This window comes from Dipteris shenzhenensis, chromosome 19 (assembly GCF_047967505.1).
Source record: "Dipteris shenzhenensis isolate YYH24624 ecotype China chromosome 19, Dip_SZ_1.0, whole genome shotgun sequence".
NCBI lineage: Eukaryota > Viridiplantae > Streptophyta > Polypodiopsida > Gleicheniales > Dipteridaceae > Dipteris > Dipteris shenzhenensis.
Window position 1 is genome coordinate 2009913 of NC_141614.1, and position 288358 is coordinate 2298270.

At 43.7% G+C, this 288358-nt stretch overlaps 3 protein-coding genes across 5 annotated transcripts; 2 read left to right on the forward strand and 1 right to left on the reverse strand.

Annotated features, from left to right (window-relative positions):
- Positions 1-40810: 40810 nt before the first annotated feature.
- LOC147889914 (Spc97 / Spc98 family of spindle pole body (SBP) component) lies at positions 40811-185343 on the forward strand. Of its 3 annotated transcripts, XM_087390733.1 has the most exons (15): positions 40811-41120; positions 41372-41411; positions 41517-42193; positions 76659-76850; positions 76989-77372; positions 92847-93202; positions 98043-98184; positions 98279-98498; positions 116211-116374; positions 136500-136585; positions 156660-156759; positions 171944-172005; positions 172286-172436; positions 184092-184539; positions 184825-185343. In XM_087390733.1, exons 1-14 carry the CDS (start codon positions 40824-40826, stop codon positions 184239-184241), a joined length of 3021 nt encoding a protein of 1006 aa, XP_087246859.1. In that variant the 5' UTR covers positions 40811-40823; the 3' UTR covers positions 184242-184539; positions 184825-185343. The 3 variants fall into 3 exon arrangements, with proteins under 3 accessions (XP_087246859.1, XP_087246857.1, XP_087246858.1); XM_087390731.1 differs by having other exon boundaries at positions 41372-42193; XM_087390732.1 differs by having other exon boundaries at positions 41372-42193; positions 98279-98486.
- Positions 185344-196978: 11635 nt separating this feature from the next.
- On the forward strand, positions 196979-200803 carry LOC147889915 (protein-tyrosine-phosphatase MKP1-like). The gene is made up of 3 exons (XM_087390443.1): positions 196979-199897; positions 200003-200188; positions 200308-200803. Exons 1-2 carry the CDS (start codon positions 197306-197308, stop codon positions 200057-200059), a joined length of 2649 nt encoding a protein of 882 aa, XP_087246569.1. The 5' UTR covers positions 196979-197305; the 3' UTR covers positions 200060-200188; positions 200308-200803.
- Positions 200804-216928: 16125 nt separating this feature from the next.
- LOC147889916 (proteinaceous RNase P 1, chloroplastic/mitochondrial-like) lies at positions 216929-267730 on the reverse strand. The gene is made up of 6 exons (XM_087390435.1): positions 265914-267730; positions 264860-264958; positions 224338-224519; positions 224108-224228; positions 217671-217739; positions 216929-217587 (listed from the first exon to the last, which is right to left on the reverse strand). The coding sequence occupies exons 1-6, from the start codon at positions 267693-267695 to the stop codon at positions 217198-217200; spliced, it is 2643 nt and encodes an 880-aa protein (XP_087246561.1). The 5' UTR covers positions 267696-267730; the 3' UTR covers positions 216929-217197.
- Between the last annotated feature and the right edge of the window lie 20628 nt (positions 267731-288358).

The following is a 288358-nucleotide window of genomic DNA, read 5'->3' on the forward strand; positions in this document are numbered from 1 at the left end:
GTGTTAAGGACACTATTATTGAATCTATTGGTGCATGTATCACAACGCATGTGGTGATTTTAATGTACAGCCCCTTGCCCATCCAGTTAAACCAACCGTGCTATTTCTTAAAAATAGATTTTCATCCCAAACAAGTAAGTTCTCACTAAACTAGTCACATGGTATTAGTAAAGACCACGGAGTCTTAAAACATATGGGCATATGAGGTGGACAATAATTGGCCATATGGAGTGGACAAAGACCATGATAGGGACAAAAAGTGTGTCAGACCTAAGTACCTAATGGGATGAAGCTGGAACTAAGGGTGTTTATTAAGTACTAGTACCCATTTTCCCCTCCAATAAAAACAACCATGGTTAAGCAAGCCAATTTTCACAAAATTGACCATACAATGTGGGTAAAGAGAATGTAATGAGGCAACAAGTGTGCAAAGTCCTTATTCCTTGACGGAAATAAGCTTTTTTTAAAGGGTATTTCACCAATGGTATCCCTTTTCCCTCCAATCCAACCAACCATGGTCCTTTTTCACACTCTTCAACCCAAATAGACCATTTTTAATAATTTGGTCATACTAGGTGGAGACTATAGAGTGGGGGGAAATTAAGCCATTTTTCAATAAATTGTATGGTTAAAAGGAATAGAATAAGTACTTGATGGTATTAACCTTGTTCCAAGGATATTTGAGCACTAGAATCCACTCGTCAAGTCACCTAACCAGGGTCCTTTTTTGCACTTTCCCCTAGAAATGAGCCATTTTTCAATAAATTAGCCATATGTGGTGGGAAAAGACCACAAAGTGGGGGATGGTAAGACCATGGAGTGTGGAAACATGGGTTTAGGTTTGTAGGCTTTGATGGTATTAAAGTTTCATAATGGAAATTTATGCATAGGAATAATGTGTTTTTTCATGATTTAGGACTTGCAACTTTTAAAATTTCACTTCCAAGCTACTCTTTTAGTGTCTTATTGCTTTAGATTCCCTGCCCTTAGTGCTCTCTCTCTCTCTCTCTCTCTCTCTCTCTCTCTCTCTTTCCCTCTCTCTCTCTCATATCCAATTAAGTTTTTTTGTTTTAAGCAAATCTATTAAGTCATTGTGATTCTTTAATTTAATAATTTTTAGAATAATGAGTTTTTCCTCTCATTTATTTCCATTGTAGATTATTTTCTAAGTATTGCCTATGTTTAACTAGTGCATATATTTTGAGACACCATGTATTGTATTAATTTGGAAAGGTTAGATTTATTATATTAATTTTGAAAAGACTAGTTTCATAATTTTCCATCACTTGTACTATTCCTATATTAGTATCCAAATGTTTTTGGCAATGTAGAAAGTCCTCTAGGAAAAATATTTATTTATAGTATTTCTTGAAACATTTCAAGTTTGCTAACTTGTATAGCAAAAATTAGACAATTTGGAATTTTTGTTTTTGTTCGGATCTTATTCAATAACACATTTCAAAAAGAAAGTTGGGTAATTTATTTCAAATTTTAATTGTGTGGTAATCCAAAGGAATCTACACTAGCTTCCACTTGTTGATTTTTTTTCAAAGTCTATATCATTGAGTGAATCCCGAATTGACTCATATGCATAATAAACATTTGGCTTATGAAATTCTAGGACTTTTAATCTAGTGAAAATGGCTAGACAACTTGCTAATTGGAGTTCAACCAACATAGATGGTTGAAACCTCCGTATGTTATGAATGGAGCTAGATTTTTATTGATAATTTCATCCTACACTTATCTACAAGCATTGGGAAAGACCAAACATTGAGAAAGACCAAAAGTCTTTCAAATAATTAAACTAGATTGGTCAATTGTAGCCATTCTCTTTCTAAATTTAATCCTTTAATCATTAAATTTTTAATGGTTGCCACATCATTTGAACAAACTCTCTAAACCCCTAGCTTTCCATGATCTGTGTGACCTTACACACACATATCTTTATGCATAACTAGAGTTGTTTGGATAGATCTCCTCACTCCATTAGCTCGTGTAGCATATTGTCTCCTAGAGCCATTGTATATGTCTCTTTTTCTACAACATACTCTCGCTTATGACCACTATACAATTTCTTCTTTGTTTATTCAGGTCTTCACGCCCTACTGTCCATCTTCATAGGAAGAGTTGTCTCCATCATCAGATTTGTCCTTCTTGGGATTGCTTTTACCTGGCTTACCCTTCCCTTTGACTTTTCTCCTATCTTGAGCTACTATGGCCTTGTCATCCTTATCCCTACCATTGTACTTCTTTTCCCAAGCTTCTTATTTGCTGAAGCAATGGAACTAACTCCTCAAAAGTCACTAGCACTACCTTCAGGCCTACAATCATTGTAGTAACAAAACTATTATAGCTCTTGAGGGAGCATTCTTTGCAATGGCCTTCCCATCTTGGTCAAGCTCATCCTTTGAATAATTGATGCCAGGAGTTCATCCCGCACCACCTTCATCTTGGTGATGTGTTCCTGTCCGATGCTTCTTTGTGAAGTCCAGCGATGACTCCCATGGGGATCTTGGGGGAATCCCATCAAAGCCTCTGCTCTCAACAACTCCTTGTGGGAGCTCTGTATGCACAAGTTGTCCGCTTGTGTCACCCAAGTATCTACTAGATTGTGGGCAAGTGATTCCACGAGGGAAGAGAAGAGAGGGGACAAGAGAGGGAAAGGGGAATGAGAGCATGAGAGAGGGAGAGAGAGAGAAGATTGGGGGGGGGAGGGGGAGAGTGGAAATCACAAGACAACTCAGCAAGAAAGAGCAAGAAGACTCAATGCAAGAGAGAAAGAGAGGGCTTCTATTCCAATTTTGCAAGAACATAATGAAGACCGAAGTCAAACTTTTGGCCTTCTATACATATTCACCTTTTGAAGGGAGGGCTAATCCTTGTACTCTCATGTATCTCTCTTCTCTCATTTTACAACCACTTGGGCCCATTCAACTCCTAGGCAATTATGATATGCTACTCCTCACGCTCTCGTACATCTTTGCTTTCTCATCATGGTACATGAACTATTAGCCATTGTGGTGGTTAACATGTCCCCCCTTCCTGTTCACAATCCACGTGTGCGGTGCATGGTGTCTGATTTGAGGGCATTGTTCATGATTCTATAGTGATCGAATGTATTGTGGGAGATGTGGGGAAATGGATGTAGCGGCTTCCAAAAGTGTGTCTCAAACATGTCTTTGAAGGTCTGGATGTGATGACCATGAAGATTCCAAACACATACATGTAAGCACATCACTTGAGGGTATAAGGGGTCCTCATTTAAGTCCAATACAAATTTAGTACGTAGTCGCTGGTGATCTACTTCAACTAGTAGATCGATAGTAGGGAGGTCCCTTAGGAAAATGATGGGTAGTTGGGAAAAATGCATTGTCGCAACAACTGTTGGGATGCGAATGTAGTGTTGAACTCTTCCATCTAGGTGGCTAGAGCTAAGGAAGAACCAACTTCTAAAAAGTAAAACTAAGGGAAGTTGTATGCCATATTTGGGTCCACTTCTTGCATCTTTCCAAAATCAGGCCAACTCCATCATCGGCGCATTGGCATATAAGTGGGGTTGATCCGCCTATTCAAGCCTCGTGCAATAGTAGGTTCTCCAAAATGTTGCACATTTCAAAAATGGAATCCACCATTGAGGTTAGAGACTAGCCTCGTCATTGGTTTAGGGTACTTGGATGTAGTCAGGTGGGCTGTATACGCCCCATGTATGCCAATCATTCTCCTACCACCATTTTTAAAAGCTGCATTGGATGAGCTCAATGAGAGCTCTCACCACCTTGACGTCCTTGCAAGTGAGGTGAAAGCTCGGTAGCTTTCCTTTCCATTTGTTTACATTCACCACATCCTCGACCATTTGGAATGAAGTGATTGCGTCATACCAGCAGGTATCATGGTTGGGAGTAGTTTCTTGTGGCTATTGATCTTCTTCCTCTGGTGGGTGCTAATCTCCTCTTCATTGAGTCCCTCCAAGTTGGAGAAGAGCATGGGTTTAAGTATGTTATGGGTATGTTATACCATGTTTGGTCCCCATGTCTTCTTGTCCTCCCCCTTTGAGAGGTGGTTGTTGTGTGTCCACAATGTCATGCTGGAGTAACCATATACACATATTTTGATAAGTTTTTACCATTTTCCTCCTATTTTATCACATTATAATTTAATCTAACAAACATTTTTTGTGACAATATGCTTCAATTTTCCTTTACTATATTTTATTCAATTTAGTTGTGCTCCAATACAAAAGTTTACACCTAACACTCTCTAAAACTGGGGCAATCTTCTTTGCTATGATATCCATGCCCACTTGGTAGCCAAGGTATCTTGTTGATTTCCCCCATGAGATCCAATAAGAGCCAAAGGTAGCCTCCTAGTCATGGACCTCCTGAACCTCCTTTGTACTCGCAAAGAAGCCAATAGGACTTGGAAGTCTCACAATAAATAACTAGATCCCTCCATGTATAGAGCTGTATCATCTGCAACCTCTAATTCCAATAGCTCATTCTCCTAATAGATTAAAAAACCCATCTTTGTGAGGCCATTTGCCTAAGAATGAAGAAAAGAGCCCAGCACCTCCCAATGAAAAGGAAGAGGAATTTGAAAAGAGGACAACCCTACCAAACAGAGTAAGAAAGAAAAAAGGCCTTCACTATGTGTCCCCTAATAATAATGAGCTAAGAGACCTCTAATCCACCTATTTGAAAAGCCTACTCTTCACATGGTTCCCTCCAAAAATGACTGCTCTACTCTATTATACACCTTCTCAAAATCCAAGAGAAGGATGGAAAGAGGTTGCGACTCCTCGAATATGTTGCCTAGGATATTGCATTCTTAAACAAAACTGGTCTACGTGTCATGAATGATGTCCCCAGCAAGTGGGGCCTCAACCGCAAGCTCAAGACCTTGGGCAAGATGTTGTAAGTGGTGTCTAGTAAAGTGATCGGTATTCACTACCTAATTTATAATCTATCTCCCCCCTTTTAGATCAGGCAAATCTAACCTCAGCTCAAAGACTGTGGGAGGAGGCCTGAGATGAAAATCTCATGGCAAGCCAAATGAAGCAAAGTGCCGATGTGCTCCTAGAAACATCAGAGGAAGATTGAGGTCAATCCATCCTACCCTATAACTTTTTTGGGGGGAGAGATTTGCGGTGCTCCCAAATCTCCTTGCTTGTGAATGGAGCCTCTTGTCAGCTTCTCAAGCTTTGTGAGACAACTGACATCACTTGCACCTAAACTGCCTTGGGTTATTAGAGTTGTCGGGGACTCCTCCAATCAAAACAAATCTTGAATGAAATATGTGGTCAGCTTAAGGATTTGTTGAGGGCCATGCACATTTGTCCCTGCTCATTACATAGTCTCTGAAGTTGCATCCCAGCTGATCCTAGCCCAATGGTCTGGAATAATTATCAATCCCGCTACTGTACCCATCTTGCCTTGGAGGAGTTGTATGAGAACTCAGCCCTATTAACCTCTATGGCCTGCAAGTCAAGCTGTGTGCTCTCATATCAATTGTTGATCCACTAAGAATTTGGGTCCTTTTCTAAGTCTCTCAATAGAGGCTAGGTCCCACTATAGTGCTCGCTATTGCTATGGAATGACATGCATCTAGAAAAGGACTTGTGACTACATCTCTTGGCTACTCCACTAAAGCATATCTGCTACTCAAGATGCCAAACCCTCTCCAACCCCCCTCAGGTTGCCTCTGGTCTCAGCTACTACCTGTTGTACATTTGCCTCTTGTAAGAGATTGTTTAGATGCGAACCCCCTTTTGGGAGAGTCCATGGTGGGGCTGCTTGAGATGGAGTCCGATTAGAGATTTATCTGGCATCATGGTACCTACTAAAATGCCTGTGGAGCCTCCCCCTATGCAATGCCCAGTCCCCAACATAAAATCTATCAAGGCACTCAAGAAAACTATTATACCTCCTCTGCTTAAAGGAAAAATGAAGGTTGTCAGGTTGCCTAGTAGACTCTACCTCCCTTTAGGGGTCTTTGCCACCACCACTGACCACAAAAATAAACTGCTCCCCTCCCAAGTTCTTGACTCTGTTGCCAGCATCTCAGCAAAGGAGGATCCTCCCTACTTTTCCTTTACAAACTCTAGATTGTTGAAGACACCTCCAACAATCCAGGAGTTAGCATTTAGATGACACTTTGTCACTTGTCTCCAAAAAGCAAGGCAGTGTTGCTTGCAAGCAGGGGCACACACATTCAGAATCCCAATCACAGACTCACCAACAGCCCGGAGGCCCATCCAAACTATACAGGCTATGATGAGGTCACCCTAATCATAGATCTTTGATGCTATTTCTTGGGAGACTGAGATGTAGACCCCTCCACTCTAGCCTACTGCTAGGGACAAAACCTCTAAGCCCCTCCCAAGGAGGAGGTGGTGGTGACATCCAATATTTACTACTTCTAACATTTGCTTCTGAATCAAAAGGAATATACAGCATGTCCTACCATTGTCCTTTGCAACTCCTATCAAAGTATCAGGTACTCTGGCTAGGTCCGTGCACGATCATGGAGCCCATGGATGATCATTGTCCTTTGCAATTCCTATCAAAGAATCAAGTATTGTGGCTAGCTCCGTGCACGAACATGGAGCTCATGGATGTTTGAACTAAGCATTGTCCAACTCATTGGGAGCGGGTGGTACAGAATAAGGATCGCCTATAGATAGGAGCTTGCTCTTGAGATTCAAACCTCTGTGACTTTGGAATGGGTTTGGAGGGAGAATAATATGTGTCTATGCATCGAGGTACTAGGGTTGTGAGATGACTGGCTCAATGCCAACCTTTTGTGCCCACTACAACATGAAGGAGCTTTCCACCCCAAATAGCTCACCACATTGATGGAGCATTCAATAATGCATGTGCAAGGGAATTACTTGTGGCGATAGGCAAATCACTCACACTATCGAGCCCACCCTCTCTTGGGTGAAATCAAGGTGACAGTGAGAAGAAGCACCAAACTTGAGCCACAAGTCCAACCCATGTGGGGCCCTCCACTCATCCATCATACAATAAAGCTAATCCTCCATCATGGCATCAAACACCGCCAGTGTCCACTTCTCCATATCTATGGACGCAAAGTGATGAACCCAAAAAGGATGTGTGTGAGAGCCAACAACACTCCCTTACAATGTTGCAAGATCAAAACTGCCAAATAAAGGAATAGGATACAAGTTCAAAATCTCCAAGTAGGATACAAGTAGTTCAATCGCCCTAGCGTCTAAGTCCCCCAATAGAGGAGGGAGATCATCGTGTAGACTAGGAGAGAAAAGTGAAGGGGATGAGCCCCCTCCTCTGGCACCCCCAAAGAGGTTGTGTCCTATAAAGGGGGGGAAAAGGGCTATTGAATTGAGGAAGAGGCTGAGGGAGTGCCCACAGCCTTGCCTTATTCGAAGGAAAGGGGTCAAGGATGGCAGAGGATGCAGAAGAGACAAGAAAACTTACTACGACTGGGGGCCAAGGGTGGAGGGGGGGATGGGTGACTAGCATGATAATATCAAGGGGGTAGGGGGAGAGGAGAGCAAGGAGGGGGGGAGGATCCGAAGGGGGTGGATGACAAGGGGAGGGTTTGGTAGTCACTAAAATGAAGAGGAGTCTCACTGTTGCTGCATAAGAACTTCGGGCCTCCTCTACAATAGTAGTGGGGTAGACAAAAGGAGAAATGGCCTCCAAATCTTTTGCCACACCTAAAATTTAATGATACTTTAGAGGGACCTATATGCTCGAACCCCCTACTCTAGAGGCGTTTGTTGTTGCAAGAGCATCGACCTCACCCTCTAGGGTGAAGGGTAGCTTGCAAGGGGCTCCCCTAGCTCATTCTCATGGGAAAGAGAGGTTGTCCATGCTCTCTTCCTATACTTAGCCCACTTTTAATGACTCTTTGTGGCCCATGTGCTTGGTTTCTTTTCTTTTTCTCCACCATGGTCCATTATTCCCTCAGAGGTCTCCACCTAAGGGGTCTGAGACTCCTGCTACTACTACTGTGTCTATATGGCTACTAGGTCTTGTCCACTAGGGTTTCCTTGTGCTGTATTAGACCATCCTATAGGGATGAAGTGGCCCTGCTCTGAACTTTGGTGCAATCCCTAGCTATGTGGCCCATCTAATTGCATCAAAGACACTGTCATGGTAACCCAAATACCTCAAGACTCTTTTGAAGCATTCCCCCTCAAGGTTCTTAAGTAGAATCACCTCCAAAAGGGAGACTGAGTTCTTTATGGCCATCTCGATCCAAGGGACACCATCATCTACCACAACCAAAGCTATAGTCTCCATGGAAGACTCCAACATAATACGATACAAAAAACTCAACCCATGAAAGGAAGGATGGCAATACTCCTATGGGAGCCCATTGAATTAGAGCATACCAAGAAGCAAGGATTATGATCGGTTGAGTCCACATCCTCCATTGTGAATTTGTGGTACCAAGGGAAAAGGTAGACCGAGTGGGGGCCAAGGAGAATGGGGCTTTGTTCCACAAGAGCTAGGGTGGTGACAAGGAAGCTTAGCTAGAGGAGGAAGATGTCTCTCCCTTAGATGGTGACCTCCTAAATGTGGTCCCATTCTAATGCCAAGCTTGCCTAGATCTAATCTCTCACCTATCTCCTCATGGGTGTGAGACCGATGATTATGCCCACTACTACCTTGTTGTGAAGTAACTACACTACATGCTTCCCCTAGAGCATATCATTTAGAGAAAGGATAACCTTAACAACTGGGGGATTCGAGGGTGCTACCATGAGAGCCCCTTTGGTAGACCAAGGCTCACCACCAAGAGTATTTGTCTCCAAGACAAAACATGAATACTCACCACTTTTTAAAGTAAGGGGGGGGGAATGGAAAGCAAAGAAAAGGAGAAAGGGTCAGCCTCTAGCTTGGGCAAAAAGCTTCCCCAAATGCTAGAAAAGGCTGAAAAAGGAAAGCAAAGGGAGCTAGAAAAAAGGCCACAAGAGTTCTCTAATGAAAGTTGCAAGAGGCTGCAAACTCTTCTCCCAAGGACTTGAGAAGAGGTATCCACTCTCACATCATGGAGGGGTGCTAGCAGGCTAGCCACATATGTCCAAATAGCCAACGATAAGAGCTTTCCAAAAGACTCCACAAAACCTCAACCCCAAGAGAAAATCACATCGAAAAGAGCTCCTAATGACTTGGTGCCTTGATTCATAGCCCTCCAAACCCAGAGGGCTTAGAAAAAAGCCACACATAGTTACAAAGGGGGCATGCTAGGGGGGACACAACCTACAATGGAGTTGAAAGGTTGGCTACTCCAGGCACAACAAGTGTGCGTATGCCCAATGTCAGCCAAAAGGACTAGAAAAATGATGCGAAACCAAGGGTTTCTAGGGTGCCTTGTGCAAGCACACTCAAAACTTGAAACTCAAAGGCACGAGAATATCTAAGGTGACTACTAATAGCAACCAACCACAACAAAGGGCCAAATTGCTGCAAGCAGAGGCAAGCTAGGAAAAGGGGGGGAAACATAAGCTAAGAGGTAGGGGGGGGGAGAAGAGAATAGAGGCAAAGGTAAGAGGGGTGAGGAGCTACAGCAAGGGGAACATAGGCAATGGGGGAGCGAGGAGGGAGCAACATCACAATCCTCCCCAAATGGCTATTACAAGTGTTTGCATTGTATTGTTCAACCAATGAAGATTTTTTTAAAGAAAATTCAATTTGATTCCATCCTTTAAACAATTTTTTTTTCCAAACATGAAGGGTTTGGAATGTAAGTTTTCTAATAGCTATGCTGCAATGTAGTCTCTCATATAACACTCAAAACCTCCTAGGGATTTCTTGACAACTTTCACTTGGATACTTTTAATTGCTTTCTTGAATCATCAACACCTACTTCCTAGGATTGATTTTTGAGGACTCAAACATGCATGCACACACAATTGTGAACCTTGCAATAGTGCCCATGGGCATTCATATTGTCTTGTTATAAAGAGATTCTTTCAAAGGTAGACGTTCATGGTTTTAAAATTTAGTGTTTATGGACCATGTCGTCATTTTAGTCACTATATAAGATGTTGGGATGAAAGGCTATCTAAATAGTGGAATCTCCTCTTCTTGAAATGTCTTGAATTTTTATTTATGTGTAATCATGAGGTGTTTGTTGAATATTCCTTTCATTGTCATGTCTTGATTATATATGGTGTGTATTGCCTCGGACTTTACATGCATTTTAAATATATTTCTCATGCCAATATATATTTCTCACTTTCCCTTGTGGAATTAAGAGTATTTATTATTTTAAATTCTTACTTATGCACCTCTTTCTCATCAATTTATATATGTATTGCCTTCTACATATAGGTCGACAATGTGTAAACTCAATGCTAATTAGGAAAAATATGTTTTTAAAAAATCATATTAAAAATCACCCTTCCAGCTTAGCATGGAGATAGAGGAGGGCCTAAATCCCCCAGGTTTATGGTGACTATCCTCTAGGGGTTGTTTTTTATTGGATTAGAGTTGGTCACCTCCTCGCTTGTGAGCCCCCAAATGGGGAGTGCATTGGGGGGATGGACCATAGAATGATAGGATGGGTCATGGGGTTGCCACATGGGCAACACATGGACTATCATGTGGATAGCATGGACTGAAAAGTACCTAGAGGATGACCACAGAAGGAGAGAGAAGGATTGCATAGGGTTTCTAGCAAGCAAAGGTTGTGTGGGTAGGGTAGATGACCTCAGTTAGTATATGGAGTACTATAGACCTAAGTAGGGACTATTTAGAGGCTATTTTGGACCATGATAAGGCTAAACAAAGGTAGAATTAGTAGAAGGAAAAGGCTCCTTGAATCATGGTTGATTGGAACATGGGTTGGTGGTTTGGGGGCAAGAAAGGAGGCGAGGTTAGCGTGGACTAGTGGCTAGAAGCCACATGGGCAGGTAGGCTAGCAAATGACTCCAATTGAGTCTTTAAAGGGTACTTATAGGTCTCCCCCTTCAGTCCGCTAGTTGGAGGAGGTGAGTCAGCCAAGCTAATCAGTTTATTCAAGGGGGGCTTAGCCTCTATAAAAGGGGTCCTTATGGGTGGGCCTCCACAGGATCACTTGGAGAAGCCCTCAAAGAGAATATAGGAGCCACAAAAGGACCTTCCTTGGGCCTATATTTAGGAGGTTAAGGAGCCCTACAAGAAGCTATAGACTAAGCTTGAGGTGCTACCCACCTAGGCTGGCTACTCGAACAATAAGGTCAAAGGGATCACTTCAAAGAGAGTCTACATAAGCTCAAAGTAGCAAGTAGGCTAAGAGATCTAGAGGTGCCATGTAGATAGTAGGAGGACACTTGGTAAGATTGGAGGACCATTGTCTGGTGGGACTCCACATATCTCTTTTTGGAAGTATATCATTATTGCTTCTATATTTGTCCTGGATGCATAGTCTATTTATTGGCTTGCACACACATCTATAGTTGTGAAGTACACACAATCTTTGGTGTTTGAAGGAGTGTACCCAGTTAGGAGGCTCTAGTATAGATGCTTGAGTGACACAAGTGGACGACTTACACATACAGAACTCCCACAAGGAGTTGTTTGAGAGTAGAGGATTCAACAGCATTCCCCTGAGATCCCCATGACACACGAGTCACCACCGTACTTCACATTTTTGGCACTATTTCTAAGGAGTTTGAGGTATGCTTCTGTATTGCACAAGCTTTCTATCATTATCCACCCATTGCACAATGCTTCTAGCTTATCTAGAGGTATTGTTAGTGGAGTATAGGCTCTAGTTTGGAAGGAGGAAAGCGGGGGTTTGGAGTAGGAAAAATAGAAACTATCACTTTTATCCATAGAGTGTTTTTTGCACATTTAAGCTTGTTTTTTGATATTTTTCATTGTCACATTGTAGGAGTAACTAGTAGGGATGATTGCTCAAGTGTGTGTGTGTCACATTTCACTTACAAATACTAAAAAATGAGTCTGGATTAGTTCAAGTTGACACAAAAGTGAGTTCTCAACCACCACCTTCAAAAAGCCTCCATTTTATGCTTTTAAGTGGTTGTTTTTTGTGCCTTTTTGGTTTGAGTTGGTAGAATAGGTAGTATAGCACACGTTTTGCTCATAAATCTTGAATAAAAACTCAAAAATTCTCAGTGAGCACCAAAAACCAATTGGCAACTAAGCTAGATTGGGAGTCGCCTACCATAAAATTAATGTAGCGACTCAGTCAGTCACTGCTATATAATGCAGCAAGACTGACACGTGGACTACTAGTTTGTCACCCACCCACCCCCACCCAACCCACCTCACCTAGCCCCACATGGTAGTTAATGAACTCACAGATTTCTCTTCAAAATTCAACCCTTGCTTTAAGTCTAACACAGTGACTTGTAACTCATTGCTATAATAGTTGCTGCTATATTGAAGGAGAGGTTTGAGAGAATTGAACTTAGGGAATTTAGGAAAAAGAGAGAGGAGTGATTAGTGAGAGGAGAAAATAGGGAAATTGCAAGAACTAAGGGGAAGTTTAGAGAGAGAGAGATAGAGAGAGAGAATATCTCAAAGAGTCTAGGGAGTTAGCACTTGAGTTCATATCTGGAAGAGTATAGGGAGTCTTACACAATCCTTTTCTTCCTTTTTTCCATGCAACTTATATTCTTGCCCTTGTTACCCCTTTGGTAAAACTTCCTTTTCTTCCTTTTTTCCATGCAACTTACATTCTTTCCCTTGTTACCCCTTTGATAAAACTTTTTAACTAGCTCTGCCTTCTCTCTCTCTCTCTCTTCAAATGAAACTTCCTCCCCCACTCTCTAACTTGACCCTCTCTTTCTTCCAATTTCCTTCACACCCTTTCTCAACTCCCCCCCCCCCTTTTTCCTAATCTAAAACCTGTTTTTAAATAAAAATATTTTTTCTCCTAACATTTGCTTAAATTTTCTCTCTCTCTCTCTCTCTCTAAAATTCCCTTATAGGGAGTTGGCACTTGAGTTAATATCTGGAAATGCTTTTGGCAAAAGAGCAACCTCTTCTTTTTGTAAGGTGGATGGTTGGATTGTGTTCCATCCTTCAATGATGCATACCTCTACTGATTTGTTTGTCTTTGATGATGCATGTAGATCTGTATCTGCTCTACTTTCAATCTCTTCGGTTTGATTCTTTTCATGTGTTGAAAGCATTCCATTTGTTGCTAGGATGGGTTGCAAATTTTCATGTTGAGGAACATTTGTAAATGGTGACTTCATACTTGGGGTGTGTCCCATTTTTGTGAATATAGAATCACTCTTTGTAGGCTCTACACACTGTCATCGAGGTACCCATACTTCTTTTAGCACATTGCATGGTTTATCAATATTTGCAATTGTTGTTGGGATAGGGAAATTCTCCACTTTCTTGATACATATTTTGAGATTCCATGCCCACCTTAATCTTTTATCCTAAGTGTTGATGTCTATTGGGTACAAAGTGTGCACACTTGGAGCTTGTTGGATGTCTTGTGCTACCTAAAGCAGATATCAATATGGACACCTATTCACCTAATGACTTCTGAGGTATGTGCCTTGATTTTGAGATTGAGTGCTTGACATGTTGGTGTCATTCCTTTTAATGGCCTTTTATTTGTACATCTATCTTGTCTAAATTGGAAAAACACGTGCATGTGTTTGTGGACCTAACCTATGTGTCTAGGTGCAAACATAAGAAGTTGTAGGATTCGAGAGAATCATATTTGCAAATTTTATTCATTGACGCCATGGTTGAGAAACCATGTTATTATTCAAGGCTTGATCCCTAGATGGAGTTTTACTGAATGCCACTCCTTTATTTGTTTTTATCCTTCTTTCTTTCAAAGACCAAAATCATCATTGGGAACATTTTTCTAGGAGAAACTTCTATCATGTTGGTATTTGGATCTTAATGAAGCTTTTCTATTCTTGTACTTGAGTTTAGAGACATGTTGGCAACCTGGAAGAGTATAGGGAGTTGGCACTTGAGTTCATATTTGGAAATGCTTTTGGCAAAAGTGCAACCTCTTCATTTTGTAAGGTGGATGGTTGGATTGTGTTCCATCCTTTAATGATGCATGCCTCTACTGATTTGTTTGTCTTTGATGATGCATGTAGATCTGTATTTGCTCTGCTTTCAATCTCTTGGGTTTGATTCTTTTTATGTGTTGAAAGCATTCCATTTGTCGCTAGGATGGGCTGGAGATTTTCATGTTGAGGAACATTTGTAAATGGTGACTTCATACTTGGCATGTGTCCCATTTTTTTGGATATAGAATCACTCTTTGTAGGCTCTACACACTGTCATCAAGGTACCCATACTTCTTTTAGCACATTGCATGGTCTATGAATATTTGCAATTGTTCTTGGGATAGGGAAATTCTCCACTTTCTTGATACATATTTTGAGATTCCATGCCCACCTTAATCTTTTATCCCAAGTGTTGATGTCTATTGGGTACGAAGTGTGCACAACTTTCTTTTGTATCTAGATAGATTTTTTCCTTGGTTGTTTGGATTGCATATGATTGTAAGAATACTCATTGTTAATGAAGGACCAATGCCTTTTCTATTGATGTTTCCATGTTGACATTTTGTTGGTAGCCATTTGATTGAGTGATTTGCTTTGTAGTCCTCATTGAGAGTGCTCTCAACGCAAGCAAGAACGGAAGAGGGAGAGAGAGAAACAGAGAGCCACACAAATTTTAGTGGGTGCAGAACCACCCTAATCTTCTTTTTCATTCATTTATATATGTGTTTGAGTATTGTACATAACCGGGGTAAAGGCACAGTGACCTTTAACCCCCACAACCTCCCACTTAAAGGACAATGTGCCTTCAAGGGAGAACAACCAGTGAGCATACTATCCAATGGCCCATCAATACATGACAATACTCAAACCGCTGACTAGGTAGACTCTTCGTCAGCATATCTGTAGGGTTATCATTCGTATGAACCTGGACAAGCTCTATGCGCTTGTCCTCGAGTACCTCCCTGATGAAATGGTACCTGACCTCAATGTGTTCGGTCTTTGCATGAAAGACCGGATTCCATGCTAGCTGAATAGCACTCATGAAATCACTATGCAATGTTGGTACACCTATATGAATCCCCAAATCTCCCACTAGCCAATCAAGCCATATGGCCTCCTTGCAACCCTCTGTGGCTGCAACATACTCAACCTCTGTGGTAGACAAAGCAATGCACTTCTGTGCATGAGACATCCACGACACTACACCACGTGCAAAGGTGAACACATAACTAGAAGTGGATCTCTACTATCCATATGCCTTGCATAGTCTTAATCTGTGTACCCAAGTACACGCATGGTTCCTCTACCAAAGCAGATGCACATCTCCTTGGTACCCTTCATGTACCTCATGATGCACTTAACTGCCTCCCAATGCCTCTTTCCTGGATTAGCCATATACCGGCTAACAACTCCCACTGCAAATGCAATGTCTGGTCTAGTAGCTATCAGAGCATACATAAGACTCCCAACTACTGATGCATAAGGAACCTTGGCCATCATGGCCCTTTCCTCATCTGATTTGGGACTATCTGTATGACTTAGTTTCACATATGAAGGCAATGGAGTACTCACTACCTTCCCCCCCTCCATATTGAAACGCTGCAATACTTTTGTAACATACTCTTTTTGTGAAAGCCAAAGGAGTTTCCTACTCCGATCACGCGTGATGCGCATACCAAGAATATGACTTGCAAATCCCAAATCCTTCATATCAAAGGCCTCATGCAACTTGGCCTTTTATGCATCTAGCTCATAAGTATTCTTGCTAGCCAATAGCATATCATCCACATATATTGCCAAGATTATTAGGCTATCATCCTTAGCCCTTTTAGTGTAGAGGTAGATGCATGTTGACGATTCCTAAGAGAGATCATTCCTAGCCTTATGCAAGTACAAGTGGAGCTCTACCGCTACTCTACACACACATTCTATGCTATCTAAGTCCATGTTGGCATAGAGACAACATAACCCCGGATCCATTTTATTACCCGTCCTCGGGTTATGGCTTATTGTGATCATGGTGTTGGGATGCCATGCATGTAACCTAGTGACTCTTTGATCGAGTCGGCTTGTAGTCTGCTGAGCATCGATCCATTTATTGGGATTGAAATTGAGTGGAGGCAATGGCGGGCGATGTGGCTGGGGACCTCCAAAATTTATTCCAATGTTTTATAGAAGATAGCATTTTGGTAAGGGATTCAGTTAATGTTGCCACACATTATTTTCTCATACTATTGAAGTGCTCGGATCAGTGTGCCTTGGATGTTCCATTCTACACCATAGTATGGCTCAATCATTGGCCAATTGATGGTGCGATCCTCACCCACAGTGTGTATGTTGGCCTCCCATCTGTGATGTGGTGGAACTGCATAGAACTTGGGATGGGTTTTGAGAAATGGAGGTGAAGATTACATCAAAGAGCTTGGGGCAGCACCAATCATGGCGGAGATCCAATTTTTGACCCAAGCTTCACTAATTTGATGCTGACTAAGGTTGGTAGGGAAGTTGTCCAGGGTCCATCCACCTCGAGTTTTCATATCAGGATATTTGCTTCAGAAATCCTTAATGGGGTTACTGGGAAGTGGTATCACATCAAAATCATACCCATCATTGGAATTTGGCATGGGAGTGTGAATTATATTATCTGGATCCTAATATTCAATATCAAATATTGGGTCATTTTCTGCTGATGGTAGTAGTCGAAAGTGATGGCGTGGCAGGGAGAGAATCTTGGTACATGGGGGAGAAATATGGAAGAGTGTTAGATCTAGGAGGGGAATCAGAGGGGAGGGAGGACAGAAGAACTGGGCAAATGGTTTAAGCAGCTTGGTAATCCTCGAGGGTAAGATTGGCAAGGAAAGGGAAAAAGTTAGGTGTGAGGGAGTTTGCGACTATTGGGTTAGTTGAAAGTGGTGAGAGGCATGAGCAAAGAGACGATGAGGGGAGTAGATGTTAGGTTGGAGCTCAGGGAAGGTTAAGAGGGTGGTAGAATAGCAAGGTTAAGTAAGGTTATGAGATTGGCATAGAGAGTGGTTAGATATGGGAAGTTAGATGTGAGATAGGCCATGTCATCCTCCGACACTTCTTTTTGTTGGTGCGATGGGATCATCAGTTGCAAGGGTGGGATGTTGGTTATGTCATGCCCTGTAGATAATAGTGATGGCTTTTGTGCAATGGCAACAAACCAGCAATAACCCTGAGGGGAGGAGAGGCATACATATGTGATGAAAGCATCCATCCTAAGTGCTATAAAGAGGTTTGTGTAGATAGACAAAAGATATTTTTTTCATCTTTGGACAAGTCTTGGTAAATTTCGCATAGAGTTTTTGTCCCTATGGAACGTTCCCATTTGATGTTTAGATGAGCAGTTATGATCTTGAGTTAGAGTTGCTTCCATTGGATAAGCACTCGTGCTTTGAGGTGATCTTCTACTTGTAGAGCAACCACAAGCTCTTGGTACACCACCATTGTGCATTGTAGTGGGACTTCATTGGTGGTGTCTTCCATTGCCTCATTGTTTTGCACTAGCAATTGGAGTTCAAGCTTTGAGATGACTATCTCTTGGGATTGCATCTCATCCATTTTTTCCTTATACTTATGGTAGATGGATTTATATGCCTCCTTAAGCTTTTTTATTTGCAAGGTGACTTGCGCTTGTTGAGGAATGACTTCAGTGGTTTCAATCCATTTGGTAAAGTAATCAGTAGCCACAACGATGTAGCGTGCATGTGTTCCCTTTGCTGCTGGATAAATGGGGCCCATAAAATCAATCCCTCATTTTTCAAATGGTTTTTGAGCAATAACTATTGTTAGGGGATTGAAGTCCTTGTGTTGTGGTTTATTAGTCCGTTGGCATACATCACAGCTTTTGACATATTCATAGGCATCTACCCAAAGTGTCAGCCACTAGTAGCCTGCGAGGAGGACTTTTCTTGCTATGGCTTCCCCTTGAAAGTGTCCTCCTGCAATGCCTTCATAGACTTCACTAAGGATTGTTATGATCTCATGAGCCATTACACATCTTTTTCAGACCTGATCCTTGCCCATATTATAAAGTTGTCCCAGTAATGAGTTGATAGGGTGCAGCTTTTAAATTTAGTTTTCTAGCATCCACTGCTTTCATTTCAGGGGGTGGTCTTCCTACCATAAGTACCCAATGATTTATGCATACCAATCTGAAATAGCATCTATCTAAAATAGTGTGGCATCTAGCAAGTCATTTTCTACTCCAGCGGCTTCTTCTCTCAACTTGACATGAGACATGTGATCGGCAATGTAGTGTTGAGCACCTTTGCAGAACACTATTTTTAAGTTGAATTCTTGAAGCAAGAGGAGCCATTTGGTTATTCTTCTTGTTGTACATGGATGGTTCACAAGATAAAGCAATGCTTAATGCTTAGTGTAGAAGACAAAATCATTTGCCAATAAATAGTGTCGAAATTTTACAACACTATACACCATTGCTAAGGCTTCTCTTTCTATGGTGGTATAGTTGATATCCACATCATTGAGTTGTCGACTGGCAAAGTAAAATGGGTAGTCTTTCTCATGTTTACCAAGTTGGCAAAGCACACTCCCAATTGCATATTTGGAGCCATTGGTATGAACATGAAAATCAATGTCCCAATTGGGAGATATAAGGATGGGTGTTGTGATTAGGCACCACTTTAAAAGCTCAAAGCCTTGGCCACACTCTTTTGTCCATAAGAATTCCACTAATAATTTGTAAAGTTGTCGAGCTATCATGGCATACCACAAGATAAATCTTCTATAATAGCCAGCATGTCCCATAAAAACCTATACACCTTTGGAATTTGTAGGAGGAGGCAATTCCATGATGATTTTGATTTTATCCATGTCAATTGTTGCAATCCCATGTTGAGAAAAATATGTTTGAAAAAAACTCCGTGGGTGACTATGAAATGACATTTTTTTGGATTTAGGGAGATGCCATACTCCCTACATTTGATGACATTTTAAGTGATCTCTTTTGTTCAAGTGGATGCACCAATCATCGAAGAACACTTGTAGGAACTTATTTAGAAATGACTTGAAAGCGGTGAACATGACTCTCTAGAATGTAGTCGAGGCATTATGAAGGCCGAATGGCATTACTCTATAGGCAAATATACCCCATTCTATAGCAAATGCTGTTTTTGATTGGTTAGTAGGAGCAATTTGCACTTGGTTTACAGCCACTAAATCCATCCAAGAAGTTGTACATTTATGATCTAGCCACCTTTTCCAACACTGTTGGGTAGGGGATAGTGATCCCTAATTGTGGTGACATTGACATTCTTTAAGTTAATGCATATTCTTAGTCTTGTTATTTTTAGGCATGATGATGATGGGTGAAACCCAATCAATGTGCTCTATCTCATAGATGAATGGTGCCATGGTGCCATATTTTTTATTTGTTTGATAAGGTCCACATACCTTAGGGTGGGCACCTTCCCTAATAGGTATCGTGTGTACGGGCCACTTCTGGTGAAATTCCCTTCACTTCCTTATATGACCATGCTAGGTAGTCTCAGTATTGTATAAGCTGTTTCCCAATGAATACCAATTTCTCTTATTCCCCTTCACAGGTGAAGTTTATTGTGTGAGTTTTGGCTAGTCCCTCATAGATCGAAGTATCTCCAATGCTATCAATTTCTTGAACTTCAAATTCTCTTAGTGGCCTTAGCATTGCTATGGGGACACTACCACTGGTGTAGCTCTTAAAGTAGTCAGGCACTTCTTGAAGATCAGCCTCTGATGGTGTTGAACTAGCCTGACATGGGCTATGGGAACTGGGTGGCATGGGATCATTAACCAATTTTTGAGACTCTTTTGGACTTCCTTTTTCCAGAAGTCTCATTACTAAGCTTCATCCGCACATGTGGCTTAAACTTTTGTAAGTTCTTACATTGGGAATTGTGGGGTAACTTTTCCACAGGCAAAGTACTCCGTGGTTCATTTGCTGTGCATACTCCTTCAAGTCCATCAAGGGACCATTCAAGAGGAGGTGGCCCAGATTTTGGGGGAGTTGGCTTAGTAAGATACAACTCGACAATCCTAGTTTGGACTCATTCGAAGTCATTGAAGTGTTCAGCCTTGGTGATGTCCTCCTTCAACTTTCTTGCGAGATCTTCTGCTATATTCAACTTTGGAATTTTAACTTTGGGAAGTTTGACTGCCATTAGGGCATGGAGAATGGCCAAATCACTATCAAAGACATGGTCTTCAAATTGAGCATTTTCAGCCTCTGTTTCAATGTCCCAAGGAAAATTGGAGTCCTTATTGGAATGGGTAGCTTCTTGAAGTTCACTATTCCAGTTAGGGTTAACCATAAATAATGGCACCTCTAGATCGATTGGTTCCTCATGGGTGAGTGGAGGATGTACCTGCATGATCTCATCATCAATTTGCAAGAAGATGAGATCTAGCGAATGCTATTTGTCAATGGTTGCCATAGCTTGGATCCAATTGTTGGCATTGCTTTGTGTATCGCCCGCTAAGGCATGCTATTGTAGGGGGGCTGAATTGCTTGATATCATCGTTGAAGATGTTTCATCCAACGCTCTAGGCACAATTGGTTTTATTGCTCTTGTCCCCACATTGACTCTTACTATGGTGTCATGATTTTGGATTATCAACCTATCATTTCCCCAATCATGGAGAACTGATGCCTCACGCAACCAAGGATGTCTAAGCAATAAGATTTCTTGGGGAGATCCAAGATTGTGAATTGAAGAGAAAAGCAGACTCTTGCAACTTTTGTTGACACTCCATTCACTACTCCCAAGGGCTTTGCATGTGAATCATATGCAAGGCATATGTTGAAATTAGCCTTTAGAATTGGTGGGAGACCCATTCATCATAGATCTCCTTAGACAATACATTCACACCTACTCCACCATCCACTATGGCTTGGACTTCATCATATGCTTTATGGATCAAAAGCATAGTGATGTCGTGTATGTCATCTCTCTCACCCATCTGCATAGGGATGTCTTCCATAGGTGGAGGGGGATTCGCTAGTTCAATCCATCCTTTGAAACTCTCTCGGAGATTGGGACAATTTTGTAAGAGGATTCCAATGGGAATTGACATAGGGCAACTTAAAATGCTAGAGAGTGCGGCACCTTCAAGTTGGCATGGCAGTACATTATGTTGTGGATTTTGTTTTGCTGGAACAGAGGCTCAAGTACAATGTCAATACTCGGTGGGGCCAAGTCAAGGATTAGATCTTCTTCTTGCTTCTCAACCTCAAATTGAGGTTGTTATTGCACCCATTCTTGAAGTGCCTAAAATCGAGCCTTCTCAACTTCTGCATTAGGGTATGGAGCTTCTTTTATTTCAGGCTTGGGAGCTGATATGGATGTGCTTGGCGGAGGGATAGGCACTTGTGCTTTCTTTTGAAGAGGTCTTCGGGATTGAATTAGAATATTAGGGCCCTTAGTGGCCTCTTTTTGCTGGCGTGTAATTACAATCACAGGTTGTGATAATATGCTTGTCGACCCTAGACTTTGATGATCAACCCCAATAATGCCAATTGGGATGTCAAGCTTAGCCTCATTTTGTTGTGGGACCTTATTTTTCATGGGACAATCCATACAGGCATGGCCAATGCCACAATCTCTACAGAGTGGTTGGAAAGTAGCGGGGCTACCATGATAAGGGCACTCTGCGATTCGATGATTCTTACCAGAACCGTAGCACTTGATTGGTGCTCGATATGTGTTGGTCCAAACTTGATTCGTATAGACATGTATTAAACCTTCTGCTCCTTCCACATAGTACACTGGGTACTCAACTTCATACTCGAATTGCGAATTCACTTCCTTGGCTTGAAGTTGATGTATTGGAAAACTGCCAGAGGAGCTGGATTTGGCGCTCTTGGATATGGTTGTGGATTTGGATTCCTGAGTAATTCTGGAACTTGGGTTCGAACGGGAGCAGGATTCAACCTTGGAGCTGGGGGTGCTTGTGCAAGTGCTGGTAAGGTTGGGGCAGGTTGTTGTGCATGTTGAAGATGCAACTATTTTTGTCATGTCTGCCAACTACGCAGATGTGGCACCACAACCTTGGTGGTGGATTGGTTTGTGTAGTGATCCTAGCTCTTAGGACGGGGCATTCATTTGCTATATGATTGGCCATGCCATACATTTTCTTGCCGTGGATAAGTCTGAGGTGGCAGTTGAGACATGTGAAGCTTTTGTTTCATGGCGTGCATCATTTCTTCTCTTAGCTTCATGGTCATGGCCTCAAGGCGATCTTCATTAGACATCTCTACAGTGGACTTGGACTTTCCCATTTTAGAGCGCTTATCTCATGCACTGGCTCTTCCATCATCACTACTCGTGTCAGAGTCAGTCATGCCATCATCGATGTCAATGGTTACCGCATGCGCAACACTGAATGTTTCATTAAGTGCTAATCTTTGTCATGTCTTTGTAGATTTTCTTTCTTAGGCCTGTAATGAACCAGGCCATGAGGTAACTTGTCATCGGGGCATGGGTCACATTTGGCAATTAAGTGTTTCATCTTGCCCAAGTATGTGCATATATCTTCTCGCCGACCTTGTTCAAGCTTGCTTAGTTAGAGAGCAGGATCATCTTTTGGTCTCTTCATTTGAAAGCACCTCTTGAATTCAGTTTGGAGCAAGTCCCATGTGGCTCTTTCTTCCACTAGGAGGTCTAGGTACCATTCTGAGGCTTCATTAGTTAAGGCCATGGGGAACCATGTGACTTGGTTTCATTGGATTGATATCCTCTAGCTCGGCATGCAGCATCAAAATGCTAGAGGAATCTTGTTGGGGTCCCCCCTACCATTGTATTTGGGAAGTTCGAGTTTGCCCAGGGGATGCCTACCTTGATTGTTTTGTTGCAGCCCAAATGATTGCGAGGGTTAAAGAAATTGTTCCCATCTGCTTTAACTTCAAGATCACCATCATCGTGATGGTGATCTGGCATGTCGTGTTGTGGAGTCGTCAAAGGGATTGGCTAAATTTCAAGGGGGGCAAAGGGTTGTCAGAAGCGTTGGTGGCCGAAGCGTAGTTACATGTAGATTTAGCAAGAGGTGGAACGGGTGCCTCTTTCGCAAGTGTGAGTGTTGATGTAGGTGTATTAGGGGGGTTAGAGATGCATTAGTGTGGTAGGGACCGCCGTCGTGTTGATAATGTGCCTAGGATTGTGGAAATGTGCTAGTGCAAACGGATCGTCAATCAAAGGTCACGGTGGAAATTTATGAGCCAATTAGTGCAAAAAGAGGCCCACATGGGGGCGCAAAACTAAGAGTGCAAAATGGTGTGCAATGGCTTAAAAAAACATCCCGTAGCATGGTGTTTTTGTGTGTGAAATCTTGGTTAACCAGTTTGGGTCCAAAATGAGTGAGTTACGATCTCTAAGAGTTGTGGTGAATTAGGGGCAAAATTAGGCCTTTTGTGTGATGTGAATGACCTTTAGTTTGAAGAGCCAACTAATTGATACTAATTTAGTTACTCTAACTAGTTTAGTTCAACTTACCTTGCTAATCGAGCCTAACTAGTTATAGTTAGTCAACTAGTGTAGTTAGTTGAGCTAACTATAATTAAGGCTAATCTAACCTATGGCTCACCTAACCTAACCCTAATTAGTCTAACCTTACCTAACTAAGCTAACCTAATATAGGGGATTAATCTAACTATAGTTAGTTTAGGTTCCCTTTTTTTAAATATATAAATATAAAAATTAAAAAAATTTATAAAGGCACAAAATTTCGACCAAAAAAATCCCATTAAAAAAGTTTCTGGCAAAAAAGTTTTTGGTGTAAAAATTCTTGTCGAAAAATTTCCATCCAAAATTTTGCGGCACTGTGTAGTCGTCCCGCCACCTCCGCGGGTGGTGGTGGAGAGGGGGGGGGGGGGGGGAGGGGGGGGGTTGGGGTGGAGGGGGGGGTGGAGAGGGAGGGGGAGAAGGAGAGGGAGGGGGGTGGAGAGGGAGAGGGAGGGGGGGGGAGGGTGGAAGGGGGTTGGAGAAGGAGGGGGGGGGGAGGTGTGGAGGAGGGGGGGGTTGGTGGAGGAGGGGTGGGGGGGTGGAGAAGGTAGAGGGGGGGGAGAAGAAGAAGAAGAAGAAGAATATATTATCATCCTCTGAAGACCAAAACCGGCCTATGGGACCTGAGCAATACAATATCACAAGTACATGAAAGCTCCTCCCGAAGATGGGAGGGTGGAAAGAGAAACCACCTTCTAGGATTCAGGTGGATTTCTATGCTTGAAGAGCTTATACACAAATGTTCCTAAAGCTGAAGGTGACCCTTTATGCAGCAAATCAGCCAGTTTGTTATGTTCCTCAAGGAGGTGATTGAACTCTTCCCTAATGTGTGCATAGTGAGGGCATATCATTACCATGTGTTCTTCTATTTCAACCATACCTTGATCACATAGTTGGCATATTCTACTCTCCCTTGGCATCTTTTTCCATCCCCCTGTTTCTATTTGCAGCTGGTGTGATCGGGTGCGAAGTGAGGCTAAAGCCCTCCGTTTATGCACTGCTATAGGTGTACATATGTACTTCTGCGTTGTTGTCTCCCTTCCTGTATAAATTGACCAATATTCGGGGTTGATATATGTGCGATAGTACTCAAATTTATCTTTGTTTTCTGCTGTTTGCCATTTCCTGTGTAGAGCATTCAGCAGGTCATAATGAAAAGCCTCTTCATCAATCTCCTCTGAAGAGTAGTTTAAATACTCTTCTACTTCCCACTTCTTGAACCATTTTTTTAGGTCCTGTGCCCATCCGGATGTCAAAATCTTGCCCTTGTTAGTCTTTTGAAGCTTCTGACTTTCTTTCCATGCTCTCTTTGGTAGCCTTTCATTATCCATGCACTTGACCTTTGTGATGTATCTGAGTACTCTCTTCAGAGCATGTAGCTCTATGGGTATACATCCTGTCTCTAGGAGTAACAAAGAGTATGGTGTAGTAGCCTTGATGCCCAGGTGCCTCCTAATGAAAGACTTTTGCATTTTCTCTATCTCATTCCACGTTGATGGAGATATACTCCCACCCCATACCTCTACTCCGTAGAGTACTGTCTATATCACATATGCCCCAAAGATCATATTTCGTACTTGCCACCTTCTCGTATTGCTATTGTTGCACTCATTTTCAAATTGGAAGTGGGAGGGGGGGGGAGAGGAGGGGGAGGCATGGGTGGTGGAGGAGGGGGGGGGGGTGAGAGGGAGAGGAAAGGGGGGGGGGTTGAAGGGGGGGAGGAGGTGGAGGGTGCATGTGTGTGGAGGTGGAGGGGTGGTGGTGGAAGGGGGGGGGTGTGTGGAGGTGAAGGGGAGGTAGTGGTGGTCGTGGAGAGGGGAGGAGGGGTGATGGTGGTGGAAACTTGATGGACGGAAAACTTTGACGAAAATTCAAAGGGAGGAGGAGATGATCACCTGCAATGCTCCCCCAAGTCTTTCTCGATGTAACAGGATTGTTGAGGGCAAATGGACGGTGAGTGGATGGCTAGGTTCTTGTTGCAAGAAGGGCTCGAAATAACTGACCGATGAGGATAGGAGTAGGGTGGTAGTCGATGGGAAGGGAGGAGGGTTTTGCATAGAGTTCAGAATGGGGAAGAGGATGGAGGCTAGATGTGGAAGAAGAAGAATAAGGGGGTGCTATTGGTTTTTATAGGAATGGGTTTAGGGCTAAGGTTAAACCCTAAACTCTTCCGGAGCCATAACTTTTCATGGTTAGCTCAGATTGCTCTTTTGTAAAAAGGTAAAATGTTTGAAATTGCGAGCTCTACGCATTGGTGTCCATTACATAGCCTGGTTTGACCTTCAAGTGGCTTATTTCAAGAAATAAAGAAAATTTCTTAAGGTAATAACCTAAGGTTGATGCTTGGGGTTGATATTTTTTGCTAGAGTTGGGGAAAAAAATTACTCTCCTTGCCCTTTAGTGCTATGTTCGTGAAAGTTTGTGGTAGTTTGTTATTTTACACGTACTTGCGTATGCTTACTCGTTACTTGAGATGCTAGTCTTCTCGACAACAGTACCAAATGTTGGCCCTTTCCCACAACTTCTGTAGGAAGAATAGGGTATCCTTAGTATGCAAGGTTCTGAGGCTTTTTGTCACTTACAGATATATCGGTGTTGTCATGTGAGCTCCTAAATGAGGAGTGCATTAGGGATTTGGACCATAGAATGATAGAATGGTCATGGGGTACCACATGGGCAACACATGGACTAGCATGTCCACTTATGGAGAGGAAAGTACCTAGCAAAGAAAACATCTCGCGGTGGCTAAATCTAAGGCAACAACTTCCAAAGGCTGACCACGAAAGGATAGAGAAGGATTGTGCAAGGTTTCCAGCAAGCACAGGCTATGTGGGTAGGGTAGATGACCTCAGCCAAGGTACAAAGTCATACAAACTATTGGGAGGCTGTTGGAACAAGGCTAAAGAGAGGCGGAATTAATGGAAGTAAAAGGTGCCTTGAATCATGGCTGATTGGAAGGCACATGGGTTGGTTTGGGGGCAAGAAAGGATGCTAGATAAGTGTGGGCCAGTGGCTAGAAGTCACATGTCTAGGTAGGCTAGCAAATGCCTCAACTAGGGGTTTGAAGGGCTACTTAGCCCCAGAACATTTGAGTCAACCAAGCTGGTTGATTTATTCAAGGAGGGCTCAGCCCTTATAAAATGGGGCCCTAGGGGCCTCCAAAGGCATCGCTTAGAGCAAAACTAAGAGAGTAGATAGGAGTAGTAGAAGGACCTTCCTTGGGCCTATATTAAGGAGGTGAAGGATACCTATAAGAAGTTGCAGATTCAGCTTTGGGGTGTTGCCCACCTAGGTTGGCTATCCAGGCAATAAGGTGGAAGGGATCACTGGACAGAGATGTCTACATAAGTGTGTGGAAGCAAAATTTTTACAAGATTTAGATATTGGCTGAGAGATACAAAACATTCCCAACTAGCATATGGTATTACATAAGAAAATACAAGCTCTTCATGCTCTCATCACAAGAAATGATCTACACAGTAATCACATTATCAGCCAAAGCCCCATAACAAGTAGGAGGTGGCATATCCAAAATAATTTTTCATACAATACATGTGATCAATATTACAAGGTGTAGTCCAAAGGGTTCACCTATGATACTATCATTTTAGCAAACATGGATTCCTATCATGAGTCCATAAAAAAACACTAAAACTTAAAGTTTTTGATTTTACACAAACAAAAAACAATATAAAAATTAGCACATCTTCCATTGAACCATGGTATACACATGGAAAAAAAGTAAAATTATATCAAATTTTAATATACCATCATATTAAAATGAAAGAAGAAAATAGCCATTCTTTAAATATATATATCTTTTATATATATATAGTCCAAGAATTATATAAAGACCTTATAAATCATCATATATTGTATCCATATCTTGGCGTTCCTCACTATGATCATAATACTAAGAGATGAATTAGATGATCCATCCTCCTGAGCACTATCAACAATCACCTTGTTCTCATCCCTATCTAATCCTAATGCTACTTTCTAATTGTCCTTGAGTAACTCTAGAAGAGGGTCCATCTTCATCAATGTAATTATTTAGGGGAAGCTTTTGTTTGATGTCAATTGTGGCATTGCAAAGATGTCCAATGTTGTTGAATGAAAGTTAGAAACACTAAATGTCAACATCATCAAGAATAAGCACACTTACATGAGATTGATTTTTTGCCCTATTTGCCTTCCCTATCCGTGAGCATTTGCCACCATTTAAGGGTTGTACTTTCTCTTGTATCGGCCATGACTCTTGATTCTAAACTAATGCACCTCAAGGGAGTCAATAAATTCTAGATTTTCACATGACCATACCAATCATCTTTGTAATCCAAGATAAATGTTCCTTTGTAAGAGTTTCTAATGAGTCAACCTTTATATCAAACACACTTCCACACCACATTTCTGCAAGTCACTCTTTTTGTTTTACGAGACCTCCATGCACATATACATATCTTTGGCCTGTGCATTAATCATACCTTCTAGTTGTGTAGGGCAAGAAGTTATTGCATTTGCAACTAGAAATTGCATTAACTGATGGCCAATAGAAATAAACTTTTAGAGCTATATCATTATGCTCAAACTTGAAAAGAATTTGGGATTGGTCTTCAATGGACTTATTCCACCATATTGTGTGATCATCCCTTGCATATGTATGGGCCTTCTAAAGAAGATCCGTCTTTTTTTGAAGGCGTATACGGTAATTAATGTCCCCCTTTTGGTTTTGAGCCTGTTACAATTCTAACAAAATCTCCATCAAATCTTACAAAGAAACACAAATCATATGCTCAAGAATGAAATATGGAAATAGCAATCCATTCTTTGGCATCCATGAAGGAGATATAGAATATTGCTTTCTATCCATAGCATGATAATAATATCACAATCAAGTCCTCACATGCACAAAGAGAAAAATCAGTATTTAAACTCGATTAGAACATAGACAAAAAATATGAGAGGAAAACATGTGGAGGATAATGAAGATTAATGATACAAATATATTTCTTATGTTAGTGGTGTTGCAATGGGAAGTGGAGCTATAGATTCTAGAATGAAGAAGTCCATTCAAAGAGATAATATTTAGGATGTCATGACTTGAGTGTGATATCAATAAGCTTCACTGACCATCTATTGATGAGGACACTAAAATGAGAGTATTGGAAGTCCACCATCTCATCCTTTGCATGTGCATAACCTAAAGATTAGGATGACGATAAACCCTAGGGAAAATGCACTTCCAATTATTATAGTCATTGTGATCCATACCAAGGGCCAACAAAGGGTGACTTTGATCCTCATTGAGTGGATCAATATGAGTATTATATTATCGATGCTGGTCACTCTACCAAAACTGGGCTCCAACAAGAAGGGGGAAAGGGCTAGGAAAATGTGAGGATAAAGAAGATAATAAGGAGGATAATGGGCCTTTGAGGGGTAGTAGCAGAGAAGGAAGGGCAAGTAAAAACCTTAGGAGGAGGAATAACTTTCAAGGAGCCGCCCACAATGTCCTCCATGCTGATGGTTGCAAGGGCTTCACCAACCACACCAATAGCAAGGCATCTTGTAAGGGAAGCTTATAGTGAGGAAAAAGTGAACTACCTTGTTTGCAAATGGGCACCAAAATGCTTAACAGTCCAAAGTCAATAAACCACCCATTTCCCCATTAAAGGGGCAAAGCTAACTTATTAGTGGGGGATCTATTCACACCAAAGGGGATCACAATATTTTTACTATGTACTCATTGTCAGGGAATCATGTGCCATTCAAAAATCCTAAAAGATGCACGTCAATCCACCAAAGGGGATCACAAATAAGGCTAAACATTATCAAAAGTAGGGTAAAATTTTCATACCAAAAAGTGTATTTTTTGCTCCATATAAACTCCCTCTATGCTTAAAATTGCAAAGAGCATAAAGCGTTTTCCAAGTAAAGGTTAATGAAACCTAATTTTTTGGGGACAATTTGGGAAGGTCTCAAAAGGTTACTCCTCATTGTTAAAAAATATAGGGAGGGTCTTCCTATTTTTGTATAAGGGCCAACCTTTTGGATCAAAATACAAGATATCCTGCTTTCTTCCAAAAAGGACTTATGCTTATGGAAAGCACATTAAGGAGAGGGATTATAAAATTAATCTAAAGGGCTAAAGTAGTGTGAGTCAACATCTGCCAGTCGACTTCAGCCTACCAAAGAAATCCACCACCAGCCTAGTACAGACCGAGCAAGAAGAAATGGAGGTGAAGCCCAAGAGAGCAAGGACAATGCCCAGCGTCACTCTTGTGCAACCGAAAACAAGTTAGCTGCTCAACCAATATGAGGACCGCCAGTTGCACGAATTCATGCGACAACAATTGTGCCTCAAGCGGGCAGACCCTCAAGACAAGGGCAAACGGGCTCAAGGGGAGCCCATTCTCATAGAAGACCTCTAGGGCAATGAGACAATCGAAATTGGCCTCCATATAGGAGCCGAAACTACACCAACAACCCTCATTGCACCCTACGTCTCAGTCTCCACCACCCCTTAGGAGACAACATCCTTCGCCATCAACACCTCTTCCACTCCATAGGCAGGCCTAGTGGAGGCCTTACAATGTTGCAGCGTGCCCCAGTATAAGGTAATAGGTGGCTATAGCCACATGACGGCAGAGTAGTTGTCACGTGCGGACCTGATGGAGCTAAACCTCTTTGAAGCCATGGCACAACTCCCATAGGTCGCCCGCACTCGCCCGCACGATTTTACAAAGGAGGCAGGAACAAGCCTCACAACTCTTTGCCAATCTCATCCAAGCCCAGCTCTCTGTGCATGAAAGCCAATCGACAATGGTCGCAGCCCAAGCAATAGGCCATGCCACAATACATAGAGCCGAAGAATATCGGGCCAAGGTGGAAGAGCTCAAGCTCACTCTTACAAGGCTCAAGGACGACCTCGCCACCAGTAAATCGTTGGTCTAGATGCTCATGGACCAAGTAGACAAAGTAGAGTCAAACCTGCGCACAATGCAGGAGCAACAGGCACAGGCAGAGGAGCGGTACACTCGATCACAAGAGTCCCACGAACAACAGGTCCACTCCTTATAGGATCTCTTAGCACAAGAGAGGAACCTAATGGTCTCCCTCCAAGAAGAAATCGAATGCTAGTGTGCCACCAGCCAATCAAAGGAGTCAGGATTGGAAGACTGCGAGCAACTAGAGTTTTGGATGTACAAGGAGGTGTCTACACAATTAGCAACATACACACTTGCACCATGCACCATCCCCCAAACCCTTAAAATGCACTTTGATGCACTCTCGCACAAAATCTCACCTTCCACCTAGACCTCACTACTCCACTTCCTCCTAGCACCCTCCAGACTATTCTCTACCGTAACTCTGACCATTGCCACCCCATCTTAGCCATGTCATATTTCTCTCTTGATCTTCAACCTACTTCTGTATCTCTTCTCCGCCCCTCTGATCTCTAAACACTATCTCATCCTTCTTAATTTTCAACCCTGGTGCCGCGTCCACTGAGTCCCTTAATTATCCTATGGATGATGAAGTGATGCAACTTGCATAAAGCTCGAGAAGCTCACGCTAGCACTCTTGCAAGTCTGCATGCAGACATTAATTGGATGTAGAACTACAGCCGAGCCTCAGCCGTCCAATCTCAAGGGCACCTTGCGGCCTACCAATCCACAACCTACCACCCCCTCGGAATAATAATCCTCTTCAATAGGGTGCTACAAGCTCTCCAAGACTCACTTGAGTCCTTGGTGAGTAATTTTGAAACAATTCACGCAGCCTACCCATAGGAAGTCACCAAAGAAGAGGGAAATGATGCAGTCACCCTCTTTAATACCATCGCCCCCTGCAAAAATTTTGCTACCGCCTCCTCTAGATCCCGCTCTACCCACCCAACAAGCTGCCCACCCTCCCCTCCCTGGACAACACTGCCCGAGTACTCGTCTAATGCCTCTAACACCACCACCACACAACATGAACCCTCCCAATCCATCTCCTCTAGTGCTCCAGTCGACCTTCCTGATGAAGCCTTCAACATGCTTCTCAAAGCAGCAAATTTTGTACAAAGAACTGACGCAGCAACTCCTGTAGGCACAACGGAGCCAGAGCCCATGCCACTTGCAGATGATGACGCTTTGCCCTCTGCACTAGTTTCTCCTCCTGAAGATGTTCACTGGCACCCGGACTTACAGTCCTTTCAAGAGCTATCAGATAGCACACTAATGCACAATGCATTGGAAGTGCCAGCTTGAGGGCACACACCTCTACCTCTACAAAATTCTTGAGGTGCGTCCCCTCACACAGTCAGTCCACACATTCATTCGACGACTAGTGCTACACGCATCCAAAGCGCACGCGAGGAGGATACATCATCGCCTCCGATGCACCAGTACCCACAACTGATGCGAGTGCTGGTCTGCAACCAAAATGGTAGCTCCCCTTCTTAAAGCTGGAGAAATTTTGGCGCTACTACTGCTGCACACCCATCAATCATCGAGTCCACCCACTCTACATGCCCATGGAACAACGATGGACTTGGGCCGCATTTTGAGATCTCCAGCAGAAGGACCCAAATGTGTTACACAATTTCCCCAAGTACAACTTCCCCAAAGAAATGACGCAAAAGGGATTTTGCTTTAGCCTCCAGTCATTCAACGACACGTACGGATCAGTGCCAGATCTTGCCATCATTGCACAGCGGTACGTTTCAACCACCTCCTCCTCTTACTCCTGCACGATCTTCCCACCCACAGTCGCTCCATTGACAATCGCATCCACAATTTGAACAACTAGATTGTCTTCAATCCCGACATTGGTCCGACTCAATTCCAAGACCTCCGCCTCTACCTCCCGTCCGCAATTTCCATGGGCATCACCTCTGCACTTACAAGGACACATTTTTGGAAGTATCACACGTACCTCACTCGCCTCACGTCATGACAGCTGGACCGCTACGCCATCCTACAGTCAGTCCTCACCACCAACCTCCTCCAACGCGGCTGACCTGAGGACGGATCAGCAACAGGAAAGGGGGCAAGTTAACATCCACATAGTACAACCGCCATAGGATAATCAGTGAGTAAAGGTGACTAGGCCGAATAATCTACTTCAACGGACAAGCTCAAGAGAGTTTGACCCCCAAATACCCCAAGGCCAGTGATACAAGAAATGTGCACACGGAAGGAGTATAGCTCAAACTTAGGAGTTTGATCCCCAAATACCCAAAGTCCGCTCCAAAGTCTAAGGATTCAAGCATTCCAGGCACAAGTTGTATGTTCCAGCTACCACCAGGACCAAGGAGATGCACACTTCAGATCCACGTCCATGAAAATACAAGGAGGTGCACTTTTCAGGTCCACACCACGAAAATAGCCATGCCAATGAAAATAGCCATGAAAGGAGTACAGCTCAAACTTAGGGAGTTTAATCCCCCAACTATCCTGAGGCGGGTTACCGTTGAGTGTCTCACGGAAGTTAAGCCTTGCGACTCCAGGTGTTGAGCCGCATTCATAGGGTTCGAACCACAAATAGGTAAAGGTGTGAGGGCGCTCAGGGAGTTTGAGCCCTAAATCATCTAAGCCTAGGAGGCGCGAGGCTAACACAAGCGCTATTTGGGAACTGGTTAGGACCACCTCCTAATTCCAAGTTTGTCTCAAGCACTTTAATATGGTTAACACAAGTGCTATTTCCGCTAGTAGGGAGAGATGGTAAGAATAGCAACATGCCTTGGCACCTTACGGGCCCAAGAGCCCTTCGTTGTAAAGAGAGGGAGAGTACTTAAAAGGAATAGGGTTGGCCCTCCATTTAAAAGGTGACTTGTATAAAAGGCCAAATGGTTGACTTTGGTCTTCATTGTTGTTTGCACCAAGTTGAATACAAGCTCCCTCTTCTCTTCCAAGAGAGTGTTTTGGGTTTCTCTTGTTTCCTTCATAGTGCCCTTGTGGTTTCACTCTATCCCCCTTCACTCCCTTCTCCCTTCCTTCTCCCTCTCCCCTCCCCTCTTCCTCTTCCCTCTCTCTCTCTCGCATGAAACCACATTGCAAACAATTCGAAGGCCGCTCACTTGCGGACGACTCGTGCTATGCATTGCTCCCACAAGGAGTAGCTAGGAGTGGAGACTCCATCGGCATATCTTCAACATCCCCACGACACGTGAGTCACCACCGTCGAGACCCACTACATGAGGCTAGGAGGAGAGATGTAATGGAGTGTAGCAAGCTAGGAGTAATGGATGTGGAGCTTAGCAAGGTATGAGGAGAGGCGTAGGAGTGACCATGAGGTAGTAGCAAGCAATGGACTGACATAAGTTACAAGGAGCTTAAGTTAGGGAGGGAGCAACATAGCCAGGTAGGTAGGAGGAGCATAACAAGTTAGGGGCAAAGACATCTCTTGCCCGTAGCTTTTACAGATGGTAGAGATATGAACATAGATAATGAGATTTAGCCTTGAGCATGGAGGCTTCTCGTAGGCATTGACTATAGACATTAAAGGTGATCGTATCCTTTATATGGAGCTTTGTTGAGATAGCCTACAACATTGATTTTTCTCAAGATAGCCTTCAAATTCATTCCTTCAATGTGGAGATGCATTGTAGAGATGGATTTGAGCATGGATTTGGAGATAAGATTAAGTATGAAGATGGTAGCTTCGAGCATGTTCTCAATTTCAACACTCTTCTAGAATGGAGAAACCTCCCCACAACAATTGATTTTGACTGTAACTCCTCAAGTTATCATCCATATCATCTAATGTAAGTCTCCACGCTTTTTGTCTTGTCGTGATTTTGCATTTTGATGAACTTGCAAGGCTACGTAGGCTCCACGATTGCTTTTTCAGTACTCTTTCTTCAAAGTGAGGGCATCCACACAACTTAGACATACGTCATCTACAAAGTATTTTTGGGCAATCTTGGGCACGTCCACAAAGCTTAAGTGCCCCTCGACAACCCCCCCCCTTTATTTCCCTAACTTCTTTTCCCTCAAACTCCCTTATTCTCCCCTTAATTTGTCTCTAATTTTCTCCATATTTGTTTCTCAATCTCCCTTATTTTTCCAAATCTCTCTCTCTCTCTCTATCCTCTCCTTGTCTCTCTCTCTCTCTCTCTATTATCTCTTTATTGCTCTCCCTAACCTCATTTCTCTCTCTCTCTCTCTCTCTCTCTCTCTCTCTCTCTCTCTCTATTTAGATTATTACTCTTTTAACCTCTTCTAACCCCCCTTGTTAAAATTCCTCTCTTAAACCCTTTTCCCCGCCATTATTTCTATTATTTTGTGTTAAAAATCACCCCCCCTTCTTTTACAAAGGTTAATTATTTTATCTCTTTAACCTCTAGAGTGATCGTGTTACCCTAATATTACATTAAGCTTGATAAGTGTATGGCTAAGCGTTGATTTTGATTGTGACTCCGATAACAAGGGAGGGGTGTTTATGACACCTGTCTTCCCAACTAAAGTTAAAACTGGTTCTCACTATTTTGCTTGTTGGATGGTGGTAGGTAGAGACTCCGCTCTTTAATAAAAGTGATGCTTACCAGGACTTATCCAAGCTCAACTTCCATAAAGTTTCCACAAAGTCATTTCTACAAAAGTACCCACTACTAGTTTCCTTGATAAACAGGATTAACTTGTACAAACTTTTCCGTTAATGGAATTAGTCCTATTTCATTGTCTAGCTTCGCTCTTTTGTCTTTTCACTATGAAAAGGGGTGTTGTAAAATCTTACACACACACACACACACAGAGTATATATATATATCACTAGTTTGGTAGAAGGACATAAAAATGTCCTAGGATCCTTTTATGTCTTATTAACTTAGCCAGTTCCTATAATTATTCAAAAGAATCGATAAGGTATTTTGCGGTTTTGCCATAACAGCTTATATATTGAAAAAAACTTGGAATTATTATGGATTGGAACTTGCACCTATTACTTTGAGTTCTACCTAAAGTTTTAAGGTCAACCTAACATCAACATTTCAAGCTGTTTTCTTAGGTTTTAGATAAAATGGCCATACTTCTTACTTAGAATGAGTTTACTTAGAGTTTGTAAGTCCTAGAGTCTAAGGATAACTATAACACATATGTTTATATTTCCTTGGAGATAGATAATCATATTCATTATGATCTATGGCCTTAAATGTAACTAGTGGGAAACCCATGGCAAGCTATAGAGTAAAGCTTTCCAATTTATTATGTGATAAGTATTTCTTAAAAGAAATAGCTATTGATATTAATTTCCCAAATATAACCGTATTCTCAGGTTGTTTAATTCATTTAAAGCCATAAAATATCAAAGATTGCAAAATATTCAGATTTTCTGTTCCTCCTTCATACAATGCATCCTCCATGAGCCTCCGCAATGTCACCTAGGATCCTCAAAACTGTGTTTTTCTCTGCCCTTGCAAAGCCAGCTTGCAAAGGACTGCTGTTATGATATTGTCTTCATTGTCGCTTGTTGAGAACTTCGAATTGTAAACTTACGAGAGAACACAAGACCGTCAACGTGTCACGAAATTGACTCAGAACCTGTCCAGCAAGCCCAAAGGCAAGTTGTCGATGTGAATCGAAAACCGGAGTTGGGCAACCGTAGCAAGCAATCAACTCTCAAGAACTGGCCTGAAAAGGCAAATATTATTGCCGACGACAAAGTTCAATACATTGCAGAGTTACAATCCACAAAGACTTCGGCGTTGCAGGGGCGATAACGCTCCTCAATTCTCATCGTAATGAATTCTTTCTGATGTTTTCAGCAAGCTTGCTTCCATGGTGAGCGTCCTCAACCGACTCGCACATAGCGGCCGCCTTTATGTTGTCACCCCCGATGAGGCAAAGTTCGAGGAGAACGTTGCCATGTCTCCCATCCAACCCATGATCCTTGAGCACAAAAGCCTTTGGGACCTGTAATCAGTGGATCGTTCCAAGCGTCATTTTCAAGCGTGAAACGAATGACGCCGAAACTAGAAAAATCGATTCATTATAGCATCAAATTTGTCATGTCGCTCCAATGAAAATTGCAGCTTACTCAAAGCGCCCTATCTTCCAGGGCTCCGCCTAGTTTCAAGATACTCTCAAAATCATCGCCTTTGTTTCTACTTAAGCGTCAACTTTTGCCCGTGTGGTGCCAGATCTATGAACTAGTTGATCTCCTCAAAAACCCGAGCGGTTCTCTCATTTCACTGCTCGATTGTGATCGAAATCATGCATCATGGGCGTGCATGCACCTCGTTGCTTTTTCCCCCTCTACTGGTTCAAGGCTCCTCCTAACATGAGCAGCTGCCATCTCCCTTACAACCTCTCCCCCTCTTGAACCTCCTTTCAACTACTGTGGCCCTATCTCATCCTCTCCTCACCTCTCGTTCCCTTCCAGCTATCACAACCCCTCCACTAGCTCGAACGCCGTTCTCATGTTGTTGATGCATGAGCTTACGCCCAGAAGCTTGTACGATCCTATCACCTAATGCATACGCTTAACCCTCAAGATCCTCCCTCCTTTGCTCAACAAGCCAACATCCACTCTACTTATTGCACGATCAAAGTTGTGCTCCAAGCATTGCCATCAATTATGAGGTAAGCAACCAGCCTGCATTTCGGGAGCAGCGTGGTGCTTCATGGTAATCTGCCGACAACAAAGCCTTCTGAGAGAAGTATGGTGCTTTGTGGCAATCTGTTGATGACAAGTCATACCCTTTCTTCATCTCCATAGATCAGAACCCATATCAACAAATTGGTTCGTCTCCAAGCCTACGGTTTCTCACTCGTCAGCAGAAACCTCACGAAAAGTAGTAGCGATCTGAAGCGCGCTACGAAGTATGATTAACCCCAATTGTTGAAGACAACACAAATGGCTGTGATAGCTTTTGAGAGAGCCCTGGAGGCTAAGAGCTTGTGGGATTTCTGGCAAGGTTGGCGTGTTCTTCGAACCAAAGCTCACCATCAGCCTCTACCACCTTCCCATGTCCAGAGCATGACCTGGCCCATTGTAGTCAAATCGTGACACAACCGGCGATCTTGTCTAGCGATTGTGGAAAATAATAGGTTGAGGTAGGACGTGGGAAGGAGGAGATTACGTGTTTGGAGTGAGACTTTATTTCTTGGCTTTACTCATTAGGGAGGTGTCTTTTGGTTGTTGGTGAGTGAACAGCGCGACTTGTTCAACCCTCTCCTGCTCAGTCTACTGGCTATCTCGCGTTGGTTCCCTCAGCCACACCGATCTCTCATCGATTCGTAAAGGTGGTGGATCGGGTTATTAACATCAGTGCTGAAGGATTAATGGTAATAGGTGGTTTAGCTCTAAGGTCCTGCAAGACGTGTGATGTTCGAAGGATCATCCATATCTTTGGGTAAGTCTGCCAATTTTATTAGCTACCCGCTTATGCTTTTGTCTTACATGTGATAGCTTTGTTATCATGCCTGCGTTCTTTGCTTGGTTGTCATGCCTGCGTTCTTTGCTTGGTTGATAGAAGGAAATCTATGGGTGTACGTAGTTTCATGCATATATTTCCTCATCAGCTCTCTGTTTCATTCTCTATGTTTTGAATGGACGACTGCCTTTTGCTTTCTCCCTCATCCGGTTGAACAAATACTTATCTGCCCCTCCCGATTGTGCTCGGGGGACCTTCATTGCGATGACCAGACCTACACTTCTCTAATAAGAATTCTTGATGTTTTCCTTGAGCACATTGAGCCGACCAATTCGAGTCTAAGCTCGACTAGTGGTTCGTCTACCCCTTTTGCATATAATCTTATGTTCTTCCTTCTCAATCACTGTGTTCATACCCAAGACATGCTGTACGACTATTAATAGGAGACTATGAACACCATACCCATGTACGACTATTAATAGGAGACTACGAAGAGTGTCGTATAGCTATTCGTTGATAAGTCTAAAGGATCTGTGGAGATTGAAGATACTAATTCATACGAGAAGGATCTCCTTTGCTCCACTAATAACGCGGGTTCAAGTGTTTGCATGATAGACGATAAGAATGAGCTTGTTCCATTTTGCATAGATTTTGAGTCCATGGAGGAGTGCTTTTTTATGAATTCGCCTTCTTCAATTTTAGAGAATGTTTTATTCGAGTTCTCAGCCAGGCCGTTTGCCCTAGGATAGTATGGCATTGACTTCCTATGTATGATCATGAATTCGCTAATCTTTAAAGATTGTGACTCTCCACCTTAGTGGTCTCAAGTAAAGTTTTGTTTGATCTTCTTTGCATGCCATGGTGTTATGCGAGTATAATGGTCTTATTTGTTGTCTCTCGTCTTTTGAGATTCTCTCTTTCCAGATAAAGCTACTTCTGATGCTATCAGTGATGAGGGTGCCTCTCTCTGTCTTTGTCTATGTCTCTCTATGTCTCTATCTATCTCGGTCTAAGGCTTATTGATCCTTGCTTTAATTTGGCTCATGTTGGGATCTTTGCTTGTTTTAGTTGAGCCTGTCTGGTTGCTTGCATGGTCATTGAGCCTAGTGCTTTTGTTAGGAGGGTCTTTGCCTTCTTTGTTACTTTGATTGTGTGTTGGGATTCCTCATTTGAGGTGCAATCGGTTGGGTTGAGGTAGTTGTTGCTTTCAGTAGGATGTCATCTCTTTCAATAAATATTCATTGTCTTTATGAATCTTTGTCCTTGCCCAGTCTTGAGTGTTTGGAGCAACAACTCTAGGGGTTTGGCTTTGAACTTGGCCTTAATTCTATGGAGCTCCCACATCAATCACAAAAATGATATTCTAAAAAACGCAGACTGAGCTATGCATGGTTAAACAAACACACCAATCTTACTAACAAAGAAGGCCAAGGATAACTCTTAATGAAGGAATGAGTTTCAAAAATCATGCTTCAGTAACTTACTCCACTAACACATAGTGGTTGATTGTGAGCTCGATTGGTTGGCTTTCTAAATGTTGAAGGTTACTACAATTGCTTACTCATCACTTTGTTCCGCCAATTGCCAAAAAAGTTGTCTTCCAATTGCCAAAAAGGTTGTTTTGCCAGAAAAGCTATTTTGCAAAAAAAAAACTACCAGAAACCTAGATGGCCAAAAAAGCTATTTCATAAAAAAGGGCTTAGCCAGGTGAAAGGGATTTTCACATGCCAAATGGACTACCGGTGAAAAGATTGTTATTTGTTGGATAGGGAAAAATAGAAAGAAAGAAAAGTTGTTCTTTAAAAGAAAAAGGGTTGTTCTACTACTAAACAAGTTGTTCTGCCAAACACGCTGATTTGCCAAAAAAGGTAGTTCGCAAAACTATATACTACCAAAAAAGCTATTCTGCCAGTTATCTTGCAAATTTACATATCAATTATGTGTGGCGGCCATCTCATCCAACCCACGATTCTTACCTTTCCAGGGTTTACCTATTGTTTATTCTCATTCTTTGCATATTTTCTATGATTTTTTAAACTTAGAAAGCTTCTTCTTCTATGTTCATCCAAAGAGTCAACTTTTTACATTCTATTTTTAATATGTACTTTTTCATGCTTGTAGAAAGTCAAAGAAACCTATATGACTTGTGTGTGCAAGATATCGATTTCTCAAATTGTAGTACGAGTACGATTACTGATATTCACGTAATATTCTAGTGTCCCATCTATTCGCAAGATTTCTTTGCAATACTATTGGCCCCGATATTCTTGATGTTGCTTCAATTTGATTTCTTACATATTTCTCTCTTTTGATGCATGTTCTCGATGGGAGGCAAAGATTTGGAATCAAAAGTAGAAGATAGCCGAGTTGGATACAAGGCCGAAGGATGACATTTCATATAATTGTAGTCCATGACCCAATATCATTTAGGTTGCAACCAAGGATGAGTCATGTAACTCTTGTGAGTGTAGTCTTATTCATGTATTCATTGGGCTTCAATTTCCAAAAGGTACAAACCTTTGCATGTCACCAAGGCGATAATAGAACAGTACCCCTGATATTTACAGGGAGGATCGGGTCCTGATGGACCCTGTGTCGTCTCATGTTCATATATTTTTTGGCCTTTTTTTCCATTTAGGAAAATTTCATTAAAAGATAGCATCCAAGGTTCATTTCAAGGAAGTAGTTATGTGCTCCATGACAAAAGAAGGAATTATGAAGTATAGTGAGTGAGCAATGGATGAATTAATAAAGGCATACCAAGGACTGTGAAATTTAGCGGATCTCTCAAGGTTAAGTAGAAGCGACCCATTTTTAATGGGTGCGAAAATTGTTATTAATAAATTTGTTTTGGATAGAGGCTTAATTAATAGAGCCTCATAGCCGAAGTCGATGCACTCTGGTTTAACCTTAGTGAAACTTGCGAGTAGGAGAGCCTTTCATCCTCGTGGAAATGCATCCAGTAGAGCTCGCGCGTTGGACTGGCTTTCCATCCCGGAAGGATGCTGCATCGGACGATCCTTACTTCTGGCTCTCCGTGGCTTGCCTCCCGGCAGCCTCTTCGTTCCCTTCCTCGCCCTGGGAGTATCGGCATTACGGTGAAATTTTGCTCAGGGATAGTGCGTTAGCACTGCAAAGCGGCACCGGCAGCTCCATCGAGCACGACTGCAACACAATCCGTTTGCTGCCTTGCGATCGCCCAGCCTTTCCTCAGATTCATGGCTCAACTTTTCAACCAGATGCAGTTCGGGTTGGTATTCTCACTCATCGCAAAGTTGGTGCTGGAGCGACACCAGCGTAGGCTGGAAAACTTGACATGTCTTTGCTTGCGCTTTATGTTTCACAGTGACACACATCCTTCTGTAAAGTCTCCCATCTTGTCTTGTCTACGTTGTTTAGACTATTTTATATCATTTTGTCCCTTACTCGTGGATCCATTGATGATTGATGACATCGACATCGGCGACGGATTAAAAACACGATCTCATGATTGGCCTCCAGGAAGTTGAGCTGGTTAGCTGTTGCATGTACGCTCTTCAAGGTATACCCGTAGCTGTGTCCGAGCTTGAGCTGTTGGCCAAAATTCTCTCTCACCAAGCAGCCGATAGAAGCTTACACAGGATACCTACTCTTTGGCAAAGATCAGCCAGCACAAACGCCGTCGGAAAGTTGCTTACCGTCATGGCTCAAGCAGGCCGAGTGCGGTGTCGACTTCAAGAGTTCGTAGACTTTTTTCTAAGGCCCGAACGACGAGGAAACGCAATCGCCTGCTCTGCAGAATGTTTTAGGGAATTCGGACTTTCAGATGCAACGCAGAAAAGAAGGGGCAGAGTGAAGACTAAACATTTGCCAAGCACTGTAGGTTCACCAGATGAAGGAGAGCGTAATTTGTATCCTCCGTTCAGCTTGGTGAATCAGGCTTTTTCCGGAGCTGTGAAGAGCATTTTGCAAGGGCATTTGGCTGCCCTCAACACATTAACTGCATCCGTCTTACATAGAAGAGCAACCGATTCCCAAATCACCATGGACAGCTCTTTGCCAGACGAGCATATAGGCCCAGTCATCGGGCTTGGTTCCGAAGAAGTGACACTCCTGGAGCTTTATTTACACACGAGCGAGCTAAGGTTACAACTTCAAGTACTGGCCTCATTATGTCTAAATGATACCAACGAACAGAGTCAAAGAGTTGAAAAGAGCGGATACTGGCCAGGGGAAGGAGATCTTGCTATTTTCGATGTTCCAATTGTGGACAGCCCAGTTTCTGAATTCTGGAAGTTCCCCAAAGGAGCAGATTTACTGACCTATCTTTACAAGCAATTAAAAGTGAGAAGATTCTTTCCTATAAGTTCTTCTTTATTCTCTACCAGGTTCTTATAATTTTTTATTCCAAACCATTGCTGATGGTTTTGTAAACATCACTAGTCTTTAAAATTGGTTTGTTCAAGTGAGAATGGAAATTTTTGCCTCCTTGTATGGGTTTTGCTTATAGATGAAAAGCATCAGCCAAAATTCATACAAAAATGTACCTGATGTAGCAATTTTGACGATTCCCGTTAGGCTCAGAATTTTCGGTCGTACAGGGTAGAGCATTGGTGTCAATGGCATCATATGGCAAGTAATGAGGCAGTGGGGAAAGGGGGGCACAAGTGTGGGGAGAGTGCAATAGGGCATCCTCAGGAGCTGCCAAACACCCGGATGAGGGCCAGGCAGCAAAGACCTTGAAACAGGCCGATTGGCCCTTCTACTGGCAGACCCAAGCCTGGGGACTGCCAATCAGTCTGCTGGCTGGCGGACCCAGTCTATGGACTGGCTGACGACACCAGCCCTTGGGGGCCTATAAAACCACCTACTTGGCTGCCTTTTTTGCTGGGTTTTGCCTAAGTCTGCAGCCCATACAAATGAGCCCTTCTGCGCAGGTCCTATGCCCCCTCCACATGGCTCTGTATGTTGGCAGCACCACCAGAATCCACAGTCGACTGATCTGTCCTGTAAGAAGGATAATCATCTGCTGTACATGTGGCAGCCTGTTCATCGCTCTCCCTTCCCCCTATTTCTCTGTAGGTGTTACTCTCCCATGCTCTCCTTATTTACAAATGGGGAGTTGATCCTTATTCTCTGCTGACACCCCCTCTCAATGAGCTGTTATGAGTGGCAGCCCACACTCCTTGAAGAATGTACTCCATTTGGTCCCTGGGAAGAGTGCTGAAGAACATGTTGAGGTGTTTTCTATATCTGGTCCAAACACCTGTGGATCATAACTCCAGCATCTGCCCTCTGATGGTGTGGTCCATGTCATCTGGAATCCGCATTATTCACACTCCACCTGAGTTGCACTTGGTAACTTGTCCATGATTTCGTCTTCCAAGTGGTAGCGAGCATGTAACAAATCTCTTCGTGAAGATCTCTGTCCAGAAACTCTGATTGTCTCCAGATCAATGCTCCCTGTGAGCAATCCTCATCCTGAGTCTTCCAAGCTCACATCCGTACTCTCTTTGTGCTCTGCCGTCTCCAACAAGAAGTCTCTGAAAGCATCTGCACCTTAAATCTCCAGCATTGTGCAACTGGAACTCTTTGGGAAGGATTCTTTGACAACCGATTTTGTCAGCTTCTTGTCCTTCTTCTATTTCAACTCCTAGCTTCTGGTACCATGTTAGAACATGCAGCGGAAAATGAATTGTCCATGAGATCACACATGAGAAAACTAGATCTACTTGGGATGTGCACACATGCTATAGATGTCAACCATGCTGGAATAGACAGCAAGATATGCCAACTATAATTGAATAAGAATGTCCAGGTAGTCTATCCACCACCACATAACCTCCCTGTACTGTAGGTCAAACTGGAATAAAATCCATGCTGATACTTTCCCATGTTTGTGATAGTATAGCCAAAGATTGGAGTAGACCTGGATACATGTTCCATTTTATTTATTTGGCAAGATTCACACTGCTATACACATGTATAAATGTGAGCTTTCATCCCCTTTCATCTAAATTTGTTCTTCACCCTTTCATACGTTTCGAGCATCCTTGGATGACCAGCACTAGGTGAATCATGCAATTCCAACGAAATATGTGCATATTGCGGAGACAGAACTATCCCATTTTTTCTATAATGCAAATGGTGTAAGCTGTACGGATCTTGGAGATCTACCCATATTTGTCCCAGTTCTGTGTCAACTTTATAGTCATCCACCAAATTTGTAAATTGTCAAATGATTGCAGTATATAATGGCATTAACTCCATATGCTAATATTAGCTGTCCCTATAATAGTCTGTCATGTAGTTGATATTTCTCATGCGCTGCTATGTTCAAACTCATCATGGAAGGCAATATCTTCCTTCTAAATTTGTATGATTGGACTTATTCTAGTCTTACAAAGGTATATAATATCTTCCTTCATGCTACAGCGTGCAAATGTGGGATAGGGCATCGGGTGTGCTCATGTTCAATTGTTCTATAGTAAAATCAAAAGCTTGCACTTGACATAACCATCTGCTTGTCACGATCAGAAAATACTCAAGACTGTGGTGGTCACTTTTGATCACAAACTATGACCCATAGAAGTAATGGCTCCATTTCTTGAGTGCATGTACAATTGCAAGCATCTCTTTATCATGTGTATTGTAGGCCATCCCCCCCTCAGCCAATTTCTTGATTTCATATGCAATCACTTCTTGAGATTGACTCAGTATGGCTCCAAGATCATAGTCAGTAGCATCAACCGTGAGTCAAAAGGTCATAGAACAGTCTGGTTGTATCAGTACTGGAGCTGTCAGTAAAGCCACTTTTAGCTTCTCAAAGGAGATAGCAGGGACTGCGAAACGTAAAATCTAAACAGCTACTAGCTTGCATTCAAGAGGTGTTGGATAGATTTAAGGATGTCTTTCCAAAGCATTTACCAATGAGAGATTCCATTGAATTGGTAGCCAATGCAGCGCCCCTCATAGACTATCACCAGCTGAGAGGACAGAGGTACAAAAGGAAGTGCAAGAGTTACTTAACCACAATTTATTTGCCCAGGCACTTCTCCTTTTGCCTCATTAGTTCTATTAGTGAGTAATAAGGATTGCACCTTTACACGCCGTACTAAGGATGACATCGATGGCGATGTACAAAGGGTCCGCGAGGGTGAAGGATGTCAGATAGGACCAATGCGAAGTAATGTCAGATAGGACCAATGCGAAGTAATGGCATCTGCCCCTTCTGACAAGGAGCTGTGAACTGTTGTAAATGCGGTGGGTAGTACCCACTACAAATGTCAATGGGAAGCTCATATATAAAAGGTTCTAGAATTCTAAGAGTTAGGCTCGTTCCTGCTACCAAGCTAACTCGTGTGTGTGGGTCATGGCACTTTATGAGAGAGTCTCAGGTAGGGTCCAGACTGGTGCAGGATGGACAGGAGATTATGAGTACTATTGGGGTCACACAAGTCCATTATCGCCACCTTGTTTGGCCTCTATATAGATGACCTTGAGACTTTCATTGGGACTCTAGGAGGGCTTTTTGCTCCCTTGCTGGATCCTTACTCCATATTCTCCTATATGCAGATGACGTGGTCGCGCTCTCCTCTTCAGGAGAGGGGGTCCAACGACACTTGGATGCACTTCAGACCTTGCGCAAGACACATGACTTGAAGGTCAACCTTGGTAAAACCAAGGTCATGATCTTCAATACATCCCGGGCAGCCATACACTGGGAGCACTTCACATTAAATGGGCGACTATTGAAGGTGGTTGCATCATATACATACTCGGGGGTTCTTTTCTTTGGCCCAATCTTCACGATGTGATGAGAGTTGCTGGCCCGTTTGAGCAAGGGATACCCCGATCTTGCTAGACTCGAGCGGTAGTGCTTGCACTCTCATTTCCAAGATGTCCGACCAAGAGTCTTCTCTTTGACTCTTGGTCCGCCCAGTAGGTATATATGGCGGTGCTTGTTGGGGGCCACACCGTTCAGAGAGGACTGGACTCGAGTTGAGAGGCTTCAGGTTCTCATATTCTCGTGGATGATCCGCAGTACGCCTTCCATCCCATGTCAGATAGCCTTTGTTGGAATAGGGTTGGTCACATCCCCACTTGTGAGCCCCCATATGAGGAGTGCATTGGGGGGGTGGACCATAGAATAGGATTAGGCATGCGGCTGCCACATGGGCAGCACATGGGCTGCCATGTGGGCTGGAGAGAGAAAGAGAGGAGATACCTGGCAGATTAGGTCCACCCTGGTTGGTAGAAGTGGTGCATGAGTGTCAAAGTGAGGGATCAAGGAGGATCAAAGCACCACAAGAGAGACATAGGATAGCAAACACTCAATCTATTGCAATGTGTATTCAACAATACATGATAGGCCTCTTATATAGAGAGTGCCCTTTGAATAGTCAACCATGTGGGATCCTCTCATCCACATCTCTCCTTGTGGATATCCTCAATCCACATCTCCACATCATGTAGTCCACATCCTAGGGTGGCTACTTTAATACATTCCTATACCATACCTTAGCCTTTAATCTATGTGCTCATGGCACCATATCTCAACAATGAGTGCAATAGGGCTGTTCATGGGTGGAGAGGACAAGCATGTGCAGGGAAACCTCAGTACAGACTGGTTGGAAGCTTTCGAGGACCTGGAACAGTGCAGAACAGAGCAGGATCTGTTGCAGACAGAAAAGACAGCAAACATGGATGTTATGGAGGGCCTAGGGGCTTGGAATTGAGGCTGATTATGGGCACGCTTGCCTGGGCCAGTGACAGCTTGCCATGTGGCCAGGCATGTAGGATCGATAGGCAAAAGAGAGAGAGAGCAAGGTACAAAGAGTCGCACGAGTCTGCCGTCACGTCAACTAGGATGAAAGAAAATAGAGAGTACAAAGTACTTGTATCTAGACCTAGGACTAAGTGTCCTAGGTGTCACATAGGTCTAAGTGTCCTATGTGGCCTAAAAGGCACTAACACTACAAGTGCCTATATTTATGCCTACAAGGCACATACCATGGCCTATAGGGCATCACTAGAACCATCAGGAGATGGCCTACAAACCCCCCTCCATGGGATGGGCTGAAGTACTTTGGAAACGTCTCAGAATACCTGGTATTTTCTGGTCATGGTGGCACATGTTCATCCAAAAGGATATAGCCACCTATGAATGTACAAGGGAAGTCAGATCATGTAACAAAGGGAACCAAGTGTAAAGCCCGTCGGAAGACTTCGAACTTGGGACGAGGAAGTGCCTTTGTAAACATATCTGCTATGTTGTCCTTTGTGGGAAGATAGGACAACTCTATGTCTCCTATTGACAACCGCTCCCGAACATAATGATAGTGAACTTCAATATGCTTGGTACGTGCTTGAAACACTAGGTTACGCGTAATGGCCAAAGCACAGCCAAACTCACTCTACTGTAGCGGTGAAAGCTGCTCTGTACTCAGCCTCATAGCTAGATGTGGCAACTGTTGGTTGCTTCTTGCCGAGCCAAGAGATACATGAATTGCCAAGCAAAAAACAATTGCCAGTATGTGACACTCTGGTGTCGGAACATCCTGCCCAGTCACTATCCGTGTAAGCATGCATGGTAAGTGAACCCTGATCACCATAGAAGAGGGCTAAATCCTGAGTGCCTCTGAGATATCTGAAGACTCTCTTGACTGCCTGCCAATGTGCCTGCCAATGCAGTGAATTGGGCATGTGCATAAATCTGCTCAGCTGAGATATTGCATACTGTAAGTAAGGTCTGGTGTGACATAAATAAATAAGGCATCCAACAGCCTGCTGATAAAGAGTGATATCACATGGTGGGCTCCCATCATGAGCTGAGAATTTGAAGCCAGGGTCCACTGGAGTAGAGATTGGCTTGCAATCCTCAAACTGAAAACGATCAAGGAGCTGTCCAATATACTTGGACTGAGACATCATGATACCCCCCTCAACGTGAGCAAACTGAATGCCCAAATAATAACAGAGCTGTCCCATGTCTGACATGTCAAAAATCTGCTGCAAATCAGCCTTGAAAGCTGCAATTTGCTGAGTATCTGGGCCCGTGATGAGCATATCATCCATATATAAAATCAGCACTAAAAAATCAGATCCACTCCCGCGGACATAAAGAGTGGGTTTTGTGGGGCTATTTTGAAAACCAAGGGATAGTAAGTGTACATGAATTTGGGCATACCATGCCCTGGGTGCCTGCTTCAAACCATAAAGGGCTTTTCTAAGCCGGCATACCTTATTTTCAGAATTAACAACCTCAAAGCCAGGAGGTTGTGTGACATATACTTCTTCCTACAGATCCCCATGAAGAAAAGCAGTCTTGATGTCAAGTTGGTGCACTTGCCAATGATGATGGGCTGCAATGGCAATGACACATCTAATGGTAGTAATCCTGGATGTGGGAGCAAATGTCTCCTCAAAGTCAATGCCTTGTTGTTGGGCATACCCTTTTGCAACAAGACGGGCTTTGTATCGATCTATGTTGCCGTCAGATTTTGTAGACCCACCAGGTTCCAATGGCATGCTTGCTGGGAGGGAGATCTACTCATTCCCATGTGTCATTTTTAGCAATGGAATGTAGCTCAGTTCTCATTGCATCCATCCACTCTTTGCTGTCAAAAGCATCTTTATGGCACAGAGGCTCTTCATTGCAATCTGTAGCAAGGAGTGCAAAGTCAAGAAAGTGACCATGCTGTCTATTCCCTGATCTTGTCCGGTCAGCAAGAGGCTGATCTTGTTTGCTGTCCCTCAATGTATCAAGAAGCCATCTGGGAACTTGCCTTTGCTGTCTATTGACAGCTCTTTCTTCAATGACTGCATCATGAATAGTGGGATCATTTTGTGCGGGAAGAGAAACCTACAAATCAGCATAAGGTAGTGGCTGATTATTGCTTGGTGGAGGGTCTGCAGGAGGCTCATGTTGCTGGTCAAAGTCCTCTTCTGAGGATGGCAGAGGTAAAGATTACATCTCTACTGACAATAATCTTCCCAGTATTTGGTTGATATAACCGATACCCTCTGCTCTCCTGGCTGTAACCAATAAATATGCATTTGATTGCCTTGTCATCAAGCTTATGCTTAGGTGAGATGGTACATGAACATATGCAAGAGACCCAAAAACTCTCATGTGTGAAAGTGAAGGCTTCCTGCCTTTCCATGCTTCATAAGGTGTAATAGTCTTCAATGCCCGTGTAGGTGATCTATTCAGCACATAGTTGGCACACGTCACTGCATCAAGCCAAAATTTATTGGGCAAAGAGTTGGCCTTAAGCATGCATCTGGCCATCTCCATTGTGGACCTGTTTTTCCTTTCTGAAACAGGATTCTGCTGAGGAGTGTAAGGAGTAGTGCATGAGTGAATAATGCCCCGTGAAGACAGAAATGCATCAAACTCCTTTGACATATACTCTCCCCCCCATCTGTGTTGAGGGTGACAAGCTTGCATCCTGATTCATTCTCAACCATATTCAGCCACCTCTGAAAGCATGAGAAAACTTCAGATTTGGCTTTTAAAGGATATATCCAGCAATATGTTGTGAAATCATCAATGAGAGTCATGACCAATGGCATTTGTCCTCATTGGGCCACAGACATCACTGTGCACTAGCTGCAATTTCCTTTATGAGAGTTTTGGACAATTCTTTTGAAAAGGAAATCGATGCATCTAACCCAAAAGACAACCCTCACACACATGTTTGGAAACTGTGTGAGTTTGAGGTACATCATTTGCCATCTGCTGTGAATGTAGCTTTGCAAGGGCTCTATAATTGAGATGGCCCATTCTCTCATGCCAAAGATGAGTTTCAGCAAGTTGTGAATCTGAAATAGCCAATGCTTCAATAGAAAGTGCAGCTGAGTGATGATCAAGGTGATAAAGCCCTTTTTGCAAAGTGCCAGTGAGAACTATGGCATTGTCATCACGAAGATCATAAACTAGGCATCTGTAGCCATCAAAAATAACTCTGAAACCTGAAGTGGCAATTGCTGAAATTGAAATCAAGTTGACTTCAATTCCAGGCACAAAAAGAACATTTGTCAGAGTGATAGGATGGCTTGAAATGGATGTGAGCTGCACATCTCCACTTCCTTTTACAGCATATGAAGCATCATTAGCACATGTGACAGTCGCCCCTCGAGGTGCATCAGCTAAAGAATGAAACAACTGTCTGCAAGATGTGACATGCTTGGAAGTCCACCAAAGCATTGTGCACGAACTAAACAATAGGCACCCTAAGAGTAGAACCAAGCGTCAGCATGGTGCTGATTATCAACTTTATCATACTCATCACTAGCAATATTTTGTTGTCCATTACCAAATCTATTGTACTAACCATTTGCAATATATTATTGTGCCTTTTGGATTTAGGTTCCTAATGATATGGGATTCCATATGGATCAATGGCAACTTCTTACTACTCTCTTTGGAGTACTTTGTTGGTAACCTCATTTGTTGTTGAAATCATCTCAGTCTCTAGATTCAATGTCCCCCTCTAGTTGGAAGGACCTTAAATGACTTGGTGAGGTGAAATTTTCATAATTTAGCAAAAATTGGATGCATTTCCGAACTCCTTTGCCTTAGAGATGTATCATTGATGGTTGTCATAGGGTGTTCTTTCTAATGCGAGCAAACATGTGATTCACTTCCGCATTATGCACTAATCTCCACGATAGTGATGCCAAAATGTTGTCACTTTTTCTATCATTTCCAATTCCGAGGGTGTTGGTCACCCACTTTTATATCGTTGCTCATTGTAGCATAGGTGTTCACAAATGTAGCTTAGGTCCTCGGGTCGTATTCATGAGAGGTGTAGGCTAGAGCATGGAAAGTGTTTTTGGGTCATTCTTAGGTGAAAAAGAGGTGTTGATCACAAAGTTTGATCGAGCTTCTCATCTCCATTGGTATTCAAGGGTTTAGGAAAGGTTTGTAGGGCTTAGGAGGAGGATAGGGTTGAGAAGATATCTATGGGTTCAAGGTTGAGATAGAGGCATGGGAGGAATTGCAGCTGCTATGCGCAGATTTTGGCTTGCCCATAGGCTTGGAAGCCTTGCCTCTTCCTATCTGTTGTGAAGCAAATGCATGATCATGAATAATGGCTTGTCTATTAGCTCTACTTTGCTCTTCCTGCAAAAGCAAAGTAACTAGCTGATCAAAAGAATAGTGGTCTGGATTACCCATGGCCACTAATTGAAGGGTTGTAGCAAACCCTTGATATGTATCTGGCAGTCCATTCAATGTGGTACTGACAAGCTGTGAATTTGGCACCACCTCATCAATGTTGGCAAGTTGTTCCATGAGGTCCTTGACCTTTGTCAGGTATGCATCCTTAGTCACCTTCATTCATGTTGACTTCCTGTAATTGCCTTCTCAAATATGCAACACGTGCTTCATTGCGAATTTGATAGAGAGAAGCCAATTTATCCCAAGCATCCTTTGCTGTCTTGCAAGACCGGATGTGTGGAATAATGATTCTCTTGCATGATAAAGCAATACATGAATGTGCATTTGCATCTCTTGCATCCCATCTTGACTGTTCCTGAGTTGGAAGAGTAGTAGCAGGAGTGCTAGAAGATGAGGCATCAGGAGGAGTACCCCCTGCAGAGGGACCAATAGTAGAGGCAACCACTGTAGCATTGGCTGGCCTGAGATGAACCCTAGAAATAATATTCCACAAATGCTTTGCAACAAGAATATGTTTCATGAGATAAGACCACATCAGATAGTTGGTGCCATCCAACTTATCATCTTCACGAAGAATGCCAAATAGATCTTGATTGTTCCCAGCCATAGCAATGTGATACCCTGAAAGAGACCTGAAAACCCAAAAGCCTCAAGGCTATCACTGCAAAAAGCTGGCTGTCCAAAAATGACAGCAAATATCTGCAAATTTCCAACCCAAAACAAAGGGCAAATGCAGATCTGACCCAAATGTGACTGTGGCAGGCAATGTTCACTGCAAAAACAGCAAATTTGGCAAAAGCCCCAAATTTAATGAGGGCAAATAGGCCAAAAAGAGGGCAAATGCAGAAAAGCCCCAAATTTTGCTGGGATTTTGCAAATGTGACCCAATGTGTGAGAATTTGACTCAATGTCCTGCAAAAGTGACTCAATGTCCTGCAATCTGACCCAAAAGTACTGCAAACAAACAAGAGATTGCAGCTCCAAATCCCAAAGTCCCAGAAATTGCAACCAAAAAAGGTGAAAAGAACTGAAAGCCCCAAGAACTGCCAATGTCCGGATTCACAGCCAATGCCAGCTAGTACGGATTCTGACAACAGTTTCACAGGTGTGAAACTGTACGGAATACTTGGAGCAGGTACAAGCTGTACGGATCTGGTACGTTGTACGGAGCACTGTACGGCGAATGTACGGAAGCACAATATGGAAGCAGGTGCGATGCTTGTACGGAAGAAGGTACTGAACATGTATTGTGTCTGTACGGAGTGCAGGTACGGCTATACGGCGATGCAGGTATGTTGTATAGAAAGTACGGAATCCAATGTACGGATGCAAGTACGGGGTAAGGGTACCACACAGTACGATGTACGGTGGCGCAAGTACTGAATGCAGTACGGGGTTGGCAGAGTACGGTTGTCCTGTGTGCATGCAGAATACGGTCTGTACGGCTAAGTAAGTACGGAGCAAGTTGTAGGTACGGTTGTTCGTACTGTACGACTGTACGGATGAAGGGGCGGTGAAGCTGAAGGGAGCTGATGTGAGTCCAGGTGTAGGAGAAGACGAGTCAAGCGTAGCTCTGATACCACTGTAGGATCGATAGGCAAAAGAGAGAGAGAGCAAGGTACAAAGAGTCGCACGAGTTTGCTGTCACGTCAACTAGGATGAAAGAAAATAGAGAGTACAAAGTACTTGTATCTAGACCTAGGACTAAGTGTCCTAGGTGTCACATAGGACTAAGTGTCCTATCTGGCCTAAAAGGCACTAACACCACAAGTGCCCATATTTATGCCTACAAGGCACATACCATGGCCTATAGGGCATCACTAGAACCACCAGGAGATGGCCTACAAGTTTGCCCCCACATGGAGATTTATAGGCTGCAACGAGGAGCCAGCTGGATGGTCTGCAGTAGTTCGACCAGTTTGGGTCGGTTTTAAGGAACGGTGAAACCGGCCTCAAGGCCAACAAGAGGGCAGTACTGGACAACTAACCAGCCAATGCTTTCACACTAACAAAATTCAGCAAATAACTTAAACAAGATTGGGAGCTAGAGTGCTCCTACTCAAAAACGAGGACACAGATTGGCCCCAAACCCTTGGTGCCCCTTTCGGTATTTCTTTAATATTCAGCAAACCTTGAAAGATGGGCTTAGACAATGGATTCAACTCCTCTTGCCTTCAGCGCATTCCATACTTTCAAGAAGGTGTCACTAGCCCATACATCAGCCCTGCTGGGCTCTGCTTTAACCACATCAAGCAATAGGCATCCAAAACTGTCCCAAGTACTTGCATACGCCTTAGAACTGTTACTAGCAATTCTCTTTGAATCACACAATCCCTCTGCCTGCCCCAAGTACTCTTTGAGACTCTGGTGCATCCAAAACAATGGGTGATTGCAAACTTGACCAGCCTAATCCAAGGCAACATATATTCACTCATTCAGGAGTTTATGCACCTTAACAGGGTAGCAGCTCACGTGCCATAGTGGAGGTGTGAGTCCTCCGGGTCAGAGACCATACACGGTGGGAGCAGTACAAAACAATACATAGGCAACAACCGTGCATTAATGGCCGTACTCATCTTCCATATGCCATCATCATTCCCAATGCAGGTAATCTGTACTCCTGCGTAGATAATCCGCACAAGCCTTGCACACAGATCCGTACTATGCCCGTACAAACTCCGTATACAGCAGTATGAATCCCGTAGAGCCACACGTCCAAAGTCTGTACACAGCTGTATGTTGTCCGTACAAGCAACTATGAGCTCGTACCAGTCTATATGTACGGTAGCCATACCAACTCCTAGCACAGTCCATACACACTCAGTCCCGTGCGATGGTTCTGCCTGTACACAGGCTTTACTTGCTGGCCGTAACCTGCTGCCGTACATGCTTTTGTACACCTAGACCAGCAAGTCTTGTGAGATCACCGTTCGCAGACCAGCTTCAGCCCGCACCGTAGCACCTGTACCCCTCTCTTGACAAATGGCAAACGACCTCGATTGCATCCAAGGACAATACCTGTACAAAGTGAATTGATAGCAGAAGCATCTGTGCCATCAAAATCATCTGTTAACTGTTGCATATATGTGTCTTAGAACCTAGGATAGCAAACCGTAAACACTGCAACAGTTCTCTCCTAGTGACTAGTACACTGATCATAGCAGTCCCAAGGCAGATATACCTGTCAGTAAGTAGTACCTCGGGTGAATAAACAATGTCACCAAGCGACCTCTAGATATCTGAGCCTGTTTGTACAAAAGCAACATAGGTACTACCCCTCTCTTGAGCATTAGGCAATGCTCCAGACCTACGCTCCACTGTGTAAGAAATCCTAGATTTACTATATTTAGAAATGCGCTAAGGAGACTGAAACAGTAGAGAACAAGGAATAATTGTATTGCTTGAATGTCTGTAGGGTAGATGTTGTGTGTCATCCATACAATTGGGCCTCTCTTATATAGAGAGTGAAGAGTCACACATGAAAAGGTGTGTACTCCAAAGTGTGTGCATGAAGAGGTGTGTACCCCTTGTGAAGGGTGTGACCCTTGATGAGAGGGTACATTACAATAGAAATGTCTCTTCAATAGAGTGTCTCTTGTGAAAGGTTGTGCCTCATAGGAAGTGTCCTGTCGAAAGGGCAAGGGTTGTGCCTTATAGGAAGTGTCCCGTCGAAAGGGCATACCCTTTCACAAGTGTCCATTCATCAAACCATCCATAAGTCTAGAAATAGAGAAAGGAATACGTCACAGATCGTGACATCCCCTCCCACTCAAAATAAGATCCTGGTGGAGATAATGAACTGATGTAGAAAATATCACTGTAAATTCTGAAAATACTGCTGTAAAATGTCAGGGTACTGCTGTAAGTCTTCATCAGATTGCCAAGTAGCGGCGGAGTCGTCGAGATCTCGAGCGTTCATGACTGGCTGAGTAAAGATATACTTTAAAGAGTGATGGTCTGTCTTGACCACAGAGTCGGCTCCCATGAGATAATGTTTCCAAGAGCGATAAGCATGTACAACAGCAAGAAACTCCTTATCATAAACCGGGTATCGGGTTTGGATATCAGAATGTTTATGGCTGTCAAAAGCAATAACTTTGCCTTCTTGCATCAAGACTGCTCCTGTAGCGATGTCGGAAGCGTCGGTCATGACCTCAAATGGAAGGTTTGGGTCAGCAATAGCCATAACTGGTGTGGTAGTGAGTGCTTGCTTGAGTTGTTGGAAACTATACTCTGTTTCGGGAAGCCACTGAAAAATTGCTGTGCTTTTCAATAATTCGGACATAGGAGCTGCGATTTCGAAAAACGGATAGACCTTTGTATGGTAGAAGTTTGTCCATCCGAGAAAAGAGCGGACATCATGAACATTCTTAGGAGTAGGCCAGTTTCGGATTACCTCGACCTTCTTGGGATCCACAGAGATGCCTTGAGCTGAAATAACATGTCCCAAATATTCGAGTTGGGTTTTGAAGAACTCACTCTTCTCAATGTTGATGTAGAGAGAATTTGCGCGGAGAACTGCAAAAACTTGGTGAAGATGTTGTTTGTGCTCATGTAGGGATCTGCTGAAAACGAGGATGTCATCGAGGTAAACGATGATGAACTTATTGAGGAAAGGCCTGAAGATGTCGTTCATTAGTGTCATGAATTTGGCCGGGGCATTGTTTAATCCAAAGGGCATGACCGTTTACATTCATAGTGTCCATACTTTGTTCGAAAAGCTGTCTTGTACTCATCGCCTTCTCGTATGCGTATTTGATGATAACTTGAATGAAGATCAATCTTTGAGTATTGTGTTGCATGCAGAAGTTGATCGAAGAGGTCATCGATGCGAGGCAATGGATACTTGTTTTTGATAGTGAGCTTGTTGAGGGCTCGGTAGTCGATGCAGAGGTGCATTGACTTATTCTTTTTTTCCACAAGTAGTACAGGAGATCCGAAAGGGCTGCGACTGGGCCGAATGTGACCTTTGTCGAGTAGTTCGGTGACCTGTCTTTGGATTTCTTCATTTTGAGTGTAAGAAACCCGATAAGGAGGTTTCGACGGTGGATTACTGCCAGGAAGAAGTTCGATTGGGTGATCCACTGGTCGTCGAGGTGGTAACTGCTTTGGCAATTCCTGTGGAAAAATATCCAGGTAAGGCTGGAAAAAAGGTTGGTTGAGGTATTCAGAGGATCCTTTGTTGGTGTCTCCTCAACTGCCGTAACCAACAGAAGTGAAGTCTTTACTTGGCGTTTGCGAACCCACTTCTTTACTTGTAGGGCAGAGGCAACTGGGGTTGAAGGAGAGTCCCTAGAACCAATTAGCTCAATAAGTTTTCCCTGGATGAAAAACTGGATAGTATGGCTGCGAAAACTGATTGATGGATCATAGTTGTAGAGCCACTGTTGTCCAAGTATGACATCGTACTGAGAAAGAGGCATGATGTCGAAGTTCAACTTGTCCGTATAATGTTGGATGCGAAAAGACAAGTTTTTGATTCTGGTGTTGCACAAGAAAGTAGTTCCATTTGCGAGTTCAATCTGATAGTCCCTGAGACTAGGACTGGTGGTCAACCGAAGTTTGTCGACCATAGAACTAGCTAGGAAATTATGAGAGCAGCCACTGTCGATGAGGATAGTGACCGTTGTTCCACGAATCGATCCTTGAACACAAAGTACTTGAGTGGCTAGGGAAGGTTCGGGGTTGCTGGCAAGGCTCAAGTGGATGGTATTTGCCATTCGAACAGCTTTGCCTTTCTTGTCTTGTGCTGGGGTAGCATCTTCTCTTTGGGAAGTGCTAGGTTCCATATTGGAATTTCGCTTTGGTCGCTTGGGACAATCGGACCATCTATGGTCGCCTGTACAGATGGTACAAAGTCCTTTTGTGCTGGAGTTGTTCTTCTTGTCAGTGGCCGCACCTTTATGTTGGGGATGTCGGTAATGACTTTGTGAAGAAGAAGAGGCGCGATCCTTGGAGCATATGATTTCTGAGTCTTCTGGGGATCTTGAGACTGTTGTTGACCTTGATTACCAGAGTTTTTTCGAAACCTGGTGTTATCTTGAGGGCGAGCACCTTTGGCCATAGTAGAGTTCTGTGTGCGATTAGCACTCTGCGTCCCTGTGTTTTGGAAATCTGTAATGCGCTCTGCGTAAGCAATAGCGCCAGCTGTGGTGGTGATGTTGGCTTTAAGGACATCAATGCGTAACGAGGGATTTAGGCCTGAGATGAAAGCATGAAGGCGATCATCCTCAGTTAAACCATCAATCTCCAGCACCAATGTGGTGAACTGAGAGATGTAGGAAGACAGGGAGCCCGTTTGCTCCAACCATCGGAGTTTTAAACGTGCTTGGAAGTCCGCATTGGCAGGTATAAATTGCTTACGGAGCACGTGTTCAAAACGTTCCCATGTTAATATACTTTTGCCATCCTTTAAGCGTCTTTGCCACCATAGAAAAGCTGTATCCTTGAGGAGGGAGGCCGCCAAGGCGATCTTTTTGCCTTCAGTGAGGTCAACAGTATCAAAATACATGCGCATTTTTGCGAGCCATTGGTCAACTGTTCGGTGATTGCGTTGACCAGTGTAGGCTTCTGGAAGTTTGATGTCAAGTCTTTTAGTTTTGGAAGCTTGAAGTAAACGGTAGAGGGCACGTAGTTCAGTGTTTTCTACCTCTGGTGGGAATGAATCTGCATAGTCGTCTGGTTGCGTCACGTCATCCCCTGTATGGGTGGTACTGCGAGAATCTTGAAGTTGTTGGACTTTCTGGACCAAGTCGGAGATGCTGTCCTGAAGCTGGGAAAGTTGAAGTTGCAGTAGTGTTTCGCCTTGTACGTTGATTTCAGTGGTCTTTTTTGGACTTGAGTCTTTGATCTCTGGAGAGGCTTCACGCGAGCGTTTCGACATATCGGTGATCCCTGTGAGAAAAGCGCAAACCTGCGCTCTAGTTTGTACCATTCCTGGAAGAGGATTCGGGCTGCTCCCTGAGGTTGCTCATGTTGGAGGGGGTAGGCGAGGCAGGATGGAACCACCCGTGGAAATTTGGTAAAGGAGGTCCTGTCTGGGGTAACACTGGTGATGCCGAAAGGGGTGTTACCGCTCGTGAGAGGACAGGAGTAGGTTGCAGAGTCCACGGATCTGAGAAGGTATAAGGAGCTGCTGTCGGAAGTGGAGGATATCCAGGAGAAGGAGTGCCTTCAGAGTGTAAATACTTTCTTGGAAAAGGTACAACGTGTATAGGAGGATATCTGGGAGCTGAAGGAGGTGGAGAGTACACTGGAGATGCTGAAGGTGAGGGGTAAAATTCTCTCCAAAGATGGACAGCAAACTCTTGAGGAATATCGGGTTCTGGGTATCTTCGTGTCTCGTGGAACACAACCTGGACTGTGCTGAGGAAGTAATGTAACTGAGGTGCCTCACGCAGAAGGTATAGGATGTGGTCGAGATCACTAGGAGAGCACGTGACACAGAAGACCCAAGATGCAAAAGCTCCGAAATGGGCTGGTTGTGCAATTTGAACACGATATTGTGTGGTAGATGATGCCTGAGGTCAATTAGGGTTTACAGGTTCTCAGAAATTGGCTGCAGTTCCAGAGCAGCAAACAGTGGAGCACTCATCTACAGGTCTTCTTCAAACAGTGGAGCACTCCTCTACAGAGCTTGTTCAAACAGTGGAGCACTGTTCCAGAGCAACAGACACTCATCTACAGGTCTTCTTCAGGAAGAGCAGCAGTAAGGAGTGTCACAAGAAAGCCCATAGAGGCTCTACGAGAGCACACAGGCTGAAGTGTTTTGAATGTGCCCACGAGGACGTAGGAAAACAGATTTTGGAGTCACACACATCTAGGCAGCACCCTGCTGATAGATGGTGGCACACTGTGTCCTCATTTTGTATATGGTTTGGTAAATACCGGGTGAATTACCAGGGGTTTCCATGCTTTAAGGGAGCGTCTTTCATTTGCTGTAATTTGATAATGATAAGAGAATCCTTAAAAGCAGATTGGAAAGACTCCACCTGGCAAAGGAGAGCAGGCTGTCAATGGCGCAACTGGCTGCAGGTACCTGATTCCCGGAGTCTTTGATTCAATCTGGCAAATGAGAGTTCTTCAAGACTCCACCTGCCCAGAGCAGGCTATCAATGGCACAACTGGCTGCAGGTACCCGATTCCTTTTTACCCCTCTAGGTACCCTTTTATAGGTGCTTGGTGCCTAAAAGGTGTGCCTATTCGAAGGGGTGTGACCCTTGGAATAGGTGCACCTTTTCATGAAGGGGTGTGTCCCTGTTTTTAAAAGGGGTGTCCCTACATGAATAGGTGTCCTTTTGTCCACGATGGGGTGTGTCCCTTGAGTGAGGAGTCGAGACTCTTCACCAAAAGGTGTGTCCGATGGTGGAAAAGGTGCGTCCCTTGGTTTTGGGACAGCCCAAGCACCTGAAAAGACACGATTTTTGTTGTGTCCATTCACATCAACTTGTGATGTGTGGGAGATGGAGAGGCCATAGATGACTTTAGGCAGGGTTGGCGCTTAAAATTTTTATGCTCATCCTCTCCATCTCTTCAATGCACAATGTGCACGGATATCGTTCTAGCGGAAAAGGTGTATCAGATCGGCGCTAGAAGGTGGGGGGCATTTCCTACAGGCAGGAGCGAATTTTGCTCTGATACCACTGTAAGAAATCCTAGATTTACTATATTTAGAAATGTGCTAAGGAACAGAAAGGAGATTGAAATAGCAGAGAACAAGGAATAATTGTATTGCTTGAATGTATGTAGGGTAGATGTTGTGTGTCATCCATACAATTGGGCGTCTCTTATATAGAGAGTGAAGAGTCACACATGAATGAAGAGTCTCACGGACTATCAGATTGAACTCGCAAATGGAGTCTTGGTGTTACTGGGGAGTCTTGAAGAACTCTCTCTTCTCAATGTTGATGTAGAGAGAACTGGCGCGAAGAACTTCAAAAACTTGGTGAAGATATTGTTTGTGCTCATGTAGGGATCTGCTGAAAACAAGGATGTCATCGAGGTAGACGATGACGAACTTATCGAGGAAAGGCTTGAAGATGTCGTTCATGAGTGTCATGAATGTGGCCGGGGCATTGTTTAACCCAAAAGGCATGACCAAACATTCATAGTGTCCATACTTTGTTTGAAAAGCTGTCTTGTACTCATCGCCTTATCGAATGTGAATTTCATGATAACCTGAATGAAGATCAATCTTTGAGAATTGTGTTGCATGTAGAAGTTGATCGAAGAGGTCATCGATGCGAGGCAATGGATACTTGTTTTTGATAGTGAGCTTGTTGAGGGCTCGGTAGTCGATGTAGAGGCGCATTGACTTATTCTTTTTTTCCACAAGTAGTATAGGAGATCCGAAAGGGCTGCGACTGGGCCGAATGTGACCTTTGTCGAGTAGTTCGGTGACCTGTCTTTGGATTTCTTCATTTTGAGTGTAAGAAACCCGATAAGGGGGTTTCGACGGTGGATTACTGCCGGGAATAAGTTCGATTGGGTGATCCACTGGTCGTCGAGGTGGTAATTGCTTTGGCAATTCCTGTGGAAAAAGATCCAGGTAAGGCTGGAAAAAAGGTTGGTTGAGGTATTCAGGAGGATCATTTGTTGGTGTCTCCTCTACTGCCGTAACCAACAGAAGTGAAGTCTTTACTTGACATTTACAAACCCACTTCTTTACTTGTAGGGCAGAGGCAACTGGGGTTGAAGGAGAGTCCCTAGAACCAGTTAGCTCAATAAGTTTTCCCTGGTGGACAAATTGGATAGTATGGCTGCGAAAACTGATTGATGGATCATAGTCGTAGAGCCACTATTATCCAAGTATGACATCGTCTCGAGAAAGAGGCATGATGTCGAAGTTCAACTTGTCCGTATAATGTTGGATGCGAAAAGACAAGTTTTTGATCCTGGTGTTGCACAAGAAAGTAGTTCCATTTGCGAGTTCAATTTGATAGTCCCTGAGACTAGGACTGGTGGTCAACCAAAGTTTGTCGACCATAGAACTAGCTAGGAAATTATGAGAGCAGCCATTGTCGATGAGGATAGTGACCGTTGTTTTACGAATCGATCCTTGAACACAAAGTACTTGAGTGGCCAGGGAAGGTTCGGGGTTGCTGGCAAGGCTCAGGTGGATGGTATTCGCCATTCGAACAGCTTTGCCTTTCTTGTCTTGTGCTGGGGTAGCATCTTCCCTTTGGGAAGTGCTAGGTTCAGTGCTAGGTTCCATATTGGAATTTTGCTTTGGTCGCTTGGGACAATCGAACCATCTATGGTCGCCTGTACAGATGGTACAAAGTCCTTTTGTGTTGGAGTTGTTCTTCTTGTCAGTGGCCGCACCTTTATGTTGGGGATGTCGGTAATGACTTTGTGAAGAAGAAGAGGCGCGATCCTTGGAGGAGTGCTTCTGTTGGAATCTAGCATATGATTTCTGAGTCTTCTGGGGATCTTGAGACTGTCGCTGACCTTGATTGCCGGAGTTTTGTCGAAACGTGGTGTTATCACCAGTCCTAGTAAATACTGTCCCAAGGCTACCCAGCACAAGACAAGAAAGGCAAAGCTGTTCGAATGGCGAATACCATCCACCTGACCCTTGCCAGCAAAGGTGTGCCTATTCCAAGGGTCACACCCTTCGAATAGGCACACCGTTTAGGCACCAAGCACCTATAAAAGGGTACCTAGAGGGGTAAAAAGGAATTGGGTACTTGCAGCCAATTGCGCCATTGATAGCCTGCTCTCCTTTGCCAGGTGGAGTCTTGAAGAACTCTCATTTGCCAGATTGAATCAAAGACTCCAGGAATCGGGTACCTGCAGCCAGTTGCGCCATTGACAGCCTGCTCTCCTTTGCCAGGTAGAGTCTTTCCAATCTGCTTTTAAGGATTCTCTCGTCATTATCAAATTACAGCAAATGAAAGACGCTCCCTTAAAGCATGGAAACCCCTGGTAATTCACCCGGCATTTCAAGGACACCTGAGGCATCATCTACCACACAATATCGTGTTCAGATTGCACAACCAGCCCATTTCGGAGCTTTTGCATCTTGGGTCCTCTGTGTCACGTGCCCTCCTAGTGATTTGGACCACATCCTATACCTTCTGCGTGAGGCACCTCAGTTACATTACTTCCTCAGCACAGTCCAGGTTGTGTTCCACGAGACACGAAGATACCCAGAACCCGATATTCCTCAAGAGTTTGCTGTCCATCTTTGGAGAGAATTTTACCCCTCACCTTCAGCATCTCCAGGGTACTCTCCACCTCCTTCAGCTCCCAGATAGCCTCCTATACAGGTTGTACCTTCTCCAACACAGTATTTACACTCGGAAGAGTGAGTTCTTTAAGACTCCACCTGGCAAAGGAGAGCAGGCTATCAATGGCTCAACTGGCTGCAGGTACCCAATTCCTTTTTACCCCTCTAGGTACCCTTTTATAGGTGCTTGGTGCCTAAAAGGTGTACCTATTCGAAGGGGTGTGACCCTTGGAATAGGTGCACCTACACGACCGGATATGCGGAATGATGAATCTTTTCACTGAAAGAGAAATACATGACAAAGCTAAAGCATCACTTGAATCCCATCTCTTTTGCTCTGGAGTGGTAGGTATAACTGCACCAATAACTTGTGCTGCAGCTATACCTTGTGCACGGCCTCTGCCTCCTCCTTGCTGGGGAGGGGTATTAGGTGCCACATTTGCTGGACGGATCTCATCCCCATTTACATAGTCCCACAAATTACGGGAAATCAGAATGTTGCGTACCATAAAACTCCAGAGGGAGTAGTTGGTACCATCCAGCTTATCCTCTTGTGAGAGACCACTGAACTGGAAATCATTCAAATTTTGTTGGGCTATGTCTGAGAAAGAAAATACAGCAAATGCAAATCTGAATTGCCTTCTGGGAATGGAGTGCACAATCCCCAAAAAATACAGCCAAACATGGCTAAAAATGCAACTCAAATCTCTGTAATGTCTCTGTCAGAAATCTGCCAGAGCATCCAATCTCTCCCAAAACCTGCCAAAAGTGCTTCAAAACACTCACAGAAAGGCAGTGTGAACTGAAACCTGCAAAATTGCTCTCCCAATACAAAAGCCCCAATTTGTGGCTTGAAATTGCAACCAGAAAGGGGCAAATGGTCTAAAAGCCCCAAATGTTACACAAATTGCTCTCTGCGTGCAAAAGCCCCAAATTTCACTGCAAAATTGCAGTGTGACTGCAAAAGCCCCAAATTTCTTCAAGGAAATTGCATCCAAAAGAGGGCAAATTAACTGAAAGCCCCAAATTTGCAATTTGTCTGCCAAAGCTCCAAATGTGCTCCCAAAAACTAAGCCAAACAATGGTTGTATGCACAAGAGCCTAACAAAACTCTTTCCAATATCCTCCTGCAAAGAAAACCCTGCAAAAGTGCAACTTTCCAAGCCCACCTACAAAGTGACCAAATGTGAACGATGTTTCACCTTCAAACTGTACGGACTAACAGTACGGGATTGTCAGTACGATTGAATGCAGCTGTACAGAACTGTACAACGCAGCCTGTACGGTCGAAATCCGCGCACCTGTACGGACAGCTCAGCGCAAGTGTACAAAACTGTACGGACAGAACTTGGCGCTTTACAGACAGAACTTGGCGAGGCTGTACGGTGAAATCGTATGGAAACATACGCTTGTACGGGCGACGGGCTGTACGGGCAATGTACGGATGAACTTGATGGCATGGGCTTGTATGCACTGATGGGCTACAGGCTGTACGACGATCTGTACGGACTGGGGTTGTACGGCTATACGGCGATCTGTACAGGCTGGCGATGAGTTGTACGGACAGCGAGAGCTCCGTGAGCTTGTACGGTTGTACGGACGGAAGTTGCACGGTGCAGGAGCTGGTACGGATGGGCAGCAAGTTGTTGAGCTTGGAGCAGGGAGATTGCGAGCAAGGAAGTGGGGAGTAGGGTCAACCCGCTCTGATACCAAATGTGAGTGGAAGGGAGAGAGCAAAGTGTGAGAGCAGGAGAGTGAGAGCTGAAAACGATAGTTGCAATAGAAGAGTGTTTTACAACTGAAGAGAGTGATAGGTTTTGTCTAAGTGACAAAACCTTATCCTTGACTAACCGTAGTTAGTGAACTAACTGTGGTTAGGGGAAAAAACCTCTAAATGAGGGAAAAGTGTCCCTAACCTACTTATTACATTACATTGGTCACTGCTAAATTATAACAATAATTCTAACAGCAAGGCCATGGGTTGTAGGTGTGCAAGGGCCACCTAGGAATTAATGCCTTGGGGGTGAATTGATTGTTCGGTTCAAAAAGGGGCAAAGGGCCCATAGGATTTAATGTTGGGCCATTGATATGGTCCAAAGAGTGCCCCATAAAGGGGGCATGTGGCAATTGAAATGTGGGTGCCACATGGCACCTTCTAAATTCCAAAGGCAACATGGATGGAAATGGAAAAAGACAGGAGACTTCTAGAACGACAAATGGTGTCATGTGAGCGTGAATACGTAGTTTGTGGGCGGATGTTGTGAAGTTTGAATTGTTCGTATGGGGTTGTGAAGAGATCATGGGCAAACATTGTGAAGTCCGTATGTAGGCTGATCATGTTTTGGGTTGTGAAGAGCTCGTGTGTAACATCCCCACAAAAAGGGCTCATCAAAGATTCTTCCACCCAGCCACCATTCCAGAGTGCCCCCCTCTTTCTGTGTACGTGAACTCTCTGAGTTCCCTCCTTTCTCTTCCTTTTTTGGAGCCTCTCTCTAGAATCTCCCTTGAACCTAGTGCTTGCCACTTTGAGCCCAATTGAGTGCCACATGTCTATAAAGAACCTTAGAACCTTAGTGCCCTTTAGACCTTAATATTGCACTCCATATTGATACAAGCACTGTTGAGCCCCCTGGTTTCCTGCTTCACCGTAACCACACTAGACAATACCGGGATTACGGCTGACGTAACATCGTGGGAAGAGGTTGTGAGTCCCATACATAGGCTGGTCATAACAGCCAATTGAGGGATTGCTAATGTGGACGTGGGACCAAGGGATGCACAAGGTATAGACCATTGCCTTCGTCCTGTTCCTGAGGAGCTGGTTGCTCATAGGAGCTTGCTCGCTGGTTGTGACTTTCTCTTGGAAGCTGGGCTGATTACCATAGCCTACCTTGTCGTCACATGAGGCCTTGGAAGGCTGGCTGGGCAACTCACTCCCTTGGCAGACCCTTATATAGGCTGTCCAGGGGGGGCGGTTCGGGTCAGCCACAACCAACCTTGCTAGTCGGCCAGCCAACCATGGGCTTGTTGGTCCAGCCCTCAGGCAAGTCGGCCAGATCAGGGGGTTTCCTGCTCCCTGTATAAACTCCCCTCCCGCCTCACTTTTCCTCATCCAGAACTGAAGCCTTTCCAGCAGGCAGCGTTCCAGCTTTGAGGAGTTCTCGGCAGCTAACTCGAGCCCCTTTGGCTGAGTGCTTGTGCTCATCTTCAGCTTTGGTTTTGCCCACAGTTTGTGGAAGAATAAAGTCTGAGTTTTCCTCTTTATTCATTGCTGTCTTGTGTTGGCTGTTTCAGTCAGATGATTGTGTGTTGAGCAGAGTTGAAGGTTATCTGCTGTATACGTGAGGATCAAGTGATTCTTTCCTTCATTTTCCAACATTATCTAGGTGTACGTGCAAAAAGGCAGGTTACAATAGTTGCGAAGGGCCCCTGAAGCAAGTTAAGACCTGCAGGTTGTAGGTCGCAACCCCGGTAGAGTTTTGTTAGAAAACAGAGGTGGAACGATAAGGAAGTGATGCCCAGAAATCACAGAGAGCTATTTCCAGTGTCACTCCTTTCCTTGATCCGTACACAAGTGCATAGAGAGATGGATATTGAGTTAATCTTTGAACCTTGCAAAAATAGAGTAGAACAGAAGATCATGGATTATAGCATGTTCCAAGCAAATGTGTTCAGTGTGCTGCCATCTAGCAAATAGGGTTCTGCCTCGATCTTGACCCGAGACCACCCAAAACTGTCGTCTACTTACTGCTGGCACCTTTCAATCTTCGTCAGTCTGCATGCTCTCCTAGAGCTTCAGTGGGTTGCGTAGTGCCATGACCTGTGCCTGTGGGCTTATGGGTAATGGGATTGGAGCCTCAATCCTGGTACATGTCCTGTTTTTGAAGCACCAACTAACTATAAGTACATGCTTTATACACCAAGTTTAATGTTCATGAATCTTATAAAGAGAGGATGCATGCGATGTGTTAGCCCCAACTCCAATCCATAGGTAGATAGGTGATTCCTGTGCTTATTCTTTAGGCATGTGTATTAATTTGTGCAAACTATGTGATGGTCCTCCCTTTCAAGAGGGATGTCTGCGCCTAGTCTTCCTTGAGGTCTTATCAAATTGTTAGAAGAACCCACAGCATCACCCCCACAAGAAAACCTGCTGTCGAAGAGGAACTTTGGAAGTCCAAAGATGCCACAATCTCTTCCTCCACCCCTTTGCCGAGCGATTCATGTGCTAGAGTTGATTTACCTTATCTGAAGCCCAAGGTGGGGGCAGCAAAACTTTATACAAGGAAGATACTGTAATGTGGGACAGGTTCAAGGGACGGCGGGCTGACAAACCTGGGGATTGAAGAGTCCAATCATCAAGCCTATCTTGAAGCTCAAGTGGTGGTACTTGCAAAAAAGACTGAAGCATTTGAGCAATATTTTGCCATAGAGGATGATAATGCATGCCTAAGCCATATTATTTTGCAGCCAAAGGAAAAGATATCATGGTACCATCATCATGAATCACATCAGCCACAGTATAAATGGATGCTCAAGTATGTGTGGATATGTGGATTTGTATGTGTGAGAGCATATGTTTGTACTATGGTCTATACCCACTATTGGGCGCTGAGGACGTCAGTGGAGATGTCATAGTAGCTAGTCCCTGCTATGCGTGATGGAGTTTATGGTTTTCAACCTTATGAGTGACTATCATGAGATTGAAAGTGCACTATACTGTGTTTTTAGAGGATGAGTTTGGGCATGTTCTTGGACTCATCTAGGTATATGAACTATCCTTAGGCAAACATACACCGGCCAAGTTGCTAATTTCCAGTATTCAAGCTTTTTCTTCAAATTTGAAAGTACCCAGTCAGTTTGCTGGCGATGAGTAATCATTTAGCCCAAATGGTAACCAAGATGGCGAACTAACTAAGTAGGCAGGACAATTTTGCTCGGCCATAAAAGACTATGCCAGTCTTTTGAAAATTCACATGTAGACCAGCAGCCAGACCATATAATCATAGAGCATGCATGAGGGAAGAAAGATCCCTCTCAGTATTCTTTGGAGTATAAAAAGAATCAATGGCATATGCTTGAGCAACCATAGTGTGACTTCCATAAAGACCAAAGGTAATAGCTTAGACTTATGAAAATTCACATGCAGACCAGCAGGCAAGTCATACAATGATAGAGCAAGAAAGATCTCTCTCAGTGTCAATCACCAAAAGGAGATAAATTCAAGGCACTACGAATTGCCTCAAACTTCTCACGTGGAAGTGCTTTGGTGAAGATGTCTACAACATTGTTATGTGTGGAGACATAGATCATACTGATCTCCCTTGCATGCAACTTCTCTTTGACACAATGATAATGAACCTAAATGTGCTTCGTGCGAGCATGAAACACATGATTCATTGCAACTGCTATAGCACTCTGACTATCAGTGAGAATTGGAGGACCCTCCAATGATAAATGAAGATCAGCAAATAAGCGGCATAGCCACATTGAACTGTTGTTGTGAAAGCTGCCCTATACTCAGATTCACATGAGGAAGTAGCTACAGTAGATTGTTTCTTACTTAGCTAAGAAATGCAAGCATGTCCCAAAAAGAAACAATTACTACTTGTGGATTGCCAAGTGTCATAATCTTCAGCCCGATCTGAGTCACTGTAAGCATGCATTTGCAAGTCAGCCTCCCTGGGAAACATCAAGCCATAAGACTTTGTGGCTTGCAAGTAATAGAAGATGTGTTTTACAGCCTGCCAATGTGTTGTCTTTGGGCTGTGCATAATCTACTCACTTGTGATACTGCAAACTGAATATCGGGCTGTGTATTGCACAAATAAATGAGGCATCCTACAGCCTGGCTGTAGAGTGTGGCATCTACTGATTCACCTGCATCATACATAGTAAGCTTCAGCCTTGGCTCCATGGCTGTAGGCTTGCAATCTTGCATGTTGAACCGCTCCAAGAGCTTTTACACATACTTGGATTGAGACATAATAATGCCACATCTCTCTTGTATAAATTGGATCCCCAAATAAAAATGTAGCATACCCAAATCTGACATGTCAAATGTAGCTGTCAATTCAGCTTTAAAATCTGCAGTTTTTTCTTCATGTGACCCTGTGAGCAGCATGTCGTCTACATAAAGAATGATGACCAAATAATCCCCCCCATCCTTTTTGATGTAGAGGATACTTTCAGTTGGACTGTTATGAAGCCCCTTGCTGATCTCAGAAAGGCATCAATCTTGGAGTACCATGCACGTGGGGCTTGTTTCAGCCTGTACAAAGCTTTATTCAGCTTGCAAACTTTATGTGCATTACCCGAAATTTCAAAGCCAGGAGGTTGCTTGACATAAATCTCTTCCAACAAGTCTTCATTGAGAAAAGCTGTTTTAGTATATCCAACTGATGAACATTGGCTACATCTCGCATTGTGAGAGTAATGAATGCAACAAACATATGTTATTTAGAAGAAGATTGCTCATGTGTTGGTTCTAATCATCCTGTTGGAGATTTGCCTTTTTGCATGAGAGGGCGTAAGTGGCATGAAGTATAGAAGGACTAAATGGTTCTATGCTTGATTTGTACTAGTCTAGACATTGGTCGGCCTGCCTGACCCACTCATGAAGAGAAGGGTAACATGTTGTGAGAATGGAGTGTGTGTAAGCATACAAGAAGGAGAGAGAGAAAACGCCACAGGATTGCGGCACTAGCAACTATATATATTAGGGAATACAACTCAGTCTGAGGAGAAAGAATGCTCCAAGGAACTGCGAAGGAAGACAATGAAGAGCCTTTTATGTGGGGTGCGGGAAGGCTGGGAGCGATGGAATGAGAATGAAGTGCAAAGGGAGCAAACTACAGACTGAAGGAAGAATGAAGTACTACTTAAAAGGATAAGAGGAAAATACAAAAGGTGGCCTATATGGCCCTCAAGTCAACCATATGTTGACTAGAGAAGTCAACTCATAGAGTTGACCTGACCTACAAGGCTCATACCAGAGCTAAGTGCTAACAAACCCTCCTCCATGGTATGGCTGAAGTATCTTGGAAATATCTCAGGAATACCTGGAAACTACATCATGGTTGCACATATTCGTCCCAAAGGGATATAGCAACCTATGATATGTACAGAGTGATCCTCACGTAACAAAAGGAGCCAAGAGAAAAGCATGTGGAAATGCCTCAAACTTGGGCCGTGGTAAAGCTTTTGTGAAAAGATCTGCCAAGTTGTCCTCGGTGGGAACATAGGACAACTGGATGTCTTCACCAGACAGTCGCTCTCGAACATAGTGATAGTGGACCTCAATATGCTTTGCGCGCATGAAACACTGGGTTTCTAGCAACCGCCAAAGCACTCTGGATGTTGGTGTAGATCGTAGTAGAGTCGGGCTGAATGATATCAAGATCTGCAAGTAACTTGCAAAGCCAAACACACTCTACTGTAGCTGTCAAAACTGCTCTATACTCAGCTTAACAACTGGATGTGGCAACTGTAGGCTGCTTCTTTGCTGAACCAAGAGATGCATGAAGCTCCAAGCATAAAATAGTTGCCGTTGTGTGACACTATGGTGTCGTAACATCTTGCCCAGTCGCTGTCCATGGATGCTTGGAAAACAAGTGGGGCCTCTGAACCATAGAGTAAAGCCAAATGTTGCGTGGCCTTCCAGTATCAAAATACCCGCTTCAGTGCTTGCCAACGCTGCGTCCTAGGCTTGTGCATGTACCTGCTGAGTTGGGAATTGGCATATTGAAGATCAGGCTGGGTATGACAAAGGTATATGAGGCAACCAACAGTCTGCTGATAAAGGGATGCATCAAACGGCGGACTTCCATCCTCGGAGGAGAAATGAAAGCCAAGCTCCAATGGAGTATAAAATGGCTCGCAATCCTCGAACTGGAAGCAATCAAGGAGCTGTCCAATATACTTGGACTGACTCATCATTATATCCCCCTCAACATATGCAAACTGTATGCCCAAATAATAGTGCAACTGGCCCATATCTGTCATGGCAAAAGACTGCTGTAAATCAGCCTTGAAATTTGCAATTTGTTCCATATCCGGCCCAGTGATAAGCATGTCATCCACGTATAAAATCAGAATTAAAAATTCTGATGCACTCTTTCGAACATAAAGAGTGGCCTCAGTTGGCGTGTTCTGAAAGCCACAGGCTGTCAAAAATGCATGTATCTTCACATACCATGCCAAGCTGACTGCTTCAATCCATAGAGGGCTTTTCTAAGATGGCAAACCATATTTTCAGAACCCAATTATTCAAAACTAGGTGGCTGGGTGACATAGACCTCTTCCTGAAGATCACCATGAAGGAAGGCAGTCTTGATGTCTAGTTGATGAACCTACCAATGCCGATGAGACGCCATAGCGATAACACACTTGATAGTAGTGATGTGTGATGTGGGAGCAAAAGTCTCCTCAAAGTCAATGCCGTGCTACTGTGCATAGCCCTTTGCAACCAACCAGACTTTGAGGCGGTCAACACTGCCATCAGCTTTCCTTTTCACCTTGTAGACCCACTTTGTGCCTATGGCACACTTGCCTGTTGGCAACTCCCAAGTGTAGTTGGCATGAATGGATTCAAGTTCAGATTTCATGGCATCCATCTATTCCTTGCTGTCAAGTGACATAAAGGTTCCTCATTGCAAGCAGTAGCAAACAAAGCTACAGCCAAATAGTTGCCATGCATCTGTTTATGTGCACCTCTAGTGCGAGCTGGCAAAGGCTCAGCTTGATTGCTGTCCCTAAGTGTTTCCAAAAGCCATCTCGGGACTGATTTTTGCTGTTGAATGACAGCACTCTCATGTGCAACTGCCTGCCCAATAGCATGGTCATCAACTGAAGACATATCAGGCTGCGTAGGGGCTATAGGTGGAGGATGGACACTGCTAGAAGTGTATGGCACAACAATCTGCATTGGCTGGTCTGGATCTGTGGGTGATTGAAAGAGAGACAACAATGTATCAAAGACATCTGAGGAATCAATAGTAGGCTGTTTTTTGCATTCTAGCCAAGGTAAAGGCACATTTTCAGCAAATACAAAATCCCTACTGACAATGAACTTGCCCATGCTGGGCTGATACAACCTGTATCCCTTGCTCTTTGCGCTATAACCAATGAATATGCTTTTTACAGCTTTGTCTTCAAGTTTGTGCCTCAGCTGAGATGGCACATGAGCATAAGCCAATGACCCGAACATCCGCGTATGAGATATTTCAGGTTTGCGACAGTGCCATGCCTCGTAAGATGTCACAGTCCTCAATGCCTTTGTGGGTGCCCGATTGAGCACATGGTTGGAGCACATGACAACATCCAACCAAAACTTATTTGGCAAAGACTTACCTTTGAGCATGCACATGCCCATTTCCATCTCTTACCAAATTTTCCTCTCTGCCATCCCCTTCTGCTGCGGACTGTACATTGATGAGTAATACCCTGAGCTGCCAAAAAATCAGAGAATTCATGGGACATGTACTCTCCTTCCCTGTCAGTGCGTAGATTGAGGAGCTTGTGCCCTGATTCATTTTCAGCCATGGCAAGCCGATGCAGCAAGAAATGCCTCTTCAGCCCCTTCTCTTCCTTCCTCTTCCTCCAGATTTCTCTCATTCACCATCTCGAACTTTGCAGAGTCACGGAAGCTAGATGGGTCGAACTACCTGACCCGGAAGGTGAAAATCCGGACCCATTTAGTGGCTCAGAAGTTGTGGAAGTTGACAATGGGGGTTGAGGCAAAGCCGGAAGATATGCCGGACAGCAAGGGGAAGATTCTCATTCCAGTAGATGGAGAGGAGCTTGCGAATTAGGAAGACAGAGATGCCCACTCTCTAGCATTAATCATTGGGACCACGGGGGACTCTGTTTTTCTGCACATCCAGATGGTCGAGAGGTCTATAGAGGCATGGGCTATTCTGAAGGATCTGTATGAAATAGACAACACTTCTCACATTCTGCTTCTTCAACGTTAACTTACAATCTGGACATGAATGAGGCGGATAATGTTCATGACCATCTGACAAAAGTCAAGGTGGTAAGGGACCAGCTCGCGGTAGTTGGTCAGAAGGTAGACTCAAGTCATCTAGCATTGCTGACATTACACAAGCTACGTCGCAGTTTCAAGAGTCTCGTGACTACGGTCACTGCAGGATAGAGGACCAAGCCTCTCACCTTCGAGGAGCTTGGCCCTTTACTATTGCAGGAAGAGGCTTGGGAAAAGCTATTTACTCAATCGGATGAGAAGGCTCTTGTGGCAAGGGACAAGCCCGGTAAGGTTAAGTTCAAAGACTCCAAGAACAACAGCATGACCGAGGATGCAGAGAAAAAGAGGCAGATGTAGTCTTCTACTGTGAGAAGCTTGGTCATTATGCTAAAGAGTGCTGCAAGAAGAAGGCGGATCTCAAGCGAAAGAAGGAGTCCAAGTCCAAGGAGGAGCCAAAGACCGAATCGGCAAACGTCACGATCGGCACTCTCTTCATCATCATTGAGTACTGCTCCGCTTATGCAGTCAGTGAAGGAAAGGAAGGTTGGTAGGTGGACAATGGAGCTTCAAAGCACATGTCTAACAAGGAGTGGTTCAAAACCATGGAAGGTACGCATCCCGATTCCAAGGTCACTGTGGGGGATAACTGGACATGCCCTGTGAAGGGTGTTGGTAGTATTCCATTCATCACGATTGCAAGAAACGAGGAGTTGATTTCCGGTGTATTGTATGTACCGACCTTGTGCAAGAACCTTTTGTTTGTCAGTCAAATGGACAAGCACAATACGTCGGTCTTATTTGACAACGGCAAAGTCACTGTCACATCCAAGGCAAACGGAAAGGTGGTGGCTCAAGGAGTCGAGGAGCATGGGCTATATCGGCTCAACGCTCTGTTGGTGCACGGGAACGATGGCAGATCCAAATTGTGGCATGAGCGGTTTGGTCACATCAACTATGGCCCCCTCGCAAAGATGGTGGATGGACTTCCACCGATTGCAGGCAATGATTGTGTTTGTAGGGCTTGCTTGGATGTCGACAAATTCATTCACAGGTTCGCGATATTCTCTTTTATTTGTGGATGATTTTAGTTGCATGACGTGGGTATTCTGCCTTGCCAAGAAGTCTCAGGCTTATGAGAAATTCAAAGACTAGAAGGCCCAGGTAGAGAAGGAGAGTGGGGAGGTAATCAATGCCTTCCGCACCGATAGAGGGGGAGAGTTTACTTCTACCAAGCTCAATGGATTTTGCAAGAAGCACGGGATCAAGAGACAACTCACTACAGGTCGCACATCTCAGCAGAACGGAGTTGTTGAGAGGAAGCACATGACCGTCACAGAGACAGGTTTGATCATGTTGCGAGGGAGAAATCTCTCGAAAGCTTATTGGGGTGAAGCCGTGAACACTGCCGTTCACATCCTCAACAGAACCAAGATCAAGGCTGTTGATGACAAGACTCCATATGAAGCTTACTATGGTAAGAAGCCCACGATATCTCATTTATGGGTTTTCGGTTCTAATGCATTTGTTCATGTGCATAAAGATGAGCGGGCGAAGCTTGATTCCCATAGCCGAAGATGTAGCCTGCTCTGATACCACTGTTGGGTGCGGGAAGCAATGGAATGAGAATGAAGTGGAAAGGGAGTGAACAACAGACTAAAGCAAGAACGAAGTACTGCTCAAAAGGATAAGAGGAAATACAAAGAGTGGCCTATATGGCCTCCAAGTCAACCATATGGTTGACCAAAGAAGTCAACCCATAGAGTTGACCTGACCTACAAGGCTCATACTAGGGCTAAGTGCTAACATTTTATAGGTCCCCAGTCATCCTAGTTGGCCATTAGGGGCCGGCCATATGGACCGACTAACAAGTCGGCCCTGACCCGACCAGCAGGTTAGCTAACCCGACCGAGCCAGGGTGGGTTAGGTCAGGTTGATCCGACCAGTCACAAGTAACCCGACCTGGTTGAGAGCCCAAACCAGCCCCCAACTCAGCCGTGACAATGGGCCAGGATAGCCTCCACTAGCTAGCCTAATTCGGCCATGATTCTTCTAATCCTACTGCTCACTCCGGACATGCACACCCACAAATAAGCCGTCTCTCACTATGAGATGCCAAAGTCTAACACCCTCTCTGCTGCTTATGATGAGCACACAATCTGAACAAGCAAGTCGATGAAGATGCAACCATGGACCCTCTTGCAGCACGCCTACTGGATTCACCTTGGAGATATCACCTGAGAGCCTGGATCCTCGAAGCAGAATGCCACCATGAATAGCAAAAGAGATTCCACTGGCTTTGATTTTCCGTATTGGGTAATAATGATCTATGGGACACTCCATGACCTATATCCTTCAGTAAACACGTCACATATAGGAACCTCGAACAATGAATGCTGGAAGACACCGTGTCCATAGTCTTTGCAACATCAAGCAATGAACCTTGAACACATCTGGTCCGTAGCTTTACAGCTTTGCTTTACGTGCTAGAATTTCAATTGATAGGTGCGGTAATCAGCCCATACTCTGCCCCGCATGCCCTCTCTGGCTGTGACCATAGGGGAGCCTGTAACTAGTGCTAGAAAGCTGGTGCAATTTGGAGATTCTGGGCAATGGCTGCTGTCTTGGAACCACCAGACTGATTGAAGATGAATCTAACGCCGTGTCTTGGTCCTTAGATTTGTTCTTGGATTGACAATTGTTGGCCAAATGCAAGCATAGCACTGTGGCCTTACTTTTTTCTTTTGAATGGCTGGGTATGCCTGATCGCCCGTCGACCGTGTCCTCCTTACTTGTACATGGGGACCCATAGAACGATTCCACACCTCGCACCCTGCTGCTGATCCTGGAAAAATCCAGTCTACTAGGCGTAAAAGAAGAGAGGGAAAGGGGGAGGTGGGGTATGGAAAGAGAAGACTGGCAATCTCGCTGCCTTCCCCAACAGCCGACCCCTGTTTCTGCTTTGAACTTCTGCCTCAAATCACTGTGGGCAGGCAGCCCTGAGCTGCTGCCATAAGTCGCCCTGGGCAGGCTGCTCAGAACCTCCAATCGCCTCAGCCTCAATTCGCCTCATAGGAGCTCTTCAAGCCTTGATCAGTTTCTTTGAATCACCTCAGATGTACGTAGCTATACCCACAGCTCTGCGTCAGCTCCTCTTGCTTTCCTGGTCCCTCATCCACCATGAAATCTGATACCATGTGAGAATGGAGTGTGTGCGGAAGAATACGAGAGAGAGAGAGAGAGAGAGAGAGAGAGAGAGAGAGAGAGAGAGAGAGAGAGAATGACACAGGAGTGGGGCAATAGCAACTGTATATATCAGGGAATACAACTCATCCTGAGAAGAAAGAATGCTCCATTGGACTCTGGAGGAAGACACTGAAGAGTGGAAGGGGGGGGAGCCTTTTTATAGGTCCCCAGCTAGCCTGTCGGCCAGCAGGGGCGTCAGGTTGACCCGACCAGTCCCACCGTGTAATTCGACGTGGTTGAGAGCCCAAACTGGATCCCACCTTAGCCCTGACTATGGGCCATGATAGCCTCAACCAGCCAGCCTAGTCCGGCCAGGATCTTAACAATATCTATTCTCGACATATGTATTTCAAATGAAAGGAACTCCTCTGAATATTAATGCCCCATCAACAACCTTCCCGTTTAAGCTGGTGGGAATTTGGTACGATTATTCATACATACATCTGCTGTAATTATGTTAAATGCAAAGACATTATAGGAGAGTGTGGGAAATTCATAAAGTTTTTTGAGCATGGTTGGTGCAATCCTTTAGTGCTAGCCTTTGTCATGGCTGAGTTTGCCCTTCACCTCCGGAGGGCCGACAGAAACTCAGTACGAAGACTTTGTATAAAAGGATGCTCAAGTATGTGTGGGTGTGTGAATTTGTATGTGTGAGAGCATATTTTTATACTATGGTCTACACCCACTGTTGGGCGCTGATGACGTCAGTGGGGATGTCATAGTAGCCAGTCCCTGCTATGCGTGATGGAGTTTATGGTTTTTAATCTTATGAGTGACTATCGTGAGATTGAAACTGCACTATGTTGTGTTTTTAGAGGATGAGTTTGGGAATGTTCCTGGATTCATCTAGGTATATGGTTGGCTTAATCCTGCATGTAGCATGAAAACAGATTCTGTTTCCCAAATGGTATTTAAATAGTTCTCCTTTCGGCAAATTATTATGTAAAGACTTTGGGCTATGTTGGAAATGCTTTCTATAGTTTACAAAGCCCTGAGATGGAGTGGCTTGCCTTTCTGAAAGATGAATACGATGGGAGTTGCCTCAAAGTGCATAGGTTTTCTTGCTATAAATAAAACAAATCACATTACAAGACTTGCATGTTGAAAAACTGTGTTTTCATGATAAGTTGTTCCTTATGCACAATTTGCCCTTCTTTGTCAGCAGGAGGCGGATGTTGTTCATGTTGAGCTTTTGCAGTATTTGTTCTCTCGTGCTTGCCAGCCATATCTAGTATTCATTCAATCTTGGCTTTACTGTGCTATTGTCAAAGATCCTTACAAAGAATTTATCGTGGATGAAACCCTTGTCGAGATGGGAGCGTCATCACTCCAAGAGCATCCTTTGAATTGTCTCAAGGTGAAAGTCTTGGCTCTTTGTCACATCGTTCTTGTCATATTTCTATGTCTAACAGCTTTCCTTTACATTTCTGTGATCATTTTTTGCATGGAGATTGAATTATCAGGGTTCTTGTACTTTATGTTTCTTCTTATGCAGAAATCAGTGTCTATTCCTTGCTTTTTAGAGGGGATCTGCACTCCTCTTCTACGGGCCGGTCAGCAGCTGCAAGTTCTGTTAAGACTTGCTGAGACTGGCAGTTTTTTAAAGGCAACTCACAGTTTTGCTAGTGGCTCAAAATTTGCAGCTGCTCATGCGGGATTGGGAACATTGGAAGGTGCATTGAAGTGCTGGACCGATTTCTCAAGTGAAAAGTCTTGTATTTTACCTGTTCTAGTCTTTAGTAAAGAAAGATTGGAAGAACTGACAAAGGAAAGAGAAAGAACTCAACAAGAATTGATGGGAAAGTTAGATATGCTATTTGCAAGAGTTAAGCTGGAAAGCCAAGGAGTAGATGCATCGGAGCAATGGAATTTCACAACAGTGAGTATCTTCGTTGACAGGTGGTATATGATCACTAACACGAGCGGGGTCTCAATGATGTCATTCTTAGTAGTCTATTTCTGGATGATTGTTAGAAAGACTAACAGGATTATGCTGTTTTTTAATAAATAATGTAGGAAGCCTGTTTGGAAATCCCAGCACAAATTTTGATATTGGAAATTTCCTATCAACTAAATGCTCAAGACAGAGAATATATCTTACCCTTTTCATTGCTTTTGAAACAATTAATTAATGTATGCAATATGATTGGATTAAGCCAGATCACCCGCCTGCTCCCAGCCAGAAACCATAACCCTTCCCCCCCTTTTTGCTGCTGCTGCAAAAAGAAAGAAGGAATTTCAAAGGGCAATATGCGAGCTGTTGGTTGTTTTTTGATCAATTATTTGAAAGTAGACAGATCTGGGCTCAAATACCCAAGCCTTCCTCCACTTTGCAACACTCTGTGTCAACGGTATTTGATCCTTCCTGGAATTGCAAGTTATATGTCCATATAGGAGCAGCTTGGATACTTTAAGCCAAAGGAACCTTGTACTGATAATCAGGATTTCCCATTATGCTTCTGGTTGCCTAATCACCGTACGTGTAAAACAGTGGCCAAAGGTCAATAATTTGAAGAATGGAGGGGAAGTAGGAGGGCTATATGTTTACTGATTGAGTATGGGAAGGATGTAATAGACCTGGGCCACGCTCTTCTTCAACATCATGATGTGGCAACAAGCTGTGCAGGCTCTCGTGATCAGCTTTTTTATGCCACATTATTCTATTGTCTTGCATTGTAGCTGGCCCAATGAATGACATCACGGCAAACCATCAAGCAGGGTTTGTGGACGACCTCATGTCAATCTTCTTACTCTGTATTATCATTTTATTTGTTGAATCTCCAGGTGGATGGGTGTCTGAAAACTAATCGCTGCAATTAGAAGGGATCTGTTTTTCTTTTGACCCAAGACAAGATGATAAAAAAAGTGTGGGGCAGGAAATATACTTGTGGTTTGGCAAAAATAGGAACTTTTTCTTAAACCTGAAGAAGACCAGATGCAACAACAGCTATCCGTAGTCTACAACCACCGCACAGGCAAGGTCTTATATAACTGCTCATGCCTATATGTCCTATGTGAGGCCTCTCCATGCAATGAAAATGCAGACAGGCCCAAGTTCCCAATGAGTCTAGAGGTACACAGCTCATGATCCCATCATGTTCTCCAAGAATCCTAGTTGTGACCTAGGGTATGGTAGTTTGGCTTTCAGCAGAGGAGCAAGTGTTCCAATTTCTCAGGACAAGAGCAGTTTACCAGCCTACATGCTAAGGGAGGGCTCTATGGTTGTGGGCTCGTATGAGAGCAGCATGCATGCATACTGGAAACAATGTAAAGCCCTCCCTTCCACCTAAAAACGATGTGTGCTAAATGATAGCCAGATTGAAGCACGAAATTGGCACAGCTTGGCACATTTTGGTCACCCGTTGCCATCTCATAATAGGGAACAGAGAGCACATCCAACCAGTGGCCCCTCTGGCAACCATTCAGCTTGATATTGTCTACAGCTTGTGATCCAAATGAAAGAATCACACAGGGTACAAATGCGTCCCTCTTTGGGTATGCCCTCCACTCGACCACTCTCTATACGGAGGCGGTGTGGTGAGATCCGAAACTACCCGATTGAGATCCTCATAGAGCGGGGGAGGTGGATTTGTGTGTACCCAAGTGGGTCGATGAAGCCTGCTCTGAGATCCGTAGGCAATGGTTTATGTAAAAGCTAAGCTTCACAAGGAGCTGACGGGGTGCCAACCAAGTCTTGAAGGTGTGTAGCTGAAGGAGGTCCTTCTCGGACGACTTTGGTTCACCTCATGAGATGTAAGCGGGATAAAGGAGGCCTCAATGCTATACTGAAATGGGGATAGCCTGTCTTTATTGAGCCCCAGGGTCTCAAACCATCTGCAAGCACGGGCATACCAACACCTCTCGTCCCCCTCTGCTGCTGGTGTCATTGAGGAGTGCGAATCCAACCAAGGAAGCTTGTGTCACCGTGAGGTGCAAGATCCATATTGCGGAATGTGGAAGAGATATGTAATGACCTGGAATGTTGCATCGAGCTGTAGCGGGGATGCTTCGAACTCAGCCAAAACATTCAGGTTTGGAATGGAGGGCTCACTGATGATCATTCGTGACAGCATGAGAACGTGAAACCTCTCAACTCGAGCCCACTTCGTCTCTGATAGGTCAGGCCCCCAACAAGGGCTGCCATACATCCTATGCATCGGACAAGAGAGTCGAAGATGAGAGACTTCATCTGAGGGTCTTGGAAGTGGGAGTGAAAGCATTGTCGCTCAAGCTTGGCCAACCTCCTGCTTAGTCTAGCCTATAGTGCTAGTCGCATCATAAAGATCAGGCTAGAGAACACGGCCTGGTAACCCATCCAGGGTAAAATGCTCCCTGTGCATGGCTGCCCGAGATGTGTTCAAGATCATAACCTTGGTTTTACCAACAACCTTCAAGTCATGTGTCTCATAGAAAGCATGTAGTGCGTCGAGGTGTATCTGGAGCCCCTTTGCTGAGGAGGATAGCAGGACCACATCTTTTGCATATAGAAGTATTCGAAGCAAGGATCTGGCCAGAGAGCAGCCAATCCCCCCTAGGGTCCCGATAAAGGTCTCAAGCTCATCTATGTTGAGGCCAAACAAGGTCGGTGACAAAGGACAACCTTGACCCCAATGGTGCTCATGATCTCCTCTGTCCACTTTGCACCAGTACGAACCCTCCTTGAGACTCTCTCGTAAAGTGCCATGATTGCCCATATGATCTCTTGCTTGTATCTCAACTCTTGCAAGCGTCTGATGAGTCGGGCTCTTGGCATTGTGTCAAAAGCTTTGCAAAATCCACAAAGCAACAGTACACCCTCTCTCTGCGTGCCCTTGTCTCCTTCATGACCCCCCTGAGTGTGAGTATGTGATCCATGGTCCCGTGGTCTACCCTGAAGCTTGCCTACGCCGCGGTTCTAAAGCCCGAAGCTCTGCGACTAGGTTAACCTTTGCGTCAAGTACTGATGCATAGATCTTGGACATAACATGCCCAATCATAATGGTCATGTAGTTTTTAGGGCTCATGGAATCTCCTGCCTTGTGTATGGGTGTGATAGTGTTGAGGGTCCCAGTGTGTGGACGAAGCTTGCGTAAACTACTTCATCGAAGAGATTTGCTAAGATTGAGGTCATGGTGTCTATCCCGTATTTAATGAATTCAGTGATTAGGCCCTCATGATGTTTTTCTTGGCCCTTGTGAAGCTTCCAGGCTGCATGCTTGATACCACTGGCTGTGAAAAGCGTGCATGAAGTGGGGCCTGATACATGTGAAAGGTCAGGTGCTGGCTGGTTAGGGACTTGTGAAAGGTCAGGTGCTCGGCCATTGTGAAGCTTCACCACTGGTTGTGAAAAGCGTGCATGAAGTGGGGCCTGGTACATGTGAAAGGTCAGGTTTTGGCTTGCGTAGGAGTGCCAGGTTGTGGTGTCTGTGAGAGGGGATGGGGCTCTTTGTTCAAGGAACCTTTGTCAGAAGTCTTTAGAGGTCTTACTAAACAAAATGTTCAGTAACTCCTCTTCGTTCTGGCAGATGCAAGCCTGCTTCTTCTGACAAATCATGTAGGGTAGCCTCATGTAGAGAGAGTGTGATTAAGGCGGTCTGATCCTCTAAGAGCGGTATGTGGTCTATGTCTCTAAGCAAGTCGGCGAGGCGAGCGGAGTAGGCGGGCTTAAGTGTATGGTCAAAGTGTATGTCGTGATAGGTAGTGTCTGTGATTGATGGCGTAGTGTGGGATGTGCGCAATGGTGTGAAGACACTAAAGAAAAGATAAGTATGATTTGCTCCTAGAGGCGGTGGTAGGGTGGTGGGATAGAGAAATTAGTAATCTGTGAAGTGAAGGTAGGAGATCCCATGAGGTAGTCAACTACGATGGACCACCCTCTGTGGGGAAAATAGGTGAAGCCACCCGAGGAGGGCCAATGACTCAGGTCATTATAGATGACAAGATCATCTATTCTGCCCATGTATGATAAGGCATGCCCATAAGCTATGACTAGGGCCCGCTTGTCTACTGAGACTCGAGACATCCCGGCCTCATCTATGTCAACATTTGGTAACAGAATAGAATCATTACGGAAATCGAGAAGTGATACCTGGCGTGTATTTGTCCTGGCGTTAAAGTCTTTGACAAGGAGGACTTTCTTGCAACTCGAGAAATCCTTGATGTCTTGGTAAAGGGCTGCGTAGGGTGAGGTCTCATCCTCCTCGCGTAGATCCCTAGCGAAATGTGAACTCTCGAGGGGGGTGGAGTAATAGACTGCGAAAAGAAGATCTTCATGGGGAGGTCGTCGGACCCAAAACCATAGGAACTTGGTGTGTGGATCTCGTCTCTCGATAGAGATCGTCCCAACCAGAGATGATCGATATAGAACTCCAACTCCTCTTGATCCTTGGACACCTCTAGTCTCTCGGGTCCCATCTTAATATTTTGTCATCCACGTATAAGCATTGACTATGGGCAAGGGGTGCTCTGCACTATGGTGGGTCTTTGTGTAAACAGCTATATCCTGACCTGTGTATGATTTTGAGAAATTCCCTGGATTTGACCATAGAGTACCGCTGTAGTTCGTGAAGGTCCGAAACGAAGAGAGAGAGAGAGAGTGTAGGTACAAGACGGATAGGTAGTCACGTCAAAAAACTTAGATAACTTGAAAACACACAAGTACAAAGTACTTGTACCTAGACCTAGGACTAAGTGTCCTAGGTGTCACATAGGACTAAGTATCCTATGTGGCCTAGAAGGCACTAACGCTATAAGTGCCTACACTTATGCCTACAAGGCACATACCATGGCCTATAGGGCATCACTAGAACCACCAGAAGATGGCCTACAAACCCCCCTCCATGGGATGAGCTGAAGTACTCTGGAAACATCTCAGAATACCTGGTAGTTTCTGGTCATGGTGGCACATGTTCATCCAAAAGGATATAGCCACCTATGAATGCACAAGGAATGTCAGATCATGTAACAAAGGGAACCAAGTGTAAAGCCTGTCGGAAGACTTCGAACTTGGGACGAGGAAGTGTCTTTGTAAACATATCTGCGATGTTGTCCTCTGTGGGAAGATAGGACAACTCTATGTCTCCTGCTGACAACCGCTCCTGAACATAATGATAGTGAACTTCAATGTGCTTGGTACGCGCATGAAACACTGGGTTACGCACAATGGCCAAAGCACTCTGGATGTCAGTCTAGACAATAGTGGAGGATGTCTGGCAAATACCAAGATCTGTAAGTAACTGTCGAAGCCAAACACACTCTACTGTAGCGGTGAAAGCTGCCCTGTACTCAGCCTCACAGCTAGACGTGGCAACCGTCGGTTGCTTCTTGCTGAGCCAAGAAATACATGAATTGCCAAGCAAAAAACAATTGCCAGTATGTGACACTCTGGTGTCGGAACATACTGCCCAGTCACTATCCATGTAAGCATGCATGGTAAGTGAACCCTGATCACCGTAGAAGAGGGCTAAGTCCTGAGTGCCTCTGAGATATCTGAAGACTCTCTTCACTGCTTGCCAATGCTGTAAACTGGGCATGTGCATGTTTTGAGCAATTTAAGCAGCTTCAACCGATGCTGAGGGATTCAGATGAAGCCGTTGCATAGAGTGAGCAAAAAGTGGAGGAGATGAAGGAGAACATCTGCAGCCTTAGGGTGAGGGAGGAAGGAAACAAGAAGCAACTTCATCATGTACAAAGCAAGATTGTGGTATTGACAGCCAGAATAGTTAAATCGGATGCCTATCCTACTATGTAATAGAGTCTGAAATGCATGGTCTACCATACCCCCATCATAGATGACTGATGTATCTGATGGCCTGCGTGCTACCACCCTATGCACGTTTTTTTCCTTGGGGTGTTTGTGCATACAAAACCTAGCTGTAGACAATGCCATTTGCCATTGCCCAAGTCATGGACAGATCAAATGTGCTTGCCGACTAATCTGCTGAGCTGAGATACTGCATACTGCAAGTCAGGTCTGGTGTGACATAAATAAATAAGGCATCCAACAGCCTGCTGATAAAGAGTGATATCACATGGTGGGCTCCCATCATGAGCTGAGAATTTGAAGCCAGGGTCCACTGGAGTAGAGATTGGTTGTAATCCTCAAATTGAAAACGATCAAGGAGCTGTCCAATATGCTTGGACTGAGACATCATGATACCCCCATCAACATGAGCAAACTGAATGCCCAAATAATAATGAAGCCGTCCCATGTCTGACATTTCAAAAATCTGCTGCAAATCAGCCTTGAAAGCTGCAATTTGCTGAGTATCTGGGCCCGTGATAAGCATATCATCCACATATAAAATCGGCACTAAAAAATCAGATCCACTCCCACGGACATAAAGAGTGGGTTCTGTGGGGCTATTGTGAAAACCAAGGGATAGTAAGTGTGCATGAATTTTGGCATACCATGCCCTGGGTGCCTGCTTCAATCCATAAAGAGCTTTTTGAAGCCGGCATACCTTATTTTGAGAATTAACAACCTCAAAGCCAGGAGGTTGTGTGACATAGACTTCTTCCTGCAGATCCCCATGAAGAAAAGTGGTATTGATGTCAAGTTGGTGCACTTGCCAATGATGATGGGCTGCAATGGCAATTACACATCGAATGGTAGCAATCCTGGATGTGGGAGCAAATGTCTCCTCAAAGTCAATGCCTTGTTGTTGGGCATACCCTTTTGCAACAAGACGGGCTTTGTATCGATCTATGCTGCCATCAGATTTTCTTTTTAATTTGTAGACCCACCGCGTTCCAATGGCATGCTTGCCAGGTGGGAGATCTACTAATTCCCATGTGTCATTTTTGGCAATAGATTGCAACTCAGCTTTCATTGCATCCATCCACTCTTTGCTGTCAAAAGCATCTTTATGGCACAAAGGCTCTTCATTGCAAGCTGTAGCAAGGAGTGCAAACTCAAGAAAGTGACCATGCTGTCTATTCCCTGATCTTGTCTGGGCAGCAAAAGGCTGATCTTGTTTGCTGTCCCTCAATGTATCAAGAAGCCATCTGGGAACTTGCCTTTGCTGTCTATTGACAGCTCTTTCTTCAATGATTGCATCATGAGTAATGGGATCATTTTGTGTTGGAAAAGAAACTTGCAAATCAGCATGAGGTTGTGGCTGATTATTGCTTAGTGGAGGGCCTGAAGGAGGCTCATGTTGCTGCTCAAAATCCTCCTCTGATGATGGCAGAGGTAACCAAGATTCAAAGGCATCAAACATGTCAACATCTGGCTTTGCTTTGCAGTCCACAAGAGGAGAAGCTGAATGTTCAGCAAAGATCACATCTCTACTGACAATAATCTTCCCAGTATTTGGTTGATATAACCGATACCCTCTGCTCTCCTGGCTGTAACCAATGAATATGCATTTGATTGCCTTGTCATCAAGCTTATGTCTCGGCTGAGATGGTACATGAACATATGCAAGAGACCCAAAAACTTTCATGTGTGAAAGTGAAGGCTTCCTGCCTTTCCATGCTTCATAAGGTGTAATAGTCTTTAATGCCTGTGTAGGTGATCTATTCAGCACATAGTTGGCACACATTACTGCATCAAGCCAAAATTTATTGGGCAAAGACTTGGCCTTAAGCATGCATCTGGCCATCTCCATTGTGAACCTGTTTTTCCTTTCAGAAACAAGATTCTGTTGAGGAGTGTAAGGAGTAGTGCATGAGTGAATAATGCCCCGTGAGGATAGAAATGCATCAAACTCCTTTGACATATACTCACCCTTCCTATCTGTGTTGAGGGTGACAAGCTTGTTTCCTGATTCATTCTCAACCATATGCAGCCATCTCTGAAAGCATAAGAAAACTTCAGATTTGGCCTTTAAAGGATATGCCCAGCAATACCTTGTGAAATCATCAATGAGAGTCATGAAATACTTGTATCCTCCAATGGCGTTTGTCCTCATTGGGCCACAGACATCACTGTGTACTAGCTGCAATTTCCTTTGTGAGAGTTTTGGACAATTCTTTTGAAAAGGAAATCGATGCATCGTACCCAAAAGACAACCCTCACATACATGTTTGGAAACTGTGTGAGTCTGAGGTACATCATTTGCCATCTGTTGTGAATGTAGCTTTGCAAGAGCTCTATAATTGAGATGGCCCATTCTCTCATGCCAAAGATGAGTTTCAGCAAGCTGTGAATCTGAAATAGCCAATGCTTCAATAGAAAGTGCAGCTAAATGATGATCAAAGTGATAAAGCTCTTTTTGCAAAGTGCCAGTGAGAACTATGGCATTGTCATCACGAAGATCATATACTAGGCATCTGTAGCCATCAAAAATTACTATGAAACCTGAAGTAGCAATTGCTGAAATTGAAATCAAGTTGACTTCAATGCCAGGCACAAAAAGAACATTTGTCAGAGTGACAAGATGACTGGAAATGGATGTGAGCTGCACATCTCCAACTCCTTTTACAGCATATGAAGCATTTTTAGCACATGTAACAGTCCCCCTCGAGGTGCATCAGCTAGAGAATGACTGTCTGCAAGATGTGACATGCTTGGAAGCACCACTATCAAATTACCAGGACTGAGCATCATTAGCAGTAAAGAGTGCATCAGCTTTGGAGGGATCAAATGAGCAATGGACAGCCCATGCCCAATCATCCTAAAGAGCATGTGCATGTGAAGCATCTGCTGGCTCATGGGATTCAATAGCATGTGAGGCATTAACTGTCAATCCTGCTTTCTTTTTCTCCGAAGCAATGCGCTTCCTGCATTCTGAAATGTCATGTCCAGGCTTGCGACAATAGTTGCATCTTTTCTTCTTTCCCTTATCTGCTGTATTTTTAGATGCATGGGAGGAATTGCAGCTGCTATGCGTAGAGGAATTGCAGCTGCTGTGCGCAGATTTTGTCTTGCCCATAGGCTTGGAAGCCTTGCCTCTTCCTATCTGCTGTGAAGCAAATGCATGATCAGGAATAATGGCTTGTCTGTTAGCTCTACTTTGCTCTTCTTGTACAAGCAAAGTAACTAGCTGGTCAAAAGAATAGTGGTCTGGATTACCCATGGCCACTAATCGAAGGGTTGTAGCAAACCCTTGATATGTATATGGTAGTCCATTCAATGTGGTACTGACAAGCTGTGAATTTGGCACCACCTCATCAATGTTGGCAAGTTGTTCCATGAGGTCCTTGACCTTTGTCAAATATGCATCCATTGACTCACCTTTATTCATATTCACTTCCTGTAATTGCCTTCTCAAATATGCAACACGAGCTTCATTGCGTATCTGATAGAGAGAAGCCAATTTATCCCAAGCATCCTTTGCTGTCCTGCAAGACCGGATGTGTGGAATAATGATTCTCTTGCATGATAAAGCAATGCATGAATGTGCATTTGCATCTCTTGCATCCCATCTTGACTGTTCTTGAGTTGGAAGAGCAGCAGTAGGAGTGCTAGAAGATGAGGCATCAGGAGGAGTACCCCCTGCAGAAGAACCAGCAGTAGAAACAACCACTGTAGCATTGGCTGGCCTCAGATCAGCCCCAGAAACAATATTCCACAAATGCTTTGCAACAAGAATATGTTTCATGAGATAAGACCACATCGGATAGTTGGTGCCATCCAACTTATCATCTTCACGAAGAACTCCAAATAAATCTTGATTGTTCCCAGGCCTAGCAACTGTGATACCCTGAAAAAGACATGAAAACCCAAAAGCCTCAAGGCTATCACTACAAAAAAAGCTGGCTGTCCCAAAAGTGACAGCAAATATTTGCAAATTTCTGACCCAAATCAAAGGGCAAATGCAGATTTGACCCAAATGTGACTGTGACAGGCAATGTTCACTGCAAAAACAACAAATTTGGCAAAAGCCCCAAAGTTATTGAGGGCAAATAGGCCAAAAAGAGGGCAAATGCAGAAAAGCCCCAAATTTTGCTGAAATTTTTGCAAATGTGACCCAATGTATGCAAATCTGACTCAATGTCCTGCAAATGTAACTTAATGTCCTGCAAATGTAACTCAATGTCCTGCAATCTGACCCAATGTACTGCAATCTAAACAAGAATTTGCAATCAAAGGAGGTGAGAGGAACTGAAAGCCCCAAATTTGCCAATGTCCTGCAGAAGCCCCAAAACTGCAAATGTCTGTAGATGAATGTACGTAGAGTCGCACGTGTGAAACTGTATGGAATACCCAGAGCAAGTACAAGCTGTACGATCAGCTGTTCTACATGTACATGTGTACGGAAAGCTGGTACAAGCTGCTAACGACTGATCTGTAGGTATACATGTACGGAAGATCGTACGAAAACAGGGACCTTGTACGGACCATGTACGGTGCAGGTACCTTGTACAGAGTTCCTACGCAGGTACAGTTGTACAGAGAAGTTTTTGCACAGGTACAGTTGTACGGCGAAGTTTCTTTGTACTTACTACTGAAAAGTTCTTGTGCAGGTACGGTTGTACGGCGCAGGTACCGTTGTACGGCGAATCTACCACTGAAGATACGACGATGCAGATATCACTGAAGGTACGGCGATGCAGGTATGGATGTGCACGGACGTGCAGTACGGCGATGCGACGCGCAGGTATGGCGACGTGCAGTACGGACGTACACGGACGTATAGTACGGCGATGTGACGGGTAGGTACGGCGACGTGCAGTACGGCTACAGGTACCAGACCTTCCGTACGATTGTACGGAAGGGAATGCAGTTACACCTTTGGTTTGGGAAGCTGGACGCCTCGATCTTGGACAGCAGTTGGAGAGCCTCGAACAGGCTAGAAATGTGACGACCAGCAGTGCAGCAGACTCCCAATGAGCAATGGGAGACTCGGGGGCTGACTTGAGCTGGAAGACAAGAGCAATACCTGCTCTGATACCACTGAAGGTCCGAAACGAAGAGGGAGAGAGAGAGTGCAGGTACAAGACGGATAGGTAGTCACGTCAAAAAACTTAGATAACTTGAAAACACACAAGTACAAAGTACTTATACCTAGACCTAGGACTAAGTGTCCTAGGTGTCACATAGGACTAAGTGTCCTATGTGGCCTAGAAGGCACTAACACTATAAGTGCCTACGCTTATGCCGACAAGGCACATACCATGGCCTATAGGGCATCACTAGAACCACCAGAAGATGGCCTACAGTTCCAAACACTGCAGGTCAGGGTCTCAGTGCTCAAGTCTCTGCTCAAGTCTCATAGACTGCCCCCTATGTGGGAGGGCCACCCGATCCCCGTCAGGGACCCGTCAAAAGCTGTCCCTCTCGGACAACTGGGCACTTCCCCTCCTTGTGGGTAATCTCCCGCTGTTGTAGGAGGGTTTGTCTCTCTTCGACCTGAAGGGGTGTCAGATCCTCGTCTAAGTGGATGGGTGGGAACGGAAAGCTGAGAGTCTACGTAGTTCTACGAGGTGGGCCTGGGCATCTCTGAAGCGGATGATGAGAGGCTGCTCGATCCTATGTACCTGAACCCCAAGGGTGGAAGTCACAAATTGGATCGCGTCATCTACGAGGGTGGTAGCCGTGCGAGGTATCCCGTGTACTCTGATGTTGAGAGCTTTACTGGCCCTCTGCTGCTGCTCCAAAATGGTCGCTGAAACCATGGCCTTTACAGGTTCTCATTTCACCACATCTACCGACCTGGAGGTCTCTGCAATTGCTTACTGCATGGTGGCTATTTGTGCCTCAACAGCTTCTATTGCTGGTCCACTGTGTGGAGTTGTCACTGCAGCCACCGTCTCCTTCCGAGGCTGTGATATCTCTTGACTCAGGCTGTGAATGAGACGATCCTGCTCTGCCTCTCGTGTGTGGAGACGGTGTATCTCTAGGAGAACATGGTCCCAGGAATCTGAGGGGATTGTGTGGCCGTGAAATGTGTATAGATGTGGTGTGAAGGGGGGATGGATAATGGGAGTCGGGAGAGAGGCATGATGGGGAGACACGTGGAGTTTGAGCGTGGCGGGGCCTAATAAGAGGGGGAATGATGGCTGAATGGTAGAGGTGACAGGAAGGAGGCAAATAGTGTGTGTAGTGGTAGGATAATGGGTTGGGCTGAGAGGGGCTCCTCCTAATCCAAATACTGATGATGACGAAGACCCTGTAAACTTTGGCACTGCCCTAGACAATGTCGATATCGGCATAGTCATCTCCAGAGATGGTGCAGATGATGATGATGATGGTATGGAGGCTGAATTGGAGTTGGAAGCTGCTTGAGGAGGGGGTTTGTTGGCTGCCTTTTGGGTGGCAGTGCTGTCCACCTGTAGGCCTCTTTGATTGCTCCGCTTGTTCAGATCATCTATAGTGAGCTGCTTCTGTGGTTTCTCTTCCCTCTTGGGTATCCCTTTGTTTGTATCCTCTTTGCCCATTGTTCTCTTTCTATTCTCTGTTTTTCCAAACGATGCTGAAAGTATTGTCGAGATTATTGCCAAAATTCATGGAGGGGAGAGGGTGTGTAGCCCATACCTTCCATTGTCTGTGGACTGAAGAGGACTCCCTTTGGTGGTGATTTCTTGCATGTATTTGCATGCCACTGTGGTTTGGGCACCCTTTAGAGTGGTCGTGGCACCCTAGGGTATCTCCTTGGTGGTCCCATTTGGGGGTTTCTTGGCATGAATGGGGGGCGTTGAAGGCTGGAGGAGTCTTGGAGGAGGGCAGTTGCAGAATCGAGGGCAATGGAGCCCCCGTAGGGACTGTTGAGAGCAGGCAGGCCCTTGTAGGTCGAGGCGGTGGGACAGCCCGTGGGGGCTAGGTGTGTCCGGACAGGCCCGTGAAGGGCTGGGTACTTTGAGAGAAGCCTGTTGGGCTTGTTGCAGTTGGAGCAGCCCGTGCGTAGCCGGACAAGCCCGTGAGGGGCGGGTTACTGTGAGCGCAGCCCGTTGGGCTTGTTGTAGTCGGAGCAGCCTGTGAGGGTGCTGGGAATGGGTGGTCTGGCAGGTCGCGATGGCAGGCTGACGTGATGGTTGGCTGAACGCGAGGGGGTGGAAGCGGGGCTGGGGTCGTGACCTGAGGGCGAGGTTTGCTGAGGCGAGGCTGGTTGAGGGCGGCGAGGGGGCTGGCTGAGAGTGGCGAGGGCTGGTGAAGGCTGGTTGAGGGTGGCAAGGGTGGTGAGGGAGCTAGGGGAGGGTGACGAGGGGGCTGGCTGAAAGCAGCAGCATGAGAGAGAGAGAGAGAGAGAGAGAGAGAGAGAGAGAGAGAGAAGCCCTCGCGGGGCTATGCGACCAAACACATCCAAAAGGGAGCTTACAATATCTGGATATGACCAGAAATCAGAGGAGTGCCCATGGCAACTCAGCTCTAAGTTATTATAGCAGCCTATTCCTAGAAATTTTCTTAGAAAAACTATAGAAAAGTGGCCTTCATTACATCAGTTTAAGACTGAGGGTCTTTAGGTTTGGGTTTAAAATCCCTGATTAATGCTACTCCATCTCGGTAGACAGCCCATTTTCCAGCTTTGCGTGCATCTTTCACTTCAGCTAGTTCTGTGTTCCGTTGCTTGAGCTGAGCTGAAGTAAGCTCCTCTGATATCCAAACTCGGGTACCCTTCAGCTTATTTGTCTGTTGGAGAGAGAGAGAGAGAGAGAGAGAGAGAGAGAGAGAGAGATCCAAATGTTGAATGTCGACAAATGTGACTTCTGATCGTCAAGGGCTCACTCAGACGTTCTGCTAAGTTATTTTTTTCAAATTTTTATGTCTTTTTAATTTAAAAATTTATTTTTATTTTTCATTTTCGCATTCACTCATAATTTTTTTTAAAGTTGCTTACAAGCTCCCTTCTTTCCTTTGTTCTTCACTTGTTCTATAAAAATATTCTAGTCATATGAAGGTATAAATTTGAGACTCTGGAACGCTATAGATATCTAGGTGTCAATGTCCCCTCTGCATGGATTCAGTGCCTTTCTTCTGTATTTTGTTAGGTTTATGCATTTTTTCTAAAAAGACACCTTTATTTGAAGGCTGTAGCAGAAATCCACATTGAGAAATTGGGCTCAACGGACAAATGAACTTTTGCAGATTTCTTAAGATGTGTGATAAAAAACAATTGTTTTGTCCTCTTGACTATCCCCTTGTATTCTGGTGATCACAATAGATCCGTCTGACCGGTGTCTTTGCATTAGAACCCCTTGTAATATATCATTCCATGCATGCATACAAAAAGGATTTTGTGAATTCAGATATGTATGGGGATGACACTCATATGTGATGTAGGGGAAGGAAAGTGGCTTAATGGGAATGTGTCTCCATCAGAATCCATCCACATCTATTTTGCATCATCCCTTTTTATTGCCATTGTGATTGTTGCTCTAGCCTCTACATCAACACCTAAAGAAGTGTGCGACCCCTCCCAAACCTTGCATGTGTAATGTTTGGTGGCCGGGGAAGAGATTACGAAATACATATCTTGAGACATTTGACAATGCTCTTTTGGGCTCTGTCAGAAATTGACATCTTCACCCGTAATTTGCTACCCTATGATGAGGTTAATGCCTCATGGGATGGGATGTGTCCCTTTGTAAGGGCATATCCTTTCACAAATTTCATCCATGAAAATTGGAAACCTTTTCAGACAAGCGCTTTTCCTGAGAGCTGATTGCCTGGTTTTCATCAAGGTAAATCTGCTTAAGGTCTGTGCTTTGGTAGGATCCCCAACCTACCATCCATTCTGCTGGCAGCTGCAAATCAAAATTCATTTCCTCATTGGGAAGCCCAATTTTGGTATTCTCAAAATTCGATGGTCGTACTTTTCAAGTATCTTAAAGTTTTTCCTTAATTGGGGGTTGTAGTATTTCAGCTTTACTTGACGGTTCCTTTCTAACAATTTCAATGAAAGAAAAAGTTCCTTTAGCTGCAAATTCAAAGGTCATTGTCTTCATTCGGAAGCCCAATTTTGGTATTCTCAAAATTGGATGGTCTTTCTTTTGAAGTATCTTAAGTTTTTTTCTTCAGTGGGGGTTATAGTATTTCAGCTTTACTTGAGGGTTCCTCTCTAACGATTCAGTGAAAGAAAAAGTTCCTTTAGCATGCCGAACAGGATCTAAGAGACAATCAGGATTTACAACTCCATTAGACAACTTGCTTCAATGCTAGATAGTTGGTCCATTACAATGGTCCTGCCCACTCTTGTTGCAAAATAGAGTAAAACGGCTACATATATAATATGTCATTCTTTTTGGTCCCGGATCTTCCAAGAGCTCTTTCCACTACTTGAAAAACATGTTGAGATATTTTCTGGATATCCTCATCTGCAGACAAAGGTTATCCTGCTTTCAAGGCTGAATTCTAAATTGTTTCTAATATGCTCATATGCTGTCACATTCAGTAGCATGTGAGCCATATGTTCAATTTTGGACTCACTGCATGACTTGCATATCCTTTCAGTCCTGCTATCGAAGTTTAAACTGTGCTAATGCATTTCAGGATGTACGGTATGAAAGCACTGACGAGAAGCTGCAACAGCATGACAAAGGAAAAGTACTGTCAAATAGACCTTCCAATTGCTCTACAGTAGGTATATGTGACTCAACACGGCAGAGTACCGATATTACGTTGATAGATAAAGCTGTAGAAGATAGCTTACTGGTGGCAGATGCTGTGAAGTTGGAGAAAAAATCAGAAAAACCACATGGAGGAGGAACCTGGGAATTATATTTAAAGGAAATCAAGGAACAGAAGACAGACGAGTTGGGTTTCGTTGCAGTGGATATACAAGACAAGCTAGAGATTCCTCTAGAAGCTGTACTTCACAAGTGTGTTGCTCAAGAAGTACTTTCTCAGTATCCTTGTTGACCAGTCACCTCAGATTTGTGTAAGTCTGGTGCTCAAAGCGTGCTTACCTTTGTTAATGATTCATTTTCTAGTATTTCCACCATTTGTCTAACAAAAACTATATAGGTTCACACTTTTTGTCACATGTACCCCTGCACTTGGATGCAGTGTGACACGCTGGCTACATCGACAAGTGCTTAATAGGTCCCTAAATAGGTGACTGTGTTGTATGCGGTGACCCCGTTGTGAGCCCTAGTCTAGGGAAAGTCAGGCACAAGCTATGTAGGTCAGTCTCTCAAGCCTTGGGTCAAGTTCTTGTTTGCTTGTACCCACTGCAGGACAGTAGGTTAGTGTTTTAGTTGTAGGGATTAGATAGATCTAGGTCATAGCCTAGGACAGGAGCCCCAAAGGCTGGCCTATGACGTAGGAGAGGTGCAGCCATGGTAGGAGCCCCAAAGGGGCCCCCACAAGCAGCACCACGCAAGGCAAAATGGGCTGGGGGAAGGTGCTTTTATAGGCAGCCTATGCCCGTACCCAGTCTGCCCATAGGTGATAGGGCTGCAATAGCATGTCCTACCAGCCAGCCAACCAGTCGACTCGCTCGTCGGCCTGTCTGGGCAGGAAAAGTGGGGCCACTACAACCTCTATTTATAGGGACCCTTGCCCCCTCTTTTGGCATTCAGTCCTCAACCTCTCCAGCAAGTCTTCAGCCCCTTGTGCAGCACTCCAGCCAGTCTCCATACAGCAGCCCGAATCGGCCGTACAGATCAGGCCCAAGAAGAGGGTGACCAGCAGCACAACAGTCGGGGTTTGAGTCAGCACAACCAGGGAGGTTTGAGTTCTGTTCCAGTAGCTTTTCCTTTCAGTTTTACAGCTCTTTTATATCTCTTTCCACAGCTCTTTCTCTCAGTTTCACTCAGCTCTCATCTCTCAGTTCTCAGCTCTTTCCATCCTCGTTCTACCTCTGTTCACCTCTCTCACTCACACAGTTCTACTGCATGCCCGTGGACAGCACTAGCCTCTTCAATAGCCTCGGACAGTGGTCTACACCGTTAGTGTGGGCAGCATTGAGGCCTTGGTTGTTACTGGACTGTTTCTCAGGCTTTGTGGGTCAGCTCTCCGTGTTCAAGGTGTCATCCTCAGAGTTGCATTCTGACACTTTAGGAGCTTCTTTTGTTGTTTCAAGTTCTGCAAGTTTAAAGCAAATTCTCCCTTACATTGGGGGAGGGGGCCCTCAGTGGGTACACAGACCCAATTGGTTGTCGACTCCTTTTCTCTAACCTTCTCTGTGGTCATACACAAAATGTCTCGCAATAAGGTTTAAAGAAGGTATTGTTGTGATTTACATGATCATTAACCGTTGCATGTTACATTTGTATCAGAGCTTCGGTTTCTAATCTAGATTGACTACCGTGAGTGTATGGTTGTGTTGAGATTTAGGAGGACCACACATCCAAGTACCATGGAGCATGAAAGGAGACTCGAGTTCGAGAAGCACGACTTCCAAGAAGACAAAGATAGTCAGAAGAGTACGCTTTCGCTAAGCACTCAAGAGATGCTAGAGAAGCTTATGAAGCCGAATCGACTCCTATCCCAGCTGGTAGAAGGTTCATGGCAGCTGAACGGAAAAAGAAGACTGCTAGAGGAGACAAAGAAATAGCTTGAAGAAAAAGAAGAAAAAGAGGGAGCCACATCGGAAGAAGGCAAAGGAATCTCGGAATTCAAAAAACTGCTCTTTTTGGTACACAAAGAGCGCAACCATGAGGAGGCAATTAGACACGAGCAGATGGCTCAAGTCGAGAAGCATCACAGACTCCTCCGAGAAGCCATGCTACTCTAGCATCAACAGATGTTGACCACCATGCAGGCTAGCGTGAGTGCAACTATTCCCGTAGCCACACCAGCCTCGACATCAGCCAAGGTCACTTCAATTTGGTGGCAGGTGCTCACTTTCGCACTCCCTCATCTCACCAGTGAGGCGGTTATGTGGGGACAGCATTAGGTGAGTGGCCATATTGACCCCACCGCGTATGTCACTAATTTTGTTTGGGATACGTTTTGTCGTATCTTAATGCTCATTTTTTGTCGCCTCAGTATATGCTTAACTTGGAAGATGAGTTTGATCGTCTCTCCTAGAACGGCTTGCCTATGTTGTCCTATAGCAACATGGTCATCATGTTGGCACAGTATTTAGACGTGCCTGAAAACAATAAGCTGAAGCAATTCATTAGGGGATTGGACTCCAACATCCATTTTTCCATTCGGAATTTTGACTCACTCACCTATGAGCCTTCTCTTACCCTTGCTCAGAAGCAGGAGATGATGCTAAGTAGGGGAAAGACTAAGCAGGTCCAGCTAGGAGCCAAAGCCCCACAATAGTCCTCAAACCCAATGGGTAAAGACCCTCAACAGAAGGACAATGAGTATTCGTGTGGTCAGGAGTAGTCTAAGCCAAAGATGAAGGCCAAATCGGTATTACAAGATGTTACTTACAGCCTGACTAACATAAGTGGCATCACGCGGAGCATCGATGTTTCCATTGCCATCATATTGCAGGGCATGGGAAGAAAGATTGCCCAATGTGGGTGGCTGAAAAGGATGCAACAGCACTGGCTTCGACCCTCGCCTCTGTCGTAGCTCTTCCAACCCGGGCCTGCATTAGTTACAAATGCAATACTGCTTGCTTTGAAGGCTGTTCCACCTGTGGTCTTTGAAGGTAAGAAGGAGGGCAACCTCGATTGAGCAGAAGAAGGCTCCCATTAGAGCTTATGACACAACTAAAGGACAACGCTTTGTTGTCCTATTCGACACGGGGAGTTTAGAAGATGCTATCTCCCCTCTCCTAGCCAAGAAGATGGGGTGCATCCTTGTATCTCATGAGCTTGCTTTGGACGTGTTTCACTCGTGGGCTACGCACACAGATCACTCATAAGGCCACTCAATTTTCTTTCTCACTTTAGAAGGCCTCACTCTAGTGGGATTTGATCCTCATGCCTTTGCTGGGATGTGACATGATATTGGGGATCAAGTGGTTCTGAGAGTACCCACTTGTGCCCGATTGGCAGGATGATTTCTTCACTACCTGAGCCGGTCATTATCCGCGGGGATAGGAGTATTCCAGGCATCCCTTTGATTTCTCACGTTCAAGTAGGTCGTGCTGTCCATAAGGGTGCAGTCCGCTTGTTTATGTCCCTGTCAGTAGTGGTTCAGGTGTGAGCGAGGCCTTGCTTCCTCTATGGGTTGGGACGTTACAGAGACGAGAGACAATAAGGTCACATCAAATGGATGGGGGCTTCTTCAAGGACAGGTATCGCACTTCAGATCGTAGGTCTGAGATGAGATACCAATGGGGACACCTTGGTTTTTGATGATGGTGCCCTTCAGGGGCAGGTTATCTATACATGCTTTGATCCGGGCAGGATTGTGGGGCACTTGGAGCAGTGTCTTTTGGCTTTTGTTTGGTATTTAGACCTGTCTGGTTTGAATTTATGGATATCTCCATAAATTACTTGCATTGTGATCCTAGGGAGTGGGTTCATGAAGGAAACCATGAGAATTCTTCCACTACGCTGTTAGCAATGCCAGCAGGTTTCAGCTCATAGGGGGTGGAAGCCTTCTAGAGCCACCTATTGGAAGAAGCTCTAGATATCTCGAGATTTGTAGAAATGTTTTTGAAGAAGGCTCTGGAAGTCTCTTAAGAATAGGACAATGACTCTTTTCTTTTGGCTTTCTATTCATGGAGGGATAATAGTTGATCAATGGAGGTCCAAGGTTACTCCCTCTACATGCTTGCTTTGTCTTTATAATAATGAGTCCATTCAGCATTGCCTATGGGATTGCAGATAGGCAGTGTTGTTTGGAACGGGATTGTGGGACTTTTGAATAGATTTGCTCTTTGTCCTTTCTTCATCACCTAGGGCGTAGTGGCTTGGCTCTCTCTATATAGAATTCAGGTGTTCTATGAGATGCATAGCTCCTCTTAGGCATTTTTGGTCTGATGCCATTAGTTTAGGCTATGCTCTTTGGTTGCTGCTTCCTTCTCTCCCTACAAACTTGCACATGTGTTGATGGACAGACACATGTTGGGAGATCATAGTGAGCATTTCAGCATGGTCCAGATGCACAAAGGCATTTGATCGTTCCCAGGTTCACCGGTCTCACAACATGGCTAGTATTTGTATAGACATTGTACACACATTGATAGTCATGTGGTTGAGTATGCAGGGGTCTTTTTGCCAGCAGGACTTTTTTCCTTGCGGAGTGGAGAGGTTGTTCCTCATTCTCAGAGGTCGCTGTAGGTTTGAGGTGGCGCTTTCAGCCTCAGCCTTGGATCTTTAGCAAACCTTTTGATTAGTAAAGCTTGACCCTCAGGTTTTTCTCATGCTATGCATGGTGTACTCTTGCCTTGAGCACTTGCTCTTGGGGCTTTGTTTATACATAATAGAAGTTTCTTTCATGGAAAAAAAACAGGCCCCTCCTAGATGATAACAGATTACAAGGACCACATGCAGCCTGAATGTCCCTTGCTAGGGTGAGTGCAGACTATAGACAGTCATCAATGCTTTGAACTGTTGTCCTGAGTAAATGATATTTGACAGGTAGGGGATCTTCAGAATGTTTGGAAGCTTTGAGCCACATGGATGCCACTAAGCTGGGTGATGTAGAGATATCTTTCTCTACATTCAATTTCTTTTGGTGTAGTCTTGAGGTGACTTGTAATGGTAATCAATTTCTTTTTGTTTGAGTTATTGTGAGAAGTAAAAATTTGGAATTCACTTAATTAATGGAGATATAAGGGTTGTGTCTGTTCTCTTTTATGTACGGTAGCTGCCCCTTGAACATAAATAGATATCACTGCATAAGCTACTTCGTGGTAAGGCTGCTCCGTGAAATGTTTGGCTTACCTGAGCATCTTGCTGCCTTGCGACGATATTTTTTCATGGAAAGAGGAGACTGGGCGGACAGCTTTACAGCAGCTCTGTACCAGCATGTAAGGCATCCAGAGTTTTCTATTCTTGAGTGCATTTTTAGGTGAATTTTGTGGTTGGATTAGGCATCTTTAAATATTTATTTGTACTTGCCAGGTCTGGTATCCCTCTGGAGCTCAACAAAGGCAACTAGAAGTTCAAGCAATGCTAGAAGACGCATTACAGAATTCCTCCTGTAAAGAGGATGAGTATGCAGAGAGACTAGTTGTGTGTATCGAAGCAGGCAGACAGCTGGATTCTCCTGGAACTGAAAGTTCTCTTCCAGATAGAGATGACTTTGGTCAAACCTATGTAAATAAAAATTGTAAGTGCCTTGGTAATTTTCTTAGTATTTCATTGAAGATTCTGAGTGCTGGTTGATAACATAGTAATTACAATGTTCTATCTATCCTTTACATTCCTTTAAATAACAATAAAAGTAGCCATTACCTGTCCAGATATTATTTGCAATGTTGTGTTTGAAGAGGTAAATCTTTGAGGGAGAGGTATAGCGTGTTCGTCGATGAAGAAGCGATGTTGGTGAAGATGGGCGGTCATCAAACTCAAGCAGAAAACAGGCTGAGGATGAGAAAACGGGTTGTCAAAGATGTTGTCAAGCAGGAGCAGAAGCCACTAGAAGAAAAACGATGACTAGCTGTGGATGGGGCGGTCAGAGAAAACGGGCTTCTTTTAGCAAGAATGATGACCTCCAGCTGAAAAATGGTGGGTAGGATCAAAGAATGAGGCCAGAGAGGATGATGGGCAGACAAGTAGCTGCAACAAGAGGAAAAAATAAGTTATTTTTGAAAGAGGCTTCCACATGGCGATCTCCTACCTGGTCACCTTGGATCCCCGTCACCTGAACCCAAAGTTTCCCTTCAAGCAAAATCTCAGTCTCTATGAGAGCTAAAAAGTATCTTTTTAATAGAGCACGGGTCGATCACCAACAGACTCGGTGGCTAACAAAACCCATAAGCTATCAACGGAACTGATAGAGGAGCGTGAACAGCTTCAGATTGCAACTGCCCTTCTGTTAGTGCATACCCACATACCAATACGATACAAGCTTAAGGTAGTCTTCACTATCTTCAGGAAAGGAAGATTGAGCATAGATTGCTCCACTGAAAGATGCCTCCATCGGTGAGGATGTCTCGCAGTGTAGATCTCATCGTGTCAGCCATTCTCTCTTCTTCGACTACGCCCCCAGCAGGTACCAGCGGTTTGTAGGGGAGAGAGAACCAGCCCGACCAAGGTCCACATCAGCTCGAGAACACCGTTGCAGTTGTTCAAACCCACCCGGCCGGTTTGGTTTTTAGTATTCTTCTTTTGTCTGCAACCCTTATATGCTATCCCCCTTGCCTTTAAATGGATTTGAGAATGCATCCCTTCTTAAAAACCCTGCATATAATCTGATTCAATGGTTGGTATCTTTTTAATGTTGTTGAACTTCTCTCATATTGTGTCACATTCTTCATCATGCCATCCATTCGACAATCCCACAATTCTCAAAATCATATCATTATTTGATGCTGCTTAATGCTTTAAAATCTCCTCATGAAGATTGACTTTGCTCCCCCTTCTATCATTATTGTTTCATTGAGTTTGTCTCATTGTGGTGGTTTCATTAATAGTAGAGATAAGTTGTGAACTAGGAGGTGATTATTCAAGCCTTTGGGCAATGGTGATATACATAGCATAGTTTTCTTTTTATTGAGAAATAGGCTGGCTTTCCTTAAAGTGTTGAACACTTTCCTTAAGTGCTATCGATGCTCAATGGTCATATACATAGCAGAGTTTTCTTTCTATTGAGAAATAGGTTGGCTTTCCTTAAAGTGTTGAACACTTTCCTTAAGTGTTATCGATGCTCAGCAATACTTTTGCTGTTGTAACATGCAACGGTAATCTGATCGTGTAATTCACAGCAAGACCTTCTTTAAACCTTTGGCGAGGACTTAGCGTTGTTTACCATAGAGAGAGAAAGGAGATGAGGGTAGAGAGAGAGTAGAGTCGACAACCAATCGGGTCCCTGTACCCACTGAGGGCCCCCTCCCCCAATCAGGGAAGAATTTGCTTTATACTTGGAGAATTGAGAAATACAAAGAACACTCTTCGAGAGAGCACGGAATGCGCTTTTGAAGAGCTCACTATGCACACGTATAGCAGATTCAAAGACCTGAGAGGCAACACTGACCAATACCGAGACCTTGATGCTGTCCACACTGACGACGTAGGACGCTTCTGCAAGGCAAGGAAGAGGCTTGTGCTGTCCACCGGAATGCAGGGTTACTACGTGAGTTAGAGAGTGAAAACTAGGAGTGATAGATCCTATGAGCGAACTGAGAGATGACTGAAATATAGAGCTGAGAGTGAGCTGTGTAAACTGTAAAAGAGAGCTGAGAAAGCTGAGGAAACAGTGTCCAAACCTCTCTCCATTTGCTGGTCCAAACCTCCGACTGTTGTGCTGCGTGGTCACCTTCAGAACAGGCTGAACTGATGGCCAAGGGACTGAGGCTAGAGCAGGGCCAGATCTGAGGATCTCAGGGGTTACACAGGAGGCTGAAATGGAGCTGTAGGAGAGCTGAAGGCAGGAGCAAACTGAATGAGGAAAAAGGGCAGCCAAGGGGCCCTTTTATAGGGCTGGAACTGAGCCAACCCAGTCTGTAAACAGCTGACTGGGTCGGTCTGTTTTACAGACTGGTTGGCCTACAACCAGCCTATAAAAGCCCTCCCTGGCTCATTTGCAAGAGGAGTTTTTGGGCAGCCTGCTTCCCTGCTTACCTGTCTAGCCTTTGGGGGCCCTAAAGGGCTCCTAACCTAGGCTAAGACCTAACCTATAAGATGGAAACACTTAACCTACTGTTCTCCAGTGGGTACTTGATACAAGAGAACCTGCTTACTCCTAAACTGTTACGTCGAATCACGGGCACAGGCACTTGCTTTATCCTCCCAGCCAACCTCGGTGGTAGCAAGCTTCTCCAAAAAAAAATAAAAAAATCAGATTACGTGAAAGCTTCAGCTTCAGCTTGCTTATTCCCAACGAGCCCCAAAATTCCCTAGATGGATCTAGTATGCCACATGTCTTCATTTTAGGGTCCTTCCTTAATGCATCATTTACCCCTCTCTTGGGATATCATTGAAACCATTTGCCGCTAGGCATATTTCATGCATTTAGGTCCCTTTAGCCTTAGATCCACCTAGTCTAGTGCCATATCACCCTCACCAAGGACCTTGACCTTTATTCCTTTTTGATCATTTACATGAAGCCCAAACAAATATAATACAAACATTGATCCTTTAAAGGAAAATGTCGACTGACCCTTCCGAGGTCATGTTACCTCGACTTGAGCGTAACAGTACTAGTGAACAAGAACTGAATTATTGACTTGACCCAAGGCTGAGAGACTGACCTACGTAGCTTGTGCCTGACTGTCCCTGGACAAGGGCTCACAAAGGGGTCACAGCATACGACAAAATCTCCTATCTGGGAACGCACTTGTCGATGTAGCCAGTGTGTCACCTTGCACCCAAGTGCAGGGGTGCATGTGACATTACCTCCTTAACTTGGCGGTAGGTTCATTGCTTCCAAGTAGTCCGCCAATATCTGGGGAAACTCCTGGAAAAAATCTTCGTCCAACCACATTGCTTCATGGGTATCTCGATCACGGAACTTGGTGTAAAACTTACAGATCCTTCGTCCTGACACATGCTTGAATTTATGAAGAAGGATCTGTTCAGGCTGCAACATCAAGAACTTTAGGTTGTTGCTCGTCGAAAATCTCTGAAAGAGGAGGTCTAAAATATGACTCCAACCAAGCTACATGGAACACGTTGTGCATAGTCCAACTGTCTAGTAGGCGTAACTTCATTGAGACATCGTTGATCTTTTGAATAATAGGGAATGGTTCGAAGCTCCTGAAGGACAGCTTAGGGTATCGTTTGCCCACCTGCTTCAATCTTTGCTTGATAATGCATAAATACATCCATTGACCCTCTTTATACTGGACATCTTGTTTGGATTTGTTAGCCTGGCATCTATACGATGCTTGAGCTTTGGCGATGCGGCTTTTCACGGACTTCGTAATCTATGCCATTGATTCGGTGGTTTTGTTGGCTTCAAGAGATGGAGACACCACCCGGGTGAGGAGTGAGGTAAATCGCCATCCAAACGCCGCTTCATAAGGTGTGCGACCAATACTCGAAGAATAGGTATCGTTCATAATGGCCTACACAAGCGGAAGAAACTGCTCCCACTTTCCCTAAGCATCATGACAATATGATTTCAAAATATCAAATGCCATACCATTATACTTTTTCGTCTCGTTGTTTGATTGCGGATGGAAAGCGTTGGACATCTGCAACTTAGTACTACCAAAATTATCAAACAAGGCTCGTCAAAAGTTAAATGTAAACTTTGAGTCCCTGTTGGATGTGATGGTCTTTGGCAACCCTCCAATGGGATACCAATACTTGATAAACAAACGAGCTACATCTTCAGCGCTGGCCATTTGTTTGCAGGGAATAAGCATATAATATTTACTAAAGCGACAAACAATAGTAAGACATTGAGTACTACGCGTATCTGCTGATGCTGGAAGTGGCCCCACGAAATCCATACCTATGTCTTGAAAAGGACCGTCGGGGATTGGCAATGGCATAAGTAAGCCTGCCGCTTTTTTGTGGGAAGCCTTGACCTTTTGGCATATTTGACAATTTTGCACATAGCCGTATACGTCCTTCTGCATCTTTGGCCAATAGAAATAGCGCTCTAACTTGTCCAAAGTCTCGTTGATACCTCTGTGACCACCGGTGAGGGCATCATGGGCATCATAAAGAAGCAACTGCCGTTTGTCTTTAAGTACACATAATATTTTCTTATAGAAAAGCCAACTGTTCTCTAATGAGTAATGGCCTGGAGCAAGCATTGTGGCTAACTGGAAGTGCGTGTCAAACTTTGCTGACTCCACGTACTGTGCCTTCATGCTATCAAGATTCTTTCCTTTGATTTCGAGCATAGTGGCTTGCTCAATGGTCTGGATGGAACCTTTCTGACTGAGAGCGTCTGCAATGGGGTTGTTTTTGCTGGGAACGTACTCGATCATTCCCCCAAACTGCTAGAATATCTGGCTCCACCGCTACTGTCGATCGCTCCATTGCGTACTAGGCATTGTCTGAAGCCACTTAAGGGCTTGGTGATCTATCTTCACTGTGAAAGTCCGTCCGTATAGGAAAGGCTTCAAATGTTTTAATGCCTAGATGATACCAAGGAGCTCTCTATCATACACTAAATAGTTCTTTTCGGCATCGTTCAGCTTTCTGCTGTAGTGTGCCACATGCTTATCCTCTTGTTGTAAAACTGTCCCTATGGCGACATTGCTAGCGTCTGTGATTACCAGAAATGAATCATCCCAAGAGGCGATCTTCATAACTGGTGTTGTCGTGGCCAACCGTTGAACTTTTTGTCTGCGTGTCTTTACCCCCTTGAGTAAATCTGTAAGAGGGGCTGCGTATATTGAGAAACCCTCCATGTGCGAGCTGTATGCTTGACACAAACCCACAAAGGATCGGATCTCCTAGGCCGTCGTGGGGACATCCCAACTTGTGATAGCTTGGATCTTCTCAGGGTCCAATCGAATCCCTTGAGCACTAATGATGTAGCCTAAATATTGGATTTCCAGCAATCCGAATTCACTTTTCTTTGCGTTGAGATATAGCTGGTTATCACGTAATAACTGTAGGGCACATTGCACATCCTTAATATGGTGCTCGACTGTCGCGGAAAAGATAAGGATATCATCGAGAAAGATGAACAGGCACTTCCCAATGTACTCTGCGAATACCCGTGACATCATCTTGTTGAATGTTGGTGGTGCGTTCTTTAGACCAAAGGGCATGACGGCGAACTCATAATGAGCTCGCTCAGTTCGGAAAGCTGTCTTTGGGATGTCAGCTTCAAAAATCCGGACTTGATGGTAGCCACTCGAGGTCAATCTTTGAAAAAAATCTTGCACAATTGAGTCTTTCCAAGATGTACTTGATGCGAGGCATAGGAAACTTGTTGCTTACCGTAAGCTTCTTGAGTGCTTTGCAGTCAACACATAGTCATGCGGACTTATCCTTTTTTGCCACAAATAGAATGGGTGCAGCAAAAGGTGAAGAAGAAGGTCTAATAAACCTTGCGCGCAGTAATTTAGACAATTGCTGCTCTAACTCCCCCTCCATAGACTTTGAAAGTTGATAAAGGAACTTAGTTGGAGGTGTCGAGTCCGGAAGTAGATCGATGCAATAGTCTTCCGGTCGGTTGGGAGGGAGCTGGGGTGGCAGATCGTTCCGGAGCACGATGTCTTTGAACTCTTGGAGTAGATCCACCATTGCTTGCCCCATTGAAGGAGGGGCTTGAACTGTAGTGATTTGGCACTGGACATAGACAAGTGCACACATGGCACCCTTGCAGGTGCTGCGACTTGCTTGAATATGAGAGATTAACGGAATCACTGCGTATCACGGCGGGCTCAGGTAAACCTTCCACAATCGTGAAGGTGTCTTGCCGCCAATTAGGCGTCGAAACATGCTCACAGAACCACTGAATCCCGAGGATCATGTCGCATCCCATCAAAGGAGTCAATATAAAATCCCGCGTAAACGTGGCCTTCTGAACTGAAAAATTGAAATGGATGTCCTTATGTGTGATGTGTGTGCACAAGCTGGGCGTGAACCCGTCCACTGCACCAAAGTGCACCCCACTATCTTAGCAAGCTGAGGGGAGATGACATCTTCTGAACTCTCCATATTGAACAGGACAAAAAATTGATGCCCGTTAGCTGTGCCATACGCTCAAATGAGCGCCTTCTTTTGATTTGAGAAATCGCCCTCCTTCTTACCTTGAAAGACCATCGTGGGAACAACATTCAAAGCAGGGAAGAGGCATTCGTAGCTGAGGATGGAGGCGGGGCTGGAAGAGCCAATACATTGGCGATGGACGAAGTAGGTGCTTTCGCAGCCTTTTCGGCAAGCCACTTCGAACAATCCTTCTTGCCATGTCCAGTGATGTGGTGGCATTGAAAGCAGCGATGTTCTTGGTGGTACCGCTTCTGCTCGTCGGGCTGTAGATAGCCTCCCGTAATATCCGCTTTAGCCTTCTCATCTGGAGTCGTCTTTGGCTTGGACTCCTTTTGACCAGAAGCTTGGCCGTCTTTCTTTTGGAACTTGTGGTCCTTCTTTTGATCCTTACCTACTGTGTTGTTTGACTGTTAGGGGGCTTTGGAATCTTTTTGGACATGCTTGGGCTTTTCCCCATTGAGCATCATCTCCTGATTCTGTGCAAGAGTCAGCGGCCGCTCGTAATCCGGTGGGCCGAAGTTTCGAATGGTAAAACGTATGTTCGTGTCCAAACCTCGAATGAATTGCTTCATCTTGGCGCTCTCTGTCATGCCCAACTGTTGCGCCAGTGTGATGACCTTGTTACTGTATGTTAACACAGGCAAACCAATCGGTTGTCGACTCTACTCTCTCTCTATCCTCATCTCCTTTCTCTCTCTATGGTAAACAACGCTAAGTCCTTGCTAAAGGTTTAAAGAAGGTCTTGCTGTGAATTACACGATCAGATTACCGTTGCATGTAAGATGAGGGTACGCAAGGTGGACTTTATCTTGCTCATCTTGAATCCGCGCTAACGGAAAATGAGCTACAAACTGATGAATAAATTGCAAAATTGCTGAATGGCATTGGTAAGCCCAAATGGCATTAAAAGCGGTTTTATGCGCATCCTCTGCTCTAATTAGGATTTAATGGTAGCCACTCTTAAGATCTATCTTGCTGAAAATTATGGCTCCATGTATGCATCTAGCAAATCATCAATTCGAGCCATAGGATACTTGTCCTTAACAGTGATATTATTAAGTTCTCTATAATCTATCGAGAGATGAAAGGTTTTCTTTAGTATGACTGTTAAAGCAAAAGGTGAAAAATTGGGCTGAATCCGCATGAACTTGACGTATTCTTTGAGTTGTTTTGGTACCTTAGCTTCTTCAGTAAAGCTTAACCTATAGAGAGACCTATTTACAGGTTTTGCCCTCAAACATTCCGCTTTAAAGGTACTCTATTAGGTGACTCATTACTAAAACAATTAGAGAACCCTCCGTGACATGATCATCCAGCTTGGCCATTTTTCCATCGTGGGTAGTGTCAATGCTAGTTGGCGGATTACCTATCAAATCTACTGATGCTGTACACATAAATAAGCACTCTTTTGGAGTTTTACAAACTTCCATTGCAAAGACTCACGGTCCTTGAGGCAAATCTCTTTAACCTCTCAGGATGTATTGCATTTGTCCATCTTGAACTGATAAATGTGCTTCTTCCAATCGACGACTGAATTCTTCTTAGAATGTCATGTTTTTCCCAGGGCTATATCTGCGTGAGCAAGCATGGTCAATTCAAAGTCTAGCTTCTCCACATAGTCTTGAAGACAAAGTTCTCATTGGGTAACCCTTTGGTCAGATTTCGATAGGTTTGCCATTTGGTAACTGTATAAACGTAGTTAGATGGACTAGTTTGTACTTTCAGCCTCTTTATGAGCTTGGAGTTAATTACATTGTGTATTGACGCAAAGTCAAACAACACCATGACATCATGATTGGCTTAACCTTTCATTTTAATTAAATCTGTGTCATTAAAGGCTGTATACCGTGTCGTCGTGGGCTTAGATAGAATGTTATCAGGTGCACTATTCACTAACTTAGCAACAGATACCCAGAATAACACAAATACTGACTTCTGAGAAGATGTCACTAGTTGAGTCTACATCTAGTCGGCACTGAGACTTCCCTCCATTCGTACATCGCATTTTGAGACTACCATCTCAACCATCCGGCTCTCTTTGTTACATGGACAATCTTTCCATTGATGAGGCTGAAGGCATCCAAAGCATAAGCCTTCTCTCCTTGCTTTTTCTTTTTGTTCCAAGGTTTAGGAGAATTTTAACTAAGATTGGGCTGCCATTGGAGTTACTTTTCTCTTTGCTCTGACGGTGGCACTTGGTTTTGAAGGAGCTCTTGTTGGCTTTGCCTCCTTGGCTTGGCCCCTAGGATGTGGGGCACTAGACTTTCTAATCCATCTCTTCTTCGGGTATTCATGTTGAGCCCCTAGCTGCACAAACCCATTGGAATCATAAGTCCATAAATATAGTGCTTTACTTTGCACCTATTGAAGGAGGGGTTCAAGTAATTCATTATAAATTGCCTAAATTTGTCATTATAGTCGGCTACTGACAAACTGCTTTGCCGAAGATTTCTATGCGGATGCCAAGCTCGGGATTCTTCATCGAGAGGCAGAAATGTTTTCTAAATTCTTTCTTGAATCCTTCCCACGAGGTAGTGGATGCAACTTCATCCTTTCGGTGCTTGGAAGTTGGTCCACCACATATCCATTGCCTCATAAACGTATGGGTGGCCTCACGGATTTTTGTCATGTTCGCAAATGTGTGAATGCTTTGTCCCATTTGTGTACCAGCCATCAATAACATCCGAACTATGGTTTGTCATTCGGCTAGCTATAAATGGCATTATTCTTGGAAGGAGCTCATTCTCCTAGCTGAGTTTTGCCGCATCCTATCCCAAGGCTGGTTTCTATCGCTTCCCGCAGCCCACAAAGTGCCCTTTGCACATCCTTCTCTTCCAAGCTGTAGTCACTCCCATGGTCGACACAGCCTCCTAGACTATAGAGTATAGAGTCGTGAATCGTGGCTTTAGTATGCTCTACAATCTCAATCTAGTAATTAGTTTCAACTTTGAGCTTTCAGTTTCAATTGAATCTCTTTTTATTAATTTTGGTCTATGTGTGATGTATGCACATCAATAATCAACTATGGTTGATTGTTGATGGTGATTAGTCAGTGCATTCTATGGATATAGTCACTAGTTTATTGTCCATTTCCCCCTTCTCGCTCCCCCTCCCCCTTTGTCTTTTCCCTCCTTTTCTTGGGGGGGGGGAAAAAAAACCAAAGCTGACATACCTTGCGTATCTTAAAATTTTTCTAATACGATGCAATGTACCGGTATCGTGCCGTATGTAACGTACCTAATGTATGGCACCACCTTGATTCTCAAAACTTTTTCAGGATGTCATAAAGACTTGGGATATGTTCATAGACTTTTAGAGGAGCTGTTCCACCTTATTCCTGGGGCCAACGGAGACACCTTATTCTTGGGGTCAACGGAGACAAGCTTGAGATTTCAAAGTGGAGGTCCATTATCTTGCTTGGTATCTACTTATGATCCTAGCTAAGGCCATCAACTTGAGACTTGCGTCCTTTCTTAGACATTATTCAACCCACCGAGACAGGCTTTGTGTGGGATCATAGCATTTTATATAACATCTTTACTTTGTGGGAGGCCACAACATTGACACAGTTCCACCAAGAGGATTTATTGATCTTGCTTCTTGATTTTGAGAAGGTGCATGACATGCTTGAATGGAAGTTTCTTGAGGGGACTTTTGCCATATTGGGCTTCCCAAGACGGTGGATAGTAGGGGTAGCACTCTACTCCTTGGCACACAGCCAAGTTTTTTTTTTTTCCATGAAAAAGACTTCTATTAAGTAAGAACAAAAACCCGGGAGAGCAAGCTCAAAGCGGAATACATCATGAAATCATGAGTATAAATAAAAAACCCCTCAGAGTGAGGTGGAAAGAAGCCAAGGCTGAGGCTGAAAGTGCCATCTCAACCCTTTTGTAGATTCAGAGAAGAAAGGAGAATCCTTCCATTCCCTGAAGAAAGAAGCCCTCCTAGCTGAGGCTGCACGGGAGTCCCCCTGCATACCCGTCCATACGGCCATCAGAGTGTGTACGATGTCTGTCCAGATACTAGCCAATGTGTGCGAGGGATGAACCTGAGTACCCTCCATAGCCTCTGTGCATCTGGCTCTCCAGATATGCCATGCTGCTATGCTCGCTAGAATCTCCCAAGAAGTATCCACAGAGGCATGTACAGCTGTAAAAGGACGGTGTGGTACCACATCCAACGAACAGAACTCAACCCGATGACGTCGAACTGAGATTGCCCGAGAGGAGTCAACTCCCTCATAGAAAACCTGAGGTCCTGTAAGAGAAAGCCAAGCCACCGAGGCCCAAGTCATAAAAAGTGGGGAATGGGCAAATTGACTGAAGATCCTGGCTATCCCCATCCAAATCAATCTCGCCTGTCTGCAATCCCATAAGCAATGCTGAATAGACTCCGAAGCAGAAAGGCAACGAGGGCAAGTAGGGTCGGCTCCAAATCTGGACCTCCAAAGGTTCACTGCAATCCCTCCATGGATAGAAAGCCAAAAGAAGATAGTGATCTTTCTATTCCTGTGGGATTTCGAGAGCCTCCTCCAGAAGTACCTCTGCTGATCCGCAGTAATACCAAAAGTCTCCCAATGAGGAACTCTAGAGGGTCTCCAACCTCTACTACTGAGCTGAAATCTTCTGGCATTACTGACCGTGTAACACAACCAAGTTTTAGTGAGGGGAGCACGAGGGGATAAATTTCATATAGCCAGATCAGTGCGATAGGGTGTCCCTTGGCCCCTCTACTTTTCTATATATTATAGAGGCATGAGCAGTTTTTTGAGAGGGATGTCCCATGGCCCCTCTACTTTTCTATTTATTCAAAGGCTATGAGCACCTTTCTAAGAGACAAAGGCATGGGAGGGGTGGGCAACTTCAGGGCATTTGGGTCATCTATGGATGTGTTTTACCTCACTTTAGGAGCTCTTATCAACCGGCACTCGGCCCATGGGATTTGGGTCAGTGATACACCCCCACAGAGTGGAGACCCTATGGAGATTTTACTTGGGTTTCTAGTGTGATACATGGGATTGCATGTAGGGCTGGAAATCACGTTGGAGCAATAGTTGACACCATTAATTTTTAGCATTTGGAGGAAGCTGTTGCATTGGATCTTGGCCAAGCTATTCTTGGCAGGTAGAGTAGTGTTTGCCAATCAGTTTCACTTGTGACTATGTGGTACATAACCTCGTGTTGAGCCTTTTCTAGATCTTGTATTGGCCAAGTGAAACGACTCATCATGAACTTCATATGGTCAATAGGGGATTCATGCACAATCTAGAGGAGGGCCTTGTGGTGAGCTGTGGAAGGAGCTAATCCTTCACAATCTTCATGAGAACCGGAAAAAGTTGGCCCTTGGGATCCAAGTACCAGGTGGATTTTTTCTAGGATCAGGGCTACTCACTTGGGTAGGAGCTCAGCTCATAGGTGAGATTTGTAGCAGCTATTCTTAGGGCTTGGTGATGTAGTGTGAGGGACACTTTTTCAGAGGAGTCCCTCGTGTTTTGAAGAGGAGGCTGCAGGGCCGCCTTTTCAATGACCTTATTTGGCGACCCCATACACTATTGGGTAGAGACCGGATTCTCTCTTAGGGAGGTTTTGATTGTAGTGTGGCCAACACTGTGGGAGAATGGTTTTCTTTCATGGAGCTACCCCGACTTGCTTAGAGAGAGAGAGTTCAGGGACTTAGAGGGTGCTAGAAAGAAAGAAAGAAAGAAAGATAGTTTATTAAAGTCTTCGGAAGACCGATGGCTCCATGAGATTGTGAAAAAGCCTGATACAATAGGCTGAAAGGGTGGAGCTACTAAAACGAGCATCATCACCCATGATAAATACTAAGTACTACATAGTCACAACGTCATTAGTACTACATCATCCTCATCCTCATCATCATCATATCAAGTCAAATCCAATGCCAGGCTTGGTCCCTTACAGAAAATGGGAGCCCCAAAACAAAAGGGAAGGCCAATATGGACCCGGTGGCTGGTGGGGCTGTACCGGTATGAGGGCAGAGATAGAATGCTAGTGGTTATCTCTAAGTATGATCCATTGTGGTCTCCTGGCAATGACTCTGTGCCTGACAAGGGCCATGGTAACCCTTGTCAGTCGTGCTCCGGTCTTGAACAAGGATGGATGTCCCCAAGCATGATCTGTGCAGCCGACCTCTATTGATGTGCCTTGCCATTGGCTATGGATTTGTACCTTGTTGACTGCCCGCGATATGGTGGTCAGTGTGGTCTGACTGGAAGCACTCTGTAATCATACTATGAGATGATTCTACTTGTGTCATGTCCCTTTTGCTGTGATCTCAGCAAGCGCTCTCTGTGCCTAACTGCCTCATGGAGGTGGCCAAGCATCTATGATCTAGTAAGTGAGGAAACGGGAGAGGAGTCTGAAGCTATCTTTGAAGAACAATGATAGTGGCCCTCCCCTTCCACACCTTCCCCCCTCAGTTCTATTGTTTGGAGCCCTCGTGGGACAGTTTCACCATGAAGCACCTTGCTGGTTGACTCAGTTCTGATCAGCCACCCTGGTTTCCAGTCTCGTGGAACAGTTCTGTCATAGAAACTTTGGCTGGTGCCACTTCTGGAAGGAATTTCCTACTTGATCGACCATGTTTGAAGTAGCTCTGCCTCTGTTTCAGACCTGGCCACCATCATTTCTAGCTCATTTCCTCGAGTAATGTATTTGTTTGGGTCCCATAAATCTTTGTTTGGGCCATCATAACCATCAATAAAAAGTCTTTTTATCACTTTCTTTTATGGTCATGTGCAAATGTTCTTTTGACGTCATACCATCCTGATTTCCAATACGAGGTTTCTGGTATTTAGATCTTAAATGCAAGAATTTGTTGATTATATACAAGCAGTGAAACCAAAGTTCTAAAATTTTAAGACCTCATAATATTCAGCAACATGCCTCTAGCAACATGCCTCTAACATCCAAAATTTCCGTATGATGAAAACTTTTAAAAACTTCTCAAATGTATAAGAAGACTCCTTAAAGACCCTCAAATTTTCATATGCGTGAGAATTTTCAGCCATGGGGTACTGTAAAGGCTGGTCGGCCATCATGCTGCACCCGACTAGGGAGGGGCTGGAGGCTATTTATAGGCCCCCCCTCAGCCCTCATTCATCTCTCTTTGTGGTGGTGGTTGAGGCAGTTGTCTTCAGCTCGGGAGAAGCCTGTTGTGCAGAGGTTTTTCCCCAGTTGTAGAGGGGCTTTTGCCAGAGATCACTTGCAGTTCTCTCCTGTTTCTCCCTCTCTCTCTCTCTCTCTCTCTCTCTCTCTTCAGCATATTTTGTGCAGAGAGTGGGATGGCTATTAATGTCAACAAAACTAAACTCATGATAGTCAAGACTATACAGCCAAGCAGCCCCCTCCAAATCTTATATAAAGGACAACCCATTGAGACAGTGCACTCATTCAAATACTTGGGTATTGAAATCCCCGCCAATAATAGATGGAACAGCTGTGTGCAACGGAGACTTGATGCAGGATGGGCAAAATACTTCCAATTTGAAAATGAGTGCAACAATAGCAATACGAGAAGGTGGCAAGTACGAAATATGATCTTTGGGGCATATGTGATACAGACAGTACTCTACGGAGTAGAGGTATGGGGTGGGAGTATATCTCCATCAACGTGGAATGAGATAGAGAAAATGCAAAAGTCTTTCATTAGGAGGCACCTGGGCATCAAGGCTACTACACCATACTCTTTGTTACTCCTAGAGACAGGATGTATACCCATAGAGCTACATGCTCTGAAGAGAGTACTCAGATACATCACAAAGGTCAAGTGCATGGATAATGAAAGGCTACCAAAGAGAGCATGGAGTGAAAGTCAGAAGCTTCAAAAGACAAACAAGGGCAAGATTTTGACATCCGAATGGGCACAGGACCTAAAAAAATGGTTCAAGAAGTGGGAAGTAGAAGAGTATTTAAACTACTCTTCAGAGGAGATTGATGAAGAGGCTTTTCATTATGACCTGCTGAATGCACTACACAGGAAATGGCAAACAGCAGAAAACAAAGATAAATTTGAGTACTATCGCACATATATCAACCCCGAATATTGGTCAATTTATACAGGAAGGGAGACAACAACGCAGAAGTACATATGTACACCTATAGCAGTGCATAAACGGAGGGCTTTAGCCTCACTTCGCACCCGATCACACCAGCTGCAAATAGAAACAGGGGGATGGAAAAAGATGCCAAGGGAGAGTAGAATATGCCAACTATGTGATCAAGGTATGGTTGAAATAGAAGAACACATGGTAATGATATGCCCTCACTATGCACACATTAGGAAAGAGTTCAATCACCTCCTTGAGGGGCATAACAAACTGGCTGATTTGCTGCATAAAGGGTCACCTTCAGCTTTAGGAACATTTGTGTATAAGCTCTTCAAGCATAGGAATCCACCTGAATCCTAGAAGGTGGTTTCTCTTTCCACCCTCCCATCTTCGGGAGGAGCTTTCATGTACTTGTGATATTGTATTGCTCAGGTCCCATAGGCCGGTTTTGGTCTTCAGAGGACGATAATATATTCTTCTTCTTCTTCTTCTTCTTCTCTCTCAGTGTGGTGTGTGTGAGGTTTGCTCTCTCTCCATTTCTGTTCATTTCCGCTGCACTTCTCACATGTATCAGCCGCGGTTGGCTAGAGACCTGAGGAGCCGATGGAATGTTGAGCCAGCATACAGAGAGGAGGTTTAGGGTGATGTTCAAAGGTGTCTTTAGGGAGGAGCATGTGCAAGGAGTGGACTGTTCGGGTGCCCAGCAAGGGGTGACTTTGAACTTTGAAGGGTGTTTTTAGATCAGAGAGGAGGTGTTCCCAAGGGACGGATAGCAAGGAGTGAAGGTACATTGGGCTGTCAGCCCCTTCATCCTCTTCTCCAGCCCTCTCCTTTCTTCAACCTCCCCTCCCCTTCTATCCCGTCCACCTTCTCTTTCAGTTCAACTCCGATATGGCCACTTTGTCCAAGATGGCCGAGAACAAGACAAAAATTTCAGTTTTCCCCACATTTCCAATTGACTGTCAGTTGGATGGACTCAAATACGGAGTCTGGCGGGTCATGATGGAGTCTGTGTTATAGTCGTATGATCTGGCAGATTTCATATTAGTGGGAGTTGCTAGACCCAATTCCCTTTGGCATCCTGGAGTAGTAGGAGGCGGAGTCCATGTCTCAGCTCTGGGACCATGTCAATGCAAGGGTAAGGTCGTTCAGTTTCCTTAACTATACTCCTCATGTGATTAATCATGTGAATCAAATGACCGTGGCCAAGAGTATATGGGAGCACTTGGTGTCCCTTTATAATCGAACCTCTCCAATGAAGAGGGTTTCCCTCGATGTCCACATGAGATTGTTGGATCCCAAGAAGTCTTCATCGATGTGGGAGCACATCAACAAGTTGCAGGAACTTCAGCAAGAGATCCTCCTTGCGGGGAAGCAGAGATATCATCCAAGGACATAGCCATAACTCTCTTGTCCCAATTATCCTCTTAGAATGGGGCCTTCTATTCGTTTTCGTCCTTGATAACAAGTGGAAGGATGAATGCGTTGACCTGAGAGGAACTGTTTCCGATAGTGCTTGAACAAGGGGAGCGATTTGTAGATCGTACCTATGACAGGCAGCCCAAGGCTTTGTCAGCTGAGCAAAAAGGACGGAAGCAATTGATAGCAAAAGAACCAGAAGCACTCAAGGCGTCTCGTACATGTAACTGTTGTGGCCAAAAAGGCCATTATTGGCGACAATGTCCACAAAGGAACGATGAGGGGACCAGTATCCAGTTAGACAATGTTACCGCTACGACGACGTATACTCCAGCCTTCTAGTAGCACGAGACAAGATGCGCTGCCAGCCGGCTTTCTGGACCCGGATGGAGGATTGCCAATCCGGTGCAGTAGGGAGTCTTTCACCGAGGCAGGTTTTCAAGCACAACCTCGAGCCACGAGGAGTTGTTCCCGCTGACTCAAGTGGTAGTATGTTACCAGTGTGTATTTTTTTTTGACGTTATGACCTGGCAGATCCAAAGGGAGTCTGGGAGTCTCCTAGTGTTCTGTTGCAGCTATTGTCTGATGAGCTGTTGGAGATCCGGATGGATCAGCAGATTGCCAGTGAGGAAATCGATACACAGTTGATTAAGCCTTGTGAGCTGTTATATGCCCATTGTCCTTGGAGCACTGAAGTTCATCAATCTGGCGAGAGTGTACCAGTTTGGACTTGAGAGGGGGCTGTCTAGCTCTAAGATACAGGTGGCCATGCGGGAAGCAAACCTTGCACCGGTGGCAATACGATTGGATTATTGGTCCGGTACCTTCTGTTGGAGTGATGTACCAGTACTAGCAGTTAGATTGTTGTACCAAATGACCTGTTGTACCAGTATCAAACCAAAGGAGTGTACCTAGCACCTGTGGCCTAGGAGCAACAATTCCAGGTTTCCAATGATCATGCTCAGGCGGTTCGCACCAAGAGGGGGCTTCTTCAACAATACATGTGGCAGTCTTCAACGATGGAGTATCACATGACGGATTCCTCTAGCTGTTGCAGCGGCATACCCACCTCCTTGGCACCTATGTTCCATCCAACAGCTGCTTAGTGAGAGAGGGCAATGCTTGTGGGTGTGCCCGCCCCCGTGAGGTTAGGCTAGTCCAGAGAGAGGCCCTTGTTGTGGGTGTGCCCGCCCCCCATGAGGGTAGAGTAGGAGAGAGAGGTCCTTCCGCAGTGGACGTTAATAGACTTTCTTTCTTTCTTTCTCATGTTCCTCTCTCTCTCTCTCTCTCTCTCTCTCTCTCTCAGTGTGGTGTGTGTGGGGTTTGCTCTTTCTCTCAACTAGTTACTATGTTTGACATTAGCGAAAGTTTGATAAGGGAAGAGCTTAGGGAAAAATTTTGTTTGTCCATATATCATGTTCTATGTGAAAAGGAATATTGAAAGTGTATAGTTGAAAGGCTGTTCCTGGCTTTGATGGTTTCTCTTTCGTGGTAAGAGAAACTTACTGTGAGTTTTATTGTTAGAGTAAAGAGGCAGTCTTTTAAGAGGCACATCTTTCTCGGAAAGGCATGCTCAATGACAGAGGTCCGATTTTTGTTGGAATGTTCTTGTTTTAATTGACTTTTCAATAAGCAAAATGTTGTGTAGTGCAGTCTTGAATTGTAATAAAGGGTTCATTACTCTATACATAGCTTTTCACTCCATTTGATATGATTGTTCCCTAGGTGTGACTGCATTCGACTTCATTACGCTTGGGTACAATGTGGGATGGCCCATCAATTTGATTCTGACTGTGGACTCCTTCAAGCTATACAATTCAATTTTCAACTTCCTAGTTCGTACAAAGTTGACAATCCACGCTCTAGGTGATGTGTGGCGTTATCTTAAGGTGCGATATCTATATTCTCCTATACAAATAACTGCCTTTTGTCATTGCAACAAGTGTAATGTTGGATGGCCTCTTGTAAGTTGTAATATATTTGCTGTAAGGTGGCCACTTGTAATAATATTTTTGCTCCCTTGAGCAGTACCTTTGGTTTTGCTGATTTGTAAGGTGGTTTTTATCAAGCATAAATAGAAGTTCCTTTTTTCTGTTAAAAAAAATAAATAATATTTTTGTGGAAATATGTGTTATCCATTTGGAAAAATGGTTGTTGATGAATAAGATCTATCACATTAAACCATTGAAAACCATTTTTAAAAGTTACAATGGCATCGAAATATTGACAATCATTGTAAAATTTGTTGAATGTTGTCAAAATCCTTCTTGATGCTATTCCAATGCAATTGTACACCTTTTGAAATAAAATAAGCAAAAACTTTGCTAAAACTGTGGATTTCCAAATGCCATTGGAGTCATCACTATATTGTTACTGAATTTTCAATGCAATGAGTGTTCCAACATGCCTCTTTTACAAGCTGATCTATGAATCCTGTGAGGGCAAGTTATTATTTATTTATACGTTTTTTGCAAAAAAGAGGGCACTTGATGTGGATCAACAAAGCGATTGAATGAGTGTGTTTATTAAAGACCATAGCAAATTGGAGCAAAAGTAATTCCTCTTCTTATTTCAAAGGTGAAGTTTGCGGTAAAATCTCTCTAGGTGCTATTCTTAAGTCTTTTTTCCCAATTCCATTTTCATGAACAAAGGGTGAAGGGTCTGAAATTCTTTGATAGTATTCGCAATCCATTCACCTCTGTTTCAAGGAAATTTTGAGCCACTAAGTACTCTTCTTACAACATGATGTCTTTTGAAAAATCCTTGATTTCACACCTTTTGGGGAACATGAAATTCTGTTACCTCAAGAACATTTGAGAGGATGACTCCTTTGGGGACGAAAAAAAGCTGAAGACATTTTAGACGTAAGCAAAATGTCAATCCATGCAGAGTTAGTTTGGGTGGCTATTTTGTTACTGTTTTCTAGTGATTGGAAGAAGCCTCTCCCCCCCCTCCCCTCCCCCCCCTCTCTCTCTCTCTCATCGCACTTCATTTTGTATATGGTGCTTAGACAAAAATCCATACGAAGGCTGGTCATGGATGCTGGCATTGGCAATACGGAGTTTGCAACCTGCTTCTCAGAATTTTAGCTCACTGCTTGAGATAACCATGGAGTGGGCAATAATAGCCAAGGAGATTCATGGGTGTGGCACCTTCTATCCTATTACAAGCATGTTTGTTGCTTGTATGTTGGGAGGCCAAGGTAATAGAGTATCTTTAGGCATCTTAAACCGATCACACCATACAAGATGTCAAATCAAAGCTACCACTACCTTTACATTGTGATTATGAACCTTCACATTGATCATAGGCACTTCTTCGTCCCAGATTGCCGTTTTGATCACTTCGATTGTTGATGCCATCAAGATGGCTGGCGGTCATTGGTCCATCACCAGAGCTTGGAAGAGGTGGGGAGCAAGATCCATCAATTGGCTTGTGGTGATCGTGACATTGAACTCCATGAAATTGTCCCATGTTGACTCGATCTTTGTGATTCATGCCATAAATACATCGAAACACTATCTCTTGGGTGTAAACTTTACTGTAAAGACTGATCACCAAAGTCTGAGATAATTTTTGACTCAGACTAAGTTCTCAGAACTACGGGATCACAGAATGGAGTGGCTGATGCTTTATCTCGAAGACCCTAGGTCAATAATGTAACAATTGCTTATCAAAGGGATCTTGAAGATATGATAGAGCACTATGCACTAATGCGCACTTTGGTGAAATATTGCAGCAAATGCAGGAGGGGCACATGATGCACATGATTTTAGAGGAATGCCATGCACCTCCATATGCTGGGCATAGAGGAATTGCAGCTACCACTGAGGCTTTAGCGTGGTATTTTAATTGGCCAGCTATGCATAAAGATATACACTAGTTTGTTACGGAATGCCTCACTTGTCAAAAAGTTAAATATGACAGGCAGAAGTCACCTGTGCTACTTATGCCTCTTCCCGTGCCTCATGCACCATGGGAAAGTATTGCAATGGACTTCATTTTTTTGCCAAGATCGAAATCAGGAATGATGGGATATGGACTATCATTGATAGATTTAGCAAGCATGCCCATTTCATTCCAGTTCGCAAAACCATGAAGGTGGATCATATGGCCAATATTTTCATGGCACAAATCTTTAAGCATCATGGAATTTCAAAGTCCATTGTCAGTGTAGTGAAGGGGAAAGGGGCAGATTTGGAGATGGGGATAGAATAGCAGAAGGAAGGGAGGAGAAGAGAGGGGAAGGGGAAAGAGAGAGGAAGAGAAGAAGAAGAAGAAGAAGAATATATTATCGTCCTCTGAAGACCAAAACCGGCCTATGGGACCTGGGCAATACAATATCACAAGTACATGAAAGCTCCTCCCGAAGATGGGAGGGTGGAAAGAGAAACCACCTTCTAGGATTCAGGGTGGAAAGAGAAGGATGAGGGGATAGAGAGAAAGAGAGAGGGAGGAGAGAGAGAGTGTGAGCGTAGGCAGCAGGAAGCAGGAAGGAGGAGGGAGAGTAGATAGGATCAGGTGTCACATGAAAAAGTAGTCCCTCCACATTTCCCACATAAAGGGCCTCTAACTTGGCCTCTTTTCCCCGTTCATTACAGCCATCCCTTCCTATAGAAATTTGCCCTCAAAATTTCATATGGGGGCTGTTAAATAGGTGCAGCAAACAGCAAATAATAATCAGCCTGGTAGGAGATAAGGGTTGTCCAAGACAATGCTGTCTGGCTGCCATAAGTTCTCATCCTCAGGGAGTCCCTGCCACTTGATAAGATACTTGGGGTAGACTTTGTTTCGGAGTACGTGATCTCTGAAACCCATGATGCGCTCCAGAACGTAGAGTATGTGGCCCTCCTCATCCATAGGTGGTAGCTCAGGAAGAACTTGGACATGCTGTCCGACATGTGGCTTCAGCAAGGACACATGGAATGTTATGAATCCTAGAGGTCCTGGGTAGCCCCAACTCATACGCCACCTCGCTAACTTTGCGGATGATCCTATAGGGACCGTAATACGTGTGAGCAAGCTTCATGTTGGTGTCACCCTTCAGTGAGGCATAACGGTTCTTATGGAGGCGTAAGTGCACATAATCCCCTTCTTCAAAAGACAGATACCTCCTGTGTTCACCCGCATACTTCTTCTGCTTGGCTTGGGCATCCTGCATATTCTTTTTAGCCAATTGCAGAAGGGCATCCATACTCTCCAAGTCATTTCTTGCTTGCTGATTTTTCACAGCCATGTCTGCAACTAAAGATGGCATACCCACTGTGCATCCATACATAGCCTCGAACGGGCTCATGCCAATAGAGATGTCTGTTGTAACAAAATTCAGGAAGTGTCAACCACTTATTCCAATACTTCTGTGTGTCATGACAGAAATGCCTCAAATACTCCTCCAGCCATTTGTTCACCCTTTCTGACTGTCCATCTGTCTCAGGGTGGTAAGCAGTGCTAGGTGTAAGAGAAGTACCCACTGCTGTAAAGAATTCCTGCCAAAAGTGACTAATAAATTTTGCATCTCTGTCATAGCTGACAATCTCTGGAGGAAAACCATGGTGCTTAAAAACATGCTTGATGAATTGCTAAGCAACCTGTGATGTTGAATAACCGGTCTTAGTGGGTATGAAATGGGCCTGCTTTGTCATTCTGTCAACCACCACAAAAATGCTATCCCATCCCCGCTCTGTGGAAGGCAACCCTGTGATGAGATCCATAGCAATGTGAGTCCATTTGCCTTTTAGAATAGGTAATGGCTGCAAGAGACCCGCGGGTAACCAGCTGTCCACTTTATTTTGCTGGCAGGGCAAACATTCACTGACAAATTTAACTACATCCCGCCACAAACCATCCCAGATAAAGCTCTGTTTGACCTTTTCATATGTCTTAGTAATATCCGCATGTCCTGCCAAAGGAGATGAGTGCATTTCCTGTAAGACTAGCAGTTGGTACTTTGAATGTGGCACCAACTAAATTCTGTCCTTGCACCACAACAGCCCATTATGCAGCTTAAATTCAGCATCCTAGCTCGATGGCCTCTGTAACCGCACAAATATGGAAGCTGCCTTAGAATCCTGCATGTATTCTTCCTGAATACCATGAATCCACTCCTGGTAGATGGTAGAAATGGCAGACAAACTGCAAGCCCACATATGGGATAAGGCATCTGCAACCACGTTGATAAGGAAAAAAAGGAAAGACAACCATGAATTATGTACTTCACCACGTCAGATAGGTGAGACTTCATAGGGATCAGTTGCAATGTGGGCTCGTAGATGATGAGCTTATGAACCAGATTCCAGAGTATGTGTCTTTGTAATAGGCACCGAGACAAACCCTCACAAAAGATGATAAGGAAAAAAAAGGAAAGACAACCATGAATTATGTACTTCACCATGTCAGATAGGTGAGACTTCATAGGGATCAGCTGCAATGTGGGCTCGTAGATGATGAGCTTATGAACTAGATTCTAGAGTATGTGTCTTTGTAATAGGCACCGAGACAAACCCCCACAAAAAAAACTGACTGAACATGGATCACACGGACTCAAAGAGAGACAAAAGACTACACAGCCCGAAACAGACTGAACTTAGAACTGAACTTCCCCCCAAAACTCAGAAAACAGTCAGCCTCAGAATACTATGAACCCACAGCCCACATGAAGGCTATCTTCGTGACTCTTCAAGATATCAACCCGCAAGCTAACCTTATCATATCTTTCCCAAGATCATCATCAAGCACTAGCAATGATGCAGCACGCCATCTCTGGAGATTCTATCAGTTGAGGTCCCTGCAGCAACACCCGGCACCCACCTGTGGCCAAAGGCCTCACTATTTCCAGCTTTGAAGCAACTGAGTGCTCACACCACAACTAGCCAACCCGTGCGCACATTACAGCACCCTCTTACTCACACACAACCTCGGTTCAAGGACCTCCAGCCAGCAGAAATGATGCCACAGCCATATAGCTCCTTCCAAAGCAAACTGCCCGCATAGTCATCCTTCTCAAATCCAGCAGCTCCCAATAAGGGCAATAGCCAGTGCTCTCCACGCTAGTCTGCTACAGCTCGTTGCTCATCTCCACCTTCACGACTTCTCTCATGCTCATAGAGCTCATGGAGCTCACGCCTTTTCAAGGTCCTTCAGCCTGTGTAGTAGCGACGCCTTCCCCATGAAACCAAGAAGCGCATGGTGCATACTCTCTGTCGCTCACAGGCCTTTGCGTTGCTCTGAACCTCCAGCCAGCAGAAGCACCTCAAGCAACTACCATAGAGTTTGCTACAAGACTCCAGCCAGAGTCAATTGTGCCATAAAGTTCGTCAACATGAAGCACCTGGAGCCCATCTACTCCAAGCTCCTCCAGTCGAAATCCCAAACCTGTCACATACACAGTCACCACCACAACTTCGCCACCCACCTCTCTGATCGTTCCACCTTTATTTCTAAGAGGCCCTACCTATGCAGATTCTTCCAGCGTAAAACCGAATCTACTCCCAGCCACCATCTCCATGTAGCTCCAGCTCACAGCGTAGAAGCTCCCCTTCATCCATCACGCAGCCACCTTGCATGTGCAGGATGCCTTCCCAATCAGTCCAGCCACCTCAGCCTAATTTGCCACCTCATCAGTGACATTTTACCACTCTCAAGACATTTCCCCCAAATCACATTAAATGCACATTTTGGACATTTAGTCACACAATTCCCACACACATTAGCATGCACATTAAAGCTTGCATGCAACCCCGTACACACACATGAAAAGCCCTTTGACATGGACACCATAACATATCAAATTCGTGTAACATGCAAGTGCACATTGACTCAGGAAAGTATAAAAAAACCCTTCATGACTTGACTTTACATGACCCCAAAAACATTTTGCTTGACCACACACTAGACACCCTTGCTCTGGAAGTCTGGTACAACCACATTGCATTTCATCATTTCCCATGAAGTCCTTGCAAAACATACTTTATTATCTCAAAAACTATACATCAGTCCATCATGCTTGTGAAAGAAAAATCCACAAATGCCAAAAGCCCACACCTACCCTAGATGTCTACAACTATGTGCCTACCCACAGCTATTTACAGTGCTCAAAAACTTGATACAGATTTTGTCCTATCATTTTGCCCATCCCCAAGTCTGCAGACATTCATGTCTTGCAAATAGGGGTATATAAGATTTGTATTTCTTCAGAGATATCCTCATCCATGAGGTCTTCCGGCGTGTCTGGTTTCATCACAGTAGATCCACAGCTGCCCACACTCATGATCCTATGAAAGTATTTCTTTAGTCTGAAGCCATTGACTCTGTTCTTATGCTGGTGACCATCCAAATCCTCAAGTTGATATGGTCCATTTTTGACATGAAAAGGTCCATCCCATTTGGTCACAAATTTTTTCTTGAAGGTAGAATCCAGACTACTGTTGTATCTCAAAACTAGATCACCCTCCCCGATTTTCCTATCCTTGAACTTCCTATTTGCTCTCTTTTGATTCTTCTCTTGAATTAAAGCATAATGTTCCACCGTCTTTTGTCTGTCTAGTTGTGCTTCCTGCAAATCCAATAACCAGTTCTGGAAAGTAGAATTTGAATCCTCGTTTATCTTCATTAACATCTGTAATGCAGGAATTTCTACTTCCAAGGGTAATAGAGGTTCTTTCCCGTATACAAGATGAAATGGTGAAAACTGGGTGCCTTCTTTTATTGCAACTCTGTAAGCCCATAAAGCCTAGTGCAAAGCAAGATCCCACTCCTTCTCATAGGTTCTCATGATGTTTCCCATGATATTAGTACAAACACCATTAAATTTTTCATTCATCCCATTACATTGAGGGTAATAGGGACTTGCATATCTGTGTTTAATCTTCAGCTTTCCACATAATAAATCCATCAGTTCACTCCTGAAACGTGGACCTCTATTAGAAAGCAATTCCAATGGTACACCAAATCTACAGCAGATATCCTCATACACAAATTTACATACAGATTCTGCATTGACAGCCTGTACCGCTCGTGCTTCAGCCCATCTCATCATATAATCCACAGCTGTCAGCATATAACAATTTCCCTTGGCTGTCATGGGTAGAGGATTGATGGCATCTATTCCCCATTTCTCAAAAATATTATAAGCAAGCGTGATATTCCTGAGTTCTGGATGTCAGATCCTCTTACTCATTTGCTGACACTGTAGGCATGACCTGCACCAATGTCTTATGTCTCTCTGGAGGGATGGCCACACATATCCTTCTGTAAGTATTTTCCTCAGCATGATTTTGAAAGCAAAATGTCCTCCACATACTCCCTAGGGAATTCTTCTGAGCACCAGATCAGCCCCTTTCATGTAAAGAACATCATCTATCAGAGAATAAGAAATACAGCTTTTAATAAATCTGTATTTTCTTTGTTTCGGAACTTCTTCAGGCACTTTACCAGTTAACAGGAAGCTTTCTTCACAAGCTAATGTGTCCCTTCCTTTGTATAAGGGTTCTTGCACTCCTATTGCATCAACATAGGCTGCTGTAATTTCCTGCACAGCGGGCGGAAGCAAAGGTGCCAGAGAGCGGAGTGCTGATACCAATGTAGTGAAGGGGAAAGGGACAGATTTGGAGATGGGATAGAATAGTAGAAGGAAGGGAGGAGAAGAGAGGGGAAGGGGAAAGAGAGAGGAAGAGAGAGAAGGATGAGGGAATAGAGAGATAGAGAGAGGGAAGAGAGAGAGTGAGCATAGGCAACAAGAAGCAGGAAGGAAGAGGGAGAGTAGATAGGATTAGATGTCACATCAAAAAGTACATAGTAGGGGGTGGATGGAGACTTATATAGTCCCTTCACATTTTCCACCTAAAGGGCTTCTAACTTGGCCTCTTTTTCCCCTTCATTACAGTCAGTGACTGAGATCCGAGAATGACGAGCTTATTCTTGAGAGCATTATTTGATAACATGGGGATAAATCTGAAATTTTCATCATCTTTTCATCGCAAGGCAGACTCAAAACGAAATAGCAAATTCAACTGTCCTAGATATGTTGAAATGCTACAATGTAGGCTGACCAAAAATCAGACTGGGAAAAGTACCTTCCATTGGTGGTATGCTTATACAATACAGTTCATACCTCCATAGGGAAACTCCTCCTTGAGGTCATTTATGGAAAGGTGATTCTGCCACCTATCCTGTGGACCAAAGATGAGATTTTTGCGGCTGATCAGTTTGTCAGAGACCTCCATACAACTTTCAACCATTTTCAAACAGCAATAGAAAGGTTTCAAGTAAAGCACAAGAAGGTTGCAGATAAGCACATGCCACAAATAGACTCTCAAGCGAGGGGATTGGGTACTTTTAAAGTTTGAAAAAGTTAGGCTCTGCAAGCTTAAGGGCAAAGAAAAATTGTATGCAAAGTTATTTCCCAGGTATTGTGGCCCTTGCAGGGTTAAAGATGCGACTAATGAGGTTGCATACAAATAGGCATTGCCAGAGCTTTGGAGGATTCACAATGCCTTTGTAAGTCTTCTAAAGAAATATCAGGGACCGGAGCCTACAGAACCAGTAATAGAAGATCCATTAGAAGTAGATGAGCCAGAGGAAGTCCTTCAGCGAGAGAAGATTGTATACTATACTGTACGCAAAGGTCCTCATGGCAAGGAATTTTGCAAGTACTTGAAAAATTTCAGAATTATTCTGCATTGGATGCCAAGTGGATGGATGAAGACATGTTGTCTGATCATCCACAGCTCCTGGATATTTACAATGAAGCTTTTCGGTTGAGTTCAATTGAATAGAAGTCGAGGGGATGTCACCAAGTTGTAAATACTCCAAGTCAAAGTTCTAGTTGACCATTTATTTAATCATAATTAAAGAGTTTTTCATTTATTTAATTATGTTCAAAGAGTTATATTTTATTGATTAAAGTATTGACTACGATCAAAGATACGTAACTCAGGTTAAGTAAGCCTAACTCTGGTTAGGGAGACTTGGCTTCGGCCAAGAGGGATAACTACAGTTAACCAAAACATTCCAGAGCCGACTTTGGTCAAAGAGTGTTGACTTCGGTCAACGAGACTTGGCTTATGCCTAGAGGGTTAACTACGGTTAACCAAGATGTGCCAACTTTGGTTGGAGAGACTTGGCGATAATTAAAGCGCCTTGACTGTCGGTCAAGCTCCTTATTTATGATCAAGAGGGTTGACCTTGGTCGTCGAGAGAAATTATTCTATGTTATGTGCACACGTTTGCTTGGTGCGGACGCCCACGGTGACTAGAATTAGTCCATAGATTGTTATTTGCATGCAAAGCGCTAACCATTAATGGGTGCCATGGTTGTGCGCTTTAGTTAATTGTGGCAGGTACCAAGAGGGGTTGAAGACCCAAGCAATATGGAGCTTAGCAAGCATTTAGAAGATGACCTGCATGACCAAGTGCTGTGAGAACTCCAGAGTTTGCCCTTTGAGGCATGTAACTAGGACTTAAGCTAGGATTATGACAAGTGGAATGTTGCCAAGAAAGTGAAAGCTGAGAGCTCTTTGTAAAGATTATTCTCACATTTGTATTATTCAGTCGATGTGCTTCAGAACTATTGTACTCAGAATTTCTCTTGATAATAAAATCCTTCGGGGGGGATCCAGCCCGACACGTTGGCTTGGGCCCTAGTGTTGTGTGTGTGTGTGTGAGAGAGAGAGAGAGAGAGAGAGAGAGAGAGAGAGAAAGAAAGAAAGAAAGAAAGTGTATTATTGTCCACTAAAGGCCAAAATGGGCCCATGGGACATCAAGAACTCTGCATACAAGATAGCACAAAATCAACGTGCCACAAAGAAGAGGCATCGTCGAATATCATCTAAGTGCTACGCAATACAATGCAAGTGAAAGTACATAATGTCAAATCTGAGCCTAAATACAAAGTAAACTAGATGCAAGGAAACCGCCCCTGGGTGCAAAATGGGGGGATGACTACAATATGCCAATGCAAAGATACAAGTCCAGGTGTCACGGAGTCTGAGAACCAAAATAATACTGGAAATCCTGTCCATCGACTCTGCCTCCTGCTATGAGAGTACAAATCTGAGCAAAGGTGAGGTGAGCGGCTGGTGGGGCGAGATCTCCATGAGTAAGTCTCCTCCGAAAAGCTGCCATCATCCTGGATCGTCTGGAGATGAAGCGACGAGTACGTCCCCTATGTAACAAGATCCTGTGGCGTCTACAAACCATCTCATATGTACATCCACAGGGTGGAGGTATGTGTCCTGTGTGAGCTCTGACCTCCTCGTGCTCCTCCTGGTCTCTGTCCTCTGGTATAGCGTGTGCCTGAGCTCTATCAGGCTGGGCTCTATCACGCTTCGGTCTGTGCTGATGGTCTCTGAGGTAGTCTCGTCGAAGCATAGTGGCCTCCCTGACATAAAGAGCTAGGCAATGCTGATCCTCGTAGTCCATCACTCGTGAGAGAGGTCCAAAGCCATCCGTGAAGAGACAGTGGAATCTACCTCTGAGCTCATAATATAGCGGGCATCTGCAAATGAAGTGCTCCTCTGACTCCACCTCTCCCATGGTGCAACAAGGGCAGATCCTGGTCTCTCGGCTTGATCGCCGTCCATCCTCCATGCGTCGCATCCTACTAGCCTCTATCTCGAGCTGATGCGAAGAGACTCTAAGTTGGCCAAGGGCAATCCTCAGTGAGTGGGACATGTGGATACCTGTATAGCCTGGTGGAATGACAAATCCATCCTCTGAGATCCGAAGGAAGTGGTCACGAGAGAGAGAGAGAGGTGATGTGAGAGAGTGTGTGTGTCTGAGAGAGAGACGAGCCTGAGTTTCCGTGCCTTCTCCGCCATCTTTCTTATTGTACGGTAGTCCGTACAAGTCAACCGTACTGTTTCTATGTCAGCCGTACAGGTTTCCCTATGTTTTTTGTGTGCAAGCTCCGTATCTCCGTACGTTTTCTGCGCTTCTCTGCTCCCATACGGATTGACCGTACATTTTCCCGCTCTACTTCTCCATACAGTTTTGTGCTCATGTGCTTTTGTACGGATTCACTATACAAATTTCCGTACTTTTCATTCGTACAGGTCTCCGTACACGTATTTGTACTTGGCTGTTGCTGTTCCGTACAGTTTTCATTGTACATAGTTCCGTGCAGCTTTTCGTACTCTTTGTTGTGCATTTTCACCTGCTGTTCCGTACAACTCTGCTCCGTTTGTGTGGCCCTTCACGTTTGTTGTTCCGTACAATTTTGTTTGGTGTGGGTGTCCTTCGCTTTGCCGTACAGGAGATCTGCTGTTTTTGTGCTTTCTCTTTTTCTTTTCTGTAGGTTCTTTTCGCTCTCTTAAGTCTAATGGCTGACTATGCATATGAGAAAACCTTTCAGAAGTAAAGGTTGGTTCAAAACAAAAAACAAAAGCAGGTGATGGATCAGGATGACCCTATTCATGTCTCTGCAGAGGCTCAGCTTGTTTATGAAGTGATTCATGAGGGCTTTGAAGACACTCGAAAGAGTTGGAAAGATTCGGTTCCTACAATGGGCATCATGGTTGACGTAGATGATATATTTGATCCTGTGAAGGATTATGCTAAGCATGCTATTATCATTTTCTTTCCAAGGTTCTAGTCAAGCAAATGTTGGTAACTGGTTGACTAGAACCTTGGGTGGTTGCTACGTCAGAAAAGTCCACTATGCAGAAGCAATTATGTGATTCGCTCTCTGATTGGAGACCAATCACGCTTATGTCTGGCCATTTATAAAATCATAGCCAAAATGCTTGCAGAAGGTTATTTGCATGAGGAGCTGCATCCTTCTCAATATGGGCGTAGGCATATCACGGACAATATTGCAAAAATGCTGATGTTGGGATGGAATATTGAAAATACACGCAGCAGGATGTTCTACTCTTGCAGGTGGATATTGCAAAAGCTTTTGATACAGTTCAATGGGAATTTATCTTGCAAACCATGCGAGCTTTGGGGTTTTGATAAAAAATGCAGCAGGTTATCTATTGGCTCTATGAGGACAGCAAAGTTGCCTGTATTCAATCTGGAGACATTTTTGAAGAATGGACTCTTCTTTGTTCGGTCCGTCAGGGATGCCCCCTTACTGCTTTGCTGTATGCCATTGCTACGCATCCTATGCTGTAATATATAGACCATTTGGTGGATACAAGAATCCTCCATGGCTTGGAAATGGCAGAAAATCGCAACATGGTTGCTCAAGCCTACGCTGATGATTCCTTTTTTATCCCAAAGAATACTCAGAATGATCTTTCTACTTTGATGCAAGCTCTTTTGCTCTATGGTTTGGTAGCTGGTGTTCATGTGAATTTTCAAAAGTCTAAGCTGCTCCCCTTGCATTCTAAAGACTAGCATGGTCTTTTATGGCCAGGGGAAATAATTCCATCCACTCAGATTGTTGTTCATCTTGGTTACCCTTTGGGTTGGGGGTTCACTCGTCGTCAGCAAATTGATTGGGTGCTTGCTAAGCGTAGAAAAAAGCTTGAATATTGGAAACTAGCAACCTGGCCATTGCATGTTCGACTTTGAATAGTGCAGTCCATTCTAGTGGCCTATATTGAATTTTATTAGCCTTTGATCATGTTCACTAAAGCGGATCTTGCTTCTGTCATGTGTGTAATCATGGAACTCTTTTGGCGATCCAAGCATGGCCGCAAAAGTCTAAGACTGCTTTCAGTGCATCGAATATGTTCACCAACAATGCATGGAGGTCTTAATATCATTGATATCCAGGTGCACATCCTTCTCACAAAGGGAAAATGCTGCTGCAATTTATGCAAGGTGATCAGCCTTGGTTGTTATGATTTGCTCTTTGTTACAACAAATCAATACTTTTGCCTTTGGTCACTAGCAACCCACTCAGTGGGATTTCTTACTTGGTTGCTTTGATGGAACATTGCATGGTTGCTCTTTGGTCTCCAGCTTGCTTTTTGATTGGAAGCACGTCCTTTCTCGCTTGGAATGGGATGGCTGCGATTCATTGATGGGAAATTCCTTGAGGGCTGAAAGCATTCATTGGTCAAAAGGTTTTCAGCCTCCGTTGGCTTTATAGAAACCTAGACGTTCGTATTTTATTACCTTCAAAGGCATGAATTCTGTTGCGGATGTCATTCATGATGATGGAACTATTTTACCTTTTTCTCTCGCAGCCACACGGTATGGCTTGGGATCTCATTATCGTCCTCTATGGCAAAAAATTACTTGTATGCTTTAACCTTTTGTCCCAATTCCTCCTTTGGAACTTCAGGATAGGCTGGAGGATTGGATTTTGACTTCCCGAGAGTCCTCCTTTCGTCCTTTGAGGCTATCTTAAATTACAGTGCCTGCATTATATAAAATTCTTTTGCCTCACCGTTGGGTTTCAGATAAGGCTAATTCTATTTGGCGAATGCATCGGCCAGCTAAGTGGTGGAGAAAGAGACTAAGGCAACTTTGGGCATATAAAGTTCCTCTTCGGCAACATGTCATAAAGTTCCTCTTCGGCAATAAATTCTTCTGGCTCTTTGGTTTTCATCCGCGCACTCGGGAGTTTGATCTTTTCTTTGTTTGGGTTCGTTATTGGGCACTTTGAACTTTATGGATAGACATGAATTGTAAAGTCTTTGGTGATCCAAAATTTTATTTGTTCGCTTTTTTCAAGCATTCTCTGCAGCAATCTTTTTTTGATTGCTTGCAGACTCGCTACATAGATCATGATGTATATTTAGCATATACAGAGATTTTCAGTTGATGTAATTTATAGCTCCTCGCTTTGAGGTGGCTTTTCTTGTGAGAGAGAGAGAGAGAGAGAGAGAGAGAGAGATCTGAAAGAGTGGCCTGTAATCAGTGTGTTGTTTATCTCGAAGTTCTTCATATGGGTTACACTTCCTATATGTCAAGCGAGTCACACTACGGTGATAGGATGATGGGAGCTACTGCATGGGCTGGACTCCACTACATGGAGTTATTTCACTACCCATAGGGTTGTCCAAGCCTTACGACTTGATGATCAACTCTTTACCTGCTAGCATGCCCTACAAGATTGGGATGCTATGCACATGCACCGGGTTTCCGTACGCAACACAAAGGGGATTTTATACCCTTCAGTTTCTAGTGAGTTTCATGCAGGCCTTGGGGGTGAGCCTTGATACATCTAGGTAGTAATGCTGAGTCTGAGAGGACAGAATGAGGTTATATAGGTAAGCCTGTGAGGAGAATGTAGCCTCCGGGACCAATAATCTTTGAGTGATTATCTATATCTTGTAAGTCTAACTTTGTTTTGATAACTTCTTTTTATGGCTTTTTATTAGTTTTAAGGCTAGAACCAGCCATATGAAGTGCCATTTTCTTTTCCCACCTCATTCTTTCATACTTGTTGAGATCGTCGCTGCTCCCTTGTCTTTGAAGCTGCTGAACCCTAAAACAACAAACACACATCGATTCTTGCTTCCTGCTCACCTCCAGGCCCAGCCCATGCTTCTGTTTTGGCACCAGATTTCACTACGATTTAGAAGCAAACCTGCTGGACATTGCCTGCAAGCTTAAAAGTTGCTCCAGATTAATTTTGGGAGCCCATTTGGTTGTTGGTTTTGACAAGTTCTTTTTTTTAAAGGCTTTTGTTCTAATATTTGAGTTTTTGCATTGTGTGGAATCAATTTCTTTTTTATTTTTGATACTTGGGAGAGGAAACATGGACATTCATCAACTGGCCAAGCATTTTGCACTTGTTCCAGCCAGGAATTTCACAAAAACAATATGTGGCAACATTGGGATTTGCTAGAAATACCCAAATCAATTGCAGATTGATCCATGTCCTGTTTCTGTGACCTGTTCACATCCAGGCACCATGTGGCTTCTTTTCATTGATGCTTTCGACTTTCGGGACTCAGTTTTTATGCTCTTAAGTTGACGTCATGTCAAACACTTTTTTGATGACTATTGGGTTGATAATTTTGGGTTTTGACACCATCTGGTTATTTTTGATTCACTATTTCATTGAGGCTGTGGATCAGTTTCTATTGAGAGCTTTGGAGGGAGTTCTAGTGTTTTATCTGTAATCACTTGTGGGACTTGGATTGAGGAGCGACGAGTTCTTCTGCAGCAGCGGGATGTTGCCCGCAAGGAGGGGAAATGGGCCGTGGTCCAAGATGGTAGGTTGTTGACCGGCACCCGTAGGGCTCCCACCCGTACCCCCTAGGGGGACGGGGCCTATGAGACTCAGGTTTTCAGGACCCTAGACTGCACCATTTGGAACTGTAATGGCACCTTATGGTCAGACCTAGGAAACTTCTCAGAGTCTTATACAGGACAAGACATAGTCTTTTACACGGAGACACACCAGAGCCCAGAGCATCCACTACCGATAGTCAGTGGCTACACATGGAAGTCAGCCTTCGGGGATGAGACGAGGGATACAGGAGGAGTCCGAGGATCAGGCGGGGTCGCAATATTGTACAGGTCTTCCCTCGCTGGAGCCATCTCCATTGAGAGGAAGGACGCACACTCCCGATTCATGTGGATCCGGATCTGACGCGCAGACACCCGTGGCCTTTTCGTAGCAATATGCTACTTCCCGCCAGACACATCCCACTTCGCCAAAGTGGCACGAGAAGAGGGTGAGACATCTCCATATGCACCCTAACATCAGGATATCCCAGACCTTTCAGCCCGCGGGGAAGTTCTCCTTGTTGGGGACTTCAACGCCAGGACGAGTACGCGATAGGCACCACTCCTGGACTTTTGAGACGACTCTATCATGCTTCCAGACATGGACCTAGACGGAGTAGGTATGACTAGGACCTCATCGGACCGACACGGGCCTGTTACACCATATGGACACGCGCTCCTTGATTTGGGCAGGATGCATGATCTCATCATCTACAACGGGCTCGACCTATGGCCCTCCTCAAGTGGTTTTACTTGCTTCCCACACGGGGGGGCACTAGTGTAGTAGATTACATCATGGGATCCCCTACCTTCACTTCATGTATCACCGACTTCACCGTAGCACCACTCCCTCCAGGAGCTGATCACACATACCTATTCTTCACTATCGCCACCCCATGCTTAGCCACACCACACACACCACATAGGAAGCACGACACCTACCACGACATACACTTTGATCATAGCCTCTCACCGGCCTACTCTGGACGCCTAAACATTACGTACGCCGATCACATACCACTCATCCAGCATCGCTCGTCTCCCTCTGCCACATGTCCAATCATGATAGTCTTGTAGTTACTCGGGTCCATGGGATCCCCTACCTTGTGGATGGGGGTGATGGTGTTGAGTGTCCGCGTCCTTGACTCCCCCTCTGGTGAACAACGTGCAAGTGGTGGGACGAGGTGTGTGTATGAGGTCTCTTTCACAGATGGTTTGTGAGACTAGGGTTCCACATCGATAGGATACCTCCTTTTCAGTAGAGTTTAGATGCCCCTCCGATACTCCCACCCGATTGCGCCACATACCAACCAGGTCATTCGAGAGGATCTCCTGCAGCTACACACCTTTAGGATCTGGTTGGAGCTGAGGGAGCTTCCAGTGAAGCTGAGTGTCTACAGAGATTACTGTCTTCGCATTTCAGAGGAGGGATTCATCACACCACCGGGGTACACTGAGCTTCCTATGCCTCACTCACTACGGATCTCCATCGGACAGTTTCGGGTATCATCACACCGCCTCCGCATAGAGAGCGGCAGAGTAGAGGGGATTCCTAGGGAGCATCGCTTATGCATACTGTGCGACTGTCAGGAGGTTGAGTCGGAGGAGCATTTTATTTCCAGGTGCCCAGTGTACTACGAGATCCGAGGTCGCTACCACTGCCTCTTCAGAGACGGCTCTAAGCTCCTTTCGAGATTCCTCGCCTATCCAGATCAGAGATGCCTCGCGGCCTTCATTCACGAGGGAATCCGACATAGAGAGTACTTAGGCGACGGGGCTTGGTCACATCATCAGACACCTCTCAGAGCAGGATCACAGAGTTCTTCCCATCGATTGACATTGATCGTCCAGTCTCTAGCCGCCGACGTGACAGAGACCCCAACCCGATGATCGCAGCACGACACACGAGACATCGAGGGGACACAGATCGCTCTGGGGGACCTCCCGCCATTGTTTAGACCCGGGATACGTCCCACGGGAGTCATGGTGGCTCTGGTCTTGCATCGACCCTCGTCCAGGAGACTGAGACGCATGGCACCCCTTGACGGGCACCAGCGTCCCATCACCAGCTATGCACCAGCCAAGGGGACATGACACACGGAGGATTCCGCTCTGCTCCAGTCCTTTTCTTTTCATTGTTACATCCAGATGTATTTGATTATGTATGATCAGACTTAGGATTCAGCACGGGTGATGATGCTCGTTTCAGTAGCTCCACCCTTACTGTGATTTGTATCAGGTTTTCTTTCAATCTCATAGACCCATCGGTCTTCCGAAGACTCTAATAAAATTTCTTTCTTTCTTTCTTTCTAATATGGGTAGTGATTGTGATAGTGTCTTCATGGTAGGAGGATGAAGAAAGCATGAGGACTTCTCATTTCAGCCTGCTCTACTGGCTGAGTTTTGGCATTTGACAGAGTTTCCAGGACATCACCAAGTTTGGCTACACGGTCTACATTTTTTGAGTTTTCCTACCTATGGAAGCATTGTTACTCCCTCCTACATCTATAAAGGAGTGGGCATTAGATTTATTTCTCTTGAGATTTCTAGAGGTTCAATCCTAAATTCTTGAATATTGTACTAAGATTTAGCATTATTGGAATACAGAAATATGTTAGGTGCTTGAGCTCTAGCAGGGGGTGAAGTTTGTTCGCACCCCAGGCAGCCTCACTTTTTCTGTGTTCCATTCTTTTAGTTTTTTCCATCTCAATGACTACATGGGGCGAACACAACATGGTGGCATTAGTTTTCAGTTTATGGTTATAAATTTCTTGTTTTGTTTAAATATTTCCCCTATAACATGATTCCGCATAAGCACGTCTTTGAGCTCAAGTTTTTCCATTGATTTATTTGATTAGACTTGAAATTGTAGCCTTAAGTCATCCTAGGATTTCCTGTGTTGTGTTTGTGTGAAGAAGAGTGTTGAGTCGGTGTTTCCTTGTAGCGATAGCACATACTCGGAATCACAGTGCCAAGGGTTCAAAGAGGCCATCTCTTACCCTTATGAAGTCCGTGCCAAAGGAAGAGTCATTCCGGTTCTTGGACAAGATGAAGCCGGTTGAATCTGACGTTGAAGAGAAATTGCCCACAGGAAGGAGAGGCGCTAGGGGGGGAGCAAGAAAATGAAGGTGTGTATGAGCTTTTTGAGTCTTTCAAGGTTAATTTTGATGCTGATTTAAAACAGAAATTTTCTACAGTGGGTTCAATGCTCTCAGAAGCCATGGGAGCATCAATTAAGAGAGGATTTTCAAGACAACAAGCCAGGAGACAAAACTCAGCTCAAGGAAAGGAGCAAGAGAAGGAGAAGGTTAAAAGAAAACCCTCCGCAAGGAAAAGACAGCGTAGCCCAGAGGGTTTAACAGGACTTGAGCATATGCTGCACGAAGGAGGGGAGGATGATGATGTGGATTTTGATGAAGATAAAGAACCCATAGAGTATGATCAAGAGGAATGGGAAAGGAGAGGTTCATGGCAGAAATACATCATGCATGGCATGAAAAACAAAATACCCTAAGTGGGCGAACAACGTGCTCATAAAAAAGAGCTAGAGAAGCACCAAAGTTGAGGCTGAAATTGCCATCTCAACTCTACGGTGGACTTTGAGAAAAAAGGGGAGCCACTCCACTCCCTAAGGAAAACAGTCCTTCTAGCAGAAGCCGCCTGGGAAGACCTGTGCATGCTCACCTATTTTTTGGATTGTCCAAGAAAGCAAGAGGCTGAAAAGGGGAAAGCATAAGTGAAGGAGGCATCTGAGGATGTGAAGGAGAATGATCCAGTTCAACCTCTTCTAAAGGCTTGGGGTAGTGTTGGTACATACCAACCCTATTTCCTTTTTATGCAGGTTCCAGTCACAGCATTAGTTCACCAGAATCAGCTTCATAACTCGGTCTAGTACCTAATACGGATCTTGTGAGGAGCACTATAGGAGCTTTCAGAGATATGCCAAGTTCTTCACTTATTCGGATTCCACAAACATCAATTAATTTTTAATTCGAGCTAAGAGAGAAAAGGTCGGTTCTGCCTTTGTTATGGCAAGATGAAGCTCCCATAATAACTATGCAGAGATAAATTAATTTTGAACTCAACCTAAGAGAGAAAAGGCCGGTTCTACCTTTGTTATGGCAGGATGAAGCTCCCATAGTAAGAAGAGAATAAATGAAAAAGGAAATTGAGGAAAATAAAGAAGATGATACTTGACAACAGAAAATAAAACAAAAGAAGGAAAGCTAAAGCAATGAAAAAAGGGTTACAAAGGGGAGAGACCTGAAGGAGGCTTGTGAGGGATGAGAGAAATGGCTATGGATAAGTGAGTGAAAAAGCGGAAGGCTGAAGCAAGCGGGGTGTTGTAATGGGGACTCGGGGGAGGATGTTGTAAATTTGGGGACAATAGATGAGAAATGAAGGTGAAAGCAAAAAACAGGAGAAGAGGTGGTATCAATTGAGGGGCATCATGGGTGAGGTTGAGAGCAGGACAAAGCAAACGAATGAGGAGGAGAAGATAGTAGCAAGTGATGAAGGGGATTATGGGCGAGGCTATGAGAAAGGCACAACCCCAAGTTTGACTTACCAGCCAATTGTCCATGTCGGTAAACTTCAATAGCAGCTAAAATAGTGAGACACATTGGCTTTATTAGCTATGTCATCCAAATAAGTTAATTGCAATGCTACTCCTAATTTAGAATTCCAAGTCCTAGACCTTTTACCAAAAGTGAAAAGTGAAAAGTGTTATTGTAGACAAATACTTTTCAAAGATTAAGCACAAGCACTTTTCATCATAGGTCCAATGAGTAATTTCTCTAAATAAGATAATTGCTAATGTAAACAAGTATTGTTCACATATGTACTTTTGCTTATGTTATGATGCTCTTGTATGTTGTGAGGCAGGTACTATCACAGGTATCCAAAAACGGCAAAAGCATCGAGGATGTAGGAGACAAACAAGAGCGAATACGCATGTTGATATTGTTCAGGTTGGCACATCTTGGCCCTTTTAAGTTTGCCGTGATAGCTCAAAGGAAATAGAAAAGACTTCTAGTGGCTCTTTAAAGGCTGCAAATAGTCTTTTTGAAAAAGACAATAGCTAAGTTGTGGTTTTCTTTACATTAGAGAATCATGGTTAGAACTTGAGAGTTTATTGAGTAGCAGTGCAATGTGCGTTTCATTGTGAAACAGCTTGAATTTTGTTGTTGCTCATTGGAAAGATGGTAATCATGTGTACAAACGGATGTTAAAAGAAGATGCTTACAACTTAAGCATCTTTTGTTATGGTAGAGGGTGATAAGGATTGGGCACAAGTTGGGTTTAAAGGTAGAGCAATGACAAACTTTTAAATTCAAGCGAGTGTGTATTTCTCTCAAGAAGTCAAATTGCAGAGATAGGTTTTGCAAATTCAAAGAGAAAATTTCTCACAGACTTCATGAAATGTACATCATGTTTATCCCATCGCAATGATGATTTCTTTAATCCTTCACATCTTGATCATGCTCCTAATGATATGTGTCTGGGGAGTGGACCCATACCATCGACTTGCGGTGTTAGATATAGAGGAGTCATTGGTGAAAGATTAGAATTTGTGAAAACAAAATAAAGCAAGAAGCAACATCCATACAAAACTTGTGTGCATGACCCAAAATCATTGTACCACGTGGAGGAAGAGCTTCTAAATGCAAAAATAGCAGTCTCTAGCTACATGTTAGTATTCATAATAATATTTTCTACGGCTCCGCTTCTGGAAAAAGTGTTTGTTCAAGAGTCGATGGGGCTAGTACAAGTGGAAATGAAATAAAGACTAGTGGAGGTGATGAGGCCTTTGCCTCTCGAATTGCCTTTACTGAAAATGAAGTAGCCTCGGATGAAAGGAGGAGTTTGTGGGATCTGGTTTGTAGCTGGCTTATCAGTTTCCTTTTAAAGGGAGCGATGTTCTCATTGAGATAATCTTGCCCTCCACAGGGGAGCATTGGATTGTTGCTCTTTGGAGAAGGCTATCTTCTCTTTTGGGTCCTCATAGAGTTTGCTATGATTTTTTTGTTACTTCTCGTCCTCAATCCAACTAGAATCATATGTGGGCATCTTGATTCTCTCGACCATCCACGAGCACGTGTGCTACAGCCTGACTCATCCATAGGCCCGTTTCTGATAGGGGCGTCCCATACCACCTGAGCCCATCCAGAAGACCTTTGATACACCACCCATGATCCGCCATGTAGATGGAAAAGGTCCAAGCCCCATCGGTCAGTTGAGGAGCGCTCAACTGAACTGTCACAATAGCACTGGCCCTCCCTCTATATAGAAGGAAACCTCACTATAGATAGCATGATGCTATGAATATCTCTGTCCATATGAAGCAAGCACTATTTATGAAGCAATCTCTAGAAATAGCAATCTTGGTGAAAAATAGCCATCCGGTCCTTTGCTTTCCCTTGACCCACATTAGCCTGCTATCCAACCCTAGGTACACAATGCACATGACACCCAATATCACAGTCACTCTATTCCTATTTTGTACCAGCCCTTGTGTTTGGTTGCTTCTATTGCTTTGCGGGGGAGCTTGTCCCTGTGCATTTTTCCTATAGTATTTCTGATGTGTTGCATGTTGCGTTTAGCACATTGCACATTGAATTCGCTCTTATAAAACTGTTTACCAATGGCTTTGCAACCACATAGGCAAGACACGTACAAGGTAACTGGTTAAAGCTTCCTATTTGGATGGAACATCTTTGAGACAAATTGAATAGTACGAGGCTTGTTCGGATACTCTTCAATAAACTACAAGGTTAGCTTAAACGTACCTGAAACTCGATTACACAAAATTATCATAAAATGATTTCAACGACACTTAGTAGACTAGTGCCTTAAACTTTACCTCCATCCCAAGGAGTGTCATCAAGCTTGCAAATAATGAATAACTCAATGAAAGTCGGACTGACAAGCAAATACAAGACACAAATGAACACACGCAAGGGGTGATTAAAGCACAAGCACTCTACAAGCAGGGGATGGACAAGGCAAGGGAGCTCCATAGAAAAATGATTTTAAAGGCTTACTTATTATGCGAGTCATCGAACACTGCCTCTACACCAGGCATAGGGCTTTCCTTTCTAGTGGGAGCATGCCTATTTCGGCTAGTAAGATGGGGTAGGGAATTTGAACCTTGATTCCCAGCTCTTCCCTTTTTGCACTCTCTCCACACTCTTACATCAACACCCCTTCTCTCTTCTTCCCTCATTTCCTTTTCTTCTTTCTTTCCCACCCACCCTTCCTTTTCAAATCCATCTCTTCTTCTTTCGAAAATGAACCTTGACTGAGATGGCTGAGAACATGGTCAAGATCCCAAGCTTACACACCTTTCCAGTGGACCGGCAATTGGATGGCAACAATTACGATGTGTGGAGAATTATGGAGTCGGTTCTACAGCCCTATGATCTTACAAACTTCATCATCGTGGGGGTTCAAAAGCCACATTCACTTGATGCAAACCTTGGGATCCTGGAGCAAAGGATGCTGACTTTGGTTCAGCTCATGCATACATTCCTTTTATTTCTTGAATTGCACTCCTTAGGTTATCAATCACGTAAAACACATGATGCTGGCCAAAGGAATTTGGGAGCAATTGGCGTCCCTCTACAACAGAACCTCCCCAATGAAGAGAGTTTCACTCGAGGTACAAATGAGACTGTTGAATCCTGCAAAGTTATCCACCATGTGGGAATATATCAACAAGCTCCAGGAGCTTCAGCAGGGGATCCTTCAGGCAGGCAACGAGATTTCATCGGAAGACATGGCCATTACTTTGCTGTCCCATCTCTCTTCCCAGTATTCAGCGCTCTACTCTTCTTTGATCACCAATGGGAGGATGAACACTCTCATCTAGGAGGAACTTGTGCCTTGGCGCTAGATCAGGAGGAGTGCTTTTAGAACCCTTCACAAGGCGGGAGTTCAGAGGCTTCGGCATCTCTGCAAAATAAAGGATGGAACCCATGCAAAAGGACCCCTTCTGACAAGAAAATTGATGTAGAGAAGAAAGCGCTCAAGGTCAGAGCGTACTTGTAATGATTAATCATTGTGGCCAGAAAGGTCACGATTGGAGGAAGTGTCTCCTCAGAGGACAACCAGCAAGGGCCCTAGTTCCTCGTCTGCAACAATTACTCCAGCTTTTGTTTACCTTGAGATCCTAGACACTTTTACATCTGCTGTTGGATAGGGGGTTTCCCTTCAGGCAGAAGATTCCAGAATTTGGATTCTAGAGAGTAGTAGGCTTCAAAAACTTAATGATTACCGGAGGTGACATTTGTATAGGTGATAGTTCGACCATCAAGGTTCGTGGTGAAGGCAGTCTCGAGATTATTCCAAACAATAGAGAGGAGAAGCATTTCTCTCAGATACTGTTTGGGTTTAATTTCTTGTCAGTTCATGAGATATGCAAAATATGGCATCATTACCTTGTTCGATGTGGGGTATGTAGAGGTCAGGGATAAAGCAACCTGCCAGGTGGTTTCCATTGGTATGGTAGAAAATGACCTTTAGAAGATGATGACGCTCTCTCCTATGATTGGAGCCCCTTGAGGTGAATTGTGGCACTTCAGGTTTGGTCACTCGAACATAGATGCGCTACGGTGAGCTGCTCAGGAGCTGATGGTCTTTGGGTTATCAGATGTGGGCAGCAAACACGAGCACTGCAACTCATGTTTACAAGGGAAGAAGCATCGAGAGGCCTTTTCAAAGCAAGCTACGGTGCAGCTCATGAACCCCTTTAGATGGTTCTCGGGTCCTCGTAGAGCAGTCCTCGTAGAGCAGAGCCCCCTTCCTCTTGGCCTGCACTTGGTTTACTTCATTTCGTGGTACCACGGGTTTATTGTGAAGGACATGGAGTGGACACATCACGTGCTCCGCTTCCCAGTGACACTACGCTTCCCAAGGCTCCCAAAGGAGTACCGGATTATTTTCCACTCCATAGGTTGAGCTTTTACCAAGGTTTTAGAGACTCCACCCCCGACGGAAGCTTGAGTGGTAGCACGTGATTCTGCTATTGGACATTCGTCTCGCCCGTCCTCCCTCATTCCCCCTTCCCTCCCCTCCGCCCGCCGCCCCTTGTTGTAGTGACCCTTACCCCTCGCCACCCTGTCCCCCCCTCCTCCCCTTTCTTCTTCCCTGCCCGTGCTCCTCTTGTTGCAAAAGAGCTAGTCTCCTCCAATTGTGAGAACATTGCAACTGTGAAGACATGGGAGCGAGTTGAAGTTTTTCCTCTACGTTCAGATGGAGTGACAAACAATGAAGAGACAAACGACTCGCCACAGTTTGGGGAGTGTTTCAATACGACCTCACTGATTGTCTGGAAGAGGGGGATAACTTTGCAATTGTCACTGCATCTGGGGAGAACGAGGAAGATGACCCATACTTTGTGTTGCAGTGCACAAAACCTAAGCACAAGGTTGAGGAAACATTTAAGGATAATTGGGGAACAACCTATGAGAAGTGGGATGTAGTAGTCGGAGCTTTTTGGTACAAAAAAACATCCAAGAGAGGCCACAATCTCGTCCCTCCTTTGGATGCTCCCTCGCCCCGAAGCTCTTGAGCAATGCTAGGGTTGAGTCGTCCACCCCCTCGGTAGCTGAGGCCTCTTCTTCTAAGCTCTAGGCCTCTCCCGCTCTTTCGTAGGACTTGGCCTCTTCACAGGTTCCTGTGTCAGGCGATTTGTTTTCCCAGCCTACAAATCCGAAGCCCCACCTTGGATAACCCTTGCCAAGAGAGTCCTGGCGGCTTGGACCGGGGAACTACCTTAAGATCCCTGATAAGTACTCCCTTGCACTTGAGATGACGGTTATGATTTTGTAGCCCCGCAAAGGGGGATCCATTAGTGTGGTGGGATCCTGCACTCGAGCCTTTTGGGGGTTCAACTTTGCCTCCACATGAGAAGAGAAGTGGACCTCCACCCTCTTTGAATGCATGATGAAATAGCAGATTTTTCGTATGATGGCAGAGTAGATGGGTCCCCAAGACTAGGCATTTGGCTCACACATGGCAACTTAGCCATTTTTCAGCTTGGATTCTCTTCAGAGAGACCCGGCGTAGGCATGGGCATGGCACTGATCAGAGTGGAACCCGAGGTGCAATTTACATACGTCATACATTGGTCGCTCCTCCACTGTGTGTCCAAGCCAGGATTGGAGGTCTCTTTCATGATGCAAGGGGCCTCGAAGGTGGGAATGACTTAGGTCATGCTCTTGATCACCGTACGTCCTCCCTATGAGTTGGACTATAGTGAGTTGGTGAAACGGGACCAGAAACCCTAAAATGAATCTGTAATCAGCTTTGAAACCCTAAAACAAATTGGTAATCAGCTTTGAAACGCTAAGTCGAATCAGTAATCAGCCTTGAAACCCTAAAAACGAATCACTTCTGGTAGAAATGCAGCTTGGATCTTCAATAATCACCAAGATAGATTTCGAATTTCATAGATTATACGGAAAAACAGCATCTGATAGCTTAATAGCAGCAGATTTCTTTTGGGAAACAAAACAAACTGAGAGAGGGGTTGAAGGAACATAGAACATACTCACATAGGGCCCAAAAATAATGGTTGGAACCTCCCAAAGGTCTTCTTGCAATAGAATAAGCTTTGTACAACTGACTCATAAAAGAGCATGAGGCTGAGTACAATACACTCTGTGTTCTTGAGGACACAAGGCCTCTCTCTTAATAGACTAGGCCACCAGCCAGCTCCAAAAAGATGGGGCCTGCTTTGCTTTATAAAGTTGGCTTTTGGGCTTTATTTCTCCAATTTTGGCCCTAAATTTCGTTTTTGACTCTACTGGGCCTTTTTAAAAGTGGGGCGACACATTCTTGGTGCTTTTGCTCTTGTGGGACCTACTTTTTGGCACTTGCTCCATCATTTGTGAGCCTTTTGTCACCTTTCCAAGTCCTACACAATCGCCAACTGTCTAACCCATTAAAAGCTAGCAAAATGCATGCATTCCTAGTTCTTGGACTAATCCTAGTCCCTTATGGGCGTCCTCACAGTTCTCTTTTACCAATGCAAAGCAAAAGTAAAAAGAATAAAACTTATTCTAGTTGACCAAGGTCAAATTTCTTTGACCGGAGCCAACATGATAAAGATTTCTCTTTATTTCTTGGGAGAAATACCAATTGGTGACATCCCCTCAGCTTCTAATAATTGTCCTCAATTGAAAAACTTCTTGATACAGCTGTAAAACTTGAGGGTACTTCGAGAAGATCTCCTCTCTTGGCATCAATTGCCTAATAGTTTTGGTACTTGTGGAAGAATGCACCGTATTGTTGGAGGCAAACTCAACCAATGGCCAAAATTGCTCCCACTTTGTTTGCTGATCTGAAACATAGCATTTAAGAAGATCGAGGGTAGTAGAGTTTTCCTCTTCTGACTGTCAATCTGACTGTGGGTGGAAAGAAGATGAATAATTCTGCGTAGTGCTCTTGTTCTCAAAGAAACCTCTCTAGAAAAGGCTGGTCATATGGGGGTCTCGATCACTGACAATGGATTGAGGCATCTCGTGGTCCTTGAAAATTTGAGACATAAATAATCTCGCCATCTGAGCTGCTATAATTTTCTTCCACATTGGAAGAAAGTGGGCCTGCTTGCTGAATTTGCTAATTATGGCCCAAATTCCATCATGTCCCGATGGTATATGAGGTAGATCGAAGATGAAGTCCATGGCAATGCTTTGCCAGGGTCTATCCAGAATTGGCAATGGATGTAGCAATCCAGCTGGCTTTTGCCTGTCATACTTGACCTTCTGACAAGTGATGCATGTCTTTACATAAACCTCAACGTCCTTCCTCAAAGTCGGCCAATAGAAGAAGTGCTCTACAGCTTTGAATGTGGCCTCAATGCCTCTATGTCTTGCATATGGTGGGCCATGACTCTTCATCAAAATCTTTGGCCTCAAGTGCTTTATGACACAAAGTCTACCATGCATCATCAGGAATGCATCCTTAAGCATATAGTGCTCATGCCGATGGCCCTCAACCAGCTGATCATAAATCCTTGCAAAATCATCATCATTGGCATACCGATCCTTCATGGCATGAAGTGCACTATGGTATGCAATGGTGACAGCTGAAACTTGCGGTTTCTTTGATATTGCATCGGGACTTGATGTCCTGGAAAGTGCATCTGCAACAACACTCTTCTTGCAAGGAACATGCACAATCTGAAAATGAAACATTGAAAGAAGGTTTGCCCACCGCATGTGCTTTTTTGATAGCTTTCTCTGAGCGAGAAAGTACCTCAAGGATTGGTGATCCGACTTGACATGAAAATCAGCACCTAAGAGGTAATGTTTCCAAGTACAAAGAGCATGTATGACAGTCACCATCTCTTTCTCATATATCCCAAAATTCATCTCAGCATCAGTGAGCACTCTACTCTCATATGCAACCACTCTACCGTCCTGCATAAGTACTCCTCCTATGCTGTTCCCACAGACGTCACACTGTTCAGCAAAGGGCTTGCGTAGGTATGGCAAGATAATGACAGGATTGGAGCATAGCTTCTCTTTAAGCTCTTCGAAAGCTGTAATTTCCTTAGTACACCACCTGAAAGACACTCCTTTCTTCTATAGGGCATGCAAAGGCGATGCTATTTCAGCAAAATAGTAGATAAACCTCTTGTAGTACAAGCATAAGCCAAGAAAACTCCGTACTTTATGGATATTTTTCAACTGTGGCCAATTCCGTATGGCTTCCACTTTGGCAGGATCCATCTTGACTCCATCCCTCATATTATGTGCCCCAAAAAGTGGATTTCGTGCATAAAACATTCACTCTTCTTGGCATTAACCAGCAACTTATGCTTCTTGAGCTCTGCAAAAACAATTGCCAAGTGCTATTTGTGCTCAACATCGTTCTTAGAGAACACTATGATGTCATCAAAGAATGTCCCGACAAAAGCTCTGTGCTCTCTGAAGATTCTGCCCATCATCCGATTGAAGGTGGCAGGTGCATTTGTCAACCCAAATGGCATCACGAGAAATTCATACAAGCCAAATGTGGTTATGAAAGCTGTCATGTGCACATCCTCAGTTCGTATCTTGATCTGATGGTAGCCACTCTTCAAATCTATCCGGCTGAACATTGCAGACCCCTCTAACTTATCCAAGATATCATCAATCCTGGGTATCGGGAATATGTTCTTAATGGTTATCTTATTCTGAGTCCTATATTCTATTCATATCCTCCACGAGCCATCCTTCTTTTGCACAAGCAAGACCAAGGAGCAATAGGGTGAGGAGCTGGGCTGAATTAGCCCCTTCTCCTGGAGATCCTTTACTTGGGTAATGATCTCCTCCTGTTGGGCTGAACTAATCCTATAGGGAGGCTTGTTTGGCGGGCTGCTATCTGGAATTACATCTATGGCATGGTCCTCAAGGGATTCTGGAGGTAATTCCAATGGTAGGGAGTCAAAAAAACATTCGTGAAACTGAAAAAGGAAATCTTTCCTCTCTTTATCTAGCTTAGAAAAATTGGAGTTCTCTTCCATTGGCTGTTTTTCAGTAGCAAAAACCAAGTACGCAGAAAGATACATTTGAAATGGCCGAGGCTAATACAACTGGAATAGATTCTCCCTTCAGTTTAGCATCCAAAACATAAGTTTTCCCCTGGTGAGTCAAAGTCTAAAGTTCTGTTTCTGGCATCCAAAAGTGATCCCTTCTTGTGGTGCCAAGGTATACCCAACAAAACATCACACCCATTCAGCGGCATAATGTAGAACTCGTCAGTGTCCACGCAACTTTGAATATGCATGCGGAGCTTCCCAATGATCGGTGTAACTGACTCACTGTGCCTTGGGCAAACCATATCTTGTTGGGGTAAAGGCACATTGCCACCCTTTAAAATGTTATGACACCTATGACTGTCTTAAGACAGTCATAGGGTGAATCCCTAATCCTTATAAAACCTATGAGTTTGTGGTGTTGCTCAACACTTTACACACCCACACTTCTTGTGTCTCCCTCTCTCTCTCTGTCTCCTTTGTTCCACTCCCCCACTCTTTCCCTCACAACTGGTATCAGAGCCTCTACCTCTCCCCCTCTCTCCGGTCTACCCCTCACTCTACCTCTCCCCTCGGGCCTCGTGCCCTCATCAGCGAGCAGGACGCGGCGCGCGAGCAGAGCAGCAGCAGCTAGGCAGCGGCGCAGCAGCAGCAAGCTAGGGCGCCACCACGCGCAGCAGGTGCGCGACCCGCCACGCGCAGCAGGCGCGCATGCAGCAGCAGCTAGCTGCTGCTAGCTGCGCACCGCATAGCACCGGCGGCTGCAGCCTACCAGGCGCGCGCAGCGCGCAACACAGGCTGCGTGCAGCCCTTCGCACGGATAGGTACGGCCATCCGTACCGACTGTACGGACGCCGTACAGGTAGCCGTACCATACGGACGCCGCCGTACGGACGCTGCGACAGGAAGGTTCAGGTCAAAAAAATTTTTGGGGATTTCGTGCCCTTGCAGGTACAGGGTACAGCAAGTACCTTGCGCAAGTACAGGAGGTATAGCAGGCACAGAAATTTTGTTTTGGGGAAGAAGGAAAAGAGAGAGCACTCTGCTCTTCATTCCCGGAATTTGTTCAGTTCTAAAACTGTGTGTTTGAGGTACAGCAAGTACACTCGTGTCCCTCGTGCTTGAGGTGACTATTGCCACAGTGTGTGGCGGTTGCACAGTTATTTTGTTTCGGGGAGGTCAGATGCCTTGATTTTGCAGAGGGCTTTTATGCTTTTGCTGAGTGCAAATCTCAGCTTTCGGGTGACAATTTCAAAGGGCTTTTGCCTGGAAGTTTATGCAGTGTATGCCTTGAGGCAGTGTGGAGCCAGGGTGCCCACATTGGTCTTGTTTCCGCAGTGTATTCAGTGACATTTCTTGCAGGTCACATTCTGTGTAAGACACTTTGAAAAATCTCAGTTGAGCCACGCTTGGCCAGGGCGCATCGAGTTTACTCGGTCCCTAACTGTCCATCGTTGACAGTGCTCAAAAGATTTTCTCTTCAGTGTTTGTATGTTGGGATCTGTGTTGTTACTGTGTACACAGGGCCGTTTATGCATTACATTGTCAGGTGAAAGTGCGAGGAGAGCGCTGTATTTTGTATGCTACCTCAGTGTTGAGGTGTTTTTCACTTGGTACAGGTGTCAAATCAAGGGGCTTTTGTCCAAATTTTGCTTGTGAGCACTTGAGTTACTGTTTAAGAACTTCAGATGCCTTTTATCCCCTTGGCAGAAGGGTGATTGTTTGGGATTTGTCCCATTCTTTGTTGCAGGTTTGTGACAGGCTGAGGTGTTTGGAGCCTTTTTCAGTGGACAAAACAGTGTATGACAAGTGGTTTATGCATATAAAATCAGTGCAATACCTCATCTGAGGTGGGAGAAGTGTCCAGGACAGCAGTGTTTTGTGCTTCGTCAGCTGATGATGCACTGATAAAGCACTTGTGGAACAGCTGCAGCATTCTGAAGTTACTGTTTTATGCCTATTTGAGCACGGTACAGTGTGTCAGAAGGTACAGTGACTGGAGGGAAAATTTTCTGTTTTGCTGCAGATTTTTTGACAGTAAAAAACAGCACTATTGTGAGTGCTCCTGGCTCTTGATAGAGCAGGTTTTCTGAGAAATCAGAATTTTATTTAGTCTTTTTTTGACTTACAGGGAGTCAGGTACTTTCCTTATCTGATATGGCATCAGGGGGAAGTGAATCTTCAATTCTGAACATAAAGAAATTGGAAGGGGCACACAATTATGCATTATGGGCAGAACAGTGTTTGAATGTACTTCTGCTAAAGAAGATTCTAAGCCCATAAGGGTGAAGGGTGTCAAGCCATCTGGGATGTCAGATGATGAGTGGGAGGAGCTTGATTTGTCTGCAAGGGCTGCTATTATGCTTACTCTCACTGATTCTCTTGTGTTCAATGTTCAGGCTGAAAAGACCTCTTATGGCCTATGGCAGAGGCTAGAAGAGTTGTATGCCCAAAAGAGTTCAGCCAGTAAGGTTTATTGGTTGAAGAAGCTTGTCGACCTTCGCATGATGGAAGGTACCTTGAGTGAGTTCAATGCCATCTTTACATAGCTTATTGCACAGGGATTGAACCTTGATGAGGAGTTCAAGGCTACTTTCTTGTTGTGTACCCTCCCTGAGAGTTGGGACACTTTCAAGACCACCCTGTCTAATTCAAATTTCACTCTTATGTATGCTGATGTGGAGAGCTCTCTCCTTATGAGGAGATGAGCAGGAAGAATAATGCGGGCAGCAAGTCTTCCAATGCTTTGGAGGTACAGGAAAGAGGTAGGACTCAGCAGAAGGGGAGATCTGCTGGCAAGTCCAAATCCCGCAGTCAGTCCCGTGGCAAAAAGGATATTGAATGCTTTTACTGTGGCAAGAAGGGACATGTGAAGTCTAAGTGCTTCAAGTTTATACGGGATCAGAAAGCCAAGAAGGCTGAGACAAAGGATGCAGGCAGTGGAAACAAAGGCAAGGGCAAGGCCAAGGCAGATGACTTGGATGCAGTGAATGTTGCAGCAGAGGACAGTGACAGTGACAGACATGATGTTTTATGCTCTTCTGCTGTAATTGCACATACATTGGTTGTTGATGGCCATGACATGCACACCTGGCTCTTGGATTCAGGTGCTTCTTTTCATGTTACTCCTCATAGGGAGTGGTTTACTTCCTACACAGGTACTCATGGAGTTGTTCACCTTGGGAACAACTATGCATGTCAGATTGCAGGGATTGGCAGTATACAGATAGTATTCCCTGATGGACGCATATTAATGCTAGATGGTGTTCGCCATGTGCCGCAAATCAAGAAAAATCTGATTAGCACTGGCTTGTTGGATGACAGTGGTTACCACACCACATTTGGGGATTCCAAATGGGTGATTACTGATGGCCAGGTTGTAGTGGCTGAGGGTTATAAGAGTGATACCTTGTACCCTCTTTATGTTCCAGTGTAGGTAATCATGTTGTTGCCATAACCGAGCTGCCAAAGGTTTCATTGTGGCATAGCCGGTTGGGACACATGTCCGTTAAAGGAATGCAAGAACTGTCACGTTTGGGTTATCTGCCGTCTCTTTCATTTTCAGATTTACCTACTTGTGATCATTGCATTTTTGGAAAGCATTCTATGACTCCTCATAAGAGGAGAACTCCCCAGAATAGAGCACCGCTTGATCTAGTGCACACTGATTTGTGTGAGATGCCACAGCTATCACTAGGGGGTGCAAAGTATTTCATTACTTTTATTGATGATGCCACACGCAAAGTGTGGGTCTATTTCTTGAAGCATAAGAGCGATGCCTTAGATGCTTTCAAGAAGTTTGTCGCTCAGGTTGAGAATCGGACAGGACGCAGGCTGAAATGCCTCAGATCCGATAATGGGGGTGAGTATGTGTCACATGCTTTTGTACAGTTTTGCGAAGCTAAGGGCATTAAACAGGAACTCACAGCCCCTCATAATGCATCTCAAAATGGTGTGAGTGAGCGGATGAATCGAACTATTCAGGAGAAGGTTCGATGTATGTTGTCTTATGCTGCATTGCCCCATTGCTTTTGGGCAGAAGCCGTTCAAACAGCAGTTCACCTAATTAACAGGTCGCCGAACAAGGCTTTGGAGTTGAAAGTGCCAGAGGAGGCGTGGTCTGGCAAGTCACCTTCATATAAGCACTTACGTGTGTTTGGCTGCGAGTGCTTTGCTCATATACGCAAAGAACTGCGCACCAAACTGGAGCCAAAGTCTTTCAGATGCATCTTCATGGGTTATGGTGACGAAGGTGAAATGGGGTACAGGTTATGGGATCCCGTCAAACGGAAAATTATACGCAGCAATGATGTCATCTTTAAAGAGGATAGTGTACACAAAGAACCCGTGCAACCTGTGGAATACAGGAGGGTTGTTTATGATGATGTCGGACAGCAAAGAATGCCCATTAATATGCAGCAGCAGGCTGCTGTAGATAACCCTGTTCAAGAGGGTATACAGGCTGAAAATCAGCCAGACAATTTTGCCAATGATGCACCACTGGATATGCCAGCAAATGGGGCTGTAGAACAGCCAAATATGGTGGTACAGCCACCCGTCATGCATGACGAACAGGCTAGACAGCAGCCTAATCCGGAACATTTTGTTATGAGGAGCACCCGTGTACAACGGCCTCCTGACAGGTTTGTTCCAGGAGCCAATAATGTGGCTGATTTTATCATGCTGACAGATTGTGGTGAGCCTTCCAGCTTCAAGGAAGCTATGGGAAGAACAGAGAAAAGGAAGTGGGAGAAAGCCATGCAATCAAAAATGGACTCCCTACTTCAAAATGATACATGGGACTTGGTGCAGCTACCTGCAGGCAGAAAGGTTTTGCCATGCAAGTGGGTTTACAAAGTCAAAGTGGATTCAAATGCTTTACCGAGGTATAAGGCCAAGTTGGTTGCCAAGGGATTTAAGCAGGAGAAGGGCATTGACTTTGATGAGATCTTTTCCCCTGTAGTCAAGATGACTACTTTGAGAGCAGTGTTAGCTCTTGTTGCTCATGAGGACATGGATTTATGTCAGATGGATTTGAAGACTGCTTTTCTTCACGGAGATCTCCATGATGAGATTTATATGAGTCAGCTAGAGGGATATGCTGTTAAAGGGAAAGAGCAGCTTGTGTGTAAGCTCAAGAGAGCTTGTATGGACTCAAGCAGGCGCCAAGAGAATGGTACAAGAAGTTTGATGCCTTCATGCAGTCCCAAGGGTATCATAGGTGTGAAACCGATCATTGCTTGTACACCAAACGGGCAAAGGATGGCAGTTTGATGCTACTCATTCTATATGTGGATGACATGCTGATTGCCAGCAAATCTCAGCAGGAGATTAGTGCTTTGAAGAAACAACTGCGTAAGTCTTTTGACATGAAAGACTTGGGTGATGCAAACCATATTCTTGGTATGCGGATTATTCGTGACAGGTCCAAGGGACTTTTGTTTCTGTCACAAAAGGAGTACATTGACAAAGTACTGCAGAGGTTTAAAATGGAGGGGGGGAAGTCTATTAGTACCCCGTTGCCTCCACATTTAAAACTCAGCAGTAAGGACAGCCCCAGATTAGATGATGATAAGGCTGAAATGGCCAAGGTTCCGTATGCATCTGCAGTTGGTTCTTTGATGTATGCCATGGTTGCCACTCGTCCGGATATTGCTTTTGCGGTGGGAGTCATCAGCAGGTATATGGCAAATCCAGGCAAGCGGCACTGGGAAGCAGTGAAAGGCGTCTTGAGGTATCTCAAGGGTACCAAAGACTTGTGCATATGCTATGGTAGGCAGGATGCATTGGTGCATGGTTTTACAGATTCAGACTATGCAGGGAATGCAGATAACCGGAAGTCTACTGCCGGTTATATTTTTACATTTGCAGGAGGTGCTATATCATGGGTGTCTCGGTTGCAGAAATGCATTGCACTGTCAACCACTGAAGCTGAATATGTTGCAGCCACTGAGGCTTGCAAGGAAGCAATATGGCTTACTCGGCTGGTGGGAGATTTGGGCATTACAGGAGATATGCCAGTTTTGCATTGTGATAGACAGAGTGCTATCATGTTGACAAAGAATCCGGTCTTTCATCAGAAGACCAAGCACATAGATGTGAAATACCATTTCATCAGGGAGATACTGGAAGACAAGCGACTTGAGCTTGTGAAGGTGCATACTGATGATAATCGTGCAGATTTGCTCACTAAGAGCTTGCCTACAGAGCGGTTTGCACATTGTCGCCACATCTTGGGATTAGGATGAGACCATTCTTATTTTATGGTCTTGTATACAGTAACTATATGTTGCTGTAATTTTTTATTCTTTTCTCCCCTTTAGGCACATTGGCCTTTAGGTGGGAGGTTGTTGGGGTAAAGGCACATTGCCACCCTTTAAAATGTTATGACACCTATGACTGTCTTAAGACAGTCATAGGGTGAATCCCTAATCCTAATAAAACCTATGAGTTTGTGGTGTGGCTCAACACTTTACACACCCACACTTCTTGTGTCTCCCTCTCTCTCTCTGTCTCCTTTGTTCCACTCCCCCACTCTTTCCCTCACATATCTGTGTCACAAAGTGGCCCCATCTCTTCTGCCTTTATGCCCAATTTTCCAGCCAGCTCTGGCAATCTAAAATTGGCTCTCGCGCTTGGATCAAAGAAGAACAAAGTGGTTTGGTCATGGATTTTACCCCACCTTCTGCATAACTCTGTGGTGTTTGCATTTGTTTGGCTCAAGTGACATCTAGCATAAGACTAGCATTGGATTTGGGCTTCTTACCCCTCTGGTCATCCCTCTTTTCTCACTCTGATCCGACGATGGAAACTACTCTTTTTGTGTGGGCATTCATGTGCTCGGTGGCCCTCTTCCTTGCATATGAAACATTTGTTGGCATCATAGAGGGCCTTCTTCTCTCCCTCTGACAACTTCTTTTGAGGTGATCCTCGCCTTTGTCCTGCAACAAATCTAGACTTGATGGGCTGCTCATATTTTCTGAAATGTTTATGGCCGCCCCGCTTGCTGCCCCTAAACTTGTGTGCTTCCTGGTTGCTGCCCTTGAAGCCCCAAGTCTTGCCCTGCAGGAGGGCATAAGTTGTCATGGCATTTCATAACATCTCCGAAACCACTCGTCTAATGACAAGCCGTCACACTTTGGTTTCTTCGCACTTCTGCTCAAGATCTTTGAAGGAAAACGTAAGATCTTGCATGTAGAGAACTTTGGATTTGTATCCCATAGCATGAAGAAAAAGTTCATCCTTGGCTGATGATTGCCCTGTATATATATCTATCACAATACTTGAGCATAGTATGCTCCGAATATATGTTTCTTTTGTTTCCTTAAATAACAAAAGGGGGAAACCAATGTCCAATGTCTAGTTCAATCCCATCCAGGAATTCTATAAAACCATAGTTATGGCTTTGACATGTATATTTCTGGTTCAAACCATATATCAACAGCACTGGAATCCAACTCTACAAGCACCACGATTGAAATCAAAACTTGCATTACTCAGCTGCCTTGTGATTGGAAAGGATCCAGAGTCTTAACTCTCCTGCTCTCTGGGGTCGTCCATGATGTACTCAAGAGTCGAAATTGATGAAGGTTGGACTTGTTTTTACGCTTTACAGGCTTCTCTCTCCTCGAACAAGACTGCAGAATCAACAACTTAATCTTTCTGTGCAGATTAGACGTGCTTCCACAAAGCTCTTCTATTCTTGGATCGTCACCACCAAGGGAAGTGGTGAACCTTCACTCTGATACCATTGAAGCCGGGCCAGAAACCCTAAAATAAATATGTAATCGGCTTTCAAACCTGAAAACAAACTGGTAATCAGACTTGAAACCCTAAGACGAATTGGTAATCAGCCTTGAAACCCTAAAAACGAATCACTTCCAGTAGAAACCCAGCTTGGATCTTCAATTTGCAACAAATAATCACCAAGATAGATTTCGAACTTCATAGATAACAGGGAAACGGAAAAACAACATCCGATAACTTCATTAGACAGGGAGCAGCAACAGATTTCTTCTAGAACTTCATAGAAAACAGGGAAAAACAACATCCGATAACTTCATTAGACGGGGAGCAGCAACAGATTTCTTCTAGGAAACAAAACAAACTGAGAGAGGGGGAGAAAGAACATAGAACACACACACACTAGGGCCCATAAATAAGGGTTGGACCCCCTCGAAGGCCTTCTTGCAATAGAATAAACTTTGTACAACTGGCTCATAAAAGAGCATGAGGCTGAGTACAATACACTCCATGTTCTTGAGGACACAAGGCCTCTCTCTTTCTAGACTAGGCTACAGCCCAAAAGCATGGACTTGGAGATGCAAGCCATTGGGCCGTGGTCTCTGAAACGTGAATTGCAAATACCACAATACACATTAGCTTCAAAAATACAAATACACTGAAATACATGAAAGAGAAGAACGAAAAACCATGAAATGGAAGAGGACACAAGGCAAAGCATAGGGTACAATCTCCCCCCTCAAGGTGTGTGGCTCGTGATCCCACACCTTGAGTATTTATAATATTTTGAAGTAATGCATGAGCCACAATACAAGGATACGTGATCCTCTCATTGCCAAGCCATGTCCTTGCCTTTAGCCATCCTTTTCTCTTGTAGATCCTTTAATGCATATTTTTCTCTTTGACTCACGATTGAGTCTAGCACATGCCCAATAATAATGGGAAGGCTTTAGAGCACTCTCTCATTTTTACAAAATGAATTGGCCCTTGGCCATTAATACAAAAACCTTTGCATAATCATTAATCCACAATGATTCGTCACCACTCTTCTAGGATCGTAAGCCAAATAAATGTAAAGGCATTTGAGCCCTTTATCATTTGCAATCCACAATTGCACCAATGTCATTAATACTTATGACCAAATATACCAAGGTGAGGTTCACCGCCTTATACTTCAAATATTCGCCAATATTTGCCAACGCTTGTCAATGTTCCTTCGAGCTTAAATATTCCCAATCTTCCTTAGCATCACCTGAACTCACGAAACCAAAGTATATTAGTAAATAATTGCATCGCACATTAAATACTAATACCTTCAACACTTAGCATCCAATGGCATACACCAAAATACTCACGACTACCCGTCATAGTACCAACATGCTAAGAAATGGTCATCACATGCATCTACCAAATAATTCAAGTATTTCATAATGGCATCACCCACAATACTTAATTGAGTGGCACTCGTTTAGCCAGGCGTCCCTCAACTAAACCACATAAGAGTACCGATAGAACCCCCGCCACGTCTGGTGCGATTCTAAAGGGTACTGCCTAGCCTAAATACACTTGCTCAAGCAGTAGTAAATTATAGCCTCAATGGTTAATATTCTTATTCTGGTCTTTTTTTCAATATATTACTTTTCATGTCCTAAAGTTCTATTACATAGTCAACTTAATTATAGCTCAATTATTAATCTTCTTTTCTTTGAAGATTAGGCCTGAGGTTACAATTTTTGTATTCCTTGAAGAGGAATGAACCTCCTTTGGGGTGAGGCAAAAGAGTCCTTTCCAAACTAGAAGAGACTTTCTAAAGTTTGATGTGTAATATGGTTTTCCACTTGGTTAAGCACTAAGGAAGCCAATAGGCCCTCACTTTGTGCTTGCAAAGTCAAGAATTGCCTTTGGTTCATGTGGCACGTTTTTACAATTCAATTATACCATCAATGAGGTTGCCTTGAGAGAGTGCAATTGTTGCTTTAAATGATCATCTGGAAACAGTATTTTACTGCATGGTGGCAAGTTTTGTTGGTAGGCTATGTCATCAATTTATACATCACGTTTAGGGTTTCATATACTTCCTTTACTGTTTCCCATGTAAGGCTTTACTACCATGGTCACTAGCGTGTAGACAGATGGCCTCTTTAACTCCAAGCAACTACAAAAACAATGCATACAGTTGTGTCAAGTTTGGTTGAAGCATTCCATGAGCTAACAAAATGTCACTTTACAATTATGTGAGAAGACCTTTTGTACGAACACATCTTGTATATGCTCAACACACGTATGTTATGTGCTTCAGTTTCTCCATTGATTTTAAGTTATTTACGAGACCGTTAGCTATATGGTTAGATGGCTTTTTTTTGTCAGTGCAATGATATTGTTTGTTGTATCTTATTATGGCTTGAATATGCATTGTCTTGATAACTCTGGTATTGGCATGCTAGTGGACTTCTCAACTCTGTTGTGGTGAATATATGGTGTTATATGATAGAGGTCAGGATGGGGCTTTCCTTTATGTTCTTTTGCATCTGATATGTGCTATGTTTTTTGTTTTTATCAAGTTTAGGTTGGGACCTTCTAGCTCATTTTTGCTCTCTTTTTCTTAAACAGAAGGGTCTTGCTTATACTAGCTTGGCAAGATAATTTATATTTCACATTTTCTTGAGAGGAAGTCGAGGGATAAAGCAAACTCAAATCGCTTTGCAAGTGGATGTGTCAATAAAAGCATTACAGATTGTGTTGCAGGTGGATTTTTTGATACAATTAACAGGTAAGACTAACTTAAGGTACCCATATTGGATACACATTCCATGGCATGTCAAGGATTCAGTCCTCACATCTAGGAAATCCCATGCCTAGTTCAATTAAAGAGGATAGACTTGACACGTTGTACTGATTCGTCATTGAAGAGAATCAGAAGTGTGTAGGGCATTTGCAACACTTGGTGTTACACTGAGGAATTTGAACATCTTAGCTTTTCATTCAGACAACAACAAGAACCATCTAGATACATCACAGTATTGTGATTGATGCTTTTCATGAAATTCCTAGGCTTCAAAGTTGCATTGAAGATTGCAATGCATGGCAGCCATGGTGATATCACATTGACATTTTAAGGAGGTTGCATAGATGCAAGATCCAAGGACAACTTTCTCTTCATCTTCAAATGTGTTGAATTCTTTCTCTACCTGAGATAAGAGAGGACTCTTACATACTCGTCTTTTACTACATGGGACGTGTTATATCAGGAGGTGGAAGGAAAGTAAAGGAAACAAGGATAAAGGAAAGGATAAAGGAAAGTAAAGGAAACAAGGAAAGGAGAAAATGAAAGGAATCCTTTTGTGTCCAGATTTGGCACATTCTTTAGAACATAGTACAGGGCACTGTTTTCCCTTTATGTCCTACTCATTGGAGCCAGAGGAGGCAGGATATGATCAACTTAACTTTTTTTGCTAGTCTTGTAGGACGGAAAGAGCAAACAAGTACATAGCCACAGTATGGAGGAAGCTATGTAATTGTTGCTGAAGGATTAGTGTTTTTGAGATTGGTTTTATGTGTCATCATTTGTGCTGTTTGAAATTCACGTATCAGGAAGTCTTTGTAAACAGTCTGAATGTATACTGTCTGCATTTTTCCTTTAAAGGTGGCAGAAGACTACACTTAGTCTTTACTTTTTTGCTCTCTTTCTGCAATTCTTTATCATAACTTTGACAAGACTGTATTATTTGCTTCTTTAGCTTCTTAAGATATCCTTATCTGATATTCTAGCTTGACAGGCAACAGATTGCTCATTTTATTACCACCTTGCAAGACTACGTTGAGTCACAACTCTTATATACTGTATGGAGCAGATTTCTGCATGCCGTTGATGATGAGGTATGGAATCTCCTTCCCATGCATGCCCTATCTCTTGTATGTGTTCAGCCATTAGACACATTGTCATATGTGAAAAGATGGGTTTTTGGCAAGCTTGTGATGGGCAAACTGGAATGCTCCTATGCTTGTCTAGGGTCTATCTCTGTAATTCTCCAATGGCTTCTAGGGCCTTGATAAGATGCATGGCACGTATTAGTAAGTGGCTGTTGTGTCGCAACATGTTCAATATTAATAGAGATAAGATTGTATATCTGATGAAATGAGAAAAGGGGAAAAACCCATTGCAGAAGGGGTTGTGGAAACCATGTGTGATCTCGTATTAGGATGGACATAGAAAGATCCAATGTTTTCACATGTGTTGTGTACAAGGCATCCTTCGCCCTTCTAGATCTTGAACTTCCGTTTTATCTTAGTCTACCATCGGAACCTTAAATTGTCCCATGGTTGGTCTTGATGCATGAAACAAGCCAATATATAGGTAGCAAGGTCAGTGCATGAATCCATATTGTTAAATTTGCAAGAAGTGATCTATGTAAGACTATAGCTCTGTGGGGTTGGTCTAGGTCCTTCTCATGGCATGCAATAATTTAGCATGATGATCACGTCTCTCGCGAGCCTCAATAGGCTCTTTTGTAGGGCCTCTGCCCTATATTATGAAGGGAGGTTATGCAAAGAAAAACTCAATGCTAGCTTGAAAGCCTATCACTCTACAATGTCTAGACGCGTGGATGTCTTGGCCAGCCCCCAAATAGAGTTTGATGACCCAAAGTATGATGTTGAGGCTTATTGGACATGAAATAGGGGAGCATTGACCCTTGGGAGTGTTGTAGCCTATCCCAACCAATGACTGATAGATATATTGCTTAAAAGGTAGTGCCATACATGATTGCTAGCATGGCCACTTTGATCTAACAAGGTATATAGATATCCTCAATGCTAAGCTGATCTTGGACTACTTGTATAACGTAGTGTGCTTGGTCCTGGTGAAAGGTCTCTCTAAATGGGCATGTAAATCCTTTGAACAAAATGAACTAAGCATCTGAGCAAGACATTAGAAGGGCATTGAATGGATGGTCCATAGAACCCCCCTTTGTTAAAGAAAGTGGATGGCCTAAGCTTTTGTAAACCTCCTTTAGCAAAAGTTAGGTGAGTGTAAGCCTACCCATTTTGTGCAAAGAAAGGGGATGGACCAGTTTGTGTACAATCCCTCCCTTTTAACAAGAAGTAAATTTGTAGGCACCCACTCCATAATCCAAGTGTTTCATTAGATGATAGCACTAACATAACAAAGAAAAGAATTAATTAAAGAAGATTTTGGTGCTTCACTTTGACAAGAAACCTTAGGCACCAAGCAAAGGGAGGGTAAAGGGGTGCACATAAGATCTCAGGTCAAGGCCTTTTGGAAATATGAGTTTTTACTAACCATTGTCCTAAGATCAAAAAATTTAAGTTACCTAGGTCAATTCCCCTTGTACACACTACCAAAAGTCAATTCCACAATGAGCACCCCAATTTGTACTAACCTACTCAATAAATCTCTAGCAAAACAAGGTGTAGATTATATTTAATCAGCTAAGTATCCTAACAATCATTAGTAGCCTCTGCAAAACATGCACTTCTAAGTTTGCAGTTTCTTCAACTAGGGTAGAGGGTAGAGGAGGTCTGCGCTCCTTCATTTGTGCTCTTCTTAGTTCTTCAAAAGCCATGCAGAGTAGCTCCCAAATCGGAATCGCATGTGAAGGAGCAGCTAGATGTTCAAAACATGACATCTTGAGCTCTTGGAGTAAGTGGAAATTTTGCCAAGTGTCTAGATATACAATTTGTCATCCAACTAGTGTTCATGAGCAGCAAAAATACCAAATTGCAATACACGAAGATATGTGGGTTTACATTGGAGAAATTTTGCAGCATGAACAAGGGCTAAGTGATGCTCGAAGGTAAAAAAACTAAAAGAAGATGAATTGCAAAAAATTGCTGGCACATATCAGCAGGAGCAACTTGGAAGTGCAAAAGTTAGTGGATATGTGTAGTGAGAGGGTCTACGCATAAAGCGACGTTGAAGACAAGCTGAGGTTGCTGCAAATCAATTTGGCGGAGGGCTAGATGATGGTTGGCCCGTCGTAGATAGCAAAAATATGCAGCAAAGAGCTTATGGGTTCAAAACAGAAGCAGCAGATTTACTCGAAGAAGGCTGGAAGATGTCACAGCAAGAGAGGGCGAGATGAAGGTAGGGAGCAAGCTGAATCGAAATGGTAATCGAGCAAGGAATGTGTTGGTTTGCCATCGATAATCTAGACTAGAACTAATGAAATAGAAAACTAGAAAACTGAAAAGGATATAAAGCAAACAGTTTAATCAAACCAGTTAAAGCTAAACTTTAATTAAACTATAATCTAGTAAGTAGAATTAATTTAAATTTGTCTCATGGTTAACTAACATAACCTTTGGTTCGGTTAACTAATCTTTTAGAAATTTGCCCCATGATCCCTCTACTGGTGCATACAATCAATGAAAAAAGGGGTTTCTAAACATTAGTACCATATTCCTCCTAGGCTCATAAGCTGGTCTGATCTTGGCTTTCCGTGGATTTTTCACTTATTGGTAGAATTTACCTAACGTGTAGGTGTATGACTAGAATAGTACTACTATTGAATTAAAAAAGTCTCCATAATATTTATTGTGTTACTTATGTGATCTTTCTCTCAGCTTCATTATTCATCTATTATTGATCAAACACACCAAGTCTCAGTCCTAGGGCCCTCTAAAGGTGTTTGGAACTAAGAAGTGGTTCAGAAACCATGTGGATGGGAAAAGCATCTTTGTCCCGTATAGCATTGGGATCTATAAGTAGATATAGGGTCATCTACTAAAGGACTGAAAAGTGTATAAAAAGGCAAAAGGGTTTTGATTCCATTGAGTGGAATCCACCACATGTCCTAGCTCCAAACACCCTACCGCGTATGGCAGGGACACCAAAAAAATCAAAATTTAGGGGTTTTGGTAAATTCTATACAATCTCATCTACCCCAGACTGACTCTCCCATACTAAAACCGCAAGCCCATCAAAACTTGTCAAAGAGCCCCAAACTTGCCTCCTGACAACATACCCCATGGGAGCATAAACTGAAATCACTGAGAACTGAATTTCCTTAAAAGTCATATTTGAGGGCAAGTTACTTTTCCAAAGGGTCAAAGGTAGCAGAGGTAACATTTTCCCCAAAGTGGGAGAGAATACCTATGGCTGTAACTCCTTTTCCTTCCTCATGCTCAATGAAAAACCACTTCCTTCTTCTATCTACCCTCATGAGTCTCTGAATTGACACACCATACTTTTTGAAGGGCTAGGAAAGTAGTTGATAATGAATTATTTCTAAGCCAATTGCTGAGCAAGCCCCATGATTCTATCAAGTTCAGTTAGCCCACCGCTGTCCCCATCTTAAATTGCCTTCTCTTGTTATGCAAGATAGCTTCTGCTTTAGATAGCACAAGGAAGGTAATTAGGCATATCCTCCTTAGAGTCTTCATCCTTAGAGTCCTCCCTCACTTGATCATCTTCTTTGTTGATGTCATCTTCAAATTCTTTTTACCAGCCTCTTTTACTACCATGTCCTCCTCTTTTTTCAATACCTCTTGAATCCATTCCTCTATTTCCTGATCAACACTATTTAGCACATCAAAGGCATTTCTAGTTTCCTGCGGAGAAACTAGACCACTCTTGGCTCAAGTAGTCTTCTTAGCAAGAACCAATTCTTTAGGTAGAGGTTTATGCTCTGTGGAATTCTTAGGAACCCGTTGCCTCTTGTGTGCAGGTTGAGGTTGGGTATGGCTTTAGTTTAGCCTTTTTTTCTGGACAAATTTTTTTGACTATGTGGCTAGAGAGGCCACATAGCGTTGGGAAATTCGTAGCCAAGGTGTGGGAACTAGGCCTAGAGTTTAGTGAGTGTGTCCCTCACTATGTGGGGATGTCATAGTGGCTAGTCCCTACTATGCGTGATGGAGTTTATGGTTTTCAACCTTATGAGTGACTATCATGAAATTGAAACTGCACTAGGTTGTGTATTTAGAGGATGAGTTTGGGCATGTTCCTGGACTCATCTAGGTATATGCTTCTGCCGTATTAGCGGACATGCAAATTTTACCTTGTGAAGTTTTCATCCATGTTGCGGCTTGCTCGTTTTGCGATAGTTCTTTCCATCTTAAGTGGTGCGTTGCCCTATTAGCTAGATATAGATGCTCATTCGGGAGAGATTAAAATGAAATCATTTAGTCTTCTCAAGTAGTCGTAGCTTGAATGAAGAGGTTTTGGAATCCCTTTTGATTAGCCTTCTCCTTTAGTGCTAGGCTTCGTCATGGCTAAGTCTGCCCTCCACCTCCGGAGTGCCTATGAAAACTCAGTACGAAGACTTTGTATAAATGGAAAAGATATCATGGTACCATCATCATGAATCACATCAGCCACAATATAAATGGATGCTCAAGTATGTGTGGGTGTGTGGATTTGTATGTGTGAGAGCATATGTTTATACTATGGTCTACACCCACTGTTGGACGCTGATGACGCTAGTAGGGATGCCATAGTAGCTAGTCCTTGCTATGCATGATGTAGTTTATGATTTTCAACCTTATGAGTGACTATCAGGAGATTGAAATTGAAACTGCACTATGTTGTGTTTTAGAGGATGAGTTTGGGCATGTTTTGTGACTCATCTCGGTATATGTCCCTCACTATGTGGGTGTAAAGGTGATCCACTTGTGCCACTTGTGTGGTACCTGGACTGGGTTAGATTCGATTTGATTCTTGTATGACCTCATCTATGAAGGGGGAAGAGAGGGGGGGGGGGGTTGTTTTGGAGACAAGGCTACCTCAGCCTAGAAAAATGAGGCTGCTTGTACTTGCAACATCTATCAATCACATCGTCGTTTGCCGAGCTGCCCTGACTTGCAATCTGTCTCTCCCTTGTGCATTGTTGTTCTCTGCTGCTATGGAGATCTTCTATCCTCCATAGTGAGTTCTACCTTTATCTCTCGATCCCAATAATGGGTATCAAAGGGAGGTGTAATATGTTGCTCACATCGACCTTGTTGCATGGAGTTGCCTTAAAATTGTCAACCTTGATCTGCCCCACATGCGCCACGTCTTACTTAGAGAGACATCGTCAACTTTTTGCTTTAGAGGAAAATGCTAAGCTGCCACCTATGTAGACCTTCTAGAAGAACAAGGCATCAGACATGCTGATTCTGCCATTTTCCAGCTCATTGTTTTTTCCTAAGAGCTACGCTTATTGTTAGGGTAAATGCCAATCGATCTTGAGGCGGTTGCTCTTGTGGAGAAGCTGCCCAAGGACTTATAGGATCACGTTTTTCCTTCGACAGTGTGTAACAAAATTACACTTGTTTGTAGGGCGTAGCACTCTTTTGCCCTTGCTTCCAAAAATTTTGCATGTAGGGTGCCCTTGTCTTGTAGAAACTTGGATCTCGTTCCTCTATCTCACCATCAACATGAGGGCATGGGATGCTATGTTTGTGCCCCTTTTTCCTTCACCGTAGCTGATGTCAAGATTTGCTAGCAACTTGCGGAGCCAAACACACTCTACTTTAGATGTGAAAGCTGCCCTATACTCAGCTTCACAACTAGAAGTAACAACTGTAGACTGCTTCTTGTTGAACCATGAGATGCATGACGATCCAAGCATGAAACAATTGCCATTGTGGGACACTCTCGTTTCATAACAACCTACCTAATTACTGTCCGTGAAAGCATGCAAGACTAGTGGAGACTTATCACCATAGAACATTCCCAAATTTTGCATGGCCTTCAAGTAACGGAAGACCCGCTTCACTGCTTGCCAAATGCTACGTGTTGGGCTTGTGCATGTATCTGCTCAACTGGGAGATGGCATACTGAAGATCAGGACGAGTATGACATAAATAAATGAGGCAGCCCTCAGCTTGCTCATAAAGGATGGCATCAAATGGGGCACTCCCATCTTTAGAGGAGAAACGGAATCCAGGCTCCAATGGTTTAGAAAGTTGCTTGCAATTCCTCAAACTGGAAGCGGAGTACGAGCTGTCCAATGTACTCAGACTGACTTATCATTATACCTATCTCAACATATGCAAACGGGATGCCCAGGAGCCCATGTCTGTCATTGCAAATGATTTCTGCAAGTCAGCCTTGAAATCTGCAATTTCTTCCATATCTAGCCTAGTGGACAAGCATGTCATCCACATAAAGAATGAGAGTTAAAAATTCTACAGCACTCTTTTACAGTGGCCTGTGTAGGGCTGTTCAGAAAGCCACGGTCTGTCAAATATGCATATATCTTGGCATAACATTCCTGGGGTGCCTGCTTTAATGAAAGGGCCCTTCTCAGCCGGCAAACCTGATTTTCACAACCTTTTTGCTCAAAGCCAGGTGGTTGAGTGACATAGACCTCTTCCTGTAAATCACCATGAAGAAAGGCAGTCTTAATGTCCAACTGATGAACCTCCCAATGTTTGTGGGATGTGAGAGCAATGATGCACCATATGGTCGTAATGCGTGAGGTGGGGGCAAAGGTCTCCTAAAAGTCAATGCCATGTTCCTTTGCAACCAGGCAGGCTTTGAAGCGGTTGACATTGCCTTTAGCTTTCCATTTTGACCTTATAAACCCATTTGTGCATGTAGCACACTTGCGTGCAGGCAAGTCACACAATTCCCAAGTGCCATTTGCATGAATGCACTCAAGTTCAGCTCTCATGGCATCCATCCTTTCTTTGTTGTGAAAATCATCCTTGTGACATAGAGGCTCTTCATTACAAGCAGTGGCAATTAAAGCTATAGCCAAGAATTTACCCTGCATTTGTTTGTTCACTTCTCTAGTGCAGGCAGGTAAAGGCTCAATCTGCTTGCTATCCTTGAGGGTGTCCAAAAGCCAACAAGGGACTGATTTTTGCTGTCTAATGACAGCCCTTTCCTCTTCAACTGCCTGCTCAATAGCATGGGATCAACGGGAGGAGGATGTATGCTGCTTGAAGCATGTAGCTTTATACTATGCACTGGCTGTTCTGAATCTGTAGGTGATTGGAAGAGGGGCAGCAGAGAATCATAGACATTCGAGGCCTCAATGGATGGCTGTTTTTTGTAGTCCAGCCAAGGTGAAGGCACATTCTCACGAAAAACAACATCCCTACTGATGATTACCTTACCTGTGCTAGGCTGATACAACCGATATCCCTTGCTTCTGAGCTGTAGCCAATATTTGATGGCCTTGTCCTCAAGCTTATGCCTCAGCTGAGATGGAACATGCGCATATGCCAATGACCCAAACACTCGCACATGTGAAATAACAGGCTTCCGGTCGGTCCATGCCTCATAGGGTGTGATAGTCTTCAATGCCCGGTGGGTACTCTATTGAGTACATAGTTGGAATACATGATGGCATCCAACCAAAATTTGTTCGGCAGAGACTTGCCCTTCACAGCATGCATCTGCTCATCTCCATCTCTGTACGATTTTCCTCTTTGCGAGCCCATTTTGCGGCGGAGTATATGACATTGTGCATTAAGGAATGATACCCCAAGCTGCTAAAAACTCAGAAAACTCACGGGACATGTACTCACCTCCCTAACTCATACCAGGGATTCGCTATGACACTGAAGCTAGTGGCCATGGGTAACCCCAACCACTATAGCTTCAATTAGCTTGTTTCCCTTTTCTTGCAAGAGGAGCAGAGCCGCACCAATCGGGCTGCATTCATTCATGCAGATCAGGCCTTTGCTACACATCATAGAGACAAGGGCAAAGGGGCAAGAATTTCAGCAAGCCCAAGACTTTTGGACCTTCATCAACTTCTGCCCCGTTAGATGGGAAGAGAAAAAACAGCAAGCGCTGTAATTATTGCAAAGAAAAAACAACAAACAGGTCTTGCTGTCACAAATGCCTCTGCTGCCCCGAACATGTTCATGAGGCAGCAAACATTTTGCTCATCATGAGTGGGCATTTGTTGTGACATGCCATTACCATTCAGAGAAGCATGCTACAGCCTTGTCTATCTCAGAATATGACTGAGATTGGTACATTGACAGTGGTGCTTTGAAGCACATTCCTTCCTGCAAACCTCTCTTTTAGTCATTGGGGGCTGCTCCACATGGTGGCACAGGGACATGTGCCAACAATGTATCTTATCCCGTGAAAGGGATTGGCCAGATAGAGGTCATCTCAATATCAAGGGATACAGTCTTCTTTAGTGCTAGCCTTCATCATGGTTGAGTCTGCCCTTCACCTTCGGAGTGCCGACAAAAACTTCAGTACGAAGACGTTGTATAAATGGATGCTCAAGTATGTGTGGGTGTGTGGATTTGTATGTGTGACAGCATATTTTTATACTTTGGTCTACACCCACTGTTGGGCGTTGATGACATCAGTGGGGATTTCATAGTAGCTAGTCCCTGCTATGCGTGATGGAGTTTATGGTTTTCAACCTTATGAGTGACTATCATGAGATTGAAAGTGCACTATGTTGTGTTTTTAGAGGATGAGTTTGGGAATGTTCCTGGATTCATCTAGGTATACACTTCTAGATGTGTTGTATGTGCTAGGTGAAAAAAAGAACCTCATTTCTATCTCAAGACTCAGCCATCTCCTTGAATGGCTTTTGAGTTCTTTTTGATGGTTATCGTTGTGCAATGTATGACAACCAGTACGATGATTGTATTGTACTTATTGGGCCACCTTCGAGTGGGCTGTAACCTTGATGTTTATGAAAAACAGCGAGCCATTAAGGCAAACTTGGTATCGGAATCTGTAATTTCAGATACTCACTTATTGCATGAGAGATTGGGGCATCTCAATTACAAGAGTCTAGTGAAAATGCAATATGGTGGTTGCACTCCCACCCATGCATGCACTTGCTAAACATGTTTGTGAGGGCTGCTTATTGGGCAAAATGCACAAGTTCTCATTTCCAAAGGATGGGGTTGTTGGTGCATCTAGAAAGTTGTATCTCGTACATACTGATGTATGCGGGCTGATGCGGACACATCACTTGGAGGCTAGTTATACTTTTCCGCATTTGTGGATGACTTCACCAGGTTCACGTGGATTTATGGCACGAAAGCCAAGTCAGATGTGTTCGCATGTTTTAGACATTTTCTTGCCATGGCTGAAATGAAAGCAGGAATAAATTCATGACTCCGCACTGACAGCCCATCAAGTGTCTTAGACACCACCTATGAATCTAGGACATTCTCATCAAATTTATGAGCTGCTCTCTTATATCCTTAATTTTGGTGAGATAGGCATGCATGCCATCCCCTTCGTTCGTCTTAATAGTATCCAGTTGCCTACGTAAATAGGCAACCCGGACCTATTGCGAATCTGAGAAAGACTAGCCAAAGTATCCCATGCGTCCTTGGTTGTCTTGCAAGACCAAATGTGATGTATAATCTTCCTCTTGCTCTTCATAGCAATCACTGCATGTGCATGTGCATCTCTCTCACCCCAAAAGAATATGTTCAGGTGTGGGAGTGTCTATGGCAGGCACTGCGGGAGTAGTGGAAGATGAACAAGAAGTGGCAGCTGGTGCTTGTGATGAAGAGACAGGTCTAGTCTTTGATCCGTTGACAATACCCCAAAATTTGTGGGATACCAACAGGTGGCACAACAAGTATGACCACATGTGATAGTTGGTACCATCAAGCTTGTCTTCATGGGCAAGCATTCCAAGAGATTGATGGTGAGCCATTGCAAATAAAAATCCCCAAAGAAAAAGAGTCCCCTGCAAAGGTCAAAGCCTCAAGGCTATCACTGCAAAGAGCTGGCCTGCTCAAAGTATCTGATTGCTAGTTGCAAATTTCAGGTAAGAATTGACAACAATCTCTGCAAATGTGAATGCCAAAAGTGGCTGCTCATGCACAATCTGTACCCAAAAATGACCTGGAAAAATTAGTCAATCAAAGGACCCCCTTTGCAAAGTGTTGTCGTGCAAATGACCAGCGCAGAACAAAGGGCAAATGTCTGCAAATATGTCCAAATGGTGGCCCAAATACTGAAATTTCACAACTGTGACAATGTTCGGTACTGTGACTGCAATGTCCTGCAAATGCCAATGCAATGTTTACCATAATGCCAAAATCTACGAATCTGACTGCTAGAAATAGCAAAAAATTCTCACACTCCAAATGAGTGCATAGAGTGCACGAATGTCTACCAAACACGTCTCCTATACCAATTCAAAGCAAAAAAGTTAGAAGCTCCAAATCTCAAATGGAGAAAACCACATGGAACGAAGACCGATGGCACAAGAGCAGACGTCCTAGGTAGAGAACAAGGTCCAGGCAAGTAGATGGACGGATGGTCCATACGGTTGTACGGCAGGCCGCGGGGCACAAAAGTTCGGCGAAATGTACACAACGCGGTGATCGAGTCCATTGTACGCATCCGTATGGCGAGATGCCGCGGTGCTAGCACGGTAGCTAGTATGAGAGCTCGAAGATGCTATTTGTAGACTCACGGAAGCAAAAGGATGCAAAAGAGTAGAGCAAGAAGTGGAAGCCGTCGCATCAACTACAATGAAAATGAAAGTACAAAGTACTATAAAAGAGAACCCTAGGACCTAGTGTCCTAGTGGTACTAAAGGTTTGGCGAAATGTGCACGACGTGATGATCGAGGTGATTGTACAGACCCGTACAGTCATCCGTATGACGAGATGTGGCGGTGCTAGCACGGTAGCTGGTATGAGAGGTCTAAGATGCTGTTTGTAGACTCATGAAAGCAAAAGGATGCAAAAGAGTGGAGCAAGAAGTGGAAGCCGTCACATCAACTACAATGAAAATGAAAGTACAAAGTACTATAAAAGAGAACCCTAGGACCTAGTGTCCTAGTGGTACCACTAGTACTAGGTGTCCTAAGACACTAAAAGTACTAGGTAACCTAAGTGCCAATAACTAAAGCTACATGGCACATACCAAGGCCCAGAGGGCATCAATACGATTGGCAAAAGATGGCCTACAAACCCCCCTCCATGGTATGGGATAAAGTACTCTGATACCACTGTATGCTCACGGAAGCAAAAGGATGCAAAAGAGTGGAGCAAGAAGTCGAAGCTGTCACATCAACTACAATGAAAATAAAAGTACAATGTACTATAAAAGAGAACCGTAGGACCTAGTGTCCTAATGGTACCACTAGTACTAGGTGTCATAAGACACTAAAAGTACTAGGTGACCTAAGTGCCAACAACTAAAGCTACATGGCACATACTAGGGCCCAGAGGGCATCAATACGACTTGGAGAAGATGGCCTACACTGTTATAGACCAAGTCGACGAATATCTATTTTGCTAAGATGCCCATACCTGAGACCAATGCTTGAAGCATAGAAATAGAAGCCACTCCACCGAAACTTCATAGCGTATCGGGTTGGCTCCCGTTTTCACCCGACACGTTTAATTCCTTGGCAGGAGGGTGATTTGAGCTGAAAGCATGGGGGGAGATGGGTAGGAGCAAGAGAACCTGCTCTGATACCACTGTTGGGTGTAGGAAGCAATGGAATGGAAGTGGAGTGCAAGGGAGCAAACAACAAGCTGAAGCAAATGTGAGTATTTAGTCAACCATATGGTTGTACCAATGAAGTCAGGTCTACGTGTTGACATGACCTACAAGGCACATACCAAGGCTAAGTGCTAACACCCATATCGTAGGCATCTCTGGAGAAGTGGAAGAATCACGAGGGGAGTTTGAATTATTGTTGATGCGGTGATGCGTTGGAAGGGAATCATTGTTTGAGAAGTCACTCCTTTGCCCAATATTATTATCCAATGTATTTCATTGAGATGGACAGAAGGCATCAGCAAGAGAAGACAAGTAGTTGCCTCCCCCTACTTAGTAATGGTTATGACAAATATCTTAAAAAAACAATCAATCTGATTCGACTGAAGGGTTTGAAAAATGAGATTACGTTGCAGACTTTGAATGACTGCCTCTCAGCATCAGAAAGGCAATTTTTGCGTACTCTTCGTCCCATAGATGTTGAACTGAATTTTGTGTGGTACGTGCAGATAATTTCCAGTTCAGAAATTCTCTAACCACTTAGTGACCTCATCGCTGATTCGATCTGCAACTGGCTCAAATGGTGGGAAAAGAATGAGAATCCAAGTGTGAAGGATGTGCATTCAAGCAAGGAACAAAATGATGCACTGCAACATCTCATGAGGAACTTGTAGTGGTTAGAGTTCAATGCAAGCTTGTGTAGCTCTTGCAGAGTCTTGTATTCCAAGCTATGCAAAATTGCAGCAGCACCGACTTCGAGGGGGGAACCTTCCCAATATTTCTATGTGTGGTTCAAGTTTGAGTGATGGGTTATCTGCCCAGGCATAGGCCTACAATTGATATATGAATATAAGTCAATAAGGATACTTTGCCCTAGGTAGTCTCCCTAAAATGATTGTATTTTTTGGTCTTTTTGTATGAGAGCCTTAGTTTTAGGCTTCAGATTTATACCCTCTACCTACTTAGGAGTCCGGGGGAATATTATTGTTTATGGCAGTGGATGGAGCTCCTATGAATCAGGCCTGGAGGATGTTGGTGCCTTGGTTTCCTACACCTCTGAGTTGTCATGCATCCATGCTTTGACTTGGAGCCTCTGAGTCATGTTGAACGTAAAGCCATGAGAGTTCTTGGTTCAACCTCTGAACCATGCTCAAACTAAAACCTTTGAGTTGGCATGGGAAACACATGTAGTTCAAACATTGCACAGTTAGGCCATGATAGACTTGTTTTAGTTTTCTCTGTCTCACCACCTTTGCTCCAAAGGGGGATTTGTTGGGAAAGGTGTAGCCAAGGTGTCGGAACTAGGCCTAGAGTCCTACCAAGTGTGTCCCTCTATGTGGGTGTGAATGTGATCCAGTTGTACCAGTTGTGTGGTACATGAACTGGTTTTGATTCCTGTATGACCTCATCTATGAGGCGTGTGTGCGTGCTCGTACCATTCGTCTGTATGCGCAATCTTCAGTGAATGTCTTCCCATACTTTCGAGCTTCTTTGCCTCGGTCTCTACAAGATGCTCATTCCTTTGGAGACCTTCCTCGGGCCAAGTTGAAAGTTTTTTATTACTGTTTTTTAGTTGTGAGTAGTAGCTGTCCCGCTCCCGGGACACGCTCCTGGGACAGCTATGAATGTAAATGCTTTGTGAATGCAAATTTCTTTCACACACACACACAAGTGGGTTGAAGATAAGGCTTACTCAGCCTATAAAAATGAGGCTCCTTGTACTTGCAACATCAATCAATCTACATCGTCCTTTACCGAGTTGCCCTCACTTACAATCTTGCACTCTCTCCCCCTTGTGCATTGTTGTTCTCTACTAGCTTTGAGATCTTCTATCCTCCATAGTTAGTTCTGCCTGTGCATCTCCTGATCCCAATACATAGGAAGCGCTATTGTGTCCTAGAGCTGACTCAAATGTATAGAAGTCTGTGATGCGTCGTTGTGTCTGATCAGCCTCTATATCCTTTGGTCTAGCTGCCTCTGGTGCTCTCTGATCTGTCGCAGTAGTGTCTCCCCGTGCCGACACATCTCCATCACATAAAGGCCAATGCAGACTAGTCATGGAAATGGATCAGTCGTGAGAGTGGATGAAAGCCACTCCCCTCCAAGTAGAGACATTGGGAGCATCCTTGTATCTCATAGTAGGCTTGGCAAGCACAAAGAAAATGCTCCTCTGTCTTAACCGCCCCCAATGTGCATAGCATGCAGATCCACTGCTCTTTGGGTATACCTGCAGTTGTCCCCGCCTCAACCCTTAGCTGATGGGACGAAATCCACATTTGTCCAATGGCAATCCTCAGTGCATGTGAGACTCCTCTGTCCTCGAGATATTCTGGGGTCTGATGATGAATCCCTCTTCCCATACTCTCAGAAAGTGGTCGCGGTAGAACAGGATCTTGGTGGGGAGCTCTTGGTCCCTTTCCAAGTCCAAGATGTATGGAGATGGAGGAGATCTCATCTCGTGGGATCGATTCAGGAGGCGCGTCCATGCTGTACTGAAAGGGATGAAGTCTGATGAACCAGGGCCAGCTTGGGAGGTCTTCAGTGAGGTTAGTCCCAAACTCTGTGGATGAAGGTCACTGTTTGAAAGATGGCATCAACTTGGAGAGTTGTCTTGGTGAACTATGCCTGTACTATCTCATGTGGGACTGAGGGCTCACTCCGAATCATCCTGGACCTCATAATCACCTGTAGCCACTCAAATCTCCTCCACTTTGTCCTCGAGAGATCGCATCCCCAGAAGGGTGCTGCATATATGGCATTCGGCCACATGAAAGTGTCGAAAAGGCAGCCCTTCCTCGGTGGATCTGGAAAGTGTGCTTGGAAACATTCTCTCTAGTCGGGCCAATGCACTTTGTCCCAGTATGAGTCGTGCTGTGGCTACCTGAGACATCGAGAAGATGGGTCTTGTGAAACTGCTCCCAAGTATGTGTAGGGCTGCACTATCTCCACTAGCTCACCACGGGGTAATTTTAGTGAAAGAGAGAGAGAGAGAGAGAGAGAAGAAAGGAAGAAATTTTCTTAGAGTCTTCGAAAGACCGATGGGTCTATGAGACTGAAAGAAAACCTGATACAAATCACAGTAAGGGTGGAGCTACTGAAACGAGCATCATCACCCATGCTGAATCCTAAGTCTGATCATACATAATCAAATACATATGGATGTAGGATTGGAGCGGAGCGGAATCCTCCGTATGTCATGTCCCCCTAGCTGGTGCATAGCTGGTGATGGGACGCTGGTGCCCGTCAAGGGGTGCCGTGTGTCTCGGTCTCTTGGACGAGGCTCGACGCAAGACCAGAGCCACCGTGACTCCCGTGGGACGTATCCCGGGTCTAAACAATGATGGGAGGTCCCCCAGAGTGATCTATGTGTCCCCTCGATGTCTCGTGTGTCGTGCTGCGATCATCGGGTCGGGGTCTCTGTCACGTCGGCGGCTAGAGACTGGACGATCAATGTCACTCGATGGGAAGAACTCTGTGATCCTGCTCTGAGAGAGAGATGTGATCGAGGTAATTTTAGTTGCAAACTGAAGAAGAGTTGTTGCAAGCTTGCAGTTTGTCCCTAGAGTCTTTTCTAAGGATGTCATATTGGTTTTGGAAAAATTGGTGAGGCGGTTGAAAATTTATATTCTGATCTCTTTAGAAACTTTCTTGCAGGCAAAAGATCTGCAGGATCTGGAAGCCATCCACAAGGCCTACTTGACAGATGCTGTTGACCAGTAAGTCTCAACTTTTTGTATACCGGGAATGTGCTCCTAGTTTTCAAAGCATTCATTGAAATGTGAAGGACAAATTTTTTTTAATGTTGTTTTGATTTCCTTACCATTTTTTTCTACTTATTTTCTTGGTCGCAAGAACATGTCCCAGACTGTTGGGTTTCATGTAACATTTAAAGGAGCACTTAACAAACAGAGACCTAGGGAATAAAGTTTTGTGGAGAGATTATATTACTGTTTCATATCAATCAGCAATACCAGCTTTATTTTGGTTTGTATGCAGATGCTTTCTCTCAGATAAGATGAAACCTGCCAAAGCTTGCATCGATGAAATTATGCAATGCCTACTCAACCTCGGTTCTTGTCTATATCATTCTGGAAAGCAGGGGGAATATGGACAATTTGACATAGGCAATGACAAAGTCTACTCAGTTGTATGTAGTTTCATTTGAAATTTCTACATGAATGCAGTTGTGTTTTCTTTAGGCAGAAGGATGAAGTTTTGTTTGGATGTCCATGGTAGCTTGTTTCCTGGAATGAACAAAGCAGATTATGAAAAATGTCTTGTGTTTCACTCAGGTGTCCTTGGCGATGTAGAGTTAAAGGCTTGTATGGATGTTAAGACTTGTTCGTGGAGTTTGACTCCATTGTAGGTAGCCCATTCTAGGAACAAAAGTTCTGATGATTTTACCCGCTTTTGGAGTCCTCTTTAATGAAAATTGCACAAAGAAGAAGTAGAGCCCCCAGAAAGGACCCCTCAACCAAGCCAGACTGAATCATAACTGAACAATCTCTTAGATTTGTTTATAGTTTATTTCCAATTGGGATCTCTGAAACCAAGGTCCTGTGTTTAAAGCCCTCTGCTCGCCTCTTTGATTAATATCCTGTGCTTCCTGAATCAAGGGGCGAGTTTGTGAATCAAATTGATTTAGAAGCCTGGAAGGGTAGCCAATGGAGGTGAATTCGGTGTGAACATATGGCTTGTTCCTTTGAAACATATGGAGAATTCCTGGTTATGCATTCAGTAAAGTGGAAAGATTGGTGTTTTAAAAATGTAAACGATCACTCTCAGGCGTCGTCACAGAGATATGATATGATTCTATTAAAGTCCTGATGAGACCCTTCAGGATCTATGGGACTAGGGTTCACTATTGACATAGTGATCCCTTACATCCACTGAGAGAGAAAGAAAGAAAGAAAGAAAGAAAGTCTATTAATGTCCACTGGAGACGAACAGATCTATGGGATAGCAAAAAACTATCTAGTACATCTGCTTAGGCAGGGCACATGGCAGCTTCCATGGAGTGCAAAAACAACTCCGATTATTTTAGAGTACCTACATAACAGTCTAAAAAATATAATCAGCCATACATTGGTTTAAGACTGAGAGTCTTTTGGTTTGGATTTAAACTCTTTGATTAGTGTTATGCCTTCATGGCACCTTGCCCATTTTCCATCTTTCCTAGTAGCCTTGACCTTAGATAATTTTGCTGCCTTATTCTTCAATTGAGCTCGTGTGAATTCCTCAGCTATCCTTATCTTGGTCCCTTTCGACTTGTAAGATTGTCGAATAAGCTTGATCCATAAGTCTCGTGATTTAATTGTAATGATAGCATGTCCTCTAGAGTGCGGGATATTAGTTGCTCCGTCATCATTATTATTATCATCAACCTTCCATTCAATGCAACAACTATCTGATCACACTCCACTTTGGCTGAACTTTTCATTTGGCATGCCTCTGGATGACATGCAGCTCTTTTCAGTCAGACACTTACAGGTCAATCAATTCTATCTTTCTCATGAAAAATTCCAGCAAATGATTCGATTGGCTTGTAGGCCATTGTTATCTCATGCTGAGGAGGATCTGGACTTTGCTTGGAACTCTTTTGTATATCGTATTCAAAATGTTATCAAGGAATATGGAAGATGGTACATGGCAGAAACCAGACAGCATATCCAGTGGGCAAAATCTTACAAGCAGTCCCTGGTACAGATTAGCCATCAAAGGTCCCTTTCTAGAGTTCATTGTCTTGTGCTTCTTCCATCATTGATGCTAATGATAAACGCAAGCTTTCCAAATGGCAGACAAGGGCTAGAGTTAAGCCTATGCTAGATAAGGGTTGTTCCTCAAATTCTTTCTTTCAGAATTTACATGCATACAGACAAAGTCAATCTATCATGAGAGTAAGAAAACCCGATGGTCTTTGGACCCAGACTTTATCTCAGCTAGAAAAACAATGTCTGGATCATTTTCAGCTTCTTTTTTCTCAGCCATCTTCCTCTACTCCTCAGGTTGAATTGGCTCGGAGCATATTTATTAAGCTTGTTTCTCCTATTGTTTCTTTGCAAAAAGCTTCAATGCTGGAAATGTCTTTTACAGATATTGAATTGGATGAAGCCCTCAAACATTTGGGTAAACATAAATCCCCTGGCTGGGATGGTTTGACGGTTGAATTTTTTATAGCCTTCTGGGCTGAACTGAAGGGTCCAATCTTGAAGCTCATTAATGTAGCCTGGCAGCATCAACATCTTTCTTCAGCTTAGAAGCATGGTCTGGTTAAGCTTGTGTCCAAAAAACCCCTATGTGAGACTATGGATGACTGGAGGCCCATCACTTTGATGCCAGTTATATATAAACTTATTGCTAAAATGTTGGTTCATCGGATAAAGGATATCCTTCATGATGGACTTCATCCCAGGCAATATGGTTTTGTTCCAAGAAGGAATATACATGATATCTCCAATACCCTCATCGCAATGGAATATGCAAAATATTCAGCTCAAGATGTTTTGGTCATGCAGGTGGATGTGGCAAAGGCATTTGATACCGTACAGTGGGATTATGTCTCAAATCATGTCTAAACTTGGTTTTGGGCCAAAGCTAGCTAATGTCATATATTGGCTTTACTCAGATTCCACTGCTCAATGCTTTATAGGGAATCATTTGTCTAAGTCTTGGACTCTGGAACGATCAGTTCGACAAGGATGCCCTCTGAGTGCTTTGCTCTGCTTCACATCCTTTGCTTCTTTATACGGATCATCTGGTTGATACTGGTCAGTTAGTGGGGCTTCAGATTCCTGGATCACGGCCTTTCATTGCACAGGCTTATGCAAATGATTCATTCTTCATGCTAAAGAGTAGTCCTCTGAAGCTTTGCTTATTGATAGATACCGTTTCTGATTTTGGGTTGGCAGCTGGTCTAAAAATTAATTTTCAGAAATCAAAACTCTTCTCAAGCATTGCGACAGGCATGCTATCCTTTGGCCCGGCCAGATTATTCATCTGGAAAACATAGTAAGACATTTGGGTTATCCAATTGGCTGGAAAATCAGAAGTAAGCAACAAAGGTCTTGGGTATTTAACAAAATTCAGGACAAATTAGAATATTGGAAGATCTCCACTTTTCCTTTGCATGTTCGGCTTTGAATTGTCCAGTCCATTGTTTTAGCTTATGTCCAGTTTTACCTTCCTTTATTACATTGGTCATCTCGAGATCTCTCTTCTTTTATGTCTCAAGCCATGGAGATTTTTTGGAAAACAAAGCTTCATAACAAAGCTTTAAGGCTGCTCAAAATGGACCTGCTTTGCTCTCCAAGAATGCACGGTGGTTTGAATATTATAAACATCAAATTTCATGTGTTGGCAAGAAAGATCACTATGCTCAAGACTTTTTTTCAGCAAGAGCAGCCTTGGTCTATCATGTTGGCATTTTTATGTGGCCAGATGCGAACAAATGCTTATGGACATTGGCTAGTTGATCCATCGGAAGTAGTACTTGGCAAGTTTTAAGGTAAAATCCCTGGTTGTCCATTTTCTACTTTCTTGATTCAGCATTGGAAGAAAGTACTCTCTCACATCAAATGGTCTCCCCATCCTGCTTCTATAGCTTCCTCGCTTCGAATGGAAAGCCTTCATTGGAGTGCTGTTTTTTTACTCTCCTCTTGCTGTACAACAACCAATCAGAGCTTACAATCTCATGAAGTTGGGCATCCGGTTCATTGATGATGTGGTAGATACTCAGGGGCATATTCTCTCTTTTCTGGCAGCATGCCAACACTACAATCTTAGGATGCATCATAGACCCATATGGAAAGCTCTTTTCTGGCAGCATGCCAACACTACAATCTTAGGATGCATCATAGACCCATATGGAAAGCTATTGCAGATCTCTTACTCCCTTTGGTTCCAATTCCAACATTGGAAGTAAGAGACAGGCTTCAAGATTGGCATCTTCAGTCCTCAAGTCCAGGATTATTCTCTTAGCCTTTGCATCTATTGACTTCCATACAGGCTTATCAATTGATATTACCTCCTCCATGGATTGCTCATCATGCAAATTCTCTTTGGCATCTGAATAAGTCTTTAACTTGGTGGAAAGGAAAATTGAAATTGATATGGAAGTTGAAAATGCCATTGAAGGAGCGACTCTTTCTCTGGAGATGTATTGTTGGTATTTTTTCAGTGGGAGTGAAATTAGCTCAAAGAAGGATTGCCTCTCCTCTTTGTCCAAGATGTCATCATACTTCTGAGAGTATTCAGCACTTCTTGTGGTTTTGCTCATATTCCAGAGACCTTCTGGACAAGATCTCCTATCTCAGATTTCCTGCACACAGGTTCTCGAGGTTTTTCTGGATGTTTGGCATATTATCAGCTTCTTTGTCACAGTATTCTCTTTTCTTCCATTGGACCAGATACTGGGCCTTATGGACCCTCTGGCTACAGCGAAGTCATGCATATCTGAGTTCACCCCTTCAGCACCCTTATGAGTTCTTCCGGGCCTCATTGCGGCAGTCCTTATATGATGCCTTGCATGAGGAAGATTTGGATGTTTCTTGCATTCAGCTTTTCTTTTATTGTTTCTGATGGATAGGGCATTGGCTCTTTTCTCGAGCACTGCCCTGTTGTAAAATGGATGTTTCATAATATAATTTTCTTAGTTTCACCCAAAAAAAAAAAGTGTATGTGTGTGGATGCAGGCCTTATCATTATATGGGTTGGCGGTTGGTCTTTATATTAATTTTTAGAAATCTTAATTGTTGCCTTTGCATTCTAAAAACTGGAATGATCTTTTATGGCGTGGGGAAACTGTTCCACTCAATCAGATGGTTCGGCATTTGGGTTATCCTTTGGGTTGGTCGGTTACATGTCGCCAACAAGCTGATTGGATTTTAGCCAGGCTGAAAAAAAAAGCTAGGCATGGCTGCTTTGACATGTGCTAATGTGTGTGTGTGTGTGTGTGTGTGTGTGTGTGTGTGTGTATGTGTGTGTGTAAATTTGAATGAAGCATCGCCGGCGCAAAGGCCGTGCGATTCGGGAAGTTATCATGATTCACCGCATTACCAGGAAGTCATGATAACTTCCCGAATCGTTCTACGATTGTTTTCAGACTCGTTTGATAGATCAGGATGTGTATACAGCTTATATAGAGATCTTTTGTTGAGTAGTAGCTACTTCGTTTTTGAAGCAGCTATGAATGTAATTATTCCATAGAAATAAAAGATTTCTTCTCACAAAAAAAAAAAAAGTGTATGTGTGTGTGGTGGTCAGTGGTGTTGGAGGGGTAAGCGACGTACATAAATTGCAGCTAGATATTGTTTGTTTACAAAAGCATAATCAACACTCCATGGCTGGTCATCATGATTATTTGGCGGTTATGATATATACTATGCTAGTACCACTACCTACTCAGATGTATGCATACTGGTTAGACATGAGGTGGAACCTCAGTTAGCCTTCAATGACAGCAGTGGCAAGTGGATGGTCATACAATGTAATGTCAATGGTGATATTCTTGAGTTTGCATCTGTCTATGCTTCCCAGACCTCTGCCATGAGGGCTTCATTATGGGATTCTTTATGCAGATATCCATGGAGATCCAATGCATTCATTTGTGGAGATTTTAATAATTCCCCTCTACCAAGAGATAACACCACTTCAAGATCTCATATGCTATCATTGACTGTATACGCATAGTCACATGGACTTGTCTTTAATTTCAGCCTCTTCACGAGCTTGGAGTTAATCACATTGTGAGTTGACGCCGAGTCAAACAACATAATGACATCATGATTGGCCACTTGTCCTTTCATTTTAATTAACTCCGTATCATTAAAGGCTGTATACCCCGTTGCTGCGGAAAGGCAGAAATGGGATAGCATGCTTCTTTCTGTGCAGGCTGAAGATTTATGGCTGCTTCTCCAAGGGTCAGTGCCTGGATATACCTTTCATCATAATGCACTTACTACATACTGGGCAAGGCTTGATAGATGGTATTTTTTTTACCCACAACAATTTGCAGATTTTAGCCCTCATCTCCTTATAGATTTCTCATTGGGCTTGTCAGATCATGCCCCATTGTGGATGAATTTGCAGCTTGGCATGCCTCTGGATGATTTGCCACCCCTTTCCAGTAGATTATTGCATGTTAATCAGGCTTATTTCCGACATCACTATTTTCAGCAAATGATCAGACTTGCAATTCATCCCTTGCCTTTGCATGCCCAGGAGGACATGAATTATGCTTGGGACAGTTTTGTCTCTCGTATGCAGAATGTCATTAGGGAGTATGGCAACTGGCATATGACTGAATGGAGGAATGAGGTTAAATGGGCAAAAAGGACAGCACAACAATTGTTTGAATTTTCTTAGTTAAGGCCTCTCTCTGATTCAGAAAACGATTCCCTTTCACATGCTCAGATTAAATTGATGGGCAAGAATGAAGCCCCTCATGGATAAGGGCTGCTCATCAAAAGCCTTTTTCCAGAGCTTGCATGCTACTCGACAGAAAAACTCATGTCTAAGGGTAAGGAAGCTCGATGGCTCTTGGACGCACTCTTTCTCTGATCTCCAAGATGAATGCCAAAATTATTTCCAGAAATTGTTCTCCGCTCCTGGTTCCCCACCAAATCAAATGACTGATGCTAGGACTGAATTTCTCCAATATGTTTCTGGAATAGTGGAAATGGATGATGCTCTTATCTTGGAGAGACCTTTTACTGACACAGAACTTGATAATGCATTGTTCCACCTCAGCAAATACAAGTCCCCTGGTTGGGATGGCCTTACGGTGGAATTTTATATTTCTTTTTGGGATGATTTGGAAGAAGTCCTCTTGCAAATGATCAATGTTGCCTGACAAGAAAATCAGTTGCCGCACTCTTGGAAGCATGGCATAGTCAAACTTGTGCCCAAAAAACATCTGTGTAACCATATGTCAGATTGGAGGCCTATTACTTTGATGCCTGTAGTTTATAAACTCATTGCCAAAATGATTGTGCATAGGCTTCACAGGATACTGGATGCGGGACTTCATCCTCATCAATATGGATTTGTGCCGCGAAGACAAATCCATGACAATATATCCAATGCCTTGACTGCAATTGAATATGCTAAGTATTCGCATCAAGATGTGCTCAAATTGCAGGTGGATATTGCTAAGGCATTTGACATTGTTCAATGGGATTTTCTCTCTCAAATCATGACAAAGTTGGGCTTTGGTCCCAAGATAGCAAATGCAGTTTACTGGCTTTACTCTGGCTCTACTTCTCAGTGCATTCTTGGGGGTCATCTGTCTCGGTCATGGACATGGGGTCGATCAGTTAGACAGGGCTGCCCTCTTAGTGCTCTCTTCTATGCCATTGCAACCCATCCCCTTTTAATGTATCTTGATCATCTTACAAACACAGGATAGATGACTGGTCTTAAAATCCCTGGGGCTACATCTTTTTTGGCACAAGCATATGCTGATGATTCCTTTTTTATGCCACATAATTCTCCCCGAGAAGTTCACATGCTTATGACCACTCTCTCATTATATGGTTTGGCAGCGGGATTGCATGTCAATTTTGACAAATCTAAATTACTTCCCCTGAAACAATGTGACTGGCATTCTATTCTTTGGCCAGGTCAGGTGGTGCATTCCAAAGATGTAGTCAGGCATTTGGGATATCCCATAGGATGGCACATCACCAGGAAGCAGCAACTAAAATGGATCTTCCAAAGACTTCAACATAAACTGGAATACTGGAAGATTTTTACTTGGCCTCTTCATGTCAGGCTCAGAATAGTACAGTCCATTGTAATGTCCTATGTCCAGTTCTATTTGCCTTTGCTGCATTGGTCCTCCAGGGATATTTCAGCCTTTATGTCTCAAGCTATGGAGATGTTATGGAGGACAAAAATTGCTATGAAAGCATTGAGACTGATGAAGATGGAAATGGTGTGCTCTCCTAGGATGCATGGTGGACTTAATGTCCTCAATATAAGATATCATGTACTGGCAAGGAAGGCGACTATGCTGCATACTTTTTTCCGTCAACAACAGCCATGGACTTGTATGCTAGCATCCATGTGTGTCAACATGAGGACTTGTGCTTATGGTCATTGGACTACTGATCATTGGGAGGTTGTCATTGGGAGATTTGTAGGGAAGATACCTGGCTGTCCTTTCTCTACTGCTCTGTCACTTGACTGGAAACAAGTACTTTCTAAGGTCAAATGGGCTCCTGATAATTGCTCGGGGACAAACTCAATGAGGAAAGAAAGTATTCACTGGAGTGCCATCTTTGACATTCCACTCGCTTTACAGGAACTCGTTTGGGCATACAATCTCATGAAATTGGGAATTACATACATACATGATGTCGTAGATGATCAGGACTATGTTTTATCTTTTCCTCAGGCCACTGCTTCCTATGCATTGGGAATGCATCATAGGTCTATATGGAAGAAAATTGCTGATTTGTTACATCCTTTTCTACCTGTTCCTCCTGTGGCTAACACAGACAGGCTCACGGATTGGCAATTGCAACCCTCTGCTACATGCACTCATCATGTTCCTCTTCCTGCCTTAAACCTCCATCAAAGCCTACAGGCTTCTTCAGCCTGCTCCATGGATTCAGCAATATGCTAATTCTCTGTGGCATATAAGGAAGCCCCTCTCATGGTGGCGGAAGAATCTCAGGATGTTATGGAAGTGTAAAATGCCATTGAAACAAAGACTTTTTCTATGGAGATGTATGATAGGCACATTGTCAGTGGGGGTCACACTTGCTAAACGTCGCATTGCACCATCCACATGTTTAAGATGTCAGGCTCCTTAAGAGATTGTTCTTCATTTACTTTGGCACTGCCCGTGTTCTAGGATCCTCCTCAGGAGAATTTCAGATCATCTTCGGCTCCGTTTCCCAAGTCACAGATTTGGGAAACATTTCTGGCTCTTTGGCAAATTTATGAGGTCTTTGTCTCCATACTCACTATTTCTCTCTTGAGTGAGATATTGGGCTCTTTGGACAATCTGGAGTGAGCATTTTTGGCATACTTGGGTCGGCAAATTCACAAGTCATATGAATCTTTCCGAGCCTCATTGCGGCAATCCTTATATGATGCCTGCCATGAGGGTGATATGGATGCTTCTTGCATAGAGCTTTTCTCTTTGGTTTTCTGATCTTTGGGATACTCTCCATTTCGGAGACCTCCCATCATGTAAATTCATGAGTATATAAATATAGTGCAGTGGATATTACAAAAAAAAAAATTGTGTGTGTGTGGATGCAGGCCTTATCATTATATGGGTTGGCGGCTGGTCTTTATATTAATTTTTAGAAATCTTAATTGTTGCCTTTGCATTCTAAAAACTGGCATGATCTTTTATGGCGTGGGGAAATTGTTCCACTCAATCAGATGGTTCGGCATTTGGGTTATCCTTTGGGTTGGTCGGTTACACGTCGCCAACAAGCTGATTGGATTTTAGCCAAGCTGAAAAAAAAGCTAGAATATTGGACGTTGGCAACATGGCCTCTTCATGTTAGGCCACGGATTGTTCAATCGATTCTAGTAGCTTATATTCAGTTCTATTTGCCTCTCATGAAACATGGCAGGAAGAGTTTGAGATTACTCTCATTATAACATCTATGTTCACAAAAAATGCATGGGGGATTAAATATCCTTAACATTCAGGTGCATATCCTTGCTCATAAAGGACAAATGATGCTGCATTTTCTACAGGATATTCAGCCTTGGGCTGCAATGATACATCATTCGTTATTACAGCTCAACACTCGTGCTTTTGGATATTGGCAGCCTACACAATGGGATTTTATTGGAAGGCAAAATGAAAGGTTGCCCTTTTGTTTCTAGCATGATGTTGGATTGGAAGCATATCCTCTCTCATTTGGAATGGAATGGACAAGATTCTTTACAAGGCAACTCTCTCAGAGTAGAGAGTATACATTGGTCTAGAATTTTTGTCCCTTCGTGGCAAGTGTAGGAACCTCGCCGCTCATATTTCCTCAGTTTAAAAGGCATCCATTCAGTGGCAGATGTCATTCAAGATGAATTTGAGGTTACAATGAAGCAGAGTTGGGACTGGGTAATGGATAGATTTCAGAAGCAGCTAGGAAAATAGAGAAGCTTCCAAGCAAATATGGCTGGAAGAAAACTGGTTCTTAACTGCCACTGCCTCTACCCCATTGGTATTTTGTATCTTTCCTGTTAGTCTCCTTCCAAAACAGGTCTTGACAGATTCATCAGATTGTGCAGATCATTCTTATGGGAAGGGAACAATAAAATATCTCAAGTAAGGTGGAACTACTGTATTAAGCCCAAAGAAGAAGGGGGACTAGGGGTGATAGACATCTCTTCTGCTGCCAAAAAGCTTTCTACTGCATGAATTATCAAAGCTTCACTTCATTAAGATGAGGATTGGGCTCAGCTACTTATGAGAAACATGAGACATATTAGACCTTGCAGGGCTCCAAATTGGAATTACATGCTCTCTTTAACCCTGAACTCTGTAAGTCCAAGGGGAGTCCTTTTCATCCCATTCCACAATTAGGGCTTCAAGAACGTCTTTGTGATTGGATTATTACTTCTCCAGGATCGTCCTTGAAACCTTTACAATTGTCACATATTATTGTCTCTTCATTATACAAGGTCCTTTTACCCCCACCATGGGTTTCTCACAAGCTCGATCAACTTTGGCGAATGAATTGCACATCAAAGTGGTGGCACAAAAGATTGAAACAAATTTGGCATTCTAAAATGCCACGCAGACAACAAGTTTTCTTGAGGCGAGTACTATTGGGAGTTTTTCCATGTGGGCAACGATTGGCACGCAGACATATTGCTCCAGCTGTTTTTCACAGATGCTTAGCTCCATGGGAGTCTGTGCCACATCTACTTTGGCATTGCCCCTCCACTCAGGATTTTCTCACTTTCCTTGGACAGCGTTTACATGCTAGAGTTCCACATGCTGTCTTTGGAAACTCTTTCTGGATCTTTGGGATACACCCAGCTACACAAGAGTTTGATTTGTTTTTTGTTTGGGTTCGTTACCGGGCACTCTGGACTCTATGGAAGGATAGAAATCATAGAGTCTTTGGTGATCCCACTTTTTCAATTTTTGCTTTCTTTAGACGCTCTCTACAGCAATCTTTCTATGATTGCTTGCAAACAAAGTGCATAGCTCATGATGTATATATGTCTTATATTGATTTTTCTCTTGATGTATTTGGGCACTTCCCTTTTTGGGATAGTGACTCTGTAATATAACGCAAAAGAAATTTCACAAAAAAATATGTGTGTCCGTATGTGTATATTTGGCTTGTACTGAGATCTTCAGTTGATGTATTTTCTAGCGCCTCGTTTTTGAGGTGACTATTCTTGTAATATAATCAATCAAAGCTTTCACTAAAACAAAAGTGTGTGTGTGTGTGTGCGACAAAATGACCTCCCAAAAATCAGTGATCCATGCACCATGTGCAGTAGTACGTAAGGACCATATGGCAGGATCACAACATGAGATATTTTGGGAATCCGTTCTTGCAATCTTATGAATATTTCAGACTCTCCCTACGGCAATCTATCTATGATGCTTGCCATCAAGGAGATCTTCCTCAGTCATGCCTGGAAATAGTTTCTCTTTGCTTTTGATTTCCTGTTGAGGCTCTCTGTTTTTTTGAGACCCTCATGTAACTTTTGCTGATAATATAATCATGGATTTACCCCCAAAAAAAAAAAAAGTGTGTGTGCGCGCGCGCGTGCGCTTACCTTGTCCCTGAATTGATTTTTTAAAAGACGTCATTCGCAGGTTCTTGAAGTGAAGAATCAATATGAGAATTCTGTTCGGCAGCTTCATCGATTGAGGTCTGAAAGTCACAGCCAGTTGTCGCTGGGCTACTTCTGGATGCGACTTGACTTCAACGGTTTTGTTGGAGATACATGCTCAAGAGTTTCATAAGACAGTGGCAAGAAGGGGGATACTTAAATCCTTATTGAAATGGAGATTGGGGGACCGCTCAAAAGGTTATTGAACGCAAGTAGCAAATGAGAATTCCACACGGAAGCTTCATCAGTTGAGTACTGAAAGTCAGGACCAGTTGTCAGATGTATCTTTCTATTGGTGGGCTTTTTGGAGATGTCTAAGACTTTCAAAAGAAAATTGGAGGAAGGGGATGCTGGAGGTCTTGATGAAATCGTTTCGAATTCATGGCATTGTGGATTCTACTTGTTTACCTTATCAAGATTGCTTGGAGCTGGTAAGTTAGCACTGTTTGGAAATTAGACAGTAGTTAATTCTGGGTGTTCCATTTTGGCCAATTCTGTACTGCATACGCATGCCCACTGCATTGGGCTATTACTGGTGTTCCCTGGATTAAATTATTTCCACAATGGTAGACTAGATTGATTCTATAGTTTGTACATGAATGGCATACCTGATTGTTATAAGAATCATAGAAAGTGTCCTTGTTAAACAAAACAATTGCAGAAATCTTACAATTTAAAGCAGCATCATCTAAATGGCTCCTGCATGTCTTTAACAGATCAATTTATACAATGTCCCAATCCTCCAGTTCATGTCATGTCAAGGCAGTTTCTCGGAAGCGCTATATGACAGGTTGGGAGTAAAGGCAGGATATTGTGTTGCGAGGTTGCAGATTCAACATGATATCACTAGATTTTGAGGATCTTTCTGGCCAATTGTAATGAATTGATCTACGATGGAAGACACCTTGATTGAGTAAATGATGATATCCTTATAAAGTTCTGGACAGCATAGATTCCTGCCTCAACTTAAGGCTCAAGGAGTTGCACTTAGGAAACCTGTTTTTGTGCATAGGTACTCCATATGATGAGATCTGAATATTTGGTCCTCTATAAATGTACATTTTTGCATGTCTTGTGGACAAATGGGGGGAAAGATGTTTCCTAGGTTTTAATAGCGTTATTGCAAATGTTCCTGCATTGAAAGATTTGTGAATCATTCCTTACAAGTAAGCTTTTAAAGGATTGCAAGCTGCATAGGCTATTCTTGTGAATAGTTCATATGATGTACATGTGTTGTGGACAAATAGACAAAACAAGATGTTTCTGTGGATCTGGAGGACAGCAGCCTTGGAAATGCTTCTGAGCTGAAATCTTTGTGAAGCGTCTCTTAAAAAGTAAGTTTTTAAAGTATTGCAAGGCTGTCTGCACACTAACGTCTAGAGACTGGCATTTGTAAGTACTGAACTGTTTGCATAGCCTGCGATTTGTGAATTTCTGATTTGAGCATTCTGGACCAGCTGTGCCTGTGGGTGATCGGTCCTATCTATCACCGGCCTTGATTGTTGCAAAATGTGATCAACTCCGCTAGAAGTACTCTTTGGGATGCTCCAAGTTGATTTCTCTCTGTACATTCTGTTTGCAATCGCTTTGGGGAAAAAGAAGCTACAGTATGAGTTTGTGGTGGAGTGCAGCCTTGTGCACCTTTGCTTTTGTAATCTTTTTTGGACAGGACTGGTTTTTCTCTTGCTGAATCGCTACGTCTGGAGTCATCTTAAGGAGAGGGGAGCTTGTGTCCCATGCTAGTCAACTTTCCATTTCAGGTATCCCTCAATATCTACTCATGCTTTTCTCATATTTCTAGGATTTTCCTCTGTAATCTTAAGAGGTTTTATTGGATGCTATTGTTTCTTGGAGTCGGAGTCCTTTATTGAAATATACAAGTTCGCCTTTTCAGTGTCTTTTCGATGTCCCAGGTATTATTGCAGAGGAGGTAATATTTCTCCATGCAGGTAGGCGACTGCTCTGGGACGTTTTTAAAAAGGGAGCAATCTAGGTTTTCAAGTTTGATCTTGTCGAAGCTCAAGATTACTGAAGGTTCAGAAGATTTCATAATGTTTTGGATATATACCCAATGCTTTTTAGGCTATCGTATCAGATCCAGTCCTCCCCCAAAAGGGTGTTAAGATTAAGAGAAGAATGAGAGAGGGAGAGAGAGAGAGAGAAGAGAGAGATTTATTAATGTCTATGGATTGCCAAGAAGGCCTATGTTACCAAGTCTAAAACACATCATGAGAAAATGGATCTCTGTAGCACATCCCTCAACATGTGATGTAATGTAATTTAAAAAGCCAAACATGTGTTACAAGCCATGTGATTTGAGCTCTACTTGTACCTGGCCCAATGAGAACCGTTTTGTTTGTGCAACATCTTGAAGATCAATCAATGATGTCCTCTACTTTTGGTATGTAGGGCAATCTTGTAGGTGTTCTGAAGCAACTTGATTCTATGACATTGCAATGATTGTACTTCAGGTGGGGCAAGCGTTCATTGTAGTTTCATAAACAGTCACCTCAACTGGCTGTTTATGTAGGCATAGGCTCCTCACCTATGAAATTTTATGAGCACTTGCTATTTGAATCTTCGTTTGGCTACTAATTGCATGATATGTATTTGTATGTAGTGACCTCGGACATAAAGTGCATCATAGTTTTGATTTGGGACTTAATCCTTAAAGAAAATCCTTAGTCAAACAAGGAGGCATTTACCTCGAATCTCGTAGTATGGGGAGCATCTCATTAGCACATGCTTCTCTACCTCCATCTTGATTTGGAATTGATGGGAGCATGTGCAGAATTCGCCCTGTGGCTATTCTAGCTCTTCGACAAACCATCTCTTGTCATGCGAAGGAAACTCTTCATAAGCCATTTTGGTAGCATGTGGTTGCGTTGGGGATATACACATTTACACTAAATTTACACTTTCCATAGTTTGTCAAAGACCCAACAAATCTTCCAACTTGTCAATCATAAGAAGGGAGCATCCAAGCAATCCTAGTTTATGGATCATGCGAGAGCTCTCAATAATCTCTATCAACTTGCTACATTACCTAACTCTATAGAGGTATGTGACAATTGGAAAGGAGACATCATTAGTTGATAGAGGCCCACTCCAAACTCTGTTAGTATGATGTCATGTCAATGACTATTACAAACTTCATATCAAGTTTGATGATTGTGAGCCTACTCAAGTCATGTAGGCATATACCTTGTAATTTGATACAATGGAATTCATGAGAATTGTGCTAGTTTTGGCAAGTCTAGGTTATTATTCCAACCTCCAAAATAGAATAGGATTATCTCAAAACTACTTCAAGCATGGCTTCCAAAACCAAAAAGGAAAGAAAACCAAGAGAAATTGAGAAAGAAACAAAGAAAGAAAGAAAGTTTATTAACATCTATGAAAGACCAAAGGGTCTATGAGAGTGAAAAGAAGCCAAATACAATGAAACCTAAGGGTGGGCGAGTAAAATGGGCACCCTTACCCAAATGCTGATGCCTATGACGAGAAATAAAAGTAGTACATCACACTATCATTGCAAGAGAAACCCACAAAGCGGAGCGAACACCAAAGAAGATCTTGGTGGTCTATCAAACTGTCACCTGACCAATGCTGGAATAAAGAAATAAGCATGCAATTTGACACATTATCACTATTGTATGCATCTTCAATATGGGGCGTAGATTATACCATAATAGACAAAGTCATGGCTAGACCTCTCTATGTTGTCCGTGGGACCAACAAGACAGGATGATTGGGGAGAGACAAGAGGAGCTCGGTGGCTCCGAATCTCGCTAGGGCTGGCACAAAGAGAGAGAGAGAGAGAGAGAGAGAGAGTCTATTAAAGTCTTCGGAAGATCAGGGTGCATGAGACTAGAAGGAGCTGATACAATGAGTTGATGGGTGCAGTCACTAAAAGGGCATCAACACCCAGGACGAATACAATAGAAAATCCATAGTCTTGCTCATAACGGCGTTGGTACATAGAGAGACAGAGAGAGAGAGAGAGAGAGAGAGAGTCTATTAACGTCCACGGCAGACCAAGAGGTCTATGGGACAACGTGAAAACCAACTAGTACATCAACTTAGGGAGGGCACAGGGTAGCTCCCAAGGAGTGCAAAGGCCTCGTGGGCCTACGAGATAAAACTACAATCAAAGAGTAACCCTACAAGCCAGTGTGGGCTGAAACAGAGGGGTCACTAGGGCCTTCGTGAGTATTATGCTAAACTAAAGAAAACTCAAATCTCAATAAACAAAACTAGTACTCAATCTTAGAGTCAAAATCAAAATACATAGGCAAGTGTCGTGGTGGCTCTCCTATGGGTTGCGAAAATGTCTTGTATCCGTGTCTATCGGGTCATCTCTCTCTGTGGCAGGGAGTGCAGTCTTTGTGATCTCTGTATCCAGTGGGCCATGTTGAGGGTGACGCCTCTAATTGAGCGATCCTCCAAGAAGAGTTATAATGGGCTGAACCTCTATCTTGCGTGTCTTGGTCCGTCTCTACATCTTTGGCTGCGTCTCCTGCACTCTGATGTGACACAATAGATCTCTCTATGCCATCGCTTCTCCATCAGATAGTGGCCACCGACTGGTCTTGGAGGTGGATCAGATGGGAGAGAGGCCAAAACCAAGTCCCTCCTGAAGTAGGCAATGGTATCTCCTCTAGAGGACAGCGTATGGGAGGTAGTAGCGAGTATTACTGCATGGAACATTTGGGTTGCTGGCTGCAGTCTGGTGATGGGTGAGCATCCGGTTCCACCCTCAGCTACCTTGGTCGCCATGTGGTAGGATATCATCTACACCCTACACTCTACCTGGCGGCGTGGGCCCCAGGCTCTTGGGCGACTGTCGCAAGGCGCGCTCAATTCTGCAAGGCTTGGCCTGTAGGAGTTTTTTACACTTTCACTCCGCGAGGGATTCGCTAGTTGTATAGTCCCCCCAATTGGCTGTTAGCCCCAGTACGAGAGTTCCCCTAGGTAGTGAGCTGGGTTTCTCTCAAACAGGCCGGTTTTTTCTTTCAGCCTTTTCCGGTTTTTTCATACTCAGTACCTTCGGGGCTGCTGTTTTGTATGAAGTCTTTCAAGCATTAATAGAAGGTTCTTTTCTTTGCAAAAAACAATTCCCAGTGTCCATGGGATCCCTTGTGCAGTAATTCCGAGTGTCCATGGGATCCCCTACTTTGTGTATCGGCACAATGCTGGTTTTACTCCAAGCAAGGGGGAAGCCGTGGCACACAACGTGATTGAACATCTGTGCTAGGATCAGGGCCAAGACGTCCTGTCCATGTGCGAAATGCTCAGTGCGTAGCCCCTCATGGTCTTCGGCTCTCCAACTGTGGAGCCGGCATAATGCACCTCGCACATTCTGTTATGTGAACAGCCTACAAGTGGTAGGTCTAGGAAGGGCAGACATGTCAGGTGGTGTCCGCATCGAGGCTTCATAAAGGGATGTCGTATAAATGTGCCGTGCATCAAGGTCCGTGATGGGAATAGTTGATTTCCCCAAGCAAAGTGGGATCAGCTCTTCCAAAGGTTCTCATCCATCATGCGTGAAAGGAATGATTTCCTCTTGCGTCATGTCAAGCCTTGATAGATCCGTTGTGCCTCTAGCTTTGTCAAGTGTCTAAGAGTGTGCTCTCGTATGAGGTAAGATCTCATTTCCCGATGACTTTGCCATCTCTGTATACAGCCCACTTCCCTTCCTGCCTTGCTGCCATAACTTGATCCATCCCTTCTCTACAGTGTTCTTGCTGCAAAAGAGTGAGATCATCATCTAGATATGTCCTTGTCCCCTTCAAGGCCGCCCTCATACTCATAAAAGTGGACCTATCTACCACTGTCCCTAATCTCAAAATTATAGGTCTCGATGATGTGTCATCCTTGCCTATTCTCCATGCTGCTTTGAAGGTGAGGTTGACACCCATCTTGGTGATCAATGCCTTGGCATCTGCCATCGTGGCGTCACCCACTGGTAGCCCTCCAATAAGGACATTCAATGCTTTATGCTGTCTTCTTTTTTCCTCTTCTAATGCATCAGAGATAAATTCCTTTTTTAGGCTGATGTGCCCTTCTTGACCATTTCATTCTACTCCATTTTTGCTTTCCCCTCATTTATTTGCTGAGAAATTTCTGCATGTTTCCCTTGCATCATGGCATGTAAGGCAGCTATATCTTTCTTGAGTTTTCTCTGCTTTGAATTCCTGAAGTGCTTTGCATGCATTCGCCCCTTTCCCTTCTAGTGCCAGTAAAGTTTTCATTTGTTCTTTGAGCATGCTCAGCTCCTCATTCAAGAGGGGTTGGATCTCACCTTCTTCCATTTGGATATGTGCCCTTAGGGTGATAACCTTAGCCTACATCGTTTTCTGCTTGTAGGCTGATAACCTTAGCTTCGAGATCCTTTACCTTTAGGGCATATTGGCTGGTCTTAGCATCCACCATCCAAGCCATTTCCTCCTGCATTTTACCTATTTGAATCCCAATCTGTACTTGCATTTCAGTCTTCCTCTTGCTCATTTCCTCTTCCATAGAGGCATGCAATCTGCATATAATTTCATCATTGTGTTCCCCTATTTTTTTCTGCAAACTCTGAAGGTCAGTGTCCTACATTTGAGATTTCTTTCATTGTGGCAAGGCATGTTTCGGTGTGTTGATGACCATGGTTGACACGTACTATCACATTCGATGCATAACGTTCGATATTAGTACGGTACTAAACGAACTAAAAAATCTTAGGTGTACGTCCAATACCCCAAAAAAAAGACAGATTTTAGAGTTTTGGAGTAGGTACTTGTACAAGCTTTAAAACTTGTACAAAACATGTAATATAGGTGCTTGATGGAGATAGAGGGAGAGAGATGAAGATGCTTGATGCAGCTTGAGCCTCGTCACTTGATGGAGAAGGGAGAGTCGAGACTCAAAGTCAGAGGTAGATGCTTAGTGTGAGATCATAGTGAGGAGAGAGGGGGTTTATATGGAACCTTGCCATTTGGGAGGCCCAAAATCAGTTTGGCAGAACCACCACCAATAACAAAACCAGTCATCCAAAACAAACAAACGCACACCCCAAAAAAAAAACATAATGTACGGTACCGTACGGAACAGAACGGAACATTCCGTACGTTGAACAAGGGCAACCATGTTGATCACTAACCTTGTGAGAACTCATCCAATTAGAGCTGTACTTTTTCTGCTTCTCCCCTCTGGTCTTTTTCTCAGGTAAATTATACATTTCTCCACCTGTAGCAGAAAAGAGTTTTCCCTTCCAAAAGAACTTCCACTTACAGATTCTAGAGAGTCTCAATTTTCTGCTCGTGTAGCACAATTAGCATTGAATACTAAGCTTACTTGTTTGCTTGCAGGCTCGTCTACTGAAATGAGTGCAAAGGCCAGTGTTGGTAGTTGTTGACAACATAAGGGAGCTGCAGCAAACCCTTAGGCCCTCTCCTGGGCCCTATACAAAGCACACAACAGCGAGGGGTGCAGAGAAGTCATGGGCTGCACACACACACACAGTCTTCTGGTCCATGAGAAAAGGGGAATAGAGTAGAAAGTTTCTATGTTATAACTTGAAGTCAATTTATACATTAATTATAGCTAATCTCATGGGGAGAGTTTCTCTTATTTGCACGAGAATTTTCCTCTATTATAATGAAAGTGTATAGAGAGCTTACTACATTCTCAAAATCAATATAGATGTTTGACAAAGATGATATAACTCTCAAAATCAATATAGATGTTTGTCAAATCACTGGCTAGTATTCTAGTGTTTGACGAAGATGATAATAACCCTCAAACACTAAAGCTATAGATGCTTTAAAATTTTGTAGGGAAGAATGGACCCCCATTCTACCCTACTATAAGTCATTGTAAAGTCATTGTATTAACTCTAAGGGGCATCAATATATAATACACTAAAGCTATAGTTGCTTTAAAAATTTTGTAGGGAAGAATGGAGCCCCATTCTACCGAACTATAAGTCAACACAATACAATATGAGGTACAAAAGAAGTCTCTAACGGGCATCAATATATAATGCAAGATGTATTACACAAATTTGATCAAAGATACAATAATATATAATGCAATATGTATTACAAAATTCCTCAAAGTGTCATGGTTGTACAAGGCAAGATATATTACAAGAAACTCTAAAAGGGTGTACAAAATCATAATTTGGACCAAAAAAGAGACTACAATAAGAGAAATAAACTAATGGTTTTAAGCAACTAAACAATACATATGTAGAGGCCCTCAAGTGAGCTCATCACATTTGTGCTTAGGCATTCATCCTAGCCTCCACCTCCACCTCTTCTTAAGCCCTCACCCTCTCCACTCTCTAGAGCTATCAAATGGGGTAGCTTGCATGCACCACGAATGAAAACGTTTATTTAGTACATATTTCATAAAGCTATCCTCGTGTGTGTCCTCAAGGATGTTGTCTCCCTCGTTTGGCTCAAAGCGTGATCTTCTCATCTTACTTGAATCTATGTGACTTCACGGCTATATCCAATTCCAATACCCATGCATCCCACCTTCCCCATTGAATTATAGGAAACATGCCATGATGTACCATGCTAGAGACTAAAAAATAGATACATGCATAGATGGAAATTTGGAAACATTCGATTGGAATTTGAAAATCACCTTGCAAAACCTTCCCAAAGTCTTGAATGTGTTGCATGACAAAATGACACTCACATTGACACTATGGCAGTGGTGGAAGTCTCAAAATCAAGTCGTGCCAAAAAGCTCTCTGACTAGGGGTGTCAAACCTGCTGTCATGTCAAAGACCGACTATGGGTAGGGGTGTCGAGCCTTCTAGAGTAGGAGGCACTTGCATTGGAGCTACCACCTCCCTACCTTTGTAATCTTTCCTAGTCCTCCTCTCTAATGTACGACAATGTGGTAGATGAGCCCTCACTAGTAGATTGTTGTGTCCCAGGAGGAGGTCTACAACGATTAAAAAATCATGAGGTTTTTAACTCCTCGAGTGCATCCTAAGTTGTAGCCCATTGAGTAGGTGACAATTGATTCATGAAAGCCCCAGCAATAACTTGCTCCAAACTCATCTAAGACAGACAAGAGATGCTAAAGTGATGGCTAGACAACCCATTTTTATATGACCTATGGCTACTTGACATAGTTGGACAAACAACAAACATAAAGAAACTTGTAAACACAATGAATGATAGGAGGAGAGAAAGAGAACACAATACAACAAAAAGGCAATTTAACAAAATTTCCTTAGAAATCTATGAGAAATCAATCTAAATCCTTAAAATATATGGATTTACAATTGAAGCTACAAAAACTTGAAAATGCAACTAAGAAAGATGGAAGGAAAACACCAACCTCGTAAGAGGGAGCCACAAAAATCAATCTTAAGAAGCCTCTAGCTCCACAAGCTCTCTTTGGCTTCATCCATCTTTAGAACTTGAATTCACTTTAAAGAGGAAGCATGGTAGGGGAGGTGGTGGATGTGAGAGATAGAAGGGGATGGAGAGGTAGGGTGGTAAATTTACACAGGACGAGAGCTTAGATGATGAAAGTGACAATAGGGCAAATTGGTCGAGAACAGCAATTCTACTAACCACACCATTGGTATTATCATCGATATTCTCACATAATGAGCTCATAGGAAAGGATTTGTACTCTTTCATGGACTAGTTTTTGAGATAAAGTCAAATTATTATAGAAAGACAAGGTGAATAGTACATTCATGAAAACATCTAACACTTTTGCTAGTCATCCGATGACATCTAGAGGTGTGCAACGCATTGCAATCTAGTGATCTTTCACAAATGACACCTTAGTAATTTGTGTTTGTGTGGCTTCAACCAGTGATCCCTCTAACTACCTAATCTGGGTCGTGTGACTTAAAGGAAGCACTGGTTGAAGCACCTAATCTTGCCTTTACTTGAAACACCCTCTTTTTTGCTGATTTCTACATGTGAAGGGACAGTAGTTGGTTGTTTGGCCCAAACCTTGATGAAAATTTCCATCGCTCCATTCTATGAACCAAAATTTCACATCAATAGAATAGCAATGTCTTGTCATGGTATTTGCTGCTTGGGACCATAAACCAATAAAATCTGGGAGCCAACATACAACACGAAGGTCTTTGGTTACTTCTCAATAAGCTACAACCTCTAAAGAGAGTGATGGAGTGATTGGTGATGCTTCAAGAGATTTGTTGGGAACTTTACACGAAGCCTCCAAATCTACATGTTTTGCAGTACTAGTATATATAGATGATGAGGGTATTGGAGATGACATTGGGGATGAGGTAGTTAGTAACGCAAAATATCAAGATGTAAATGTCTTTAAGGTAAAATTTGAACCTATTCGATACTCCAACGTTAAGCATTATTTAGGTACTTTTTAATTCCACGAGAGATACGAGGACCGGTAAAATATGGATCAATGATATGCTAAAGCTTACTCTAATCTATGACCTTGAGGAGCTCTACGAACGGTGCAATACTCCAAGAAAGTCGTGGCCATCCTAGAGGAGCTTCATGACTTTGTGCCACTTTGAAGTCAGCTAATGATACTGAAGATGTTGTGAGGGGGATACCAGTGGTCTATATTGACGAAGGATTGCATGACATGCAGCACAACCAAATCACTTGGTAAGGATGAAAGGTTATTAGGGTGCCTCGATCAAAGTAGTTATTTGCATTGGAAAAAATTTTGCTCCATTCAAGGAGGATCCAAGAAAAACTCGAGTCATTCCAAAGGAAAATTTTGTATCACCTTACTCGCATTTTTCAATGCCACATCAACATTAATCAGAGGCAATAATTTCAAAAGAGGGCAAATTGGAAAACTAGTAACCACACAACTTCCCTCAATGCCCACTTAGCAAATAACTCTAGAATCATCTTCATGCCAATAACTCCTTGGTGCACATTGTACATAGAAGACTTGACCATATATCTATTGTTTAAGTCATGGGCACATATAGTTCAGTCCAAAATTCTAAGGTTAGCTTGGTTTCGTTTTCTGTTTTTTCTCCAAGCTACTGGCTCTGGAGTCTGAATTGTCTTTGTTTCATGTTGTGCTTTATAATAACAAGTAAAGATTGATTTGCATTTGGTCAATTCTTTGTCTTGCTAATGGAAGCTTGAATATTCCTATGCTCTGCTTCTTTCTTATGTGTAAGAATGCAAATAACTCTAGAGTTGTAGACAAGGGAAATGATGTAGGACTAAATTTGAGCCCTTGGTACAATTCTTGTAAAGTCAGCTATCATAGGACTTACGAATTTGCAGTGATTTGCTTCGGAAGGTTAGTTATTGACTATTGAATTGAAATTATAAGACTATTTTTCAATAATTTTCATTTGTGAATTCATTCCTCAAAACCTCACTATAATTTTCATTTGTTGTAAACATAGTAAGTCCTAACACATGTACATAGCAAGATAAATCTCCTGCCTCCTATCAACTATGCACTTGTGTTCGAACTTGATACTCTCTTCACTTTGGTTTATGATGTGCTAATGGAGAAAAGCTTGGTCCTCATCACACATAGCTCACTCAAGACCGTGGTGGGAACTTGCCAATAGCAAGACTTGCAATGCTTTTTCGAAATGATGTCTTCTTGTAAAGAGAGTAAGACATGTGAGGTGTGGATTGTTTATCCGTGTACTCATTAAGTTTGTTAAAAATCTATGGACATTGCTGTGAGCATGGAAGGTTGGGAAGTGCTTTTCAAAAACTAGAGATTATGGTAAAGATCCATGTCCTACGTTGAATATAAATATGTAATTAAAAAGGAGTGAAATAGTGTTTTCTTAATTTAACTCTTTTCCTAGAGAGAAACCCATTGTCAAATAACCATGCATTTTTAAGTATAAGGATTTACAGTTCATTGAGGGTGTGCCAGGCATCTAGAGACTAAGACCCATGTATCTCCTCTTTTTCTATATATGCCTCCTCAAAAAACTTATATTGGCAATATCTTTCATGTAAAGGACGAAGGTTTTTCTTAGAGACGGCAAGATTTGTGTAAGTTGGTGAAGTGGTGGTGTTGATAGACATTGGTTAAGAGTGGGCATTCATATCCAGATTGGCATTGTAGACATGCAATTTGGGTTTTAATTGAAGTAAAAAAGAAAGAAAGAACAACCTTCACTTGTCTCTGTTTTGTTTAAAATGATTATTCACTAAAGATTGAAAGATCGAGGTCACTTATTATGCATGTGGGAAGGCCCTTTTGATGGTTTCGCTTTGGATGTTAAAAAATGAAAGAAAACAAGGCGGCAATGCCACTTAGGCCTTGCAAAAGGAAAGAGAAGTTGGGAATAACATGGGATACCAAAGTTCCAACTAACTACAATTGCCAATATAATTACACTTAATAGCAGCCTAAACAAGTCAACATGACTTTTCTAAGAGGAAAACCATCATCACACAAAACCACACCAGGCCAAAAAACTTTTTAGTGCATGAGAGAGTGAGATTGATTTGAGATTTAGGGCTAGTGTGGACGGAGGAGCGTGTGGAGGTGGGCACTCTCCACGTTGCACACTGCAAACGAGCATCCTTTCACAAATCTGTTTAAAAGATTAGTGGTGGAAAGGAGGCCGGGTCAGAAAAGCACTAGTGACACGTCACACGATGGCTCTTTCTTTTAGATTTGTTGTTGCAATTTCATTGTAGGGTTTGACCGGTTGGCAGGCGTTGAAGCGGTCAGCGGAAAAGGGGGGACTGATTGGTGGAAGGGCCCTGCCACGTGGGCTGGCGGGCCGCCAGATTTGGAAGGCAGGGGCCAATCTGGCGGTGGCGTCCGCCATTTTTGATGCTATTGCCAATTGGTTCTCTTCTTTTCCTTCGTTTCTTTGTTTGAACGAACGCTTCAACGCTCCTTATCATCATCTTCATCGTCTTCATCTTCTTTATGTAACGCTCATCACCAGCCTGCTTCTTTCTCCATATCTCTCTCTCTTCGCCCCCTCTTCTTCTCCTTACGGACCTTTCTTTTGCTCTCTGCCCCTTCCTCTTCCTCCCTCCGTATCTTCCCTCTCCCTTTTTCCTCTCCCTCCTCACAGCATTTCTTCCTTTTCCTCTGCAGCGCCACTCGCTTGCTACCAAACCATCTAGGGTTTTATACCAGCCTCAACCGCTCTGCGCAGCGTTCCCTGCAACGTTTTCCAGTCACACACGCGATGGAGGTTGGAACTGCAGATCTAAAACGATGACTGACCGCCTGCGCCTCAAAGAAGGTGATATCTCGACCACGGCGCCACCTCTGGTAGAGACTAGAGGAACGAAAGCAGCAGGAGGGCTTGGCTGGAGCAACGGAGGAATGGTAGGAGAAGAAACGGAGGCAGGTACTGGAGAATGCAACTTTCCTAACGTTCGGAAGACATATTGGCGATCTGCGACATGGAATTCTCGCTCCGCCCCGCCCAGCCCCAAGCTCCAGGCACTCCTCACAGGAAAAGGAGGAGAAGGAGAAGGCGCGGATCCCACCGACTCTTTGGCGTCCTCCAACCGGCCCCGCCCACAACAGCAGCAAAGCAGCAAAGCCAGGGCATCCCTGCCCCCGCTTCAGCCCTTGGCCATCACCCGAAGGAGCTTGGAAGAATGGCCTAGAGCCGGTTTGGATGATATCTCCGATTGGAGCGCAATCCCTGCCACACCAGGACGCAGGAGGGTTAAACCCGGACCAGAGATCAAGCTAGACTTAGCTTCTGTCCAACGGACTGCCGTGGAACCTACAGAAATACAGCTAAAGCGGGACAAGTTTGCTCACTTCGACAAGGAATGCTCGCGCGTTGCCGGCTATCACATTTACCTTGGCAGCGATGCAGTTGCCAGAGACCGCGAGATCCTGCGGGCGAATGGGATCACTCATGTCCTCAACTGTGTGGGATTTGTGTGTCCCGAATACTTCAAGAAAGATCTTGTCTACAAAACGCTGTGGTTGCAAGACAGCCCTTGCGAGGATATCACCAGCCTCCTCTACGACGTGTTCGACTACTTTGAGGAGGTTGAGGAGCAAGAAGGACGAGTTTTCGTGCACTGTTGCCAAGGCGTCTCGCGCTCCACTTCGCTCGTGATCGCTTATATCATGTGGCGAGAGCGTCGCAGCTTCGAAGATGCTTTCCAGGATGTGAAGGCAGCTAGGGGGGTCACCAATCCAAACATGGGTTTCGCGTGTCAATTGTTGCAGTGCCAGAAGAGGGTGCATGCGGCCCCCATGAGTCCCAACTCGGTGCTCCGCATGTATCGACTCGCACCCCACTCCCCATACGATCCGTTACATCTAGTGCCCAAGACAGTGAACAATCCGGGGGCAGGAGCCTTGGACTCGAGGGGTGCGTATATCGTTCACGTGCCGCTAGCGATTTACGTATGGATAGGCCGGGACTGCGATCCCAAAATGGCTCAAGCCGCGAAGGGGGCAGCAGGTCAGGTGGTCCGATACGAGAGAGCAGAATGTCCCGTGTGGGTTTTCACGGAAGGGGAAGAAGATCCAGAGTTCTGGGCGTCGATGAGCAAGTACGCTGCACCGACGGACGGAGGGGAGAAGGGAAGTGTGGAAGGCATGGATGGGAGTGGAGGTGGAAGAGCTGGCGAGGTGCAAGTAGAAAGGGTAAGGAAACTGGGTGTGGGAAACAGGAAGCTGGCTTGTTATGATGTTGATTTCGAGTTGTATAGAAGAGCAAGGCAGGGCGGAGTGGTTCCTCCTGTACCTTCGAGTGGAGCAGGAGGCGTGGCCACCATCCCTACTCGCGTCCCTGCAAGGGAAGACGGATGGAGTCTGCTTCGCCGTAAGTTCTTGCTTGGAGTGCTTGTCCCTCCTAAACGCTCCACAGGAATCACAGAAAAGCCATATCCCGACTCTCTCTCACCTGATCCTTCCATGGGTTCTTCCTCTCCCCACCTCTCTCCCTACTCCATTACCTCCTTGTCTTCTTCCGGCCCTGCTGGCTCTGACTCCCCTTTTGCATCTCCTCTCTCGCTCTTGCGTGACCTCTCACCAGAAGTCAGCTCCCCATGTTCATCACAAGCATCTTCGTCTCCTGACTATAGCTCCTGTGATCTTTCTCCTCCCCATCCTACCTTCCCCTCCACCTTGAAGCACCTACCTCCTCAGTCTGCGAGCAAAAACCCCGCCACCTCACTGGCTTACCGTAGAGGTAGTGTTGCGCCTTCCCTTCTTTTGCCAGGCTTGGAAGATGACCCACCACCGGCTCCCCGAGGCATGTCAAGGAAACCTAGGCTACCTCCCTTGGTGACGATCGACAAAAACAAGGGTGCAGAAGAAAATGGTGACATGGGTTTCAGGTTTGAGGGACTCGGTGAGCTCTGTAAGGGAGTGGACGATGAGGTCCAGGATCACAAGTTGCAGGACGCAGATTATGATAAAACTGGCATTGGGCTTAACCAAGCACTGCAAGGGAGCTCCTCTGTGCATCCTCCTCAGATCCAGGAGGATCCTCGTACACGTTACCAAGATCCATGCGACTTGCACATCAAAAGTGAAATTTCTGTAAACAACGGCAAGGCAATGTATCCTGCCTTGTATGTATGGCCTGAAATGGAGAGGATTGATATGTTCGACGCAGATGATCTGGATACACGGGCCGTGTTTGTGTTGGTTGCACCTCAGCCAGGAGGCAGTGAGCATGAGGGTGTAGTATATGTGTGGGTGGGGAGGCAGCTGGGTGCTGAAAAGGGACCGCATAGTGACAGTCGTGATAATGAAGTCGAGGCACCATGGCAACAAGTGGGACACGATTTTCTCAAGCAAATGCAATTGCGGGACATTCCTGTCAAGGTAAGCTCTTTTGCCTTATATTAACCATGGGATTGTTAGAATGAACCTTGCGAACTTGTGGGGAAGTATTAGCTGTTGGAGTCACTCAAAATTTGCTCTTAGCAGGTTGTGATGGAAGGACAGGAACCTGAGGAATTTTGGGAGTATTTCAAACATGGTTGAATTAATGGCAAAGTCAGACATGAAATGAAAGGGTTACAGGGAAAGACCTTTCCTTCGGTGGGATGGTTCTGGTTGCTTGGTGTAAGCCTATTACTATATTTGCTGGAAACACATTCATCCAACTTCGAGGTGGGTGTGTGTTGTTACAGATTTTTCATGTCCCCGCTCTCTGTAATGTTGTTTTTACTAATCAATCCTATGGCAGGTTTTGTACTGGTTTTGATGCTGTAAGGGTTTTGGTCTTGCAGGAAGCAACTGAGCAAATTCAACCAAGGTCTTCAGCCATGCTGCTGCAGGTCTTTTTTGAGAATCATGTGAGTCCGGCAGCTGGGATGAAGCTCACAAAAATCCCCAACTCTCTTTGGACAGTTACATTGATTTTTCTGCTCAATTTGACTGCTGGAAAATGGGGGTTGTATATCTGCCCAGCATGGGCCACGATGATAAAATCTTTCCAAACCAAGCATTCGCTGGGAAGAAAGCCGGCATCATTGAGAAGTAGCACCTAGGAAGCAAAAAGATTTGAGATTTCGCATGAATGGAAAGTCCTGCTTTTTGCTTCACATTTCCTATTCAAGATTTGAGGCAGTGAATATATTTTTTGGAAGACGTGTGAAATTGTCATAAGGAAATAATGTTGTCCCCTTTGAGCTTGAAAAGTCACCAAATGTTTCTAGATAGGGATCTAGAAACGGGGTTTTTAAGGTTTTCTTTTAGGAACAGGGGCAAAAATTTGAAGAAGAGTTTCAGATAAAGTGTTTTTTCATAAATATTTTTTATGATGTGTTGAAATTTCAATTTTATTGTTTAACTGGTCATGAAAAGCTTATTGCTTAACATAAGCATAGCTTTGCTTACTAGGTTTTAATCATTCCCTTACAATTTTGTTACAGACTCCCTTCTTTCCTTTGGTCTCTCAGTTAATTTGTGAGATTGGAAATATCGTAATTTATGAAGGTATCTATTTAAATGGTCACGATAAGCTGCGCAATGTGCATCATTTCAATAGAAATATTGCATGATTATGTAAAGTATACAGCGATAAGTTCTGTCCAAGGTGGGCCCTGTTTCCCTGTGTCAATGAAATGTTTTGCCTAGAAATCTTTTATCAGTGCGAAAACCCAAGTAACCCATTTTGTGGTGACTGAACTAAATGGCATGCGTTTCTTTAGATTCAAAGGACCCTTCTTTCTTGAACCTTCTAATTGCATGCTCCCTTTATTGACCACCACCCCAAGAAAGAAAAAATGAATTATAGCAATTCTTCTCTAGTACAACTTTGAATCCCAACATGGATGCCTTTACATTAGTTGAAAGCAAATTAAATCAAAAAGAGGAGAAAACAACAAAGCTTTCATTTATGATCTCTCACAATTCAAAGAAGGACAAAGTGTACAAAGCGTGAAGAGAAAACATAAGCCGAGACAAGTCTAAATCAATGTAAACAAATTTTAGGGTTTCCATAGCTCTAACTGATCATGTGGCAAAGCCAAATATAATAATTTGAAGGCCTATTACAATCATAAGATCCCTAACTAAGATTAAGAGAAGCTGAACTAAGATTAAGAGAAGTTGAATTATAAAGATATGCTTTGATTGGTTCAAAAATGAGATCAAAAGTATAAAATTTTAATTGTAACTTCTATTAAGCACTCTTTAAGTATGATTAACTAAAGCATGACGTGAATGCTGGTGATTGTGTTTAAAAATATTAAAGACTAAAACCCTAATCATAAAGTGTTTGCCTCTTTGAGGAATTGAGTGGTTGGGAAAACAAGATAAGGGCATTGTTTTGAGCAATGGAGGGAGATGAGTGTCAAAATTATATGTATGTGGAAGTGTGATTTCTAGTGAATTGCTTAACATTAAGAATTAAATAGGCATCTCACAGAAAGGAGATTTATTAAAGGTTCCAAAAGAGTGGTTGTTAGGCCTTAGGTCCTCAATTAGGCCACCTATAACTTCATGTCATTGGTAGATAGTTAGAGGGGCCACATGAGCCCACATACATGCACCGTCTATGGAGGAGATGGGGTCCACATGTATTGGTCTAACATGGGAGACTTGTCTAGCAACCCTTTTGAAAGGCCAAGGAGTTGCTTCTTCCTCACACCTCCCTTAATGTTGGTTGTGTATCATGAATTCCTTTTGAGCACAACTACTTGTTACACTTTCAATGTGTCCATCTATCCATCTCCAAGAGAGGATTGTAGCCAATGATTGGCAATTTCATTTTACAACAATTAGTGAGTGTATTTTGATTCGATTTGTGGAGATGTGGAGGGCACCTTCAATCTAGCAAGCCTCCCTTGTTTTCTTTTACTCAAAGATGTCCTAGACAAAACTCTTCACAAGACTCTAATTCTGGTACCAAAACTAAGTGAAGAATGACTAAGACGTAATACATCAAGAAACAAGTATCAGTCTACCATATGGGCTCTACCATAGGCATCCCATAAAGTAACAACAAAATCCAATACTTTGATGTTAGAGCCATACCAACCACAATTGTAGTGCCCAAAATATAAATCTACATGCAAAACTAAATATACAACCATGAAAATAAACCCACACATAAAACATAAATGAGGAACATCACGAAACCACACATACTAAATTACAATATGAAATTGCCCACAAGCAAATCACAATTTGTCAAAGATTTTTTCATATTGCCACTCATTAGCCCCTGCAACCAGCCAAAAACCCTAAAACGAATCTATAACTAGCCTTAAAACCCTACTTCTCCTCCTCCTCCTCCTCCCTCCTCCTCCTCCCTTCTCCTCCTCCTCCTCCTCCCTCGTCTTCCTCCCTCCTCTCTCTTCTTTCCCCTATGCTCTTTCACCTTCTTCCTCTCCCACTCCTATGCTCCCCCTAAACCTTTAGTTCCTCAACCCTTAACCTCCATGAACTATGAGGGAGACAAGTTCTCCACCATGTACTCTACCCTGAACCTTGGATCCTCCTTCTAACCCTGGAACTTTTTCTAAAGCTTGGAACCTCCTTCTAGACTCTGGAACCTCTTCTAAACTCTAGAACCTCTTATAAACTCTAGAACCTCTTCTAAACTACTCTGATGTGTGGACTACTAAAGCTGCATCTATTGGAGGATGTCATTATTTTGTCACTTCTATTGATGACTACAGTAGAAAAGTTTGGGCGTATTTTATGAAAAAGAAAAGTGAAGTGTTTGGGCATTTCAAAGCTTTTAAAGCTATGGTTGAAAAAGAAACAGGCCTACAAATAAAATGCCTAAGGTCAGATGGAGGGGGAGAGTACCTCTCAAATGAGTTTGCAAGTTTCCTGCAAGAGCATGGCATAAAGCAGCAATATTCATGCAGTCATACCCCACAGCAAAATGGACTTGCAGAAAGGAAAAACGGGCATATTGGAGAGGTATCTCGTGCCATGCTCAACGAAAAAGACCTGCCATATTAATATTGGGCTGAAGCAGTTGCTACAGCAATCTACATAATGAACATGACTCCCACTACAACATTACATGCATGATGCCAGAGGAGAGGTATACTGGTAGGAAACCAAATATTTCTCATTTGAAAGTTTTTGGTTGCATTGCCTATGTTCATGTGCCAGATGAGTTGAGATCCAAAATGGATCCAAAAGTTGAGAAGTGCATCCTTATTGGTTATTCTCTGTAGCAGAAAGGGTATAGATGCTACAACCCTTCTACTCATAAGTTTACAGTGAGCAGAGATGTTTTTTATGAGATGAGCAGCTACTATAAACTAGTAAATATGATTGATGATGTAGATGCACAACCTCCCTCTAACCCTTGAACTCCTCCTAAACCCTGCAACCTCCAATGAATGCGAAAGCCTTCATTACCTCAACCATGATGATACACGTTCCTTTTACACATGCATACATTATGTTTGCTCACCACACTTAAGCCTATGTCTCTCACCAGATATGACTTGAGGTCTTAAGCTACACATATACTACAAACAACAACCCCTATATATCTGTAGGTGACAAAATGCCTCGGAACCCTGAATATTGAGAATACCATGCTCTTTCTACGGAAGCCGTGGGAAAGAGCAAACATTTGGCACCACTGCTGGGGAGACTTGCATCTCAAGTGACGAGTAAACATACGTAGGTATGTGTAAAAAAACAAACTACTTCAAACTTTCGTGAACATATCACTCAAAAGCTAGGAGAGCTAAAAATTTTCCAACTCAAGTTTTTTAATATTAATAATAGTAATAATTCCTAGCTGAAACTCTTCATTACCGGTTTAGGAAAATGCATGTTTTCTAGAAAAACAACACCTTAAGGAACAAATCAGACCATGTGATGGTTGTCAGAGTGTAGAGCTTGAAATTCTAAACATTTCTCCTTTTTACGGAAGCACATTCTGACACAACCACCAAAAGTTATGGGCAATCAATGATTAAAGGTTCTAAATGCCATGACCCAAAAGAAAAATTAAAACCACCTCCCTAGTCAAATGTGGACAAATTCAAAGCTACACATGTATTTGACTACTCAAACGTGGACAAATTCAAAGGTGCACATGTGTTTGACTTAATCCACAGCTCCCCCTCCTTCCCTATAAAAGTGCACCCATCCCTCTCATACTTTTTCTTTCACATCTTGCCTCCATCCTCTTCCCCATTCTGAGCCCTATGCAAAACACTCCTCCCTCTCCATCGACCACCACCCTACTCCCATCCTCACATGGTGAGTTATTTCGAGCCCATCTCGCAATGATAGCCTAACCATCCACCCACCGTCCATTCATCCTCAACAATCCCATTACATCGAGAAAGACTTGGAGAGCATTCAAGTGACCATCTCTTCCTCCCTTTAGATTTCCGTCAAATTTTTCCGTCCATCACGTTTTTTTCCCCCTCCCCCTCCAACCCCCCTTCCACCACCACCCCCTCCCCCTCCACCATTCCCTCCACCCCCCACCCCCCCCTCTCCACCACCCCCCTCCACCCTCCACCACCCCTCCCCCTCCACCACCACCCCCCTCCACCCTCCACACCCCCTTCCCCTCTACCATTCCCCCCTCCACCACCATTCCCTCCACCCCCCACCCCCCTCCCCCTCCACCCCCCCTCCACCACCACCCTCCCCCCTCTCCACCCCCTCCCCAATCTCCACCCCCCCCCTTCCATCTCCACCCCCCCTCTATTCTCCCTCCTCCACCACCCCTCTCTCTCTTTCTCTCTTCCCCCCACCCTCCCTCTTCTCTCTCTCTCTCTCTCTCTCTCTCTCTCTCTCTCTCTCTCTCTCTCTCTCTCTCTCTCTCCAAACCCCCTCTCTCTTTCTCTCGCTCTCTTGCTCTCTCTCTTTTTTTCCCCCCTCTCTCTTTCTCTCTCTTCTTCCCCCCCCCCCCTCTCTCTCTCTCTCTCTCTCTCTCTCTCTCTCTCCCCCCCTACCCACCCCTCCCCCTCTCCTCGGCCGATTGATTAATTCAAACCTAAGGACTAAGGGCTTAAGCCCTTAGTCTCAAGACTGCCGGTAGCCAAGGCGCCCACGTGTAGTGCTCGCCAAGGGCGGCGCAGCCAACCACCAACGGTAGAGCCACCCGCCCCTATGGTGGCACTCGCCCCTCCCCTCCAACACCTCCTCCGCTAGCGCACCTCCTTCCACCACATCTCCTTCCTCCCCACCCATCCTTCTCCCTCCAACATCCTCCTCATCCATCCCCCTCTGCAACCTTCCCCTCCTCTCCATAGATCCCTTCCCCCCATTCGCAAAAACCTCCCCCCCCCCCCCCCGTCAGACACTACCGCCGCCAGTCGCGCAACACCCCCCCAATTTTTTTTAAATTTTTATTTTTAAATATAGTAATAAATTTAAAAATTTTATTAAAACCCCTAACCTAACCTACCATCTAACTGTCTATAGTTAGGTTAGTATTAACCTAGGCTAGTTTAACTTAGGTTAGATTAGATTTAACATAGGTTAGCTAGTCTAACTCTAGGTTAGTTAGGTTAGTTTAACTGTTAGTTACTTATACTAACTGGATAGTTAGGTTAGTTTGACTATACTAGGTTAGCTCAACTAATTGTGATTAGTTTAGTTAGCTACAGTCAGTTTAAACCATAACTAGGTTAAGTTAGACTAACTATTAGGAATCTAACTAGATAGTTAGGTTAGTTAGATTAACTGGGCCAATTAGGTCAATTGAGCTAGATCAGTTACGATCCCTCAGTTAGACTTAAAGCCCATTCACACCAAACCTTAAAACCAAGGCCCCCCCCCCACACACAAAAAAAGGTCCATTTTTTCCCTTCTTTCACCCCTCATAACTCATCCGTTTGGGACCCAAACTGGACCCCGTTTGAACCACAATTTCACACACGAAAACACCATGCTACAGGGTATTTTTCTAGACCATTGCACACCATTTTAGCATCCCTAGCACTCTCTCTTTCACACCCCTGTGTGGGCCTCGTTTCACATGAATTCGCTCGTATCTTTACGCTGTGACCTCCGATTGATGAACCATCTGCATCGGCACATTTCCCTACACACGTGGGGAAATCTTAGGCACATTATTAACATTATGGTCCCTATAACACTAACACCACTTTAACCCTCTGAACAGAACTACATCAACACCCGCACTTGAGACAGAGACACCCTTTGCAACTCTCGCCTAATCTGCATGCAGCTACGCTCCGGCCAATGCCTCCAACTCCAATGCTCACCAAATCCGCATACAACTCCGCTGCAAAACAAGTGCCTTCGACAATCCTCTACCCTGATTTCCCCTTTGAAATTCAAGAAATCCCTTTAACTCCTCCACGTCACAACATGGCTGGACGCCGTCAGGATGAGGATGGGGATATTGACCTCGATGCAGAGGCTGGCAATTTCTTTAATCGCAAAAAATAATAACAATGAAGGCAGACGTCCCTGGGGAAAACTGAAACTTCCCAAATATAATGGTAGGGGAGATCCAGCCTGTTTCCTCCAGCATTTTGATGCCGCATGCTGAGTAGGTGGAAATCAATCCCATGAAACCAAGGTGGCCTGGTTTCCCATGGCCTTAACTGATGAAGTGTGTGAATGGTACCTAGAGCTTCTAGCGGAAGAGTGAGCCACATGGGACCTGCTTCAAACAGAATTCGAAAGGCGCTTTCAAACAGAGAGGCTACAAGATGATCTCGCTCTCCAACTAAGCAAGATCGAACAAGGCCGTCGAGAAGATGTTCGCACGTATCTGGGCAAGATGAAAAGATTAATCACCAAATGTGACCCATGCCCCGATGCAGAGTACCTCACGACTGGTTCATTGCAAGACTAAGGAAGAAAATCCGAAAGGATATGAAAAAGATTAGCAGCTATGAAACGTTCAGTGCTGCTCATGCGACAACCATTGACATCGAGGATGGCATGACTGACTCTGACACTAGCAGTGATGATGGCAAATCCAGTGCATGAGATAAGTGCTCTAAAAAGGGCAAATCCAAGTCCACTGCTGAAACATCAAATGAAGATCGCCTAGAGGCCATGACCATGAAGCTAAAAGAAGACATGATGCAAGCCATGGAACAAAAGCTTCACTTGTCTCAACCGCCACCTCAGACTTATCCACGACAAGAAAATGTCTGGCATCCACACTGCATGGCCAATCATACAGCAAATGAGTGCCCGGTCCTAAGAGCCAGGATCACTGCACAAGCAAAACCACCGCCAAGGTTATGGTGCCATATCTACATCATCGGCGGCTATGATGAAAACAATTGCATCTTCAACATGCACAACAACTTGCCTCGACCTCAACAATACCATGCAACACCCATGCTAGTGTATAGGCAATCGGCACTTGCATAAGTGTACCTAGCTTCGAGGCTAAATCATGTTCATGTTCGGACACAAGTCCCACAATTACTCAGGAATCTGAATCCACGACCATATCCAAGAGTGCCAAATCTAGCTCCTCAGGAAATTCCGCCCTCATCGTGGTAGCCCCGCTACTTTCCAACCACTTTGCCGAGATTGTGGCATAGGACATGCCTGTATGGATTGTCCCATGAAAAATAAGGTCCCACAACAAGCAGAGGTTAAGCTTGACATCCCAATCGGCACCATTGGGATGGACTATCAAAGCCTTGGGCCGGCAAGCATAATAGGACTACTTCTAAATGTAATTACAAACCAATAGAAAGAGACCACCAAGGACCCTAACATTCCAATCCAACCAAAGCGACTTCTTAAAAAGAAAGCACAAGTGCCTCCACATCCGCCAAGCAATGAGCAGCCAAGCTCATCCACATCAGCTCTCGAGCCTCAAATAAAAGAAGCTCCATACCCAAATGCAGAGGTGGAGAAGGCTTGTTTTCAAGCACTTCAACAATGGGTACAAAAGGAACAAGCTCAATTTGAGGCTGAGAAACAAGCTCAAGACCCAATCCATGCCTTGGCCCCACAAAGTAGTGATATTGTACTCGAGTCTTTGTTCCAGCAACAGACTCCACAACATAATGTACCGCCATGTCAACTTAAAGGAGCCGCACTCTCTAGCATCCTGAGTCGCCTTGTGTCAATTCCCATCGAAATCCTCCTATGGAATTGTCCCAATCTCTGGGAGAGTTTCAAAGGATGGATTGAACTCACAAATCCCCCTCCACCTATGGATGACATCAAAGATATCCCTGTGCGAATGGGTGAGAGAGATGACATACGCAACATTACTGTGCCTTTGATCCACAAGGCATATAATGAAGTCCAAGCCATAGTGGATGGTGGAGCAGGTGTAAATGTCCTATCAAAGGAGCTCTACGATGAACGGGGTCTCCCACCACTGCAAAAGGCTAATTTCAACATACGCCTTGCCGATGATTCACGGGCTAAACCCCTAGGAATAGTGAATGGTGTGTCAATAAAGGTCGTAGGAGTTCGCTTTTCCCTTCAATTCACAATCTTGGATCTTCCCAAAAAATCCTATCAAATCTTATTGGGACATCCTTGGTTACGGGAAGCATCAATACTCCATGACTGGGGAACTGATAGACTGATAATCCAGAATCGCGACACTGCAGTCAGGGTGAATGTGGGGACTAGAGCTATAAAACCAATTGTGCCTAGAGCGTTAGATGACACATCTTCAACAACAATCTCAAGCATATCAGCTCCCCTTCAACAACATGCCATAGCGGGCGATTCACAAAGCTATGTCAATAACTGGATACAAACATTGGCAACCATCGACAACTGCCATTCATTAGACCCCATCTTCTCACATATAGATGCTAGGGTGGTACAGGTAGATCCTCCACTCACACATGAAGAACCAATCGATCTAGAGATGCCATTCTTTATGGCTGACCTCGAGTGGGATAATGAACCTGAAGAAGGTACCCATACCAATGATGACTCAAATTTTTCTTGGGACCTTGAAACTGAGGCTGAGAATGCTGAAAATGAAGATCAAATCTTTAACAATGACCTAGCCATTCTTCATGCCCTAATGGCAGTCGAGCTCCCAAAAATTAAACCTCCAAAGTTGAATGACAGCATAAGATCCCACAAGAAAGCTGAAGGAGGAAATCGTAAACAAGCCAAGGCCGCACACTTCAATAAATGCGAATGAGTCTAAACAAGGATCGTTGAATTGTATCTTACAAAGCCAGCTCCCTCAAAATCAAAACCACCACCTCTTGAATGGTCCCGTGAGGGACTGGAAGGAGTATGCGTAGCAAATGAACCCTTACTTGGAAACACCTTACCAGTCGAAAAGTTACCCCACAGTTCCCAATGTAAGAAGTTTCAAAAATATAAGCCACATGTGCGGATGAATCTCGGTCAAGAGACTTCATAAAAAGAAAGTCAAAAAGAGCCTAACAAATTGGTAAATAAAACTATGCCACCTAGTACACATGGCACATGTGAGGCTAGTTCAACACCATCAGAGCCTGATCTTCAAGAAGTGCCGGAGTACTTCTTGAATTACATAAGTGGTAGTGCCCCAACAGCAATGCCAAGACCACTAAGAGAATCTGAAGTTCAAGAAACCAATAGCATTGAAGAAACTCTAATCTATGAGGGATCGGCAAAAACATGCACAATAAACCTCGCCCTTGAAGGGGAGGGAAAAAAACTGGTTTTCATTGGTAAACAGCTTCGACAAGAAGATGAAACCAAACTCAAAGCACTCCTAATGGAATACCGTGACTGCCTAGCATGATCATACAAAGAGATGAAAGGAATTTCACCAAACATGATAGTACACACAATACCTATAGTATGGCACCATGGTTTATGACAAGCTGGAAAAACTCCTAGATGCCGAATTCATCTACGAGATAGAGCACACTGTTGGGTTTCACCCATCGTCATTGTGCCTAAACGCAACAAGAAGCTTAGAATATGCGTAAACTTAAAGAATGTGAATGCCGCCACAATTAGGGGATCGCTATCCCCTACCCTTAACAGAAACAGTGTTGGAAAAGGTGGCAGGCTCTGAAATATATAGCTTCTTGGATGGCTTCAGTGGCTATAACCAAGTGCAAATTGCTCCTAAAGACCAATCAAAAACAGCATTTGCTACAGAATGGGGTATTTTTGCATATAGAGTCATGCCATTCGGCCTTTGTAATGCCCCTGCCACATTCCAGCGAGTCATGTTCACAGTTTTCAAGTCATTTCTGAATAAGTTTTTACAAGTGTTCTTGGATGATTTGTGCATCCATTCAAACAAAAAAGACCACTTCAAATGTCTTGAAGCAGTACTAATCAAATGCAGGCAGTATGGCATCTTCCCAAATCCAACAAAATGCCAGGTCATGGTCACCCTCGGAGTTGTTTTGGAACACATCATTTCTCAATAGGGGATTGCAACAATTGACATGGACAAAATCAAAATCATCATGGAATTGCCTCCTCCTACAAATTCCAAAGGTGTACAGGTCTTTATGGGACATGTTGGCTATTATAGAAGATTTATGTTGTAGTATGCCATGATAGCTAGACCACTTTACAAATTATTAGTGGAATTCTCATGAACAGAAGAGTGCGACCAATCCTTTGAGCTTTTAAAGTGGTGCCTAATCACAGCACCCATCCTTATATCTCCCAATTGGGATATTGATTTTCATGTTTATACTAATGGATCCAAGTATGCAATTGGAAGTGTGCTTTGTCAACCTGGTGAACATAAGAAAGACTACCCATTCTACTTCGCCAATCGATAACTCAATGATGCACAAATCAACTATACCACCACAGAAACAGAAGCCCTAGCAATGGTGTATAGTGTTAAGAAATTTTGGCACTATCTACTAGCAAATGATTTTGTCTTCTACACCGACCATCAAGCATTGCTTTATCTTGTGAACCGTCCATGTACAACAAGAAGAATAACCAGATGGCTCCTCTTGCTTCAAGAATTCAACTTCAAAATAGTGGTCCGCAAAGATGCCCAACACTACATTGCTGATCACATGTCTCGTGTCAAGTCAGGAGAAGAAGCCACTGGAGTAGAAGACGACTTGCCAGATGCCACACTATTTTAGATAGATGCTATTCCAGATTGGTGTATAGATATCATTGGGTACTTAATGGCAGGAAGACCACCCCCTGAAATGAAAGTAGTAGATGCCAGAAAACTAATTCTAAAGGCTGCACCCTATCAACTCATTGCAGGACAACTATACAAGATGGGTAAGGACCAGGTACTAAGAAGATGTGTCATTAATGCCTCATGAGATCATGCCAATCCTAAGTGAAGTCCATGAAGGCATTATAGGAGGACACTTCCAAGGGGAAGCCACAGCAAGAAAAGTCCTCCTCGCAGGCTACTTGTGTGGCGAACATTGTGGACAGATGCCTATGAATATGTAAAAGGTTGTGATGTATGCCAATGGACTACTAAACCACAACACAAAGACTTCAATCCCTTAACAACATTTGTTGCACAAAAACCATTTTAAAAATGGGGGATTGACTATGTGGATCCCATCCATCCAGTAGAGCAAAAGGAACACAGGCATGCTACATCATTGTGGCCACTGATTACTTTACAAAAGGGGTTGAAGCTAAAGTAGTCAGAAAGGCAGATGCCAAAAGCACAACAAGATTCTTATACGAAAATGTAATCACCCAATTCAAATGCCCCATTGAAATTGTGTCGGATAGAGGCACACATTTTGTCAGTGAGGTAATCCAAGAACTCTTGTTTGGCTTTATCGTAATCCATAGAAAAAGCACACCCTACTACCCCCAAGGGAATTGACAAGCCAAATCTGCCAACAAAATATTATGCATTATCCTCACCAAGGTAGTAGAACCACATCGTTCTGATTGGGCAGAGAAACTAAATGCAGCCTTATGGGCATACAGAACCATACTCTAGGTCATTACAGGGAGGAACACACCTTTCCAATTGGTGTACGGCCTTGAAGCTGTGGTCCCACTAGAATTTGTAATACCAAGCCTATGCATAGCAGTACAGGAACGCATGGGAGACCATGAATCCTTGAAAGAGAGACTCTATCAGTTGGAGAAGTGTACAAAGACAAGACTAGTCGCCTACCATGCCATAATAGAAAAACACAGAAGAAAGGCATGGTTTGACAGAAATCTTAAAGCTAAAGACATCAAGGAAGGTGACTTGGTCTTGTTATACAATGCCAAAGTACACAAGGGGAAACTGAAGTATCTAGGTCAAGGACCCTACCGAGTAAGAAAGATGAATCCTATCAGAGCTGTGTTGCTAAAAACATTGGATGGAGTCCAATTCAACAGAACAATAAACAGGAGCAAACTGAAGTGCTACTACTTCAACACGCAAGCCATCCCTGACAAAAACGAAGATTGGAAAATCCAAGTCTTCCTTAGTTAGGATTAGATTGTTACACGCACACTTACTAGCATATGCACGTTTTTTTGCACATATAGTTTGCACTAGATTGTTACATGCACACTCACTGGCATATGCACATTTAGTAAGACCTAATCAATTTTGTATCAGGGATGATTGAGTCTTAGTTTCCCTATTAAATCCCACAAATAAGTATCTAGTTAGTCCCTACCTAATCGACACATCACGTGCACTCACACGATTTTGCATAGGCACATAATAGATTGCATCAATAATAGTATCATACACTTTCATTCCATAGTCTCAAAGCATGCAATGAATTCACAAGCAGAACAAGAAGCTATGCCAAAACTCTAGATGAATTGGCAAAAGAGTCTGTAGCCTCAGCAATGAGACCCCCGCCAAACATCATAGCCGTGTCCTAAATGTAAAAATATTGGACTTGCATACAAACTTATCTACAAGCTCAATGATACGGGTGCAATTGCATCCAACATGTATGCAAGATAGCAAGAAATGCCAGCCTCAACAATGAGACCCCCGCCAAACCTCTTTCCAAGAAGATTCAATGGTAGAGTCCGCAGCCTCAGCAACGAGATCCCCTCTGAAATTCACAGCCGTCTGCCCCCCCTCAAGAGAAGATAAGCTTCCCAACTACAAACCATAAATCGTATGGTGCAAAAGCATTACAGCAGGAATAACTCGCATGCCACAAGCTCAATGGCCACTAGGTTACACACATGGCATCCCAACTCCGAAATCAAAATAAGCCATAATCCGAGGACGTGTAATCAAATGGATCCGAGAGTATGTTGTCCCTGTGCCAACATGGACTTAGGTAGTACAGAATGTGTGTGTAGAGTAGCGGCAAAGCTCTGCTTGTACTTGCATAAGGCTAGGAATAATCTCTCTTAGAAATCCAACTTGCATGTTCTACATGCATAAGTCCACCATGTTCTCCTATGTTCTACATGCAATTTGCAAAGAATGTCTCCACCATGTCCTCTCCCACTTCTATGCTCCCCCTAAACCTTTAGTTCCTCAACCCTTAACCTCCATGAACTACGAGGGAGATGAGTTCTCCACCATGTACTCTACCCCGAACCTTGGATCCTCCTTCTAACTCTGGAACTTCTTCTAAACCTTGGAACCTCCTTCTAAACTCTTGAACCTCTTCTAAACTCTGAAACCTCTTCTAAACTCTAGAACCTCCTTCTAAACATTGGAACCTCCTTCTAGACCCTGAACCTCCCTCTAACCCTTGAACTCCTCCTAAATCCTGTAACCTCCAATAAAGGCGAAAGCCTTCATTACCTCAACCATGATAATACACGTTCCTTTTACACATGCATACATTATGTTTACTCACCACACTTAGGCCTACGTCTATCACCAGAATCAACCCCTATATATCTGTAGGTGACAAAAAGCCTTGAAACCCATGAATACTAAGAACACCCTACTCTTCCTGTGGAAGCCATGGAAAAGAGCAAACACTCCCAAAGGCTTTCGTATTAGCAACAACATATGGCCCCTTAAAATAAAATAAAGACTCAACACACTACACGGTAAATACAAATAAAACTTTAGATCTTGGCTCAACACAAGTGAGCTTGCTTGACCTTTATTCATAGTATATAACTTCTTCATAAGAAAATTCCATATTGAGAGAGAGCGAGAGAGAGAGAGAGAGAGAGAGAGAGAGAGATTATTGTACTCTCTTCTAAATGACACCCCGTTTCATAAATAGTTGGAGGGGATGGGCCTTTGAAGGAAGGGAAGTAGGTACTGAAAATGGGGGGGGAAAACTTCCAAGTCCACAGCTCCAACCCCCTCTTTCTTCTGTAAGAAATTCTTTACATAAGCTAGAGTGTATAATGAGCTACAAACTTCATTCTTAGCCTGGCAAAGGAGTGCTCAACATCCTTCTAACTAATTATTTCAAACTAGATAAGGAAGGAGAGTGAACATATAGCTTAGCAATGAGCGCAAGGGCTTTGAAGCAAGCAAGGAAAAATCAAACTGGAGCAAAACTGGCTGGTTGGACTAAACAGCCACTATCTAACTCTTTATATAGAATTTGGACAAGTTGGGCCGTTGCCTAATCTCGTCCGCTAGGAGCTCCAAAATGCGTGCATGAGTGTGTGTGTGTGCGCGCACGCGTGCACGCACCAAGAATTGCTAAAGGTACATATAAACATATGTGTGTAGGGTACTCAAAAGCATTTCTCTAAAGTTTACACTATAGGTCTCTTTCATTACATAGGGACTATGACTCAAGGGACTTGCCACAACAACTACATGCTACCCAACCCCAAAAAAGATCCACGAAGTATCTAGGTGCCATCCTTAGCTACTCATAGTTAGAGCTGCTCTCCTCCCCTCTATTGTTAATGATCATCATCGAATCACCCCTAAATCTGACAAGGGAGCATGTGTCTATCCACGTGTGAATGTGTTGAACAACCAAGGTCATGCGTATGTAAGATAAAGGAGAGAGAGCCTTATCGAGTGGAGTTGCATGGAAAAGGAAGAGGAGAGCTGCAATGTGAGTCATGAAAATTTAACAGATTGTTCAAGGGGCTGATCCCCATTTCCCACGAGTACTGAACCCGTGCTTTGCACAGGCAAAGATGCATGACCATCTTCAACAACTCTCCATATGAAGGTGGATCTTTGATTCTTAAATTACTAATCAATTCACCTTGCATACTTGGATTGGATTTTGAAATTTTGGCTAAGTCTTGTCCCACAACTCTAAGACCTTCCATCTCCTCCTTTCATTCCATTAACCTTCCATCTCCTCCTTCCTCCTGCAGGTGACCTTCCATCTCCTCCATTCCATTGACCTTCTATCTCCTCCTTGCCCGTAAAGCTGCCTCTTGTCTTTCCACCTCCTCCCCCCTCCAAGAGCTCCTTTTTTTGACACGTAGCAGACTCTTCTCCTCCAAGCTGCCATGTGTCCTCGTATTTTTTTGGATGTTCATGGTTAATAGGTTAAAGATCATCTGCATGGGAAAGGAAGAGGAGAGTTGCCGAGTCTAATTGGGAGCTTGTAAAAGTAACACATGGAAGTTTAATTGAGTCTTTACAAGTTGTTCTAGTATTTTACTGACTTTGTTGGTACTAAATTGATAAGAGATCTGAGACCTCTATAATGTTAGGTGGGTGGGACACAAAATAACAATTTTTTTAAAAACAATTCCAATCTCTTCTGAGCTTCTCAAACTTACCTGTACTAGTGGCCTATAGAAGTTTCATCAACACCTTAATAAATTCTGAAGTCTTCATTAGTTGAGGTCCGAATCAACTAGGGGTAAATTGTACACATCAAATATAGCTACAACATACCTAAAAACTGTATTGTACAACTAGGGTGAAATGTACACATCAAATACAGTTACAACATACCTAAAAACTGCATTTTTTCATAGAACTTATTGATAGAAAAAAATGGAGTTGGCCCGATCCTTATCCTGAACCACCCTATAAACGCATAACCTAAGTGTACAAGCAGATGTGCAAAGTCAATGGTGCCTACATGTAGAGCCATCATTGAGAGAAATTCCCGCTAGTCTGCAATCTCTACTCTCTATTGCCACCTTATGATTTTGTCACTTTGTCATCAATTTAAGTATGCACTCACGCCCTTATTTCCATGGAGGTGTGCTATCCCAACTATAAGCAACTCGTACGTTTAGGCACTCAGACAGCCTTGTGAGTGGAGGTGTGATCGTTCACTGCTGAGGCCAACTAGCAACTCACTGAGCATAGCAACTGGACAGTGGTCGTCCCAAGTTGACCCCATCTTTTGAGACACACCGCTGGTTGATCTACTTGAAAGAAAAACTGAAAACCATAAAAATTTACCTGAAAATAAAAGGATACATGCTTTCTGAGTGATCTTTAACGTATGCAAAGATTTGCTCAAGATGAAAGGCTGGTGTGTGAACTCCTTTTACAAGAACTCACACATGTGATCAGTAAACATGACTCAACAATACCCTAGCTTCTATATATTCTCAAGAGAGTGAACAGTGTTAAAACTTCAAAAGGGCATTCAACCAAACAAACCAGCCCCACAAGGATAATTTTGAACCTATCTAACCAAACAATCCTTTCAATGATTGGCAGCAGAAGTTAGACAAGAACCTATATCTTTAACCATGCTTGGCTCAGAAAAATGCATCTGCATTCTTGTTGGAGCAAAGAAATGAACCTAAAAGACATGAGTCTAAATTATACATGATTGACGGTGAAGTGTATAGATTCAGTAAGTCTATAGAAACAGCATTGTATCTCTGGAACTCAGGCTCCTAATAGAAGGAGATTGCTAAATTTGAAAATCGATCGCAGCTTCAACAGGTTTCTCTGCTGTCTCCAATTTCAAATTTGTGTTTGAGTCCGTTAATGAGGACTCTGATAGGAGCTGAGCCCCTGTTCGTTTTCGAAATGATGATAAAGAGCCAAGTTCATCCAAAGAATTTTCCCTTTTCTCAGTAAGAAGCTTGCTATTCACAAACTCTGCCTCCAATGCAGTTGTCAATTCATCAGGAGGAGATATATGGCTATCAGTAAAACCTTTCTTTTGACAGCAAATGCCAGCAGTAGAAGCAGGGACCAGATTAAGAGGATGAGGCCTTGTCACGCACAACCATTCTCGTGGACTACTGATATCATCACCTCCAATTTGAGGTATATGCCATGAACCATTTTGAGATTCCTGTGCAACAACCCGCAGAAGATCAATTATCTCAAAACGGCTACTGAAGTCTGAAATCCAATTACAAATTGCTTTAACAGTACCTGAATGACAATGGAATAAGGAGGGGGCATGTGCAGCTCCAAACCTTGAGCAGAGACAGTAAACCGAACCTGAGAAAACATTTCAACAGTACACCTCTGGATTTAGGGGCTCTGGGAAAATCCAGTCATAAGCACCAAAAGAATCCCAGCAAATCATTAACGCAAACAAAACTCACATTGAGAAAATATACAGATCCTTTAGAGGTTTATAAAGCTATGAACAAGTAAATGATTGCCTAACAGAAGAGCATCAGAGTAAATAACACGGTGGGGAATCACCGCATGCATTGACATCTAAAACGTTTAGTCTGGAACCATCATCTTCAATGTAACTTCATGTACACATTGATTCTCGAAAACATAAGCCACCCATCTAAGTGGCTAAGACAAGCAGCTCAACTGGAATCTCCTGCTAAGCTTTAGAAGACAAGCCTGTACAAGATGAGCTCTAACTTACAAAATCAAAGAGCAAAACTACACCTACAGGCAAGCAAGCCAGCCACAAGCGAGGAGGTCCACAAATGAGCCATAAATTATTCAAGAGAGTATATATGCCACTACCAACAAATATACTGATGTTCGAAACTTTTGATCGTGGCCCAGCTATCTTCAATGTACGTCCAAGTACATTGTGATCCTCAACAATCATGTAGCTTGCTAAAACAAGCAGTTCAACTGGAATTCCAGGTCACGTTCAACAGAAGCTTAGAAAAGACAAGCCTATATTAGTTCTCACCTGCAAAATCAACGAGAAAAGCCCAGGCCTACAGGCCAGCAAGCTGGCCGCGAGCCAGAGAGCCAGCAAATAAGCTCCAAACCTTGAGCTGCAAAAAGGTGTCGTGCAATGAGGCCAGGCCATGGTACTGAATTCAAGGCCTTCCAGAAGTCCACAAACTAGTGTCTGGCCTCCTCTAGTCTGGTAGTTGTTTGTGTCCTTGGGATCTTTTGCCTTGTAAATGGGTATGACGGTGTTCGTGGTCCAAGAGGTGGGAAAGCCTGTACAAAAGGTTTCATGGAACAGCTTGAGTTGTCACATTTGTAAAATACAGTCCTACAGCTGGTCATGGGGATTGAAGGACTTGGGAGGATCAAATATTGGATCGATCAGTCTCCCGATGCCTTGTACCACTGCAAATTTTTTGCCAATATATTGAAGTGAGGATTAAATAGTAATAGAAAAATCAATATGTGGAATGCTCATAAGATTTGCATATCCTAGCTTGCACTTTAGTTGATGTAACTCCAACCATGTTCCAAGCACAATGCTGAACAAAGATATCCTTATGTGTCCAAAGGGAATTTTGGATGGAGATTAGGAATCAAGGACTTTAAGATGGCATGTTTTCCTAGCTCAAATGAGTGTTTCTTGATTCAAATAAGAAGATGACAATATACAGCCTGTAATAGTATCAAATTTATTCTAAAAAACAATTTTCAAATATGCAATCTAAAAGGATCTGACATGGCTCTAATCAAGGGTACACTAACAATACCTGAGGTTGAGACCTATGCTTAAATGGATGAGATCTAGGCATACCTAATTAGTAAGACAATTAGACCATCTGGCAGAGGTAGGCATGCATTTACCTTCACCATCGCACATGGCAATGGGTGTGTGCAACCCAAAAGACTTGGTTCACACCTAACATTAACCATAAGCTTGCATTGTTCTTGAGTGAGATAGGCTCCAAGCATAGATAACCTGCAAAACTTGTTGAAAATGGGGAGAAGGTGAGAGACACATGATTGGAGACGAGTTGAGGCATGAACTGATGTGGATTGATAGATATCTTCACACCAAGTACATAGCCTCTTTTATAAGCTGGGCAAGCCTTATCTTCCCACACAGACACCTCATAGATGAGGTCACACACGAGAATCTAGATCCTATAATCTAGGTGAGGAATCACATCTACCACATGAGGTGGCACAAGTGGCCTCAAGACTCTTCACACTCACACAACTATAGGACACTCAAGACTCTTCACACTCACACAACTATAGGACACTCCGGACACTCAAGACTCTTCACACTCACACAACTATAGGACACTCCTAGGACTCTATGACCACACTAGGACTCCGATTCCAACAAACCCCCCTTCGGAGCTAGGGTGAGAAACTATGACATCATCCAGACTGTGCATCCCAAGCAATCTCAGAGGCTAACAGCTGAGTATAATTCAGAGGTTGAACCAAGCACTCTCATGGCTTAGGTGTCAACGTGATCAGAGACTCAAATCTAAGCATGGATGCATGACCAACTCATAGGTCTAGGGAGTACACCAACATCTTGGAACTCGGGCAGGCCTGATAAAGGAAAGACATAACAACCCCCCCTGTCTCCTAACTGGGTACATGGAAATAAGTGGAGCCTTTTATAGGCTACAAGGCACACAAAAAGGCAAATTATTACATCATTTTAGGGGGACTACCCAAGGCAGAGTAACACATGACTCTAGAAAGCCCACTCTTCATCTATCACCTCATGGAGGGATAGACCAGAAATAGCAGCAGTGCAGGCTTGTTCCTCAGGTCCAGAAGGTGTAGCTTCATCGTCTTCGTCCTCGCTCTGCTCCGCAACCAAATTGGCATGTTCTTTGGCTTGTACCTTTGCCATTTTCTTGAAGCAACGATCCTCTGAATGGCCAAGTTTCTAACAGTAATTACATTTAAGAGGTTTTCCGTTCTTCTTGGGCTTATTCTTGAGAAAGAATGCTTTGCCAGATTCGAAGAAAGATTCTGCTTTCTTTGTAAGCCTACGGTCCTCATCAATGAGATGAGCTACCATATCCTTAAAGCTCATATTGCGGCTAACTCTTAGGACAGTAAGGATCTCATTGTACTTGGAAATGTCTTCAATACTGGAGAGAAGTACAGCAACTTGATCATCATCTTCAACAATGGCTCGGATGGCAAATAATTGTTGGAGAATTGACCCAAGATTGCTCAAGTGTTCATTGAGGGTTTCAGTTTCCTTCATCTTGAGCTTGAAGAGTTTTTGTTTGAGAAATACTTTGGAATTATTGATCTTATTTCCAAACAAATTCTCTAACTTTTCCCAAACGTCGTTTGCTGTCTTATCAAAATCCACATGGTGAATAAGGTTGTCAGCTAAAGCTAGACCAATGATAGCCATTGCTTTATCATTTTGGTTCTCCCACCAACTGGTTCTAGCATCATCACCTTGGGGTTTTGGCTCCTTGCCATTGGTGATATTCCATATGCCTTATCGCATAAGAAGAAGCCGGAGTTTTGTCTGCCAAGTTGGGAAATTGCTCCCTGAGAATTCCTCGATGAACGAGGAGTTTTTTATGCTATCCATTGGTGGGAAGGTCTTAGCTGTTATTACAGCCAGTGTCTAAATCCCTTACAATGTTTACTCAAATTTCAAGAAAGGCCCAAATTTTACATGGTAGAAGCTTCAATTATGCCAAAGGAAGACAGAGGACAGAAAAGCCCTAAATTTTTGGGTTAGGGTTGCTGCAAAAATTAGGGTTTGCAGAAAATTGGGGCTTTTCAAAATTTCCTAGAGCATAGTGTTCTTGCAACACTAGGGGAGCTTCAGATCATAAAAGCCCCAACAAATTCACCCAAAATGAGGCAAAAATCTTCAAAAACGCAGAATATCTCAGACGGACTGTTTGCATAATATCTCAGACCGACTGTTTGCTGGTCAATGGAGAGGCATAGGTCCGGGCTGATACGGGCTCTTGTACACTGATGCTGAGGCTAAAGAGCAGTCAATAATGAGGCTTGGGTAGGAGCTCATGTGGAGAGGCGAACGAAGAAGATCAGAATCTAGACTCCAGCTTGCAAATTAGGTAATTACGAACTCGGTAGTTTGCAGAGGAAAGTGTGGGAAGAATGCAAACGCAGAGCAGCCACGTAGAAAACCTTTGCCTACCTCGCGACCTGTTCTCAGGACATCAGCCCAAGAGATACGCAATGAACAGCTGCAGATAAGCGATGCAACTTCAAAGGATATGTCGGGCAGGTGACGAGTTGTTGCGCTCAACCAGAGATGGCGAGTTACGGTAGTAACTCAAGATGCAGCGCCTGTCATGCGGGCGCCTATGTGCTCTGATGGTGGGTGCTGCAGCTCCGCACAGACCTTCCTTGCTAAGGCTCGGGGTGTAGGGTTGAATGGTGACTGTTGCAGGAGCAGCAGCGTGGGCAGAGAGGTGCAGCGTAGAGCAACGAATCAGGCCTGTTGTGTGAGCAGATGACGAGCAGAGGAGCGGGTAGAAGATCCGCAGGATGGCGCAGCAGAAGAGTGGCACAGCAGAAGAGTGGCGCAGCGGAGGAGATAGCGGGCAAGAGGAATGCCATCAGGCAGGAGCTTCAACCTGGCTCTGATACCAACTGTTGAAAATGGGAAGAAGGTGAGAGACATGATTGGAGACAAGCTGAGGCATGAACTGATGTGGATTGATAGATATCTTCACACCAAGTACATAGCCTCTTTTATAGGCTGGGCAAGCCTTATCTTCCCACACAGACACCTCATAGATGAGGTCACACACAAGAGAATCTAGATCCTATAATCTAGGTGAGGAATCACATCTACCACATGAGGTGGCACAAGTGGCCTCAAGACTCTTCACACTCACACAACTATAGGACACTCCGGACACTCAAGACTATTCACACTCACACAACTATAGGACACTCCTAGGACTCTAGGACCACGCACACTAGGACCACACACACTAGGACTCCGATTCCAACAAAACTTGCATTAGATCAACATGAACCACATGAGGAAGAGCTAGTGGGCTCAACTCCCAGCCATGGGTTTAGAATGTCCTGCACTCAGCATTTAAACCCTTCTTCTGTAAGTGTACCCAATTAGGTGAAAAGAGTTCATGCACCTCGCCATTCAACTCATCTTTGGGACTTATTTGGGCTGGCCAGTTCTAGTACAGAAGTTCACAAGCACCACAAATGGATCAGCCTTATGTGGATCAAATTCAAAAGTAGAAATTGTAGCAAATTTTTGCTGGTGCCAATCACTCAGTATCAAGAAGCACCACACAAGGTCATCAAGCAACCACCAGAGCTTGAAATGGAATGCCAAAGCAACTTTTCGGACCGTAATCCATTTTGTGCACTTATGTCAAGCCTTTGTGATATCAATTCCATGGATCTTGACTTCCATAAGTTGGTGGACAAACTGTTGAAAAACAGAATTGAGTGAACTATAATGTATTGAAGATATAAGTGCCAAATTTGTCCAAAGTTCTTATCAGCATGCCTTGCTAGTCATAGGAGCTGAATGCCAGGGCTTTGTATTAATTGTCAAGGTCCCAATTTGTTTGCTCAAGGATCTCTTTCCCTATATGTACTCGTTCACAATGAGTTGCAAAGCAATGAGCTATAAATATTTGCATGTCAGAAGTGCTCACCTTAACAGCATGAGTCCCAGAGTTTACAGCATGAGTCCCAGAGTTCCATCCTTGCATTCGTGGCACACCATGACATGTGGTTGCCCTTGTGAGAAAGACTCAAGTATGAGGGGAAGTATTGATTATTCTCAAACGTTAGCCCTCTCCATCATCATTCTGTGATGCATTTACAAAACAACCAACACCTTGCTGCTTAGCGAGCTCACTGTTTAGCATGCAAGTCTACTCTCACATGCTTCACTAGGTTGAAGAATTAGTGATGTAGGTTCGTTGCAAAAAATAGTCAAAGACACATGTATGTTAGTGTTTTAATGTGTCTGGAGGTCACTCTAGTTATCTACAAGACGTGATTTCACATGGTGATGGTCCCACTTGTAATTTGATCCTTGCCTTGTTATCAATTCCGGTAAAAATTGTCTTCCAAAGTTCATCTCTTTCTCTATGATATAGTTCCACTCTTTTATTTTCTGTTGTATGTAATATTCTGTAGAAAAATAGAGGGAGGTTGATTGCTAAAGGCCAACTCTCCTACACAGAAGACACTAAACTCAAATACATGTGCTTACTTGAATGTAAAGAGGACAACTAAAGAGAACTCACATATACAGCCAAGACAGAATAGATATATAGGTGAAACCATGTACAAAAACTTACCAACACAGATACCAACACTGGGTTTAGTTTCCCCATATACCAGAGCTAAATTAGCAATAACTAAATTTCCCTTACTGGCATGTAATGCCAAAGTGAAAGGTGACAGAGGAGCTGCACCCAATGGAATCAAATAAGGTGGAATCTCAAGGGACTAAGAGATGACAGTAGAAGTTGTGCACTTAGAGCTTAAATGCCCAGGACAGTGGCAGACTTCAAAGGACACAATGTGCCACGTACGCAATCAATTGAGCATATATGCAAGTAAATTCAGTCACAAGAGAACCAAACAAAGTTAGTCTTCTGCACAAGTGTGTCAGGTCTATCTCGGGTGCGTTTAGAAAACAGCCTTCACCTAGATATGAGATATATGCATACCTGATGTCTTTCTTTCCACTTTGGGAAAAAGTCGTTCCCTAAAAGTTCAAAAATATGATCACGCATCTCATCATTTGTCACGAGCAGACACTTGCATTTTACAGCAGCATATAACCAATACCTGAACACACCACGTCTTTCCATTATTAAAAAGGTACATCAAAAATGGCATGAATTCAGTAGCACAAATTCATCAGAACACACCACCATTTGCAAAGACAAATCCATACCAGTCATCATTGGAGCCAGGTGGTGTTGCATATAACGCATTTGCCTGCATCCAACTTTTTATCAATGGTTGAGCTTTTGCTGATAAAGCTGGTCCATCTGTTGTACGCCGACGGTGTAGAATTATCAATGGAAATCTATTACTGGAACTTTTTACTCGTATTGCCTGCACCAATGCACTGACCTGTACACATCACTGCCATTAGCATAGCATCATGACATTAAGCCACCACATGGATCCAGGAATTAATTCCGTTTATACTGGCAAAACAAAGCTAGTGCACATCTATTAATCTCACAACTAGCAACCCATGTACATACAGACTTTAAAATCCAATTGTCAGCTTAGAACCAGCATGTAAGCTCCTTACATGTGGTTATACCAGCCTGCATGGCTAGAGCCAAATTAAGAATCCATTTCCATAAAACTGAACCACCCTACATTCGAAAAGATTTCAAATACAAGGGCAGACCATGGTCCACAAAATCAGAAAAATAATTCTTGCAACAAGCAGCAAAGAAGAGAGAACCTCACTGATTTATGCGTCCTAGAACCGTTATTACCCAGAATCTGCTTGCGCCACGGAAGACGACCTTTTACAGCAATATACATAAGTACATACATCAAACTTTCAAGATCTGTTCCGAAGGGTATGAATGGACATAAACATTGGTGTGTGCTGGCTATTTGGTCACCTTCCTGAATCTTCTTCGCCTCGGCTGCAGTGGCCCAGTCGATGAGATGAGCTCTTCTGGTTTCTTTCACCCAAATTATATTTCCAATGGAGATATCTCCGTGGACCATCCTATAATTATTGTACAAAAGTCTTGATTGTATTTGCTGTTAGAAATGAGGAGGGAATGAATCACTCAATCCTCCACCCAAGATCTCTCCAACTCTTACACACTCAACTTAGATAGATGATCACAGATGCAACAAACACACACTCAGAAATAACAGCAAGTATAGCCGGAGAGAGAGAGTATATTCATCCACCGGATGGTGGGCAGAAAATGGCTCCAAGGGAGCAATACAAATCACAGCAGGGTGCTGGAGAAAACTGATGAACTCTCTCTCACAAAACTGTCCCAGATCTGAGTGCTGAACACTGCCTTGGAGAAGGGCTTTCTGTAATGCACTGGATGCTGGGCTGAATGCAGAAGTGGGCCTTTTATAGGCTCTGCCCAGGCCCCTTCAAATGACCGACCAGCAGGGTCGGTTACCCTGTCTGGTGGCCGACCATAGGGCCCCATAAACCGACCAGGGTTGGCCCTGGTCGGTGGCCCTGGTTGGGCCGACTTGGCCAGCCACACGCCCCTATATAAGGGTGCCCTGGGCGGCCAGTCTGTGCTGCTGCTGGTGCCTCCATGTGAAGCCTAGAGCCCCCTTATACCTGCTGTTGCAGGCTGCGACCAGCCCTCTGATGCCTACCTAGGTCTCTCCCCGGCCCTACTACCTCTCACTGCCCCTTGTCCCCTCAAATCGGGGGCTCACAGGTGGGCACAGTGAGATTCTAACACCCCCCCTCAATGTCACAACTGTGGGCCAATCCCCATACATCTCATGAGGTGCTCCATCTGTTCTCAAGGGAGTGCATTCGTGAAGAAGTCGGACAAGTTGTCGGCGGTCGAGCAGTACATGAGCTCGATCATGTCGTCGATGATGAGCTCTCGAACAAAGTGGTAATGAACTTCGATGTGCTTGGTCTGCGCATGGAACACTGGATTCTTGGCAATGGCTATGCAACTCTGATTGTCGCACATCAGCCCTGTTGCGATGTCCTGACTCACGTCCATGTCCTCCAAAATCCACCTCAACCACAGTGTCTCACAAGCTGCTGTACATGCGGCTCTGTACTCTGCCTCGGTAGATGAAAGGGCCACTATGGGTTGCTTCTTACTCAGCCAAGAGATGGCACTAGATGCAAGTAAGAAGCAATACCCTGTTGTTGATCTTCTGGTGTCAGCATCACCCGCCCAATCACTATCACAGAACCCGCCTAGTTCGATGCCTTTGGTGTAGGTGATCCCGTAGGTGCAAGTACCCTTAGATACCTCAGCACCCGTAAACCTGCATCCCAATGACTCTTCCTGGGAGAAGCAGAGAATTGGCATAATAGCCCAACTGCATAACAAATATCAAGTCGAGTATTGGGAAGGTAAAGCAAGCTTCCTACCAATCGTCCGTACAAAGGAGTATCGACCGGCGGAGATGTGTCGTGAACACTTAGCTTGAATCTAACCTCCATGGGAGTTACTGCTATCCTGCAATCCTCCATCTGAAATCTCTTAAGAAGTTCTCTGCAATATTTCTCTTGTGAAATGAAGATCCAGTCTTTGGCCTGCTTCACTTCTACCCCTAGGAAGTAGTGTAATAACCCAAGGTCAGTCATCTCAAACTCAGTCGTGAGCAGCTCCTTCGCCTGGGAAATCTTCTTGACATGGACACCTGTCAAGATAAGATCATCAACATAGAGGATGAGTACCAATCGCAACCCCTTCTCAATGAACAAGTAGAGGTTTGCCTCAGAAGGGCTCCGACTTAGCCCTATCTTCTGAAAGAATACATCTATCCTTTGGTACCAAGCTCTGGGGGCCTGTATCAACCCGTATAACGCCTTCTTCAACCTGCAGATCTTTAATGGGGACCCTAGATCTTGAAAGCCCTGTGGCTGCTCTACGTACACCTCCTCCTCCAAGGTTCCATTAAGGAATGCAAACTTCACGTCCATTTGAAAAATAGGCCAATGAAATTGGGTAGCAAGGGCAATCACTGTCTGAATAGTAACCATGCGAGCTGTGGGAGCAAAAGTTTCATCAAAATCCATGCCTTCAGTCTGAGCAAAACCTTTGACCACTAATCTTGCTTTGTACTTATCTAAGCTGCCGTCCGATTTGAATTTAATTTTGTGTGCCCACTTAGTGCCGATGACTTTCCGTCGCGGGGGCCTGGCCACTAAGTCCCAGGTATTGTTCTTCAGGATGGCATCCATCTCTACTTGCATGGCAGCCTGCCATTCTGGATTGTCCTTCGCCTCCTCGAAGGACCTTGGCTCTTCAAGTTGAACCACCAACGCAAAGTTCACAGATGGGGTCTCCTTAAGACGTTGGGACCGACGCAATCCGGAACTGCTACTCTCAGGTATATCGGTGACCCAAGAGTCTTATAATGTTCTTAGGTACAATTGGGGCAACCTCTTCTGCTTCTCAGTGGGAGGAGGGACTGGAACTGCCCGGAACATCCTGCTCTTCCTCAGTACCTTGTGGAATATCAGCTTCTAATTTCGCCACCTCTTGGCTGGTCAACCTGGGGCGGGGTGGGTTCGAGGATTGAACAATCTCCTCCTCCTCAACCTAAGGCTCCTCCTGGGGTTTAGATTCCTTTTCCTCGAAGATGACATCCCGGCTGATAAGGATCTGCTCCTTTACTGGGTCAAAGAGTCGATATGCCTTGGATTCTTCGCTATACCTAACAAAGATACATTTTCTGCTCCGAGAATCAAGCTTGGTCCTCTCTTCCTTGTGCACATGCACCCATGCGTTAGAATCAAAAATGCGAAGATGAGTGATAGAGGGCTTCTTACCATAAAATGCCTCATATGGAGTCTTGTCCTTGACGGCCTTCGTCTTGGTCCTATTGAGGATGTGTACTGCTGTATTGACAACTTCACTCCAATAGGCTTTAGAGAGGTTCCTCCCTCATATCATAGCAAGCCCTGTCTCCATGGTGGTTCTGTGCTTCCTCTTGGCTACCCCGTTATGCTGAGATGTACGTGCTATGGTGAGTTGTCGCTTGATCCCATGCTTACGATAAAATGTGTTGAACTCATCGAAGGTGAATTCTCCCCCCCTGTCTGTACGGAACATCTTGATATTCTCCCCTGTCTCCTTTTCAACTCTGGTTTTCAACTCTGGACTTCTAGTCCTTGAATTTCTCGAAAGCCTGTGACTTTTTAGCCAAGCAATACACCCAGGTCATTCTACTGAAATCATCCACAAAGAGAAGTGAGTACCTGGATCCTGCCCACGATGCTGGGGCCACGAATATCGGCATGAACCAACTCAAGTGGTTTGCTGGCCCGAAACGAGGCCTCTTGTGGGAACTTGTCCCTGTGTTGCTTGCCTTCTAGACAAGCCCTACATACACCATCATTGCCTGTAATGGATGGAAGTCCATCCACCATCTTCGACTTTGACATTTCAGCCAAGGTTCCATAGCTGACATGACCAAAGCGCTCATGCCAAAGTTTGGACTTTACGTTGTCTCCATGAACCAACATTGCACTGAGGCGGTACAGTTTGTTTTCTTCGACTCCTTGGGCCACCAATCCATTTGCTTTGGAAGTCACGGTGACCTTGCCGTCCTCAAAGAGAACTGACATGTTTTTCTTGTCCATCTGACTTACAGACATTAAGTTTTTGCAAAGGATGGGTACATAAAGTACTCCAGAGATATCCTTCTCCTCTCCCGCAGTCGTAATGAAAGGAATGCTACCAATGCCCTCACACGACATGTCTGGCTATCCCCGACAGAAACTTTGGAATCCGGGTGTGTACTTTCCATGGTTTTGAACCAAGTCTTTCTGTTAGACATATGCTTTGAAGCTCCGCTATCAACACACCAACCCTCTTTTCCTTCACTGACTGCATACGCTGAACAATGTCCACTGATTAAAAACAACTGTCCTGTCGTCACATTGGCAGAATCATTCTTAGGCTCTTCTTCGATCCCGGCTTCTCTCTTCCGCTTCTGATCCGCCTTCTTCTTTCGGCATTCTTTGGCGGAGTGGCCAAGCTTTTCACAGTAAAAGCACTTCATTTTCTTCTTTCGGTCTGCGTCCTCTGACTTCTTGAATTCCTTTGACTTGCCTTTTCCAGGCTTGTCTTTGGCCACTAATGCCTTTTCGTCGGTTTGCATAAAGAGTTTCTCTCAAGCCTCCTCCTGAAGCAATAGTGGGCCAAGCTCCTCAAAGGTGAGTGGCTTAGTCCATTGACCCGCAGTGACCGTAGTCACAAAACTTTTGAAACTCCGTGGCAACTTGTGGAGTGTGAGCAACGCCAATTAACTGGAGTCCACCTTCTGACCAACCGCTACGAGCTGGTCCCGCATGACTTTCACCTTTGTCAGATGGTCATGCACAATATCACCCTCGTTCATATCAAGATTATAAAGTTGATGCTGAAGAGTAATGATACGGGCTGTATTGTTGGTTTCATACAGCTCCTTCAGTATGGCCCACGCCTCTGGAGATGTCTCTGCCAACTGGATATGAGAGATCACAGCATCTACTGTCGTGCCGATTAGCATTGCTAAGGCTTGAGCATCCCTCTCCTCCCATTCACTGAGTTCATCCGCATCTGCTTCAAATAGAACATCACCTCTTTTGTCCACAATGTCCTCCGGCTTCACCTCGGTCCCAATCACTATCTTCCACATCTTCCGTGCCAACAAATGGCTTCGGATCTTGACTTTCCAGATTGGATAGTTCGTCCCATCGAGCTTTCCAGCTTCACCAAAATTGGGAATGAATGAAGAAGGAAGATGACTGAAGGAGGAAGGACGAGCAGTGGGTGTAGAGGCTTCTGAATGCTGATCCATCTCGGTAAATAGCAAACTGAAAAACTGAAGCAAAAAGATGTACTGACCTCCCGTGCTAGCCTGAGCTGAAAACGGAATCGCCTTTTTGACAAGGGACTCCTTCCTTCAGAGAGTGCTTTGATGAAGAAGAGTTGAGAGCCTCTGGCTCTGATACCATGTTAGAAATGAGGAGGGAATGAATCACTCAATCCTCCACCTAAGATCTCTCCAACTCTTACACACTCAACTTAGATAGATGATCACAGATGCAACAAACACACATTCAGAAATAACAGCAAGTATAGACGGAGAGAGAGAGTATATTCATCCACCGGATGGTGGGCAGAAAATGGCTCCAAGGGAGCAATACAAATCACAGCAGGGTGCTGGAGAAAACTGATGAACTCTCTCTCACAAAACTGTCCCAGATCTGAGTGCTGAACACTGCCTTGGAGAAGGGCTTTCTGTAATGCACTGGATGCTGGGCTGAATGCAGAAGTGGGCCTTTTATAGGCTCTGCCCAGGCCCCTTCAAATGACCGACCAGCAGGGTTGGTTACCCTGTCTGGTGGCCGACCATAGGGCCCCATAAACCGACCAGGGTTGGCCCTGGTCGGTGGCCCTGGTTGGGCCGACTTGGCCAGCCACAGGCCCCTATATAAGGGTGCCCTGGGCGGCCAGTCTGTGCTGCTGCTGGTGCCTCCATGTGAGGCCTAGAGCCCCCTTATACCTGCTGTTGCAGGCTGCGACCAGCCCTCTGATGCCTGCCTGGGTCTCTCCCCGGCCCTACTACCTCTCACTACCCCTTGTCCCCTCAAATCGGGGGCTCACAGGTGGGCACAGTGAGATTCTAACATTTGCAATCTCGGATATTGCATTAAAAATAGCAGCTGCTTTCATTTTAATAGAGAGCCTCTCTCCTTGTGGGTATGGATCAAATACTCTCCATCTGAGCAATAACCCATATCTAGAAGCTCTATGATCCCATCAGTAACCTGGGCTCTTTCCAGATTTTCAGGCTCTTTCTCCACTCTACCTACAACCGTCTTCGATTAATTTTCTTCAAGATTGCTGCACGCTGGTGATTGATTATATCTGGCTAATCAAAACACTCTCTCTCTCAGCTTCTCTCCCAATCTCTCTCTATCTCTCTCTTCTCACTCTACACACATTAGGGCCGAGGACAAGATTCGGGCTGGACCCCCCCAAAGGTCTTTATTACTTGAGAGAATCTGAGTACAAAAATTCAGCATACAGGCTGCTCCTCAAAAATCTTACCTGAGTAGATTTACAAAGAGCTCTCAGCTCAATTTCTTGGCAACATGCCACATGTCATAATCCTAGACTAAAACTTAGTTACAGCCTCAAACTCTAGAGCCATCGTAGCACTTGATCATCTTGGTTGCTTGCCTTATAAGCTCCATAGCACTTGGGTTTTCAACCCCCCTTGGTACTTGCAACAATTAATTAAATGTGCATAGCCATGGTACCCATTAATCGTTAGCGCTTTTGCATGCAAAGTAAACTTTAGACTATTCCTAGTCACTGTGGGCGTCCCCACTAAACACATGTGCACACATAGCATAGAGAATACTCTTCTTGACCGAAGTCAAGCAGCACAAAGAAAAGGTATGCTTGGATTGCAAACAAACCCAGAAGACTTGCAAAAACTCTGATGTTTTGAGATCAAATCCTTTTGAGAAACTAAGGCAGGGGCGTAAGTTTTGGCGGACGAGTTCACTTCTCTCAAAAGACATTCTAAGTAAAACTTTTTGCAAATAAAAACAAAGTTATTGGAACATTTGTCCACATAAGAAATGACAAAATTCCTATGGAATTTTCGAAGAAGAGTTTCATCTTCTTTAGAAAGATGGTTACTTTTCTTTGAGCAAATAACCGAAGGGACTTCTTCTAGTTTCAAAGCAACTTTCTTCAAAATCTTCCCTTTCCATTCTGATAAGATATTTTTAACTCCTAAACATTCTTCTAATTGCAAAACAAACTTTGAGATTCCCTTATCGATAGCTTTTAAAAGACAAGACTCTTTAAAAGAGTACAATCGAAATTTCGTGCCTTTCATGAAAACGTCTCTTAGGTTACTAGAAAGCAAAATTGAGGTATCAGTTGTGACTACATGTCCTAAATCAGCATCAATAAAGCTTTGGAATCTCTTACTTTTACAACAACAAGGTTCTTTAAGGATAGAAGATTTTGAATGCTCTGAAAGCCTTTTACCTATCTCTCCATAGTTGAAAGCCTTTTGTCCTAAAGTTTTTACATACTTCCAAGCTACTACTGGATGCTTCCAAATTCTTCTCACAAAATGAGGGAGAGAATCCATTACTTCAAGAGACTTCAAAATGGAGTTTAAGCCTATCTTGTCAAGTGAGGGAGAAGTAAAAATACAAATCAAGAGTTCCTTATTTAGATAGACTTCTTTTCTTTGAAAGGAAGCTTTTACTTTTAACAAGCGATCCAACGAAGTGTTAAGTTGTATATAATGGAGCTTATTTAGATTCAAATCCTCAAAAGAGAAGTTTTCCAAGGTGTACTGAAGTTTAAAAAGAACTTTGACATTATATTTTTCAAAAACTTTTATTGAAAAAAGACCCAGTGACATTAATCTATCTAGGTAGAGTAGTCTTCTTTTATAGTCTCGAGAAGCAAAAACTCTTGGAACTGAGGAAGTTAAAGGAACTAAAGGAGGAGGAAATGGAGGAAGAGGAAGTGAGGGAGGCAACTCACGAACTACATGTGAGATTGCAGGAGAGCTAGGACAACCTCGTAAAATAACTTTAGGTTTCCATACGATGTTAGGTGTATGACTATGTTGGTAATGATGAATGTTAAAGGGCTTGATATGAGCTCTCCACATCAAAGGGTTCTTTTTAAAGGTTATTTTATTTTTACGAAGAGTTGATTTTCCTTCCAAATTAAAACCTCTTGGGAAGAAAGTGTGTAAAGTTCTCATCCAAAACAATTCACGAGGACGAGCAGCCTTGTAAAAGTCCTTGGCATTATTAAAATGGCCCTCTATATGCTCAATGGGAAAGCAACGAAAAGATTCAAAACCAAACTTTGCCATTGCTGCATATAAGGGTTTTGAATTCTCAATTAAGGAATTCTTCCTATGAACTTTTCTAGCTTCCCTAACATGTTCTTGAAAACGAATAAAAGCTGTCCTATAGGTTTGTCCTACATAAAGCATATTACTACTATGTATGTTATAGACAACATAAATTACTTGCGTGGCATGAATAGGACTAATAGAAATAGAAGACTTAAGATGCTTGTTTCTAAGACGTCTTAGTTTATTAAGAATTCTTATGTTATTATTCGTATAATGAGTGCTAACTAATAAAGCCTTAAAGTTAGACCAATTAATGTTACCTTCCCCAAAATCATGAAGATTATTCATGTTTGACCTAGCTAAAAAGTTATACCTTTCTCTATATATGTTTCTTCTAACTTTTTTGTTTTGATTTACCGAGCTAGACCCAACTAAATCACCTACCAAAGAGAGAAGACCATCACTAGAATTTCCAATGTTGTTCGGTGAGGTCAAACTATCCAACATTGGGGACGCCCACCGTGACTAGAATTAGTCCACTGTGTATTATTTGCATGCAAAGCGCTAACAATTAGTGGGTGCCATGGTGGTGCGCTTTAATTAATTGTTGCATGTACTAGGAAGAGTTATTTTCCTAAGCGCAATGGAGCCTACCAAGAGTCTAGGAGGCGGTTCGCGTGGCCAAGTGCTTCAAAGACTCCAGAGTTGCCCTTAGTGGCATGTAATTAGGAAAGTAATGTAGAATTGACAAGTGGCTTGTTGCCAAGAAGGAGAGCCTGAGAGCTCATGTAATTGAAATTCACGTTTTGAATTTGTATGCTTAGCTTCCATGCTGAACTCATGTACTCTAATTCTCTATCATGAATAAAAACCTTTGGGGGCATCCAGCCCGACAATTGTCATGGGCCCTAGTGCATCTGTAGAAAGAGGGAGTGAGGGAGAGCTTTTTCCAAGTGTAATTGATGTCTTTCAAGAGCGAGAGGTTTTACATTGGTATCAGAGCAGGATTGAAGGCTTTCTCAAGCCTTTGACGATCCAAGCAATAGCTTAGGCAAGGATGTGCAAGGAAGGAGAGAGTTTGTTGTGCGCAATGGACAGGGCGTTATTCTGCCTATGAACTACCCGTGCACATGGGATTGTAATACGCAAGAGCTAATGGAGGCCCTGAGTCTTGACGAGACGTTGATCAAGGCAATTGTGAAAGCGCTCCTGATTCTTGCGTGGGTATGCGTGGGTAATAGCTGGCCTGACGGGGGTGTACAGGTGAAGCTATGGAGAAGGTTCATGTAGGCACAAGCTTTGAGGGAGCGCACGGGCTCCGAGTGTAATCTTTGACTAACGGTATCGACAGACAATGCAGGCTCCATAAAGCTTCTACTGCACAGCGCGTCGTGATGCCAAACCTGCAGCTGGAACTCGTCCAAGCATGAACTGACGGAGAATAGATGGGCCGGTTAAGTTGAGCGCTGACAGGATTCGTCACGACGACGCCTGTTCTTCACGCACGACGTCATGGTGCTGAAAGTTTGCAGGGGCTCTGCGTCGATGCTGACGTGGAGAGCTCATGTCATCTCTGCTGACGTGGCACACACATGGCAAGGGTAGTCTTGACAGGTCAACAAACTCGTGGCGACCACACATGCGAGCTGACGTGGCAGCCAAGTGGCATGCATGTGCAAGTGCTGACGTGGCACACGTGTGGATGACATGGCGGTCCATGCTGGCAGACAGCTCAGTGGATGATGTGGCAGGACATGTGGCAGCTGACCTGGAGTGCCAACTAAACAGCTGAGGTGGCAGACTTGAGGTTAAGCTAACCTAACTTTGGTTAGTGGACTGGTTAGAGGTCCAGTTAGATGACCCAACCAGACCAGTCTGGTCACTGTAACCAGACTTTGACCAGTCCAGTTAGTCTAGTTGCAGACTAACCAAACCGGAACCAGTCAGTCTGGTTAGAGTAACCAACAGTTACCCATCTGGTTACTGTCCCCCAAAAAAAAAAAAGAACAGTTGCAGAGAGTGTTTCTGCTAGCAGTTTTCACCTATCTGAGAGTATTTACTGTCAGAAAAAGCAGAAATCAGAGATTTGCACAAGTAAAGGAATGCATGCCTTTGTGCTCAGAAAAAGGGAATCAGATGCATACTCAGTGCTTTTTGCAGCAGCCAAAAAAAGGGCAATATAGTTGTTGATGTTTTGGCAACTTTGTGGGTATATGCCTTGAGTTGACAGCCCAGTACTGGCATAGATTGTGAATGCAAGACACCTCTTGTTGAGGTAATTTTTCTCTTTGAAAAGCAAAGATTGCGTGCATTAGTTGCGCACACAGTGTGTGTGAGAAACTTGTAGATGGCTCAATCACCTATCCAGTGGGATTCACAAGATAGGGATACACATCCAAGATAGAGAAGTGTGCAGCAAACTCAGCAAGAATTTGAGTAGATGGTACACACTCGTATGCAGGAGATGGAAAATCTCAGAAGGGATCCAAGAGCTCAGCATTTGTTTCAAGCAAAAACTATGCCTAATGCAGCGTATGATGTGCCAATGCCAAGGGCACACTCTCGTGTACAGCCCGAGAGAGAGAGATCTCTTAGGGGACAGTCTCATACGAGGAAGAGATCAAGGCATCACCACCGATCTCCAAGTCCTTCACTGTCTACCTCGAGCTCAACTTCTGTATCTTCTTCTTTTTCAGATAAACCATTTAGGAAAATAAGGAAACACAAGAAGTCTAAGAAGAGCAAGTCTTCCAGAGAGACCAAGGAATTCAAAGATGGAGGTAAATCTATCAAGTTTATGACCTATAATGGACAATATGGTCATACAGACAAAGCATTGCAGTTCATTAGACAGTTTGATGCTGCATTCGGTACAAAAAAGTTTTCAAAATCCTCCAAGTTGAGAATGGTCAGTTTGCACTTGACAGCGACAGCTAGTGCATGGTGGAGTGCACAGACCACAGATGGGTCAGCCCCAAAGAGGTGGAAGGGCTTCAAGAAAGCCTTCTATCAGCAATTCATGCCTAAACACTCTAGAGATCATGTTCTTCAAGATGGGACAGTTTGCATATGGATGCAGGAGATACAGTGGATGTGTACAACCAAAAGTTTTAGACAGTTTGATGCTGCATTCGGTACAGAAAAGTTTTCAGAATCCTCCAAGTTGAGAATGGCCAGTTTGTACTTGACAACGACAACTAGTGCATGGTGGAGTGCACAGACCACAGATGGGTCAGCCCCAAAGAGGTGGAAGGGCTTCAAGAAAGCCTTCTATCAGCAGTTCATGCCTAAACAGTTTAGAGATCATGTTCTTCAAGATGGGACAGTTTGCATATGGATGCAAGAGATACAGTGGATGTGTACAACCAAAAGTTTTAGGATGCTTATTTGCAGGTTGCACCTTTCAAACAAATCTCCAAAAGAACCCAAATGAGAAAGTACAGAGCAGGTCTCAACCCAAAAAATCAGGCAGTGGTGAATACTTTGGGGGCAAAGAACATTCAAGACATTATGCATTCAGCTTCCGTAGCTAGTCTCGTGCCGTTACAAGATCCATCCACAGTGCTATCCTTGCATGCAGGAGGTGCTGAAAGGAAGAAATCTGATTTTTCAAAATCGGAATCCCAAGAAAGGGTTTCGGCCTCAGAAGCCGAGGGGTACTCAGCTTTCAAAGTCATACAAAGGCAAATCCCCATTCACTCCTGAATAGATAGCTGAATTTCGCAGAGATGGGAAATGCTTTCGATGTGGGAAAGAGGGGCATATGGCTGCCCAGTGCCCTGAGAAGCCTTCGAATTCTAAGGAGCAGAAAAAGCCACAAGTACCACCGAGACCAATGGTGGGAGCAGTCCTAGATGTTTTGGGTAGTACCTTAGACCCAAAGGAAAAAGAGCTTTTGCTATCATGGGGAAAGATAAGAGATCAGCAAGCATTAATCCTATTTGATCCAGGGTCTACAGACAATTTCATATCTCAAGATTTAGCCCTGAGATTAGGGATAAAAACTGAAGAGCTAGGCAGAGCTCTTGATGTTGATCAAATGATCCAAGGGAATCCAATGCAAGTTACTCCTTTGATTGGAAAGCTTCGTGTCAATGTGCAGAGCTATGTAGATCAGGAGGACTTCTTAATCTCTCCTCTCAAGCAGCATGATGTTGTATTTGGTACACCGTGGTTCTATCGAAAGGAAGTAACGATAGAATACCCCAAGAGAGTGCTGAGTTTTATCCATAGAGGGAAAAACCAGCATTTAGTTGCCAGGAATAAAGGGGAGACTATCCCCATTGTATCTGATGTTACATGTGGTAAAGCAATGAAGTCTGCAATTTTCGCGTACATGGTTTTTGTAAAAGAAAAAGAGAATGATATGCATGCTGAATTGAATGATGCAGACAAAGATAAATTTCAGTTTATTGTAAACTTTAAAGATTTCTTTTCTGATGCTTTGCCAAGGCAGTTACCCCCAGAGAGACCAGAAGATCATCAGATAGAGTTAATGCATGGTAGTGAGCCACCAAATAGACCACCTTATAGAGTCAGTGCGACTCAGAGAGAGGAGATTATGGCTCAGGTGCAGGACTTGCTGTCCAAAGGGTTGATTCAGCCTAGTTCATCTCCTTTTTGCTCACCAATACTTTTAGCACAAAAGAAAGATGGTTCTTTTCGAATGTGCATTGATTATCGTGCATTGAATAAGATGATCATCAAAAATAGATTTCCGATACCACGCATAGATGATCTGCTTGACCAGCTCAGGGGAGCAACAGTTTTCAGCAGGATAGACTTGAAGAGTGGCTATCATCAAGTTAGAAAACAACCACAAGATGTGCATAAGACAGCTTTTCGCACTACATTCGGGTTGTATGAATACTTAGTGATGCCTTTTGGGTTGACAAATGCTCCAGCCACATTCAATAGAATGAAGGATCGCATCTTCCCAAAGTACAGGCACTTCACAGGTACTTTCTTTGATGATATCCTAGTCTTAGTCTTTTCAAAGACAAAAGAAGAGCACAGGGAACATCTTGCTTTGGTATTTCAAGAACTTCAAAATCATTAGCTTTTTGCCAATAGCAAGAAAAGTGAATTCTTTTTGGAAGAGATCCATTATCTGGGGAACATAATATCCAAGAATGGGATACAGATGGATCCTGCAAAGATCCGAGCCATCCAAGAATGGCCTGAGCTGAAAACTGTGCATGAAGTCCGTAGTTTTTTGAGACTCTGCTCCTATTACAGGAGATTCATCATGCATTTTGCTGATATCGCAACTCCACTACATGACCTTACTAAGAAAAATGCAGCCTTCACATGGGGAATATCACAGAAGAAAGCATTCAATACACTCAAGGAGAAGTTGACTACAGAGCCTATTCTTGTAGTCCCGGATCTTTATCAGCCTTTTGATGTTGATTGCGATGCCTGTGGAGAGTGTGTTGGGACTGCATTACATCAAAATGGACATGTAGTAGCATACGAAAGCTGAAGATTGTGTGATGCTGAGAGATATCTAGGAATCTATGAAAAGGAATTGTTGGCTATAGTTCATGCCGTGAACACATGGAAGCATTATCTTTTGAGTGCAGATTTTACTGTTAAAACAGATCACCAAAGTCTAAGATATTTTCTAACTCAGACAAAACTCTCCGAGAAGCATATGAAATGGGCAAATATGCTGTCAATGTATCATTTTCAGATTGTCCATACTCCAAGAATTCGGAATAGAGTGGCAAATGCCTTGTCCCGAAGACCCCAGGTCAACAATGTGACCATTGCTTATCGTCAGGACCTTGAAAGTATGGGGGAACAATATGCTAATGATGCAGATTTTGGTGAGATTTTACAACAAATGCAAGAGGGGCAGCCCACCAGTCACTATTCCTTGAAAGATGGGTATCTAATGAAAGATGACTACCTATGTATCACCCAGGAGATGAGGAACAAGATTTTAGAAGAATGCCATGCACCTCCCTATGCTGGACATAGAGGATTATAGCAACAACTCCAGCACTAGAGATGTATTTCTTTTAGCCAGGGATGCGGAAAGATATACATTAGTTTGTTACTAAATGCCTTACGTGTCAGAAAGTGAAATATGATAGACAGAAGGCACCTGGCCTACTTATGCCTCTTCCCGTGCCTCAGGCACCGTGGGAAAGTATTGCAATGGACTTCATTTTTTATTTGCCACGATCAAAGTCAGGGAATGATGGGATTTGGACTATCATTGATAGACTCAGCAAGCAAGCTCATTTCATTCCGGTTCGCAAAACCATAAAGGCAGATCATATGGCTAAGCTCTTCATGGCACAGATTTTTAAGCATCATGGTATGCCTAAGTCCATTGTTAGTGATCGAGATCCCAAAATGACCAGTCTATTCTGGAGAGCTTTATTTAATAATATGGGGACGAATCTGAATTTTTCTTCTTCTTTCCATCCCCAGGCAGATGGTCAAAGTGAAGTAGCAAATTCTACGGCATTAGAGATGCTGAAATGCTACATGGGTGACCAAGGTTCAGACTGGGAAAAGTACCTACCATTGGTAGACTTTGCTTACAATAATACAGTACTCAGCTCTACAAGGAAAGCCTCCTTTGAGGTCATCTATGAGAAGCCTCACCTATCCTGAGAACCAAAGACGAAATATTTGCAGCTAACCAATTTCAGTCTGCTACTCCTTGGAAATTGAGCTATTCTTGATCAAGGCTTAAGACAGTGCATTTACTCTTGATTCGAGTCATTAAAGATGCCTGTAAAGAGGGCCAATGAGTATCCTTGATTCCATCTCAGAGAAGGAAGCAATTGATGATCAGGCTGTAGTTTCTGAGCCCAATGATCCTCATGTTGGCAATATTCAAGGGGATTTGGCAGCAACTCCTCATGTACAAATATCCCAAAGCAGATTATAAGGAGTTGTATGGACCCAATGCTACAGATATTCAAGGAGTTAACCAATGAGATCAATACCAATAATCAGAGGATTGACCAAAGGATGCAATGAGTAAAGAGGGCCAATGAGTATCCTTGATTCCATCTCAGAGAAGGAAGCAATTGATGATCAGGCTGTAGTTTCTGAGCCCAATGATCCTCATGTTGGCAATATTCAAGGGGATTTGGCAGCAACTCCTCATGTACAAATATCCCAAAGCAGATTATAAGGAGTTGTATGGACCCAATGCTACAGATATTCAAGGAGTTAACCAATGAGATCAATACCAATAATCAGAGGATTGACCAAAGGATGCAGAACATGTCTACCACTCTTAATAAAAGGTTTGACCAGCTCAAGAGAAGCCAAATCTATGATGGGAAGAGACCTTTGGATCCCCAAATTGTGAAGACTTAGGTTCAGATGATGATGATCATCATCATCATGTACATGTAGCTGACTCAGTTGGTTTTATGGCTTCTGCCCGAAGGACCTATCACTCTAGTGGAGTTACAGCTCCGATGGATAAGGATTCAACACATGGTAAGGCTCCCAATAGTAACAGTTCAACAGCTGAAGAGTTGTGTCAAAAATTCCATGAATATAAATTGCTACCAGCAAACCTTAGGGCAGCAATGACATTCCAGCAATATATACAATTAAATCTATTGAACCAAAAGGATCTTTTCATCAAGATAAAGCTATGAAAGACAAGATTATACTTCCTAAGTTCAAAGGTGATTCTACCTCTCCTGAGAAATTGGAGGAATGGCTCAGCAAGATGGATGACTACTTCCTTCTATATCCAAAAGATGATCATGGTAAAATCAGATTTGTTGTTCTTCATCTTGAAGACTACTTCCTTCTATATCCAAAAGATGATCAAGGTAAAATCAGATTTGCTGTTCTTCATCTTGAAGATTATGCCCACTCTTGGTGGAGGCATTTACAACAAGAAGGGTCAACTTTTAATGCTTTGGATGAGTTCAAGGCTGAAATGTTTAAAACTTTTATAACTCCTATTACTAGAGATCAATATATTTGTAAGTGGTATGATCTTACTCAGCAAAAAATCAATGAAAAATTATATCAAACAGTTTTGGAAATTGGCTCTATTTGTTCATGGTATTGTAAAAGAGTTAGAATGCTCAAATTCATCCATGGTCTACACCCTAGTATTGCTTCAGGCGTTGCAGCTCAAAAGCCCAATTCTCTTAAAGAGGCCATGCAGTTGGCAGAGCTTTATGAGCCCAAATACAATTGGAAGGAGAAGACTTTCGGTATTGGTCACTTTGGAACTAAGCCTATGGTCAAAGGTGTTTCCAATGATGAAAATAAACTCCTGCACCTACTACAACTTCCTCTATTTCTAGGTTCCCCACAGTGTATGGCAATGGCATGGGACAGCCTAAGGTTTACAAGGCCATAGATGTAAAGCCAAAGAATGATCTGGGTGATAGAAGAAACAAGTTGGTTAAGCAATTATCTCAAGCAATTATTGATGACAGGAAGAAGAAGAATTTATGCTACCTTTGTGGTGAGAAGTGGACCCCCAAACATAGGAATGTGTGCAAAGCTAAAACAGGAGCAAAGTTGAGCTTGATTCTAGAGATTGATGAGGATTTACCTCCTAATATTCCTACAGCAGAATCTGAATTCCACAAATATCAGGATTGTGTGAATGAAGGCCTTGATGATGATGATTAGGATCAAAGTTCCAAAAAAGGGACTACCTTTCCCTTTTATCCAGGTGGTTTGTCCACATGTGACACCATGCTTATGGATAATAGTTTGCCAAAATGCCCAAATAGTTCTAGACAATGGAACGTTGAAGTTGTTGATGCTTATAAGGACGAGATCAAAAATTCTAATGGAAATGATGCAGTTGATGATGATGAAGTGTATTGGGATACACAATTAGTTTTGTACAGCATATCTCCTGATGTTTTTATGGGCTGCAAGGGCTCTCAAACCCTTAGGTTAACAGGAACAATCAATAACAGACCAGTGCACATTTTGGTTGACAGTGGCAGCACTCATACTTCATTAATGCAAAGACACTTCAAACAGTGAGGTTATGCCCATCCACTTTGGATCATGGGATCAAAGTTGAGGTGGCTAATGGTCAGCATTCTCACAGTAAGCAATATTGTCAGGCTGCTCAAGTGCAACTTTCTCAAGACTATACTTTTCATGGAGATCTAATTGTATTGGACATGGAACCTATTGACATTGTCCTTGGTTGTAAATGGTTGAAAACCTTGGGAGAATTCTCTATGGACCTTAACAAGCTGTATATGAAGTTTATGCATGAAGGTAAGCACATCACTTTGATGGGTCACCAATCTCCTAAGTTGTCCTTAATTTCTGCAAGAAGAATGGCCAGAGACCTCAAAAGTGTTTGTGGAGTCTATGCTATTCAGTTGACCAAGTCTCAAGAGGGTAATGGGTTGTTGATGGAGGATAAAGACATGCAGTCCCTATTACAGCAATACTCTAATGTATTTGCTGATCTTCCCAACCATCTTCCTCCCATGAGAGATGTGGATCATGCAATTGTGTTGAAGCCAGGATCTAAGCCAATCCAAAAAGCTCCATACAGACTTTCTAGAGCTGAAAGAGGAGGTGTGGCAAGGCAAATTAAAAAACTCCTTGACAAGGAGTTTATTACACACAGTCAGTCACCCTTTGCCTCTCCTGTGTTATTGGTTAAGAAGAAGGATGGCTCATTTAGTATGTGTATTGATTACAGGGATTTGATAATTAAGAATAGGTTTCCTATCCCTAGAATTGATGATCTACTGGATGAGCTTAGAGGGACAAAGTACTTCACAAAGATTGACTTAAGGTCAAGCTATCATCAAATAAGGATGAAGGAGGGAGATGAACATAAAACTGCCTTCAGGACAGAACGTGGGCTTTATCAATTCAAAGTGATGGCATTTGGTCTAACCAATGCACCTGCAACTTTCCAAGCCCTAATGAACAAGGTATTGCAGCCTTTCCTCTATAAATTTGTGTTGGTATTCTTTGATGATATATTGATCTACAGCAAAACAAAAGAAGAGCATTTATTGCATGTCCAGCAAGTATTGGAAGTATTGAGGACACACCAATTGTATGCCAAATCAAGTATATGCACTTTCATGGCTGAAGAAGTGGAATATCTGGGCCATATTGTCAGCAGTAGTGGCATTAAGGTGGATCCCAGCAAGGTAAAGTGTGTAAAGGATTGGCCTATACCTCAGAATATCACCCAGCTGAGAGGTTTCCTTGGTCTAGCATTCTATACAAGATTTATAAGGCATTTTGCCGAATTGGCAGCTCCTCTCACTGATCTTTTAAAAAAGAGTGCTTTCCAATGGTCTGACAATTCCAATAAGAGCTTTCAAGCATTAAAGGAGGCATTAACTTCAGCACCTATCTTGGTATGTCCTGATTTCTCTCAACCTTTTATAATTGAGGCTGATACTAGTGGAAGGGGTATTGGAGCTGTTCTAAAGTAGAGTCATGAAGTTATTGCCTTTGAAAGTCAGAAATTGGATGACAAAGAATCAAGTTTCCACATTTATGACCAAGAGATGTTGGCAATACTTCATGCAATCAAAAAGTGGCACCACTACATCTATGGCAGCCATTTCAAGGTCAAGACTGATCATAAGACTCTCAGATATTTTCTATCTCAGTCTTCTCTATCACCCAAGCAAAGGAGATGGCTATCCATTGTGCAAAACTATGACTTTGACATAGATTACAAGATGGGCAAAGAAAATATTGTGGCAGATTCTCTTTCCAGGATATGGGCTTGTACTTTGTCATCTATTACTGAGATTTATAAAGATTGGATCCATGGCATTCAAGAAGAGTATCTAAATGATCCTCAAGCAGCTGCTATGTTCCAAGACTTGCAAGATCCTGACTGTCAGCAATATCCCAATTTCAAGTTGCACAATGGGCTCTTGTCGTATAATGATAGAATATTTCTTACTGAAAATTCCTCCTATAAGCTGCTAATCTTGCAGGAATTTCACTCATCTCCTATGGCTGGGCATATAGGCCTCAACAAGACGTATGATAAGGTAAAACAGAGTTTTTACTAGAAGGGGCTTTGGAAGGATGTTCTTGCTTATGTACAAAGCTGTAAGCCCTGTCAACAAAACAGCGAGTTGAGTTTGAGGCCAGCTGGTCTACTACAACCTTTGCCTATACCGTAAATGGACACATATCAGCATGGACTTTATTACAGGTCTACCAGTGACCTCTAAGGGTTGGAACAGCATCTTTGTGGTTGTTGATAGACTTACTAAAGCTGCCCACTTCATTCCTACTAAGACACAATTTACAGCTTCCAGGTGGCTAAGCAATTCATTTTAAATTACATGGACTTCCTCAGGAGATTGTGAGTGATCGTGATGCTAAGTTCATGGGGCAATTTTGGCAAGAGCTTTTCAGTTCTATGGGAACACTTCTTACCCAAGTACAGCAAATCACCCTCAAACTGATGGGCAAACAGAGAGGGTTAACCGCTGGTTGGAAGAGTATCTAAGGCATTTTTGCTTTGAGACCCAAGCATTGTGGGATAAATGGTTGCATCTAGCTGAATTTTGTTATAATACCACCAAGCACACTTCAATTGGTATGAGCCCTTTTGAAGCCATGTTTGGCTGTAAAGCTCATGTCCCATCAACCATTATTGATCAAGCATTGACCAGCCAGCAAGCCAAGGATGATTTGGCTCACATGACTGCAAGATCCCTCTACTAAGCAATTGTCACATTATTGACCTAGGGTCTTCGAGACAACATCAGCCACTCTATTATGTGCTCCCAAGTATGGACAATCTGAAAATGATACATTGACACCATATTTGCCCATTTCATATGCTTCTTCAAGGGCTTAGTTTGAGTCAAGAAGTATCTCAAACTTTGGTGGTCAATCTCTGCACTAAAATCTGCACCCAAGAGATAGTGCTTCCATTTATTAATGGCATGAATCACAGCTAGCAATTCTTTTTCAAAGATTCCTAAATACCTCTCGGCATCCCGTAGTCTCCGGCTTTCATAAGCCACTACATGACCATTCTGATGCAATGCAACCCCAACACACTCTCTACAATCTACATCAAAAGGTTGATATAGATCGAGAACTCTCATAATTGGCTCTGCAGCCAGCCTCTCTTTGAGTATATTAAATGCTTTCTTCTGTGGCTGCATTTTTCTTGGTCAAGTCATGGAGTGGAGCAACAATATCAGCAAAATGCCTCATAAAACTTCTGTAATAGTAGAGGCCCTAGAAACTACGCATTTCATGCACAGTTTTCAGCTTTGGCCATTCCTAGATGGCTTGGATCTTCGTAGGATCCATTTGTATTCCATCCTTGAAAATTATGAGTATATCTCCTCCAAGAAAAATTCACTTTTCTTGCTGTTTGCATAGAGCTCATGATTGTGCAGCTCATGGAAAACAACAGCAAGGTGTTCCCTGTGCTCTTCTTCGGACTTGGAAAAGACTATGATGTTATCAAAGAAGGTACCAATGAACTGTCTATTAGGATAGAAGATATGATCCATCATCTTGTTCAAAATAGCAAGGGCATTTGTTAACCCAAATGGCATCACCATCATACAGCCCAAATGTAGTGCAAAGCGTTGTCTTGTGCACATCCTGTGACTTGGTGATAACCACTTTTCAAATCTACCTGTTGAAAACTGAAGCTCCATTGAGCTGATCAAACACATCATCTATGTGCAGAATCGGGAATCTATTCTTGATGGTCATGTTGTTTAGTGTGCGATAATCAACGCACATACAAAATGAGCCATCTTTTTTTTGCACAAGGAGTACAAGAGAACAAAACGGAGAGGACTTGGGCTGAATCAGCCCTTTGGACAGCAAGTCCTGTACTTGAGCCTCTATCAGCATCATTCAAATCAGCATGCAATTCTAAATCTGTTTCTTTTATGAAAAGAATATACGCTGAAACTGCAGACTTTATTGCCTTCCCAACAGAAATATCAGATACAATGGGGATGGTCTCCCCTCTATTCCTGGCAACAACACATTGTACTTTATTCCTATGTACAAACTCGAGCACTCTTTCAAGAAGGGATAACTTCACTGCCTTAGAGCAGTAACTCTCTTTCCTTTGGATTTGGCACTCCGCCATTGGCTTGGGCGGTCCTTGGAGTTTACTTTGCTCCTTTGGACGTGAAGACCTCTCACGGCACTTGGCAGCCACATGCCCCTCTTTGCCACACTTGAAGCATCTGCCCCCTTTTCGCATAGTGGCAATTTATCCAAGATTGAACTGCGGTTTCCCCTTATAGACTTTCTGTGCTTGGTTTTCCCTCGGCTTCTGAGGCTAGAACTCCCTCTTTTGAGCCTTGGAAATTCTTTTTCCTTAGATTGGGGAGTGGCTGATTTCTTTTTCTCTACTGTCCCGGCATAAAGGTGTAATGAAGGGGGAAAAGGGCAATTTACAGGACCTTTAGAGGCCTCTTAGGTGGGAAATGTGAAGAGACTATATAAGTCCCCATCCACCCCTTATTGTACACCTTTTGATGTGACATCTAATCTTATCTCCCACCTCCTTCCTCCTACGTGTTGCCTTCACTCTCTCTCCCAATATCTCTCTCTCTCTCTTCCCCTCACCCTCCTATCTCTTCCTCTCCCTCTTCCCCTTTCCTCACTTCTCACTCCTTCTCCCTCTTCCTTTCTATTCCCTCTACCAATTCTATCCTCCTCCTCCAATTTGTGCCCAGCCTCCTTCATTGCATTGGTATCAGAACTCTTCCCTAGGGCCCTGTGCTTCTCATTCTCAATGCTATCTGCCGGACTCCATGCAAGCAAAAGCAGTTCAGCGTCAAGCAAGGATAACATAGACAAACTACAAGATGGAGCAATACTGTGTCGATGACCAGCTTCAAAATCAACCATGAGGATAGCGGGCTGCAACGCACTGCTGTCCAACGCCAAACCCTGAGTACCCACTTCTCAAAATCAACCATGAGGATAGTGGGCTGCAACGCAATGCTGTCTAGCACCAAAACCCTGAGTACCACTGCTGTAAATAGATCCTGCCAAAAGTGACCCATAAATTTTGCATCTCTGTCACTAACAATTTCCAGAGGGAAACCATGATGCTTAAAGACATCCTCAATGAATTGCCAAGCAACCTGTGATGCTGAATACCAAGTCTTAGTGGGTATGAAATGGGCCTGTTTTGTCATTCTATCCACCACGACATAGATGCTATCAATCGCCCGTATGGCAAACTCTGACCCGCCTCGTTAACCAGCTCCCTTCCAGCCCCGTTGACCGAACCGGTTCCCATACTGGGCTGCAATGCGATACTCCCAGCGGCCATGTTCCCGTACTAGGCTCCAATGTGATACTCCCAACCGCCAATCCGTCGATACAAGCCCTATTCGCCATCAACACGACCCAACCCTGATCGTGTGCACCACTCGAGTCACTCGCGTGCGCCGTCGTGTTGCCTTGAAGAGCCCATGCGCCGCCCTTCACCACGCCCTCGCCACTGCCCATTTTCCCCGCCCTCGCAAACCTTAGCCTATAAGGTTTGCTTCCTAGGTTAGACTAACAGGGTTAGTTATAGTACAGTTAGGTTAGTTGGTCTCTATGTGTGTCCAAGCCTTTCCATCCCCTACGGATTCACAATATTCAATCCATCGAGTGGTTGGGAGAATTCCAATCCATAAGTCCAGCTAAAAAGTCCACAACAAGACAAGTGTGTGATGCGTGTCAAGATCGGCATATTTCACAGTACCTTTCCTGGAATCTTGTCTCCTTGTGTGTCGTATCGGTATGGAAATGCACCACATTGTGGACACCGTGTAGAGTGCTTGTATTTTCCTTTGTAAAGGATGAAATCATTGGCATGCATGACTTGACTTGCAATCCATTCCTAATGATGCAAGCATCTTCTTTGCATCCTTTCTTGAGTCGGGAATTGTATTTCCTTTAGGAAGTAGTGTTCGGAGTAACCTGGGACATTGAGCCATTTAATGAATTTGAAGCAACAATTTGGAAGTACAAGCATGAAACAATAGTTTAGACTACATCGAAACATCAAAGAAGGGATGTAGCGCTAGCGTCTGACCATCCATTAGTTGCTTTTAAATTCAAGATCAAAAGAATGGAGGCAAGACAAGAATGGCTTGCCCCTTGATACAACATGGTGCTTGCTTCATGTCACAAGCTCTACTCTTCAAGAATCAAGACTCATGTTATCCTCCCTATTCACTTCCACATCTTCATCTCTTTCATTTTGGGGTGAAGGAGCATCAAAGTAAGTGTTTATCATGTCCTACATTATTTCGTCCTCATTTAGGGCATCTTCTTTGATTATGTTGCTCTTCCAAGTTTCGATATCCTTGGGTCAACATCGACTTGTGAGGACGATTATGCAATGCATGTGTGCTCAAACTTCCTCGAACAATTCATCTCCCTGAATGAAAATAATATAGTTAATCATGGTTTGCTTAGTTAGGTTGGGCTTAGATAGCTTGAGCTAGGTTAGGTTAACCTAACCAAGATTAAGTTATTTAAGACATGGATTAAGTTACACTAACCACGTGTGACTTTACGGTCCCAAGTGTCTCCGTTGTCCTCAGGTTAGAGTACCAACTGTCTTAGGTGACTTAGGACACCAAAAAAAAGGCCAAAATTAATTTCCAGCCTTCTTTAGGGACCTTTCATAGCCTCGTTTGGAGTCATTTTGGCTCTATTTTGAAGCCTCTTCATCGATCTTTCTCCCAAGCTTCTCCATCATCCTTTTTCCTGGTTCTACACACAATGTCAGAAGCTCATTACAGCAGGGTTTTGTTGTCTCTTTCTCTGAGTCTACTTCATTTCCTTGCTTGCATTCGAGCTTCTCTTGCCCGAACAGCCACCATGGCGCCCAAGCGTGCCCCTCGGGATACAATGCATGATAGTGATGAGGCTGCTCAACATGAGCGATTGCCTTCCATAGTGGGTGCATCCACTAGTGATACAAAGATTCCTACAACTTAGCCTCTCTCGCCAGCATCTCGATAAGCACAGGCAACGCAGACACAGTTTTTGGATGCCCTTGCTTCTATGCTATAGGGTGCTTTCTGCCAAATGGGACAGCACATCTCGAGCAGCAGAGCGTCCACACTATGCAGGACAAGGGCAAGCAGCCTACACCCCAGCAAGGGGACCACTCAGACAGTCGGGATGTTTTATCTGCTCCACGCAGGGGTTTTATGGCAAATGCCTACCATGCCTATGTCCGTCAGTCTTCGACCGCTGCATGTACCCCAACATGGGGATTATTTGGACTTGGATGATGCATTCTCTGTACCGCAAAGCACCTTCTTGCAGGATGTCAGGCCATATTCTGGCTCACAGTTTTTCCGCATCTATGCAAGCTGAGCCATCTCTTTTGGGTCGACCCGTTGGTATACATCCGGTTAGTGCTCCTTTCACAACACCAGCGAGTATATGCCTAGAGCTGGTTTTGGTTTATATGGCAACCCACACCCCTGGGAGAGAGGTCATTCCTCTTCTCAACCCTTTGGCATGTCATCATTTTGGAGAGATGCATTTGGCAGAGAGACCCAGCCAGGGGTTCATGCACCTATCGCTCTACCAGTGAGCACATACAGCCAAAGGCAGCCAATGCATCATATGGCAACAGCTACTACGCAACAGGGGCTTAGTGGTGGGCAGTAGGCCACTTTTGACGAGATACTGGCAGATTCCTTGAATTCATTGTCACGGGGACGTTAAGTTATGAACCATGATTAACTTTGGCTTAGGGGGCTAGCCCAGGGGAAGCGACACTTCCCAAAAGTCCCTAGGTGCACACACTAGGCCTACTTGCTAGGGGCAAGGCAAGGTTTAGAGGGGTCTTAAAGTTAGGCCCTAGGAAACCAATGTTTCATTGGTTAGAAGGGGTTAGGATTTTAATGTGAGGGGCAATCCATTGGTTTGCAAGGGTTAGAGCTTTAATGAGGGGGCCACATGGCATTCCCTCATGCACTACCTACCACCTCTCCTTTCCTTACTCCTCTCCTCAACCTTACGGGATGGTCTTCCTACGTTTTTGAAGGTAAAAAAAGGCTTGGCACGCTTTCCAAAGCTTCCCCGCTCGCATTTCTTGGAGTTCTACGCATTTCGAGGCAGCCGTACAGCTGTACGGACTGCAGGTACTTCATTAAAGGCCCCGTACGGATTGTACAGCGTTTCAACGCAGGCTGTACAGGATCTTTCACGTTGCACGAATCCCAAGGCTGATTGCACGGAGCTTCCATTGCTGCTGTACCTGCTGTACGGGCTGTTTCTCGACTCCCAAGGCTTTTTATACGAACGTTAATCTGCTGGCTGTACAGACGCTAATTTGCTGCTGCTACACGGATTCCAAAGGCTGCTGTACGAACGTTTATTTCCTCTTGTATGGCCCCTTCCCCTTGCTGTACGGCCTGCTTATCTTCTCTTTCCTACCCGTGATCCTCCTGCTCTTTCTCTCTCTCTGATTCCAGCTCATGATCCCTCTCTTCCTTCCCCTCTCCTAGCTGCCAGTTCCTTCCCTTCTCCTAGCCACTACACTAGATGTGTTGCTTCTGAAGGTGTTTCGGAGCTGGATTTAAGTCAGTTGAAGCTGGTTTGAGTTCTCTTGTCGCTCTCCTTTTCATGTGATTGCATTTGGAGATCTTTGGGAAGTGTCTGGATGCCTGGTCATTAACATATGGTTGCAGTCTTTGTGGAATGCTTGGATACTTTTACAATTGGTCATGGACAAATGGTGAATGCCTTAGCTTTGCCTTGGCACTTGGGTGCTAGTGTGTGCACTAGGATGGAATGCAGGTTATAGCCAAGGTTTGGCTTGGATAGTGGAATTGCCCGTGGGGCAAAGCACAAGGGATAGCCCTTGTTGTATGTACCAATTTCATTCCTAAAGAAATAAATAAATACCGGAAGGGGCGCCAAGTGTTTGGGGCCAGTGTGGTGTCTTGTACTTGGTTTCATTAAGCAGGGGCACTCTAGCCTGTGAATAACGAATATGCAATGCAAGTTATGGTCTACTGCCCTTTAGGAATCTGAAGGCCGGTTACGTCATATAAGGCCCTACCTGAGGCCATCAAACTTGAGATGCCTTTCTCTGATTATGTGAACCTATGCAGCCAAGGATGTCAAGGACAAACTCTGTTGGAAAGGTCAACTCTCCATCTGTAAGCCCCCATATGAGGAGAGCATGGGGGAGGTGGACCTGGGTCCTGAGGGATGGCCACATGAGCAGCAGCATGGCTGCCATGGGGGCAGAGATCAGAGAAAGAAAGAGGTACCTGGAGGGACCCTCATGGTTGCATCAGATGGCATCATCATACAGAAGAGATGGCGAGGGCACATAGCTCTGGATCTGCCCTGGCAGAAGGCGATTCTTGAAGAGCAGCATAGCGGGATGAACAAGGAGTATATGCGACCTGTTTGGGCAGGCTTGTGCACAGGGTTATGTCCTAAACATGGCGGGAGTACAGCAGGAGGATTGGCCTGGGTAGACAGGCTGGTTGGGCTGGTCATAGCCAGCCAACCAGGCCTGGTTGAAGGCTGGACCAAGGGCTGATCCCTGCAAAAAGGCAGCAGCCCAAAAGGGCCTGGCATAGGCCCTTATACGTCTGGGAAGGCAGCCAACCAGTCGGTTGGTTAGGGCTGCAACCAACCAGGCCTGTTGGCCCGCTTAGGACTGGCTGGTCGGTCAGCTTGAAGGGGCTCTTGGAGCCTATAAAAGGAGAGGCCCCGGGCCTCATTTTGCATCCAGCACTTCAGCAAGAGTGGGCAGACAGGAGCAGCCACCAAAACTCTCCCTTGGGCCTCAACACTGGAGGTGAAGGTGAGCCAAGGCGTACTGCAAACTGAGTTAACGGGGCTGAACCTTAGGCTGTCTATCAGGGCAGCAAGAAGCTGAGATCTGAACGGAGACTCTACATACACTCGAGGTGGAGCATGCGGGCTCAAGTCTAGAGATATCTGGCAGATAGTAGAAGTACCTTGTGGTAAGATCAAAGGACCACGCTCTAGTGGGACTTCTCTTTTGTATTGTGTCCATAGCTTTGGATGAAAATATATTGTTTTGGTGGTTTCTATATCTGGACGGATTATTGTCTATTGATGAGTCTGCACATCTATGTGATGCACATAAGTTTAAGAAGTTTGTGATTCCACTCCCCACACACACTGTGTGAGCTCCTAGGCTATTCTATCAGTCTTCCGCTGTGCGTGCCCTCTGTTGGTCGATTTCTAACAAACTCACAGTGCATAAGTTCAAAGGGGACACTCGCACACCTAATGAGCTTGAGGAGTGGTTACGAAGCTGGAACTTCTACCCAAAGCAAGATGATCTTTGCAGGTATGCACATGTAGGACTATGCACATACTTGGTGGCGTGCTTTTAAGTGTGTGGTGTACTGCATCCACAACTCTATTGCCCCTTTCTAGCTGCTGTAACTGACAGGTAGTACTGACAGTCAGGTGAAAACTAGCAGGTCAAACTGTCCCCTTTTTTTGGGGGGTGACTACTGACTAGCTAGACTAACCAGACTGGTCTAGTTGAGCAGACTAGTTAGTCTGTAATTGGAACTCTAACCAGAGTCAACTAACTGGGGTTCATAGCAAGTTTGCCACATCAGCATTGTTATTGCATTGCCACATCGGTATGCCACGTGTCAATTTGCCATGTCATCACCTGTCGCATGTCAGACCCACATCAACACCACGTCAATGCCATATCAGTGCCACATGTCTGCCACGTGTGTGCCATGTCAGCCTGTCAGATTGCCACGTCAGTCACTGTTAACTGCACGCTCTCTGGCATATCTCGTCAACGAAACCGCCTTCAGAAGCGTCTATGCATCACATCAAGGCCTTGCATGGCCTCACGAACTGTGCCTGCGTGAGAGGAGAGGAGTGCTTCATAGAAACCTAGAACAATCCCCAGGTGGCTGATTCAAACTCTGTAGGACAGCAGACTTTTAGCCCCTCTCTCTACGAGGACAAGGGCTGGTTCGAAAGGGACAGGAGGAGCAAACCATGCTACTACAGCCTCGATGAGTTCATTGTGTGATACAAAAGACCTGATAACTTTGAGGAGGCTCCAAACAGTGAGCATTAGATGAAAGCGATGAAGTCAAAGTTGGTTTGTTAAAAAAAAAGCACTACATGGGATCTGGTGGATTTGCCAATTGGAAAGAAAGCAATTGATCAAGAAGAATGTAAGAAGCGCATAGCTAAAGAAAAGAAAAGGGGTTCAGGTATGGCTGTCTCATATGCATCAGCTCCTAATGCACATGATGGAGAAGATGTTACAACCAACTTTGTGGAAGAACCCTATGCCTTTTTGTCTTGCATTAACATTAATAGGTTCCAGGCAGCGGTAATTGCCAAGGGTTATTCTCAGTAAAGGGGGATGGGATAGTCATGAAACCTCTACCTGGGCCCACTTCCATGATGAACCACCGCCAGATGCATTGTTTCATTAGCTGCTCTTTTTGGGTCGAAAGTACATCAGTTCAACATCAAACAGCCTTCCTCAATGGGGACTTGCATGACGAAGTATATGTGAGTCAACCTGTTTGTTTTCAGGTTCCTGGTCAGGAAGACACTCGTGGGCTTATTATGAGAAGATTCATACATATTTGACTAGTCAGGATCTATAGGACAGTCCAACTGAAAGTAAACCCTATATGTCAAGAAGGACAAGATGATTTGCTGATTATGTGGATGATATGCTGCACACAGGCACAAGCGAAGAGAAAATTGCAGATTTAAAGAATGATCTTGAAAGATGTTTTATCTGCAGCTGTTACACTACGATGGTAGCATGAAGTTTATGCAAACAGATGAGGGCATTGTTCTCAAACAGTCCAAATATATACAGGGACTGTCACAAAGGTTCAATTTTCAGCCGTTACTACTTCAATGGAGCCTAGGCTGGGGCTGTGCATGCATAATGCAGGTGAGCTATTTGCTGCTGTCACACACATTCAAGCTGTAGGATGCCCCGCATATCTCTGCAATACCCATCCAAATATTCAGTTCAGTGCATCCCAGTTGAGCAGATACCTGTATGCACAGCCCAAAGACACAGCATTGAGATGCGGTAAAGCAGGTTTTCAGACGTTTGTTCTCTGCCAGCGGGGGGTGACTCTGAGTTGCATGCTTTCAGTGACTCAGAATGGGGCTGGTGATTATGACACCAAAAACTTCACAGTGGCAATTGTTTTTTTATTGGCAGTTCATGCATTTCTTGGTTGAGCAATAAAAAATCCACAGTAAATACATCATCATGTGAAGCTGAGTACAAGGCAGACTTCACGACTACAGTAGAATGTGTATGGCGCAGGAGATTGATGGGAGATATTCATGGTAGTTTGCAGCCATCTATCCTATTCTCTCTGCAGGAGAGATCAGCTTGATCTACTGTCCTACACATCAGAATGTTGCAGATCTTTTCACCAAGGCTCTACCCAGAGAAAAGTTTGAAGCTTTCCGCAAAGCTTTAGGCTTACTCCTGTGACTGACCTATCACCTTGCACTATCACTACGAGGGGGGTTTGTAAGATGTCTTTGTGCGTTAGTGTGGACACCTTACCAAAGGGGCACCATTAACCCCAATTAGGGGGTTTTCCCCCTTGGGCTAGTTAGGGCTTTCATTTTGGTTTGAGGGTACACAACCCTAGTTTTGTTGTACGTCACTCATTCTAGCAATAACTCTTCTACACGTTTTGCTCTCTCCGCTCACTATCCTCCACCCCCATCTCTATCAGCTTGTACATTTGAGGGTACATTTTGTACTCGATCTATCATCTATACATGCTATTTTGGCTGCTCTATTGGCTGTACACTGTGTTGTATCTTATGCTATCATGTGCACACAGAATGAGTCTGATCTCAGTAAAAGTAGTGCGATCTTGGGCAAGCCTTCCACTGCAGTTGGCTGGAGCAATCAAGCTCTCTATATTTATCTGGACCTTTGTTGTGGTAGTTGGTACATGCCTAGTTTCTGTTCACCTACAGCCTGCCAGATTAGCTGCCCATTACAGGCTGCTATTAAGAACTATTACCAGAAAGGCTTAAAATACGCCAAAACTTGGCCACTCAGAGTCGATGGAGACTCCTTTTAGTAGGGCCACGAGCTTTGAGCCTAATGATAGCTCTAAAAGCTTAGGCTACAGCAACTGAAGGACTTACCGAAGGTACAACGATGGCAAGAAGCTTATGCAAAGTGGAGTCTTCAATAAACTAACCCTTGAAACATGCTTCCCGCTATAAGAAATCCTAGTAATCTGCAGAAAGAAATTGTAGTGATCACAAAGAGTAAAGATCTGTATTGAATCAAAATGTCGGACAATATACCTTTGTAAGACTAGAATATGTCCAATCATACAAATTTGGATTTTTTGTTGTTCTAAAGTCCAAAAAGAGAATATGTCCAATCATACAAATTAGATTTTTTGTTGTTCAAAATGTCGGACAATGTTTGAATGATGATGTAGTGATCGCAAAGAGCAAAGATATGAATTGAATCAAAATGCCGGACAGTTTGAATGATAATGTATATATACCTAGATGAATCTAGGAACATTCCCAAACTCATCCTCTGAAAACACAACATAGTGCAGTTTCAATCTCACGATAGTCACTCATAAGATTGAAACCATAAACTCCATCACGAACAGCAGGGACTAGCTACTATGACATCCCCACTGACGTCATCAGCGCCCAACAGCGGGTGTAGACCATAGTATAAAAGTATGCTCTCACACATACAAATCTACACACCCACACATACTTGAGCATCCATTTATACAAAGTCTTTGTACTGAGTTTCTGTCGGCACTCCGGAGGTGAAGGGCAAACTCAGCCATGACGAAGGCTAGCACTAAAGGAGAAGGCTAATCAAAAAGTAGTCCAAATCTCTTCATTCAAGCTACAACTGCTTGTGAAGTCTAAACGATTTCATTTTAGTCTCTCCCAAACGAGCATCTAAATCAAAATCTAGCTGATAAGGCAACGCACCATTTAAGATAGAAAGAATTATCGCAATACCAGCAGGCTACAACTTGGACAAAAACTTCACAAGGTGAAATTTGCACGTCCGCTAATACGGCAGAAGCATATACCTAGATGAATCCAAGAACATTCCCAAACTCATCCTCTAAAAACACAACATAATGCAGTTTCAATCTCACGATAGTCACTCATAAGATTGAAAACCATAAAACTCCATCACGCATAGCAAGGACTAGCTACTATGACAATGTAGTAGAAAGAGTGTGTGCCCCTTGTAAAGGGTGTGACTCTTTGTGAGAGGGTGTACGTCATGTACCTATACGTAGAGTGTCCCGTTCATGGAGTCTCTTCCCTAGAGTTGGCCCCTCTTCTGAAGGGTTGTCCCCCATCAAAAGGAAATACCCTTTCACGAACGACCACCCATCAAACCATCCGTAAGTAAAAGGTTAGGAAAGAAGTTGTGTCAAAGATTGTGACATGCTTCTAAATTGTATATCCATAAAAGCAGCATATGAGAAGGAAAGAAAGAAAGAAAGATGTATTAACGTCCTTGGGAGGCCTCGCGGGCCTGTGGGACAAAGTGCACAAAAAGAAGGCTCATACAAGCCTCAATGGGCTGGAGCAAAGGGCACGCTAGAGCTCTTGTTGAGTAATCTACGTTGATCTGTTGAGCTCAAGAGCTCTAGCAAAATCGCAATCAATCAATCTTTACAAACTGAATCAAATCAATCTCGGAGCTGGGACTCAAAAACCAAAGCACAGCACAGTAGTGGCGGCTCTTTAGTGAGCTATGAAGATATCTCAAATTTACATCTGTCGAGCTGTCTTACGTTGTTACGGGGGACGCAGTCTCCTGGATCTTTGAACCCTCTAAGCTATGTCCCTCTGAGTGACCCCTTGTCTCTGTTAGTCTCCCCTGAGGAAAGCTCTGATAGGTCGAACCTCAATAGAATATGCTCAGGGCGCTCTCTGTCTCGCGAGTGGTCTCTGCGTCTCTCTCTCGGCAACATTGTGTCAGCTCTCTCTGCTAATCCATGCTGCCCTCATGTCAACTAGCTCCTCCTCCCCTACTCCGCTCTCTCCTGAAGCTGAGTATAGAAGTATGTGACGCGTCGTTGTGCCCGGTGGCCTAGTCACCTCCTGTTGCTCTCCAATCTATCGTAGCAGTGTCTCCATGTGCCAACACTATGCCCGGTCAGTTTCTATATCCTGTGGCCTAGTCGCCTCTTGTTACTCTCTGATCTGTCGTAGCAATGTCTCCCTATGCCGGCGCATCTCCATCATGAGCCCAATGCAGACTTGGTCATGGAAGTGGATCAATCGTGGGAGTGGACCGAAGCCACTCCCCTCCAGGTAGAGACAACGTTGGCATCCCCAGATCTCATAGTAGCCAAGGCAGACACAAAGAAAATGTTCCTCTGTCTCAATCGCCCCTAATCCTCGGTCCATGAAGTCATGTAGACGAAGCACTGCGCGTGAGGTGTTGAAGATCATCACCTTTGTGGTTGATTGTCATGTCTCTTTCTCAACATCAGGGTTCGTGGTATCCTGCACACCGAGAGCACACCGATGAGTGGTGTGGCTAGGTTCATGGCCACCACTCTCGAGGTAGCAGAGCGTGGGATCAAGAGGGCCTGGCGAGTGGGGAGAGACCCGAATCGAGAGTAGCTCCTCATTATACACTTTCATGATGCATATGCACGACTAGCAACATTAAGACATACATCCGTCCTACGAGACCACCCATCGATCTCCATGGATGAGAATCTCACCACCTTACAGGTAGAGGAGAGATGCACTCTGATACAGCAGCGAGATCATGCCCGAAAGGACGAGAAGTGGGTGGTATTACGAATGGACTACTCTTTACAGGTCCCCGGTCGGGCACAAGGCCCCTCTCCCACATAGGGGGGCAGGGTCTATGGGACTCAAATATCCGAGACCTTATCCTGTACCATTTGGAATTGTAATGGTACCTTATGGTCGGAACCATGGAACTTCTCAGAATCCTATATAGGTCATGACATAGTCTTCTATATAGAGACACATCAGAGTCCAGAGCGCCACACCTGGGAGGCAACTTACAGAGATGAGATGAGGGACACTCAAGGAGTACGAGGGTCCGATGAAGTAGCAGTTCTCTATAGGTCTTCTCTTTTGGGGGTCATTTCAATAGAGAAGACATACTTACACTCTAGGTTCCATTGGATCCAGATTCGACACACAGACAGCCACGATTTGTTCGTTGCAGTATTGTATTTTACCCCCGAGACCTCACACTTTGCCCGAGATGTCCGAGAGGAGACTAAGAAATCACCATTTGCGGCTCTCTATCACGATATCGTTCATTTCTTGAGTCCTTCTGGTTGGGGACTTCAACGCGAGGACAAGAGCATGCTAGGTGTCACTCCTTGACTTTAGAGATGACTCTATTATGTTACCAAATATTGACCTAGAGGATGCAGGTTTGACCTAAGTTGACTTCATTCCCCTACTAGAGAATCGTGCTGCCTTGATCACCCGTTCACTCCATGAGGCTGCACTTCACGCCTTCCCTCACACTACTTGCCCACCACCACTGCGGACCATTGCTTGCAATAGTTGGTACGATGACGAGTGTAAAGGCTTTATGCCGCCAACTTAGAATTACATAATCTTCCAACAGAACCTAACACGATATGCGAGTATCGTCGATTAGTTCGCAGGAAGAAAAAAGAGTTTATCCGTTGAAACGAGGAGGAATTACTGGGCACTTTGTTTAGTAATAACTCCAAAGACTTTTGGCGGAGATTTCTAGAGAGACGGCCACTTCACCCCTCACCGACACTAGATTTTGGCATGACTACGCACGCACGTTATATGAGATCCCGCGTCTCTTGACCTGTCACACATACCTCGCCCTACTTCCTGTACACTCTTCACTAAGGGGGGTGTTAAGGATGCGGTGATGAAGCTTCATAACGGCCGAGCAAAAGATCATAAGGGTCTATGCACTGAGTTCATTGCATATGGGATTAACATCCTCGCCCCAATCCTAGCAAACCTATTTAATGAAGCCGTTTGCCTACGCTCTTAACACTATCTCACCTATCCATAAGGCAAATGAACCCGGGGAACTACAGGACTATTAGCTCAGAGCATATGGACAAGCAGGGTTCTGACATGATCATGGGACCATGGACCACATCCTCACGCTCAGATATATCATTGAGGAGGCGAGGGCACAGAGTTATGGCACTTCGAGAGAGTCTCAGGCATAGTCCGAATAGGAGCTGGGTGGACAGAGGAGATTCTGAGTACGATTGGGGTCAAACAAGGATATATACCTTTGTAAGACTAGAATAAGTCCAATCATACAAATTTAGAGTTTTTGTTGTTCTAAAGATCAAAAATCTACACAGAAAATAAAAGAGAAAATGAAAGAGAAGAAAAAAGAGGTAAACAAAAACTTTTATGAAAAACAAAAGGAAGACATACTTAGCAAGCAAAGCAACACTTATGTCGTCATTAGTGCCCAAGCATAAGCAGCTATACTGGGTTTCTAAAGACCCGAGTCTCTTGGGCAAACCCAGTACTTACTAAAATACCACAAATAAACAAAAGAGAAAGAAAACAAGAAATAAAGAAGAAAGGAAGCAAGTGACTAAGCAAAAATAAACAAGCAAGTCAAGAAACAAAATCTTCCAAAAAACTGGAGTATCGCTCTCTCTCTCTCTCTCTCTCTCTCTCTCTCTCTCTCTCTCTCTCTCTCTCTCTTTTAAAACATAAAAAGCTAAATGGCCCTTTACACTTATGTATCGTTTCCTACAAAGAGGCAAAAATACATTTCCAACTTAGAAAGCACAAGCATACTCAAACTCTCTTTTGAAACTAAAAGAAAAACGGGCTATTCAGCTCCCTGCTTTTTGTTTTCAGCTTATGTTCAATCATTCTAAACATACCTGAGGCCGATACACCATAGATAAAAGACTTCATATCTAAGATTGTGTGTACTTTTTTTATTATTTTCCTTGGATTATACCTCTTGTGTAATAGTAAACTGATCAAATTACTACATTGAGTGATAAAAGAATCCTTAATTGTACAAAGGCGGGAAAATCTATGGAATTGGGAAGAAATGACTCCATATTTTGCCAAATCAGAAATGTTTGAGTCAATGTGAGACATTTTTTTAATGTGTAAACCACTATATTCAGGTTGTTCACGTTTATCGTATATATCAACCTCTAATCCTATGGTAGATTGAGAAAGTCTACGATCTAAGAAAACACAAGAATCTCCTCTTGAAGTGCAGTTCAGTTCACAAGAGTCACGAGGATAGATTCCTTCTCCAAAAGCACTAGCGTCTTTGTACATAAAATCTTGAAAGTTAGGAACATCTGGTCAAACAAGGATGTCCTTTATCACCCACCTTGTTTGGCCTTTACATCGATGAGCTTTGAGGCAGTCATGCAGGCATTAGGGGGGCTAGATGCTCTCTTACTGGCACTCTAATTCAGATATTGCTTTACGGAAATGATGTGGTACTCCTATCGTCCTCAGCAAAGGTGCTCCAAAGACACCTTGATGCACTACACATGATTTGAAGGTAAAACTTGGTAAAACCAAGGTCATGATCTTCAATCCATCTCGGGTCACGATGCATCGGGAGAGATTTACTTTTTAACGGATCACCGGTAGAGATTGTTTCATCATATACCTACCTAGGGGTTATCTTTTGTGGACCCATTTTGGCCATGAGACAAGCAATGCAAGCTCGCCTAAGCAGAGGGTATGCCTCATTAGCCACATTGGAGAGGCAGTGCTTCCGTTCACATTTTCAGGACCCTCGGACCAAATGTCTAATGTTTGACTCCTTGGTTCGACTAGCAAGGATGTATGGCAGCCCTTGTTAGGAGCCAGACTCGTCACATACGGAGTAGGCCCGTGTGGAGCGACTACAAGTTATGCCCATGTGGAGCGACTACAAGTTCTTATGCTCTCACGAATGATTCGCCATAAGCCGTCAGTCCCTCTCCCTCACCAAATCATTCACGCTGAGTTTGGATCTTCACAATTGCAGCTTGATGCAGCTTTTCAGGTCATTACCTACTTGTATCAAGTCAAGGCATACAGAGATCACACTTCTGGATGCAGTAGACTACCGTGGTTAGCATTGTCCTCCTCCATGGCGCTATCAACGGGAGGTGACCACAGATGTTGGTATGCGGACACAGTGGGCTGGTTTGAGCGACTAGCGTTACATATGGATAGACTTGCTCCTTTCCAATACAGCATTGATGCGCCATTCTCCCCACTCCAATATCATGAGGTCAACCCAGTCACACGGGAGGATTTTCTACAACTACACACATTCCGGACCTGGTGGGTATCGGCTGAGCTCCCAGTGAAGCTTAGCTTTGACAGAGATCATTGCCTACATCTCTCAGATAAGGGGTTTATTGACCCACCCAAGTATACACGGGTTCACTTACCCCATTCATTGAGGATCTCAATTGGGCAATTTCGGGTCTCCTCACATAGAGGGAGAGGCGCATATGTACCTTGTGTAGCCTACATGAGGTTGAGTCGGAGGAACCTTTCATCTTCAGTTGCCCTGTTTACTATGAGATCAGGGGACGTTTTTATTGTCTATTCACAAATATCTCTGGGCTGTTATCCCAACTTCTCTCTTTTCCAGATCAGAGATGCATGGCCACGTTCATTCATGAGGCAATTAGGCACCATGAGCACCTACTCCGCTCTCATAGACATGAGAAGCAAACACCAGTGGACTCTTCTCAAAGTGTGATCATTGAGTTCTTTCGGTCGGACCACATGGATCCCGCTCTTCAAGTCTCAAACATGATCGCAACCCGAAGCCAGTGACATGGCAGAGGGTTGATGCACATATTACACTTGGGGACATCCCCTCCATGTTCAGAGTGGGAGCTAGACCGACAAATATGATTGTCGCCCTCGTCAGACGTAGAACCGTGACCAAGAGAGATAGCATATGATTGCATTTGCACTGGACCGACAGCACTCCGTATATGATTCCATGCTATCGCTCCCTCGTACCTCATGAGGAGAGGGGCCACATTGTCCTTTGAGCACACTTCACTCTATATTATGACAACAGTTGATGATGGTGATGTTGTAGATGATTATTAGACTATGTAGGATACAACTTTTCTGCTTTTGTATGGATGTGGATGCTCGATTAGTAGCGCCACACCTCCAGCTGGATTTGTATCAGGTTTTTTCATAGTCTCGTAGAGACATGGGTCTTCCGAAGACTTTAATAAACTTTCTTTCTTTCTTTCTCTACAGAAAACCTCTATATAGCAATATCTATATCATGAGGTCGGCCAAAAATTATCCTTCACCCCCTAGGCGGTATATAAAAGATGTGATCTCATCAATGTAGAGTCTGAAAAGGGTCGGTGAGAAGGAGCAGCCCTGCTTCACCCCTATCGTGCTCTCACCCAATCCGACAAACCACCGAGAGCACGAACTCTCCCTCTGACAGACTAATATAGACTACCACATATACCTAGATGAATCCAGGAACATTCCCAAACTCATCCTCTAAAAACACAACATATTGCAATTTTAATCTCGTGATAGTCACTCTAAGGTTGAGAACCATAAACTCCATCACGCATAGCAGGAACTAGCTACTATGACATCCCCATTGACAACATCAGTGCCCAACAGTGTGTGTAGACCATAGTATAAAAATATGCTCTCACACATACAAATCCACACACCCAGACATACTTGAGCATCCATTTATACAAAGTCTTTGTACTGAGTTTTTGTCGGCACTCCAGAGATGAAGGGTAAACTCAGCCATGACGAAGGCTAGCACTAAAGGAGAAGGCTATCACACCCTGACAGACTAATATAGACAATCACACCCCTTATCAAACTCTCTTGGATCTGAATCTCCTGTAGTCTCTTGATCATGCGGGATCACGAGACGATGTCGAAAGCCTCCCGAAAGTCTACGAAGCAAGCGTATACTTTCTAGTGTCTAGACTTCGCCTCCTCAAAGATAATCCTCAAAGTGAAGATGTGATCTAGAGTGGAATGCTGCCTCCAGAATCCTACCTGCCCTAGTGCCTGCTGCCCTCCTGGCTCTCTATGACTGTTAATCTCCCTCTGTAGTACCGATCCATAAATCTTGGCCAATTGGCAATGTGTGGCCAATCATGAGGGTGCGGTAGTTCCCGGTAACCATGGGGACTCATGGTTTGTGTATCGGTACAATAGTGGTGGTACTCCATGCAGGTGGGAAACTGTGACATAGAGCATGGTTGAACATATGTGCTAGAACCGGGGCTAAGATCTCCTCCCCATGTGCGAAATGTTCAATCCGTAGGCCCTCATGATCCTTTGCTTTCCAGTTGTATAGCCGACAGAGTGCAGCCCGTACATTCTATGTAGTGAACAAGTAGCAGATAGTGGGCCTGGCATGGAGGACATGTCTGGTGGTGGTTGCATCGGAACTTCGTATAAAGAGCATGAATAAGTGTGCCACACCCCTAGATCGGTGATGGGAATGGGTAGCTTCCCCTCCGAAAAGAAGCCCCCATCCAGTGGTCTTTTCTCCTCCTCCAAATGATCTGATAATTTCATCCATCATGTGTGTGAGAAAGGCCCGTCTCTTATGGCATATCAACCGTCGAAAGATCCATTGTGCCTTAGATGACGTCAACTGACCCAAGGCTCACTCCCATCTGAGGTGGGCTCGCGCCTCTCTACACTCATCGTCAAACCAAGGATTTTGGGGCATCTTTCCATCTTGGGTCCATGTGGATCGCGTCATAGGAAAGCATCTAGTGGCAACGTCCTATACTATGGAGGCAAGGGTGTCCAAGGCATGGGCAAGGTCTATACCATCTCCCAATAGGGCCGGAAGCTCTCCGGCTAAGTGACTCACATATACTGGGTCGAGGGCACGGTCAAAGTGGATCTGGGTACGAGCAAACGTGGCAAGAGCTCTCCCTGTGATTGGCGTAGTAACAGAGATACAGAAGGCCAGATATGAGCGGTCAACTTCAAGGGGGGGGGGGGGGTTATTGTCAGGTCGTGTATCCGCAAGGCAAAAGCTAATGGGCCCAGTAGGTAGTCCACTGTGCTTGTCCCACCACCATGTGGAAAACACGTGAGTCCCCCAAATGATGGCCATCTCTGAAGGCCATTGTAAATGAAGAGGTCGTGAACTGCTCCCAACTCAAGTAAACATCGCCCGTACGTTTTCACACGTGAGGCATTTGTAAAGTGTCTCAAAATCGCAAGCTCTGCTGCATCTAGCTCCGGAACCATGTGGGGAACTCTCTCATATGCAAAGTCTAGCAAGCCCACTTGTTTATCTATTGTCCGTGCATTGAAGTCTCCCAGAAGGAGGGTGTCTTCCTGCCTAGAGAACTCTGTGATGTCATCGTGTATCAACTCAAATGGGCTGTGTCCCTCTGTAGTGACCTCATGAGCATATGATAACGTGAGAGAGAGAGAGAGAGAGAGAGAGAGAGAGAGAGAGAGAGAGAGAGACTAAACCTGTTTGGACATTGCATTCAATAATCATGCATGCATAGTTCTAAAAACCTATAACTACTAAAGCTAAAACCAGAATTATTACTCAGTCTTTCTCCAGAAGAACAGACTTTAAATCAAAAAAACTCTTTTTTAATCAGCCACCGACCAAAATTACGTCAAAGTTCATAAAGCCCTGCATGATCAAATTTCTGCATCGATGGCCGTCGAATTTAACAAATGCACATAACCAAAGAAAGACTGGTTAGTGCTAAAATCTAAGAAAGAGAGGTATCTCCGTTACTAAGTTCAAAAATACAAACCAGTAATCACTGGAATCAGGACGTGAATCAGCGGCGTTTTAAGTTTAATACCTGAAGAAAATTGAATCCTTGGGAAAGAGCTGGGTTATATAATCCAATATTTGCGCCATCCATAATGGCATCAAAAGGCCCATTCTTATCTAACCACCTCTGCCAAACATAAATTGGGGAAACGAACTTCCTGTGAATAAATCACCCTTCAAGCCTAAAATGCCAGTAACCACATTAAATGACAGCACGATGATCACCTACATAGCAAGGCAACCTGTAAATTAAATGTAAACTCCGTGTTGTGAAAAGGATCACAGTAATTGCATGCTTGATTAAGCAAGACATGGACAACAAAAAGATTTGCAAAGCATTCTAACATGATTCAAGGGAATGCTGATATTAAAAGGATCAAAGAGTTAGGAGTCATTTGAGGTGTCGCTATACATATTTGAGATGTGAGACACATCAATGCCCCAAATCTAACCTTACAATGTCTTTAAAAACAAGCAGTCGAGATTGAACTTTTCTTCATGGCCTTGAAAAGGACCACCTGGAAGCTTGCATGAACTATGCTGGAGCTCAGTTTACCCCACATCCATCTCTCTTGATATATATCATTATCTTTCTCCTTGACCATCTCGGTGAGGAGTGTTTCCCTTGTGCAGTGCATGTCCGCACGTGTATCCTGAGTCCTCACAGAATCCTTGAGCTGCATTTGCTTTAGTCTCACATACTCCCCCCCCCCTGCTCAGTGCTCTCCTTGTCAGATCCAACAACAGCCGACACCTTTTCCATGATTCTAACATACATGAATCGACAATGACTGAAAAAGGCCAAAACAGTCACTAGAAAGATAGCTATGGTCATCTCAAAATGAAGTTGCATGAACGAAACAATGACAGCCTGGCCTCTTGAGTTGGGTGACTAACTCGTCTAGCTCAGGAATATGGAATATGGGGCTTGTCACATGTCAGAATATGGCGTGTTTGTCGTATGTCAGACACATCCCAACGTTGACAATCAATTTTCAAATTGCCTAAAAGAAAATACCAAAGATAGGGTGTTCATCACATGTCATACTTTCAAACTGCCTACAGGGGCACATGGTGCGTACCTGAAATGCCTTGAAGTCATTTGAATTTTTCTCTCGTTGGCAGGCCAATTCAGCAACAGAGTTTGCAAAATTCTCAGTCTCTTGAGGGTCTAAATCAATGGTACACAATTGTTCTCCGCAGGTCAGGCATGAGCCCATCTTGTTTAAAGTTGTTCTCCTCACTTTCCATTTTCCCCTGCCCAACCAACCCAAACCATGCCAGCCTCCACCTCCAGCCTCTGTTGCTGCTGTGAGTTCTTCCTTTGATGGCAATTTGTCTGCCGATGTCTTTCCAGCAGCCGCAGCAGCCTCACTGTTAAACCAACTCTCGATGGTCTCTACAGTTTTTACTGAAAATTCTTTCACAGTAGTCCTTAATCTCTGCAGCAGGGAATATACTTTATCCTCAAGCCCAGCTTCCATGCTAGCTTTTAATAAAGCTTCTAGTAGGCTTTCATCGGGAAGAATTCCAGCAGCAAGCATATGATCATCCACTTCAAATGCCTTCCGAATCTCGTTACATTCACAGAAACTTAACAGGGCTGGACCATATGACCTCAGCTTTGGAGCTATGTTTGCAGCAGCCATTCTCTTCACCATCTCAAAGGCTAAATCGCCATCTCCCTTAGCATTGGCCAGTCTGGCGATGGCCGTAAAAGTAGCTTCATTGGGGGGGACTTCTGCTTGTAACATATCTTCATATATCTCCAATCCCCTCCTAGATGCTAGTTCCATTTCCTGTGGGCTAAAACGAACCTCTTCACTGTCTGATGCTCCCTCCTCCAGTGATGGAGCTGGGTCACGAGTATTAGTTGAGGGCTCTACATCAATCTCCATCAGCGCGTCTGCCCTTTGAACACCTTGGTTTACCTGTTTGCTGGTGCTGGTGCTGCTGCCGCTTTTCCCTTTGCTTAGACTGCCCGAAGCAGCCCCAGAACAAATGTATAGCAATACATTGTAGTTATGTTGCTTCAACTTAAAAACTCCTTCCCTTTTAACTTTATCAAAGATCTCTAGAGCACCATGAAGATCGGCATGTTTCGAGCACATATTAAGCTCCAATAAAATCTTCACTTCCTCGGGGTTCTTTTTTGAGCGTTTTGACACTCTACCGCCGTTTTCTGCGGACAGATTGTTTGTAGATTCCATTTTCACTCTCGCCTTCTCCTGTATATCCGGCACTTCCAAAGGAGCCTTTTGGGTACGCACCTCTGTCTCCAAATTTCCAACTTCAGCGCTGTTAGCCGCTCTTGACGATTCACCTTCACGTGAAGAAGTATCCTTGGACGTATTGTTTATGGTTCCGAGAACATCAGACCCCTTAACGTCAACCTTGTTCTGCTTCCTGGCTGCAACAGTTCTTGCAGCTTGTATTTCTCGACTGGAGGCGTTATGTGCCAATGAGGTTTTAGCGTTAGTAGGAGGCTTCGTCGAGCCAGCAGACTCTGGGGCCCTGTCTTTGCTGGAACGTGACCGCTGTCGTTTACCTTTACTGTTGTAAGTCGAAAGGCTAGCCGCATGTCGAGAAGAGATTTTGAGGTAATCTACTCTTAACGCGAGAGGAGCTCCGTGGTACGAACCTCCCTCCAAAGCTGTGAGAAGCTTCCGATCGGTCCAGGAGAACCTCCAACGGAAGGAAAAGCGAGAAGTTAGAGAAGATAGGGGAGGCGCAGAGAAGCGGGCGGATGCGAGGGGCGGGGGCAGGGGCGGTCGAAGACGAAGGATGCGCAAAATGGAGAAGGTGGTACTAGAGCAAGAGCAAGAGCAAGAAGAGCAGGGCAAATCCATGAGCCATGGATGCATCACTCCCCAAACTGTTTTATTTCTTTTTCTCGCTCTTCATGAGACACTCTTATTTGTAATGGTCGACATTTTACTTCCTTGAGTCTAAAAGCGTCATAAGATGATACTCAAGAGAACTTGTCAATAAATATAAGACATATCATTCAAAACTTTTTAGGGCGTCGTTGGCATTGATGCTTGTATTAACTAATGCAAGTAGTATTGCGTTATGGTTTCGTGTCTATCTATTGCATGCCTTCAATGTTTTCTTGATGTGGAATTGTGGAATCTACTTCCATGCAACAAGCTCTTGAGTTCCAAGCTTTTCTTAGGCAACGTCCTTAAAAATTTGACCTACCTTGGTTCGCATGCAATTGGGTTTGAAGATGACAAGATCCTTATTGAAACTCCTAAGTACATGCATCATCAAATTTGCATTGATTCGATAGAGCCTATAATCACAATCCTTAAGCGAAATGTTCTCTCATATAGTAAAGCGCTTGAGCAAGTATCTCTGACAATAATTGATTAGGATTGTATAGAATTACTAGAATTTGAAGATTTAGAGAAGATGGGATTGCTAATTGGGCACTAAAGATTATTGAGTAGGACTAAAGATTGCAAAATTAGTAGATGCTTTTGATTTGTGGTGGCAACACGTTCTAAATTCAAGAGCTATGTGCTAGATATCTACCTTTTAAACATATTATATTTTAGATCTTACTTTTCAACTATTTTGGACATGAAATATTGTCAAAATGTTTCATTGTATTTGGATATACAACAACACTTAGTTTAATATTAAAAAAGGGCTAAGAAGGTAATCTCCTATGTACTTCAAGTGCCACATCTCTGTTAGTCAGATGGCAAAACCAAGGAAAGGTGGAGTTTGACAATTAGGGAATCTTGGTGAAGTCAAGATAGACAAAGGTATTGGCACTAAGAATAAAGGAGAACAATGTGTACTTATCAATTCATTAATGGTTCAAGGAAAGTCTCATAGGGTGTGAAAACTTTGGTCATATCAACTACAATACTCTTTCAGGATGCAAAAAGGCTAGAATGGTAGATGGACTTCCACCAATAGTATAATGTAAAAATCTTTATGAACTTTGCAAGGGAGGCAAGCAACACTGGGAGCCTTCTAGAAAGAGGCCACATGGAGGGCCAAAGCCCCACTAGAGTTGGTAGATTTCAACATATGAAGGAAGATGTCAACGTAGTCATTCATACGTTTATGTTTTTTCTTATCATTATTGATTATTTTAGGTCTACGATTTGTATATATTGCTTGACAAAGAAATCACAAGCTTTTGAAAATTTGAAGGTATAAAGGGCCAAGGTTGAGAAGGAGTTGGGAAAGGAATTGAAGATATTCAGTATCGACAAAAGAGGTGAATTTACTTCGAAATATTTTGACAATTATTGTAAGAAGAATGGGATTAGAGAAGCCTACTACAGCATGCACATCCTAGCAAAGGGGAAGAACCTTTCCAAGATTGATTGGGGTGGTTAATACAGTCATGCACATCCCTAAGAGGGCAATGATGAAGGAAATCAAGGAGAAGACTCGCAAAGTTTACTACAGTAAGAAGCTTGGCATCTCTCATTTAAAGATTTTTTGTACAAAAAGCATTTATGCATGTTCACAAGGATGAAACAAAAGAAGCTAAACCCCAGAAGTAGAAAGTGCATATTCATGGGATATAATGAAGAGTCAAAGGCATATTAGCTCTTCAATGAGAGAAGAAGTAGATTCTCATAAGCTGGCAAAGGAAGCTATAGTCTTACCCCCACAAGCACCTGAACTAGCTATTATGAAGGCCACCAAAGTCAAAGGATTTGAAATCCAAGATAGATATGTGAAGAAGAACTAATGTTTGATTGACGATCTCATTTCAGAGGAGAAGAGCTCGTAAGCTCCCTGTTTGCATGTGCATTGCTTTACTCCTCTTCTCCTTGTTTCCAACTCTCCACCTCTCTCCTTCGCCTTCCTTCTTCACTCATTTTGTTTTTCTTCTTTCCAACTGCCTTTTGCTTCACCACTACCTCAATAGTCAACCACCATTTGGTTCGCTTGCATCTCGCCATTCAACCACCAACATCTTGACCTCATTTCATGGGGCCTATGGGAAGTTAGTGGATCCCAGAGCTTCTCCAACAAATCCCCTTTGTTTGTGCATGTTTTAAAAGACTCTATAGTTGCTCGTATTACGCCATTTGGTGGCAGTCCTTGGTCAGCTTGGTAGCAGGCTTTAGAGTGAATTTCATGCTCTCAACTTAGCTCAATTAGTCCATAGCTTGTGAGCTACTCTTTGGAGACAATTGGCCTCTAGACAATTTTGTCAATCCTTGGTTAACTAGCAAGCTCTAGAGCAAATTTCATGCTCTTAGCTCAACTCAATAAGTCCATAGCTTGCGAGTTGCTCTTTGAAGACAATTGGTGGGTGTTTCAAAGGATTCGATGCACAATAGACATTCCTGAGTCACCCAAAACTAGTTGTATGTGTTTGTAGCAGTAGCCTTGAAGATTTGCCTTCTTTCGAGAGTTTTTAGCCTACTCGCCTTTGGACTACACCTCCTTCTTGGGCTTCCTCTCTAAGTCGAGTTGACTAGCAGCAACTCTTTGTCATTAGTGGGTGTCTTGAGCCTCCTAGCTTCCATTTCAAAGCTCGCAAAAACTATTTTCCCAACCTCTTGAAGGCTCTTTCAATGGCTTGCTAGCCTTTGGTTTTCTGGTTTTGCCAGCCCTTCAAGATTTGGGCATCCCCCTACTTGAAATCTGTGGTTGGCCTTCTAGTGGGGATCTTGATCCTACCACGTCATACTTTTTCATAATGCAAGTTTCTTGGTTTTTATATTGGAGAAAAGAAGCATGGTGGAGACTTTTGTCTGGCACGAAGGGCTCTCATGGCAACACCTTTGACTCCCACTACTATCAAGGTGTTACTTTCTCCCCGAGATAAACAACCGATGAAGTTAGCAGTTCAATCTTTGTAGGATAGGGTTGTGGTGCGCAAAAATGTTGGACTCACTCTCTCAAGGAGTCTGATCTGAGATTGGTTGCAAGCACAAGTGTAGGGCTAGAGGAGAACCACATTTAGGAGGTCACCATTTATGGGAGAGGAGTTTTATTTCTCTAGTTGAGCTCACTTGATGCCACATTGGCACTTGTTGAGCAAAGTCCCATTTTCCTTGGCCCACATTTGGTGTATCTTTTTCCCTGGTACCATGGTTTCATAGTTGAAGACATCGACATGACCCATCACATGCCCCATTTCTTGGTGATGCTCCATATCCCATAGCTCCTAGAGAGTACAAGGCCATCCTTCATTCCATTGGATGTGCTTTTGGCATAGTGTTAGAGTCCCCACGGAACACAACAACCTTGGTATTCATAGATGAAGGGGAGCTTCCCCAACTCCACAAGCTGGTTGTAGAGAGTCTAGAGTCCCTTGCAGAGGCAATTTACTTGACGAGGGAGAGATCTACCAGAGGATTGAAGTCTCAAGGTTACCAGGACATTGTTGCAAACAACTAGGCCATTGGGCATGCGATTGCTCTAGAGAATAGAGATGAGAGCACCTCCTCCCCTCCATGCAGACTTGACAGAGGCATTTGTGGGAGCCCCAAGTGGATAGAGCACAACAACCTCTTCAGTATGAACAACAACAAGAGTCCTAGTCCCCATGGGTGATGCCCTATGAGGGGAAGTGGACAAATGTGGAGAGAAAGAAGCCTATTAAGAAGGCCACGAAGTACTGGAAGAGATGTGCTAGACTTAGAGAGAGGGCGAGAGGCGGCTTCCCAGTTTTTCAGGGGGAACAGTTGAAAGGCCCCCCTTCAGGCCGCCCCCAGATCCTAGAGAATGAGTCATTTTTTAATCTACCTATAGAACCTATGGAGCCAATGTCAGCCATAGGAGAGCTAGCCTCTTCGTCCCCAACTGCCCCTCGGCCCATGCTCCCCCACCTTTGAACATCCCTCTCTCTTCACATCCCCAACCCCACTGAGCCTGCTCCTCCCCCTCTGGTACCTACCTTGGAGGCAATTGTTCTCACTACCCATCCCGCCACAAAACCTATTTGCATGTCATGAATAATATCCACAAGGTGGGGCCGCAACCATAGTCTCACAAACTTGGCTAAGATCTTGCATGTGGTGTCCAAAAAAGTTATCAATCTCTACTACCGAGATCAGCCCTACCCCCCCTTCAAGGTCAAACAAAATCGATCACAACTCAAAGACTGTGGAAGAGAACTGGAGTAAAAAATTATATTGAAAGCCCTCAAAGAGGTCTGTGAATATTATCCAAGAAGCACCTAAAGAAGGATAGTGTCAATCCATCCTCACGAAGGAAATTCTATGGACGGAGGCACTTGAGGGCCTCAAAAGCTCCTCATCGATGAAAGGTTCCTCTACCTACCTGGTCATGCTCTAAGATATTGCCATTGAGATATGAGTCCAAACTATCTCTTGAGTTGCACGTACTCAGAGAGAATCATCCTTGGATTGAAACAAACTCTAGTAGGAGTTGGTGGTTATCTAGAGAATCTTATGAGAGTTAGAGTGCATATTTTTGCTCCCATCTCTCAATCTCTACAACTATGTCCCTACCTACCGCAGTGGTTTGAAAAGATTGTTTGGTCATCTTGTCACCTTGCTATATCCATATGGCCTTGGATGCGTGATAAGAGAATTCTACTCGATGAATATCCATGTCCTGCATCAATTGAGTGCTCGAGTCTTACTCCCTAAGACACTTAATGGAAGCCAAGTCTCATCTCAAAGCTCTCTCGTGGGCTTATAGGAGGTGGCAAAGACTAAAGCTCCTCGTTGCCCCTTTGAATCGCTTTTGCTGCCCATAGGGCCCACCCTCCCTCTAGTGGGGATCTGAGGTTGTTAGAAAAATTCTATGACCACATGTTGTACATCCTTCTCCTAGAACAAGGCATCTGGAAATTGGATTCCTTTCTTGGGGAGTCCTTATCAGGGCTACTCAAGGTGTAGAATGATCAATGAATGATTAGACATCGTGGTACTTGCAAGAAATCCTCCCCTACATTGCCCAATCACCGACATGGCTATGGGGGAGACTAGAGAACTTCGCCTCCCACCAAGGATCTTTGCCATAGATCATGATGATAAACTACTTCCACATGCTCCTCTCAGCTATCGGCATCTTTGAAAAAGAGGATTCGCCCTACTTGTCCTCTATAAACTCTAGGTTGTTGAAGTCACCTCCAACAATCCAAGAGTCCACATCTAGGAGGCTCTCATTTTGGAACCTCCTGAATGCAGGGCATTGTAGTATATGAGCAAGGGCATATACTCTTAGAATGCTGATCCTATAGTCTCCCAATCATAAACCCCCCTCCATGTGAGCAGCTCACCCTTATTATACATCCGCAGCCACCCCCTAGGCAAATGTGTAAACCCCACCACTCTTGTTTGTAGTGGGGACCACACCTCTGAGCCTCTATTTGGAAGGAGGTGTTGCCAACACCTGACATATGTTGCGGGATTGCCTGTTGCATCTCGTAGGAAGCCAATGTTGGTGTTGTCATATGCCTTGAGGAATTCTGCCAGCAATGTCATGTCCAGGTGGCATGGGAGACAGGCGGCGATTCTACCCAAGCCTCCAAAGTTAAGTGCCTCCACGACTATCGGGTCCTGGTGGAGAGAGCGACGTATGTTGCTGCTGTATGGTAGTGGAGGGTGTAGTCGTGGCCCTCGTATGCAAAGTGCGAGTGTATCACACAAGCATTTAGCTCTTGGAGCCATGCTTCTCTAAGTGGCGAGTGTGCTTGGGAGCGCACGACCTTATACTCGCCTACAGTTGGCATCGAGGTGCACTTTCGTGTCCTTAGGAGGCGTGCCTGTCGTAGTTGGATCTTCTTGACTGGCCTACCTGGTGGAAGTTTCTTTGCCTTGTAAGTCTTCCAAGGGTATCTCAGTCGGCATATGGATTGTGGCAGATGGAGTGCTTTGGGAGTCCGATGGGCCAATGGCCTCTGGGTTAAGGCGAGGGTGGAGTCCCAGGTTCGTTTCAAACTCAAAGAAGTCGTGTTTGGTATCCATCGCAAACAGGGATGGAAGTTGAGTGACGAGGGAATCGGTGGATGAGGAAGAGCAGGAGGACATAAACTTGTTGTTTGGATTGTAATGGAAGGGGGCAGGAAACTGTCAGATTTTTGGGCAAATAGAGCAACAGCTATGGCGACAACCCGATGGGTAAGCTTGCTTATATAGATTTCCTATCCCCTCGATCGACGGGATATGGGTATGGCGCTGGTCGATGCTGAAATTCGATGGCAACGATCGACGGGATGTGGCCAAGGCCACGATCGATGTGGTACAGAATGAAGACGAGATAATGCGATTTGGAATGGCGATGAATGACAATGTCTTTCCTTGGCATCGATCGACAGGATGTCAGGATCGCAACGATCGGCAAGGTACTTCATTGGCAATGGTCAGCAGCATGTTGGGATCACGACGGTCGACAGGGTACTTTGTTGGCGATGCTCAACGGCATGTTGGGATCGCGACGGTTGGTGCGGTACCATTATGGCGATGATCAATGGGATACTGATTGTGTAAAAGAGAAAAAGAAAGGAGTGGTGTGGGGGGGGGATAGGTGACTGAGCAAAGTGCACTTGTGCAGTGCGAACGTGATAGTGAGGTCAGTGTGCAAGATTATGAACACATGTAAAAAATGCAAAATTAAATTCTAATCACCTAGTGCTGACCGTGTGTGCATGTGCGATGTGTTTGGCAGGGACTAGTGGGCTACGGGTGTGTCGAGTGAGATGCCTATCATACTGACTCACCTAGACGTGGACTCGATGATTATGATGAATGTGGTGAAGGCGGGCATCGTACTGTGGCATAGCATGTAAGTTGCCATGTAGAGTACTCCGTGTCCAATTTGTTTTTTACCTTGGATGTGAGGGGCACATTTGCATCGGACTTCGTTGTTGCTGCATGGTCCATCTTCTTGGGAGAAGCGAGCTTTCGTGAGTCTACCTGTGATTATGGGATTCAAGATGTAACTCCATCTAGCACCTTCTTTATGCATACGACGACACCTTCTTTTGTGATGATGGGACTCGTATCCTTGTTTGCAAGAACAATTGTAATAAAATAACAAGAACCGACCCTTGCTTTTGTGAGTAGGATGGTGCGATTGGAGGGGGTACCTTCGCCATTACCTTTGAGTGTTTGTCCCTAGAAAGAGGTTGTTGTGTAACTCTTCGTGGCGTGGAATTCAATTCCTGCAAAGTTCCTCGATTGGTTGTGGTGATACTTATGTTAAGTTGGACCACCTATAGCACTAGTGCATATTCGGTACCTTGGGGCTGATCTACTTCGTTCGGTTCATCTTGGCAAGTTCTTGTGGTGCTGTATCTCAGGAAGACACAGGTTGTTGTGGTGTTGCCTTCGACGTCATTAGGGTTTGCACTATCGACTTTTGGACCCAGGAAACTTTCTTGCCTTGGCCGCCCAAGCAGGTGGTGTTGATCGAACTATTGGAGGTGTGTGGTGGTGGATGAGGTGGGGGTGCGGGCGAACGGTGCAGCTTTCTTCTTATAGTGGATGGGTTCGGAGGAGGCTTTCTTGGGGCAACTAGAGCTGTCGTTGTTGTTTTACCATTCTTTGGGAGTTGGTTCCAATCGAAGTGACATTGGGCAGAGGATAGCATCTTGTACTTGTGCAGCTCTCAAATTTTGGATTTCTCGAGCGAAGGATGGTGGCGTCCATTGAGCGGGCAATGGCATTGGTTTACCACTACAGCGAGTGTTCTTCTCTTTTCGAGTTGGGACCTTAAATGGGGTGCTAGTGGAGGCTAGGGCTTCCAGTCGGCCTTGCTGTGTAGCTTCATTATTGTGGATCGACGAGGTTGGAGCTGAAGAGGGGGGGCTTGGTGTCCACAATGGAACTACCACTGTTTGGCCACCATTAATGAGCGAGGCAGTTCGGGCACACCAGTCGATTTGACAATTGACGGCATAGCACCAAGTTCTTCCCACTATATTCTGTCTTCGGTTGCTTCTGTAGGAAGAACATAAAGTGTATATCCATGGCTTGGCGAATAACCATTAGACTTAGATTTACATAACCCAAAGTTTGTAGAAGTTGGCCGTTTATAGCTCTTATTAAAGCGACGGTGAGGGTTAGGGGTACTTGTAGCTTTTTCTATACTTCTCGGGAGAGGAAGTTGTGGCTCACTCCTGGGTCCATGAGTGCTTTGATGTGCATGCGTGGAGCTTGCAGATGAATAAGCAACCTAGTTGGCTCTATTGTTAGCTCATCCATCATTACTTGCATTTGTTCAATCGTTGCCTTACATAGGGTCATTTGCCTACGTTGTCAGAGCTTAGCATTACGAACTTTAGCTTCCTTGATGGCCTAGCACTTCATCCTAGCCACTTCGGCCTTGAGCTCTTTTTCTTTATGCACGGCTTGAAGGGTGGAGAGAGTGACTGGTCCATAGTATCTTTTTAATTTGCTCCCATTTAGGTAGCCATCCATTTTTATTCCATCAAGGGTGGCTATTCGGCACGACCCTGGGGAGTGATCTCAACTACACGGTAAGGACCCATACCTCGGTACTTAAGCTTACATTTGGTATTGCGGACGCTGTATAGGAGTACCAAATCTCCTTCTGCCAGGTCCTTGTTCTTGAGGTTGCAGTCAAACCACTTTTTACGTCGAGCCTTTTCTACCCATACAGAGTAGGCTGCATGCAACCTTGTCTCTTCTAACTTTTCGAAATCGACTAGCCGTTCAGCTAGCGCATTTTCTATGAGTCTTTCTTTTATATATGGCAAGATGGAGGCTAGGCACTACATACTCCATTGGCATTACTGCCTCCATCCCAAAGGCTAACTTGAAGGGGGTACAATGTGTTGCCACTTTGTTTATTAGATTATTAGGAGAAGCCATTTTGTGAAGAAGGAGAACCATCTATCTAGAGAGAAATCAATACACAACTAATTGACTCAGAACCAACTTATAAAGGATCACATCATTTGAAGTTCTACCATATATATATATATATATATATATATATATATATATGATATCTTAGATAGTTATTTAGCCACCTTTGTAGGTAGGCATTAATCAAAATATGTTTTATAATGCATAATTTAAAATACTTAGGTCAACCACCAAAAAAAAAAAACTTTATAGGTGATTTGTGTGTGTGTGTGTGTGTGTGTGTCCATGTGCATGTATGTGTAATGGGACTTGGATGTAACTAGCTTTGAAGTGTTTTCTGACTGTTTTTGAGTTCTTCCATTAGGCTCTCTTTTAGAATCTAATGTCAGGTACATTGATCTCATGTTAATAATATAGTTACTGGTTTCACAAAAAAAAAAAGCGTGTATGTGTAATGGGAACCCAAATCTACTCATGAATCAAGAGCCTTCAACTTCAAATGCATTTGCAACAATGCCTATATGTTCCAAACCAATGAGGAAAATTGCCAAAACCATTAGCTGTGATGACTCAATGGATCTATAACTTCTCATAATGTGACAACTGTGCATGAAATCTTTCTAACTATAAGAATTTTTTACCAAGTATTTCAATTGTAAACTAACAAATATTTTCCTCACGTCATTGGCATCTCATATACTCCTTGTCTTTATTCACATGTCCAAAAGATACACGCATGCAGGCACAAACATAGCCCACAAGAGTTCCATTCAAGCTTCCATTATAGCATTCACGCAAGCCACACATACCTCTCAAAGATTCCTTCCATGTGTCCATGCATGGAAAAATGTAAGTCACATGGCCCAAAATAGGACACTACTACCATTAGCCCCCTTTTTTTTTTTTGGGCAAAGAAATAGTTGATTATATTATAATCATATGATTTGTACAATGAAGTCCACAATGGACAAAATATTCTCCTCTAAAGAGGAATATCTATCTTGCATACATGAAAACCACTGTATAGTAGTGAGAAACAAAAGATCTAGTAGCCAAAAAGGAGAGGAGCCTAAGCTCGGATTCACTATTCTGATTAGTAGTAGTGATTTATCATGTGCTGCTCTATTTGTTGAAGGATGACTATATCTCATATCCTGAGGCCAGGATGCCTCCTTGTCCACCCAAAAAAAGCAAGACTTGGAGTTGACCTGGTAGCAAAACTTGCTGCAGTGGACCTAGAAATAGAGGAACAGTGTGATAGAAGAGGGTTCTCTTTAACAGGGAACACAGATAGAAGGATCTATGCTTGCAGGTCGACCCCTAAATTGGTACACCTCCTTGCATCCTTAATGTGGTCTTCAAGCTCTACTTGTAGTTGTGAGACTTGATCATTATAATTATGAAACTCTTGATCCAACAAGAACTTGACTTGGACAACATCAAATAGTGTTAAGTTAGTAGGAGAATAGCTTTCATACCAATTTAAAAATATCTGATCAGCATGCACGACCTCTTCATTAAATTGAAAAGCATTTTTGGAAATCCAAATAAACCATAATGCATGTGCCCTGATGTGTACCCATGTAGCATAAGGAAGTTTAAGTGCATCTCCCAATAAAATAGACCTCCAGTCTATTGGTTCCCCTATCCTTAACTGCACAAATTTCCAGACCTTTCTTGCTCTGGGGCAAGCTATAAACAAATGGAGAATGTCCTCCTTGATACCCAAACAGTGATTGCATGTACCATCTCCCTTACCAATTTTGAGGCTCCTACAATTAGTCAAGATAGCCTTGTGTAGAATTAGCCATAACAAAGTGGACATTTTCTCTGGGATTCTTCTGTCCCAGATCAGTTCAAATCTATTACCCCATTTCCTTTCATTATCAGAATTGTTCCATCTAGCATTAAGTTTAGTCACAATCTCTTCAATGCCTTTAGAGGGAGTGGGGATAGGTAAGAGGGATGAGCTACCTACCCAGCCAAACTCTCTAGGGAAGTTAAGGACCCTGCCCCATGATGTCTCCCTCCCACAGCTGTCTTCTGCTCATAATCAACTCTTGATCTACATTGATGAGTCTGAATTCTCTTCTTATATGTTCAAAGGCCCACCATAGAGTTTCACAAAGCTGGCTCCCTTTGGTTGTGCAAGGTTCTGGATTCCCTATGGCTAAGATAAGGGGATAGCCCTTCCATCTAGGGGCCCTATAGGGTCTAACATACTTGAAGTTTCTAAGAAGGAGGTTAGCCCAATCACTTTCAAGAGCAGTGATGGCTTTTATTATCCAAGTGGCTGTTAATTTATAGGCTACGAAACTGTATATTTATTACTCCTAAGCCTCCTTCCTTTCTGGGTTTGGTGCAGAAAGACCATTTGACCTTGGCTATTCTTCTTCTAGTGTCACTCCCCCCCATAAGAAGGATCTGCAAATTATTATAAACTTTTCTAAGCCTATTCTGGAAGGACACCAGCATGAGAGATAGAAGATAGCTATTGGGTATATACAATGATTTAGTACTACCCTTCTTTTTACTAAGTTTGCCTGCAAACCCTTGAGTCTATCTTTTTTTTTTTTGGAACCTTTCTAGAAACCAATCCCATCTGTCTTTATCTTAACTTTGAAACCCATAGGGATACCCAACAGTCTGAAGATCTATCCATGAGGAATTCTCTTGCAACCATTTGTTCCAAAAGATTTTGGGGGTCTTCACATATCAGGGCATAACCAGTTTTTGAGTGGTTTATTTTGGATCGAGATGCAGTACAAAAGATATCCATACAATCCATAGCTCTTTGTATATTTACCTATGTGTTTTTGATGGTTAGAGTAGTATCATCTGCAAATTTCTGGTTAACTAGATGCTTTCCAAAAGGGAGCCCTATACCATTGATTTCCCCCATTAACACTTGGTCTTTTATTAGCCATCCTAAAGCATCTGCTACTATAGCAAATAAGAGAGGAGCCAATGGGCATCCTTGTCTTATGGATCTTTTCAACATGAAGCTTTGAGACATTTCACCATTAACACACACCTTTGCAGAGGCATTGGACAGCAGTAGGGCTACATAAGAGGTGAACTTGGTTCCCACTCCCAAGCTATTAAGGGACTGTAGCAAAAATTCTTAGTTAAGTCTGTCATATGCCTTATCAAAGTCTATTTTTATCAAATAGATCTCTTGCTTGCTTTCCTCAGCATGTGTGCAGCCTTCCCACAGAAGATATATGTTCTTTATGAATCCTTTTTGTCCCTCCAGAATCCAGTTGTCCATTTTACACCTCAATCTCAATGCAATGGCTTTGGCATAAATCTTGTATGAGCAATTTAGCATGGTGAAGGGTCTCTAATTTTTTAGAGTTGATCTATCCCCTTCTTTTGGAATGAGCTTTATTACCCCTCCATTTAAGTGATTTGGAAGAAAGCCTCGATTAGCACTCTCTCTCCAAACAACCAATAAAGAAGGTCCAACAGTGTCCTAGAAAAACTTGTAGAATTTTGCAAGAAGTCCATCTTCTCCAGGTGTTTTGCCATCAGCCACATTGAACAGGTTGCCTCTTTAAGTTCCTGTAGGGAGAGATCATTTTCCAAATGAGTTCTATCTAAGTTAGACACTTTGATTTATCTGACTGATTTACACCTATCTCTAGCTCCACGACCTTGTTATCTGTTGTGTCCACTATACTTAATAGATTTTGGAAATGATTGACAATGATGTCCACATTTTCTACTTCTATTCTAGCCACTTCACCATCTTCCTTCTGCAACAAAGGAATTTCCTCTTGGTGCCTCTTTTTCCTAATCCTCATGAAATTCTCCTTGGTTGGTCTGTCTACTTTGCTTGCCCACCATTCCCTAAAATAAATCTTGGCATTTTGTGTACCTGATTTCCTTTCTTTTATCTAATAATTGTTGTTGGGCATTGAAATCATTCATCATTGCTCTTTGTTCTAGTATTTCAATATCCTTCTTAAGTTTATCCATTCTCCTTGCTTTGATAGTAGCTCTATTTTTTTTGGCTTCCTTTAGAGATTTTTGAACACTTTCTACAGCATCTTGCCAACCCTATATAAAAGAATCTGCTACAGAAAAAGAAAAATTCCATTTTTCTATAATCTGTTTTTGGACATTCCGCACAAGGAAGGGTCAGCTTTAAACCATGAATTTCCTTTCTTCCCACTTCCCAAATCAATATAAGCTAACACAAGCTTGTGATCTAACAAGGTGAGAGAGGAGAAGGTTAATTGCTTGACTTCTAGAGGCTGATCAATCAGAGATTGGGTAATACACACTTTGTCTAGTCTGGCTCCCCTCCTCAGATTGCCTACCTATCTGTTTCACCATGTGTCAATATTGTGTGTCCCAATGTCAACAACTTGCAAGATTTCCTTGAGATCTTGCAAGATTTTTTGTTCATGCCCCCTAATTTATTGAGCCCTTTTGCATCCATCTATCTTTAGAATTCTCCACCATATTGAAATCCCCCATAATGACATAGTCACTCCCCAAATTTAACATTGAGTCCCATGTGGCTCTTCTTTACATGGATCCTATTGGGGCATATATTGACATAGCTATGAAATAAAACCTTTTCATTTTGCATTCTAGAGCAAGTCATCTGTGATGTAAGTCCTACATACAATTGATGACGCAATCCTTGTAGTGTGAAAGTATCCCAATTGCAGTGCCTCCTCTACCTTGCTCATGATTTGTAAAATACCATATTGTTATATTGTCAACATTTTTAAGTCTGTTTTCCAAAGTGTCATTAATTAATTTAAGCTCTTGTAAAACAAGAAAGGTTGGGGACAAAGAGTTATCCCTTAGCCCACTTGGCTAGTTCCTGACTCCTCCAAGGGTCAGTTAACCCACATACATTGAGTGTGAGAAAAGTGAATGGTTTATTTACCATTCTTACTCTTCCCCTTTTTAGCCTTGGGAGTGGGGCATTTTGGTGGGGCACTCTGGCCTTTGACTTGAGAGATCCTTCTCTTGTTCAAGGTAGTGGCTTGATGTTTGACAGGGGCTTCAACAGTCTTATCCTATTTTTGTGCTAGTGGAAGTTCTTCCTTTGATTCCCCCACATCTGATTCAATCATACTAGCATCTACTTGGTTAACATCCTCCTCAAACTCTTTAGACCAACCAGGTTTAATTTCAACCTCTTCCATTTGGGCATCCTGTATCCATTTCTCTATTTCCTGGTCAATGAGTGCCTCAAAAGCATTGCTGGGGGCTAGTGGAAAAGTAACTATCTCTTTCTCTTGTTGATTATCATGCTTCCTCTGTTCATCTACCTCCTTGGCTAAACCCTTATCTGTCCTTGTTTCTGTACTTTTCTCCAAAGTCTAATTCTTTGGTCTGCCTTTGATAGTCCACTTGGGCTTGGGGCAAGGACTGGCCGGTTGTTGAGCTGGTTCTTGAATCTGTTTGGGTCTGTTCCTCTTTAGAGAAAAACTTTTAACTGTGTGAGATAACAATCCACATAGAAAGTAGGAATTAGGAAGGTTCTTGTAAACCAGAGGCTGCTTCCTATAGACACTCCCATTTCTATTGACAATCACCAGTGTCTCTGGGAGTTCCTCAGCAACATCTAACCTGACATACAGCTGGGGGTGACCTCTAGGATTGATGAATTGTTCCTTCTCTACATCTACAACTTGTTCTAAGCTTCTGCAAAGGTTAGGAGCTTGGTTCACCAAAGAGAAAGGAAGTCCTCAAACCAAAACTCTAAATAGAGAGGTTGATGCCTTATGGTCTAGAGAGCATGGTGAAAGGCCTTCCAAGCCATATCCTCTGTCTTAAATAAGAAAAAGAAGAAACCTTTTCTTAAGAATCTGACACTAGTAACCACCTGTCCTTTTCTTATCCAATTGTTTCTAAGCCACCCCTCAAGGAAGGCAGGTGGAGGTCTAAGACCTGGGAGATATCCTATTAAAGCATGAGATTCCAACCATTCTATGGATTTCTCTAATCTATCTTCATCAAGAAATGCAGCCACTTTACCTTTAGGAGATGGCTTCTCCTCAACTTTAGACTATTGATTCTCTTGTTGATATTATCATGGGTCTCTGATGCATGACCTTCAACTTCTCCTCTATTGCTTGATGGCTTGATCCCTCTGCTTGTATCTGCTATTGTCTTAGGACCTTTGTTTGTGCATGTTAAATTACATGGCACAACGGAACAAAAATTGAACAAAGAATAGAGAGTACAGAGCAACAAAATTTTCCTTCAATACTGATGTAGTACAGATGATGGCTCCATCCACCCATGTGCTCCCATAGTGGAGCTTAGAGGGCGATCTAGACAGATACTAGGTGAAGAGCTACTAGCTAGAAGATCTCTGCTGGAAGATCTGATCTGATACAATGGACTGGGAAGGTCGCCTCTTTATAGCTATGAGGGTGGATCAATGTAGTGGGTGGAGCTGACCAATCAACCTAGTCGATGGAACTGACTTGTCGTCCGTAGAATATTCAGGGAATGATTCCTATATCATCGCCCTCGAACCCCCACCAGGGGGGCCACTGGCCCCCTTGGGACCCCCCAATTGGGGGCCAGTTGGCCCCCAGGCCCCAGCAAGAGTAAGGGGCTCCCACACAATCAAGACAATGTGCCTCGTTGTGCTACTAGCTTACCTACCCTACCTAGCCCATAGGCTAGACTCACATAGATCACCTTTCTGCCATCAACGGTCTCATTGATAGGCCTCATCTGACATGCAAGTCAGGATCCATCTAGTGTCCCAGGCTCACACATGGCTTCTTCTCATATGGGGGCCTTACTACTTGAGCACCTTGGACCACTGGCGGTTACCAGAAGGGTGGGGCATTGAGCATATCTAACAGCGCAGTCATCGATAGCCACCTCTCCCTCGAGGCGTTTGCATCAATACTGCCTATCCTTCGATTCTTGTCTTCAGCACCTCCTCCCAGTTCTCCTGATGTTCCCCAGTCATCTCCATTGGGGTAGGTTTGTTGTTTGAGGGTGTTTTGATTTTCTCTTGCTCCATCCCATTCACCTTTGCTGGAAGAGCTAGAAGCACGATGCATGAATGGGGGAGTGAAATGACCTCCTCTGAATTCTTAGACGATGCTCGCATATGAGGCCTCGCCTTGATGCCGGCTTGGGAATTTCACTATTAGAGGTTGGAGATTGAGGGGCTAAAGTGCTAGCTCTTGTTGGTTCATGCTCTGCAGCAAGCAAAAAGATTGTATCTTTTAGTGGTGGGAAGTGAGTAGGGTCACCACAAACAAAATCACCTTCAGGATGCCAGACGTCCTTGTCGAAGAGGTCGGTGTCATGTCGAGAGTACGTTGGGATAAAGCTAGATTTGGAGGACCTTTTCCTCTAGTGTCTATCCCCATCTCAAGCTAAAAATCATGTCGAGAGGTTTTGCATTATCTCCCCAAAATAGTCCAGTCAGCTTCAAGAAGAAGAGAAATAAAAACCCTATTTTGATGCTATTCATCGACTCTTATTACCTAATTCTTCAGTGAAAATGACATATGTTAATATTTGTGCCAAAATGATGTAATGTCGAAATATATGTCGATATTAGCATCAATATTACTACAATTTCTATTTAAAAAACATTGTTTCTTTTTAGTTTAAGATGCTATCATATGCACCAAACAAAATCCACCAAAAGATCTTAGACATACACCCTCTACTTACCCAGTGCAATTTAAGAGGGGGTGTCAAGGATGGTGTAAATTGCACCATACCTTAAGGGCATTAGGGGCAAACCCTATTCCTAACCCTAACCCTAACCCTAAGGGGCTCTCATGTATATATTCATGATTATGTTCAATAGAATATAATGTATTGGTGGCTATTGAGACTAGCCATGGATGATTGAGAGGATGAGCATCAATCTCACAATGATGATTCTAGTGAGGCTTCACTTGATTAAACAATGGAGGACAACATTGATACAATATTTGATTTCATGTTGTGTCTGGCCACTTTTGGTAAAATTCTCTTCATCTCTTTGTACAACCATGCTAGGCAGTCTCAGTATTCCACTAGGAGGGCCTTGAGTTTTGTTCCTTCTTCTTGGGTGAGTTGTTTCCCAATGAACACTATTTTTTCTTCCTCCCCTTCAAGGGTGAGGTTGATTGTTTTGGTTTTGGCCAAGCCCTCATATACTGGAGTCTCACCAATGCTATTACTTTCTTGTACTTTTGACTCCTTGGGTGGATTTGGCATTGCTATGGGGGCACTACCACTTGTATAGTCCTTGAAGTAATATGGTACTTCATGGATATCCACCTCTGATTGTTTTGAATTGGTTGAACACATGGTATCATCACTCAGAGCCTTAACATCATCAATATTTTTAGTACCTTGGGCATTTCTTTTGCTATTGTGTCAGGAATACTCTTCATTCTGACATGTGGTTTGAATTTTTGAAATCTCTATCAAATGATGTGGGGTCAAAGAAGATCGCATAGCTGGTGTGGACAGAGTGATCTAAGAGCTGTAAATCTTGGACCGAAGGTGCAAGTATAAAACACTGCCCTATGGATGAAAAGCCCTATACAAATGATAAGGTATGGGAACCTGTCCAACTTGTATGCCTCAATTGCTTCTTTTGACTCATGAGGCGTGACATACACACTCCATACACAAAGATCAAAACCAAGAGGCAAAATAAGAGCAGTTGAGATTAGGTCCTTCCATAAATAGAACTATCGCCATACCATTTGGCTATCATGAGAGCGATCTTGATAGTACATGGCCCATGATTTGAACTAATAAACCTTGCTCTTGCACATGTTCCAAGGGCTAGAAAATAGTCCTAGTCTCTACAAATCTATAGACAGGCATTGAGTATGAGGACACAAGATGGAGGTAGAGAGGAGGCCAAGCTAGATGCTGGTGAGAGGAGGCAAAGTTTGAGGAAGGAAAGTTCTAAGCTATGGAGAGAGAGGAGGCCAAGCTAAAGGAGGAAGGTTGCAAGCCAAAGGCAGAGAGGAGAAGAAGGAAGATTGCAAGCCAGAATGGAAGGGAACATGGGAAACAAAAAGCCAAAAAATAGGGGATGGAGAAGATGGAAAAGAACAAAATGTTGGATGGAAAATATTGAAAAGGCCTATGCAAAGTATGATACCCATCATATACCATTTGAACAATTTACAAAGCATATTTGCTTGATTTCCACCATGCAACATTCATGAGCATTAAAAATACATGCAAATGATATTGTACAGGCCTTAAAATTACTCAGTTTAATTTCCATGCAAGTATTATACACATTGAGTATCATTCGCATGGCTAGAAGCACACTAATGCATGTTTTTCAATGCTCATGCATGGCTAGAAGCACATCGATGCATGTTTTCCATTGCTCATGCATGATGCATGGTGAAAAACAAGGAAAATTTATTTCTAAACCATGAAAATGATACTCTATAAGCATGATACTTTTTATGGGACTTAAATTTACTTATTTTAATGCCGTGCAAAGTATCATGTCCATTGGGGACCGTTTTCATGGCTAGAAGCACACCGATGCATGTTTTCAATACTCATGCATGATGCATAGTAAAAAACAAGGAAATATTCTTTCCAAGCCATGAAATGATACCCAATGGGCACAATACTTTTCATGGGCCATGCAAAGATGCTACCCATTTGCATGGCTAGATCACATCGATGCATGTTTTTCAAGGCTCATGCATAATGCATGGTGACAAACAAGAAAATTATTTTTCCAAGACATAAAAAATAATATCCAATGGAAATGGTACTTTGCACATGCCCTAAAATCACTTATTTTAAGGCCTATGCAAAACATCATGCACACCAGGTACCATTTTTAGAGTTGGAAATGCATTGCACTTGTAGGATTAACATTGAACATTTTTTGTTAGTTTTCCACTTATAAGAGGACACAAAAATAGATTCGGTGGAGTCATTAATTTTGTCCTCTTTATCCCTTTGAAAATTTTCGAGGATAAATGCCACCATATCTTCAAATTTTGTTGATGCCACATGAAGGACCTTCAAATATGACTCAAATCTTTTCATACTCTTATGATCAAGATTGCCATTTTATCTCCATCATTGGGCTCACTCTTAAGGTTGGTAAGTTCTCCCTTGCATATTTGAAAATTTTGAAGGAAATCCATGCATATTATATATGGACCTTGTCCCCCCATACACTAGATTGTGAACGAGGGTAGTAACATATTTCATACTGAGTTGGCGCCCCAGGAATAGAATACATTATGGCAAGATGATCGCTTAATTGTGTCAGACATTTGAGCTCATAAAACTTCAGCTTAAAAAAACTTTGGAGTTGGTAATCTTGTTGCCGAATATCCCTTTGAGTTTACCCCAAACTTGATTGGATGTAGACCTTAAAGTCAAATTGAAAAATCAAAGAGTTAGCTAAACCAAGCTTAATAATGGCAATGGGTTGCTGGTTGCATTTGGAATGCAAGATCATTAGGTGAAGGTGCACTTTCATCATGCAAGACAATCTCCAAAGTCCTTCCCTCATCAGTAAGAGCTACATCTTGGTTTGCCACATGGGGAATCCATTCCCAGAGAACTTATCAAAGGAGAGAAAAAATAAGGGTAGAGAGATGACAATGAGGGGTATAACTAAGAGAGGGATTAAGATACCATGAATACAAGAAGAGAATGGTAAATAACCATGGTATAGCTTAGCAAATTGTGACAAATCGAGGAGACTAGTGAATCACATTTTTAGTCAAGGTAGATTAAGTCATGTTGATGATGATTTTCTTAGGTAGCCAGTCTACACAATTGTGAACTACATCATCATGGTGGCAAGCTAAATTGAACTAAAGAGCATGGGTAGGATTCTACAAATTTAATCCAACCACCAGGAATGCAAGAACATTGACAGGAAGCATCATGTTTGGTATGCAAGAATCTTTGGCAATGGGCATTGGCAGCTTTTCTACTTCATATTCTAAACACATACATAATACATGCCACAAATATCTATCATGGAACTTGAACTAGTAGTGCACAACTAACCAAGAGAGTAAAATTGGCCTTGAGATAGTCATTATTTTTGCATGCAGGTGGTTGGAGACAACCATTTCTTCATATGGTTAATTTTTTTTTTTGATGAGAGATGGAGGTTGTTTGGGGAGAGGGATCATATGGACTTGGCAAGAATTCTGATGAGAGAATCATTGGAGGACAGAGTTGCAAGAAGGCAAGCTTGCTTCAAAGAAAGAAAGAAAAAAGTTGCTACTCTTATGAGATCACATAGACATAGGGAACCATCATGTGAAATTTGTCGTTTAGAAATGACCACATAAGAAATCAACAATTTGCTTGATTAAACCCTTGTGTCATCTTATGTGCCTAGGTTTTACTATGTGAGGACTAGTGTCAAGGCATTTCATGGTGGCAGTTAAGAGAGATCTAACATCACACCCAATCTTGCCACCACCATATGATCAACATGAAACCAGATAATACAACCAAGATGTACGAAACAAAGGCAATGTTCCTGGACACGAGTAGACATGGTAGAGAGGTAACCCATTGACTTCTTCCACAATTTTATTTACAATAGCTCCAAATGTTGAAATAGCTTGTAGGAGTGGCATGCTAAAATATATGGGAGTGCTAGGCTTTCCTAAGGCTAATAAATCTAATGGGTGTATACACATGTATTTCTTATTGGTGCCTTCCATGGAAATCATTGCAACTTTTTGTGTGTCTATATTGGCTTCTACTGCAACACA

Bases quoted from the DNA above. Each gene is read 5' to 3' on its own strand.
- LOC147889914 (XM_087390731.1), top strand. From the start codon at position 40,824: ATGCATCCAGTAGAGCTCGCGCGTTGGACTGGCTTTCCATCCCGGAAG. The intron at 98,185-98,278 runs GTAAGGCATCCA...TGTACTTGCCAG, and splicing joins CAGCAGCTCTGTACCAGCAT to GTCTGGTATCCCTCTGGAGC. The intron at 156,760-171,943 runs GTATGGAATCTC...ACTTTCTTGCAG, and splicing joins TGCATGCCGTTGATGATGAG to GCAAAAGATCTGCAGGATCT.
- LOC147889915 (XM_087390443.1), top strand. From the start codon at position 197,306: ATGACTGACCGCCTGCGCCTCAAAGAAGGTGATATCTCGACCACGGCG. The intron at 199,898-200,002 runs GTAAGCTCTTTT...TGCTCTTAGCAG, and splicing joins TGCGGGACATTCCTGTCAAG to GTTGTGATGGAAGGACAGGA.
- LOC147889916 (XM_087390435.1), bottom strand. From the start codon at position 267,695: ATGCATCCATGGCTCATGGATTTGCCCTGCTCTTCTTGCTCTTGCTCT. The intron at 217,740-224,107 runs GTATGCATATAT...ATGTTTTCTCAG, and splicing joins AGTGGAAAGAAAGACATCAG to GTTCGGTTTACTGTCTCTGC. The intron at 217,588-217,670 runs GTACTGTTAAAG...GTTGTTGCACAG, and splicing joins CTTATTCCATTGTCATTCAG to GAATCTCAAAATGGTTCATG.